This window comes from Oncorhynchus keta, chromosome 35 (genome assembly GCF_023373465.1).
Source record: "Oncorhynchus keta strain PuntledgeMale-10-30-2019 chromosome 35, Oket_V2, whole genome shotgun sequence".
NCBI classification, from domain to species: Eukaryota; Metazoa; Chordata; class Actinopteri; order Salmoniformes; family Salmonidae; genus Oncorhynchus; species Oncorhynchus keta.
In genome coordinates, this window is record NC_068455.1 from 49704384 (window position 1) to 49992741 (window position 288358).

A 288358-nucleotide genomic window follows, 5' to 3' on the forward strand; every position below is an offset into this window, starting at 1 on the left:
ATTTGGCTCTGATCAGGCTCTACACCCAAACAAGGGCACTGCGTTCATCCACCTCTGGCCTGCTCGCCTCCCTACCACTGAGGAAGTACAGTTCCCGCTCAGCCCAGTCAAAACTGTTCGCTGCTCTGGCTCCCCAATGGTGGAACACACTCCCTCACGACGCCAGGACAGCGGAGTCAATCACCACCTTCCGGAGACACCTGAAACCCCACCTCTTTAAGGAATACCTAGGATAGGATAAAGTAATCCTTCTCACCCCCCCCCCACCCCTTAAAATATTTAGATGCACTATTGTAAAGTGGCTGTTCCACTGGATGTAATAAGGTGAATGCACCAATTTGTAAGTCGCTCTGGATAAGAGCGTCTGCTAAATGACTTAAATGTAAATGTAAAAGGTACGATCTTTGTCCCCATGTGCAGTTGCAAACCTTAGTCTGGCTTTTTCTGGGGGTTTGGGGCAGTTGCTTCTTCTTTGCTGAGTGGACTCTTAGGTAATGTGGATATAGATACTTTTGTACCTGTTTCCTCCAGCATCTTCACAAGGTCCTTTGCTGCTTTTTGCACTTTTTGCACCAAAGTACATTCATCTCTAGGAGACAGAACGCGTTTCCTTCCTGAGCGGTATGACAGCTGCATGGTCCCATGGTTTTTGGAAATTGCTCCCAAGGATGAACCAGACTTGTGGAGCCTTACAATGGCTGATTTCTTTTGATTTTCCCATGATGTCATACAAAGAGGCACTGAGTTTGATGGTAGGCCTTGAAACAAATGAAGTTAATTAGCCTATCAGAAGTTTCTAAATCCATTACATCATTTTCTGGAATTTTCCAAGCTGTTTAAAGGCACAGTCAACTTAGTGTATGTACTTCTGACCCACTGGAATTTATGTACAGTGAATTATAAGCAAAATAATCTGTCTGTAAACAATTGAAAAATGACTTGTGTCATGCACAAAGTATATGTCCTAACCAACTTGCCGAAACTATAGTTTGTTAACAAGAAATTTGTGGAGTGGTTGAAAAATGACTTTTAATGTCTCCAAGTTATCATAAAGTCCATCTTTAATTATAGAGCTCCATCACAACCCTGTGACTCTCAGATCAATTCAGTGGCTATAAATTAATTCTCTGAGAGTCCTTACACATTGCAACTGAGATCCTTTATAGCAAAGACACACATAGCCAGACAGAATTGGCTATAAATTATCGTTCAGCTTTGTCCCCTAAACTATGTTCTTATCTCGCTCTCAGAACCATAAAACAAAACCTATATCAACAGGCAAAACCTATATCAACAGGCAAAAGTATCTATATCCACATTACCTAAATTACACCCCTCCTGGACAAGATCACAGAGACACAGTGACTGGCACACAGACATTGTGGAGCCAAGAAATAATTGGTTTAAAAGATATGTTTACATATGAAGACAATCTTGACCTCTCCCCTCTCCGCGGCCCAAGTAACTGAAACCTTGACAGAGAACAGATAACTGCAACCGGCCAACAGTATTATCCAAAAATAGACATTCTGATGAGAAGTAACTCACAAGCATATAATGAAAATAAAACATCTTATCTATGTTACCCAACTAATTCTGATTATTCCCCCACAACAATCAGGGAGGTGATGGAGTCCAGGTGAGTCTAATGACGCCCAGGTGCGTGTAACGATGGTGACAGGTGTGCGTCATAACGAGCAGCCTGGTGACCTAGAGGCCAGAGAGGGAGCACATGTGACAGTGCAGCTGCTAATACCCTTAAACCTTTGGATGCCATCTAACATAGTGCCTTTCGCTTTGCTTGAGGTGACAGTTTTGATACTCATCACTGTATCAAAAGTTTGGCTGGACTTCGCTAAAGACCCGTAGATCTCTACATTACTCCCTTTTTGTCCCTACTTCATAAACTTACATCTTATCTAACTTTGCTGTTGAAGTATAGATACCCGAGTTGTCTAACCCAATTTACAGGATTGATTAACTCTTGCTTTTAGTTTCAATGCACCATATTGCTGGAACAAATATTAATTTCATCTTGATGTTCAGGTGCCGTCCATGCAGTATAATGTATTAATTGGGGATTTATTTGTGGAGGAATGTTAATGTTTTTCTTGACGATTTGTGAGGTTTTATTTGTGTTTAGCATGACTATGCTTTTGTATGTGTGTACTGTGTATATACAGTGTATATAAAGTGTTAAACAAATCTAAATATATTTTTGGGCTGGTACTGTGTGTGTGTGTGTGTGTGTGTGTGTGTGTGTGTGTGTGTGTGTGTGTGTGTGTGTGTGTGTGTGTGTGTGTGTATGTGCATGTATGTATGTATGTATATATATATATATATATACAGTGCCTTGCGAAAGTATTCGGCCCCCTTGAACTTTGCGACCTTTTGCCACATTTCAGGCTTCAAACATAACGATATAAAACTGTATTTTTTTGTGAAGAATCAACAACAAGTGGGACACAATCATGAGGTGGACCGACATTTATTGGATATTTCAAACTTTTTTAACAAATCAAAAACTGAAAAATTGGGCGTGCAAAATTATTCAGCCCCTTTACTTTCAGTGCAGCAAACTCTCTCCAGAAGTTCAGTGAGGATCTCTGAATGATCCAATGTTGACCTAAATGACTAATGATGATAAATACAATCCACCTGTGTGTAATCAAGTCTCCGTATAAATGCACCTGCACTGTGATAGTCTCAGAGGTCCGTTTTAAAAGCGCAGAGAGCATCATGAAGAACAAGGAACACACCAGGCAGGTCCGAGATACTGTTGTGAAGAAGTTTAAAGCCGGATTTGGATACAAAAAGATTTCCCAAGCTTTAAACATTCCAAGGAGCACTGTGCAAGCGATAATATTGAAATGGAAGGAGTATCAGACCACTGCAAATCTACCAAGACCTGGCCGTCCCTCTAAACTTTCAGCTCATACAAGGAGAAGACTGATCAGAGATGTAGCCAAGAGGCCCATGATCACTCTGGATGAACTGCAGAGATCTACAGCTGAGGTGGGAGACTCTGTCCATAGGACAAAAATCAGTCGTATATTGCACAAATCTGGCCTTTATGGAAGACTGGCAAGAAGAAAGTAATTTCTTAAAGATATCCATGAAAAGTGTTGTTTAAAGTTTGCCACAAGCCACCTGGGAGACACAAACATGTGGAAGAAGGTGCTCTGGTCAGATGAAACCAAAATTGAACTTTTTGGCAACAATGCAAAATGTTATGTTTGGCGTAAAAGCAACACAGCTCATCACCCTGAACACACCACATCCCCACTGTCAAACATGGTGGTGGCAGCATCATGGTTTGGGCCTGCTTTTCTTCAGCAGGGACAGGGAAGATACTTTTGGGACTATCCCATTGGTACCATTGCGGCAGGCAAGCAGAATCGAGCACAGCTTAATTAAAAAATATATTTTGAATTAGGTTTCAAATACTATTTGAACCCAGGTTTTCTTCAACATGTACAGTGTTAGACAAGTCAGTGTCAGATAAACAGTAGTGTGGCTCAACTGTGATCGTGGCTATGAAAACGATTTAAATCCTGTCAAACCCTTTAGACTCAAGGGTCATCCACATACTGGTAAGTGCGAAACCCCCCCCAATCTAAAACCTCCTGTGTTCACACTTTTAGAACATTCAGGTAAACTTTTGCATACTAGACTAGCTATCAGTGGGACCATATGTTCACTGGCTTTAATGCATGAGGAAGTCTTTGTACTGTACCTGGGAGCAGATGCACCTGCAGATGGGTGCCCTCCTGGCCAGATGTGAAACGTGTCCATCTCATCTGCACCCACCGAGAGAAGACGCTTTGCCTGGTGGCTCTGGAGAGATGGTTTACTTACTGAATACATAAACAATGTTTGAATGGAAAGAACACACGTTGTACAGTACACACATTGCATTTACAACTCAAGGTAAGGTCGGTTAGGTATCCCCAGGGCTTACACTGTATAATATAAATATTTAAATGATTAGCAGGGCCTAACCAATGGCCAAGGGACAGTAAAAACATACCATGAAAGTCAACAGAAGTTGTAAGGGTGGCTGTGGTCGGAAAACAGCAATCAGGTGTAAAGAAGCTTTCTGAGAATCAAATAATTGTGACAACTAACAACATCTACTGAAACAGAACGATTTGTTCATATTCAGTTGTATTTTTATATATCACTGTAAATAATAAATACATCTCTCTCATCAACTCACTTCCAGACACATTCTACAAAGACATATTTTCTCGTGATGAGCAACAAAGTGGTGAAATATTACTGATCATCTCACTGACAACAAACTGTTGTCTAATAAAATAACAGAGATGGAAAACTACATTTAATGTATATTTATTCATAATTATGCAATGTAATCATCTGGGAAATCAAATCCAAATTATGACAGCAAGTCTATTGCAGATAATTATAGTTATATAAAAAATAAAAGCATTCTGATACATTTAGACAAAGTTCTGTTCTGTGGGTGTTGTTGTCAAGAAAACAATTACCCCAAATAATACATGTATTTTGTTCCCATTAGAGGAAATCCATTATTGAGTTAAAATCCCTATTGAAACCTGCTGTACAATATAATATATGGGTTTTCTTTTGGGTAGAATTTAAACACTTGCTTGGCTCATTGAAGTCAAGATGGTAGCCTGGGGTAGAACAAAAAAAATCAAAATACATTTAAAAGCAATGAATTTCTCTAATAAAATCTGTTTGCTGGTGGTAGTTACGTAGAACATGACAGAGAGGACCAGAAGCAATGGAGGGGGGGAGTTGTCAAGTTCCATTTCACTGTAAGTGCGGAGAGAGCAATTTGCCTGAACATTTTTATTTTTACCATTCCTTTGAAATAACACAAGTAGTCATGGGTTAGTTGTTAATGACAAATTTGTAGATAAACAATGTAATAAAATATTGAATTGAGAGACATGGGGGAATGGAAGTTATAATTAATTGTTCAATATATTTTTTTATTTTTCATTATTAAAAGTGACTGACCACACATGCTTTGATTTACATAAAAAATTTAATTGAACAGGGAAGAACATGTATTTTAACAGGTTGCTGAGAGGAAATGTATATGCCTAAATCGTTGTCAAAATCAGTTTGTATTCCGTTTTGTGTCATCTTGTGCTTTTTATATGAATGCTGACAAATGGTTTCTTATTAAATATTTTGCACTGGGGTGTTTAGCAAATTGATTAGCTTATATTGGTTAGCTTAAATTGATTAGCTTGATTATGATTATTCTGTAAAGAAAGAAAACAAAGAATACCCCAATAAAATAAAATGGGAAATGTAAAACCTTCCCCCAAAACATTGTTACGAACAATAGTAGAGTAATTTTACAATAATTATTTTCAAAAACCAGCTGGTTAAGGTAACTCATGGTCTCAGGTAGTTCCAATGTTTTTACAGTTTCTGTAAAAGTAGAGTTACACTCTCATTTGAGTACTAAAATATGTAGGTCTGTGAGAACCAGACAGTCTGATCCAATTGACTGACAAACACCCAGGTAAACCAAGTCCATTATCAGCCGTAAGAGTCACACCTGAAATGTCCTCCTTTCACAGTCCTTGGACATCGTAGCAAAAATGTATTTTTCTCAGCAGGTCCAGTTGAAATTAATGGGGAGACTTCAAAAGCATCCCTCCCTCCAAGTAGTTTTTTTTGTCAGAGCCCATTGTTTATGTCCAAGAGCTCCCTGTTCTCACTCAGTCACTCTGACAAAGCTGGGCCACCATCCTTCCTCCGCTCGAGCACAAGGCCCACTCAAAAAGCCTGGACTGTCAATGGTAGTAAGTCATTTCCTAGGTCAAAATAAACGAGCTGTATGGCAATGGGAGTTAGCTGCAGATCACATAATTTTCTTCTCTCTATAAAATTTGCCTACGGTGCAAATGCTTGTACGGTAAAATAGTCCATGTTGGTTTTTCCATTCATGAGAATTTCCACTAAGTCTGAAGGCACTTGATTTCATGTCAGACAGCAGTGCCTTATCTTATCCCGAGAGGACTAGCTGTTGAGATATGACCAAAAGATGCAAAAACTGCTCTTTTGACTGCTCATAAAGTAACCTTCCAAAAGACTGCCGAAAGCCTGTCTGGGAACTGTATCCTGATCAATGAGCAACTCATGCAGGGAGAGAAAGCGTGTTGACATTCAATGTTTTTCTTTTTTGCACCTATTTTTATGTACTTTATGGAGCCATGCTGAAATCAAAGGTCAAATTAATGACTTCTATTGGAAACGGGTGTTAATCTTGGCAGTTACAAGAAGGAGAGCGAGTCAAACTACTACAACCTAAATTCAAATGAGCTTGAATTTCCTCCAATGCCATTAAAGTAAGGTATGTTACAGGAGGATGATTCGGAGGGCATTGGAATACACACTGCTCTGGTCTTTAAGCACCACATATGACTTGACCTGACTAAATTATGATTGGTCAGGAGGTGAAAGGAGAAAGAAGGCTCCAATCGAGAAGCTTAGCTAGATAATGGCTAACTAAAAAAAGAGATATGAGGATAGAAGCTCAATCACCTTTCATATAAAGGGCTTGTTATTGACTGTTTTCTCTGCTATCGCACGGCAAGCGGTACCGGAGCGCCAAGTCTAGGACCAAAAGGCTCCTCAACAGCTTCTACCCCCAAGCCATAAGACTGCTGAACAATTCACAAAATCGCCCCCGGACAATTTACGTTGACCCCCCTCCCTTTGTACACTGCTGCTACTCGCTGTTTGTTTGTTACCTATGCATAGTCACTTCGCCACCACCTACATGTACAGATTACCTCGACTAGCCTGAAGCCCCGCACACTGACTCGGTACCGGTGCCCCCTGTATATAGCCTCGTTACTGTTATTCATATTGTGTTACTTTTTATTTTAGTCTACTTGGTAAATATTTTCTTCTTCTTGGACTGCACTGTTGGTTAAGGGCTTGTAAGTAAGCATTTCACGGTAAAGTCTACACTTGTTGTATTCGGCGCATGTGACAAATAAAGTTTCATTTGATTGCAATTACTATTGTTAATAAAGCCTAGAGTACTTAAGGGAGGGAAAAACACAATAATCCCTCGTCAATACCTTTTACGTAATGAAAAAAATCACCTTCTGAAATTTTAGGGCAGGTGGGACACAGAGAAGCCCCTACAGTACATCGAAAGGATCTAAGTTCTCAATCTCATAGTGCTTTGACTACGAGGAGTCTAGAGGTTGATTACACATGAGGCATACAATGCACCATAGTTCAGCTACTGCATAACAGAGTAACATAGCGAACAAGTGTATGCACATTGTAATGAAACCAATCTTAAGCAAACCTTGAAGAGAGAAAGAAAAGGGGGGAAAAATAACAGACAAAGAAATAATTATGATGAATTGACTTACAGATATACATATAATGCACCAAGCAGTCAAATTCTAGCCTCTGGGTAGAAAGTATGCAAATGTGTTTGTTTATGCACATTTTGATGAATCCGACCATAGGCAGCCTCCAAGTTTTAAGAGAGGTGAAAAGCCACAACCCAGAGGAATTACTAGCCTCTATCATATTCTATCATATTCATTCATAAAATAGCTTCGGGGGTTGTTGAACGAATTTTGTAAATTTCTCAACATACTGTTAACATAAAATCAAACTCTTCCACACGAATCAATTATCATCATTCTGTGGCCCATTTAATGATACATGGAACCACACCATGCGTCCTTGTGCTTTACAGAAATGTACCCATACTCTGCCTCGATTGCTTCAGCTGCAGAAAAAATGATGAACTGGAGTCCCTAATACAGAGACTATGGAGAGCTCGACTCTCCGTCTTGACCTTGGAGTGCACTCTGTGCATATTTCAGAAAAATCCGGATGAACTGAGTTTTTTTGTTTCCTTCATGCTCCACCCTGGACCAGTGCTGGGCTGCTGCTCTCCTGCAGACTGAAAAGGAATGAATCTTTGGTAGTTTTTGGGGTTTGGACAGTCCAAGTCTGCAAACTCTTCCACGGGGGTTGGGCCGACGTCAGGTTGCTCCTCCTGGGAGAGAGGGGTCACCTCTGAAGGTCCACAAACACCAGGGTCAGGGTGACCAAGAACTGCCATATATGGGGCGTGGTAGGAGGAGACAGTGACCTTAGATCTGTAGGGATAGAGAAAGAAAGCTGGTGACTTAGATAATCTAGGGAGCATGATCCTTTTTCATTGAGCTAATGGGATGACGTGTGGGGAACGTGTACGATTCTATGTTTGATTTACGGAAGACTTTTCAACACATTTAATTGTTTTTAGTTTTTCTGAGGAGGACCATACTCTTGCTCCCTGGAGGAGACTGGCATGTACAGTGCCATGAAAAACTATTTGCCCCCTTTCTGATTATCTCTATTGTTGCATATTTTTGACATTGAAGATCTTCAACGAAAACCTAATATTAGATAAAGGGAACCTGAGTTTACAAATAACAAAAAAATATATATTCTATTTATTTTAAAAAGTTATGCAACACCCAATTCCCCTGTGTGAAAAAGTAATTGCCTTCTGATCAACAACTACAAACTGGTTGTACCACCATTGCTGCAATGACAACAACCAAATGCTTCCTGTAGATGTTGATCAGTCTCTCAGATCGCTGTTGAAGGAAATTTGGCCCACTCTTCCATGCAGAAATGCTTTAACTCAGCGCCATTTTTGTGTTTTCAAGCATAAACTGCTCGTTTCAAGTCCTGCCACAACATCAATTGGGATTAGGTTTGGACTTTGACTAGGCCATTCCAAAACATAAAAGGTGTTGTTTTTAAGCCATTTTCATTTAGACTTAATTGTGTGTTTTGGATCATTGTATTGCTGCATGACCCAGCTGCACTTCAGCTTCAGCTCACAGACGGATGGCCTGACATTCTCCTGTAGAATTATCTGATACAGAGCAGAATTCATGTTTCCTTCTATTAAGGCAAGTCGTCCAGGTCCCGAGGCATCCCCAAACCATCACACTATATGCAAAATATGAAAAAGTAGAGAAAATTAGAAAGGGGCAAATACTTTTTCACAGCACTGTAGATGTGGTGTGATTTCTCCCAATGTAGTACCACAATACTTCAGAGGCAGCTCATCCACAAGTATGCTGTCTACTTACTGCTGAAATACAGTGGAAGTCGGAAGTTTACATACAATTCCTGACATTTAATCCTAGTAAAAATTCTCTGTCTTAGGTCAGTTAGGATCACCATTTTAAGAATGTGAAATGTCAGAAAAATAGCAGAGAGAATGATTTATTTCCGCTTTTATTTCTTTCATCACATTCCCAGTGGGTCAGAAGATTATATACACTCAATTAGTATTTGGTAGCATTGCCTTTGAATTGTTTAACTTGGGTCAAACGTTTTGATTAGCCTTCCACAATAAGTTGGGTGAATTATGGCCCATTCCTCCTGACAGAGCTGGTGTAACTCAGTCAGGTTTGTAAGGCCTCTTTGCTCGCACATGCTTTTTCAGTTCTGCCCACAAATTTTCTATGGGATTGAGGTCAAGGCTTTGTGATGGCCATTCCAACACCTCGACTTTGTTGTCCTTAAGCCATCTTGCCACAACTTTGGAAGTATGCTTGGGGTCATTGTCCATTTGGAAGACCCATTTGCGACCAAGCTTTAACTTCCTGACTGATGTCTTGAGATGTTGCTTCAATATCCACATCATTTTCCATCCTACCTTTTTTTCCTCCAAACATAATGATCATTATGGCCAAACAGTATTGTTTCATCAGACCAGAGAGGACATTTCTCCAAAAAGCACAATATTTGTCCCCATGTGTAGTTGCAAACTGTAGTCTGGCTTTTTTATGGCGGTTTTGGAGCAGTGGCTTCTTCCTTGCTGAGTGGCATTTCAGGTAATGTCGATATAGGACTCCATTTACTGTGGATATAGATACTTTTGTCCAGGTTTCCTCTAGCATCTTCACGAGGTCTTTTGCTGTTGTTCTGGGATTGATTTGCACTTTTTGCACCAAAGTACGTTCATCTCTAGGACACAGAACACGTCTCCTTCCTGAGCAGTATGACGGCTGTGTGGTCCCATGGTGCTTATACTTGCGTACTATTGTTTGTACAGATGAACGGTACCTTCAGGCATTTGGAAATTGCTCCCAAGGATGAACCAGACTTGTGGTGGTCTACAATTATTTTCTGAGGTCTGGGTTGATTTCTTTTGATTTTCCCATGATGTCAAGCAAAGAGCCTCTGAGTTTGAAGGTAGGTCTTGAAATACAGTGCCCTTGAACTTTGCAACCTTTTGCCACATTTCAGGCTTCAAACATAAAGATATAAAACTGTATTTTTTTGTGAAGAATCAACAACAAGTGGGACACAATCATGAAGTGGAACGACATTTATTGGATATTTCAAACTGTTTTAACAAATCAAAAACTGAAAAATTGGGCGTGCAAAATTATTCAGCCCCCTTAAGTTAATAATTTGTAGCGCCACCTTTTGCTGCGATTACATCTGTAAGTCGCTTGGGGTATGCTCTAAGGTCAACAAGACAGGCTTGCATAACATTTAAAAGCAGCTGTTCGATCATTCCCTCTAAAATGTAATTTCACTGACGATACCTGTAACATCCATAAAGAAAAATGAAAAATACAGCGGCATAGCTGTACTCTTGGAGAGCAAATGTGAGAGAGCTAACAATAGAGCTCTCTCAGTCCTTGAATATTAGTTTCCAAGAGGAATAATACGAATGTATATGTTATTATAAGCCTTGCCTCTTCATGGTTGATTGGTTCTGGATGATGTATAGGTCCATGGTTGTCATGCATTCCCAGGTATAAACAAAAAAAGCACTTACTGTTGGGTGGAGGGTCTTTACATTCTCCTTCCTCAATGGTGACATCATCTATGGCGATATCGCCTTCTATACCCGGACCACGAATTCCTTCCAGAACCAACTACCAAAATGGGATAAGACAGACAAAAACAAAACTTGTTTACACCAACTGCTTAAATGTCTTACTGCTACTAACTCAATGGCTCATTCTGTGAAACATATACTATAGCAAAATATATAGGACAAATGTTTATATAAGACATGGCATAAGGGGGGAAGCACAGATCAAGGCAGTTTTGTACCTTAGGGCCACCATAGTTCTGCATTGGTGACCCACTGCTCCTCCCAAAGAGTTGTACCCACCTGGAAAGAGGCTATTGGGTGGATGTTGACTTTGGCTTGCTTCCATCGGTCCCCTTGGTTCCCGACCAAGTTCCACAAGGAACTGTCTGAGCCTGAGTGGCCCTTCTGCCGTAGGTACGCGTTCAACGCCCCTAGAGGAGAAAACATAATGCACTTTATGGACAACATGGCCAGCTCAATCAAGCACAGCTTCAGTATTTGAAAGATTTCAAGTACAATTGGAACCCAGGTCTGATATCCTCGATCATATATGTCCTCATCATGGCAGCACTTAACCTTATGTGTTGAGACTTTACTCATCATTAATGTATGACCTTATACTATTAACAAAACACATAAAAGCTCACTACTGCAAATATTACATGTCTCAAGGGGTCTACACATTAACCTTCCCTTATTGGGTGTGGCTTTTACTTAGTGGAATGTATGAATTTGCTAACATAATTTACTTCTCAGGGGATGATCATGAGAGTTAAATCTTGTATGTTTTTTCCCCCAGTGCAAACGAGGCGATGCCAAAGAGAGTGCTCAGAGGCCAAACTAGACGAGCCGTCAGCTACAATATGCTACATCCCTATGAGGGGAGCCTTAAGTGGATCTCACTGGATGATCAAAAATAAACAACGACAGATCCCTGAAAATACCCACTACTTCAAATGAGAACTCAAAGTCTCTCCACCACTCACTCACTCATTCTGCACTCACTCATTCTGCAGGTTGCCTTTCTTTCTCTAACGGAAAACAATGAAAAACGAAAGACAAGAATAAAGGACACGCCGTCAGCCATTTTTGACTCCAGCTGCTGGTTTCTGAGGCTGAGCAAGCAGAGAAAGAGAGGGCCCATTGAGACTTGCGTGGATTAGGTTGACACGTCCTATTCAGAATCCCGACAGCTTTGCGGAGCAGAAAATTTCAGTTGCAGGCATCTCTGGCAGGTCAGAGGACACACCCATTGCTCAGGTGCATCTGTCTGACACCGCAACAACAGGAGGGCATGAGCAGGGTGTGAGAAGGCAACCTTGGCGACAGAAGCAGGGGAGCCTGACTAGATTTTGATGGATGATAAGGCTATTAATATTCAAAATGGAAGGTTTGTTAACACCCAGAAATAGTGAGTTTTTTTCTTGTGTAGTGTTCAATTTCCATTTCCACCAATGCCCGGGGGGCTTCACATATTCCAGTATGGAAGTGTTACTGAGTGGTTGTCGAATTAAAAAAGAAAGGTGGGAGTACAACTTGAGTGGTAAGCAAACACTTATCTAATCATCAGGGAGGTACCGAACAGGGAAATAGGGGATTTGATTGCAAGTAGATGCTAATGGAAAGCTCTCAGGTGTGTACTTAACAAATCAAACACACTCTATGCTAGATTTGCCTGATGAAATAGCTACAATGCAGAATTTGCATTAATCCTTGTAATTTACACTACATTACCAAAAGTATGTAGACACCTGCTCGTTGAACATCTCATTCCAAAATCATGGGCATTAATATGGAGTTGGTCCCTCTTTGCTGCTATAACAGCCTCCAATCTTCTGGGAAGGCTTTCCAGTAGATTTTGGAGACTTTCTTCCATTCAGCCACAAGATAATTAGTGAGGTCGGGCACTGATGTTGGGTGATTAGGCCTGGCTCACAGTCAGGCGTTCAAATCCATCCCAAAGGTGTTGATGGGGTTGAGGTCAGGGCTCTGTGTAGGCAAATCAAGTTCTTCCACACCAATCTCGGACCTCACTTTGTGTATGGGGGCATTGTCAAGCTGAAACAGGAAAGGGCCTTCCCCAAACTATTGCCACAAAGTTGGAAGCACAGAATCATCCAGAATGTTATTGTATGCTGTCGTGAGAAGATTTCCATTCATTGGAACTAAGGGGCCTATCACAAACCATGAAAAACAGCCTCGGACCATTATTCCTTCATACGCCAAATCCAGATTTCTCCGTCGGACTGCCAGGTGGTGTAGCATGATTTATCACTCTAGAGAACGCACTCTAAAGATGGCATCCTATGACGGTGCCATGTTTATAGTCACTGAGCTCTTCAGTAAGGCCATTTTACTGCCAATGTTGGGCTATGGAGATCGCAAGTCTGTATGCTCGATTTTATACACCCACAGCAACGGGTGTGGCTGAAATAGCCAAATCCACTCATTTGAAGAGGTGTTCACATATTCTTGTATAGTGTACATTTAATTCCTAATAGCACTAAGGCACTGTTCCACAACTGGCATTTGGCACGTGGGTGATTTTATGTAAATGGGAAGTGTATTCCCACACATAATAGAGAGATATATATGATCACATACAATGTAAGCAATGTTAGAAATATGATATTAATCTGTACAAACAATAGTACGCAAGTATGAACACCATGGGACCACGCAGCTGCTCAGGAAGGAGACGTGTTCTGTCTCCTAGAGACGAAAAGTGCAAATCAATCCCAGAACAACAGTAAAGGACCTTGTGAAGATGCTGGATGTACAAACAGGTACTAAAGTATCTATATCCACAGTAAAATTAGTCCTATATCGACATAACCTGAAAGGCCGTTCTGCAAGGAAGAAGCCACTGCTACAAAACCGCCATAAAAAAGCCAGACTACGGTTTGTAACTGCACGTGGGGACAAAGATTGTACTTTTTGGATAAATGTTCCCTGGTCTGATGAAACAAAAATAGAACTGTTTGGCCATAATGACCATCATTATGTTTGGAGGATAAAGGGGGAGGCTTGCAAGCCGAAGAACACCATCCCAACCGTGAAGTATGGGGGTGGCAGCATCATGTTGTGGGGCTGCTTTGCTGCAGAAGGGACTGGTGCACTTCACAAAATAGATGGCATCACGAGGAAAATTATGTAGATATATTGAAGGAACATCTCAATACTTCAGTTAGGAAGTTAAAGCTTTGTCGCAAATGGGTCTTCCACATGGACAAGCATACTTCCAAAGCTGTCGCAAAATGGCTAAAGGACAACAAAGTCAAGGTATTGGAGTGGCCATCACAAATCCCTGACCTCAATCCTATAGAACATTTGTGGGCAGAAATGAAAAAAGTGTGTGCGAGCAAGGAGGCCTACAAAACTGACTGAGTTACACCAGCTCTGTCAGGAGGAATGGGCCAAAATTCACCAAACTTATTGTGGGAAGCTTGTGGAAGGCCACTCGAAATGTTTTACCCCAAGTTAAACAATTTAAAGTAAACTTCCGACTTCAACTCTATATTCCGGCCCCCATATGTTCAAGAAAAAAAAGAAAGAAAAAAACACCCCCGGCTGAATATAGTTGATGATCCCTTCACTAGGGGCACCTTACCTATGTGTTTCCCATACATATGGTAGTAGAAGCCAAAGCAGTAGGTGGGAGCGGCGGTCACAGTCCCATAGGGACTTTTGTGGGCGACGTTGAATGTGGGGGTCAACAGTCGAGCCTTTTCTCCCTCCAGGCGAGGTCGAGACGTCTCAATGTACATGTAGAAACCTGTATGTTGGAAAAACAACAATCAATGTCCATGTAGAAACCCGTATGATAGCAAAACAACACTGATTAAACATTACATCATACTTTTTGAGAGACCATTAGAATTGAAAACCAAACGGCAGAGTTCACCTCTCTATAATAACTGCTACAAAACTGTAGCTAAGGCACATGCCGTTAGCAGTCCATAAACTGTTGTGGTATTGGGAGAGTTTTCTGAACACTGCACTGCAATTAGCTGACAAGGAGATGAAAAGTTTAAATTGTGTACAGTGCAATCCATAAAACTGGCTTGCTCTGTGGATACCAATCAGATAAAAAGAGTTTCATCTTCTTAGAGCAAGCTATGTTGGGAATTCAAAAAGCAGATGACTTGAACTGAAAGAAAAACAAACGGACTGGGAAACTTTGAGCCTCGTGTTTCATTGTAAAGCAATGCATTATTTATGACATTATCCATCGTAAAATGCCCTAAAACACTTAAACAAATGTATCCCGAGTAGTCCCACCATTTATTTGGTTTAATTTAACGGCTGGGGCTTTTGGCATTTAACAAGTGGATGGAATTGTGGAATTGATTCTAATTTTGGGGGAATGGCTACTGCTAGCTCCCTCAGGCAGTCGTCGATGGGCAGGTAGTGACAGACACTCAAATTTCATAATGCTGCCCACGGCACTGCAGATGTCCATCACGGCTCACACACACCCTATAGAGACAGAGCACAAAGAGGAGGAGGAGATGGAGGCAGGTGAAGTGGTACTATACAGCAGGGAAGCATACCCAATTCCAGAAAAGAAAGGTACAAATGGGAACCGCAAAGAAAACTAACATATGGCATGACAAGTCTAACAAAGCATTATAACTGCATCATATACAGTATTTGATACACTGAGAACAAGTATTTGATACACTGCCGATTTTGCAGATTTTCCTACTTACAAAGCATGTAATTTTTTTATCATAGGTACACTTCAACTGTGAGAGACGGAATCTAAAACAAAAATCCAGAAAATCACGTTGTATGATTTTTAAGAAATTCATTTGCATTTTATTAATATTTGGTACATTTGTATTTGATACCCTTCCACTACACTTGAGAATTCAATAAATCATTTTAACATGAATAAAGGCTTGCTAAATGTAGCATTTTGACATCCTTCCGTCAACCCTGTCAGTGTCACTTCAAGGTAGATTTTAACCCATCCACTCCCAAAACTTCTCCAAGTTTCACCATCATTGTAAAGCCTTAGTTATTTTGTTGCTTTGACCGTAATTTCTGAAGATCTTTTTTTATTGTGATTTTTATGTGATTAGTGATTCATTGACATCTGTCCCTGATTTTAAAGTCAACCTTGTTACGTGAACTTAACTCTCATTTTAATATGGTGAAACTATTGTTTTTTAAAATAACATCTAATCATCAAATCACAGTAAAATCAGCTGGTTCTTAGCCGTTTTCTGGTCTTTTGTGGTGGAAAACTGAGTGGGACGGGCATAGCACGTAGATAGACAGGCTAGAAATGTTTTAACAGTAAAAACATTTTTGTGAAGCTTGCATTCAATTGCCACTCTTGTTGCACACAACAAGTTTCCATTCCCCCTGTCACAATGGACTTTATGACTGATTTAAGAAGAAATCGTCAACCCTGATATGGTCAACCTTTTTTTGCACTTAATAGGCACTTTGTAATTTGGAATGGGAAAACTAGTTTTTTTACAAAGTTGAAAGTGTTCTTTATGACAATGTTAAAATAAGATGAAATGACCAAGTTACACTTCACAAAAGGCTTGGTGGAATGACACAGGTAACATGTAGAGCAGTGGTCACCTAGCTTTTCTGAGTCAAGATCACTTTCGCAGTCAAAAGCAAGCTGAGATCTTGGTCCTTCTGTAGCTCAGTTGGTAGAGCATGGCGCTTGTAACGCCAGGGTAGTGGGTTCGATCCCCGGGACCACCCATACGTAGAATGTATGCACACATGACTGTAAGTCGCTTTGGATAAAAGCGTCTGCTAAATGGCATATATATATATATATCTTACCGCTCGGAATTTTTTACTTAGAAAATGTAACATTAACCGAATTAAAAACAGTTCTGTAGGAATTACATTTGTGCAGTAGGCCTCAAACATTATCACAGCATATTGACTATATGCCTGCCAATATTCTTCTTCTCAGACCATATAATATTTTAGAACTATAGCTTTTATTACAAAATAGACCAGTTGGTGTAGCACTTGCGAGGCACAGCTGGGCATAAATTGAAATTATTCCTTTTTTATTTTACTGGACTGATGGTCATGGTGCTTTCAAGACATCTCGGAACAAAAAAAAACTAGGTGAAATCATCTTCAGGTCAGAAAGTCAGGGCTAGAAAGGTACCTGGGTTTCCGACTTGGAATTCCGAGTTGTATGACCGGTCCACCGGGTATGTGGAGTTTGTCTTTTCAGACAAATGAAATGGTAACACTTTTCCTACCTGGTACGCAGGGCTCCTGAATCAAGCGCACCTACCGCCAACAGTGCAACACCAATAAAAACGCCAAGCCATCATTGGCTTTTCTACAGAAATGTTTGGTGATCGACTGGGAATGCTTTGATCGACCGGTTGGTGACCACTGATGTAGAGAATACTAAGTGCATTTCAAACATTGTTTCAAATATGGATTCATTCAACAATGCACCTGCATAAATGTTCTGGAAATGTTTTCTACATTAATGCACTTGTATACTTGCATGGCTAAAGTGACAGACTGAGGCTGACTCCAGAGTCTGGGGAGGCTCTTTGATGTTGTCGGCATGAAACGTTGATAATGAAGGGGGCTGTGCTTTTACAGTGGATGGCTCTCCTCCGTGTCTCTCTTACTCCACAAATACCCACACACTCAGCCACGAGAACCGCCCCCCTTGCTTTACAACTGACGAGTGTCATAACCAATCAGCGCGATCACTCAAAACAAAGCAAAAACGAATTTTAACGTTGTGGGACTCAATGAGAGTTAAAAGCTTGATTGTGCCACATGGTCTGGTGTCAGCCAGTCCATTTGTATACATCGTCCCTTAGAAATGTCAAACAACAATTATAGATTTGGCGATCAAATTTCAGAAAGTACCAACGTTAGTTGCAAATGATCAGTAACGCGATTTTGCAATAACCAATTCCTGATATGTCATCCCATCATTGTCCACTACATGAGAGCAGAACAGAATGGAGAAATTAGTTGAAATTAGTTTTTTGGGTAAGAGTGTGCATGTGTGTGTGTGTATATTTGTGTGTGTGCTAACCTTGCTTGGAGCCCGCTCGGTCACTGCTGGGCCCGGTGTTGGGCGTGTACTTGGTGTCTCTGGTGGCGGCGCTGTGTCGGGTCCAGTCAAAGTCATCCGTCTTGTCTTGGGTGAACATACACACGGCCTCATCTTCAAAGCTGCACTGGAACTCTCCTGGTGGGGAAGACACACAGAGAATACATGTAGATGCTACTGCACAGGTCAGGAAAAATAGATGTTATGCATTTTCAAACATGTTACTACAGATTACAAAAGGTGCTTAAAATGCATTATGAAGAATGTATTAATAGGTAATAATGTTGGACATTAAGGACCTGTGTATTGCGATTGATGATTAACATGAATTAACTGTGCATTACTCTTCACTTCTTTGTATTTATCTATGGCCTGTGTTAACTAAAACATTATCGTTGGCTTGGCTTGTTAAATATTTCGATCAAAATGCTAAGGTAGTCATAGCATTCATAGGAGTGATACTTACTCAAGTGAGGGTTGACTGGTGCTGAAGGGAAAAACAAAAGAGACGTAAATCATTTAGGTGTTCAAACTTCTGAAAGGAATGCCTGAGTTTAAGACTTCATTTCTACTCTCTTTAAATGTGTTATGTGGAAATATAAAAATGAATAACTACTTTGTTTGTCCCCGCAGTCTAATTTGCAGCAAAGTACAAGGGAGTAGTGAGGTGCCATCATTCCCTCTTATCATCTGGAGAGAGAGAGGGCTTATATACTGCAGAGGTCTAATGGAAGGCTCAAGTGAACTATACAGACCTGCATCTTTCTTAATTTAATTCACCACCTTCCCTATCTGCGCTCGCCAGGAACAGCGGATCAGGGATCAGAACTGCATGCCGGGCTGAGGTTTCGCAACAATGTGCCGTGGAGATAGTTGACCTGAAATTGATCCCAATTTCAACCAATCAACTGCCAGAAACGAATCTAAAGCATTCTTCAAGCACAGTGGGAGTTTTGGAGATGTATTCAGGCTGTAAACTTTCATGGTGAGCCGTCTGCACTAGAGAAAACAGAGTGTCCATTTGGTGGTGTAACAGATCAGTGCGGCCCAAGAGAAGTAGGGGCGGCAGGGTAGCCTAGCGGTTAGAGCATTGGACTAGTAACCAGTAGGTTGCAAGTTCAAACACCTGAGCTGACAAGGTACAAATCGGTCGTTCTGCCCCTGAACAGGCAGTTAACCCACTGTTCCTAGGCTGTCATTGAAAATAAGCATTTGTTCTTAACTGACTTGCCTAGTTAAATAAAGGTCCAATTTAAAAAGTACAGCCAGAGGCCCATTGAATAGACTAATGATGAATTATCAGATATTTATTTGACCTTTATTTAACTAGGTAAGTCAGTTAAGAACAAATTCTTAGTTAGCTGCCTGATATGACCAGAACGCAAAAACAATAACACATTCAAAAAACAAAAACAACAGCAGATGTTCAAGGGAAGAAGCTGCTATTATTAAAATGACGTCTGTACAAAATAAATTGCATAGAAATGATCCCATTGTAAAGAGAACCGCCAATTGACTTATTTCATATTGAGGATTAAAATATGAAAACGCATTCGCCGGCATCAAATTATTGTCATTTGAGCAACTGTATAATATGGAAAATCTGAATGCGATTTTCCACAAAACCACCCACCCACACCTGGTGGGTGGTTTTGTGGCAAATCGCATCAGATTTTCATTATTTGCCAATTTTTTACATAGTTTTCCCCCTTTCAGAGCTGCAATATTGAAGCCAATTATGCATCGGGAAGTTCTACTTCCCCCACTACTAAACCACCCAGCTGTTTCCAAATTGAGTGAGGAGGACGTCGCCTTGGTGGAGAGGAGCAGATGCTGCTCGTTTGGAAACATGCTCTGCATTAGCACTGACTGTAATTGATAGGCTCTGTGCACTCGGTGCAGCAAGACAGCAATTAGGACTACAGAGGCAGGGAGGGGTGTAGGGAGGAAATAGGCTGGTAGGCGATGGTGGAAAACGCACATTTTATCAACATCATTAAATACAGATTCAAATTGGTGCATCTCTCTTTCGCTCGCTGTGTAGGATAGACTACATATCTGGAAGACTTAGGTAGTTGCACAAACACATTTTCGTAAGTGTACATAAAATAATTCATGTTTTTGTACATTCTGCTTTTCTCTTGTAGGCGTCACTTCATGAGACCATCTGAATATCCTTGTTTTCTGTATCAAACAGCTGCTGTACAATATTTACAATGTGAACAAGAAGTAAACACAATTCTTGAGGCTAAAGTTGCTCAGAGAAAAACACATACTGTAACTCTACGAAAGATGATCCAGTGTATCACACTGAAGTGGCTGCCCAGGCATGTCCTCGGGCCTTGAATGCTGTTATCCAGAGGACACAATTGTACGCAGTGCCACTGCACGTTGGAATCGAAAGGTGCAATGCTAGTATGCTACTGTACATACAGTGGGGAGAACAAGTATTTGATACACTGCCTATTTTGCAGGTTTTCCTACTTACAAAGCATGTAGAGGTCTGTACATTTTATTATAGGTACACTTCAACTGTGAGAGACGGAATCTAAAACAAAAATCCAGAAAATCACATTGTATGATTTTTAAGTAATTTGTTTGCATTTTATTGCATGACATAAGTATTTGATACATCAGAAAAGCAGAATTTAATATTTGGTACATAAACCTTTGTTTGCAATTACAGAGATTATACATTTCCTGTAGTTCTTGACCAGGTTTGCACACACTACAGCAGGGATTTTGGCCCACTCCTCCATACAGACCTTCTCCAGATCCTTCAGGTTTCGGGGATGTCGCCGGGCAATACAGACTTTCAGCTCCCTCCAAAGATATTCTATCGGGTTCAGGTCTGGAGACTGGCTAGACCTGGCTTTGTGTTTCGGGTCGCTGTCATGCTGGAAGACCCAGCCACGACCCATCTTCAATGCTCTTACTGAGGGAAGGAGGTTGTTGGCCAAGATCTCGCAATACATGGCCCCATCCATCCTCCTCTTAATACGGTGCAGTCGTCCTGTCACCTTTGCAGAAAAGCATCCCCAAAGAATTACGGTTGGGATGGTGTTCTTGGAGTTCTACTCATCCTTCTTCTTCCTCCAAACACGGCGAGTGGAGTTTAGACCAAAAAGCTCAATTTTTGTCTCATCAGACCACATGATCTTCTCCCATTCCTCCTCTGTATCATCCAGATGGTCATTGGCAAACTTCAGACGGGCCTGGACATGCGCCGGCTTGAGCAGGGGGACCTTGCGTGCACTGCAGGATTTTAATCCATGACGGTGTAGTGTGTTACTAATGGTTTTCTTTGAGACTGTGGTCCCAGCTCTCTTCAGGTCATTGACCAGGTCCTGCTGTGTAGTTCTGGGCTGATCCCTCACCTTCCTCATGATCATTGATGCCCCACGAGGTGAGATCTTGCAGGGAGCCCCAGACCGAGGGTGATTGACCATCATCTTGAACTTCTTCCATTTTCTAATAATTGCGCCAACAGTTGTTGCCTTCTCACCAAGCTGCTTGCCTATTGTCCTGTAGCCCATCCCATTCTTGTGCAGGTCTACAATTTTATCCCTGATGTCCTTATTACAGCTCTCTGGTCTTGGCCAGAGAGTCTGTTTGATTAAGTGTGTGGGCAAGTGTCTTTTATACAGGTAACAAGTTCAAACAGGTGCAGTTAATACAGGTAATGAGTAGAGAACAGGAGGGCTTTTTAAAGAAAAACTAACAGGTCTGTGAGAGCCGGAATTCTTACTGGTTGGTAGGTGAACAAAATTTGGGGATTTACAGAGCATCTGCCATTCAAAAATGAAAACATAGTTCCTATTTTTTTGATATCACTGCGCCCTTGTATGACTATCTATGAAATAGGCAGAATAGATAGCAAAATGACATGACAGGGATTTAATACTTTCCAATTCAATTTTCAAGAAAATAAAAACAAAGTTGTGGCTAGGCCCTGCTAAAATTATTTGCAACCACTAACATTGGGGTCAGTTGAGTGCAGCAGCAAATGAGCTGACGGGAAGCTACTGATTCGTGGTAGAACAGGCTGCGCTAGCGGCTTTATTGTGATAAAATAAAGTTGCTAAAGAAGCTTTCGAGCTAGCTTATGGAGGAAGCATTTGGTGTTCAGCATTGAATGTGTACAGGTAAGCTTCCTATTCATATGAAGTGACTAGCTAAGAATTACTTTAGCAAGCTAATGGACACATTTAAGCTAGTTGTCATGCACATGGTCAACCTCCAGAAATACTGGCAGAATAGAAGATCTATCTGGGCACCCGAGTGGCACAGCGGTCTAAGGCACTCCACCTCAGTGCTTGAGGCATCACTACAGACACCCTGGTTTATAGGCTGTATCACAACCGGCTGTGATTGGGAGTCCCATAGGACGGCGCAAAATTGGCCCAGTTCTTAACTGACTTGCCTACTTAAATAAAGGTTACATAAAAAATAAAATAATCTGATATAAGACAATGAATCTGAACAGTGCAATAACTTATTGCTGTATTCCCTATATAGGCTACTTGCAATAAGCTCCCTGTCTAGCTTGCTTTCAAAGGCCTCCTTCACCAAGCAATGTTTCTGATCTATAATCACAACAACTTAAGCTCTGCCCGGTGATATACAACTAATATGGTATCTAACGTTTTCTAATGATGTACAGCAGTAGCCTATCTGATGCTAAACCAACTAATGGTTTTGTCATCAAGCTCAGTGTAATTTCTTAGTTTAAGAGCCTGTGTACAAGGAATAAACAAAGGCAGGAAAGTTTGGGAACAAGTTTGTAGGTGCCCTTTGGAGGAGCTCATTGATATTTCCTCATGCAATTAAAATGCAGTTAATAATGTATAATGTATAATAAAACTAATGTATAATATAATAACAAGTTAATACAATGTTGTTAGAAGGGTAATTACAGTGTAAAGTCTTGCTACACAGGTGTAACCAAAAGTAATTCAAGGCACTCCTCAGATTTTAAACTGTAGTGATTAAAACAGTATCCAGGTTCTGGTTTATAAAATTAACAAATATGCAAAAAGAGGTAATTTGATGTTAGTGTGCTTTGTGTAATCTTGATGCAACTCATACAGACGGAGATTAAACGTTTCAGGTCAGATACATTTGGAGGAATCATCTGTTGATTGTCAGATAATCTGCAAATCATTGAAGTATAATGTTGTATCACTGGAGAAAAACACGAAAATAAATCTCAATATTTCAGGTCACATCTTATGTGAACAATCATGTGTAACAATCTTTTCTCTCATATTCAAATAAATGTTATCAACAGGCCCTTAGTGTGTGTGTGAGTTTTGAGCATTTTATTGTATAATGAGATGACTGAGCAATTATATTTTCCTCCATTGGTTTGCCAATTTGTTTGGCACCATCCGAGCATGCATTTGAACTGCAGCCATTGCAAACCTTGTTTAACAAACACAACTCAACCTTTGTCACAGGTCGTAACTGCCGCTTAATATCTCTATGAGACAAACTCATTGAAAGGAGAACCAACAGGCATATTCAAAAATGAATATTAATCTCAATAAGTCACAAGTCAGTCTTAATAGGGGAGTAAGGGAATAGTCGTACATTAACTTACAAACATTCCCTTACCAATGTCCTTAGTGGTTGTATAAATTGTATTTGGAGAGTTTAATATAGCCTAAATAATTGTATGAGGAGTATAAGGGTCTCATACTGGTCATTACAGTATAGACATTCCTGTATACAATAAAATGTGCTTTACCATGGGCTTAAAACTGTACACTGATGGGTTAAGTGTGTCACTGCTTCAACAGCGACCGTTTGAGTCCTGATGTCGTAGTTGCACCACAACCTATGGTCACACGGGACCTTAAACACTGTTAAGAGGAGACCGTAGAGTAGAGGTTAAAATGGCAAGTCAGGCGTGCCTGTCAGTATGGGCAACAACCATAACATGGATACAGCATATAGCATCGTCTCAAACTACAGGTCTGCAGGCCACAAATAAGCACTGATGTGGGCCGAGGGCCGGGAGTTTCAGACCTCTGAAATGGAACATATAGCATACTCCCCCCTAAGAACAGGATAATCAGTGGGTGGATGGAGAACAATGCACTCTAGTGCTGCTATTACCTCACCTCACCTGGGCGCAGAGAACACATAATTAGATTAAATAGGCTGGAAGCATCTAATTAGTGCAGAAGGTCAGTGAACTGTTGTGTTTTCTTGCTAGTCAGAGCAACTCGTCACCAGAATGTAATTTTGTGTTTCTATGGGGTGGAACTAGCTGGCTGTGTGCGTGCGTGCATACTTCACATGCTAGGGCTGACAGCTGTAGGTTTGCACCAGGCGTGGATTTCAAAGGGCGTGGATTTCAAAGGGTGGAACTAGCATAGACCCAGGCTATTCATGCCTGGGAGAAAGAGGTCTCAAATCCTGGACACAATTGTTTATTGTGCTGCACTACAAGGGCTTCCATCTGTGTTGGTGTTGAAGCATTAAAGCAATGCTCAGGCTGTAATTCTGATTCCGCAGCCTTTTGTCCAGTCTTGAAAGGAGTTCATTTGTTGAACAGGTGGATTGGGCAGACATTTTCTGTGACTCTTTTCATTCCCTTTGTAAGAATGTACCAAAAAGAGGATGGATTGAGACAAAACAGTAAATGAGAGTAGACAATGATTCTTCTCTGGTGTGGAACGTTGTCTACATAAAGACCAGTAATAACAGATTAAAATAATTAAAATTAAATCCGCCCCCCCCAACTACATTAAAATTGCATTTCATTCACAATTCCTTTAAGTTTGTACCCTCGGCTGAAATCCTTCATGGATGACTCCTGATGCTTTTAAGTTTGTCTGCCTGTCGACTTCATTTTAATGCTTTACTTCCTCATTTTAAATATGAACACTTTTACTCAGTCAGTGACCTATGTAATTATATTTTCCCAACCAGTAGGGGTCCCTATTATCATATAATACTTACAAAATATGACAGCGTCTGAGTGGCTCTTACTGTGATATTTTCTTCAAGCCATGTTTACATGACTGTGTAATTATGACAACATCCATACAGGGCTAGGATAGGACCTAGTAATCAATGCTAATAGTCTACATCAGGGGTGTCAAAATAAATTTTCTCCCGGGTACGCATATGGTCTTCAATGAGGTCCGGAGGGCCACACTGAAAATGTGTTACATTTCCACGCCATCAAAAATTTTTAAAAACATAGTCCTCTATCCATTTTTTAAAATGTAATTGTTGACACTCACTGACTCTCCATCTTTCCTTTAGTTGATTATTAGCGAGCTGGACACAGTCGAGAAACTGTATGAATGTAGGTCCATTATCATTTCGACACAGATTTGGTTTTGGTCATTTTAAAGTATATTGAGTTTGTCCCCCCCCCCCATTTTTTTTTGTTTTGTTTTACGCAAACCAGCCTGCCATATGTTTGACACCCCTGGTCTACATAGAACATTATGCCCATGTCACATATGGCGCTAGTCCTTACTGAAGAACATTCTGTCTTTACAGTACAATGCTGAGGGTCACATACATTGTGTACAATATACAACAATACAATACTCAATTGTGCGCATACATGGCCATGCTAGTCCCTACTGAAGAACATAGTCTGTACAATGATGAGGGTCAAGTACATTAGTATACTACAATATAACATTGTGAGCATACACAGCATCTATTATGTACAGTCCAACTAGACAGAATGATTTCTGCTCACCACTGTATCTGATGATTCTGTCTGTGGAGTCTCCCTCTCCGAAGCGTGTGATGGGGGTAAGGCGGACCAGGTAGGCCTCGGGCTTGATGAGTTCCGTCAGGTTGTGGGTGATCAGCTCGCCCTTGGCAATTGCTCCCTCCATGGGGATCTCCTGCTCCCACCACCTCGACTGGCCCGTCTAGACAAAACATAGGAATCATTAAAATCATTAGAATCCCCTTTTGTAATGCTCCCACATTATAATCAATTCCCATTGATCCCCTTTCTGAACTCAAGGTCAAAGAAAACATCCTTAAAATCCATACTAATCGACAGTGGTGGAGAAAGTACTCAATTCTCATACTTGAGTAGAAGTAACGATACCTTAATAGAAAATGACTCAAGTAAAAGTAAGTCACGCAGTAAAATACTACTCGAGTAAAAGTTTTAAAGTATTTCCACACCTGGATAGTGCAACATACAGTGTCTTCGGAAAGTATTCAGATTCTTTTGCTCCATTCATCCAGACTAGTCTCCCAGTCCCTGCTGCTGAAAAACATCCCCACAGCATGATGCTGCCACCACCATGCTTCACCGTAGAAATAGGGCCAGGTTTTTTCCTGATGTGACGCTTAGCATTCAGGCCAAAAAGTTTAGTTTCATCAGACCAGAAAATCTTGTTTCTCATGGTCTGAGAGTCTTTTGGTGCCTTTCGGAAAACTCCAAGCGGGCTGTCATGTGCATTTTTACTGAGGATTGGCTTCCGTCTGGCCATAAAGGCCTGATTGCTGGAGTGCTGCAGAGATGGTTGTCCTTCTGGAATGTTCTCCCATCTCCACATAGGAACTTTGGAGCTTGTTCAGAGTGGTCACCTCCCTGACATAGGCCCTTCTCCCCCGATTGCTCAGTTTGGCCGGGTGGGCCAGCTCTCGGAAGAGTCTTGATGGTTCCAAACTTCTTCCAAACATTTTTTGGTAGCCTTCCCCAGATCTGTGCCTCAACACAATCCTGCCTCAGCGCTCTACGGACGATTCCTTCGATCTCATAGTTTGGTTTTTGCTCTGACATGCACTGTCAACTGTGGGACCTTATATAGACAGGTGCTAGGCTTTCCAAATCATGTCCAAACAATTGAATTCACCCCAGGTGGACTACAATCAAGTTGTATAAACATCTTAAGGATGATCAATGGAAACAGAATGCACCTGAGCTCAATTTTGAGTCTCATAGCAAAGGGTCTGAAAATGTATGTAAATAAGGTATCGTTTTTTTTCTTTTTAATACACTTACAAAAAAACAAAAAAAAACCTGGTTGTCGCTTTGTCATTATGGGGTATTGTGTGTAGATTGATGAGGGAAAAAAATATTGAATACATTTTAGAACAATTTAACAAAATGTGGAAAAAGTCAAGGGGTCTGAATACATTCCGAATGCACTGTAAGCAATGTGCTTAATATTAGGGAAGTTGAGAAATAAATATAGTAGGCCGAGCCCATAGAAAGCTGATGGGATTCTCGTCTTTTTATTAGCGGCCATCACTTTTTCTCCCGCAATTTCATAGCCTATAGAAATGTTGAGCGACATGAGCTCATGGCCTCCCATGAAGTGTTTGATTAGATTTTCAAATACATTTGCATTGATGTCAGAGTGATTACAAGGACAATAGAGTGCCGAGTACCAGGCAGTTAGCAGGTTTTTGTAGGCTACTAATGACAAGCAGCAGCATCAGAGCTTGGAGAACCCTAATTACCGCGACTAAACGGTCATGTGGAATTTGACTGCCTTCATGACTTGTGACCGCCGGTGTGGCGACGGCCCTAGCCACCACTACGCTTCAAAATATGGAGAGTGGTACTCAGTAATGTGTTGTATTGGATTTGCCCCAAACATAACACAAACATATTCAGGACAAAAAGTTAAATCGGTTTGCCACATGTTTCGCAATACTACTTTAGTGCCTTGTTGCAAACAGGATGCATGTTTTGGATTATTTGTACACAGAAAAAATAAAAGTGTTAATTTAATACCCATAGAGTTGAATTCAACACTGTTTCAGATAACATTTGGTCTCAGTCTACATAGTGTTGAAGTTACTCTACAGGTAGTGTCACATTTTCAGAGTACTTTTGACTCAAAATGGTGTTAAAATTCACACAAACATTTTTTAATTTCACTGAATTGAGTTTAATTTACACAGCAATGACTGCATCATTTTACACTCATTACATTACATTTAAGTCATTTAGCAGACGCTCTTATCCAGAGCGACTTACAAATTGGTGCATTCACCTTATGACATCCAGTGGAACAGCCACTTTACAATAGTGCATCTAAATCTTTTAAGGGGGGTGAGAAGGATTACTTTATCCTATCCTAGGTATTCCTTAAAGAGGTGGGGTTTCAGGTGTCTCCGGAAGGTGGTGATTGACTCCGCTGTCCTGGCGTCGTGAGGGAGTGTGTTCCACCATTGGGGAGCCAGAGCAGTGAACAGTTTTGACTGGGCTGAGCGGGAACTGTACTTCCTCAGTGGTAGGGAGGCGAGCAGGCCAGAGGTGGATGAACGACAGTGCCCTTGTTTGGGTGTAGGGCCTGATCAGAGCCTGGAGGTACTGAGGTGCCGTTCCCAAGCACAGCTCCGTAGGCAAGCACCATGGTCTTGTAGCGGATGCTAGCTTCAACTGGAAGCCAGTGGAGAGAGCGGAGGAGCGGGAGTGACGTGAGTAATTGGGAAGGTTGAACACCAGACGGGCTGCGGCGTTCTGGATGAGTTGTAGGGGTTTAATGGCACAGGCAGGGAGCCCAGCCAACAGCGAGTTGCAGTAATCCAGACGGGAGATGACAAGTGCCTGGATTAGGACCTGCGCCGCTTCCTGTGTGAGGCAGGGTCGTACTCTGCCTCCATTTACACTCCATTTTAATTCCGACACTAGAGCTCATTGACTCCTCATAATGTTGAAAATACTCATCCTGGGTTGAAATAAGTCAACACTAATTTTTACACCCCCTTTTTTACTGAGGGGTTATCTTCCTCTCTGGCAAGGAAGGAAGGTTAGGAAGGACACTTGTATCTTTGTACACCATCCAAAGTGTAATTAATATCTTCACCATGCTTAAAGGGATATTCAATGTCAGATTTTGTTTTACCCATCTACCAATAGGTGCCCTTCTTTGCGAGGCATTGCAAAACCTCGCTGGTCTTTTTGGTTGAATCTATGTTTGAAATTCACTGCTCGACCGAGGGACCTTAAAAATAATTGTATATGTGGGGTACTGCTGAACTTATTTAGGCTTGCCATAACAAAGGGGTTGTGTACTTATTGACATTTCAGCTTTTCATTTTGTATTAACTTGTAGAAATGGAGAAAAAAAAAACATTATTCCACATTGACATTATGGGGTAGTGTGTGTGTAGGCCAGTGTCAAAAAAATCTAAATGGTATCAATTTTAAATTTAGGATACGACAACAAAATGTGGACAAAGTCAAGGGGTGTGAGTGAATACTTTCTGAATGCACTGCAGCCTTTAGTGAGGCCCAATGTTTGGAAGTATTAAGCGATTCATTGTACAGTTGCCTTGCCAGGTTTACTGTATTGTAAACATTTGAGGACAACACATGCTGACCACACTGACCAAGATGCGCAAGCAAGTGTTGCAAAATAAATTTACACAAACTCAGCAAAAAAAGAAAGTAACTTTTTCAGGACCCTGTCTTTCAAAGATAATTAGTAAAAATCCAAATACCTTCACAGATCTTCAATGTAAAGGGTTTAAACTCTGTTTCCCATGCTTGTTCAATGAACCACAAAAAATGAATGAACATGCACCTGTGGAACGGTCGTTAAGACACTAACAGCTTACAGACGGTAGGCAATTAAGGTCACAGTTATAAAAACTTAGGACAAGAGAGGCCTTTCTACAGACTGTGAAAAACACCCAAAGAAAGATGCCCAGGGTCCCTACTCATCTGCGTGAAAGTGCTTTAGGCATGCTGCAAGGAGGCATGAGAACTGCAGATGAGGCCAGGGCAATAAATTGCAATGTCCGTACTGTGAGATGACTAAGACAGCGCTACAGGAAGACAGGATGGGCAGCTGATCGTCCTCACAGTGGCAGACCACGTGTAACAACACCTGCACAGGATCGGTACATCTGAACATCACACCTGTGGGATAGGTACAGGATGACAACAACTGCCCGAGTTACACCAGGAATGCACAATCCCTCCATCAGTGCTTAGACTGTCCGCAATAGGCTGAGAGACGCTGGGCTGAGGGCTTGTAGGACTGTTGTAAGGCAGGTTCTCACCAGATATCACCTTCAACAACGTCGCCTATGGGCACACCGACCAGATAGTCGCTGGACCAGACAGGACTGGCAAAAAGTGCTCTTCACTGACGAGTCTCGGTTTTGTCTCACCAGGGGTGATGGTCGGATTTGCGTTTATCGTCGAAGGAATGAGCGTTACACAGAGGCCTGTAATCTGGAGCGGGATCGATTTGGAGGTGGAGGGTCCGTCGTTGTCTGGGGCGGTGTGTCACAGCATCATCGGACTGAGCTTGTTGTCATTGCAGGCAATCTCAACGCTGTGCGTTACAGGGAAGACATCCTCCTCCCTCATGTGGTATCCTTCCTGCAGGCTCATCCTGACATGACCCTCCAGTATGACAATGCCACCAGCCATACTTCTCGTTCTGTGCGTGATTTCCTGCAAGACAGGAATGTCAGTGTTCTGCCATGGCCAGCAAAGAGCCCAGATCTCAATCCCATTGAGCACGTCTGGGACCTGTTGGATCGGTGGGTGAGGGCTAGGGCCATTCCCCCCAGAAATGTCTGGGAACTTGCAGGTGCCTTGGTGGAAGACTGGGGTAACATCTCACAGCAAAAACTGGCAAATCTGGTGCTGTCCATGAGGAGGAGATGCACTGCAGTACTTAATGCAGCTGGTGGCCACACCAGATACTGACTGTTACTTTTGATTTTGACCCCCCTATGTTCAGAGACACATTATTCCATTTCTGTTAAATGTCTGTGGAACTTGTTCAATTTATGTCTCAGTTGTTGAATCTTGTTATGTTCATACAAATATTTACACATGTTAAGTTTGCTGAACATAAACACAGTTGACAGTGAGAGGATGTTTCTTTTTTTGTTGAGTTTACATGTTACTGCTCGGGAGCGTCTGTGTGGCCAGGCGCTAAGACCGATCATTGCCAAATTTGAGCACTACCAACAAAAGGAGCTGATCAAGAGCAGAGGAAAGGAGCTTAAAAGGGACCAAATTCTGTCTCAATTTCCAAGGGAGATAAACAAACATTATAAGAAACTGTATCCGGTATAAGGGCAACAGAGAGAGAAGGGTGCCTTTCTCATTGTGGACAAACTCTTTACAGCAGTAGGTGACTGTTACTGCTTGCTGCTACGTTTCTCTCAGATTTGGTCCTGCCGTACATACCTACACGTACGCTATGGTCACAAGACTCAGGCCTCCTAATTGTCCCTAGAATTTCTAAGCAAACAGCTGGAGGCAGGGCTTTCTCCTATAGAACTAAATTTTTATGGAATGGTCTGCCTACCCATGTAAGAGACGCAAACTCGGTCTCAAACTTTAAGTCTTTACTGAAGACTGATCTCTTCAGTGGGTCATATGATTGAGTGTAGTCTGGCCCAGGAGTGGGAAGGTGAACGGAAAGGCTCTGGAGCAACGAACCGCCCTTGCTGTCTCTGCCTGGCCGGTTCCCCTCTTTCCACTCTAACCCTATTACAGGAGCTGAGTCACTGGCTTACAGGGGCTCTATCATACCGTCCCTGGGAGGGGTGCATCACTTGAGTGGGTTGAGTCACTGATGTGATCTTCCTGTCTGGGTTGTGCCGTGGCGAAGATCTTTGTGGGCTATACTCAGCCTTGTCTCAGGATGGTAAGTTGGTGGTTGAAGATATCCCTTTAGTGGTGTGGGGGCTGTGCTTTGGCAAAGTGGGTGGGGTTATATCCTTCCTGTTTGGCCCTGTCCAGGGGTGTCCTCGGATGGGGCCACAGTGTCTCCTGATCCCTCCTGTCTCAGCCTCCAGTATTTATGCTGCAGTAGTTTATGTGTCGGGGATGGTAGGGTCAGTTTGTTATATCTGGAGTACTTCTCCTGTCCTATTCGGTGTCCTGTGTGAATTTAAGTGTGCTCTCTAATTCTCTCTTTCTCTCTTTCTTTCTCTGAGGACCTGAGCCCTAGGACCATGCCTCAGGACTACCTTACATGATGACTCCTTGCTGTCCCCAGTCCACCTGGCCGTGCTGCTGCTCCAGTTTCAACTGTTCTACCTATGATTATTATTATTTGACCATGCTAGTCATTTATGAACATTTTAACATCTTGGCCATGTTCTGTTATAATCTCCACCCGGCACAGCCAGAAGAGGACTGGCCACCCCACATAGCCTGGTTCCTCTCTAGGTTTCTTCCTAGATTGTGGCCTTTTAGGGAGTTTTTCCTAGCCACTGTGCTTCTACACGCGAGGCAAGTCAGTTAAGAACAAATTCTTATTTTCAATGACGGCCTAGGAACAGTGGGTTAACTGCCTGTTCAGGGGCAGAACGACAGATTTGTACCTTGTCAGCTCGGGGGTTTGAACTTGCAACCTTCCGGTTACTAGTCCAACGCTCTAACCACTAGGCTACCCTGCCGCCCCTGCATTGCTTGCTGTTTGGGGTTTTAGGCTGGGTTTCTGTACAGCACTTTGAGATATCAGCTGATGTACGAAGGGCTATATAAATACATTTGATTTGATTTGACAGCTATTCCCGAGACAGCTCCATAACACCATGGCTGTACTAAATTCTACAGGTTCAGATATAAAAATATCTCAACACTATGAAGTGGATATGAACACACACGTACTCAATTACATGCTCGCTTACACATATATATTGTATATACACACAAACACACACCTGATTTCACTCTCTTCTTTCACGCTCTTTTCTCTTCTCTCCCTCTTCTCTCACGCTCTCTCTATTGTCAAGAAATGTTTTATAATTGAGTATATGTTTGTCTATCTTTTTTATGTATTTGTCTACAAGTTTATATATGTTTACAACAAGCAAGGGGAAGATATCAAAATAGGGGCATTGGGGAATAATAACATATTGTACGAAATACATTTGTACTGTAGTGAAACGGTCTCTAGAGTAATGCAAGGTCTCTTTCATGATCATGTGAAACGTCAATTGCTATGGAAATGCTGGGATGTGTTTTTCAATGATCATGATGCAACTGTGACAGTGATATGATATGGATTATAATTATCATCATGAATATTAAGGCTATACGCACTACATGTTACACAAATAGACACTCAACAATGCAAATTGGCGGAGTTATTATTGATTGGACATCACACATTATAGTCTTACTTTTAAACAGACATCGTACACACGCTCACTAAATCCCATCCAATATCATACAATATCATACTCAGATTTCCTACACACATAATATCGTGTCTCAATTAACTAACATCTGTGGCATTGGCTTACAGGCAAGGTTCTCTTTTCTGTATACATCAATGATGTTGCTCTCTGATCCACCTCTATGCAGACGACACCATTCTGTACACTTCTGGCCCCTCCTTGGACACTGTGTTAACTAACCTCCAGACGAGCTTCAATGTCATACAATTCTCCTTCCGTGGCCTCCAACTGCTCTTAAATGCAAGTAAAACTAAATGCATGCTCGTCAACCGATCGCTGCCCACACCTGCCCGCCCGTCTAGCATCACTACTCTGGACGGTTCTGACTTAGAATATGTGGACAACTACAAATACCTAGGTGTCTGGTTAGACTGTAAACTCTCCAGACTCACATTAAACATCACCAAAATGAAATCTAGAATCGTCTTCCTATTTTGCAACAAAGCCTCCTACACTCATGCTGCCAAACATACCCTCCTTGACTTCGGCGATGTAATTTACAAAATAGCCTCCAACTCTCATAGCCTCCAACAGCAAATTGACCTGTATGCCCTCGTTGGCTGGCCCTCGCTTCATATTTGTTGCCAAACCCACTGGCTCCAGGTCATCTACAAGTCTCTGCTAGGTAAAGCCCCGCCTTATCTCAGCTCACTGGTCACCATAGCAGCACCCAAACGTAGCACCAGCAGGTATATCTCACTAGTCACCCCCAAAGCCAATTCTTCCTTTGGCCGCCTCTCCTTCCAGTTCTCTGCTGCCAATGACTGGAACGAATTGCAAAAATCACTAAAGCTGGAGACTCTTACCTCCCTCACCAGCTTTAAACAACAGCTGTCAGAGCAGCTCACAGATCCCTGCACCTGTACATAGCTCATCTGTAAATAGCCCATTAAATCTACCTCATCCCCATACTGTATTTATTTATTTATCTTGCTCCTTTGCACCCCAGTATCTCTACTTGCACATTTATCTTCTGCACATTCTACCATTCCAGTGTTTAATTGCTTAATTGTAATTACTTCACCACTACAGCCTATTTATTGCCTTACCTCCCTAATTCTTACCTCATTTGCACACACTGGTGTGATGACTTTTCTATTATATTATTATTGATTGTATGTTTGTTTATTCCATGTGTAACTTTGTGTTGTTGTATGTGTTGAACTGCTTTGCTTTTTCTTGGCCAGGTCGCAGATGTAATTGAGAACTTGTTCTCAACTGGCCTACCTGGTTAAATAAGGGTAAAATAAAATATGTAAATATATTCTTTTTTTAAGTATCCCAAACAATAAGGGTATTTGCTGAACCCATATTATTATGAAAAAATTCAGTTATAAATGATTTTGTCTTAGTTAAAAATAAGTTGTCCTCCCCCTTTAAACTTCGATTAAATTTGCAATATCCCCATCCACCAGGAAAATATTTAAGAGTTATGTGAATGCCAATTAGATGATGATCCGATCAACATTCTGATATAAATGAGCTCTCCACAATGAATTTCAATAGGTAGTAGACAGACTCCTGATGATTTGTTTTTGAAATCATATGAGCAAAAAAATATTTAGCTTTATCTGGGACGCTAAAGGAAAAAAATATCATCATGTGCGCAATGGCATGGCACACGCGTGCCGGTGTAGTCAGCATGTTATGCAGGTGAGTGAGGACCCAAAAGCGATTTAACAGAAACAGAGTCTTTTAATGTCCAAACAGGGAAAACATAAATCCTCAATCTTTACAGGAGATGTCCAAACAGGGAAAACATAAATCTTCTATCTTTACAGGAGAGTCCCCCTTCTAGTAGTAGAGGAGAATTGCAGGGCTAGCGGCAACAGACTGCAGGTCCCTTCGGGTAGGCGCGGGTCGTAGAGGATAGAGACACCTGCTCACACGCAGTATCTGATGAAGAGGCAGAATACGACAGGACGGAACAAGGGCAAAGCAAACAAGAATCCGACAAGGACAGAAGCAGAAACAGAGAGAGAAATAGAGACTTAATCAGAGGGCAAAAGAGGGGACAGGTGTGAGAGAGTAAACGAGGTCGTTAGGAGAATGAGGAACAGCTGGGAGCAGGAACGGAACGATAGAGAGAGAGATAGAGAGAGAGAAAGTAACCTAATACGACCAGCAGGGGGAAACGAAGAGAAGAGAAAGCACAGGGACAAGACATGACAATACATGACAATACATGACAATACATGACAGTACCCCCCCACTCACCGAGCGCCTCCTGGCGCACTCGAGGAGGAAACCTGGCGGCAACGGAGGAAATCATCGATCAGCGAACGGTCCAGCACGTCCCGAGATGGAACCCAACTCCTTTCCTCAGGACCGTACGCCTCCCAATCGACTAGGTACTGATGACCACGGCCCCGAGGACGCATGTCCATAATCTTCCGGACCCTGTAGATAGGTGCGCCCTCGACAAGGACGGGGGGGGACGAACGGGGGCGCGAAGAAAAGGCTTGACACAGGAGACATGGAAGACCGGGTGGACGCGACGAAGATGTCGCGGAAGAAGAAGTCGCACTGCGACAGGATTAACGACCTGAGAAATACGGAACGGACCAATGAACCGCGGGGTCAATTTGCTGTCATAAGGGGAAGGTTACGAGTGGAGAGCCATACTCTCTGACCGCGACAATACCTAGGACCCTTAGTCCTACGCTTATTAGCGGCTCTCACAGTCTGCGCCCTATAACGGCAAAGTGCAGACCTGACCCTCTTCCAGGTGCGCTCACAACGTTGGACAAAAGCCTGAGTGGAGGGGACTGGACTCGGCGAGCTGGGACGAGGACAGAGGAGGCTGGTACCCGAGGCTACTCTGAAAAGGAGATAGCCCGGTCGCAGACGAAGGAAGCGAGTTGTGAGCGTATTCTGCCCAGGGGAGCTGTTCTGCCCAAGACGCAGGGTTTCGAAAGGAAAGACTGCGTAAGATGCGACCAATAGTCTGATTGGCCCGTTCTGCTTGACCGTTAGACTGGGGGTGAAAACCGGAAGAGAGACTGACGGAAGCCCCAATCAAACGGCAAAACTCCTCCAAAATTGAGACGTGAATTGCGGACCCCTGTCCGAAACGGCGTCTGACGGAAGGCCATGAATTCTGAAAACATTCTCAACGATGACTTGTGCCGTCTCTTTAGCAGAAGGAAGCTTAGCGAGGGGAATAAAATGAGCCGCCTTAGAGAACCTATCGACAACCGTTAGAATAACATTCTTCCCCGCTGAAGAAGGCAGACCGGTAATAAAGTCTAAGGCGATGTGAGACCACGGTCGAGAGGGAATGGAAGCGGTCTGAGACGGCCGGCAGGAGGAGAGTTACCGGACTTAGTCTGCGCGCAGTCCGAACAAGCAGCCACAAAACGATGCGTGTCACGCTCCTGAGTGGGCCACCAAAAACACTGGCGAATAGAAGCAAGCGTACCCCGAATGCCGGGGTGGCCGGCTAACTTGGCAGAGTGAGCCCACTGAAGAACGGCCAGACGAGTAGAAACGGGAACGAAAAGAAGGTTCCTAGGACAAGCGCGCGGCGACGGAGTGTGAGTGAGTGCTTGCTTTACCTGCCTCTCAATTCCCCAGACAGTCAACCCGACAACACGCCCCTCAGGGAGAATCCCCTCGGGTCGGTGGAGGCTACTGAAGAACTGAAGAGACGGGATAAAGCATCAGGCTTGGTGTTCTTAGAACCCGGACGATAAGAAATAACGAACTCGAAACGAGCGAAAAACAGCGCCCAACGAGCCTGACGCGCATTGAGTCGTTTGGCAGAACGGATGTACTCAAGGTTCTTATGGTCAGTCCAAACGACAAAGGAACGGTCGCCCCCTCCAACCACTGTCGCCATTCGCCTAGAGCTAAGCGGATGGCGAGCAGTTCATGCGGTTTCCCACATCATAGTTACGTTCCGACGGCGACAGGCGATGAGAAAAATACGCGCAAGGGTGGACCTTATCGTCAGAATGGGAGCGCTGGGACAGAATGGCTCCCACGCCCACCTCTGACGCGTCAACCTCGACAATGAACTGTCTAGTGACGTCAGGTGTAACAAGGATAGGAGCGGATGTAAAAACGCTTCTTGAGGAGATCAAAAGCTCCCTGGGCGGAAACGGACCACTTAAAGCACGTCTTGACAGAAGTAAGGGCTGTGAGAGGAGCTGCCACCTAACCGAAATTACGAATGAAACGACGATAGAAATTCGCGAAACCAAGAAAGCGCTGCAGCTCGACACGTGACTTAGGGACGGGCCAATCGCTGACAGCTTGGACCTTAGCGGGATCCATCTGAATGCCTTCAGCGGAAATAACAGAACCGAGAAATGTGACGGAGGAGACATAAAAAGCGCACTTCTCAGCCTTCACATAAAGACAATTCTCTAAAGGCGCTGGAGAACACGTCGAACGTGCTGAACATGAATCTGGAGTGACGGTGAAAAAATCAGGATATCGTCAAAGTAAACAAAAACAAAGATGTTCAGCATGTCTCTCAGTACATCATTCACTAATGCCTGAAAGACAGCTGGAGCGTTAGCGAGACCGAACGGCAGAACCCGGTATTCAAAGTGCCCTAACGGCGTGTTAAACGCCGTTTTCCACTGTCCCCCTCCCTGATGCGCACGAGATGGTAAGCGTTACGAAGGTCCAACTTAGTGAAAAACCTGGCTCCCTGCAGGATCTCGAAGGCTGATGACATAAGGGAAGCGGATAACGATTCTTAACCGTTATGTCATTCAGTCCTCGATAATCCACGCAGAGGCGCAGGGTCCCGTCCTTCTTCTTAACAAAAAAACCCGCTCCGGCGGGAGAGGAGGAAGGAACTACGGTACCGGCGTCGAGAGCAACAGACAAATAATCTTCGAGAGCCTTACGTTCGGGAGCCGACAGAGAGTATAGTCTACCCCGGGGGAGTGGTACCCGGAAGGAGATCAATACTACAATCATACGACCGGTGAGGAGGAAGGAGGTGGCCCTGGACCGACTGAAGACCGTGCGCAGATCATGATATTCCTCCGGCACCCCTGTCAAATCACCAGGCTCCTCCTGTGAAGAGGGGGCAGAAGAAACAGGAGGGATAGCAGACATTAAACATTTCACATGACAAGAAACGTTCCAGGAGAGGATAGAATTACTAGACCAATTAATAGAAGGATTATGACACACTAGCCAGGGATGACCCAAAACAACAGGTGTAAAAGGTGAACGAAAAATCAAAAAGAAATGGTTTCGCTATGATTACCAGAGACAGTGAGGGTTAAAGGTAGCGTTTCACACTGAATCCTGGGGAGAGGACTACCATCCAAGGCGAACATGGCCGTGGGCTCCCCTAACTGTCTGAGAGGAATGTCATGTTCCCGAGCCCAGGCTTCGTCCATAAAACAGCCCTCCGCCCCAGAGTCTATCAAGGCACTGCAGGAAGCTGCCGAACCGGTCCAGCGTAGATGGACCGACAAGGTAGTACAGGATCTTGACGGAGAGACCTGAGTAGTAGCGCTCACCAGTAGCCCTCCGCTTACTGATGAGCTCTGGCTTTACTGGACATGAAATGACAAATGACCAGCGGAACCGCAATAGAGAAAGAGGCGGTTGGTGACTCTCCGTTCCCCTCTCCTTAGTCGAGATGCGAATACCCCCAGCTGCATGGGCTCAGCACCTGAGCCAGTAGAGGAAGATGGTAGTGATGCGGAGAGGGGGAACGGATAACGCGAGCTCTCTTCCACGAGCTCGGTGACGAAGATCTACCCGTTGTTCTATGCGAATAGCGAGTTCAATCAAAGAATCCATGCTGGAAGGAACCTCCCGGGAGAGAATCTCATCCTTTACCTCCGTGTGGAGACCCTCCAGAAAATGAGCGAGCAACGCCGGCTCGTTCACGTCACTGGAGGCAGCAAGAGTGCGAAACTCTATAGAGTAATCCGTTATGGATCGATTACCTTGACATAGGGAAGACAGGACCCTGGAAGCTTCTTTCCCAAAAACTGAACGATCAAAAACCCGTATCATCTCCTCCTTAAAGTTCTGATACTGGTTAGTACACTCAGCCCTTGCCTCCCAGATTGCCGTGCCCCACTCACGAGCCCGTCCAGTAAGGAGAGATATGACGTAGGCGATACGAGCTGTACCCCTGGAGTACGTGTTGGGCTGGAGAGAGAACACAATATCACACTGGGTGAGGAAAGAGCGGCATTCAGTGGGCTGCCCAGAGTAACACGGTGGGTTATTAATTCTGGGCTCCGGAGACTCGGAAGCTGGTGGATCGAGGCGGAGATTGTGAATATGTTTTGAGAGGTCGGAGACTTGGGCGGCCAGGGTCTCAACGGCATGTCGAGCAGCAGACAATTCCTGCTCGTGTCTGCCTAGCATCGCTCCCTGGATCTCGACGGCTGAGTAGCGAGGATCCGAAGTCGCTGGGTCCATTCTTGGTCGGATTCTTCTGTTATGCAGGTGAGTGAGGACCCAAAAGCGATTTAACAGAAACAGAGTCTTTTAATGTCCAAACAGGGAAAACATAAATCCTCAATCTTTACAGGAGATGTCCAAACAGGGAAAACATAAATCCTCTATCTTTACAGGAGAGTCCCCCTTCTAGTAGTAGAGGAGAATTGCAGGGCTAGCGGCAACAGACTGCAGGTCCCTTCGGGTAGGCGCGGGTCGTAGAGGATAGAGACACCTGCTCACACGCAGTATCTGATGAAGAGGCAGAATACGACAGGACGGAACAAGGGCAAAGCAAACAAGAATCCGACAAGGACAGAAGCAGAAACAGAGAGAGAAATAGAGACTTAATCAGAGGGCAAAAGAGGGGACAGGTGTGAGAGAGTAAACGAGGTCGTTAGGAGAATGAGGAACAGCTGGGAGCAGGAACGGAACGATAGAGAGAGAGAGAGATAGAGAGAGAGAAAGTAACCTAATACGACCAGCAGGGGGAAACGAAGAGAAGAGAAAGCACAGAGACAAGACATGACAATACATGACAATACATGACAATACATGACAATACATGACACAGCATGTAACTGTACACCAAACACAACTACATGTATATTGTATCTCACTGATGCAAAAAAAAAATATTTACTGTACTTATGTTCACATCCTCATTTGTGCATCTGATACCTATGAACTTTACATCAGGGTTAGGCCAAAATAATAGATTCAGTTTTCGTTCTTTACTAAACATCTTTAAACATTGTATTAAACATTGTATTCATGTCACTCAAAATGAGTGACAATTGTTTTTATGCATTCAACACCAGTAACAACTTACACCATCTCAACTCATTCTCTTTCCATGCCAGAGGCACAACAACACTTGTTTATGTGGCCAACCCCTGAGCCGTGGTTTGCAGCTAATGGCTGTTGATCTTGGCTACAACAATTAGCATGCTGGCCATTTTCCTAGAGTGCCGTTTCGTCGTGGTGCACGGCTCTCTCGACAAATAGCAGCCGACAAATAGAAGATGATTGGTCGAAGCCAGAATTCGACCAATGGAGAGTGCCGCTGGTAGGAAGTGAGCGGGTGACCTGTGAGGCCCACAGTGTTCTCATCAGGACTTTTTTCCTCCTACAGCTCCTGTTACCCCGCTAAGCACATTTCCATCTTCCACACATCCAATTACATGGTTATGGCCTCAGCTATCTTCTTAGTTCCACGTCTACAGGTCATACCAGGAAACTTGCATCTTGCCTGTTCTTTTGTCCACTTGAGCCGTAGAGATTTACAGTATAATACTACAGTATGTGTTCTAATACCATTTGTATGGGTTACCGCATGGACCCTAGATCGAAATGTTATATGGTATATTTGTCATTAGCAACGCTGAATAATCAAATAGTCAAATAATATTACTAGAAAATATTCATATTCATGAAATCACAAGTGAAATATAGAAAAACACAGCTTAGCCTTTTGTTAATCACCCTGTCATCTCAGATTTTGAAATGATCCTTTACAGCAAAAGCAATACAAGCGTTTGTGTAAGTTTATCGATAGGATAACAAAACAATAAGTACACCTAGCATCAGGTAACTTGGTCATGAAAATCAGAAAAGCAATCAAATTAATTGTTTACCTTTGATGATCTTCGGATGTTTTCACTCACGAGACTCCCAGTTAGACAACAAATGTTCCTTTTGTTCCATAAAGATATTTTTTATATCCAAATACCTCCGTTAGTTTGGTGCGTTATGCCCAGGAATCCACCGGAAAGAGCAGTCACGTCAACGCAGGCAAAAATTCAAAATTATATCCATAATGTACACAGAAACATGTCAAACATTTTTTATAATCAATCCTCAAGGTGTTTTTCAAATATCTATTCGATAATATATCAACCGGGACAGTTGGCTTTTCACTAAGACCGGGAGTAACAATGGCCGCCTCTCTCTTTTGCACACAAATCACTCTGAGAGCCCCCACCTGTCCACTTACGCAATGTGGTCGTTCACGCTCATTCTTCAAAATAAAAGCCTGAAACTATGTCTAAAGGCTGTTGACACCTTAGGGAAGCCATAGAAAAGGAATCTGGTTGATATCCCTTTCAATGGGCAATAGGGATGCATAGGAACACAGGGGTTTCAAAATAAGAGTCACTTCCTGATTGGATTTTTCTCAGGCTTTCGCCTGCAATCAGTTCTGTAAGGATTTTTCTCAGGCTTTTGCCTGCAATCAGTTCTGTTATACACAGACAATATTTTTACAGTTTTGGAAACTTTAGAGTGTTTTCTATCCTAAGCTGTCAAGTATATGCATATTCTAGCATCTGGTCCTGAGAAATAGGCCATTTATTTTGGGAATGTTATTTTCCAAACATAAAAATAGTGCCCACTAGCTTCAAGAGGTTAAGCAAAGGGTTGCCAATTCTACCTATAGGGCTATGTGTACTGAGAGACAACGCATGTGTCCATTAGGGATGCAAAAAGACAATAGAGATTCAAACTTGAACTGATATGTGACAACTCAGACTCGCAACACGTGGCAAGGACTACAGACTGTCACGGACTTCAGTGGGCCTGCAAGGAAGACCCACAGAAGCCTTCCTTGCAGACGAGTTTGACACATTCTATGCTCACATCGAGGCAGACAATACCGAGCCATCCAGGAAGACTGTCGCTGCTCCGTACAACCTGGTACTTTCGCACTCTGAGGCTGATGTGAGGAAAACTCTCAAAATAGTGAATACTCACAAAGCGCTGGCCCAGATGGCATCCCTGGCCATGTCCTCAGAGTGTGTGTTGACCAGGCGGTGGGTGTATTCTGACTTCTTCCACCTGCGCCTGTAGTCCCCACCTGCTTTAAGGAGACCAATATAGTCCCAGTGCTCAAGAAAAAAAGGTAACATGCCCAAATGACTATAACCCCGGTCATCATGAAGTACTTTGAGAGGCTGTCATAGCCCAACAACGCCAGCATGCCTGGCACACTGGACCCATTCCAATTTGCCTACCGCTCCAACAGATACACGGAAGATACCATTTCCTTTGCTTTCCACATGTCCTTAACACATCTGGATAAGAGGAACACCTATGTGAGAATGCTGTTCATTCACTACAGTTCAGTTTTCAACACTATTGATCCCTCCAAGCTCGAGACCAAGCTCAGAGCCCTGGGTCTGGACACCACCCTCTGCAACTGGATCCTGACAGGCAGACCACAGGCTGTGAGGATTGGCAACAACACCTCCTCCACACTGACTCTTAACACAGGCGAACCCCAAGGGTGTGTCCTCAGTCCTCTGCTGTACTCCCTGTTCACCCAGGAATGCGTGGCTTTGCACGACACCAACTCCATCGTCAAGTTTGCTGACAACACCAGTGTTGTAGTCCTGATAACCAATGACGAGTCAGCCTATAGGGAGGAGGTAAGTGCACTGGCATTGTGGTGCCAGGACAACCTCTCCCTCAAAGTCGGCAACAAGCCATCAGACTGCTGAACACTTGAACTGGACTGACCACCTGCTGTGATTCTCCACACCTTAGCACACATGCACTCACTCACGCACACAGACACACACATCACAACTGCTGATATTAGACTTGATTGCAAAATACTGCCTCCCCAATCCCCCATAACACGTGTAAATATTGGACTATAAATTATGCCTTCCAGTAATATACTTAGGCAAAAAAATGTATTCCATTCTACTGAGCCATTTACTTTATGTTCGTATTCTTATCTTTTATTGTTTCTTATAGTTGTTGCATTGTCGAGAAGGAACCTGCAAGTAAGCATTTCGTTTGACCATGGGCATCCGTACAACTAAAGAAACTATGTGCTGTTAAAATGGCATTGCATGCACTTTACAAATGGCACTTTGGAATATTCCAAAATACACGACACTGCTCTTCCGCTCCAGTTTAGGTCCCATGTTGTCGAGATGTTCGCAAGTTATCAGCTCAGTCTGCCATTCAAGCACTTCACCCCGAGAAGCACAAGGGACTATCGACCTCGTCTGAGACGGCACTTGACTTTTAACACATCCTTGAGTATGAGCACTGCCCTCGCCCCTGGGCTGAGGGGGCTGGGACTGCAGACATATCCACTCAAAAAGAAGATGGTGTTACACACCATGTGCCTAACGTTGCAGTTAGAAATGTAACGTATATGACTCCCTATGCTTGAGGACAGGGCTCATATCTGTTCTATACAATATATTTATAAAGTATCTGAACGTTCCGACTGTTACAAATAGAAATCGGTTGTATAAAGCTGAAATGACTGTCTATCCTTGAGGACAGAGAATGATATCCAAACTTCATGGTGTCTCTCTACCTGTCTCCTCCTGCCTCTTCCTGCCCCACCAGCCTCCTCCCGTCTCTATCGGTCTCCTCCAGCTCCAACAGCCTCCTCCTGAATCCTCCTGTCTCCTCTTGCCCCCTCCTGCCTCAAACCAACTCATGCACCAGCCTGATATTTAATTTCCTAGAATGCTGACCTTGGCGTCATTAGCCTGGCTTTCTGGGGAATACATATGCAGGTTGGTTCATCAACTCCAGTGATGTGTTATTTATATATTAATAATTTAGAGGTAGGGTTTCCGATGTTTTCAGAAGATGGGCAGGGAGACTACGCTGTCCTAGCTTCAGGGGAAAGCTGGTTCCATCATTGGGGTGTCAGGACAGAGAAGAGCTTTGACTGCGCTGAGCAGGAGCTGCCCTCCCGTAGGTGTAGAAACACCAAGAGACCAGATGTGGCAGAACTGAGTACTCGGGTTGGGGTGTAGGGTTTGAGCATAGCGAGTCACTGCTTTGATGTTTGCGGAGACTGACAAGGTGTTGGCATGACAAGGGGTCATGCCAAGGTTCTTTGCACTCAGAGGGGGACACCGTGGAATTGTCAACTGTGATGGAGAGGTCTTTGGAGCGGGCAGGCCTTTCCTGGGAAGAAAAGCAGCTCTGTCTTGTCGAGGTTGAGCTTGATGTGGTTGGCTGAGATATCTGCCAGGCACACAGAGATGATCTTTGAGTGTTTTGGAAAGAAAATAAAGAAGGGTCCGTAGTTTTTGACTTCAGAGGGGAGCGAGGCTGGCCATTTTGAAGTCAGAAGTTTAACGCAGCCAGTGGTCAGGGATTGATTGATGAGGGTAGATCTTCAGAGATGGTCTGCAGTAGGGAGGAGGGATGGGGTCTAATGGGCAGGTTGACGAGCGGCCACTCATCACAGGATTGCATCTCTGCGTGCCTGGCAGATATGTCAGCAGAGGGGAGAAAGAAGTCAAGGCGTAGGGTAGTTCTGTGTGAGTGGGACCAGTGGACTCAATAGGCTGAGTGAATGAGGAACGGATGTCATCAACCTTCTTTTCAAAGGTTGCAGTGAGTAGACGAACAGCCTCTAGTAAAGATTAGGTCAAGTCTATTGCCTGCCTTGTGAGTGGGAGGGCACTGGGAAAGGGAGAGGTCAAAAGAGGCAAGGAGAGGAAAGAAAGGTGGGAATAAATAAATCGAAGGCAGACGTTGAATTCACCCATTACAATGAGCGGTGAGCCATCGTCAGGAAATTAGCTTATCAAGGTGTCAAGTTCATTGAGGAACTCTCTAAGGGCACGTGGTGGGCAATAGATGACAACAATGTTAAGCTTGAGTGGACAAGTGACAGCATGAAATTCTAGAGGAGATGAACAGGTGAGTGAGGGAGGGAGAAAATAGAAAATCTCCACTTAGGATAAATGAGTAGCCCTGTGCCACCACAGTGATGACCAGATGCTCTCAGACTATGAAAGAACACAGATGAAGAGAGAGTAGCTGGAATAGCAGTGTTCTCTGCGGTGATCCATGTGTCGGTCAGGGTCAAAAGGTCTATGGACTGAACTCTGCGTTCTTGACCTTAGATCGTCAGTTCCAAACGCTGCCAGAGAACATGAATTGTACAGGGGTGGTGCCAGCAGGGTACAGTAAATTAGAAGGGTTGCAGCCATGGGGTGGGGGGCATCTGTAAAGGCTACAGGGAGAGGAGCGAACAGGAAAAGAAAACACACATAGTTGACAAAGCTACAAAATAGTAAAATTAGATCTGAGAATAACGTAAAAAGGAGAAACTACTCCCTCTCCAATACAGGTACTGATTAACAAAACAGTCACAAATTGCCCCTTAATCCTGGTTGATGTGTCAACAATCAGCTGCAAGTTATGAGCAGTCAGCAGTTCACATGTCAAGTAGGCTTCTGGGAATCAGAATCACACTTAAAAGTAGATGGCCCTCGCTAGCAAAAATACAGTACTAGATAACAGACCAAGACAAAAATTGTACTTATCACACCTGGAGATGTCAGGAGTCCTTTAGCTATAGATCGGCTCATTTTGATGATTGCCCGCGTTGCAGGTAGGAGGTAGAGAAGATAAGAGCCATTAACGTTCCATGTTAGGGTCATTCACGGTGATAATGGTGATTTGAATGGCATGGTTCTTTTTATGATAATTAAAATCGTGACTCAATGCTATGTCCTCTATAAATATGCACCCACCTTTCAGCATTTACTGCTTAGAGATATTGAGAGAGAGAGCAGACACTGACTCTCATGTATGGTTGCATACACAGTTAGACAAAATGTCATGTGATCCACCAAAATAGTGACTATGAAGAAATCCAATGTCAGGGTAAGAACTTGCAAAAACTCTTTATTGAAGTCTCTTCAACTACAATCAGCACTGCCCTTTTTGTATTCTGCTATGCAATGCCTGTTGGAGGTACAACGCAGTGTTGCCATGGAAACGACTCTCACTTCTTATTCAAGTCATCGTTCTGCAAATATTGTTGTGTAAAGGGGGAGAGAAAGGTAGAGGGAGAAAGAGACAGAAGAAGAAAGAGATCCCTTCTCATGCAAATTCCCCCTCTCACTTCCTCTGCGATTCATCGGGATACAGAAAACTAGGCCTCAAATCCACAGGAGATGAGGGGGAAAATCATTTACTCTGAGTAAATAACAATCCGGGGAGAATTCAATCCAAGGCCTCTTTCTCGCAAAAAGCAAACATCACTAAATCATTAAAATGGAACCAATTAGCCTTGAGTTCGTTCTAATCTGTTTGAGCAATACCCAATTGTTTTATCCTCCACACTAATTCTGACACAAGACATGTTTGCAAATGCACAGTCAGTTGATGACGATGACAATGAGGCCAGGCTAATGATGCCAAGGATGACAAACACACTGTGAGCACTCGAGGCCAAGGCGTGGAAACTCGCTGCGACTTGGACTTGGCATTTCTCCACATCTCCTCCTTTTCTATGCTCTGTCAGGATGTATAAACACGGAGTAGTCCTCTCTTTAATGTCCAAAGCTTGTTGCCGCACTAGGCCCTTCAGTGGTGTCGCGCTGGACTGCAGTGTTGCCTTGGCTTTATACAGTACCAGTCAAAAGTATGGACACACCTACTCATTCAAGAGAGTTCATTATTTTTACTATTTTATACATTGTAGAATAATAGTGAAGACATCAAAACTGGGAAATAACACTTATGGAATCATGTAGTAACCAAAAAAGTGTTAAACAAATACTGACTGTTACTTTTGATTTTGACCCCCCTTTGTTCAGGGACACATTATTCCATTTCTGTGGAACTTGTTCACTTTATGTCTCAGTCGTTGAATTTTGTTATGTTCATACAAATATTTACACATTTGCTGAAAATAAACGCAGTTGACAGAGGACGTTTATTTTTTGCTGAGTATATATATATACACAGTTGAAGTCGGAAGTTTACATACACCTTAGCCAAAAACATTTAAACTAAAGTTTTTCACAATTCCTGACATTTAATCCTATTAAAAATTCCCAATCTAAGGTCAATTAGGATCACCACTTTATTTTAAGAATGTGAAATGTCAGAATAATAGTAGAGAGAATGATTTATTTCAGCTTTATTTCTTTCATCACATTCCCAGTGGGTCAGAAGTTTGCATACACTGAATTAGTATTTGGTAGCATTGTCTTTAAATTGTTTAACTTGGGTCAAACGTTTCGGGTAGCCTTCCACAAGCTTCCCACAATAAGTTGGGTGAATGTTGGCCCATTCTCCCTGACAGAGCTGGTGTAACTGAGTCAGGTTTGTTGGTCTCCATGCTCACACAGCATTTTTCAGTTCTGCCCACAAATGTTCTATGGGATTGGGGTCAGGGCTTTGTGATGACCACTCCAATACCTTGACTTTGTTGTCCTTAAGCCATTTTTCCACAACTTGGAAGTATGCATGGGGTATAAAATAGTAGTCCTTTCTGCAGCAAAGCACCCCCACAACATGTGCTGCCACCTCCGTGCTTCACGATTGGGTTGGTGTTCTTCGGCTTGCAAGCCTCCCCCTTTTTCCTCCAAACATAACAATGGTCAATATGGCCAACAGTTCTATTTTTGTTTCATCAGACCAGAGGACATTTCTCCAAAAAGTACAATATTTGTCCCCAAGTGCAGTTGCAAACCGTAGTCTGTTTTTTTAATGGCGGTTTTGGAGCAGTGGGTTCTCTCTTGCTGACCGGCCTTTCAGGTTATGTCAATACAGGATTAGTTTTACTGTGGATAAAGATACTTTTGTACCTGTTTCCTCCAGCATCTTCACAAAGTCCTCTGTTGTTGTTCCAGTGTGATTTGCACTTTTCGCACCAAAGTACGTTCATCTCTAGGAGACGCATCTCCTTCCTGAGCGGTATGATGGCTGTGGGGTCCCATGGTGTCTATTGTTTGTACAGATGAACGTGGTACCTTCAGGCGTTTGGAAATTGCTCCCAAGGATGACCTGAATTTGTGGAGGTCTACAATTATTTTTCTTAGGTCGTGGCTGACTTCTTTTAATTTTCCCATGATGTCAAGCAAATAGGCATCGAGTTTGAAGGTAGGCCTTGAAATACATCCACAGGTACACCTCCAATTGACTCAAATGATGTCAATTATCCTATCAGAAGCTTCTAAAGACATGACATCATTTTCTGGAATTTTCCAAGCTGTTTAAAGGCACAGTCCAGTTAGTGTACGTATACTTCTGACCCACTGGAATTGTGATACAGTGAATTATAAGTGAAATAATCGGTCTGTAAACAATTGTTGGAAAAATGACTTGTGCCATGCACAAAGTAGATGACCTAACCAACTTTCCAAAACTATAGTTTCTTAACAAGAAATCTGTGGGGTGGTTGAAAACAAGTTTTAATGACTCCAGCCTAAGTGTATGTAAACTTCCGACTTCAACTGTATATATAAACTGCTCAAAAACATAAAGGGAACACTAAAATAACACATCCTAGATCTGAATGAATGAAATATTTGTATTAAATACTTTTTTTTACCTTTATTTAACTAGGCAAGTTAGTTAAGAACAAATTCTTATTTTCAATGATGGCCTAGGAACAGTGGGTTAACTGCCTGTTCAGGGGCAGAACGACAGATTTGTACCTTGTCAGCTCAGGGATTTGAACTTCCAACCTTCCAGTTACTAGTCCAATGCTCTAACCACTAGGCTACCCTGCCTTTACATAGTTGAATGTGCTGACAACAAAATCACACAAAAAGTATCAATGGAAATCAGATTGATCAACCCATGGAGGTCTGGATTTGGAGTGAGTGGAAAACCACACTACAGGCTGATCCAACTTCGATATAATGTCCTTAAAACAAGTCAAAATGAGGCTTAGTAGAGTGTGCGGACTCCACGTGCCTGTATGACCTCCCTACAATGCCTGGGCAAGCTCCTGATGAGGTGGCAGATGGTCTCCTGAGGGATCTCCTCCCAGACCTGGACTAAAGCATGGAGCGAGACATGATGTCCCAGATGTGCTCAATTGGATTCAGGTCTGGGGAACGGGCGGGCCAGTCCATAGCATCAATGCCTTCCTCTTGCAGGAACTGCTGACACACTCCAGCCACATGAGGTCTAGCATTGTCTTGCATTGGGAGGAACCCAGGGCCCACCGCACCAGCATATGGTCTCACAAGGGGTCTGAGGATCTCATCTCGGTACCTAATGGCAGTCAGGCTACCTCTGGCGAGCACATGGAGGGCTGTGCGGTCCCCCAAAGAAATGCCAGCCCACACCATGACTGGCCCAAACCAGTCTGCTGGAGGATGTTGCAGGCGGCAGAACGTTCTCCACGGCGTCTCCAGACTCTGTCACGTCTGTCACATGTGCTCAGTGTGAACCTGTTTTCATCTGTGAAGAGCACAGGGCGCCAGTGGTGAATTTGCCAATCTTGGTGTTCTCTGGCAAATGCCAAACGTCCTGCACTATGTTGGGTGTTTGAGCAGACACATGCACATTTGTGGCCTGCTGGAGGTCATTTTGCAGGGGTCTGGCTCTGCTCCTCCTTGCACAAAGGCGGAGGTAGCGGTCCTGCTGCTGGGTTGGTGACCTCCTACGGCCTCCTCCACATCTCCTGATGTACTGGCCTGTCTCCTGGTAGCGCCTCCATGCTCTGGACACTACGCTGACAGACACAGAAAACCTTCTTGACCTTAGATCGTCAGTTCCAAACGCTGCCAGAGAACATGAATTGTACAGGGGTGGTGCCAGCAGGGTACAGTAAATTAGAAGGGCTGCAGCCAAGGGGTGGGGGGCATCTGTAAAGGCTACAGGGAGAGGAGCGAACAGGAAAAGAAAACACACATAGAAAACACACATAGTTGACATATTGTCAATCAGTGTTGCTTCTTAAGTGGGCAGTTTGATTTCACAGAAGTGTGATTGACATTGTGTTGTTTAAGTGTTCCCTTTATTTTTTTGAGCATATATGATGGGATGTATAGACATTATGGACAGTATGTGGATAGAATATGTAGTATATCTGAATAATTTGTAGGATATAATAGTATATTTACAGCAATAGGTGAATAGGATGGCCTTGACTAGAATACAATATCATACATACGAAATGAGTAAAATAGTTCCATTATTAAAGTGACAAGTGTTCCATGTCTATATACATAGGGCAGCAGCCTCTAAGGTGTAGGGTTGAGTAACCGGGTGGTAGCCGGCTAGTGACGGTGACTAAGTTCAGGGCAGGGAACTGGGTGGAGGCGGGCTAGTGATGGTTATTTAACAGTCTGATGGCTGTTTTTCAGTTTCTCGGTCCCAGCTTTGATGCACCTGTACTGACCTTGCCTTCTGGATGATAGAAGGGCAAACAGGCAGTGGTTTGGGTGGCTGAGGTCCTTGATAATCCTCTTGGCTTTCCTGTGGGTGCTGTAGCTGTCCTGGAGGGTAGGCAGTGTGCCGTGCCCCCAGAGATGCGTTGGGCAGACCGCACCACCTTCTAGGGAGCCCCGCAGTTGCAGAGTATGAAGTTGCCGTACCAGGCCGGTGATAGAGCCAGACAGGATGCTCTCAATGGTGCATCTGTAAAGGTTTGTGAGGGTCTCAGGGGCCAAGCCACATTTCTTCAGCCACCTGAGTTTGAAGAGGCCCTGTTTTGCGCCTTTTTCATCACACTGCCTGTGTGGGTCGACCATTTAAGATTGTCAGTGATGTGTACGCTGAGGAACTTGAAGCTTTTCAGCTTCTCTGCGGCCCTGTTGATTTGGATGGGGGCATGCTCCCTCTGCAGTCTCCAGAAGTCCAAGATCAGCTCCTTTGTTTTGCTGGCATCACTCAGCCGGTCCCCTCACCTCCTCCCAGTTGGCTGTCTCATTGTGCTTAATGATGAACTTGGATGGTGCTATGGTGTTGAAGGTTCAGTAGTCAATGAACAGCATTCTTACATAGGTATTCCTCTTGTCCAGATGGGATAGGGCAGTGTGCAGTGCTATTGCATCATATGTGGATCTATTGGGGTGTTATGCAAATTGTAGTGGGTCAAAAGGTTTCGGGTAAGGCGATATGATCCTTAACTAGCCTCTCAAAACAATAGTCATTTAGTTCAGTTACCTTAACTCTCTGGGGTACAGGAACAATGGTGGACATTTTGAAGCAAGTGGTGACAGCAGACTATGATAGGGAGAGAGTGAATATGATGATATATCCAGTAAATATATAATACATTTTTAAAGATATCCAGTAAATATGAAATATACAACTAAATACTTCTGTATTTGCAATAGGCTATGTATCCCTATCAGGTACGACAAGGACAAGAAAATCACTTTGTGAAACAGATATTCTAACTGTAGTGTACTAAAGAGGGAGGGGGAGTTGAAAGGGGGAGTGTGAATGAGTTGTTACATGTGGCCTTGTTAGGATGCTAGATAAATTGCAGGTAATTAACTAAAAATGTTCCGACCTTGACTATTAATACTGAGCAAGACGACACTGTATGTGAAGTTGGGGTGAAGTCCGCTAAGCTGTCGCAGAGTTTAATACACTATTAGCAGCAGTTTGGGTGTGGGTGGGAGGGAGAGTGAGTGAGCAAGCGAGAGAAGAGGGAACTCACCATTGAATAAATGAAGCGGATAAACAGTATGGGGGCACGGGAATCAGAGGCGGATACGGGGTGCACAATTGGATAAGGGTGTCTTGCTGGGTCGCACGATCGGAAACAACCGCCGTCAGGACCCCGCGAGGGCTTCCATCATCAACGGGAGTGTGTGTGTGGGGGGGGGCAGAACAAGGGCACACCTCTGGGCCCCCTGGCTGAAAAAGAAGGGAGCTTGGAGAGTTAGCGTCACAAAGGACGTTACCCCTCTGACTCCCCCCCTATCTCCCTCCTCCCTCCCTTGCACACAATTTACCATGGGAAATGAGTATTGAAAGACAAAGGGACAGACAGACAACCGGACAGACAACCAGCCAACCAGTCCAAACCAACAGAGGGACAAACTGCCTTTCTTCCTCAGAATGAATGAACGGGATGCTACTTCCCACTTGCTGCAACACTGGAGCTGTATGATGACATTGTTACAGTGGAATTGCAACAATTCTAGGCAGCCCGGGCTGATCCCCGAACTCCCAATGGCTTGATCCATCTGGGAACTGATCAGCTATTGTTATCAAGGATAAAGAATGAGAGCGGAAGATAGCGATATAGCGTGTTTGGTGAGAACGTGATATAGGCTCACATAGTCTTTGCCGACGCCAAATCCCCCAGCCGAAGTGAGACTAACTCTGTTATCGGTTGGCTTGTAACTATGAGAATTAATCTGCATGTCCTTAGACCACTGCAACTAATGCATATAATAATGGTGACATCTCATCATCGAGGTAGCTATCATTTCCTCATTATGTAAATAGTTTGTGACGCCAAAGCCATGATGTTGGAAAAGTGGAAGTGATTAAAAAGTGAATGGAAGTGTTCATTATTCATCATTACTCGTTGCCCGGAAAACAATGCAATTAAACAACGCACAACACAGAGAGAATAATAGCAGGCTGATTCTGCTTAAAGATTAGGACTGGTTAAGAAACACTTTGTTCACGCACGCACGCACGCACGCACGCACGCACGCACGCACGCACACACACACACACACACACACACACACACACACACACACACACACACACACACACACACACACACACACACACGGACAAAATGAAACTCTAAAATCAAACCAGCCAACTGGACACAGACAATATAAAAAGCGCTGGAAAGCATTCATACTCAAACAGAGTAAGCTCATTTGAAAAGCAATTACCTTCTCCCGAACAAGATTTTAAAGACAAGGGCAAAACAATGATGAAAGCTGGGGAAATTAGAAACAATATGAAAATCTCCAACGCTTAACACTTCAAAACAAGAAGTGGGTTTTGATTTACTTTTGACTGATTTTATGTCAAGTATTTGTTCTGTTTGCCTTCAGTTTGATGGCCAAAGATGGTGCTGCTTTGTTTTCCCCATGGATATTATTTCATAATATTCCTGGTTTACAGGGTAATATAATACTACAAATTAGTGAGTAGTCTTTTCACTAGTATTGCAGTCAGATCTAGAGGAACACAAATGATGTCACGCCCTGACCTTAGAGAGATGTTTTATTTCTCTATTTGGTTAGGTCAGGGTGTGATGTGGGGAGGGCATTCTATTTTTTGTTTTCTAGGTTTCTTTATTTCTATGTTTTTGCTGGGTATGGTTCTCAATCAGGGACAGCTGTCTATCGTTGTCTCTGATTGGGAATCATAGGTAGCCCTTTTTCCCTCCTTTCAGTGTGGGTAGTTAACTGTGTTTGTGGTACTTAGCCCAGTAAGCTTCACGGTTGTTGCTTTCATTTGTTGTTTTGTTGGTGATATTTTAAAATAAAATAAAATGTACACTCACCACGCTGCACCTTGGTCTACTTCCAACGACAACCGTGACAAATGACTAGAGATTTCCCTGCTCTTATTCTCAATTAAAGATCAATTAGCTGTAAAACACAAATAGGCATGTTATTAAAAAAATCCATACCTATAGCCCATTTATTGCTGTTATGCCAGCAGCATACCACCCTGCATACCACTGCTGGCTTGTTTCTAAAGCTAAGCAGGGTTGGTCCTGGTCAGTTCCTGGATGGGAGACCAGATGCTGCTGGAAGTGGTGTTGGAGAGCCAGTAGGAGGCACTCTGGTCTAAAAGGATATCCCAATGCCCCTGGGCAGTGATTGGGGACACTGCCCTGCGTAGGGTGCTGTCTATCAGATGGGATGTTAAACGGTAGTTGTGACTCTCTGAGGTTATTAAAGATCCCATGGCACTTATCATAGGTGTGTTAACCCCGGTGTCCTGGCTAAATTCCCAATCTGGCCCTCAAACCATCACGGTCACCTAATAATCCCCAGTTTACAATTGGCTCCTTAATCCCCCTCTTCTCCCCTGTAACTATTCCCCAGGTTGTTGCTGCAAATGAGAATGTGTTTGCAGTCAACTTACCTGGTAAAATAACAGAAAAATAAAATTGCTAGGAACTGCAAGTGTCCAGTCTGCCGTGATGAGGGTTAAACCCTGTTAGCCTTTTTCACCATGAATCTTGTTCTGGAGGCAGCCCTGCAGAGTAGTTAGCATAGCCACAAAGTCATCAAATCTGATTTAAAACCTAACCATAAACAAACTGCTAACCCTAATGCCTAAAATTACTGTAAAGATCAAAAAGCTACTTCTTTTGCTTTCAGGATTTTTTTTACAACATAGCCATATTGAATTTGCAGCTGGCCTATCTAAAAGGAAATCGCTCAGTTCTGCCTGCAGGACAAGAATAATGACAATAAACGTCAACCAGCGGCTGGTGTCCTGAAAATGACACACATGAGCAAATGTGAGTGAGCGCCGGAGTGCCAGCCTAGAGAGGGTGAGAGGAGTGTGTGGGCACAGCAGGCACTGAGCCAGTCGGAAAGGAGAGAGCTGTCACCAGCCATACTTCCATGATGGATGGGCCTCATCCAGGAAACCACTGTACTGAACCTGGTGAGTAAAACCACAATACAAGCTCTCCATAATGTGCTACCATTGCAAAAGACAGGTGGTTAGAGAACGTTGTCTTTTAAACAAAAGAGGGGCTGACAGAGACTGTGAAAACCGGGCACATCCAATGTGATGAGTCCGGAAGAGTGAAAGAGTCCTCTTTTTACCCAGCAGCGACTTCTTCTCCTCTCCCACTAAAAGATACTGGCTGTCTGGTTTTCAGACATAGCTCACGCACATGTAATCACGGCGCACACAGCTATCCTCTGTTCTAGTGAATTCTATCACTGGTTCCTCACCTTATTTTGGCAGCTATTCCCCTCTGGGTGAAGTCGTTAATTAGTTTCCTGCCCTCACTCATCTCCTGTTCTTGCCCCCCAGTCCTCCTGCTCTTAGCCAGGTGTCCGCTTTGTTGCTGACTCTTATATGGGTAATTCTACAGAAGTGGTGCAATTTGGGGAATAAAACAATATACATGAAAACGTGTGTCCTATTTTTCCCCAAACTTTCATGGACACTCTTACTAACAGTTGTGGCCGCTTCGCGTGATGTATTTTTGTCTCTACCTTCTTGACCTTTGTGCTGTTGTCTGTGCACAATAATGTTTGTACCATGTTTTGTGTTTTGTGGCCTTTAGGCCTTTTTTGTTCTTAACTGACTTGTACAGTATATATTTTATTTATCCTTTATTTAAATAGGCAAGTCCGTCAAGAACAAATTCTTATTTACAATGTGGGCCTACCAAAAGGGCGGGGATTAAAAACAAATATAAGACAAAACACACATCACGACAAGAGACACCACAAAACTACATAAAAAGAGAGACATAAGACAACATAACATAACAGCAACACAGCATGGTAGCAACACAACATGACAACAACATGGTAGCAACACAACATGGCAGCAGCACAACATGGTACAAACATTAAGCCAGAAGCCAGGGCAAGAAGGTAGAGACAGCAATACATCACGCGAAGCAGCCACAACTGTCAGTAAGTGTGTCCATGATTGAGTCTTTGTATGAACACAGTAGCATACAGTGGGGTACAGTAGAGCACAAAACAGTACAGTAGAGAACAGCACAGTAGAATACAGTAGAGCACAGCACAGTAGAATACAGTAGAGCACAGTAGAGTATAGTACAGACCCAAAACAACGGCACCGCAGAAGGGGCAGACGGAGTGCTCTTCTGGTCAGGCTCCGTAGACGGGCACATCACGCACAGCTCCCGAGCATACTACTCGCCAATGTCCAGTCTCTAGACAACAAGGTAGACAAAATCCGAGCAAGGTTGCCTTCCAGAGAGACATGTGAGATTGTAACGTTCTTTGTTTCACGGAAACATGGCTCACTCGGGATACGTTATCAGAGTCGGTACAGCCACCTGGTTTCTTCACGCATCGCGCCAACAGAAACAAACATCTTTCTGGTAAGAAGAATGGTGGGGGTGTATGCCTTATGATTAAAGAGATGTGGTGTGATCATAACAACATACCGGAACTCAAGTCCTTTTGTTCACCTGACCGAGAATTCCTTACAATCAAATGCAGACCGCACCAAAAGAATTATCTTCGATCATAATCACAGTTGTGTATATCCCCACCAAGCAGACACATCGACAGCCCTGAAAGAAATTAATTTGACTCTACGTAAACTGGAAACCACATATTCTGAGGCTGCATTTAGTAGCTGAGGATTTTAACAAGGCAGATCCGAAAACAAGGCTCCCTAAATTTTATCAGCATATCAAATGCGCGACCCGGGCTGGCAAAACCCTGGATCATTGTTATTCTTCCACAACGCATTTAAAGCCCTCCCCCTCCCTCCTTTCGGAAAATCTGAACACGACCCCATTTTGTTGCTCCCAGCCTATAGACAGAAACTAAAACAGGAAGCGCCCCTGCTCAGGTCTGTTCAATGCTGGTCCGACCAATCGGATTCCATGCTTCAAGATTGCTTTGATCACGTGGACTGGGATATGTTCCGCATAGCGTTGGACAATAACATTGATGAATACTCTGATTCGGTGAATGAGTTTATTAGCAAGTGCATCGGTGTTGTTGTACCCACAGAGTATATTAAAACATTCCCCAACCAGAAACCGTGGATTGATGGCAGCATTCACGCAAAACTGAAAGCACGAACCACTGCTTTTAATCAGGGCAAGGTGACTGGAAAATGACTGAAAATCCGAAAATTCCCTCAGCAAGGCAATCAAACAAGCCAAGCGTCAGTATAGTAAAGTCGCAATTCAACGGCTCAGACACAAGAGGTATGTGGCAGGGTCTACAGTCAATCACGGACTACAAAAGGAAAACCAGCCCCATCGCGGACCACGATGTCTTGCTCCCAGACAAACTAAACAACTCCTTTGCTCACTTTGAGGACAATACAGTGCCACTGACACGGCCCGCTACCAAAACCTGCAGGCTCTCCTTCACTGCAGCCACGGACCATATCACCTCCACCCTACCTGACACCCTAGACCCACTCCAATTTGCTTACCGCCCAAATAGGTCCACAGACGATGCAATTGCAATCACACTGCATCTGGACAAGAGGAATACCTATGTAAGAATGCTGCTCATCGACTATAGCTCAGCATTTCACACCATAGTACCCTCCAAACTCGTCATTAAGCTTGAGACCCTGGGTCTCGACCCTGCCCTGTGCATCTGGGTCATGGACTTCATGACGGGCCGCCCCCAGGTGGTGAGGGTAGGGAACAACATCTCCACCCCGCTGATCCTCAACACTGGGGCCCCACAAGTGTGCGTTCTGAGCCCTCTCCTGTACTCCCTGTTTACCCATGACTCCGTGGCCATGCACACCTCCAACTCAATCATTAAGTTTGCAGACGACACTACAGTGGTAGGCTTGATTACCAACAATGATGAGACGGCCTACAGGGAGGAGGTGAGGGCCCTCGGAGTGTGGTATCAAGAAAAGAACCTCACACTCAAAGTCAACAAAACAAAGGAGATGATCGTGGACTTCAGGAAACAGCAGAGGGAGCAGCCCCCTATCCACATCGACGTAGTGGAGAAGGTGGAACGTTTTTAAAGTTCCTCGGCGTACACATCATGGACAAACTGAAATGGTCCACCCACACAGACAGCACGGTGAAGAAGGCACAGCAGCGCCTCTTCAACCTCAGGAGTCTGAAGAAATTCGGCTTGTCACCAAAAATGCTCACAAACTTTTACAGATGCACAATCGAGAGCATCCTGTTGGACTGTATCACCACCTGGTACGGCAATTGCTCCGCTCACAACCTTAAGGCTCTCCAGAGGGTAGTGAGGTCTGCACAACGCATCACCGGGGACAAACTACCTGCCCTACAGGACACCTACACCACCCAATGTCACAGGAAGGCCAAAAAGATCATCAAGGACAACAACCACCCGAGCCACTGCCTGTTCACCCCTCTATCATCCAGAAGGCGATGTCAGTACAGGTGCATCAAAGCGGGGACCGAGAGACTGAAAAACAGCTTCTATCTCAAGGCCATCAGACTGTTAAACAGCCATCACTAACATTGAGTGGCTGCTGCCAACATACTGACTCATCTCTAGCCACTTTAATAATGAACGATTGATGTAATAAATGTATCACCAGCCACTTTAAACAATGCCACTTTATATAATGTTTACATACCCTGGGGTGGCAGGGTAGCCTAGTGGTTAGAGCGTTGGACAAGTAACCGGAAGGTTTGCAAGTTCAAACCCTCGAGCTGACAAGGTACAAATCTGTCGTTCTGCCCCTAGGCCGTCATTGAAAATAAGAATTCGTTCTTAACTGACTTGCCTAGTTAAAATAAATAAAAATGTATCATATGTATAAACTTGCTCATTCATATATTTGTATGTACATATTCTTATTCATTCCTTTACACTTGTGTGTATATATGCAGGTAGTTGTGAAATTGTTAGGTTAGATTACTTGTTAAATATTACTCCATGGTCGGAACTAGAAGCACAAGCATTAACATCTGCTAACCATGTGTATGTGACAAATAAAATTTGGCCAAATAGATGTTTGGGCTCTTGGAGGGTTGGAGCCCCCTTGCTGGCTATGCATCTGAATATTCTACCATTTTTACTGGTCTTCACTCGTCCACTACCCACATGGTGGTCCTCTGTATCTCAGTTGGTAATCTCTCTTGTAGGAAGCAGAAGTAAAATTATCTTGCAAAAGTTTGTCATTTCCTGTTTTACTTCTGGGGGGTGGGTGGAAGGCCGAAGTCCTCCCTTTGTTGCAAAAGGAAACTCTTGGCCAAACCCCTCCCTTCCACTAAATTAAACTGTGTTTAGCATGGCCAATAAGCAAATTAATTTTAATTAATTTTTACGATAGACAATTTTGACTTTGTGGCTGTGTAATCTTGTGGAAAACGTTTATCATCTGCACACAGGCTTAAAAAAAATCACTGCACCAGTTTAAGCAGGGCCTTCACCCAATCATGATTTGTCCAAATGGTCAATGACAAAAACCCAAAACCAGGAACTACTGCTGCTCGTAATCACATCCCCGGACAGGGCCAAACAGGAAGGATATACTTCCTGGGAGTGTCATCGGGGGTGTCATCGGATGGGGCCACAGTGTCTCCTGACCCCTCCTGTCTCAGTCTCCAGTATTTATGCTGCAGTAGTTTGTGTCGGGGGGCTAGGGTCAGTTTGTTATATCTGGAGTACTTCTCCTGTCCTATCCGGTGTTCTGTGTGAATTTAAGTATGCTCTCTCTAATTCTCTCTTTCTTTCTCTCGGAGGACCTGAGCCATAGGACCATGCCTCAGGACTACCTGACATGATGACTCCTTGCTGTCCCCAGTCCACCTGGCCGTGCTGCTGCTCCAGTTTCAACTGTTCTGCTTTATTATTATTCGACCATGCTGGTCATTTATGAACATTTGAACATCTTGGCCATGTTCTGTTATAATCTCCACCCGGCACAGCCAGAAGAGGACTGGCCACCCCACATAGCCTGGTTCCTCTCTAGGTTTCTTCCTAGGTTTTGGCCTTTCTAGGGAGTTTTTCCTAGCCACTGTGCTTCTACACCTGCATTGCTTGCTGTTTGGGGTTTTAGGCTGGGTTTCTGTACAGCACTTTGAGATATCAGCTGATGTACGAAGGGCTATATAAATACATTTGATTTGATTTGATTAATAGCAATTTCATCTGTCCACGAGAATCAGTCCAGGAGAGATTACTCAGTTTAGCATAGCACACCTTAAAGGCCCAGTGCAGTCAAAAACATGATTTTACTGTACTTTATATATTTCCACACTACGAGGTTGGAATAATAGTGTGAAAATGATATGCCCTTTTGGTGTAAGAGCTGTTTGAAAAGACCGCCTGAAAATGCAGCCTGCTTTGGTGGGATGGAGTTTTGGCCTCCCTAGTGACATCACCAGGTGGTAAATTACACTGAACAAAAATATAAACGCAACATGTAAAGTGTTGGTCCTATGTTTCATGAGCTGAAATAAAAGATTCCAGAAATGTTCCATACACCCAAATGTGTTTACATCCCTGTTAGTGCCCATTTATCCTTTGCCAAGATAATCCATCCACCTGACAGGTGTGGCATATCAATAAGCTGATTAAACAGCTTGATCATTGCATAGGTGCACCTTGTGCTGGGGACAAAACGCCACTAAAATGTGCAGTTTTGTCACACAAAGCCACAGATGTCTCAAGTTTTGAGGGAGCGTGCAATTGGCGTGCTGACTGCAGGAATGTCCACCAGAGCTGTTGCCAGATAATTTAATGTTCATTTTCCTACCATAAGCTGCCTCAAATGTCGTTTTAGAGAATTTGGCAGTATGTCCAACTGGCCTCACAACCACAGACCTCGTGTTTGTCTTTATGTGGGCGAGCGGTTTGCTGATGTCAACATTGTGAACAGTGTACCCTATAGTGGAGGTACGGTTATGATATGGGCATGCATAAGCTACGGACAATGAATACAATTACATTTTATCCATGGCAATTTGAATGCACAAAAATACCATGACGAGAGCCGGAGGCCCATTTTTTTTAAGGTATCTGTGACTAACGGATGCATATGTGTATTCCGAGTCATGTGAAATTCATAGATTAGGGCCTAATGAATTTATTTCAATTGACTGATTTCCAGAAAAAAGCATGTCAAAAATGTTATGAATTGATTTGCATTTTAATGAGGGAAATAAGTATTTGACACCCTCTCAATCATAAACATTTCTGGCTCCCAGGTGTCTTTTATACAGGAAACGAGCTGAGATTAGGAGCACACTCTTAAAGGGAGTGCTCCTAATCTCAGTTTGTTACCTATATAAAAGACACTTGTCCACAGAAGCAATCAATCAATCAGATTCCAAACTCTCCACCATGGCCAAGACCAAAGAGCTCTCCAAGGATGCCAGGGACAAGCAGCTGGGTGAGAAGGTGACAACAGTTGGTGAGATTATTCGGTCCAGAGCTTCCGGCGACAGAACCTGGTCCAGAGCTTCCGGCGACGTTTAACAGTCCGGAACCTCCAACGACGGGCCACAGTCCGGAACCTCCGAGGGTAGATGCCCACCTGGACCCTCCCCTATTCAAGATGGCAGTCTCAGACTGAAGTATGTAACGAACATAGAGAAGCGGAAGAATTCCATTTGAGTCTCAGGCAAGAGTTGGACAACATGTCCTAGAGAGGAATCTCTCGCGAGAAACGGGGCGTTGAGCTCAGAAAAAAATTAACTAAATGGAATTCAAATAATTGAATCGACGTTGGTCAATTAGGTGTTTAAAAACCGAAATTAAACCACATTTTGGTTAATTGCTCAACACTCTGTTAGCTATGGGAATTATTTAATGTCCAAATTATGTCACAATTGTCCAAACCGAAATGGTCACAACTGAAACAGTTGACCCATTATTTATATATATATTATTTAGTGTGTCATTATGGTGTCTGTGACAGCACGGGCAGTGCCATTGAGACCAATGTTCCCTCCAATTTTTGGGGGCACTGAGCACATTTTCTGTCTTGTGAGCTGAAACTTAAACGTTGTGAGAATTCTGTGCAACTTCCGGCATGGGTTTACAGTGCCCTTACAGTTTTAGAAAGTAGCCAATAGGCTGTTGTGGCTATTTTAGCATAATGTAGGCCTATCAACAAAATAAATGGAGCAAATCCCATTACATTTTCACATGGAAATAGCTTTTTATTTCTATGATATAGCCTACATTATACAGGCCTACATTACTTAAGACGTTTTTACTTCATGAAGGACTTGACATTTATTTTTTACTTAGTCTGTAACACCATGGTCCAAATAGGTGACCATAAAATAAAATGATTCATTATTACCATACAGAGAATAAAACAATGTAGACTATCTCTCTACCTAAGGCTTGAATATGCAAATAGCCATGTCTCAAAACACAACACTGCCACTTTAATTCAGACATAAGCTTTTTACCTGACTGACTTTTCAAAAATAGCTTGAAATGTAGTCTACACGTTTTGTGCTCTTGTAGGAAGCAGTAACTCCCCATTGTTGACCTATACTCATCTATAACTGGGCTAATAACTAGCTAAAAAATATTAACAAATGTGCACGCGCGTGGCACTGCGCTCTGATCTGATCTGAAAAGCGCATTCACTCGAGGGTGATTGAAAGACCTCAGCTACCAGGTCAATAGAATTCTACTCCGTTGCGCTCTGGCTCTGTCTACAACAAAATCACAATCTTGCCAAGTTAGAATTGTTTTGGTTTGTTGCATTGAAAAGGGGCGGATATCATTTGGATTCGACCACTGAAAAAACGTTGATCTATATAGTGCGAACTCAGTGAGGTTCAATCTCTTGCATCTCTGTGCTACGTGGCATTTCTTCTGCACTGCATGCCGGAGGAAGTGCGTGGCCGTGCATGCGCGCAGTTTAGAGGGAACATTGAGGCTATCAACATTTTAAAGGTCCAATGCAGCCGTTTTATCTCAATATCAAATACTTTTTTGGTAACAATTTAAGTACCTTACTATGATAGTTTTCAATTAAAATGGTCAAAAATTTAAATAAATTGCTTCTTAGCAAAGAGCAATTTCTCAAGCAAGAATATTCCTATGACTGTCTGGGAGTGGTCTGAGTGGGTAGGGGAAAATGGAAAAATGGCTGTTATTGGCAGAGAGGTTTGGAATTGTCTTTCTTATTGGTCTAACCATACTTAACAAAAATATAAATGCCACATGCAACAATTTCATTGATTTTACTGAATTATACAGTAAGGGGAAAAAGTATTTGATCCCCTGCTGATTTTGTCGCCGGAAGCTCTGGACTGGGTACTGTTGCCGGAAGCTCTGGACTGCAGTGCGAACTGGATAACTGGTGCGAGGTGCCGGTACTGGTGGTACTGGGCTGGAGACTCAGGGCGAGTGCGGGGAGCAGGCACAGGACGTACTGGACTCAGGAGGCGCACTGGAGGCCTGGTGCGTGGTGCCGGCACTGGTGGTACCAGGCTGGTGACATGCACCTCAGGGCGAGTGCGGGGAGCAGGCACAGGATACACTGGGCCGTGGAGACGCATTGGGGATCTGGAACGTAGAGCTGGCTCAATGTGTCCTGCCTGGATGTCCATTCTAGTCTGGCAAATGCGAGGAGCTGGAATAGAGCGCACCGGGCTATGAATGCGAACTAGAGACACCGTGTGCATCTATCTCTGAATAACACGGTGCCTGACCAATCACACGCTCCCCACAGTAAGCAGGAGGAGTTGGCTCAGGTCTCCAACCTGACTCAGCCAATCTCCTCGTGTGTGCCAACCCCCAAAATAATCTTGGGGCTGCCTCTCGGTCTTCCGTGCTAGCCGTGTCCCCTCGTATTGTCGCCGTTCCTCCTGCGCTGTTTCCACCTGCTTGCCATTACCTCCTCCTAGGTCCAATATGTCCTCCACTCATCTTTCTCCCGGGCCCAGGATGTCCACTCCTCTTGAGTACGCTGCTTGGTCCTTTTATGGTGGGTTCATCTGTCACGTCCGTTGTACGAAGGAGACCAAGGCGCAGCGTGGTAAGCGTACATTCTTAAATTATTTAATGAATGAACACTGAAACAAAATAACAAACAACCGAACGAACGAAACGTGAATTTTCTTTATTTTTTTTTGAGACTGCAATTTTCACCACTTCTGTAGAATCACCTATGTCAGGCTCCTCTCCTATGCAGAGCTAGCAAGAGTGAGGAAATAAGAAACAATTGCTAGCTGCTTTGTCATAATAAAGAAAACACGAAAGCAGGAGAGATGAACGAAAAAAGGTAGAACAGAACTGGAACTTGGGCCGACTCAATGACGATACAGATGCACAACCTCCCAGGTAAAAAGCCGCCCAGCTCAAGCACTTAAAGAAGTCCCTCGAGCCTAAAAGAAATCTGTGCAGTCAGTGAAAATGTGCTTCAGTGTGCTAATAATAATGCCGAGCGTGTCATGTGAGAGAGTTGCTCCAACATGTGTGAAACCACTGGGCAGAACACCTGATGTGTACAAAGTACCCCCCCAAAATGTTCTCAGTTCCCCGCAGTGATGACTAACAGCACACAAGACCGGTAATTTTGTTTTAAAAAAAATGAATGAAATCAGTGACTTGTTTTACTTAGTGTTGACTTTGAACTAGGCAATGACAACCCTGACGGGGAATAAATCACACAGTGTGATGTCATTACAAGTGGCTGAGGACTCCTCTATTCCAGCTGAGTGATGACAGTGCTGAAGTTGAGGGAGAGAGAATGCCATCCCTAACTGGAACACCACCAACATGGAGGTTTGAAGAACTGAAACGCTCTGTTGGCTCTCTCTGTCTTTTGGGGGGGTAATGATCCCCACAAGAGAATGTGACGCAGTCAGAAAGTACAAATGCTAATGTATTCACAAGTGCATCATGCACAAGCTTTAGTGGGATTGGATTACGTTAGGTCTCAGGCTTATCTTCTGCAATGCTTATCAATCTCCTTGGTTTAGTCTTTCTGCATGAAATGACTGCAGAGTAATAACATTTGTTGCAATAGAACTCACTCTCATGAGTGGCAACACAATTAGGAACTAGTGTGTGCTACAGTTAATTCAAACATACAAACTTTATTGATCTCTTACCTTTGAGACAAAAGCAGACGTAAAAGGGTGAAACTGGGACAAAACCGAGAGCATAAAAGTGAGAGAAGGTCCCTTGTTGCTCACCTGTTTCATCCCGAGTCGGTAGGCCACGATGCGGTCCACAGACAGGGGGTTCTGCTGGGTCCACTGTAGCTTGAAGCCGTAGACCCTGGGCCGGTTCTGCCACAACGCACTGTATGTGTCATAGTAGAACTCTGGGGCATAGGCCCTCCCTGTAACAAAAAAAGAAAAGCAGACTGGTTTTAGCATATGTTTGCGTGAATGTGTGTGTGTGTGTATGCATACATCACCATTCTAACTGACGTTAATTCCCCTCAGCCACACACAACTGTGACATATCATTCTTTTTTAGTTTCCTTGAAATGCCATTTATCAATCCTCTTCTACACCTAAAAATAGCCTTGTCAATATATACAATGTACAAATCATTAGGAACAGCTTCCTAATATTGAGTTGAACCCTCGTTTGCCCTCAGAACAGCCTCAATTCATCAGGGAATGGACTCTACAAGGTGTCCCACAGGGATGCTGGCCAATGTTGACTCCAATGCTTCCCACAGTTGTGTCAAGTTGGCTGGATGTCTTTTGGGTGCTGGACCATTCTTGATACACACGGGAAACGATTGAGCGTGAAAAATCCAGCTGTGTTTCAGTTTTTGACACACTCAAACAGGTGCGCCTGGCAACTACTACCATACCCGGTTCAAAGGCACTTCAATCTTGTGTCTTGCCCATTCACCCTCTGAATGGCACACACACAATCCATGTATCAATTGTCTCAAGGCTTAAAAATACTTCTTTAACCTGTCTCCTCCCCTTCATTTACACTGATTGAAGTGAATTTAACAGGTGACATCAATAAGGGACCATAAGCTTTCACTTGGTCAGTCTTTTTCATAATGCAGGCGTTCATAATGTTTTGTAAACTCAGTGTACATTCTAAGCACTGTCACTGTAGCATTGAAGCTTTACTTTCCCCAATGCAGAAATGAGAAAGACAATTTTTCTGTGGTTCAAAGAATGCAACTATGCAGTAAAGAAGAAGAGGGCCCCTCTATGAGCTGAAAGCTGACAAGAAATTGAAAACAGCTTAGCAGCGAGGGCTGTCTCGTTCTTGTCAAATGAAAACCAAAATTGCTACTAGAGAAGCAAGAAGAGGTGCACAGAAGTAAAGGTTTAGTCCAATGTTGATGTACGTATTAGGGCTGTCCCCGGAAAAAAAAAATCTTGGCAACCGAAAGTCGCCTGTTCTTTTCAACCAACATTTTAAAATGTGTATTTTTCCATATATTAGACACACCCTATATGTTTTAATAAAATAAACGATATATGCATTGAACTTGTCTCATGCTTTAAGTGCACTGTTTGATTAAAAAAGTAATATATATTTGCTACTGCTCAACTAAAACAATTATCGATCGACCAACAGCCTATTGACCAAACAATCGTCTAGTCGACTAATTGGGGTCAGTCCTTGTATCTATCACATACAGTGCATTCAGAATTCAGCTCTCTTGACCTTTTCCACATTTTGATACGTTACAGCCTCATTCTAAAATTGCTTAAATTATCCCCCCTTTCTTCCGAAGAATCAAAAAATAAAAACAGAAATACATTATTGACATAAGTATTCAGAACCTTTGCTATGAGCTCAGGTGCATCCTGTTTCCATTGATCATCCTGAGATGTTTCTACAACTTGATTGGAGTCCACCTGTGGTAACTTCAATTGATCGGACATGATTTGGAAAGGCACACACCTTTCCCACAGTTGAGAGTGCATGTCAGAGCAAAAACCAAGCCATGAGGTTGAAGGAATTGTTTGTTTAGGTGCGAGACAGGATTGTGTTGAGGCACAGATCTGGGGAAGGGTACCAGAACATTTATGAGCATTGAAGGTCCCCAAGACCACAGTGGCCTCCATCTATCTTAAATGGAAGAAGTTTAGAACCACCAAGACTTCCTAGAGCTGGCCGCCCGGCCAAACTGAGCAATCAGGGGAGAAGGGCCTCGCTCAGGGAGGTGACCAAGAACCCGATGGTTACTCGGACAGAGCACCAGACTTCCTGTGTTTAGATGGGAGAACCTTCAAGAAGGACAACCCTCGTTGCAGCACTCAGGCCTTTATGGTAGTGGCCAGACAATTTTCAGTAAAAGCCACATGACAGCTCACTTGGAGTTTTCCAAAAGTCACCTAAAGGACTCGCAGACCATGAGAAACAAGGTTCTCTGGTCTGATGAAACCAAGATTGAACTCTTTGGCCTGAATGCCAAGTGTCACGTCTGTAGGAATCCTGGAACCATCCCTATGGTGAAACATGATGGTGGCAGCATCATGCTGTGGGGTGTTTTTCAGCGGCAGGTACTGGGAGACTAGTCAGGATTGAGGGTATTATGAATGGAGCAAAGCTTGTATCTTCATACCCAAGAAGCCTCAAGGTGGTAATCGCTGCAGTAAAGGGTCTGAATACTTATGTCAATGTGATATTTCCGTTTTTGCTTTGTCATTATAGGGTATGGTGTGTAGGGTGATGAGGGGAAAAAACAATAAGGCTGTAACGTAACTAAATGTGGATAAAGTACTGTATATTTTATGTTACTGTGAATAATGATTCAACACAACATACTGCATCTGTCTCGTATTTTAAGATTTTTAACATGAAAGGTATGTGTGTGTAACAGAGGTTGTTTTCGAGCAAGTTCGAGTGATATTTACCCTTGTCTGGAACCTGGAGACTTGCGTTGGCTCCTGAGCTAATGCCTTAGCTTTAGCTCAGCAGGCTAATACTATCTAATTGTATCGAATCTATTCTAATATTGAATTGTTTTCATGGAGAAAAGAAAACATCATAATGAAAATATAAATACTTGATTGTGTTTGACACAATCTAGCTAGATCAACAGAGCTCCCTCTTGTTATTATCTCAAAGCTTGATTGAAAGAAAAAGTTATCCAAGCTCATCCATTTCCCATCAATCATTTACAATAAAAACATGGAAATGTTGTTTGTGGACAAAATATATAGCCTATAGGTAAGAAAGAAATAAACACTGTATATGATTAAGCATGCCTATATATACCACGCCGATGGCTACAAAGTCATTGAGATCAATGGTAGTATGATTTCAGACAGAGAAGCCTATTTGAAAGCATATTGGCTATAATAGGACTGCCCCTGGAGTGATGCGGACCCCTCCCATCTGTCTTTTGCTTTAGCCTCACAGTCACAGAAAGGTCAGGGAATGGTCACAAGGTGGCGGGTAGGTTACACACAAGCTGGCTGCTCACACACCCCAGTCTCATCTTATCTGTCCATACAGAGTACTACACACAGCAAATTATATATGTATTTTTTTATGGCACACGAGGCACCTGTCTTATTTGCACCCATCTCTGTCAACTAATCAATTGCGGAGGCCAAAACGAATCCATTGCAGAGGTCGTGGGATGGCACGGTACAAGAAGGGGAGTGTGGCACAACGCACGATATCTCTCCCGAATGCACTCTTCTGTGAATTTGTGCACATTCATTGTTTCATAACTTCATTGTGTGGATTGTTCACGTTTGACAGTTAACGTCTATCAATTCCCCATTACATACAGTGTCCGGCTAAACTGAGCAATCGGGGGAGAAGGGCCTTGGTTAGGGAGGTGACCAAGAACTTCCTCTGTTTAGATGGGAGAACCTTCAAGAAGGACAACCCTCTCTGCAGAACTCCACCAATCAGGCCTTTATGGTAGAGTGGCCAGACGAAAGCCACTCCTCAGTAAATGGCACGACAGCCCACTTGGAGTTTGCCAAAAAGTACCTAAAGTCTCTCAGACCATGAGAAACAAGATTCTCTGGTCTGATGAAACCAAGACTCATCTCTTTGGCCTGCATGCCAAGTATAACGTCTGAAGGAAACCTGACACTATCCCAACGGTGAAGCATGGTGCTGTGTGGGGGCATTTTTCACCAGTAGGGACTGGGAGACTAGTCAGAATTTGTGGCAAAGATGAACAGAGCAAAGTAAAGAGAGGTTCACCTTCCAACAGGACAACGACCCCAAGCACACAGACAAGACAGGAGTGGCTTCGGGACAAGTCTCTGAATGTCCTTGAGTGGCCCGGCCAGAGCCCGGACTTGAACATGATCGAACATCTCTGGAGAGACCTGAAAATAGCTGTGTAGCAATGCTCCCCATCCAACCTGACAAAGCTTGAGAGGATCTGCAGAGACGAATGGGAGAAACATCCCCAATATAGGTGTGCCAAGCTTGTAGTGTCATACCCAAGAAGACTCGAGGCTGTAATTGCTGCCAAAGGTGCTTGAACAATCCACACAATGAGTGAAGCTTGATTGAGTGAAGATGGTGGACTGAACACGGCGGTGCAGATCGACTAAAGATAAAAAATGAAATATTGAATATCATACTTAAACTAAATATTAGCACTTCATATACTCAGAGGTAATAGCATTCAATCTGGATAACAACACAAAACAAATCAAAAGGCTAGAGAAATGTATTGACAAATATTACGAAAACAAGCAACACTCAAACATGACGGAGAGTAAACGAGGAGAATCAATCTCCAAAAGAAAATGCAACTCCTCGACGGATACAGACGATTTATGATTTTCACCAACGGGACTGGTAAAGGGGTAAAGCGATATGTTAAAGTCATCTGTTAATGACAAACTGGGCATACTTGAATTAGTCAGTAAGGATACAAAGGAGTTGAAGGCGAGCCTTGAAACGAGTGATGAAAAAGCTGCGAAAATGGAGAAAGAAACAAACAAGCGAAAAGGGACAGTCAATAAGATAGAAACAGACGTTAATGAACTTAAAAAGGAGAACATCTTCCTGAGAAAAGCTTTACTTGACATACAGACTAGATCTATGAGAGAAAATCGAGTACTTACGGGTATCCAAGAAAGAGGAGAAGTTCCCGAAAAGGTAGTGAATTAAATCTTTCTTACGCTTCAAATCCCACTCAATGCTGTCGATAAAATCCAACTCAAACATGTACAGCGTTTCGGACAAAGAGGACAGAGATTTGAGAGCCCAATTGTTGTCAAATTTACTTTCTTTAAGGATAAAGTAATGGTTAAAAGCCTGGGTAAAAAGACTCATTGGCACGAAAATAGCAATGAATGATATGTTCCTGAGGGAGATTGCAGAACGTCGCAAAGTTCTGTACCCCCAGTACAGATAGAGGAGAATAGTTTAAACTGGAAGCTTGTATCTCTCGTAGTCGATAAACTGTATATTGACAACAAAATGTTCAGAGACACATAGACTACTCCATAGCTATTCTAAAAATTACTAAGTTCTCATAGAGGAGTCGAATAATGGAACACCAAATACTTGCCATGGTAGGGATTGTAACAATAAAGAAAAAATATGTATAGAATAGTAATAAAATAAAACAATTGTTAAATAAATAAACTACACTATACCATTCATATTATTGTGGCCCTGGTGGAACAAAATAGTCAAAGGTCTGATAGAACACAGATGCTTGAGAAAATGGTCACAACCGGGGACCACCGTGTGTCTGTTTCATGGTATGGTTCTGATCTCCATCACCTAGGACTTGACATTGGTAAATCTAATCTCACATTTTTGCTCAATCTTGCATGCTTTCTCAAACAGCTGTAACTGTATAGACATTCGTAAAATCAGATCCTTTCTTGCGTTGGGCCCTGGATGTCACGTTCTGACCTTTATTTCCTTTGTTTTGTCGTTATTTAGTATGGACAGGGCGTGAGTTGGGGTGGGCAGCCTATGTTTGTTTTTCTATGATTTGGGGATGTCTATGTTAGTTGCTTGTGTCAGCACAGTTCTTATGATAGCTTCACGGTCGTTATATGTTTATTGTTTTGTATAGTTTGTATTCAGTGTTCAGTGCTTTCTTTAATTAAAAACTTCATCATGAACACATACCACGCTGCATTTTGGTCCGTTCCTTACGACGATCGTGACAGAATCACCCACCAACCAAGGACCAAGTGGCGTGGTGACAGGCAGTGGCAGCAGGAGCAGTGCAAGGAGGAATGAACATGGGAGGAGGAGTTGGACGGTAAAGGACCCTGGGCACAGCCAGGAGAATATCGCCGCCCCAAGGAAGAGCTGGAGGCAGCGTAGGCGGAGAGGCGCTGATATGAGGAGGCAGCACGGTGGCGCGGATGGAAGCCCGACAGTCAGCCCCCCTCAAAAAAAATTGTGGGGCACACAGGAAGTGTGGCGAAGCCAGATAGGAGACCACCGTGTTATGCTGTGGAGCGCACGGTGTCCCCAGTGCGGGTGCATAGCCCGGTGCGGTACATACCAGCTCCTCGCATCGGCCGGGCTAGAGTGGGCATCGAGCCAGGGTGCCATGAAGCCGGCTCTATGCATCTGGTCTCCAGTGCGTCTCCTTGGGCCGGCGTACATGGCACCAGCCTTACGCATGGTGTCCCCGGTTCGCCAGCACAGCCCAGTGCGGGCTATTCCACCTCGCCGCACTGGCAGGGCGACGGGAACATTCAACCAGGTAAGGTTGGGCAGGCTCGATGCTCAAGAGCTCCAGTGGGCCTGCACGGTCCGGTCTATCCAGTACCACCTCCAGCGCTTCCAGAGCCCCTCAGTCCAGAGGCGCTGCCGGAGCCTCCCGCCTGTCCAGCGCTGCCGGAATCTCCCGCCTGTCCGGTGCTGCCGGAATCTTCCGTCCATTTGGGACCTATCTCTAGGGTCCCCAGTCCGAGGTCGGCGGCGAGGGTCGCCGTGTTTAGGATGCCACGGAGGCGGACAATGAGATGGAGAAAGACTGTGGTGAAGTGGGGACCACGTCCGGCGCCAGAGCCGCCACCGCGGATAGACGCCCACCCAGACCCTCCCCTAAAGGTTCAGGTTTTGCGGCCGGAGTCCGCACCTTTGGGGGGAGGGGGGGTTCTGTCACATTCTGACCTTTATGTCCTTTGTTTTGTCGTTATTTAGTATGCGGTGGGCAGGCTATGTTTGTTTTTCTATGATTTTGGGATGTCTATGTTAGTTGCTTGTGTCAGCACAGTTATTATGATAGCTTCACGGTCGTTATTTGTTTATTGTTTTGTATAGTTTGTATTCAGTGTTCAGTGCTTTCTTTAATTAAAAACTTCATAATGAACACATACCACTCTGCATTTTGGTCCGTTCCTTACGACGATCGTGACACTGGAATGTAACAACCGTTGAGCATCTGAGCTTATGGTTGATTGTGGGGGAAAGGGATTGAGTGTGTAAGAGTATGTGTGTGTGTGTCTGTTTGTTTGTATCCAACATCTGTTACAAGGGGGTAAGGATGCTAGGGACAATATAGGACTAATCAAAATAATTGTTTGTTAAAATAAAAATAGCTTGACAAAAATGTAATGCAATGGTTATAGGTAACAATCCTGGTTATAGGTAACAATCCTGGTTATATGTAACTATACTGGTTATAGGTAACAATCCTGATTATAGGTAACAATCCTGTTTATAGGTAACAATCCTTTGCATGAAGTGCCAACATTATTATGCATGTTAATTCTGGGACACTGTAAAGTCCATGGAGAATAAGAGCACCTCCTCCCAGCTGCCCACTGTACTGAGGCTAGGAAACACTGTCTCCACCCATAAATCTATGATAATCGCGAATTTCAATAAGCATTTTTCTACGGCTGGCCATGCTCTCCACCTGGCTACCCCTATCCCGGTCAACAGCTCTGCACCCCCCACAGCAACTTGCCCAAGCCTCCCCACTTCTCCTTCACCCAAATCCAGATAGCTGATTTTCTGAAATAGCTGCAAAATCTGGACCCTTACAAATCAGCTGGGCGAGACAATCTGGGCCCTCTCTTTCTAAAATTATCCGCCGCAATTGTTGCAACCCCTATTACTAGCCTGTTCAACCTCTCTTTGTATCGACTGAGATCCCTAAAGATTGGAAAGCTGCCGCGGTCAATCCCCCTCTTCAAAGGGGGAGACACTCTAGACCCAAACTGTTACAGACCTATATCTATCCTATCCTGCCTTTCTAAAGTCTTCGAAAGCCAAGTTAAAAAACAGATCACCGACCATTTCGAATCACACCATACCTTCTCCGCTATATGCAATCTGGTTTTCGAGCTGGTCATGGGTGCACCTTAGCCAAGCCCAAGATCCTGAACAATATCATAACCGCCATCGATAAAAGACAATACTGTGCAGCCGTCTTCATCGACCTGCCCAAGGCTTTCGACTCTGTCAATCACAGCATTCTTATCGTCAGACTCAACAGCCTTGGTTTCTCAAATGACTGCCTCGCCTGGTTCACCAACTACTTCTCAGATAAAGTTCAGTGTGTAAAATCGGAGGGCCTGTTGTCCGGAACTGGCAGTCATTATGGGGGTGCCACAGGGTTCAATTCTCGGGCCGACTCTTTTCTCTGTATACATCAATTATGTAGCTCTTGCTGCTGGTGATTCTCTGATCCACCTCTATGCAGACGACACTATTCTGTATACATCTGGCCCTTCTTTGGACACTGTGTTAATAAACCTCCAGACGAGCTTCAATGCCTGTCCTGCGCGCAAATGTAGGCTTATAAATGTGCCCATTTAGGGATCTGATAGTATTTCTGATTTGATTAACACAGCACCACTGATGAGCTGTGGAGCTTCTCAAAGTAATGTTTTCTTCACCTCAGCAAATAAATTCTGTTTTTACATCTACTGAGAATGACAATAGTTCCTCTCCTTTTCGATATCCACTCAGCCTGAAAGGAAAAATGTCATGCTCTGATCCAGTGGAAACGTCATAAAATAGGCCTACCTGATCACTTCTTATCCCTTGCGCGCATATGACACATAGAAGACCACAACCAATCACACCAACCATACCGAGATAAGCGAGAGCCAAGACCTCGCTCTCACACAGTATTTGCGCATGTGCACAGGTTCGCTTCACGCTGTTACAGCATTGTAGCAACGGGACCAAAAATGCGGAGAAGTAGAGCTTCGCACTTCAACTCTCTTAGTTGTTGCGGAAATTGACCCATTATGCTGTTAACTTTCTGCATCTAAATCGTATCACTGAGTTTACCTTCAAGGTTTGTTATTGCCTTGCTTTCATGTGACTGAACTCCTCAAAAAAGCACTCAAATATGAAGCATTAATCCGTAATAATAGCAGAAGTGTTGTTTGGAAGCTAATGGTCTTTCTAGACAGAATATACAGTGCCTTGCGAAAGTATTCGGCCCCCTTGAACTTTGCGACCTTTTGCCACATTTCAGGCTTCAAACATAAAGATATAAAACTGTATTTTTTTGTGAAGAATCAACAAAAAGTGGGACACAATCATGAAGTGGAACGACATTTATTGGATATTTCAAACTTTTTTAACAAATCAAAAACTGAAAAATAGGGCGTGCAAAATTATTCTTTTTCAGTTTTTGATATGTTAAAAAAGTTTGAAATATCCAATAAATGTCGTTCCACTTTCTCCCTGCTGATTCTGCTGCATGTCCACATAAGAAGTTGTCTCGTGGTAACAAAGTTATTAGAATTTGAATACATTATGAAGTCTCATTGAAAGATAACATGATTCAGCAATAAACAGCAAACCAGGGCTTTCTGAGGATTCTTCCTTGAATAGGTATTTTCCCCAAACAGCCACTTAAAACCACAGTGACACTTTCTATGCTCAGTAGTGTTGATACAGTGCCATGTAAAAACACACACTAAACTTTACATAACTGACATCTCGCTGAGAGCTAAGAATACTAATACCAAAACACTAATGCGGCCCATTTGTATTTTCACACCTTGCCTTGCATGTTATTAAAACAGATATTCCTCTCATCTGTCTATTCAATAACTCATTGAAATTCTGTGCGAACTTCGCTGCTTACGCCATTCATGCTTACAGGGAAAACAAGTGACGTTTTGTTGTGTCGGCGATAAGCAGCTTATTAGGTTTTTTAAAAATGTATTTTTATTAAGGCTGACAGGGCCATCTCCATGGGATACATTTCATTAGAATAGTCAGGAAGTGGATTCTACTTGTCTCCAGGCATTAACAATGGGAGTCTCTCGCTTCAACAGGGAGCACTCACACAAAGTGAACATGAATCAAATCAATAGGTTGCCTGCTTTCCAAAAGGCACCATATTCCCTAAATAGTGCACTCGTTTTGACTTGAGCCCTATGGGGCCTGGTTAAAGGTAATAAATAGGGAATGGGGTGCCATTTGGGATGCAACCGTTGTGTCCAGGAGAGACGAGCAGGAGCAGTTGAACTGGCATATTAAAGGGGCAGCTCTCCATTGATGCACAATTCTCGGTTAGCCCACTGCTTTTTACTATTTATACTGTAGATCTGACTGATACACATCCAAAAGCAGTGCATTACATACATTAATCTACACTACAATCTGCAAAAGTTATTTATCCTTCGAGGAAAGAAATTGGACATAACATACACTGCTCAAAAAAATAAAGGGAACACTTAAACAACACAATGTAACTCCAAGTCAATCACACTTCTGTGAAATCAAACTGTCCACTTAGGAAGCAACACTGATTGACAATACATTTCACATGCTGTTGTGCAAATGGAATAGACAACAGGTGGAAATTATCGACAATTAGCAAGACACCCCCAATAAAGGAGTGGTTCTGCAGGTGGTGACCACAGACCACTTCTCATTTCCTATGCTTCCTGGCTGATATTTTGGTCAGTTTTGAATGCTGGCGGTGCTTTCACTCTAGTGGTAGCATGAGACGGAGTCTACAACCCACACAAGTGGCTCAGGTAGTGCAGCTCATCCAGGATGGCACATCAATGCGAGCTGTGGCCCTGGGTTCCTCCTAATGCAAGACAATGCTAGACCTCATGTAAGCTGGAGTGTGCCAGCAGTTCCTGCAAGAGGAAGGCATTGATGCTATGCATTGATGCCTCATCAGGAGCATGCCCAGGCGTTGGAGGGAGGTCATACAGGCACGTGGAGGCCACACACACTACTGAGCCTCATTTTGACTTGTTTTAAGGACATTACATCAAAGTTGGATCAGCCTGTAGTGTGGTTTTCCACTTTAATTTTGAGTGTGACACCAAATCCATACCTCCATGGGTTGATACATTTGATTTCCATTGATAATTTCTGTGTGATTTTGTTGTCAGCACATTCAACTATGTAAAGAAAAAAGTATTTAATAAGAATATTTCATATCTAGGATGTGTTATTTTAGTGTTCCCTTTATTTTTTTGAGCACTGTATAACAATAATACACGCAGACACTTTTATCCAAAGGGCTCCCGAGTGGCGCAGAGGTTTAAGGCAGTGCAAGAGGCGTCACTACAGTCCCTGATTCGAATCCAGGCTGTATCACATCCAGCAGTGATTGGGAGTCCCATAGGGCGCACAATTAGCCCAGCGTTGTCCGGGTTTGGCCGTCATTGTAAATAAGAATTTTTCTTAACTGACTTGCCTAGTTAAATAAAATGTTAAAAAATTAAATGAAAGACGTCTGTTATACATACCTGTGACTAAGAATCTGCAGGCACCCGCCCCGGCCTCATTGGTCACTTCACAGGTGTACTCCCCATAGCCCTCCCTATTGAGTGCCCTGACGTGGTAGTCCGTCTCGTCGCGCTGGTCGAACTGGCCCATGGTCAGCAGCCTGGTACCCAGCTTCCACTCGTACTTGAGCACTTTGGACGGGTGCGCCCGCAGCACCCGGCAGTTGAGGGTGAAGGCGCGACCCAGACCCTGGCGGATCTCTGTGAACACCGGTTCCACCACCGGAGGATCTATGGAGGGGAAGACCAAAGGCCCTATTAGTCAGGCAGGCAGGGAGGCAAAGGCTGAATCCCAAATAAATCCCTAGCCCCTGGCCTACATCACATCCCAGTCAGCCACAGGGCAGCAATGGCCCGGTCCTAAAATAACCCCTATCCCCTATGCACTTGTGGAGATCTGAGAAGATTTGGTAGGTGCAGTGGTGGGTGGAAAAAGTACCCAATTGTCATACCTTAATAGATACCTTAATAGAAAAATGACTCAAGTAAAAGTCTAAAAGTATCAAAAATAAATGTAATTGCTAAAAGATACTTAAGTATCGAAAGTAAAAGTATAAATTATTTCAAATTCCTTTGCAAACCAGACGGCAACATTTTTCAACACTCAGACATCATTTAAAATTCACACGTGTGTTGAGTCCACCAGATCAGAGGCAGTAGAGATGAATAGGGTTGTTCTCTTGATAAGTGTGTGAATTGGACCATTTTCCTGTCCTGCTAAGCATTCAAAATGTAACAAGTACTTTTGGGTGTCAGGGAAAATGTATGGCTTAAAAAGTAGATTATTTTATTTTGGGAATGTAGTGAAGTTAAAGGAAAAGTTGTCAAATATAAAGTACAGATACCCCAAAAACTACTTAAGTAGTACTTTAAAGTATTTTTACTTAAGTACTTTACACCACTAGGTAGGTGCAAGCAATATGACAATTACTTCCCATATTGTTTACACCTATAAACCTCTCAGATCTACTACAGGAGTGCCTAGAGAGTAGGAGGGGCGTTGATTTGGAATACAGAAAAACTGTCCTTCTCACACAGGCAGCATCTGAGCCCGTCTCCTTATGTCAACCCAAACATAATCCATTCATCTGCATCCAGAATTTCTCTGACTTTAAAGTCCCATCAGCTCTTATTTATTTATCCAGCCTTTAGATTATCTTGCGCTATAATTACCACTAACCCAACAGCAATGAGATGCCAGTAGCCGTGGCTTTATCAAAGAACAACACAGGTATCTTTTGGTTATCACTACGGCAACAGCTTCCAGGAACGACACAATATTTACATCTTACAGCTCCAACTTAGGTGGAAAGTGATCTAAACACAGTGCTAAATCTGCAATGTTCCTGTCGCTGTTTTGTATACGTCTAGCAGACACAGCTACACAGTGGAAGTCGGAGTATGTGGGCAAAACGGGCTACTTAGCACTAACATGAGAACTCAGAAGTCACACGTCTAGGATAATATAGCTTCTAGTGAAAAGCTTAACTTGGAATTGTTGTTGTATATATGCAAGGCAATTTAGTAGGAGATATTTTAAGGGCCTCTGATATATTTTTCCCATTTTGTGTCTAATTTTGAGAACTCTCAGAGGAACTGTCCTCTCTTAACTCGACTGAATGAAAGAGCTTGCTGCTTGAATACACAGAATGGCTGAGAGAGTCCGTAGGGACCGCCTTCCGCTCGGAGACAAATGAGCGTCATTCACAGAATTTTTGAGTGACACCTTACTAGATAATACTCCAGAAACACTGAAAGGAACAGTTCTGCTAAATAGTTACCAAATAGCTACACGGACTATGTGCATTGACCCTTTTTGCACTAACTTTTTGACTCATCACATATGCTGCTCCTACTGTTTATTATCTGTCACTTTAATCCTAGTTATATGTACATATCTACCTGAATTACTTCGTACCCATGCATATCGACTTGTACCTCGTTTATATAGCCAAGTTATTTTTACTTGTTATGTATCTATTATTACTTTGTTACACGTTTTACTGTCTATTATTTTATTTTCTCTCTGCATTGTTGAGAAGGCCCCATCAGTAAGCATTTCACATTTGGTCTACAGCTGTTTATGAAGTATGTGACGAATAACATATGATTTGATTCTCCAGAATTGCAAATGTACTTGATCTTAATGATACCTAGAATGTAGTTTATAGAGGCAGATGGTCAGTGTCGGAAGTAGTTTGTGCTATGGATGCAACCGAGCTATAGATGACAGTATGGAGTGATTTTTAGTTCCTGGCAGTCCATGAAACATTCATAGAACATGTTCCATTGTTCAACTGAACATTATTATGCTAATGCAGTGTTGTTACCAGGGTAGTTTCATTGTTACTACACAGACAGGCCTATAAGAGCAACTTCATGTAAAGTGTTATGCAAGTTCTTAAAATGTCCCTGTGGTGTCTCTGCAAGACTTCATCCCCTTGTTAATAGAACCATTTTGCGAACCCAAAAAGCACTGTTAATAACACTTTAAAGTCTTTAACTCTTTCTATGCACTGCTACTCGTGAATGGGGTTTTCAAAAATATTCATGATGACAATATATTTAAATGGGGGAAATGGCAGCAAAAAAAAGTTGCAGTGTGAATAGTTCCATCCGTGCCACATTTCATGGTCGGCTCAACTGGGGATTTCTCAGTCTACTCGCATTGCATGACTGGGTGATGATAGCACTTTCAGAATTTCATTGTTGTCGTTTAGTTTTTCTCCAAACGTATTCTCTCTTTTTCGTAAATTAATACTGGTGGGGATAAATTAGCGCTTCAATTACTTGGGTGTGGGGCTGTGGTCTCTACATTGGGTGCTGCTACCCATTCCTAGTTGTAGTATGAAGTCATAAGAATCAGTCTTGCGGCTATTTATCAATATATACTTTTTAATGTTTCTACCTTTTTGAAGGTTTCTGCCTCTCCGGTGTTTCAATGTTTCTGGTTAATTAAAGCCTGAAATATTTTACGGAGCAGATGGACATACACTGTACTGGAGCATTGAATATAATTGAGCTGTGAAGTCTCCAGACCAAAGCTGCGCAGGACACCAATAGTTTCAGTGAGGAAGGCTTTCGAAGTGGGCTGCAGGTCCTCTGGAGCTTTCGGAGAAGTTCTAGTGGAGTCAACCGAGGTCCTGTTCCTAGTTTCCGAGGTTAACCAAAGCTTTTATCTTATGATGTTGTCAACAACAGCCATCACAATGGCTTCTATGCATATTAAAATGCAATTAAAAATAAAGTGGCTATCATACATATACTGGCCCTGACACGTAGAACAGAGCGGGGCCAAATACAAGGGGCTGCAACTAACAGATGGCCTCCAGGCCTTAATGGCGTCACTTTGTGTAAAGGGTGATACCAGGCGGAGGAGAGAAAGAGAGGGAGAATGAAAGAGGAGAAAAAGAGAGAGGGAACCAGAAAGAGAGAGGAAAAATATTTTAATTTCATTACCAATAAAACAGAATAATGCTGATCTTTAGGCTTAAAGCCTGGGGAAATCAAAAGCAATCTCTATATTTCACCACTGGTGAGCAGCATTCTCCAACCTCTCTCTCTATTTCCTTCCTCTCTCCATCCTCCTCCTCCCTCTTCCCCCTATTTCACTCTCTCCCTCTCTTTCCTCTCGTGTCTCTCTCCATCTCCTCCCACCTCTCCATCCACCGCCTCCGCAAACTCTGCTGCAAGAGCCTGCTCAGCTGTCACAGATATAAGTACACATTATCCAGTGGCATACATTGGTACCCAGACCTACCACAAGTAATGAGTCCTGTGCTAGGGATTATACTCCTAGCTAGCCTTCTCTCTTCCCTGCCCTAGTTCCCTTCCCTGCAATCACAATTTCTGCAGGAAGAGGAGGAGGAGTAGGTGGATGAGTAATCAAATCAAATCAAATAGTAGGAAGCATTTGTGAAATGGAGGAAGCATGACAAACACATACATTGCCTTAGGAAAATATTCAGAACGCTTCCTTTTTCCATATTTTGTTATGGTACAGCCTTATTCTAAAATTAATTAAATTAAAACATTTCCTCCTCAATCTACTACACACAATACCCCATGACAAAGCAAAAATAGGTTTTTAGAAATTTGTGAAAATTTATAACAAATAAAACAGAAATACCTTATTTACATAATTATTCAGACACTTTGCTATGAGACTCAAAATGGAGCTCAGGTGCATCCTGTTTCCATTGATCATCCTTGAGATGTTTCTACAACTTGATTGGAGTCCAAGTGTGGTAAACTCAATATATTATTTTTATGATTTTGAAAGGCACACGCTGTCTATATAAGGTCCCACGGTGGACAGTACATGTCAGAGCAAAAGCTAAGTCATGAGGGACGAAGGAATTGTCCATAGAGCTCCGAAGACAGGATTGTGTCGAGGCACAGGTCTGGGGAAGGGTACACTTTTTTTATGCAGCATAGAAGGTCACCAAGAACAAAGTGGCCTCCATCATTCTTAAATGGAAGAAGTTTGGAACCACCAAGACTCTTCCTAGAGCTGGCCGCCCGGCCAAACTGAGCAATCGTGGGAGAAGGACCTTGGTCAGGGAGGTGACCAAGAACCCGATGGTCACTGACAGAGCTCCAGACTTCCTCTGTGGAGATGGGAGAACCTTCCAGAAGGACAATCATCTCTGCAGCACTCCACCAATCAGGCCTTGTGGAATACTGGCCAAACAAAATTATCTTGTCTGTTTGAAACCAAGATTTACTTATTTGTCCTGAATGCCAAGCTTAACGTCTGGAGGAAGCCTGGCACCATCCCTACGAAGAAGCATGGTGGTGGCAGCATCATACTGTTAGGATATTTTTCAGCGACAAGGACTCTGAGACTAGTCAGGATCAAGGGAAAGATGAACGGAGCAGTCCTGAGAGATCCTTGATGAAAACCTGCTACAGAGAGCTTAGAGCACTTAGGACCTCAGACTGGGGTGAAGGTTCACCTTCCAACAGGACAATGACCCTAAGCACACAGCCAAGACAACGCAGGAGTGGCTTCAGGACAGATCTCAGAATGTCCTTGAGTGGCCCAGCCAGTGCCTGGACTTGAACCCGATCTAAAATCTCTGGAGACACCTGAAAATAGCTGTGCAGCGACGCTCACCATTATAACCTGACAGAGCTTGAGCGTATCTGCAGAGAAGGGATGAACTCCCCAAATACAGGTGTGCCAAGCTTGGGGAAAAAAACAATTTAATCCATTTTAGAATAAGGCTGTGATGTAACAAAAAGTGAAAAAAGTCAAGGGGTCTGAATACTTTCCGAATGCACCGTATACAGTGAAGTCTGCATGTATGAATCATCACTAACAGGCATCTCCTTCAGTCAGCCACACACACAGTCCACCGGGCCTCTGCTATGGAGGAGGTAACACAACACGCACAACACACAGCCTAGAGATGACTACTGAAGACTTTACCCTAAAGGACTACACCGACTAAGGAGAAGACATACTATGACATACTAATAGTGCCGTCAGACTGACAGACTAGACATGTGACATAAACAATGTGATCCTTGCCTCCAGACCAGAGGCTTAGGGGGACACAAACAGTTGGTTTACAGACATCTGTCACGCACAGTATGCACTACATCGCTACTGTAAAACCACATTATGTTTTACAATTTAATACTTCATAACTTCCGCTAAATGTAATTGGTGCGCTGCACAGATATGAAATAATTAATTTAATAACAGTAATTAATTTAATAATTTAGTCGTTGAGCAGCTGTTGATTTTGGTACTGGGTCAATTTCAAACATCCCATTTATGATAACATGTTGTCTCTTATTTTCTGAGTGCCAGCACACATTTGGACAGGGGCACAACATTCAGTGGGAACAGGAGGATGCTTTTCTGCAAAGGGGACAGGATGATTACACCGTATTGAGGGGAGGATGGATGGGGACATGTATCGCGAGTTCTTGGCCAACAACCTCCTTCCCCCAGTAAGAGCATTGAAGATGGGTCGTGGCTGGGTCTTCCAGCATGACAACTACCAGAAACACACAGCCAGGGCAACTAAGGAGTGGCTCCGTAAGAAGCATCTCAAGGTCCTGGAGAGGCCTAGCCAGTCTCCAGACCTGAACCCAATAGAAAATCTTTGGATGGAGCTGAAAGTCCATATTGCCCAGTGACAGCCCAGAAACCTGAATGATCTGGAGAAGGATCTGGAGAAATCCCTGCTGCAGTGTGTGCAAACCTGGTCAAGAACTACAGGAAACGTATGATCTCTGTAATTGCAAAAAAAGGTTTCTATACCAAATATTAAGTTCTGTTTTTCTGATGTATCAAATACTTATTTCATGCAATAAAATGCAAATTAATTACTTAAAAATCATACAATGTGATTTTCTGGATTTTTGTTTTAGATTCCTTCTCTCACAGTTGAAGTGTACCTATGATAAAAATGACAGACCTCTATTTGCTTTGTAAGTAGGAAAACCTGCAAAATCGGCAGTGGATCAAATACTTGTTCTCCCACTGTATACAGTGCCTTGCGAAAGTATTCGGCCCCCTTGAACTTTGCGACCTTTTGCCACATTTCAGGCTTCAGACATAAAGATATAAAACTGTATTTTTTGTGAAGAATCAACAACAAGTGGGACACAATCATGAAGTGGAACAACATTTATTGGATATTTCAAACTTTTTGAACAAATCAAAAACTGAAAAATTGGGCGTGCAAAATTATTCAGCCCCTTTACTTTCAGTGCAGCAAACTCTGTCCAGAAGTTCAGTGAGGATCTCTGAATGATCCAATGTTGACCTAAATGACTAATGATGATAAATACAATCCACCTGTGTGTAATCAAGTCTCCGTATAAATGCACCTGCACTGTGATAGTCTCAGAGGTCCGTTAAAAGTGCAGAGAGCATCATGAAGAACAAGGAACACACCAGGCAGGTCCGAGATACTGTTGTGAAGAAGTTTAAAGCCGGATTTGGATACAAAAAGATTTCCCAAGCTTTAAACATCCCAAGGAGCACTGTGCAAGCGATAATATTGAAATGGAAGGAGTATCAGACCACTGCAAATCTACCAAAACCTGGCCGTCCCTCTAAACTTTCAGCTCATACAAGGAGAAGACTGCTCAGAGATGCAGCCAAGAGGCCCATGATCACTCTGGATGAACTGCAGAGATCTACAGCTAAGGTGGGACACTCTGTCCATAGGACAACAATCAGTCGTATATTGCACAAATCTGGCCTTTATGGAAGAGTGGCAAGAAGAAAGCCATTTCTTAAAGATATCCATAAAAAGTGTTGTTTAAAGTTTGCCACAAGCCACCTGGGAGACACACCAAACATGTGGAAGAAGGTGCTCTGGTCAGATGAAACCAAAATTGAACTTTTTGGCAACAATGCAAAACGTTATGTTTGGCGTAAAAGCAACACAGCTCATCACCCTGAACACACCATCCCCACTGTCAAACATGGTGGTGGCAGCATCATGGTTTGGGCCTGCTTTTCTTCAGCAGGGACAGGGAAGATGGTTAAAATTAATGGGAAGATGGATGGAGCCAAATACAGGACCATTCTGGAAGAAAACCTGATGGAGTCTGCAAAAGACCTGAGACTGGGACGGAGATTGATCTTCCAACAAGACAATGATCCAAAACATAAAGCAAAATCTACAATGGAATGGTTCAAAAATAAACATATCCAGGTGTTAGAATGGCCAAGTCAAAGTCCAGACCTGAATCCAATCGAGAATCTGTGGAAAGAACTGAAAACTGCTGTTCACAAATGCTCTCCATTCAATCTCACTGAGCTCGAGCTGTTTTGCAAGGAGGAATGGGAAAAAAATTCAGTCTCTCGATGTGCAAAACTGATAGAGACATACCCCAAGCGACTTACAGCTGTAATCGCAGCAAAAGGTGGCGCTACAAAGTATTAACTTAAGGGGGCTGAATAATATCGCACGCCCAATTTTTCCGTTTTTGATTTGTTAAAAAAGTTTGAAATATCCAATAAATGTCGTTCCACTTCATGATTGTGTCCCACTTGTTGTTGATTCTTCACAAAAAAATACAGTTTTATATCTTTATGTTTGAAGCCTGAAATGTGGCAAAAGGTCGCAAAGTTCAAGGGGGCCGAATACTTTCGCAAGGCACTGTATAATAAAACTCACAGAACCAATCAATAGTTTGGACACACCTACCCATTCAAGGGTTTTTCTTTATTTTTACTATTTTAATACTATTTAATACTATTTAATACTATTTTAATATAGAATAATACTGAAGACATCACTATGAAATAACACATATGGAATCATGTAGTAACCAAAAGAAAGTGTAAAAACAAATTAAAATATATTTTATATCTAGGATTCTTCAAAATAGCCACCCTTTGCATTGATGACAGCTTTTCACACTCTTGTCATTTTCTCAACCAGCTTAATGAGGTAGTCATCAGGAATGATTTTCAATTAACAGGTGTGCCTTGTTAAAAGTTAAATGCGTTTGAGCAAATCAGTTGTGTTGTGACAAGTTAGGGGTGGTATACAGAAGATAGCCCTATTTGGTAAAATACCAAGTCCATATCATGGCAAGAACAGCTCAAATAAGCAAAGACAAATTACATTCTATCATTACGTTAAGACATGAAGGTCAGTCAATCGGAAAATGTCAAGAACTTTGTAAAGTTTCTTCAAGTGCACTCGCAAAAACCATTAAGCGCTATGATGAAACTGGATTTCATGGGGACCTCCACAGGAAAGGAAGACACAGAGTTACCTCTGCTGAAGAGGATAAGCTAGAGTTACCAGCCTCAGAAATTGCAGCCAAATAAATACTTCACATAGTTCAAGTAACAGACACATCTCAACATCAACTGTTCAGAGGAGACTGTGTGGTCGAATTGTTGCAAAGAAACCACTACTAAAGTACACCAATAAGAAGAAGAGACTTGCTTGGGCCAAGAAACACGAGCGGTGAAAATCTGTCCTTTGGTCTGATGAGTCCAAATTTGAGATTTTTGGTTCCAACTGCCGTGTCTTTGTGAGACACAGAGTAGGTGAACGGATGATCTCCGCATGTGTGGTTCCCACCATGAAGCATAGAAGAGGAGGTGTGATGGTGCTCTGCTGTCAGTGATTTATTTCGAATTCAAGGCACACTTAACCAGCATGGCTACCACAGCATTCTGCAGTGATATGCCATCCCATCTGATTTGTGCCTAATGGGACTATCATTTGTTTTTCAACAGGACGGAAAGTGATGGAGTGCTGCATCAGATGACCTGGCCCCCACAACCACCTGACCTCAACCCAATTGAGATGGTTTGGGATAAGTTATTAGAAGAGTGAAGGAAAAACAAGCCAACAAGCCAACAAGTGCTCAGCATATGTGGGGACTCCTTCAAGACTGTTGGAAAAGCATTCCAGCTGAAGCTGGTTGAGCGAAGAGTGTGCAAAGCTGAGTGTGCAAAGCTGTCATCAAAGCAAAGGGTACATTGATTTTGTTGGTTACTACATGATTCCATATGTGTTATTTCATAGTTGTGATGTCTTCACTATAATTCTACAATGTATAAAATAGTAAAAATAAATAAAAACCCTTGAATGAGTAGGTGTCCAAACTTTTGACTGGTACTGTGTGTGTAATATATATACATATATATCCCAACAACTTCTAAAGCCAAAGTTGCGTCCCTGAATTTGAACACATCATTAATCATATCAAAACATTAGAGCAACTTAAAAAAGCAAGAATCCCAGATTGGCAAACTTGTGTGTTTTGCAAATGGCACCCTATTCCCTATAGTGCACTACTTTTGGCCAGGACCCATCCACTGTTAACCAAAGCCCTACGAGCTCTGGTCAAAAGTAGTACACTACAGTGCCTTCAGAAAGTATTCATACCCCTAGACTAAGTCCACATGTTGTTGTGTTACAGTTTTTAAAATGTATTAAATATATTTTGTCTCTCACCCATCTACACAAAATACCCCATAATGACAAAGTAAAAACATGAAAATGAAATACAGAAATATGTCATTTACATACGTTTTCAAACCCCTGAATTAACACTTTGTAGATGTACCTTTGGCAGTGATTACAGCTGTGAGTTCTTCTGGGTAAGTCTTTAAGAGCTTTTCAGACTTGGATTGTGTATCATTTGCCCATTACTCTTTTCAAAATTCTTCAAGCTCTGCCAAATTGGTTGTTGATCATTGCCAGACAATCCTTTTCAGGTTGTGCAGTAGATTTTCAAGTAGATTTAAGTCAAATCTGTAACTGTATATTTGTATTTTAGGTTATTTTCCCGCTTAAAGGTGAATTAATCTCCCAGTGTCTGGTGGAAACCAGACTGAATCAGGTTTTCATCTCGGATTTTGCTTGTGCTTAGCGCCACTCTGTTTTTTTATCCTGGAAAATGATTAAATGATTAAAAGCATACCCATAACATGATGCAGCCACCATTATGCTTGAAAATATGAAGAGTGGTACTCAGTAATTGGTTGTATTGGATTTGCCCCAAACATAACACTTTGCATTCAGGCAAAAAATTTGCCACGTTTTTTGCAGTATTACTTCATTGAAAGTTTTTTTATATTTTTTATTCTGTACAGACTTCCTTGTTTTAGCTCTGTTCTGTCAATTAGGTTAGTAATTGTGGAGTAACTACAATGTTGTTGATCCATCCTCAGTTATCTCCTATCACAGCCATTAAACTCTGTAACTGTTTTAAAGTCACCATTGGCCTAAAGGTGTAATTCCTGAGTGGTTTCCTTCCTCTCCGGCAACTGAGTTAGGAAGAATGCCTGTATCTTTGTAGTGACTGGGTGTATTGATACACCATCCAAGGTGTAATTAATAACCTCACCATACTCAAAGGGATATTAAATGTCAGCTTTTTTGTGGGTTGTCAATTGTAAATAACAACTTGTTCATAAATGACTTGCCTAGTTAAATGTAAAAATGTAAACATCTACCAATTAGGTGCTCTTCTTTGCGAGACATTTTAAAACCTCCCTGGGCTTTGTGGTTGAATCTGTGTTTGAAATGCACTGCTTGACTGAGGGACCTTAAAGATAACTTTATGTGTGAGGTACAGAGATGAAGTAGTCATTCAAAATTCATGTTAAACACTTATTGCACACAGAGTGAGTACATTCAACTTATTATGTGACATGTTAAGCACATTTTTACTCCTAAACTTATTTAGGCTTGCCATAACAAAGGATTTAAATACTTATTGACTCAAGACATTTCAGCTTTAATTTTAATTCATTAGTAAACATTTCAAAAAACATCATTCGACTTTGACATTATGGGTTATTGTGTGTAGGCCAGTGACACAAAATCTCTATTTTATATTCCGTCTGTATCACAACAACATGTGGAAAAAGTCAAGGGGTGTGAATACTTTCTGAAGGCACCGTATACATTAACTCGGGTGTTATTTGGGAACCACCCTAACATGGCATCAGCACATTTAGCCTGGTGTACATGCATATGTTTGATAAGAAATAGTAATTTTCCTACAAAACACTCCTCAAGCCTAGAATATATTTATCATGTCCATGACACAAGAAGAACAGGATTCCCTCTCTGCCCAGGTTTTGTTTTTCAAATAAGTTTTTATTGAGAAGCAGAAATAAACATTGCAAGTAATGTACATCTTCCTTTTGTACAGAATGTACAAACCCCACGGCTAGCAGGCGAACTACTGTGGAACATCACATTCAATGTACTTTCATTATTAGAGGCTAACAATACGGCATGCTGTATTCATAGTGAATTAACCTAAGCCCTCATGCTCAAGGACATGGCTGCATGGGAGTTGCATAATGAGTGGAGAGCCGTTAAAATGGCTAGCAACCACAAAAAACATCAGTGAGTCACTCACTTGCACGATTGCACGCATGCATACAGAACAGCAGGAGCAGCTGTAAACCTGTTTACATACATCTTTGAGTGTGAAACTCAAACTATGAGCTACCACTGTGGATCTGGTAGACTAGAGTGTTGCCCATAGAGATGTAAGTATAAATAAGTGTTACATTCAATTCAGTGGTATTGCCATTGTGGATCTGGTTGATGGAATATTATCTGTGTCGTGATTTGTAGAACAAACAACATGTAATTATTTTCATGTTTTATTTCACCTTTATTTAACCAGTTAGGCCAGTTGAGAACAAGTTCTCATTTACAACTGCGACCTGGCCAAGATAAAGTAAAGCAGTGCGTCAAACAACACAGAGTTACACATGAGATAAACAAACGTACAGTCAATAACACAATAGAAAAATCTGTATATAGTGTGTGCAAATGTAGTAAGATTACGGAGGTAAGGCAATAAATAGGCCATAGTGGCAAAATAATTACAATTTAGCAATTAAACACTGGAGTGATAGATGTGCAGAAGATGAATGTGCATGTAAAGATACTGGGATGCAAAGGAGCAAAAAATAATAATAATATGGGGATGAGGAAGTTGGGTGGGATATTTACAGATGGAATAGCACTATACAACCTGTGTAGAGACTATAGAGATAACTAGCTAGCCAAAATAGGTCACACGTTACATGACTGTGCACTTGTTACTGTGTAATTATTCCTGTACAGTGTAACAAGTATTGTAATTACTCATGGTTACACTGTACTTAGGGTGAGGGTAAGGCTTAGTGCGAGAATAAGGGTTAGGGCTACAGTTGTGTAAAATGTTAACTAGAAATACCTTTGAATGCACCCAGCCACTGTTTTGGTAAAGAGCTGTGAGATGGGGCTGGAGAAATGTAACCACTCTCAAATTCATGGACAGAGCCATGGCTACAAGGACTGATCATCCATTATATCAAAATGATAGTTTTAACCATGTATTGAAGCTATACAGTATTTTTGAGCAATTACATTGTTTACAAACAAAAGAGTAAAACAAGCTTATATTTTGGGATCTGATGGGGTACATACACAGTTGAAGTCGAAAGTTTACATACACTTAGGTTGGAGTCGTTAAAACTCATTTTTCAACCACTCCACACATTTCTTGTTAATAAACTATAGTGTTGGCAAGTCGGATAGGACATATACTTTGTGCATGACACAAGTAATTTTTCCAAAAATTGTTCACAGACAGATTATTTAACTTATAATTTACTGTATCACAATTCCAGGGGGTCAGAAGTTTACATACACTAAGTTGACTGTGCCTTTAACCAGCTTGGAAAATTCCAGAAAATTATGTCATGTTTATGTTCTGGATGCAGACGAGGAAAGAAGGGTCACATTCTGACTGCATTCTACAGGTAGTAGCCCAGGTTGTAATCATGACGGCCATCTCTCTTCAGTAACTAGCGTATTACTGTAACCCAACAAGATATGCTCACGTTACCCACTTTATGGCTAGCAACCACAAACATCAGTGAGTCACTCACTTGCACAATTGCACGCATGCATACAGAACAGCAGGAGGTGTACCTGTGGATTTATTTCAAGGCCTACCTTCCAAATCAGTACCTCTTTGCTTGACATCATGGGGAAATCAAAAGAAATCAGCCAAGACCTCAGAAAAAACATTGTAGACCTCCAGAGGTCTGGTTCATCCTTGGGAGCAAATTCCAAACGCCTGAAGGTACCACGTTCATCTGTACAAACAATAGTACGCTATTATAAACACCATGGGACCAGGCAGCCGTCGTACCGCTCAGGAAGGAGACGCGTTCTGTGAACGTACTTTGGTGCGAAAAGTGCAAATCAATCCCAGAACAACAGCAAATGGCCGTGTGAAGATGCTGGAGGAAACAGGTACAAAAGTATCTATATCCACAGTAAAACGAGTTATAACCCGAAAGGCTGCTCAGCAAGGAAGAAGCCACTGCTTCTAAAAAAATCCAGAATACGGTTTGCAACTGCACATGGCGACAAAGATCATTCTTTTTGGAGAAATGTCCTCTATTCTGATTAAACAAAAATAGAACTGTTTGGCCATAATGACCATCGTTATGTTTGGAGGAAAAGGGGGAGTCTTGCAAGCCGAAGAACACCATCCCAACCGTGAAGCACGGGGATCGCAGCATCATGTTGTGGGGTGCTTTGCTGCAGGAGGGAGTGCAGCACTTCACAAAATAGATGGAGGAAAATTATGGATATATTGAAGCAACATCTCAAGAGAGAGACGTCATCAGAGCGCGCAACAGGACACTGTACTGTCTACACTCGGTTTGTTGTTTACATTCAAACTTCTTCATTAAATCGATTTTAATCCAAACTAAAGTTTTGTTACTAAGGATTCCACAACACGGTTAGCCTTTATGGCTAGGACTGCAAGTTTGTGTTCCTTTTTTTTGCGTGGATTCCGCAAGTGCTATCTGGCTGTACTACACACACCTGTCGTCGTAGTGGGAATGACTCATTGTTATCTTTTCGTAAAACAACTGGTTGCAGTATAGAGCCAATCTGGATACCAATCAGATCCTGAGGGAAATCGATGAGTGCCAACAGCTTTACGCTATGGAGGAACAACATACTCCTTCGTGGAAAGATCCGACCACCTCAAAAAATAACTTTAATCTGACAAAAAAAAAGAAAAACAGATTCATCTACAGACACGGACGATTTTACTTAGCATTGAGGTAGAGGCTAGTTCTCTGGCTGGGATTCATGCAACAATGGAAAAGTTGTGTGAGGAGGTAGCAGGGCTGAGGGGGAGTTTGGAGTTCAGCCAGAGTGAAATTCTCAAGCTCCAAAGAGAAAACAAGACACTCACAGCCAAGGTAAAAAATATACGGTTCCAACATGGATTGTCTACTCAGGGAAAACAGGGTGATGAAGGAGACGCTACTAGACATACAAAGTCGTAGTATGCATGAAAATCTATTTTTTTTATCCTGGTATTCCTGAGGATGCATCCAGAGGGCGCGATCAGAGAATTCATGAAATCCGCATTGAAACTTCCTATAGAGACTGTTAACAAGGTGGCTTTCCACCATGTACACAGACTTGGAGCTCGGAGCGACAAGACCAAGGTTTCCCGACCGATCATCGCAAAATTTGAGCACTACCAACAAAAGGAGCTGATCAAGAGCAGAGGAAGGGATCTTAAAGGGACCAAATTCGGTCTCAATTACCAATTTCCAAAGGAGATAAACTGACATCGTAAGAGACTGTATCTGGTACAAAGACAACAAAGGATGGATGGTAGGCGTGCCTTTATCATTGCGGACAAACTCTTTATAGATGGACAGCTATTCCAAGACAGCTCCATAACACCATGGCTATACTAAATTCTACAGGGACTTCAGTTTACGAAAAAAAAGAAGGTATGGGAACTGTTTTAAAATATCTGAACATTATGAAGTGGATATGAACACACACGTACTCAACTACACATACGGACTTATACATACCCACACACACCTGATCTCGCTCTCTTCTCTCCCTCTTGTTGAGAACTGTTTTATAATTTTATGTGTTTACTGTTTGTCTATCTTTTTTATGCATTTGTCTACAACAAGCAAGCGGAAGTTATCAAAATAGGGGCATTGGGGAATAATACATATTGTACGGAATAGATTTGTACTGTAGTGAAGCCGTCTCTAGAGTAATGTAAGGTCTCTTTCGTGATCATGTGAACCATCAATTGCTAAGGAAATGCTGGGATGTGTTTTTCAATTATGTTAAAGGTAATTATGATGAAACTATGATGGTGATACGATATGGATTACAATTATGAATATTAAGGCTATACGCACTGCACTACATGTTACAAACATAGAAACTCAAACATGCAAATTGGCAGAGTTATTATTTATTTGGACATCACACATTATAGTCTTATATTTTATAGTCATTATAGTCACATTATAGTCTTATTATACAAACATCACACACACTCTCATTATATCATATCCAATATCATACACATCAACCTACTGTCACAACTTCCACCGAAGGTGGTTCCTCTTCTTGCGGTGCTCGGCGGTCGGCCGAGCCATCACCAATACATTTATCTTTTTCCGTTTGTTTTGTCTTTGGTTCATTCACACTTGGTTTTCATTTGCTTTAATTCCTGTGTGTATATTTACCCATGTTTCCCCGCTTAGATTTGTGATGGATTATTTTCATGTTGCTTGTGGAGGCTTTCCTCAGTTTATTCACGTGTTTATTATAGTAAGGACCGGTGGTTTATTCTCCTTCCGTGAGTAACCGTGAGTTCCCATTGTCTTGGGCGTTGTTTTGTTGGTGATTGTACCTGTACTGTTTTTGGACTTGCCTATTAAAAGGAAACGCTACATTGACATCTCTGCTCTCCTGCGCTTGACTCCTTTACCTACCTTCAGAACGAAATCGTAACACCTACTCTGTAATGAATTTCCTCCTCTTCTTCCAAAGAGGAGAGGCGAAATGGATCAGACGACCAATACGCGGCGTGGTAATTGTCCATGGTTCTTTTTAATAAATCACTACACAAGAACAAACTAACAAAAACAAGAAATGTGAAAACTCAAAACAGTCCTATCTGGTGCACACACAGAGACAGGAACAATCACCCACAAACACACAGTGAAACCCAGGCTACCTAAGTATGATTCTCAATCAGAGACAACCAATGACACCTGCCTCTGATTGAGAACCATACTAGGCCGAAACATAGAAATTCCCAAAACCTAGAAAAACAAACATAGACTGCCTACCCAACTCACGCCCTGACCATACTAACTAAATACAAAACACAGGAAATAAAGGTCAGAACGTGACAGTACCCCCCCCCCCAAAGGTGCGGACTCCGGCCGCAAAACCTTGACCTATAGGGGAGGGTCTGCGTGGGCGTCTGTCCGCGGTGGCGGTTCTGGCGCGGGACGCGGACCCCACTTCACAATTGTCTTAGTCCGCCTTATTGTCCGCCTCCGTGGCTTTCTCACCATGGCCACCCTTATCAATGACCCCACTGGACAGAGGGGCAGCTCTGGGCAGAGGGGGACTGGCGCCTCTGGGCAGAGGGGGACTGGCGCCTCTGGGCAGAGGGGGACTGGCGCCTCTGGGCAGAGGGGGACTGGCGCCTCTGGGCAGAGGGGGACTGGCGCCTCTGGGCAGAGGGGGACTGGCGCCTCTGGGCAGAGGGGGACTGGCGTCTCTGGGCAGAGGGGGACTGGCGCCTCTGGGCAGAGGGGGACTGGCGCCTCTGGGCAGAGGGGGACTGGCGCCTCTGGGCAGAGGGGGACTGGCGCCTCTGGGCTGAGGGGCTCTGGCGCCTCTGGGCTGAGGGGCTCTGGCGCCTCTGGGCTGAGGGGCTCTGGCGCCTCTGGGCTGAGGGGCTCTGGCGCCTCTGGGCTGAGGGGCTCCGGCAGCGGCGCCGGACAGGCGGGACGCTCCGGCAGCGGCGCCGGACAGGCGGGAGGCTCCGGCAGCGGCGCCGGACAGGCGGGACGCTCCGGCAGCGACGCCGGACAGGCGGGAGGCTCCGGCAGCGGCGCCGGACAGGCGGGACGCTCCGGCAGCGGCGCCGGACAGGCGGGACGCTCCGGCAGCGGCGCCGGACAGGCGGGACGCTCCGGCAGCGGCGCCGGACAGGCGGGAGCACCTGCAGGGAGGAGACAGAGAGACAGCCTGGTGCGTGGAGCTGCCACAGGAGGCAGCGGCGCCGGACAGGCGGGACGCTCCGGCAGCGGCGCCGGACAGGCGGGACGCTCCGGCAGCGGCGCCGGACAGGCGGGAGGCTCCGGCAGTGGCGCCGGACAGGCGGGAAGCTCCGGCAGCGGCGCCGGACAGGCGGGAGGCTCCGGCAGCGGCGCCGGACAGGCGGGAGCACCTGCAGGGAGGAGACTGAGAGACAGCCTGGTGCGTGGGGCTGCCACAGGAACCACCAGGCTGGGGAGACCTTCAGGAGGCTTGGTGTTAGGAGGAGCCTGAAAGACCGGGCTGTGGGGGAGCACTGGAGCTCTGGTGCGCAACCTTGGCACCACTTCCCCAGGCTGGACAACTACTCTAGCCCGGACCCTCCAGAGTGCAGGCACAGGTTGAACCGGGCTGTGGGTAAGCACGGGAGATCTAGTGCTTACTACACGCACCTCTCCCCTAGGCTCCACTCCCACAGTTGCCCGGTACGAGCGGAGCGCAGGCAGAGGACGCACTGCACCCTCCCAGCGCCCGGAGACACAGCACGCAGAGCCGGCGCAGGATAACCTGGACCAAGACTGCGTACCGGCGACCAGACCCGCTGAGCAGGCACCATACGCCCTGGCTCAATGCCCACACTCGCATGGCACTTTCGGGGGGCTGCCCTATAGCGCACCGGGCTATGGACACGCACTGGCGACACCGTGCGCTTAACCGCATAACACGGTACCTGACCAGTAATGCGCTGCTTATCATAAGCACGAGGAGTGAGCTCAGGTCTGCTACCTGGCTTAGTACCACACCTCGTGTGCCCCCCCCCCCAAATTTTTTTTTGGGGCTGCCTCTCGTACCTGTCGCACTGCCGTGCTGGCTTCGCCAACCTCATTCTCCTGTAACCTTCCTTGCATTGCTCCATCGAATCCCAGGCGGGCTCCGGCACTCTCCCTGGGTCGACCGCCCACCTATCTATCTCCTCCCAAGTTGTGTAGTCCAGATTCTGCTCTGATGCTGGCCGCTGTTGTTGCTGCTGCTGCTGTCGTCGCTGTCCTTTACCACGCCGCTTGGTCCGATTTTGGTGGGTGATTCTGTAATGAATTTCCTCCTCTTCTTCCGAAGAGGAGAGGCGAAATAGATCAGACGACCAATACGCGGCGTGGTAATTGTCCATGGTTCTTTTTAATAAATCACTACACATGAACAAACTAACAAAAACAAGAAATGTGAAAACTCAAAACAGTCCTATCTGGTGCACACACAGAGACAGGAACAATCAACCACAAACACACAGTGAAACCCAGGCTACCTAAGTATGATTCTCAATCAGAGACAACCAATGACACCTGCCTCTGATTGAGAACCATACTAGGCCGAAACATAGAAATTCCCAAAACCTAGAAAAACAAACATAGACTGCCCACCCAACTCACGCCCTGACCATACTAACTAAATACAAAACACAGGAAATAAAGGTCAGAACGTGACATACTCAGATTTGTTACACACATAATTTGTATCAATTTTCTAACATCTGTGGCATTGGCTCAGAGGCAAACAGGCAAGGGAATAAAAAATATATTTTTAGAACCTATTTCTTGAATTATAAATATCAGACATTTGAAGGCTCTTATTTTGACCTTCATAATACCCCTGATAGCAGTAACTTTACAAGCACTAATTATGGTCAATTTAGCCTGAGAATAGTATCTACCGTAATTTCCGGACTATAAGCCGCTACTTTATTCCCACACGTTGAACCTTGTGGTTTATACAATGACGCGGCTAATTTATGTATTTTTCCCGCTTTCACAAGATTCATGCCGCCAAAAAACTGAGCACCGTCACATAATGTGACGTAAATCGAGCGCGCTCAAACTTCCCATCATTCTGAATACGGTAGTAATTTTGTCACCCTCATCATGGCAAAGACACGGATAAATGCATATGATGCAGCTTTCAAGTTGAAGGCGATAAATCTGGCTGTTGGAAAAGGAAATAGAACTGCTGCATGGGAGCGTGGCCTTAATGAGTCGATGATAAGACATTGGAAACAGCAGTGTGAGGAACTGACTCAGTGCAGAAAGACAACAAAAGCTTTCAGAGGGAAGAAAAGCAGATGGCCCAAAGTATTTGCAGCCAATCGACATCAGTGTAAATCATGCATTTAAGGTGGCGCTCCTTGTTCAGTGGGAAGCTTGGATGACAAGTGGGGAGAAATCCTTCACTAAAACGGGCCGCAGGCGAAGAGCATCTTATGGTAAAGTCTGCCAGTGGGTCCTGACAGCGTGGAGCATTGTCAAAAAATCCACTATCATCAACGGGTTTCGAAAAGCTGGACTGCTGCGTGTTGAAGGGGCAGCATGAGCTCAGCGGGGTATTTGCCTCTGGATGAAAGTGACGAGAGCGACAATGAAAACGATCCAACATCGGATGAAGCAATTCTGAAGCTATTCAACTCCGACACCGAAGGAGATGACTTCAGTGGTTTCAGTGCACAGGAGAAGGAAGATAGTGACCAATGACTTTCTTGGTAGGCTACTGTTTAAATTTTTGTTACAAGCCGTGTTTCGTTAAAGCCTATTTATTTTTATTACAAAATGTATTTCGTTTAAAGGCTGTGTAAAGTTAATTTGTTTCAATGTACCGGTAGGCACCTGCGGCTTATAGATATGTGCGGCTTTTAGTGGGTGCGGTTTATATTCAGGTGCGCTTAATAGTCCAGCAATTACGGTAGTTATGGTAATGGGTGAAATAAGTATAGCTAGTTATAATTGTAACGGTTTAGCAGATTATAAAAAAACAAGATCAGTCTTTACAATGCTAACAGAAAAGGAATATAACATATACTGTTTACAGGAAACTCACTCTACATCCTTAGATGAAGTTGCGTGGAAAAGGGAATGGGGTGGTGAAATAATTTTCTGTCATGGACAAAGGAACTCAAAGGGTGTGATGATATTAATTAATAAAAATGTCGAAGGTGGATCGTTTTGAAAATGAAAGTGGACGAAAAAGAGATTTGGCTCATTAATCTATATGGTCCAGATCAGGATGTTCCACACTTCTTCGAAAACATTTATACCAATTTATTGAATTTACAGGCAACAAATGATCTAATCCTTATGGTAGGAGACTATAACACAGTGTTAAGTACGTCAATGGACCGTAAAGGTAATCACTCCACAAACTATCATCACCGTACCCTTAAAACCTCTTAAGGTTACCCCTTACTTTTTCGAACATTCTGTTAAAAATCGCGCAACATTTCAGCGTCCTGCTACTCATGCCAGGAATATAGTATATGCATATGATTAGTATGTGTGGATAGAAAACACTCTGACGTTTCTAAAACTGGTTAAATCACGGCTGTGACTATAACAGAGCGTGTGTTTCATCGAAAAGCGCAAGAAAAACTGATCACCGAAAACTGGGAAAAATATCCATGCGCCACTTGCATGTATTGTCTATGGGAAAGCAAATTACATGGGGCTGAGATTGCAAGTCCTACAGCTTCCACACGATGTCGCCAGTCTTGTCAATTGTCTGGGCTTTGTTTCTTGGTCAAACGAGTAAGAGAGAGCCCATTCCTTCCGGTCTCCGACAGGATGTTTTGGAGGAGAAATTTCCGACCATGATTTGAAGACGTGGAGCTATTGAATACACATCGCCCTGTGATCAATTTGATAGATTATTAACGTTTGCTAATACCTAAAGTTGGATTACAAAAGTATTTCGAAGTGTTTTCTGAAAGTGTATCGTCAACTTTTTTAATAAAAAAAAATGACGTTGAGTTTTAAAACAGTGTTTTTTCCTGGATCACACACTTTTCATAGATCGATATTTAGGGTATATATGGACCGATTTAATCGAGAAAAAAAGACACAATAGTGATGTTTATGGGACATCTAGGAGTGCCAACAAAGAAGCTCGTCAAAGGTAATGAATGTTTTATATTTTATTTATGCGTTTTGCGTAGCGCCGGCTATGCTAATTATTTTGTTTACGTCCCCTTCAGGTATTTCGGGGTGTTGCATGCTATCAGATAATAGCTTCTCATGCTTTCGCCGAAAAGCATTTTAAAAATCGGACTTGTTGGCTGGATTCACAACGAGTGTAGCTTTAATTCAGTACCCTGCATGTGTGTTTTAATGAACGTTTGAGTTTTAACGAGTGCTATTAGCATTTAGCGTAGCGCATTTGCATTTCCAGATGGCTAGATGGGGCGCCTGCGTGTCGGGTGGGCTTAAGAGGTAAGGAAATCACAAATATTATGGACACATTAGAAATAGTGGATATTTGGAGAATAAAAACCCCGACCTAGGGAGATATACATGGAGGAGACTTAATCAAGCTAGTCATCTTGACTACTTTCTCTCTCTTTCTATCTTGCATCAAACGTCAAGAAAGTTTTAATAGGAGATAGAATGCGATCGGATCATCATCTAACTGGCATTCACATATGTCACGATTTTGTTCGGGCGGCATTCGGCGATCGACGTCACCGGCTTTCTAGCCATCGCCGCTCCATTTTTCATATATCCATTGGTCTTGTCTTGTTTCATACACACCTGGTTTTCATTTCCCCAATCAATCTACTTGTATTTAACCCTTCGTTTTCCCATCATGTATTTGCGTGTAATTGTTTCATGTTATTGTGGTGTTTTGTTACACGCCTTACTTTTGTTATGTTCCGTGTTTTGAGCGCGTTTTATTTATGTAGTGCTCTTGTTTTGGAACGGAAAAAAAGTGTGCCTGTTATCATTACTCTGCTCTCCTGCAACTGACTTTGCCTCTAGTACACACCTTGATAGAATTACACACCTCCAATGGAGTCAGCAGGAGCAGGTACCCCGGTTAGAGGAGTTGAGGAGCGCGTCCAGGAACATTCGGCCATGTTATATCATCTTAGGGGCCATGATGGATCGCGTTGTCCAGACCATGGACCGCTGGGAGAGACAGGAAGTCTCTCCAGTGCTTCGACCAGCACAACCAGGGTTGTCTCCAACTTGGCTGTCTCCAAGTTTTCCCCACATTCCCAGCATAATGCACTCATCGATTCAGGCGCACCTGGGAATTTTATCGACAGAGCATTAGACATTAGGTTAGGGATCCCCATTTTTCCTATAGTTAGACCCTTCCCGGTACACGCTCTAGATCAGGGGTGTCAAACATACGGCCCGCGGGCCGGAACCGGCCCCCAAGGAGGTTCGATCAGGCCCGCAGGATAATTTGAAAGTGGAAAAAAATGCATAAAAGACATGGAATTAATATTTTTTTTTTTTAAGACAAGCCGCATCACTGAGACAGACTGAAAACAGCAGACGGTATCAATGCGCCATCTGCTGCTTGTTACGACGTTGTTAAGATTGTTAATGTCTCTACCTCTCCACTACACCCTCATTAGCCAAAATGTCGTTATCCAAACGGAGAAAAGTAGATAAGGAGTGTAGAATTTTCAAAGAAAAATGGACCACGTCCTATTTATTTACAGAGATGCACGGAAAACCTTTGTGCTTGGTGTGTTTGCAACAAGTTTCGGTATTGAAGGAATATAATATTCGACGCCACTACGAGACTCATCACAGCGAAAAATATGACGGCTTGCAAGGACAACTGAGAAGAGATAAGATTAACGAATTGCTGGCGGGTCTGAGGAAACAGCAGTCAACTTTCATCCAGAGCCGAGAAGTCAGTGAAGCAGCGGTAAAAGCCAGCTACCTAATTGCTAGCGAAATAGCATTAGCATCGAAGCCGTATTCCGACGGTGACTTTGTTAAACGATGCATGATGAAGGCGGCTGAACTTGTATGTCCCGAGAAGCGACAAGCTTTTGCCAATATTAGCCTGACGAGGAATACTATAGCAGAGAGGATTTCGAACTATCGGCAGATTTAGACAGTCAATTGAAACAGAGAGTCAAGTCATTTATTGCATTTTCCGTGGCAATTGACGAGAGCACTGACATCACAGACGTGGCCCAACTGGCCATATTTATTCGAGGAGTTGATGAGACATTGACTGTTACTGAAGAGTTTCTTGAGTTGGTGCCAATGATGGACACCACAACAGCCGAGGACATTTTCGGCTCTGTCCTTGCTGCATTGGACAGAGTTGGAGTGGACTGGTCCCGCTGTCAGCCTGGCTACAGACGGCGCGCCATCCATGGTCGGAAAGAAAGCAGGTGTCGCGACAAAGTTCAAAGACAAAGTACAAGCCCTTAATGGAGGAGATCGTTTCTGGACATTTCACTGTATTTTGCACCAGGAGGCATTGTGTTGCAAGTCGCTGAAAATGGACCACGTCATGGAGGTGGTTGTTCGCACTGTAAATTTCATCCGGTCCAGAGGTCTGAACCATCGTCAGTTTGACAAACTTCTCAGCGACAGCAACATTACCCACAGCCTGCCATACCACACTGAAGTGAGATGGTTAAGCCGAGGCGCTGTGCTGAGGCATTTCTTTGATCTACGAGAGGAAATCGGACAGTTCATGGAGAAAAAAGGAAACCGGTGTTGGAATTACAATCTCAGGAATGGCTACGGGACCTTGCATTCTTGGTTGATATTACTGAACACTTGAACAATCTGAACAAAATGTTGCAAGGCCGCAAAAAAGTTGTCACACAGTTTTCTGACAACATACATGCATTTAAGTTGAAGCTGACTTTGTGGGAGATGCAACTGGCAAATGGCAACCCTGCTCATTTCCCTGTCTGAGAGATGTGTGTGTGACCAGACCTGATGCGGACATGAAACGGTACAAAGACAAAATTGCAGGACTACTGCGGGAGTTTGAGAAACGTTTTCAGGTATTTGGTGAACTTGAGACAGAATTTTCAGTTTTTCGCTCACCTTTCACAGTTAAAGCTTCTGATCTGCCGGTCGAAATTCAGCTAGAGATAATTGATTTGCAGTGTGATGCAGATTTGAAGGGCAAATTTGCCTCTGTAGGTCTGGACAGATTTTATCAGTATCTACTACCAGGGTACCCCAAATTAACAGCCCTGGCTGCTAAAATTTTGTGCATGTTTGGGACAACCTACCTTTGTGAACAAATTTTCTCAGTGATGAATATCAATAAAACAAAAATGCGTTCAAGGCTCACAAACAAGCACTTAAATGACATTCTGAAAGTGACAGCTAGTCAGGACATGACACCTGGTGTTGATGCACTTGTACAGGCCAAAAGATGCCAAGTTTCAGGTACAAATACAAGTCCAGACTAGACTAACACCCTTAAAATGCTGCCTTAGATACTGTTTGCATTGAAAGAATACAGCTCTGTGAAGATGAATCCTTACCTTCTTTAAAAGTCTCATTTAATCTTAAAGTGCATTACTATATTTTTCAGTACCAATTAAAGTTGTGCCTTTGTACAATCAGTGGGATCAGTTGCAATGCATATTTGTGAATGATAAAAGTAAATTGCACATTTGTCTAAGGAAATATGAGGTGTTTCATGAAATGTTTTGTAAAAGGATAGTTCATTAAATTTCAATATTTTCCTAATGTTCTTGTGCTTCTTTACACCAAAACAAAGGAAAGACATGATATTTTGGTTATTTATAGCAGAGTATGGTATAATTTTAATGGTCCGGCCCACTTGACATCTCCCTAGGCCGTATGTGGCCCACGATGCGAAATGAGTTTGACACCCCTGCTCTAGATAGTCAACCATTAGGGTTCGGGCTAATCAGGGAGGCCACCATCTCCTTGGCCATGGTTATGCAGGGGAGCCATGAGGAGAGAATCAGTCTCTTCCTCATTGACTCTCCTGCGTTTCCTGTGGTACTCGGCCTTCCCTGGTTGGCGCTGCATAAACCCACTATTTCCTGGCAACAGAGGGCTTTCACGGGGTGGACGCGAGAGTGCTCAGGGAGTGTAGGGGTTTCTGTTGGTGCTACCAAGGTGGAAAGTCCAGACCAGGTCTCCACCGTGCACATCCCCCCCCAGACTATGCCGATTTGGCTCTCGCCTTCTGTAAAAAGATGGCGACTCAATTAGCACCTCATCGACGGGGATTTGTGCGATAAATCTCCTGGCAGATGCTGAGCTTCCCAGGAGTCATGTGTATCCCCTTTCGCAAGCGAAAACGGTGAATATGGATACATATGTCTCTGAATCTCTGCGTCAGGGGTACATTTGGCCCTCTACTTCACCCGCCTCCTCAAGTTTATTTTTTGTGAAGAAGAAGGAGGGAGGTTTACGCCCGTGCATTGACTATAGAGGTCTCAATCAAATCATGGTGAGTTACACGGCGATTGAGTCAATGCATGGGGCGCGCTTCTTCACGAAACTGGATCTCAGGAGTGCGTATAACCTGGTGCGTATCCGGGAGGGAGGCGTTCAGTACCACCACAGGGCATTATGGGTACCTCGTCATGCCGTACGGGTTGATGAATGCGCCATCGGTTTTCCAATCCTTTGTAGACAATATTTTCAGGGACCTGCACGGGCAGGGTGTAGTGTTGTATATCGATGACATTCTGATATACTCCGCTACAGCCCCGAGCATGTGTCCTTGGTGCGCAAGGTACTTGGACGACTGTTGGAGCATGACCTGTATGTCAAGGCTGAGAAATGCCTGTTCTTTTAGCAGGCTGCCTCCTTTTTAGGGTATTGCAATTGCACATCATGGGTGGAGATGGAGAGTGATCGCATTGCAGCCGTGCGCAATTGGCCGACTACCACCACGGTAAAGGTGGTGCAGTGATTTTTAGGGTTTGCCAATTACTACCGGAGATTTATCCAGGGTTTTGGCCAGGTTGCTGCGCTCATTACCTCACTGCTGAAGGTGGTTCCTGTAAGCTTGCAGTGGTCGGCTGAGGCGGAAAGGGCTTTTGAGCTTAAGAGCTCTGTTTACTTCGGCCCGTGCTGGCCCATCCGGATCCCTCTTTGGCATTAATAGTGGAGGTGGATGCATCCGGGCTGGGATAGGAGCGGTGCTCTCACAGCGCTAGAGCACGCCACCGAAACTCCGCCCCTGTGCTTTCTTCTTGAAGAAGCTCAGCCCAGCAGAGTGTAACTATGATGTGGGGGACCGGGAGTTGTTGCCTGTGGTTAAAGCGTTAAAGGCGTGGAAACATTGGCTTGAGGGGGCTAAACATCCTTTACTCATCTGGACTGACCACCAAAGGATGGAGTACATCCGGGCAGCGAGGAGACTGAATCCTCGTCAGGCAAGGTGGGCCATGTTCTTTACCCGTTTTGTGTTTACCCTCTCCTACAGACTACGATCCCAGAATCAGAAGGCAGACGCACTGTCCCGGCTGTATGACACAGAGGAGCGGCCCATGGATCAGACTCCCATACTCCCGGCCTCCTGCCTGATAGCGCCGGTCGTGTGGGAGCTGGATGCGGACATTGAGCAGGCGTTGCGTACAGAGCCTGCTTCCCTCCAGTATCACATTGGGCGTATGTACGTTCCGTTCCGTCTGCTGTCCGTGACCAGTTGATCTATTGGGCCCACACGTCTCCCTCTGGTCATCCGGGGATTGGTCGGACAGCGCGCTGTCTGACTGGGAAGTACTGGTGGCCCACTTTGGCTTAGGACGTGAGGGTTTATGTCTCCTCCTGCTCGGTGAGTGCCCAGTGTAAAGCTCCGAGACACCTGCCCAAGGGTAAGTTACATCCCTTGCCCGTTCCACAACAACCTTGGTCACATCTGTCAGTGGATTTCCTAACAAATTAGGAATTTCCCTCTTTCACAGGGAAACACTATGATCCTGGTCGTTGTGGATTGTTTTTCTAAGTCTTGTCGTCTCCTCCCTCTGTCCGGTCTTCCTACGGCCCTACAGACTGCGGAAGCCCTGTTTACTCACATCTTCCGGCACTACGGGGTGCCTGAGGATATAGTGTTGGTTCGGGGTCCCCAGTTCACGTCGAGAGTTTGGAAGGCGTTTATGGAACGTCTGGGGGTCTCGATCAGCCTTACCTCAGGTTTTCACCCAGTCATCCTGGATGTGGGCAGGTTTCTGCGGTCCTATTGCCAGGACCGGCCGGGGGAGTGGGCAGCGCTCGTGCCTTGGGCCGAGATGGCACAGAACTCATTTTGCCACTCCTCCACTAACCTCTCCCGTGAGAGAGAACTCGCTTCGCCCTTTCAGTGCGTATTGGGGTACCAGCCGGTTCTGGCACCGTGGTTTCAGGCTTAGACTGAAACTCCTGCGGTGGACAACTGGTTTACGCGCGCGGCGGAGACGTGGGAGGCTGCCCTTGTCCATCTCCAGTGAGCCGCACATCGCTAGAAAACCAGAGCGGACCGTCACCGCAGGGTCTGGCTCTCGATCCGTAACCTGCCCCTTCGCCTGCCCTGCTGGAAGTGGAGTCCGCGGTTTGTGGGGACACAAGTCCTGAGGAGGTTGAACAAGGTATGTTATAGATTACAGCATCCCTCTGATTATTGTAGTAACCCCGCGTTCCATGTGTCTGTCCTCAGGCCGGTGGTGGCTGGTCTGCTCCAGGAATCTGAGGTGCGGGAGGTCCCTCCGCCCCCTCGATCGGACATTGAGGGGGCCCTGGCGTACATTGTTCGTTCGATCCTGAATTCGAGGTGTCGGGTGGGGGGCCTTCAGTAGCTCGTGGAGTGGGAGGGGTACGAGAGGTGCAGATGTTCTGGATCCTGAACTGCTGTGGGAGTTTCACCGTCGCCAGCCGGATCACCCTGCGCCTCGTTCTCTGGGTCATCCTCGAGGCAGGTGTCGGCACGCCGCTGGAGCCGCGCGTCAAGGAGGGTACTGTCACGACTTCCGCCAAAGTCGGCTCCTCTCCTTGTTCGGGCGGCATTCGGCGATCGACGTCACCGGCTTTCTAGCCATCGCCGCTTAATTTTTCATATGTCCATTGGTCTTGTCTTGTTTCATACACACCTGGTTTTCATTTCCCCAATCAATGTACCTGTATGTAACCCTCTGTTTCCCATCATGCATTTGTGTGTAATTGTTTCATGTTATTGTGGCGTTTTGTTACGCGCCTTACTTTTGTTATTTTCTGTGTTTTGAGCGCGTTTTATTTATGTAGTGCTCTCGTTTTGGAACGAAAAATAAAAGTGCACCAGTTATCATTACTTTGCTCTCCTGCACATGACCTGGCCTCTAGTACACCCTTTGACAACATAATTCTTATAGATTTTCCACATGGACGGGGATGTTGGAAATTTAATCAAAGTTTACTGGAGGACAACTTATTTTTAACTAAGATAAAATAATTAAAAAATATTTTCCCAGCATAATATAGGTTCAGCAAAACCCCTTATTGTTTGAGATACCTTTAAATGTACCTTCAGAGGTCATTCAATTCAATATTCATCAATAATTTAAAAAAAAGCAGTTTCTGGCTAAAGAAACAAGACAGAAACAAGATAGCAATAAAAATGATACCACAGAGATACAAAATAAGTTAGAGGAAAAACAAAAAGAACTTGAGGAACTTATTCAAGAACGATCTAATGTAATCTATTACAAAAATAAAGCAAACTGGATGGAATATGGAGAAAAGTCTTCCTAAATCTCCAATACAGGAACACTAACAAAATTATTTTGCAAATATTATAAAAAATTGAAAATTAACAAATGTACAGAAAGGTCAGTGCGAAGGCCAAATTACAGAGGAATAACTTTGAGGTTATTAAATCATTTCAGTCTGGAAAAACCCCAGGGCTTGATGGCATACCGGTAGAGGTATATCAAGTATTTTTTGATATACTAAAAGCTCCATTGTTAGATTGTTTTAAATACTCCTATAGAAATGGTAGTCTGCCAAGTACTCAGCAGGAAGGTATGATTTCTCTATTATTAAAAGAAGACCCAGGCAAATATAAAGACCCGGTCTATCTAAAAAAAAAAACTGGAGGCCCCTTAAACTTCAATGTTGTGACGCAAAAATACTAGCAAAATGCATAGCACTCAGAAATAAAAAGGTTTTACCAGGTATTGTTCATCCTGATCAGACAGGTTTTTTACATGGACGATACATTGGAGATAATATACGACAACTACTAGAAATAATAGAACCTCATGAAACATATAAGAAGCCAGGAATGGTATTCATAGCAGATTTTGAAAAGGCATTTGAAAAAGTAAGACTGGATTTCATTTATAAATGGCTGGATTTTTTTCAATTTCGGTAATTCTCTTATAAAATGGGTAAAAATAATGTATAGCAACCCCAGGTGTAAAATAGTAAATAACGGCTACTTCTCAGAGAGTTTTGAATTGTCAAGAGGAGTTAAACAAGGGTGTACACTGTCGCCATATCTACTTGTTATGGCCGTCGAAATGCTTAAAATCAGATCCAATAACAACATTAGAGGATTATAAATCCAAGGCTTAAAAACAAAGGTGTCCATGTATGCCGATGACTCAGGTTTTATGTTAAGTCCACACGCTAGATCGCTGCAATGTCTCATTAAAGATCTAGATAACTTTTCTGTACTCTCTGAACTAAAACCTAATTATGATAAGTGTACAATATTACCTATTGGATCCTTAAAAAATAACTTTTACATTACCCTGCAGTTTACCTATAAAATGGGCTGATGGTGAAGTAGACATACTCGGTATTCATATCACAAAAGATATAAATAAGCTCTCCACAATGAATTTCAGTAGACAACTTGTAAAAATAGACAAGATCCCACAACCTTGGAGAGGTTTATTTATGGAAAAATTACCCTGATTAAGTCCTTAGTCATATCTCAGTTTACTCACTTACTTATGGCACTGACTACTCCTGATGATTCGTTTTTCAAATCATATGATCAAAAAATATTTTGCTTTATCTGGGACGCTAAACCAGACAAAATAAAACGAGCCTATCTATATAATGAATATGAATTGGGTGGGTTGAGATTATTAAATATAAAAGCACTAAACCTCTCTCTAAAAGCTTCACTCAATCAAAAGTTTAATTTGAACCCTAACTGGTTCTCAAGTGGATTAATAAGAAAAGCTCATCCATTGTTAAAAATTGCCTTTTTGCCTTTGTGCAGATTGCCATGTCTCATTTTTATTAATTGAAAATGATCCTTTTTTCAAAGTATCTGCTTTTTTCAAACAAGCATTGCAGAGCTGACTACAATTTCAATTTCATCCCCCTGAAAAGATAGAACAAATGTTACAACAAATATTATGGCTGAACTCAAATGTGCTGGTTGATAAAATACCTGTATTAATGGGAAAGATGTTTGAAAATCTATTCGATTAGATAGATTGAAATTGCACGTTAAACTTCATAGCAGAGTTGAAAGATATGTGTTGCGTAGAAACACGAAGTGGGTGGCCAGCAGAGATAGATGGGATGGGCTGAGGGAAGCTGAGGGTTGGTATGTGGAATTGGAGACAAGTGGGAGTGGAGTTGCTGTGTGAGAGAGAATGATGGTCAAAAGAAAAAAAGTCTAAATAAAACATAATAAAGTACATTTGAATGACTCTAAGTGGCAGTGTCTTACAACTAATGCCGGTTTGCCTGAGGCTGATGCCGTGCAGGTGTTTGTACACATGCATATACACACACTCTCAAACACATACAAGAACACACACATACATAATAGTGCCAGACATGCACACAAACATATAATGTATGCATTGCTATTATGATTTCAGTTGTCCTTGATGTCCTTTGTTTTAAACATATTATTTTTTGTATTTTTTTGCATTGTTGTTTGCTGATGTCTTCTGTCTTTTCCTTTTTTCTCTTTAGTTCATTCTCTTGGTTGTTGGTGCATTAGGGGGGTTCATGGGGGTGGGGAATGGAATTAATATTATTATTTTTCTTTTCTTCTTCCGGGGGGGGTTCTCGAATGGTTGAGGGACAGCTATTGGGGAACTGTGGGGGGGGGGGTTCTTGAAGGGTTCGGGCTTCACATGAGTGTGATCATGTAAAAGGTAAATATGACATATTTTATATCACTATCATGCACACGCACCCTCACACATAAGGATGGCTCTGTTGCAGAAAGACTGATACATGTTTGATAGTGTCTTGATGCTGTATTGTTTGTCCTTCATGTTCTAATACTTTAATGTTGCCCCTTCCTTGTGTTTTTTTGCAACAAATAATTACATAATATTAAAAAAAACATCTCTTGGCAACTTAGAGCTTGGTCGCAAATGGCTCTTCCAAATGGACAATGACCCCAAGCATACTTCCAAAGTTGTGGCAAAATGGCCTAAGGACAACAAATTCAAGGTATTGGAGTGGCCATCACAAAGCCCTGACCTCAATCCTATAGAACATTTGTGGGCAGAACTGAAAAAGCGAGTGCGAGCAAGGAGGCCTACAAACCTGACTTAGTTACACCAGCTCTGTCAAGAGGAATGGGCCAAAATTCACCCAACTTTTTGTGGGAAGCTTGTGGAAGGCTACCCAAAACGTTTGAGTTAAACCATTTAAAGGCTTCTGACCCATTTGCAACCAAGCTTTAACTTCCTGACTGATGTCTTGAGATGTTGCATCAATATATTGAGGCGTGTAGCAGGTCAGCCACCAGGGGGATACTTGTCGAGGATTGGTGACAGACGGAGTATGCATCACGAGGCAATGGCTCCATCTGCTGGACGTGCCAGGTCTAAAATAAATAAAATGCTCAAACAAATGCTGCGGAAGGTCATCGAGCAGGACGGGAAGAACTGGGACCAGCTACCCCACCTAATGTTCTCAATCCGAGAAGTACCCCAGTCCTCCACTGGGTTTTCCCCTTTCGAACTCCTCTACGGCAGGATGCCACGCGGCCTACTGGACCTCGCCAAGGAGGTGTGGGAAGCCCAACCGACCCCCTTACGCAGCGTGGTAGGAGACGATGAGGGAGCAGATGACATGAGGAACATATGGAGAAGACCCAACGCACCCAAGCCCAGGTCTACAATCGGGGAGCCCAGCCCCGAGAATTCCAGGTGGGAAACAGGGTGTTGTCCAAAGTAAGCTCCTGGCAACATGGAACAGGCCCTACGAGGTGTTTGAGAAGCTGGGACCTGTCAATTACCGCGTACCGCAGCCCGGGAGACGGAAACCCCAACAGATTTACCACGTGAACCTGTTGAAGAAATGGCACGAGAGGACAGCCTTGGCATGTTATGGTCGGGACCAAGGACACCAATGGTACAAGTGGTGGTCCCCAGCAATGAGGACCTCGACCCGGCCCAGAAGCAAGAGCTCAGGGAGCTCGTCGATCGGAACACGGCGGTGTACTCCGAGAAGCAGGGCCGCACGACACACATTGAACACCACACCCATACCCTGCCTGGGGAAACGGTACGAAAGATGCCATATCAGACTCCGGAGGCCCGAAGGAAAGCCGTGAAACAGGAAGTGGAGGCTATGCTGAGGATGGGGGTCGTTGAAGAGTCTCACAGTGCATGGTGCAGCCCCATCGTGTTGGTGCCCAAATCGGACGGTAGCCTGCAATTCTGTAATGATTTCCAGGGTGTGAACGACATTAGCTTGTTTGACTACCCCATGCCGAGGGTGGACGAGCTCATCGACCGATTGGGAAAGACCAGCACCGTTGACCTGACCAGAGGATATTGGCAGGTACCGTTGGAAGCCTCCTCCCGGGAAAAGACGGTGTTTTTGACACCAGACGGATTGTATCAGTACCGAGTGCAGTCTGCACGGAGCCCCGCCACATTCCAGTGACTGAAGTACTTCGACCACATCATCATGTACAGCCAATGTTGGGAAAAGCACCTGACAGGCCTCCAGGCAGTGCTGGACGCGCTCAGACAAGCCCGGGTTGACCGCGAACCCCAAGAAATGCAAACTAGGGTTTGAGGTGGTGGAGTACCTGGGGTATTTGAAAGCCCCAGGAGAGGAAGGTTCACGTGGTACATGACTGGCCTGTTCCACGCACCAAGACCCAGGTCAAGCCCTTCCTGGGACTGGCAGGATACTATAGCCGGTTTATCCCCAACTTTGCGGCTATAGCTTTACCCCCTTACCGATCTAACCAGGGCCGCCACCCGAAAACTGAAGGAAGTGCTGTGCTCCCATCCGATTCTCGTAAACGCCCGATTTCCAGGTGCTGATGTTGGTTCAGACGGATGCATGTGACATGGGACTAGGGGCCGTTCGGTCCCAGATACGCGATGGGGAGGAGCACCCCATCATGTACATCAGCCGAAAGCTGATACCCAGAGAGAAAAAATACTCTATTGTTGAGAAAGAGTGTCTAGTGGGAATGGGCATTAGATACTCAGGTATTACCGATTAGGTACCCACTTTCACCATGGTCACGGTCTGGATGGCCAGGGAAAGAGATACAAACGATCGGGTCACCAGGTGGTCCCTTCAACGCTTGATTTTTTCTGTTGTGCACAGGTCAGGGGCGAGGCATGGAAACACAGATGCCCTATCGAGAAGGGAGACATACATCGCACTGATGATAGTCCCCTCCCCGACAGAGCTAAGGGGGGTACAATAGGTCAGCCCCCAGGGGGAGACTTGACGAGGCCTGGTGACAGATGGAGTATACATCACGAGGCGATGGCTCCATCTGCTGGACATGCCAGGTCTCGACGGGCTCTCCAGCCAGGACTAATTGGGCTGATTAGGGATTGGTGAGTAATCAAGGGCTGATTGCTCACCAGCTGTACCATAAAGCTGCCAGAAGGGCAGCACACAAGGGAGAGATTGGGGGAGGAAAGGACTCCCGTATAGTTGGGGATGGTACCAGAGGTAACAGGAGGGAGTTCAGTTTTTGATCCCAACAGGATACAGCAAGTGACTTCTGAGAGGCCTTTCAGGTTATGTCGACATAGGACTCGTTTTACTGTGGATACAGATTTTGTACCTGTTTCCTCCAGCATCTTCACAAGGTCCTTTGCTGTTGTTCTGGGATTGATTTGCACTTTTCGCACCAAAGTACGTTCACAGAACGCGTCTCCTTCCTGAGCGGAATGACGGCTGCGTGGTCCCATGGTGTTTAAACTTGCATACTATTGCATACATTTGGTACCTTCAGGCATTTGGAAATTGCTCCCAAGGATGACCCAGACTTGTGGAGGTCTACAATTATTTTTCTGATGACTTGGCTGATTTCTTTTGATTTTCCCATGATGTCAAGCAAAGAGGCACTGAGTTTGAAGGTAGGCCTTGAAATACATCCACATGTACACCTAGTGGTCAGAGCATTGGACTAGTAACCGAAAGGTTGCAAGATTGTTGTTACTGTTGTTTGCCACTCCTGTTTTATAGCAGCGCTCCTGCAATTCCTAGGTGTTCATAGCACTGCGTACAGTAACAGACAACTGTCATGTCCTACACCTCCTTATCTGTGTCAATACACTGTTTAGTGCACTCATCCAGAGAGAGCAGGAACGGGAAGAGAGAGAGAGTGGCATCTGCATCCCAATGCTGCAGCTAGGCTGTGTTCCAAATAGCACGCTATTCCCTATATTCACTACTTTTGACCAGAGCCCTATTGTTGTAGTTCTGATTGTACTTGGCTAGGTCCCACTATGCCCAGCCCTCCTTCCTCTTCAGCCTCCCTTTCCCCTAGCCTCCTTCTCGCCTGTTTCTGCACAGTCCACAAACGGGGGCCACACTAAGGACAACTCTGAGGACAGGCTGCCTGGGGAGCCCTCACTCCAGTGAATCAGTGAGAGTTTCTGTGGAATAGTGTGTGTGGCCTAGTGACACACACACACACACACACACACACACACACACACACACACACACACACACTTCCGCATGAATCCATTAATGCACACAGGCACGCTCAGAACACACACAGACCTTCATGAATCCACGAAAGCATGCACATGCACACGCACACACACACACACACACACACACTTCCTACAGCTCATCGTTCCTCACCCACCTCACGGTCCATGTAATTTTGCGTGGTGGTGGGAGGGATATAAGGTCACAGATCACAGATTTTTCAGAGGCCTGACACTAGTAAATTAGAAGCGGCGATCCGAGCGATGAGCAGCTCTGCATTTCTAGAAGCCATCTTCCCTCCGCTCCGATATTAAGAGTAACACAGACGTTATAAATTAGACTGGATGTTTCTCACCCTATGTAGTGCACTACTTTTGACCAGAGTAGTGCACTACATTGGGAATTGGGTTCCATTTGGTATGCATCCACCAAAGCTCTATGACCTCTAATAGTGTCTTCCTCCATAATGTCACCAGATAATTTCCTCCTACGCATGTAGGAGTCAATAAAGTCAATAAACGTTATGGATTATGCAATTATAAAATGCCTCTCGTTTCTCTTAAGTGTAGGCCGCTAATGGTCATTAACACTGAGATATGACACTTTCCTGTCACTTTTTCGGTGTGACTGAGTTAAAGTCGTGTTGAAATGTTTCCTTTGAATGTGGAACGTATATCAGGAATTGATTATGTTCCATTAACCTTTCAACCTGGGGAAATTGAATCCAGACGTTTTAATAATTAGCCGAGGCGAGATGATTTGCGAAATGCGTAACGCACCAAGATTATGTGCTGTTACTAATTGAAATTAATGATGTATTGAATTAATGAGGTATTTTTATTTTTTATTTTACCTTTATTTAACCAGGCAAGTCAGTTAAGAACATATTCTTATTTTCAATGACGGCCTGGGAACAGTGGGTTAACTGCCTGTTCAGGGGCAGAACGACAGATTTGTACCTTGTCAGCTCGGGGGTTTGAACTCGCAACCTTACGGTTACTAGTCCAACGCTCTAACCACTAGGCTACGCTGCCGTATCAAACAAAATATAATACAGATAGCAACATAAGAAATTCCCACACATTAACTTAAACCCCTTAAAACTTATGTGCATTGCAGTGTACAGTTGACTCCTGATAAGTGCCAATCAGATTGCAAGTCACAATTCAAATATTACATTTTGAATTTTGCACGGTTCATCCACCTCTCCTGACCTCCTCCTTACAGAGACCTATATCCAGCTCATGGAACCAACATAACCCACCATGGTTCAAACCCATTGCATTTATCAGAAGTGTACTGTAAAAACACAGTATATCCAGAATACTCACATTGCACGGTGAGCTCCACCAGCGCTTCCCGGGGCTTCACGTTGAAGCCGTTGTACTGGCTGGTGGCGCAACGGTAGGTTCCAGTCATCTCGCGGGAGACATTGACAATGCGCAGCACACCATCGTAGCTTTCTATCTGAAGGCTGCCATCGGGCATAGGCACCTCCTTGTCGGCCCTCGACCAGAGGATGATGGGCTTGGGCTTCCCTGACACCAGGCACTGCAGGTCCACTGTGTCACTCTCCTGGACCACCATGAGGGACTTGCCTCGCGGCACCGTCAGCTCCGGAGGGACTGGGAGAGATCGAGAAAGAAACTTAACGTCACTTAACTTTACGTGGTGCTACTTTGTGATGTTTCATTGCATTACATTGCTTTCCATGATGTTACCTTATGTGATGTCACTTTACATATTGTCACTTTGCATAATGTTCCTTTATGTGATGCTATTTTAAGTTACGTTTACGCAATGTTACTTTACACAAAGTTACTGGGGTAGAGCCAAGTTTTATCCCAACCCAGCACTAACACTTGATTCAAATAATCAACAATTCACTTAGACCTTAAAAAGCTGAATCAGGTGGGCAAGAACACCCTATAGTTCTTCAGCCAGGATTAGAGGTTGGTAGACAGTATATCACAAATCACTCAGTGGGACTCAGGAAGCCCTTAGATTTTTGCCCTGTGCATTCTGACCAACCAACCCTCTGGAGAACCCCATCACCCCCCCCCACTCTCCAACAGTGCTATGACTGTGGTATCCTTGTTTCAATTCATCCTTCATCCCCTGCTACTGCAATCCCAATCCGCCACTGCTACACTGAAATAAAAAGCTATGAATACAAAATAGCGCCAAATATGTAATAGAGTAAGGGAAGGGAACACAGAACAGAGAGGCAACGAATGAACAGACAGGTCTCATTTATTTGGCGCGTTTGAGGGGTTGCCATCTCCCCCTGAACTTTCAGCTCTGCTCTCCTACGGGGGTTCTCTGCCAAAGGCAAACACTATCATCCCAACCCAGGCCAATCATTCTGGATAGGCTTTACTTTGCTTAGCCCAAATGGATTTTAGTAATGCATGTTGGAGGCTTCTTCTCTGCTCCATTGGTTAATATACTGGAGGTGACAACAAAGGCAAATGCAGGTCTTAAAAATGTGAATCTGACGAACCGATGAAGACAGCTAGATGAGAGGGAAGGAAAGAACACACACCACCTGAGACTTACGTAAGTAGTTGAAGGAGACCTGTGCCAGAAAGGGAAGCATGTGTATGTGTGTGTGTGTGTATTTCAGGTTGATGCACATTAGCATGTCCTACAAAGGCTCCCGCACAAATAGGCTCATCTATTTCTGGGTTTATGAGTTGTAGCTACTCACAAAAGTAGTTTTAATGGACTTCAATGATCCTAATGGTCAGCTCCTTGATGTTTTTAAGTTTTCCTTCCGTTTCATTGTCAATTTACCAATCCTCCCGCCCACAACAGGATAATGTCCGGGCTTATCATCAAACATTTGATGTTTCCGCTCCGGCATTACTAACTCATTATCAATTATTTTTAAGAAAAACATCTAAAGATCTTTTGCATCAGTTCATACGCCAACAAACTAAAGGAAAATTACAGAGGGAGTAGCTAATTAGGAGAAAATAACACAGGTGACCCTACACTAGCAGGCTGTAAATAATCATTAGGTTTGGAAGTAGGAATGCGCATATTAGCGACAGAGTTATGCCTGATTGAATGGACAGATCCCAACAATCTGGCCCGAAAATGCTTTTAAAACAACCCAACACATAAGGATTATGGATTGTATATGAATGGAAGTCTGTGTTTTTCCCACGTCTGGCCATCGTTCAGTCATGGCGTGTCCTGTCAAAGCACACATACTGTAGTATGTACTTTGTGTATTGCCTACTAAGAGGGGTAGGTAGGTTGTGGAGGGGCTGTCCCATCATCTCATCCTTCATAAGCACTGAAAGAGCTTGATGACTTTCTATATCCCTGTAACCCTGGGCTCTCCAAACTTGTTCCTGGAGAGCTACTGTCCTGTAAATGTTTGCTCCAACTCTAATCTAGAACACATGATTGTAATAATTAGCGGGTAGATAAGCTGAATCAGGTTAAATACAACTGGGGTTAGAGCGAAAACCTAGAGAACTGTTGCTCTCCAGGAACAGGGTTAGAGAGCCCTGCTGTAACCTATATCGTCCTGTAATGATGAGCCCTACAATATGCTACTTTAGTCAACTGTGCCACAAACCTATTAAACGACTAGAAGCACAACAGTACAGTACAGTCCATTGCTCACCTGTAGTTGAAGAGATATTGACGTCGATGCTGACTTCGGGGATGCCACCGTTCTTCAGTGCCGCCACGCAGGTGTACGTGCCAAAGTCTGTGAACTTGAGGTCAATGATGTCCAGGTTGGTAGTGCCGGGGTCGGTGTGGGTGATGACCATGCGCTCCGAGCTGCGCAGCGGCCGGCCATTCTTCAGCCAACTGAACAGAAGCTCCTCAGGGGGCGTTGCCTCTACCTGGCAGGAGATCTTGACCTCACGGCCGATTTGGATGTTGTCGTCGTTGTGGTACGGGTCAGGCGTGATCCAGAAGCGCCCCTTCTTTAGCCCTACGGAGAGAAAGAGTAATAGGCTATATCAGCACTAATGCTAAAAATTTGGGTTCCGTGTTTTTCCTATAAATAACCAACCTTACTGTACTGATTGTATTTATAATTATGGCTGCCACCTGGGGGGCACAAAAGGTTACAGTTTTGAATAAAGATGGCTGAACGAAAGCTAGCTCACCAAAGCTAGCTAGCATAATATTGGTGTCAGAACTGGAATCCGAAGTCACGTCTCCTTTTAGAGACCAAGAAAAAATACTGGGTATAAAGTCATTGTATACTATACAGTGGCAAGAAAATGTACGTGAATCCTTTGGAATTTCCTGGATTTATGCATACATTTTACATATAATGTGATCAGATCACATTTTATCACATCAGTGTGCTTAAACAAATAACACAAATGATTGTATTTTCTATATTGAATACATAATTTAAACATTCACAGTGTAGGTTGGGAAAAGTATGTGAACACCTAGGCTAATGACTTCTTCAAAAGCTAATTGGTGTCAGGAGTCAACTAACTTGGAGTTGACTCAATGAGATGAGATTGGAGATTTTGGTTAGAGCTGCCCTGCCCCATAAAAAACACTCACAACATTTGAGTTTGCTATTCACAGGAAGCATTGCCTTGATGTGAACCATGCCTCGAACAAAAGAGATCTCAGAAGACCTAAGATTAAAGAATTGTCGTCTTGCATAAAGCTGGAAAGGGTTACAAAAGTATCTCTAAAAGTCAGTCCACGGTAAGACAAATTGTCTATAAATATGGAGAAATTTCAGCACTGTTGCTACTCTCCCTTGGAGTGGCCGTCCTACAAAGATGACTGCAAGAGCACAGCGCAGAATCCTAGTGTCAGCTAAAGACTTACCGAAATCTCTGGAAGATGCTAAAATCTCTGTTGACGAGTCTACCATATGTAAAACACTAAACACGAATGGTGTTCATGGGAGGACACCATGGAAGAAGCCACTGCTATCAAAAAAAACATTGCTGCATGTCTGAAGTTCGCAAAAGACCACCTTGATGTTCCACAGCGATACTAGCAATTATTCTGTGGACAGATGAAACTAAAGCTGTGTTGTTTGGAAGGAACGCACAACATTATGTGTGGAGAAAAAAAGGCACAGCACACCAACATCAAAACCTCATCCCAACTGTAAACGATGGTGGAGGGAGCATCATGGTTTGGGGCTGCTTTGCTGCCCCAGAGCCTGGACAGCTTGCGATCATCAACGGAAAAATTAATTCCCAAGTCCATCAAGACATTTTGCAGGAGAATGTAAGGCTATCTGTCCGCCAATTGAAGCTCAACAGAAGTTAAATTATGCAACAGGACAACAACCCAAAATACAGAAGTAAATCAACAACAGAATGGCTTGAACAGAAGAAAATACGCCTTCTGGAGTGGCCCAGTCAGTCCTGAAGTGGCCCAGTCAGTCCACAAGAATAGTGTGGAACTGAAACAGTTTAAAGAGGAATGGTCCAAAATGCCTCCTGACCGTTGTGCAGGTCTGATCCACAACTACAGAAAACTTTTGGTCGAGGTTATTGCTGCCAAAGGAGGGTCAACCTGTAATTACATACAAGGGTTCACATACTTTTTCCAACCTGCACTGTGAATGTTTACATGCTGTATTCAATAAAGACAAAACAATTATACTTGTTTGTGTGGTATTAGTTTAAGTAGTGTTGGTAGTGTTGGTAGTTTGGTCTAAGTTGGTCTATTGTGTCTATTGTTGTTGTGACTTAGATGAAGATCAGATAATATTTTATGACCAATTTATGCAGAAATCCAGGTATTTCGAAAGGGTTCACAAACTTTTTCTTCCCACTGTAACTATTGTAGGTCCGAGAGACTTTCCTGGTCAGCTTATGTGGTCAGGACAAACTTATTAGGAACGGCTAATAAGAGCGCAAAAATAAGAGACAAAGTCCCAGTATCTCTGAGAGAGGTTGCATTTTAGTGAATGAACAAATTACTTGAGGTTGTTTGATTTCCGACTTCATTGTAACTGTCACACACTTTTCCTCAAAGACAGCGGTACATGTTTCACGACAAGAGGCTCATACATTTTTTTACCACAGTGTTTTCGATAAACATCACTTTCCCATTTACCTAAGAGTTCATATGCATATTTGCAGGACACTAAAAGCATGCAAAAATATTTCCAATGTACCAATTTATAATGACGTAAATAAGTGATCTACCAGTAGTCTCTCAGGCCCTTTTCCATTTACTATATATTTGGTATATAATACTTTGAAACAACAGGAAAATATTTGTGCCTTCAGTTGAATTCAAATGTTTGAGCAGGCAGCTTCAAAGGTTAAAGCCACAATTGAAGTAAAACGTCAACTCAGAGGATCCATACAAAGGGGGATGAAAAACTTCCAATACAAAAATAGCTGTTCCCACACTCCCAAAAACAACATATATTACTTTAAACATGACTTTTCACAATCAAACAGTGAATGTACTTGTACATTTGAGTTATATGCTTGTTCTAAGTCCATATATATATATATATATATATATATATATATATATATATATATATATTTTTTACCTTTATTTAACCAGGCAAGTCAGTTAAGAACATATTCTTATTTTCAATGACGGCCTGGGAACAGTGGGTTAACTGCCTGTTCAGGGGCAGAACGACAGAACGACCTTGTCAGCTCGGGGGTTTGAACTTGCAACCTTCCGGTTACTAGTCCAACGCTGCCGCCATCTCTCCAGAGTTGCATAGTGGCCAGCACCTAAGAAATTAGCCCAGGCGAGTGTGTGTGAAGCGTCATATTGTCCCTATTAATCAAGATGAAAATAAAATGCCTCCAAGACACTGACTTTGAGAAAACCACTGCACCACGGGATCAAGCTAGAATGATGAATGTGAAGTCACTCACTCACACAGTAGGGCTACATTAGTAGTAAGTGACTAAAGATGGAGACATGAAGTGAATCAGCCAGCTTCATTCAACAATATTTATTTTGTAAGTAATGACAACCACCTTGTGCTTGAATGTCACGTAAAGTCATTTTACTATGTCAGTGAAGCTTGCTAGCAGCAGGCAGGATACAACACGCTAAATCAGCTGATGAAATCACTGGTGACCGATATACAGTACTTGCAAATATTTTGTGCAGTGTTTTTACAACTTTCTGACTGTCAGAAACGTGTATTTTTCCCCCTCATCAATCTACACACAATACCCCATAATGACAAAGCAAAAACAGTTTTGTAGAAATGTTTGCAAATGTATACGTAAATAATAATATCACATGCGTATACATGACTATTCAGACTCTTTACTCAGTGCTTTGTTGAAGCACCTTTGGCAGCGATTACAGCCTCAAGTCTGCTTGGGTATGATGCTACAAGCTTGGCACACCTGTATTTGGGGAGTTTCTCCCAGTCTTCTCTGCAGATCCTTTCAAGCTCTGTCAGGTTGTAGGGGGAGCGTCGCTACACAGCTATTTTCAGGTCTCTCCAGATATGTTCGATCAGGTTCAAGTCTGGGCACTGGCTGGGCCACTCAAGGACATTCAGAGACTTGTCCTGAAGCCACTCCTGTGTTGTCTTGGCTGTGTGCTTAGGGTCATTGTCCTGTTGGAAGGTGAACCTTCGCCCCAGTCTGAGGTCCTGAGTGCTGTGGAGCAGGATCTCTCTGTACTTTGCTCCATTCACCTTTCCCTGAATCCTGACTAGTCTCCCAATCCCTGCTGCTGAAAAACATCCCCACAGCATGATGCTGCCACCACCACGCTTCCTCGTATGGATGGTGCCAGGTTTCCTCTAGATGTGATGCTTGGCATTCAGGCCAAAGCGTTCATTCTTGGTTTCATCAAACCAGAGAATCTTGTTTCTCATGGTCTGAGCGTCTTTAGGTGCCTTTTGGCAAACTCCAAGCGGGCATAGATGCCTCTTACTGAGGAGTGGCTTCCATCTGGCCATAAAGGCCTAATTGGTGGAGTGCTGCAGAGATGGTTGTCCTTCTAGAAGGTTCACCCATCTCCACAGAGGAACTCTGGAGCTCTGTCAGAGTGACCATCGGGTTCTTGGTCACCTCCCTGACCAAGGCCCTTCTCCCCCGGATGCTCAGTTTGGCCGGGCGGCCAGCTCTAGGAAGAGTCTTGGTGGTTCCAAACGTCTTCCATTTAAGAACGATGGAGGCCACTGTGTTCGTTTGGACTTTCAATGCTGCAGAAATGTTTGGTACCCTTCCCAAGATTTGTGCCTCGACACAATCCTTCAAACTCATGGTTTGATTTTATGTTCTAACATGCACTGTCAACTGTGGGATCTTATATAGACAGGTGTGTGCCTTTCCAAATCATGTCCAATCAATGAATTTACCACAGGTGAACTCCAATCAAGTTGTAGAAACATATAAAGGATGATTAATGGAAACAGGATGCACCTGAGCTCAATTTTGAGTCTCATAGCAAAGGGTCCGAATACTTATGAAAATAAAAAAAAATGACTAACCATCTGAATTCTTTAGCAATACAAGACCATTGTCTGACCATCGCTTAATGAGCGGTCTGGTTAGCAGATATCGCTGAATTTGTTCAGGAAATGTGTCATTCTAAAATTTTTATTTTTAATACATTTGCAAAAAATTGTAAACACCTGTTTTCACTTTGTCATTATGGGGTATTGTGTGTAGATTGATCCATTCTAGAATAAGGCTGTAACGGAACAAAATGTGGAAAAAGTCAAGGGGTCTGAATACTTTCAGAATACACTGTATAGGCTACAACACATTACGCAGGACAGAAAAACATAAAAGTCCATAGATGTAGCTAGCTACAGTATATGCTCTCTTTGTTGTTGTTTTTTTAAACTTTTCCCCCTTTTTCTCCCCAATTTCATGGTATCCAATTGGTAGTTACAGTCGTGCCTCATCGCTGCAACTCCCATACAGACTCTGGGAAGAGGCGACGGTCGAGAGCCGTGCGTCCTCCGACACACAACCCAGCCAAGTCGCACTGCTTCTTGACTCAATGCCCGCTAACCCGGAAGCCAGTAGCACCAATGTGTCAGAGGAAATACCGTACACCTGGCGACCGTGTCAGCGTGCATTGCGCCCGGCCCATCACAGCGAATTGGGACAAGAACATCCCTGCCGGCCAAACCATCCCCTAATCCGGACGACGCTGGGCCAATTGTGCGCCGCCCCATGGGTCTCCCGGTCGTGGCCGGCTGCGACAGAGTCTGGACTCGGCCAAGGATCTCTAGTGGCCCAGCTAGCACTGTGATGCAGTGCCTTAGAGCACTGTGCCACTCAGGAGGCCCTAGTAGATGCTATCTTGGGTAAATAAATGAATGCTCCAGCAGCCTAATCTTTTTGAGTGTGTGGACTGTATTACTTACTGTATTATATGGACTGGAATTCAAACCATGAAAAAGCAGGGAGAGAACATGCGATTCTGGTGCAGCACATGCGGCCTACAAAGTTACAAGTATAGAGGCTAGCAAATTTTATTTTTGATATATAATTGGGCCTTTCATAATTCCCCTAATGTTATTAGCTTTCTCTCTAGTGTTGCTTTATTCATACCTCGCTTTCAACAGTTAAATGAAGTACGATTTGTTATCCTTATCTTCATCATTCTAATGACATGCATGAATAATATAGAACTAGAATTGGATAGAATAGTTATGGCTCTGAATAAATAACTGCTAGTCTACCACCATTGCGTGTTCACTCTTCTTTCAAACTACCCGTGAGTTCTATAGGCTGCTGTAAACATTCAGCAAACAAGAGATTGCATCCCTCTTTGAATAGTCTATTGGTGTAAGAAATGCTAAAAAAAAAGAATGTGAAGCAAGCAAGCTATTCTAGTCTAGTCTAGATTTTCCTGCATGGGACTCCAAGAGCTAAGGAGCATTTTTTAAGGAGCGAGGACAGCGGAGCACAGGTGCGTAAGTATTGCACAATAGACAGAGGCTACAAGTTAGAAGCTTATTATGCACAATGCATCATACATTAACTAAATATAAGGCTAATACTGCATAGAATGTATTACCTGAATGAGGTAGGCTAGGACATCTATCTATCTATAGGCTTATATATCCATCTTGATTAGGATTATCTATTGTGGATAGAATTTGAATGGAATTGATGGAGGGAGAGAAATAATGTGAGAGAGTGCTCGCACATGCACTGATTTAAAGCAACGATATTCGAGTGATAGGCTGTTTTAAAACTCTGCAGCTGCAATAAAATGTTTTTTATCTTTACAATTAAAAAATAAGGTGACCCCCGAAAGCCAAATGGAGATGTGTAAATTAGACACACATTCAGACCTTTATAATGCTTGAGCAAATGTAGGCCTACCTGTCACATGAAAAAGTTGCAGTGATGAGAGGTCTACATGCATTGTGAACTGTGCTCCATACTGAGATGGGCTGTCTGTCCCCACCCTTAGCGTTGATGATTCATCATGCAGAGAGCAGAGAGAAGGCCGTAGAAAAGACAGATTTAAACATTGCATATAATTTATCAGTTCCATTTCACTTCATGCTGTTCATATAAATAATTTATTATAATTTGCCGGTTTCTTGCAGTTATTTATCCCTGGAAAAGGGAGTGGTTTTGGGCGATAAATCTCGGTAACCGGTATTCGCTATTCAACCCTAGCGAGCATGGTCTCAAATCAAATCAATCATCACTCATATGATAGTGGTTTTCATTGCAGATAAAGACATCCATGACCTATGTTGTGAATTCTCCTTTTAAAAGCTGTCTGCCAGTCCCTATGTCACACGCATTCTCTCTCCCCCTGAATGAGTTGTGTAACCCTGCTATCCATCTCTCCTTTACTCATACCTGCTGAGCACAGAGTAGACTGCAGGCGTTTCTGTGGCAGGAAAGAAAGCACTGTGGGACTGGTGATTACCATTCAGAGAGATCGGCACGCTGCTTCAGATGCTCTGCTGTCCTCTCCCCTCCTCTACTCTTCTTCTCCTCCCCTCTCCCTTTCTCCCCTGCCATCCTCTCCTTTCCCCATGCTCTATTCTGCTCTGCTCTCCTCTCCCCTTCCCTCTCTCCTCCTCTCCCCTTCCCATCTTCTCTCCTCTACTCACCTTCCCTCTCCTCTCCCTCCTACTCCACCCTCTCCTCATGTTCCTCCTTATCTTCTCTCCTTCCCTTTCCTCCTCTCTGTCATTCCCTTGCCTCTCCAATCTTTTTCTCCTCTCCCTTGAGAACTTCTACAGAATAGCCCCATCTTCCTGCCAGTGTGCACTGGTTCTCCATCTTCACTCTAGGGTCCTTGGCCAGCCATCGACCAACTGTCCCCCGCTATAGCACCACTCTCACCAACAGCCCTCACTTGCAAGTCATTAATGGAAATAGGATGTGTTGCGAGCCAATAAATTATTTTGGAACAAATTTGATGAAAATCTGATTAACATGCTGATTTACATACAGGGCAGCAAATGTAACAAGTTCCTATTGCGAAGGGGGTTCGGAGGGCAGCCAAGTGGCAACATTAGGGGAAGGCTGTATAAATAATAACCTCGCTCTGCCCCTGGTAATAAATGCAGCGGTAGCTCAGGCAGATCACGGCATGCAAGTGGTCAGCTTGGTTCACCTCTTGTTGGCGAATTTGCAACTTAGAGTAATTGAGCCGGAATGGCTGGAATCTCCTTCGATGAGCGCATAAAGTCTTTGAGGTGTGGTGATTGGGAATCCTTCGCATGCATACAGCCATTATCAACAGAGCTTTTACATTACTACTCACGAGACAGTGTTTTAGATGAGGTTAGACCAATCTTCACACAGATAGTCTAGGAAAGTAACTTGCAAGGCAGAGAGCCGAGTTCTGTCAAGTCCTGGGTTTAATTTCACTTCAATTTGTTCATCTCAACAGGGCTGTTAATCCTGACACTTGAGCTAACTCTAGAAAGTAACTTAAAAAAATGATTTCGAGAGAGAAGCCTAACGCTGCACTGTTTGATGCTACACAGTAAGGGACATGCCATTTCCCTTGGTGGTACATGCATTTAGTGTACAGGTGTAGGTTTCATCTGAGTGTCATAGATTTCATACTCTTATCTAGCGATTTAAAAAGGGCTACTAAAACGAGAAAACAAATTGCTAAAAACGTTGTCTAAGATCAAGCCATCTAAGCGCTAACGCTGACCTCAATCTTTCAGTGACAAAAAAATGGTTTGTTTCCTTGGATATGATCTTACTAGAGTCCAGGCTTCACAGATGGAACCTCAGTTGGAATTGTGTATCCTTTAATTAAGAATTGGCCTACCTATATCTTCCCACAATGCCCCAAACACCTAAACCCTAAAACCTTCCAGTAGATCCCAGAGAGAGTGAGATAAATACAGTTCAGAAAGAGCTTTGACTTTTCTATGTAACATTAACCCCAAAAAACATACCATAACCACAGAGAGCACTTGCACAATCCTCCACCTGCTTTTAATGAGGACAGTTTCTTCGATATCGGCCCACTCATCAATTAGGCCAGACTGACAGCCAGAGAAGGCCATTGATCAGGCCTTTTTCTGCTGAGGCAAACACTAGTGCTGCCACCTGCCCAGGACTCCCATTATATAATGGAATCTATGCAGTATAACTGGACTGCCCCCCAAAAAAAAAATAACTAAATATACTGTATCTCAACTGCCTATTCTGTTTGCCTCATGGAGAAACAGAGATATGTGTAAATTAATAAAATGGGTGAGTTGCATGGTCAGCAAGCCCAGCTCACCCCCAGCCCAGCTCTACCTACCTGCCCGCCACCTCGACTGCTAAATAAGTTATAAACCACAGAGTCAAGTAATTTTGCTCCTGCCGAACGCCTTCAAAAGCACTGAAATACTGAAAGGCCCCTCTCAAGATATTTGACGCGTTTCGCAGTCCGGTTGTATTACGATAGCTAAAGTACACCTGCCATTTATTTTATTAATGATGTTCTCATCATTGCTGAGGGTATACCTGCCAGTTTACTCCAAGAAGGATGCTAAGGGAGGCTGGATTTCCACCCTCCAGCCCCCACTCTCAGAAAAGGTCCACAAAGAGTTAGTCTCTTTTTTACAGTGATTGCATCTGTGAAAAATTACTATTAAAGCCCAAAGACCCAGAGTAAAGTGTCAAGAAACACAATGAGATTACATGGGCGGCAGGTAATCTAGCGGTTAAGAGCATTGGGCCAGTAACCAAAAGTTTGCAGGTTTAACTCCTGAGCAGACTAGGTGAAGAAATTGTAGATGTAGTCTTGAGCAAGGCACTAAACCCTAAATTACTTAAATGTAAGTGCAATCCCCCTCTGCTGCTACCCCACAAATGAGATTCTACAATTTGTGCTGTGGGGAAGCATGGCAGAGCTTGTAAATGTCTCTCCAAGTCACCAGAGGCTGAATATCTTATTTGAGAGAGGCAGTCGAATGAACGACCCCTCAGAGCGGCTGCACAGCACAGACCATATCAAGGTTAATGTCTGATGAGTTGTCTGTTATATGTTTATCATCCATGAAGCCTGTGTAGAAGAACTTTGATGAAGGACTAGAGAGACAACAGTTCACTCTAACACATTTTTTGCGAGCTTCTACAAAACTGTAGAATAATACAGTGGCTGCCAATCTGTAATTTCCTTGGTTGGTGAATAACAACAATAAGACTGAATAATTCTGTTTTATGTTACCGTATCATTGGGTTACACTGGAACACCTTCACCAGTATGATGTAATTATTATATTCTACGTTGAGCACAAGCATCCAGATTCTATAGTATTTCAACACTTACTACACATTTACACTACAGTATTCAATGTCCTTTGAGGTTTTTACAGACTAAGAGTCACAATCTTTCCACAAAGAACCAAAACAATATTTTGGAAGAAGACTGTCACAAATCCTAGATTGGAATGTATGGACGTGCTTTTTCTCCATAGTAGACCAAAAATGCTGAGTGTGGAGTCAGTATTGCCTTCCCCTTTGGGTCTTCTACCACCCAGGGTCTCTCTAGCTGAGGTCCGAGCCTGAGCTGCCTCCAGTCCTTCTCTCAACAGACTGATCTCTTGCCTTGGCAAAACATCTGAATCCCGCTAACTAACCAGCGCTCTCCACCTCCCAAAACACACACACACACACATTCTCCTTCCCCATGCAAATGTGGAGCTTTAGTTATCGGACTTAGAGTGCTGTCAGGGCCCAAGACTCCACAGACATAAATGGATCTCCTCTCAAAACCTGCAGCTTATACCCGTCCCGAGGTGCCAGCAGATGTCTGTGCACAGACGATCCGCTTTGAAGAGGGGGTGACTGTGAAATAAGATCCAACAGCTGCAGCAGCATTTGCCCTGGCAAGTTACAGTTTCTGAGCCTCATGAGTGGAATGAAAATGACGTTTTGGGGTGGTACCTGCAATTCTGTTTGCTGGCTGGCTAGAAACGTTTGATTACAGAAATTTGTGACGGAAAAATTATTAAGGCGCAAGAGGCGGAATGAACGTTTGATCGTACTAATGACCATATAAACATACAGGTGTAAACCATTGCTGTAGCAGCCATAATAGACCAGCCCCATTAGAATTTGACTCACAGTTTCTCCTAGATCGAGTCTGAGTGGGTGCTTGTCTGAGGCAAGACTAGGTGAAGAAATTGTAGATGTAGTCTTGAGCAAGGCACTAAACCCTAAATTACTTAAATGTAAGTGCAATCCCCCTCTGCTGCTAAAAAGTAGTACGTTTGCACTCCTCTGTTGCAATGCTTAAGCAGTGTTTTCCAATTAGCGCCGGCCACTTCACATTATCTACTGCAGGGGTGTGCAACTTCAGTGCTCGAGGGCCTGATTGGTGTCACACAGTTGATTAATCAAATTGCATTCTAAACTGAAGATCATGATTAGGTAATTATTGAAGTTAGCAGTGTTTAGCTGGAGCTGGGGCAAAACTGTGATACCAATCAGGCCCTCGAGGACTGGAATTGCCCACCCTACCCTACCTCTACTGTACTTCTACCTGGATCCAAAATTGTTTCTCCTATGGGGACAACCGAAGAACCCTTTTGGGACCATACAAGAGTGTAGGATGTCGGGTTTCCCCAGACAGTGACGCTAAAGTGATTGGCTCTCGTCTCGTCAGTCAGTGTAGCCTAATTTTCAAATGCTACTGGTAGGCCTAAGGGTTTTGGCGAGTATGTATCTAAGTATCAAAAGTAAATATAATTGCTAAAATATACTTACGTATCAAAAGTAAAAGTATAAATCATTTCAAATTCCTTATATTAAGCAAATCAGACGGTACAATTTGTAATATTTTTTTAAATATACGGATAGTCATGGGCACACTAACACTCAGAAAAAATTTGCAAACTAAGTATTCGTGTTTAGTGAGTCCACCAGATCAGAGGCAGTAGCGATAACCAGGGATGTTCTGTTGATAAGTGTGTGAATTTGACCATTTTCCTGTCCTGCTAAGCATTCAAAATGTAACAAGTACTTTTGTGTGTAAGGGAAAATGTATGGAGTAAAAGTACATTATTTTCTTTAGGAATCTAGTGAAGTAAAAGTTGTCAAAAAATATCAATAGTAAAGTACACATAACCCCAAAAACTACTTAAGTAGTACTTTAAAGTATTTTACACCACTGCCAGAGGACACCAAAATAGAGCTACTTCGGCAAAATAATTCTAACTGGCTACTTTTTCTATTTGGCTGGCTATTCTATGTACTTGTGGAAAACAATGGCTTTACGTCTTTCTAGTCCTTTTCAGGAGGTAAAGTAGCATCACAAAAATCCAAGAGTATATCACAGAAGCCGGGGTAAAAAAACATAATTGCATAGGAATCAATAAAAGAGGGTGCTACTGGGAGCAATACTGGGAGCATCAAACAGTAAGCATGCATTCGTTTTCTTTGATCTTACCATTTGTCCCCCGAGGGTTGTTATATCATATCTCCGGCCTTGATAGTAATTCACTGACTACACACGCACACAGCCCAGTGGCAAGGCTTTTAGAGGGGAATCAAACATGCATTGGTGCCATTTGGTCAGAATAGACCAGTTTCCAAAGATTCTTTACACGTTTAATTGAGCATCCAAATCTGATATGACCTTGTACATGCTATCTAGAATGTTAATAAAGGGTTCTTTGGCTGTTCCCATTGGAGAACTCTTTGAATAACCCTTTTTGGTTGCACGTAGAACGCTTTTGGTTCCAGGTACAACCCCTTTGGATTCAAAGTAGAACCTCTCAAAAACAGAGGGTTCTACATGGAACCCAAAAGGGTTCTCCTATGGGGATAGCCAAAGAAACCTTTTGGAACCCGTTTTTCTGAGTGTAGAATGGACACCATCTCAGGTAATTCACTAAGGCCTGTATCCTAACTTGAGATGTAATTCCAATGTTTGTGCAAATCTTCCACTGACCTCAATGCAAGAATTACGTGAAGGTTTAGCCCCTCGACGATCCTAGCTACTTTTCTCCTAGCTCGAGTCAGGCTTGTCCTTATGCTACCTAACTGTTTTGGTCATATTTTGAGAGTGTGTCCGGGATAAAGGTAACAAATGGAGGCTTGTCGGGGATCAATGTATTACCTCCAGGGCCTTACCTCGGACCACGATGGCAGTGGACTTCTTAGCCGGGTTGCCAACGTTGTTGCTGGCCACGCAACTGTAGACTCCTGCTTCCTCCATGGAGATGGCGGGCAGCGTGAGGGTTCCCCCATTGAGTCGGCTTTTCTTGGACAGCTCATCCGTGTTGCGCACCCAGGTGAGTGTGGGTGTTGGCTCCCCACCGGAGGTCACACACACCAGGGTCACGGACTGCCCAGGGTTCACCACGATAGGGTCCTCCACCAGCAGTTTAATGGTGGGGGATGCTTGAAACCACAGGAATAAGTAGAATGCATTATAATGTATATTCTGCCCTTGAGTTGCGTTCCCATGCAAAACTAGACAGATAGCTAACAACTAAGTCTTCAATAAAACTCCCAAGGCGTGACTTTTCTTGAATGAATATATTGAAAACGTTTATGTTGTGAAACTGCAAAATACAGAAAATAATATACTTTAGTATTCAATTCACACCGACATATTGTAGCTGTACATTAAACATTTGAAGTTGCATAAATACAAAGCACGCGCTAAGGTACCATGCATCTGGCATGATGCCAAACCATATAGCTAATTGTTAACCATATGGTAATTGGCTCCTTTCATTACTCTAATAATGTATAACCAGCTATGTAGAATAACAAAGCATATTACACTAGAAACAGTAACAACTACAGTATTGTATATTTTACAATTCGTTTGCATGACGCATGAGCAAAGTAATACAGCTAACAACATACATTAAAGGCATTGCAATTTGTGAGTAAATGCAACCAACATTAATATGTAAGCAACTCTATCAATAACAAGATTATCATCATTAGCTAAATGCTTGAATCGAACTTACAAACAAATATTTTTCCAAGGCTGAAGCGTGACAAGAAATAACTACATTGAAAGACCTGCACCGTAGCGTTGTTTGTAGCTGTTTCTATGCGTGCAAAACAAATTCTGTACTTCCTGTTTGCGTGGTCTTTCTAAGTACCAGAAAGCGCCACTAGGGGGCAAATAACAAAATCCAATTTAACCATTGTAATAAAATAATCTGTTACCTTCTAACAGGATGGCAGCACACTCCCCGCCTGGTATAATGAAATTGTGCCACTATGAAAGAAACAAATAATGTCCTTTCTATTTTTATCTTTTGTCTCTAGGATGCTTCAGAAAGAAGAACAACAATCTCTGAGATTGGTCTCAGAAACATCTTAGCAGCTGCTTGTTTGACAATTTTTAGTTCTACTTTCCTAACCTTTTTGTCAGTACTGGGAAAGGTTTTTACCACAAGCCCGACTGGCCAGTCATTTCTGTGTGCCTGACTGTCTTTCAATAAGACAACATCTCCCACTTTTACATTTGGCTTTTCTGCTGTCCATTTTCTGCGTCTCTGCAGCCTTGTCACGTACTCCTGTCTCCACCTTTTCCAAAAGGTGTCAGCGAGACACTGGACTTGCTTCCACTGTTTTCCATGAAGGTCGTTCATGCTGAAGTATCCGGAAGGGGCTGAGGTAGCGCTGGTCTTTTGTGTAAGTAACATTGAGGGTGTGAGAATGGTAGGCATGTCAGGGTCGGTTGATACTGACACTAAGGGTCTCGCATTGATTATTGCCATAACTTCAGACATAAGAGTGCTCAAGACCTCATGTGTGAGATGAGTGGAGCCCGTCTGAAACAGCATAGCATCAAGAATACGTCTGGCAACCCCAATGAGTCTCTCCCAAGAACCACCCATATGAGACGAGTGTGGAGGATTAAATATCCAAGTACATCCCTTATCTGAGAGGTATTTAGTCAGTTCTGAGTCATTTGTGTCGATACCCAGTTCCGTAGCACTTTTGCTGGACCACGGATAGCGAAAAAACGCCTCAGCGCGTTGATGAAGCTGGATGTGGACATGGATTCGATAAGCTCGATATGGACTGCTCTAGTAGACATACATGTAAAGAGCACCGCCCAGCGCTTGGAGTCTGCACTACCACCTCTAGTGCGACGAGTTATGACATTCCATGGTCCAAACACATCAAGTCCAACGCTGGTGAATGGTGGTTCAGATGTGAGTCTGTCTGCAGGCAAGTCAGCCATTTTTTGGTCAACTAACATCCCTCTAACCTTGCGGCAGGTGACACACTTGTGAATGATACCAGAGACCAGACGTTTGCTCCCAATAACCCAGATGCCTGCTGCTCGAATAGCTCCATCTGAAAAATGACGGCCTTGGTGAGCCACTTGCTCGTGATAATGTCTTACCAGCAGAGTGGCAACATGATGTGTCCGTGGGATGATGAGAGGATGTTTTTCGTCTTGTAACATGTCGGCGGAGGATAAGCGGCCTCCCACCCTCAGCAACCCATCCTCATCAATCACTGGGTTCAGCTTTTTGAGTGTACTTTGCTTTGGGAACTCTTTTCCTTTTTCAATGCATTCGAATTCCTCTCTGAAAGCTTCATGTTGCACACAGTGAATGATTGCTGTTTTGGCTTGTGACAACTCACTTGTACCGCATGGTTTATTACAGTCATGCCAGCCTCTGCAGCTGGTGTTGTCTGCACCTTCATGGAAGGATCTTGCAACATGAATGAGTCGTGCTGTGGCTCGATTGAGAGTTTTCCAGCTTGAGAACCTATCAAAGCGATGAGAGCCGAGTTGAGCTCCAGAAACTTTAGAGGCAAAGACAGTGACATCTGGTCGAATCTCTGCATCTGTGTGAGGCTCTACAAGGTCAAAATTGATGTTCTCAGGCTTACTCGAGTTTGTTTGGGTCAGGAACGGTGGACCTGAGAACCAACTAGTGTGTTTTAAGAGCGCAGCAAGTATGGGCCTGGTTGCATGGTCTGCTGGATTGCTATCAGTGTTTATATAGCACCACTGATCTGGATGGGTTGACTTCCTGATGCGAGTTATCCTATTGGCAACATAAACAGAATCTTTTGGTGACATTGTGGATGTAACCGAGAACTATCTTACTTTCTGTGTAGAACTTGGCTGCATGTATATCAATGCCAATTTCGTCTTTGATCAGTTCATACATCTCAACAGCTAGCAAAGCCGCACACAGTTCTAGGCGTGGGATAGTGTGGGCTGGACGAGGGGCCAATTTTGATTTCCCCATGACAAATCCAACATGGCATTGACCTTCCGAGTCAATAACTCTCAGGTAGGCTACCGCTCCTATGGCTACTGTAGAGGCATCCGAGAAGATGTGTAGCTCTCTTCTTTGAGTGGTAGACAAGGAGACTGGGATGTAGGTCTGCTGAATATTCATATGTTCCAACTCCATCAAAGATTCCTTCCACATTTTCCATTCCTCTTCTTTTTCTGTGGGAAGAGGGGCATCCCACTCACTCTGATCACGGTCCTCCATAGGGAAGGCTTCCATAACTGTTTTGCTATTGGATGCAATCTTGTGTAGTTTCATGTTGGACTCCGCCAACATTGCTTGTGTTTTTCTTAGAATGTTGACAGCTTCTTCTGTAGTAGCTACTGATGTCAGACCATCATCGACGTAGAAGTTCCTCACTACATATTGCTTGGGTTCTGACCCGTGTTCCTTCTCACTCTGTAGCGCTGCTCGTCTCATGCAGTAGATGGCTACGGCTGGTGAAGGGCTGTTCCCAAATACATGCACTTTCATCCTGTACTCAGTTATGTTTCTATCTGGGTTGTTGTCTTCATACCAGAGAAACCTTAAAGTAATCTCTGTGATCCTCACGTACACCAAAACAGTAAAACATTTGTTGCACATCTGCTGTTAGTGCAATGCAATCCTTGCGGAAACGCATTCGAACACCCAAGAGTGTGTTGTTTAAGTCTGGACCACTGAGCAGAACATCGTTAAGTGACACGCCTTGACACTTAGCACTGGAGTCAAATACTACTCGTATTTGTTCAGGCTTTTGTGGATGGTAAACACCAAATATGGGCAGATACCAACGTTCTTCGTCTCCCTCTAGTGGCTGTGAAGGTTCGGCTTGGTCGTTATCCAGCATCTTTTGCATGAAGTCAATAAAATTACGCTTCATGTCAGGCTTTTTGTCTAAAGTCCTGCGAAGTGATATGAGACGGTTCATGGCCTACTCCCTGTTATTAGGAAGGCGACGTCTAGTGGGGCGAAGTAGTGGAGCCACTCAGTTGTTTCCATCATCCTGGAAAACCTGTTTGTCCATAATGTCCAAGAAGGCTTTGTCCTCCACTGATGGTGCTGGTTTATCATCGTCTTGTGTTTTGTCGAACACGGAACATCCCAGGCTGTCTGTGTTCACAGTTGTGCTTGGATCTCTCGAGTGCAGTGTAGAGGGAGAGATGTGTTTCTGAGCTACGCTGTTGTAGTTCTCTTTTACCTGGATGATGTCAGGGCAAGGGCTCAGATAGGATGTGCGACCATTTTGAAGTATGTTTGTCCTGAACACGTTAACATTGGCTGGTCGGTGAGCCGTTCCCAGACAGACCTCACCCAGTCGCTGTGCATAAGGAGTGTCGTGGGGCCCATTGATTTGCTCTCGTACCTTGTGTACCCTTAAGATGTCTCGTCCTAAGAGCAGGAGGATGGGAGCGTCTGGGTCCACAGCTGGAATTCTGTCCATAACTGGTTGCAGATGGGGAAGATGATACGCAATGTCGGGGGAGGGAATCTCCATCCTATCGTCTGGCATCATATCACACTCTATCAGAGTAGGGAGAGTGAGCTGCATGTGTCCATCTATAGACTCCACCATGAAGTTGACGGCTCTCCTGCCTGAAGTCTCTGTTACCCCAGAACACGTCTTCATGGTGTATGGAGCAGAGTTGTCATTGATGTTGAAGAGACTGAAAAACTCTGTCTTGGCCAGAGATTTGTTACTCTGTTCATCAAGCACTACATACATTTTGACAGCTTTCTCTCTTTTCCCAGCCGGATAAGCTTTGACTAGGCATATTTTTGAACATGATCTTGGATTGACTGCCTCACCACAGATCTCTGTACACTTTGAGGTGACAGATAGAAGAGCATCGTCACCTTGCTCCCCGCCATGCTCTGTCTCTGCTGTAGCGGTGTCTGTATTTGTAGGGGCTGGGCCTGGATGCAGAGCAGCAAGATGCCTGTCGCTGACGCACTCAGAGCACTTGATTGAAACCTTACAGTCTTTAGCTCTGTGCTGAGTTGACCCACAACATCGGAAACAAATGCCATTGTCTTTGAGATATGATTTGCGCTCATCTAGAGTTTTGTATCTAAACCCACAACACTTTTTAAGAGGATGAGGCTTGTTATGTATTGGGCAGTGACGGTCAGGGTTTTCAACCTTTGTCTTACTGGGTTTGGTTTGGTGGTCTGAGGCCTCAGATGACACATCTGTCTTGTATACAGTCACAGGTGTCTTGTTGCTGTACCTGGCAGGTTTCTCACTTTTCATGGACACCTGGTTAGTTGAGGTGTAGAGGGTGAAGCTGTGGTCATTTCTAATTTTCGCCTGGTTCCTGATGAATCTCGAGAAGAATGAGAATGGTGGGAATGCTACCCGATAGTCCTCCTTATATTTGGATCCCTGTGCTATCCATTTTGCTTGTAAACTGAATGTAAGTTTCTCTACAATAGGGTTTACCCCCCGAGATGTGTCCAGATAAGCGAGGCCTGGAAGGTACCCTTCTACTTTAGCACACTCTAGTTCGAGAAGAATGTCACCTAGTTCTCTTAGTTTGTGATTGTCTTTGTTAGCCAGTTTTGGAAAATCATCAATTTTCTTCAACAGTGCATTCTCGATCACTTCGGGTGTACCATAGCACTCTTCTAGTCGTTGCCAGACCATGTTAAGCCCTGCTGTTGCGTTGAAAATATGGACAGATCTAATTATGTTTGCTTGCTCAGACGACTCTGCCCCTAGCCACTTGGTAATTAGATCTAACTCTTCCCTGGCTGATAAATTCAAGTCTCTGGTCGCATTGAGAAAGGATGCTTTCCATGCCCAATAATTTTCAGGGCGATCATCACACTTCAGGAGTCCGGAACTCACCATCTCACGTCGTAGGAGGTACTTGGTGAGGTCTGGTGCCACTTGTGACTCAGGGAAGTTGTGTGTGTGTGACTGGAAGTGGGCTTGCTTTCCATTTCCACCATGCTGCTGTTAATTTCTTTTGAACGGAGAGTCTCTGCTCATGTTCTGTTGTTTGCTACTTTCTGGATTATGGCATGTAGCTGGGTCAACACTAAGCTCTTGTTTCTCCACTTCAAATGGAAGTTCAGCAAAGTAGGGCCTAGCATGTTGTTGCACATACTCACATGTACGTTGGACTGGACTTAAGGGCTGTGTCCCTGTGTCTAGTTCTTTGCGAAGCTCTCTGCGTTCTGATCCTACAACTTCTTCAAAGGCTGCAGCTTCAGCCAACGCAGCAGCTGCTGCTCTCTCAACTTGGAGAACATATAAACTTGCCTCGAGGTCAGCTTTTTGCTTCAACAAGCTGGCCTCTATTTCTGCCTTTTGTTTCATCACAGAAGCTTCCTTCTCAGCATAAGAGACTTGTGCGCGTGCTTCGTCCGCCTTTGCGCGTGCTTTGATGGCTGCAGAACTCACCGTTGAGGATCTGCTTGACTGTTTTGATGACCTTGATCTTGTAGATTGAGACTTGGTCCCAATGTGCTGAAGAGGCTCTTCCATCTCTCTCTGTTGAACACCTGGCTCTGGTTGTTGCATCGTAGACTGCTGGTCTTCCCTAGGATAAGACGCTTTGTTGGCTGATGAACGTAGAAACATAACGCCCGCTGTGATGATGTTTTTTCACTATTCTGCCCTTGAGTTGCCTTCCCATGCAAAACTAGACAGATAGCTAACAACTAAGTCTTCAATAAAACTCCCAAGGCGTGACTTTTCTTGAATGAATATATTGAAAACATTTATGTTGTGAAACTGCAAAATACAGAAAATAATATACTTTAGTATTCAATTCACACCGACATACTGTAGCTGTACATTAAACATTTGAAGTTGCATAAATACAAAGCACGCGCTAAGGTACCATGCATCTGGCATGATGCCAAACCATATAGCTAATTGTTAACCATATGGTAATTGGCTCCTTTCATTACTCTAATAATGTATAACCATCTATGTAGAATAACAAAGCATATTACACTAGAAACAGTAACAAAACTACAGTATTGTATATTTTACAATTCGTTTGCATGACGCATGAGCAAAGTAATACAGCTAACGACATACATTAAAGGCATTGCAATTTGTGAGTAAATGCAACCAACATTGATATGTAAGCAACTCTATCAATAACAAGATTATCATCATTAGCTAAATGCTTGAATCGAACTTACAAACAAATATTTTCCCAAGGCTGAAGCGTGACAAGAAATAACTACATTGAAAGACCTGCACCATAGCGTTGTTTGTAGCTGTTTCTATGCATGCAAAACAAATTCTGTACGTCCTGTTTGCGTGGTCTTTCTAAGTACCAGAAAGCGCCACTAGGGGGCAAATAACACCATTGAACACAATGAAAATCCAATTTAACCATTGTAATAAAATAATCTGTTACATTGTGCTGCCATCCTGTTAGAAGGTATGTCAGTATGAAACAAGTCAATAGTTAAATCTTGGCGACCATAATTATTTACACTTGCCAGCTACTCAATTAGGTTCTTGAGATGAGAGATGAGAAATAAAACTACAAACCTGAAACGACAACGGAAACTCTCAGCCAAAGCATGGGCCAAATGTTCCCACACCTTCCCAAATTCTGATTTTGTCCATATAATCAGTGACGAAAAATCTTCGCACCGGAACAATTGTTACTCATTATTTGTTCCATCCCACAGTCTATTGAGATATGTTACAATACCATTTATGTTACGTACATCTGTCCATGAGAGATTAGTCAAAAGTCAACAAACAAGTCAATATGTACTGCAGCTGCTGTAAACTGAGTAGTATTCTCCCAAAGGTAGAATATACACTATATATACAAAAGTATGTGGACACCCCTTCAAATGAGTGGATTTGGCTATTTCAGCCACACCCATTGCTGACAGGTGTATACAATTGAGCATACAGCCATGCAATCTACATAGACAAACATTGGCGGTAGAATGGCCTTACTGAAGAGCTCAGTGACTTTCAACATTGCACCATCATCTGAGCAACAACGCCCCACTTTCATCTGAGTAACAATGGCTCAGCCGCCATTGAACTCTGAAGCAGAGGAAACACGTTCTCTGGAGTGATGAATCATGCTTCACCATCTGGCAGTCTGACGGACGTGTTTGGCAGATGCCAGGAGAGAGCTACTGTACCCAAGATCGGTGTGGAAGAACTTGACTAGCCTGCACAGAGCCCTGACCTCAACCCCATCGAACACCTTTGGGATGAATTGGAACGCCAACTGCGAGCCAAGCCTAATCGCCGAACATCAGTGCCCGACCTCACTAATTCTCAAGGCTGAACGGAAGCAAGTCCCCGCAGCAATGTTCCAACATCTAATGGAAAGCATTCCCAGAAGAGTGGAGGCTGTTATAGCAGCAAAGGGGGACCAACTCCATGTTATTGCCCATGATTTTGGAATGAGATGTTCGACAAGCAGGTGTCCACCAATAGCATATCCTATTCTGTCACTAGTTGATATTCGGTTCTATAGTGTAGCTCTATAGTTGATGATAGGTTTTACGTTTGTAAGTTCATAACCTTTATAGGTTTATCAATAGGCACATGGCATCCCAATACCAACCAGTGGGATAAATACATTTACTAGCACGGCATAAGCAAGCCTGCTCACACACACTGTAAGTCTAATCAATGCTAGTTAGGGGGTATAGGGCCGGAACAGGAAACCCGCAGGGCAGTGTATTAGGACCGAGTGCTTTCTCCTCTATCATTATTGGCCCCATATAGGGGTGAAGCATCACAGAGAAAAATGGTGAGCCTACAGGATTCCCATCTGTAATGAATCGGGCAATTCCTCAGCTTTTCATAGGCGAAATTGCCCGATCCTTGATGTTATGAGTGCTAAACAATACAGAACCATGTTCTCAGCCGCCCCAAAGGTTTACCTGTTTTGTTAGAGAGTTTGAAGAGAACATTCTTCTCGGGGATGCCGCACACATTCCGGACAGAGGCGATACAGCTGTAGTTGGCGTAATCCTGAGGTCGAAGGTTCTTCAGCTTTAGAATCTTGGTCTCCCCCTGCAACTCAGAAAGAGAAACAGTGTAAAGTGATGTGCCGCCTGTCGCTCTTAATGTGTCTTACAAAGTAAGATAGCAAGTGGTATTGAACTGGTCTCGTCGGCTCATCCTCATCAAAGTGCTTCCTTGGCAGTGCTTCAACAATGAGCTCATTCCCCGAACTAGGAGTATTATCTTTACACCGAGATTTCAGTTTCATGAAATTCATTGCCTGTCTATTTGGATGTGCTTGAAGCGGTGCGCTTGGGACAAATGTCAAGATGCATACAAGCACTATTAACACACATGTATCGTCATGACATTGTAAATAATTTTACCAACAATAGCTGTTTTGTCTGCTCTCGTGTATACCGCCACCTTTGTAGCACTGGCAACATACTTAGAATATGTTATTGTTCCTTATGTTCTTAATTAAAACTCAGGAGGGCATTACTAGGCTGAGGATGGCACAACATGTGAAGTCTACCTGAAAAACTAGGTCCTGTGTGTGTGTGTGTGTGTGTGTGTGTGTGTGTGTGTGTGTGTGTGTGTGTGTGTGTGTGTGTGTGTGTGTGTGTGTGTGTGTGTGTGTGTGTGTGTGTGTGTGTGTGTGTGTGTGTGTGTGAAACTCCACTGGGAGAAAAATACAGCGAGCCCCTGAAGTGCCGTCTTCCTCTGCTCATTTCGAGCATATCTGAGTTGTGTGAGTTTCATGCCACCGCGAGCCCAAGCTGTTCCCTTCTCTATCATAGTTTGTCTGCTTATGAAACCAGCCTTTGTGAAGCCTGTCAGACATACGACTGTCAAAATGCTCTCATCTCTCCTGTCAACGAAGCTGACTTTACAAGGAGAGAGGAGATTAGATGAGATGTTAAAAAAAAACTGGTGCAATTTCCTAACTCAAGTCACTGATATATTGTGCTCACAAAACATCCTCCCATTTGGGATTTGAGCGCTCAATGGGAAACTTTCTATATGCTGTGAAGGGGATAAACACACACAATTTCCATAATAAGAAATTACTTCCTTTATGAAAATAGGAGTTCCTTAATATCTAAAATGCTGATCAGAGGAACGGGTTGTTTGATCAAGCTAAGGGTTCTCAAAAAAAATTACCCAAATGCCTGAAAAATTACCCTGAGGGCCTGATACCAATTTGTCTGGGGAACCACAAGAAACAGCTCTTGGCCGAATTTGGCACCCAGGCCACGAGTTTTAGACCCTGATCTAGATGTCACAGCAGGTGTGGACTTTCGGCTTACTTGTGTAAAGAAAGGCTCGTAGATCTCCACGCCCTTATCCGAGCCTTGGGACAGGAACTCTTTGCCACGCCTCCAGCTGTAGCGCACTGGGGGGTTGGAGTTGGCCATGCAGCGCAGGAACACTGTCCGCTCATAGTAGAACTGCTCCTTAGCCTCCCCGATGCTCTGGTGGACGGTTACGATGGGATCATCCAAATCTAGAAAGTGAACATAGAAACAGTGGTCCTTGGCATCAAGGCGCCTCCAAGCAGCCTCTGTTTGCCACACACTTGTGTAGGTCAACGCATGAAGGGCAATTACCTTTCCTTCTTAATCCCAAGGACCTATTTATATACAGTGGCTGACTTTTAATGAAGTGTGCTGGTTCAATTGGTTAACAGCTGTTGTCCTCTTTTGCAATCACATCTTCACCCTTAAGCTCTTTAAAGAGCCTGTGATGCCACAGATGTAATACTCATACCAAATGTGCATGACAAGAGGGAAAATCATGATTTGTTTTACGTGTGAAATATAATATCCATCATATGAAATATCATAGAAATATTTATATTTTCTATTTTTCTAGAGATTTTTCTGGAGAGCATCAGTAATGTCAATCCCTGACTTCTACAGTCGACAGACACATCACAATTACACTTTTTTTTCTATTTATCATACATCCAACATTTCAGGAATCCTCAACTCCATCCATAATTGTCAAATAAAGGCACACGCATTCCACTGAGGTGCTTTCAAATGTTTTTTGACAGCCAGAGTAGTGCTTGAAGTTCAATGAAAAGGGCCACTTAGACTCCAAAGTTCCAGCCCCTGAGAGGGAGCTTTTAAAACTGTGATTTTGACGAGCTCGATAATGACTAAAAAGTGTTCCACGGGAGAGCCACTGGCTTTTATGGGCTACTTTGAGATGCAGACAAGCACCTTCAAAAATCTGTTTCCCACCAGCCAACTAACTACTGCGACTAACTACTGCCACGGGCAGTCCAGAGCCAGAAAAATTTCCTGTACAAACCATTATAATGTATTTGAATTTTCTTATAATAAATAATGGCTTTGCAGATTAGTCTGAGTCAATTCTCCGATACATTTTCCTTATTTCTTTCTCCTACTGCCGTGGAATGTCAGTCAGACTCAATCAAGGTCATCGTTGTGCTTTAGCCTTGCCAACCACCAAGGATTCCAACACAGCATCGCCAAGTGGCAGCGAACAGCAACACGTGTCATTTCTTTGATCAGCTCGTCTCATTTAGTGAAGCAGGCAGGATCGATAAAAGTGCATGTGTGCCACAGTGGAGCAGAGATTAGACAATAAGCAAGTGCTCTGATCTCTGAGTCAGGGGTAATGACACTATGCTCATTGTCTCCCCCTGGCAATGTTTTCTGCCACTGTCCATCTCCGCTCCTATTTATCTTGCATCTCTGCAGTAAACTAACCCATGGCCCTCTATCGTCTCCTCCTCTCCACTCTCTCGGAAGCACATCCTCAGAGTGCAGACACACCAGATTTGTCTCGTTTTTGTATTTGCCAGGTCCAGGCAGCCGGGGAACGCTGAATGTCAAACATGGAAACGCTGACTCGATCAACCTCATTTTGGGGGGTTGAAGAATTTGTAGCTCACTTTTTCATGGGAGTACCGAGGTAGGGGAAGATTGCAGAGTAAAGGCTTCTCGGGGGCTTCCGATACAACTCATCCACAGAGAAAGTATAGACTGAGTAGACAAAACATTAAGAACACCTCTTTCCATGACATTACTGACCAGGCGAATCCAGGTGACCCCTTATGTCACTTGATAAATACACTTCAATCTGTCTAGATGAAGAGGAGACCGGTATACTTCTGGCCCCTCCTTAGACACTGTGTTAACTAACCTCCAGACGAGCTTCAATGCCATTACAACTCTCCTTCCGTGGCCTCCAACTGCTCTTAAAATGCAAGTAAAACTAAATGCGTGCTTTTCAATCGATCGCTGCCCGCACCTGCTTGCCCATCCAGCATCACTACTCTGGACGTCTCTGACTTAGAATACGTGGACAACCACAAATACCTGGGTGTCTGGTTGGACTGTAAACTCTCCTTCCAGACTCACATTAAGCATCTCCAATCCAAAATTAAATCTAGAATTGGCTTCCTATATCGCAACAAAGCATCCTTCACTCATGCTGCCAAACATACCCTTGTAAAACTGACCATCCTACCAATCCTCAACTTCGGTGATGTCATCTATAAAATAGCCTCCAACACTCTACTCAACAAACTGGATGCAGTCTATCACAGTGCCATCCGTTTTGTCACCAAAGCCCCATACACTACCCACCATTGCGACCTGTACGCTCTCGTTGGTTGGCCCTCGCTTCATACTCGTCGCCAAACCCACTGGCTACAGGTTATCTACAAGTCTCTGCTAGGTAAAGCCCTGCCTTATCTCAGCTCACTGGTCACCATAGCGGCACCCACTCGTAGCACGCACTCCAGAAGGTATATCTCACTGGTCACCCCCAAAGCCAATTCCTCCTTTGGTTGTCTTTCCTTCCAGTTCTCTGCTGCCCATGACTGGAACGAATTGCAAAAATCTCTGAAGCTGGAGACTCACATCTCCCTCACTAGCTTTAAGCACCAGCTGTCAGAGCATTTTACAGATCACTGCACCTGTACTTAGCCTATCTGTAAACAGCCCATCTATCTACCTACCTCATCCCCATACGGGTATTTATTTATTTATTTTGCTCCTTTGCACCCCAGTATCTCTACCTGCACATTCATCTTCTGCCGATCTACCATTCCAGTGTTTAATTGCTATATTTTAATTACTTCGCCACCATGGCCTATTTATTTCCTTAACTTGCCTCATTTGCACTCACTGTATATAGACTTTTTGTTTTATTTTGTTCTACTGTATTATTGACTGTATGTTTTGTTTATTCCATGTGTAACTCTGTGTTGTTGTATGTGTCGAATTGCTAAGCTTTATCTTGGCCAGGTCGCAGTTGCAAATGAGAACTTGTTCTCTAGCCTACCTGGTTAAATAAAGGTGAAATAAATAAATATAAATAAAGAAGGATTTGAGCCTTGAGACAATTGAGACATTATATTCAAGTGCCTTTTAACAGGGTATGGTAGTAGGTGCCAGGCACACCGGTTTGTGTCAAGAATTGCAACACTGCTGGGTTTTTCACTCTCAATAGTTTCCCGTGTGTATCAAGAACGGTCCACCACCAAAGGACATCCAGCCAACTTGACACAATTGTGGGAAGCATTGGAGTTAACATGCGCCAGCATCCCTGTAGAACGCTTTCTACACCATGAAGAGTCCATGCCCTGACAAATTTAGGCTGGTCTGAGGGAAAAAGGGTGCAACTCAATATTAGGAAGATGTATGCAAAACAGTACATTATGTCCTCAGACATTTGAAGTTGAATTGCTGTTTTGGAGAGAGGTATGCAAACACCAACAATTGGATGCACTAAAACTTGCAGTATCCACATAATGTTTAATTTGAGTCAATTTGCAATTATCAGCCCTGATTAACAGAGCAATTAGAACAATTGATGAATTCACCATCTAAAAGGCTTAATCCAATCTGTCTCTTAAGGCCTATAACAGTCGCACAAAGGAAACACTATAAAGTCCTCGTTGAGAAGAAGTGAGCACCAATGGGTGGCCATCTCTGTGGGTCTGCAAAGTACTTTCTGCAGCCATAAAATTAGATTTGCAATTTGGGTGATCTCTCTCTTTAGGTAGTGTTGCTGCTTTTTTTCATTTGCAATGTTGGGATTATGCACCATGACTTCAGACATCTAAGTCTGCGTTCCAAATTGTATTCTGTTCCCTATATGGCTCAATTTTTATACATTGTATTATATTTATTTAACTATTGTCCCTGGTCAAAAATAACACAGTATGTAGGGAACAGGGTGCCATTTGGGATTCAGGCTCTGACTGTATTGCTGGAATTCACAACTATTAATTTCTTCAGCAATGTGCACTGTCAGGCCTTCACACAGCTGGGGTGCAGTTCCCTTACTGAGTGAATAAAAGCAGCGATTACACTGATATGATGGCAGCGTCCACAGCATTAAGAAATGGCTGCAATTAACACTTCAGAGAATCCTGAGTAAGGATGAATAATGTGTTTATTACCTTTGGCTTTATAGTGAGGGTATGGTACATTTAATTTACTCATACTTGGCTTTCTTTTGAGGCCTTTTGTGTTTCAAAAAGTTATGTTGTAATTCTACTATAGCCTTAACCTGCTTGAAACAACTTTCTTCAACCCCAACGTCATGTTGTCTGGGATGGTAAGGACTACTAGTGAGTGAGCCAATGCCTCTGTTCAGTAGCTAAAGCACAAAGCATGAGTAACTGGACAAGAGCAATCTGCAGAGGGTCAAGGACAATCGGCAGAACATATGATGCATGCTATGATGGGGGGAAAATCAATACAGATACATATCACAATATTATTTTGGGATGATATTATATCGATACTTTCGGATTTGCACTCCATTTTCTTTTTAAATAGTGAGCCAACATTTTTCAGCACTTATTTCCATGAGTGATCAAAACTAATTTTTTCACTTCTCTCTGCAGCAGCCATATAGTGAGCAATATGTTTAAAACATAAAGATTACAGTATCGAATCGCAATACATATAGAATCATTAAAAAGGTGAGAATCGCAATACACATCATATAGGCACCTAAGTATTGTGATAATGTTGTATCGTTAGGTCCCTGCCAATTCCCAGCCCTAGCAGCGAACATTGGAGGAGTGCATGGGAAAAGGGCAGGCAGGCAACCGAGGCAAGGCCTGCTCACTCACAGTAGACGTCCACTCGGATCGACTTGATGGCCGGTGAGCCCAGGCCATTCTCGGCCTTGCAGTAGTAGCGTCCGCCCTGGTGCCTCTGGATCTGGATGATGCGCAGGGTCTCGTTGAACACACTGGAGTCCTGGAAGCGGTCGGAGGCACTACCGGACGTTTTAGTCCACCGGATCTGGGGTTGGAGAGAGATAGAGGCCAGAGGTGACCGAGGAGGTCTAGCTATGGACAACAGGCTCCGGCTGAACAGAGAGCAATGGGGTCAGCCATGGCATAAATATATTGCAACACACACTCTGGATTAAAATGAGCCAATGAGCATGTTTTACAGGAAGTGAAATACCGAACTAGTAATAATGTATTTTCAAATATGGGCTTAATAACTTTTCAAACATGGGCTTTGTTATGCTCCCAATGTGAGGAACAGTTACAGTTCATATATAGAAATCAGTCAATTTAAATCAATTAATTAGGCCCTAATCTATGGATTTCACATGACTGGGCAAGGGTGCAGCCATGGGTGGGCCTGGGAGGGCATAGGCCTACCCACTGGGAAGCCAGGCCCAGCCAATTAGAATTAGTTTTTCTCCGGGCCGGGTTTTTTAAACTTTCATTTAAAAAATGTTTTACCTTCAGTTAACAACAAATTCTTATTTACAATGATGGTCTACCCCGGCCCAACCTGGACCAATTGTGCGCCAACCTATGGGACTCCCAATCACGGCCGGATGTGAAACAGCCTGGATTTCAACCAGGGACTGTAGTGACTCCTCTTGCACTGAGATGCAGTGCCTTAGACCGCTGCGCCAGAGTGCAACAAACATGATTTAGAGCTTGTTTATGGAAAAGTGGTTATTTCTGAATTTCAATGTTGCAACTTGCTGAAAATTGTCCACAGATATGAACACTGTGGACAGTTGTGCAGTTGTGAGGCCGGTTGGACGTACTGCCAAATTCTCTAAAACATCATTGTAGGTGGCTTATGGTAGAGAAATTAACATTAACCTGGCAACAGCTCTGGTGGACATTCCTGCAGTCGGCTTGCCAATTGCATGCTCCCTCAAAACTTGAGACATCTGTGGCAATGTGTTGTGTGACAAAACGTCACATTTTGGAGTGGCATTTTATTGTCCCTAGCACAAGGTGCACCTGTGTAATGATCATGCTGTTTAATCAGCTTCTTGATATGCCACACCTGTCCGGTGGATGGAATATATTGGAAAAGGATAAATTCTCACTAACAGGGATGTGTCCAAATACGTGCACAAAATATGAGAGAAATCAGCTTTTTGAGCATTTGGAAAATATCTGGGCTCTTATTTCAGCTCATGAGACTTTATAAGTTGCATTTATATTTTTGTTCAGTGTAGTACCACACATTTGTTTTACTTTCTTTATAATATATTATGTCCATATAGTCTCGATTGAGAATCGCAACAGAGCAAAGTGTTTGTGTAATACAGTACATGAATAACAATGATATAAATGGTAAAATTGACTGAAATGTATATCTATGGCGCCATTGATGGATAAGCGCATAAAATATTTAGGTGGCTCGTGTTTGAGTGACTCTTGTGAGACTGCGACATGTGTCCATCATTCCAACGCCATCCAGTGGGTCTGGATTCCATATGGCACGTCAAGTTTCACACAGAACTCTGACAAAACCTCAAAAAACAGCTCTGACTATTTTGTGCAACTCTTTGAGGCATTCTCAATGGTGCTGAAGCTGTTTGATAAACAGTCTCTAATACATAATATGTTTGAATGTTTTGAGAGAATTGCCTCTGATATCACGGAAATCAAATGAACATGGCATCTTGTGATCCTTCCCATCATGCATCTGGAAACAAGAAACAAGGCATCCGTGGCATTTGGACAGATGAAATAAATTTCTGATCTGAGAAGGGAGAAGGATGAGGACATCAGTCGCCCGCTGCCTGTCTATGCATTTGCACAGATTCTGCATTTGGCCTCTGAAAGTGAAGAAGACCGCAGCAGTCGGCAGCAGCAGTGTTCTCGGGAATGCGCAAATGGCACTTGCAAGAAAGTGGATGTAAGGCCCCCTGTGTACACTCACTACGCTCACTCTGCCAGTCATGCCGACAAGCAGAGCAATTTGCCCATTCAGCCCTGGCATGGCCCTTGCTGGGGCCTGTGTGAGCTTTCCTGTGTGGTTGACCTACATTGCAACAAAACCCTCCTTTATCATAGCGGCTCCTTATGAGCGGGGACGGCCAGGGGTCGGCAGTCAAGGGAGCTGCAGCAGAGAACCATTCAATAGGGTAGGTGGAGGGGCATTGAGGAGCCACTAACAGCCCCACCCTTCACCACCTCCACCCTGCAAATTATCCCCTCCCACTTCCCCATTCTCCATGTAAAATTTACTTGTTGTTTGGCTCGGTTAGCTACTTTTCTCATGGTACCACGGGTGTGGAGGCAGAATAATAATTTCGAACAGAGTCACAACCTAGCTTTGCATGTAGAGAGGAGGGATAAAATCAATTTCATGTTTTGCTGAAAATGGTAGGTAGCGTGGATTTGTTTACATGCATATTGGTGTTGGCTAAGGAATAACATGGCGTTGGAATTCATGGGGCTTAGCTTAGCCACGCCGGCTTTCTTTTTGGGGGGTTGGGAGGATAAGATGTCCTCTCTTTCCTCGGCAACAAGAAACTTGGCTATAAATCTTCTAGGTCCCCACACAGTGTCTGAAATGAAACCAGGCATGCAGAATTTCAATTCGATTTATTACTACTGAACTAACCAGGACGGTGAAAGACACTGGACAATGGCACAGATATTATCACTGTCAACTCAGTGATGCAAATCTAATTTGGGTGAGTGCTAGTTGCTGCGAATGAAAAAACAAAGATTTTCATTAAAGACCACTGTATAGTCAGGTCTCGTAGGTATTACTTAGAAAATTCTCTATGTAGTTATAATGTCATGTTTACAATGGGCTTATAGATGTGTAATATATGCTTTATTATAAACAATATAATATCGTAATGCATTTTTTGTGATGTGGCCTGCTTCAAATTCAGCATGTGCTTATCACATATTCCATCCAGTCTATCAAAACCACTGGTTGTAGCCTATGATACGATCATGAAGCACATTACAGAATGTTCCAGTAAGATAATAAAAATAAGCTGTTCTCTGCATTGTATGTCACTCACATAGTCATTCACAAACACAGCAGGGCTATCATATGGTTGCTGGTTTGCCTGCATGTAGCTAGTCAGCATCAGCAGCAGCAGTGACAGCAGATGACTGGCATATGAGAGAAGCGCCTCAGTCCCTCGATCAGCACCCTGCAGTGACGTAGGCTCCAGTTTGGGAAAAGACAGGCGAGCATGCCCATTCGCCAGCCTATTTATAGTGCCACTGCCTCCGCAGTCTGTTATAAGCAGCAGTCCCGGGGATCTGCCAGTCAGCCACACTTGTTGTCTGTGGGAGCCCCGGATGCACAAATGATCTTGGACTCTTGAATGTGTGTGTGTGTGTGCATGTGGACAGTGGCTGAGCAGGGAGGAAGAAAGGTGCATCAGTGTGCTAGCTAGCTGAATATACCGAAACCGTGGGATGACATAACAATATTTTCTGTCTGCTATCCCCTGTTGCCCTCCCTCCCTCATGCTCTCTCCATATCAAAGAGAGAGAGAGGCAGAGTGGAGGAGGAAGAGAGGAAGATACAGTACAGTTCTGCTTTAACTGGGGGGGATATGGCAGAGGAAGGGCTCAAGTCGGAGACTCCACTTGAGCTTTGTGCAAAAAAGGGTAATCCTCCCCATAATAGTGGTGTCTTTTGAACTGTTCAAAACTTCCTATGGAGTTTCAAACAGGTTCTTGAAAATAATGTGTGGGATTGTCTTAAGATAAATTACTGCTTCGTCACCGCAGACTTCACACACTCACTCAACCATTAGCGCCTTCAGAATACTAAACCAGCCAGCTCGACACTCTTAGAAGTAAAGGAGTCTGGAATAACCTTTTGGGGGTTCTAAAAATGTCCACGCAAGGGGAACCTTTCCAGTTCAAAAAAGTTCCACCTCTGAAAAGGATATTTGAGGAACCCCTGTGTCAAGGTTCAAACCAGAACCTTTTTAATAATATATTGTAGCGGTGGCAGCCTATCAGAAGATTGAGGGCATGGCTTATTGGAGGCGTGGCTTTGAGATAGTTCATTTTGGTCATGCGTTACAGTAAATGTCATTCCTGTTCATCATGTTAAGTTTGTACACTGGAAATGTATAGTTTCCTTAAATATTTACACATATTACATATTCTAATACAATATTCATAATATTAACATTGCTGATTACATATAGTAATAAAGTGGTAACTCTTCCAACTTTGGGATTTGCATAGGCTCAAGGAACTCATAGTGTTCAACCTTAACATGTGATGACAATACAACAGAACAGAGGAATGACATTTATTCACACGGGTAGCCTAAAAATATCTTTCTGGAATTCACCCTCTTACTAAGCCACACCTCCAGTCCAGGATTCCTCCAGGAACACTTTGCTACATTGAAAAATGAACAGTTCCTCCAAGAACCCCTCAACAAACAAAGGTGCAAATATGAACCATTGACAAGCACTGGTTCCTTGAGAAACTCCAGGGGTTCCTTGAGGAACTTCAGGCGTTCTTTGAGGAACTCCAATTGTACTTTTTTTAACGTTAGCAATGTGTCAGCGCTGGAACAAATACCATCAACACATCAATAGTCACCACTACCAGTCATGGCACGTGTCACTTTGATCATGTCCAGAACTGAACACAGAGTCCTGGACTACAATCGTCTACTTTTGTCTGAATTACAGTCAATTGTTCAAATGTGGCCACTGAGGTCACTGACTGAAAACAGACAGAAAGATGGCTTTACACTGTAAATATTCTAGGCTATGCCAAAGATAGTCTGGTTAAACCAGACAATGCTGTGCTCACCATCAATACACTGGACTTCATGACCTTATCCTTCACCACTTCTCTCTTTCAGAATATGGTAAAGATAGCCTGGTTAAACCAGGCTGAACGCTGCGCTCACCATGGTTATCAAGATGGAATTCTGCTAATAAATGGGTATGTGGAATCCTCCCCAAAAATAACTGGTTCAATCAGCGTCATGTTGTTTATTTGTTTTAAATGTAACCCTTTTCTCCCCAATTTCATGCTATCCAATTGGTAGTGGAGGCGTGGTAATTTCATGTCCTATCGCTGCAACTCCCGTACGGACTCGGGAGAAGTAATGGTCGAGAGCCGTGCGTAACCCGAAACACTACCCAGCCAAGACGCACTGCTTCTTGACACAATTAACCAGGAAGCCAGCCACACAGATGTGTCGGAGGAAACACAGTACACCGTGTCAACATGCATGCGCTCGGCCTGTATCATAGTCAAATCAAAAATCAAATCAAATCAAATTGTATTTGTCACATACACATGGTTAGCAGATGTTAATGCGAGTGTAGCGAAATGCTTGTGCCTCTAGTTCCGACAATGCAGTGATAACCAACAGGTAATCTAACTAACAATTCCAAAACTACTGTCTTATACACAGTGTAAGGGGATAAGGAATATGTACATAAGGATATATGAATGAGTGATGGTACAGAGCAGCATACAGTAGATGGTATCGAGTACAGTATATACATATGAGATGAGTGTGTAGACAAAGTAAACAAAGTGGCATAGTTAAAGTGGCTAGTGATACATGTATTACATAAGGATGCAGTCGATGATGTAGAGTACAGTATATACATATGCATATGAGATGAATAATGTAGGGTAAGTAACATTATATAAGGTAGCATTGTTTAAAGTGGCTAGTGATATATTTACATCATTTCCCATCAATTCCCATTATTAAAATGGCTGGAGTTGGGTCAGTGTCAATGACAGTGTGTTGGCAGCAGCCACTCAATGTTAGTGGTGGCTGTTTAACAGTCTGATGGCCTTGAGATAGAAGCTGTTTTTCAGTCTCTCGGTCCCAGCTTTGATGCACCTGTACTGACCTCGCCTTCTGGATGATAGCGGGGTGAACAGGCAGTGGTTCGGGTGGTTGATGTCCTTGATGATCTTTATGGCCTTCCTGTAACAACGGGTGGTGTAGGTGTCCTGGAGGGCAGGTAGTTTGCCCCCGGTGATGCGTTGTGCAGTCCTCACTACCCTCTGGAGAGCCTTACGGTTGAGGGCGGAGCAGTTGCCGTACCAGGCGGTGATACAGCCCGCCAGGATGCTCTCGATTGTGCATCTGTAGAAGTTTGTGAGTGCTTTTGGTGACAAGCCGAATTTATTCAGCCTCCTGAGGTTGAATAGGCGCTGCTGCGCCTTCTTCACGACGCTGTCAGTGTGAGTGGACCAATTCAGTTTGTCTGTGATGTGTTTGCCGAGGAACTTAAAACTAGCTACCCTCTCCACTACTGTTCCATCGATGTGGATAGGGGGGTGTTCCCTCTGCTGTTTCCTGAAGTCCACAATCATCTCCTTAGTTTTGTTGACGTTGAGTGTGAGGTTATTTTCCTGACACCACACTCCGAGGGCCCTCACCTCCTCCCTGTAGGCCGTCTCGTCGTTGTTGGTAATCAAGCCTACCACTGTTGTGTCGTCCGCAAACTTGATGATTGAGTTGGAGGCGTGCGTGGCCACGCAGTCGTGGGTGAACAGGGAGTACAGGAGAGGGCTCAGAACGCACCCTTGTGGGGCCCCCGTGTTGAGGATCAGCGGGGAGGAGATGTTGTTGCCTACCCTCACCACCTGGGGGCGGCCCGTCAGGAAGTCCAGTACCCAGTTGCACAGGGCGGGGTCGAGACCCAGGGTCTCGAGCTTGATGACGAGCTTGGAGGGTACTATGGTGTTGAATGCCGAGCTGTAGTTGATGAACAGAATTCTCACATAGGTATTCCTCTTGTCCAGGTGGGTTAGGGCAGTGTGCAGTGTGGTTGAGATTGCATCGTCTGTGGACCTATTTGGGCGGTAAGCAAATTGGAGTGGGTCTAGGGTGTCAGGTAGGGTGGAGGTGATATGGTCCTTGACTAGTCTCTCAAAGCACTTCATGATGACGGAAGTGAGTGCTACGGGGCGGTAGTCGTTTAGCTCAGTTACCTTAGCTTTCTTGGGAACAGGAACAATGGTGGCCCTCTTGAAGCATGTGGGAACAGCAGACTGGTATAGGGATTGATTGAATATGTCCGTAAACACACCGGCCAGCTGGTCTGCGCATGCTCTGAGGGCGCGGCTGGGGATGCCGTCTGGGCCTGCAGCCTTGCGAGGGTTAACACGTTTAAATGTCTTACTACTCACCTCGGCTGCAGTGAAGGAGAGACCGCATGTTTTCGTTGCAGGCCGTGTCAGTGGCACTGTAATGTCCTCAAAGCGGGCAAAAAAGTTATTTAGTCTGCCTGGGAGCAAGACATCCTGGTCCGTGACTGGGCTGGGTTTCTTCTTGTAGTCCGTGATTGACTGTAGACCCTGCCACATGCCTCTTGTGTCTGAGCCATTGAATTGAGATTCCACTTTGTCTCTGTACTGACGCTTAGCTTGTTTAATAGCCTTGCGGAGGGAATAGCTGCATTGTTTATATTCGGACATGTTACCAGACACCTTGCCCTGATTAAAAGCAGTGGTTCGCTCTTTCAGTTTCACGCGAATGCTGCCATCAATCCACGGTTTCTGGTTTGGGAATGTTTTTATCATTGCTATGGGAACGACATCTTCGACGCACGTTCTAATGAACTCGCACACCGAATCAGCGTATTCGTCAATATTTCCATCTGACGCAATACGAAACTTGTCCCAGTCCACGTGATGGAAGCAGTCTTGGAGTGTGGAGTCAGCTTGGTCTGACCAGCGTTGGACAGACCTCAGCGTGGGAGCCTCTTGTTTTAATTTCTGCCTGTAGGCAGGGATCAGCAAAATGGAGTCGTGGTCAGCTTTCCCGAAAGGGGGGCGGGGCAGGGCCTTACATGCGTCGCGGAAGTTAGAGTAACAATGATCCAAGGTTTTACCACCCCTGGTTGCGCAATCGATATGCTGATAAAATTTAGGGAGTCTTGTTTTCAGATTAGCTTTGTTAAAATCCCCAGCTACAATGAATGCAGCTCCGGATAAATGTTTTCCAGTTTGCAAAGAGTTAAATAAAGTTCGTTCAGAGCCATCGATGTGTCTGCTTGGGGGGGATATATACGGCTGTGATTATAATCGAAGAGAATTCTTTTGGAAGATAATGCGGTCTACATTTGATTGTGAGGAATTCTAAATCAGGTGAACAGAAGGATTTGAGTTCCTGTATGTTTCCTTCATCACACCATGTCCCGTTAGTCATGAGGCATACGCCCCCGCCACTCTTCTTACCAGAGAGATGTATGTTTCTGTCGGCGCGATGCGTGGAGAAACCCGTTGGCTGCACCGCCCTGGATAGCGTCTTCCCAGTAAGCCATGTTTCCGTGAAGCAGAGGACGTTACAGTCTCTGATGTCCCTCTGGAATGCCACCCTTGCTCGGATTTCGTCAACCTTGTTGTCGAGAGACTGGACATTGGCAAGAAGAATGCTGGGAAGTGGTGCGCGATGTGCCCTTTTTCGGAGTCTGACCAGAACACCGCCGCGTTTCCCTAGTCCTGTCACTGCTTCACTCCCTGGCTACGCTGATGCTCTTCCTCCACGACAATATCCGTCTCTGCCTCCTCTTCGCCCTCCTCCCTGTACCCGGGTCCGGGACAAGGAGATCCCGGCCGGCCAAACCCTCCCCTAACATTAACGACGCTGGGCCAATTGTGCACCGCCCCATGAGTCTCCCGGTCGCAGCGACAGAGCCTGGACTCGGACCAGGATCTCTAGTTGCACAGCTAGCACTGCAGTGCCTTAGACCACTGCGCCACTTGGGAGGCAATCAGCGTCATGTTTGAAACTATGGGTGAATATTCAGCACACAAACCCATGTGGTCGAACACTGTGCTTTGGATTAAGTCAAAACATCTGGGGCTCCATTTTACACATGGATGAAAGCCAGGCCACTCCAAAGACATTTCCTGACCCTATAATATCCGTTGACTCTATGAACATTCAAGTTCCATTCAAACCAATAGACAAAAGCATCATCACATACTAAAATGACAATCACATTAAAAGAAGGACTTAATCACATACTAAAATCTATTGTAATAGTACAAAAATGCAAACTAGTACAAAATCGCTTGGCACAAATGGTGATGGAACGGTACAATTAGGGTTGTGCAGTATCCAGATTTTCATACCGGTCCTGTACCGTAGCGGGATATACAGTATTACCGGCAAGGCACACAAGGGGCGCTATTTCTTTCCAAACGCACAAAACTATTTATTTAGGCAGCAGGGCTCATGATTCAGGAAGGGATTTTTTGTCTCTGCTATAACCAAGAAGCTTACAATCTTCCAAGCTAGCCACTCAGTTGGCAAGTTAGAAAACCAAATGCATAACTGGAGCCTTGATCTGTAGATCATTTATTTGGCACATCTTAGATTGTTAACTTATAACTTATAATCACCCTCGCGATTATAAATTTAAAAAACAGTATACGGTATACCGCTTTGCCTAGGTAAAATGTATTGGTTGTTAGGCTTAATTGGTGGCAAGCTACTTTTCTGAAAGAGGGAGATATGGTGCTCATCACTGAGGAAGAAAACATTCTCAATCTCAAGCAAGCAAAAACCAATATGGACAACAACGTGTATTGTCTTAAGCAGAAAATGTGTGGAAAATTTGAATAAACATAATTTGGCCTAGCTAGCACATCTGAGTCTACAATAGCAGAGAAGAACATGACACTTTGGTCATTGGGGGGGAGAAGGTAGCCTGTGCTAGAGCTGGACGGTGCCAGTAACTCCATCACTGACAAGCCCCAAAAGCCAAGCTCTGGAAATCTACAGCATGTTTGAAGCCCATCCAACCAATGAAATGGAGGTGAAATCAGTAAAATAGTACCCGGCATCATTGTCGCCGCCAGGCCGCCATCTGTCCTTAGTCGCGCAGGTTGGACAGTTGGACTTAGCAACGGGGGATGGATCTCAGACAATTCATTACTGTGGAATTCATTACTGTATTCATTACCTGTCCTGTATAGTGGAGATGGATGAAACCATCTGTGATCTGTGACCTAGCACATCACACTCAAGAAAAAAAAGATACTATCAGCACAAAATCAATGAAGTCAAGAGTGATGGAAAAAAATGGAGAACTTAATGTTATAATGGGTAGGATTCAAACATGTCTGCCTCTTTTGTTGAATCAGAGGATATATTTACTATGAAGCCACGTGGCACTGCAAATTAATTTAATTTCTATTTCACAGGCAAAGTGGACAAGTTGTGCAATGCAATGAGTACAACTAATGGCTCACTGCCATATACATTTATAAAAGATTGTATCATGAATTTGAGGCATTGCAAGTTTTAATTTCCCCAAGTAGAAAGAGAAGAGGTTGAATGGATGCTGCGATCTCTTTCTGATAAATTACCAGGTACAGCTAATCTTGACGGCAAATTACTTAGCGTTACAACCCTGCTGGGACACCTGTCGCCATCTAATCCTGCTAAGACATGATGAGCATAGTGTTGTGTACTGACTGCACCATGGCAGTGTTGCCTGTAGAGCTGTTTATACCGTGTCAGTAAGGAATTAACTAGGGAAACTGACAGATCAATAACATTACATTGCTATACTGACTCTAATAAAAACTGAAATTGCGCTGTCAAAAAACAGTTGTTTCATCGTTAGGTAGCGAGATAACGTTAGCCAACTTTTGGCTAGCTCTGATGGTACATCAACTGGCGAAAACCAGCAAAGCTAATTCACTTCTGTTGAAACAGGATAAAAAGGCTACAAAATATTTACATACATAAATTATGGTGGAAAATTAAGTATTTGGTCAATAACAAAATACTTTGTTATATACCCTTTGTTGGCAATGACAGAGGTCAAACGTTTTCTGTAAGTCTTCACAAGGTTTTCACACACTGTTGCTGGTATTTTTTGGCCCAATCCTCCATGCAGTTCTCTTCTAGAGCAGTGATGTTTTGGGGCTGTTGCTGGGCAACACGGACTTTCAACTCCCTCCAAAGATGTTCTATGGGGTTGAGATCTGGAGACTGGCTGGGCCACTCCAGGACCTTGAAATGCTTCTTACGAAGCCACTCCTTTGTTGCCCGGGCGGTGTGTTTGGGATCATTGTCATGCTGAAAGACCCATCCACGTTTCATCTTCAGTGCCCTTGCTGAGGGAAGGAGGTTTTCACTCAAAATCTCACGATACATGGCCCCATTCATTCTTTCATTTACACGGATCAGTTGTCCTGGTCCCTTTGCAGAAAAACAGCCCCAAAGCATGATGTTTCCACCCCCATGCTTCACAGTAAGTATGGTGTTTCTTTGGATGCAACTCAGCATTCTTTGTCCTCCAAACACGACAACTTTTTTTTAAACCAAAAAGTTATATTTTGGTTTCATCTGACCATATAACATTCTCCCAATCTTCTTCTGGATCATCCAAATGCTCTCTAGCAAACTTCAGACGGGCCTGGACATGTACTGGCTTAAGCAGGGGGACACGTCTGGCACTGCAGGATTTGAGTCTCTGGCGGCGTAGTGTGCTACTGATGGTAGGCTTTGTTACTTTGGTCCCAGCTCTCTGCAGGTCATTCACTAGATCCCCTCGTGTGGTTCTGTCATCATTTTGATCCCACGGGGTGAGATCTTGCGTGGAGCCCCAGGTCGAGGGAAATTATCAGTGGTCTTGCATGTCTTCCATTTCCTAATAATTGCTCCCAAAGTTGATTTCTTCAAACCAAGCTGCTTACCTATTGCTTACCTATTCAGTCTTCCCAGCCTGGTGCAGGTCTACAATTTTATTTCTGGTGTCCTTTGACAGCTCTTTGGTCTTGGCCATAGTGGAGTTTGGAGTGTGACTGTTTGAGGTTGTGGACAGGTGTCTTTTATACTGATAACAAGTTCAAACAGGTGCCATTAATACAGGTAACGAGTGGAGGACAGAGGAGCCTCTTAGAAGAAGTTACAGTTCTGTGAGAGCCAGAAATCTTGCTTGTTTGTAGGTGACCAAATACTTATTTTCCACCATAATTTGCAAATAAATTCATTAAAAATCCTACAATGTGATTTTCTGGATTTCTTTTATCATTTTGTCTGTCATAGTTGAAGTGTACCTATGATGAAAATTACAGGCCTCTCTCATTTTTTTAATTTGGAGAACTTGCACAATTGGTGGCTGACTAAATACTTTTTTCCCCACTGTATGTGTCTGCTTGGGGGGGAATATAGGCGGCTGTGATTATAATCGAAGATAATTCTCTTGGTAGATAATGCAGTCGACATTTTGTTGTGAGGAATTCTAAGTCAGGTAAACAGAAGGACTTGAGTTCCTGTATGTTGTTATGATCACACCACGTCTCGTTGATCATAAGGCATACCCCCCTGCCCCTCTTCTCACCAGAAATATGTTTGTTTCTGTCGGTGCGAAGCATGAAGAAACCAGGTGGCTGTACCGACTCCGATAGCGTGTCTCGAGTGAGCCATGTTTCCATGAAGCAAAGAACGTTACAACCACTTAGGTCTCTCTGGAATGCTACCCTTGCTCGGATTTCATCAACCTTGTTGACAAGAGACTGGACATTGGTGAGTAGTATGCTTGGGAGCGGTGCGCGGTGAGCCTGTCTCCGGAGCCTGACCAGAAGACTGGTTCGTCTGCCCCTTTTACGGCGTCGTTGTTTTGGTTCACCGGCTAGGATCAGATCCATTGTCCTGGGTGGTGGGCAAAACAGAGGATCCGTTTCATATTCCTGGTCGTAATGATGGTGATTTAATGTTGCTCTTATTACCCAGTAGTTTCTCCCGACTGTATGTAATAAAACCTAAGATTACCTGGGGTAGCAATGTAAGAAATAACATGTAAAAAAAAAATGTGTATATATATATATATATATATATATATATATATATATATATATATATATATATATATATATATATATGTTTCCTAGATACGCGAAGCGAGGCGGCCATCTCTGTCGGCGCCGGAAGTTACTCCAGAATGCACACAGGACAATCTGGCAGAGGAGTAGGGTTGATCCGAGCGTTCTACCCTAACAACAGCAGTCAAGCACCCTACTTCCAGGCAAAAATGAGAGAACAGCTCACTGACCAGTTTACTCGCCCTAGCAGAGCTGGTTAGGCTGTTTTTATGCTATCCAGAGAGTTGGTGACTGCAACTGTGCTGCTGGCAACAACTTAATTACGCTTTTTTGCCAATGTTTACTGACACCGGTCATATTCAACGGGTTTTGAGCGTTGGTAAATTCGTCAGTTATTCTGCGCTCTGGCACACTCAGACAAGAGTGCTCAGAAATCGGTGTAGATAGCTGGTAAATTCGCTCTGGCTATGTCTATCGACAGTTGTCGCATTCTATTGAAATAGTTACTTGCATAGTGGAGTCTTTTGTTTCAACATCTAGCTAGCTAGCTAAACAATTACCATAATCCCAACTCATAAAGTTACTACCATGCATGATTCTGCAGGTAGCTAGCCACGCCAGGTTCAATGTTAGCTAGCTAGAAATCCGAGCAAGGGTAGCATTCCAGTGGGACATCAGAGACTGTAACGTTCTTTGCTTCACGGAAACATGGCTTACTCGAGAGAAGCTAACGTAATCGGTGCAGCCAGCTGGTTTCCTCACGCATCGCATCGACAGAAACAAACATCTTTCTGGTAAGAAGAGGGGCGGTCACAACAACATACAGGAACTCAAGTCCTTCTGTTCACCTGATTTAGAATTCCTCACAATCAAATGTCGACCGCATTATCTACCAAGGGAATTCTCTTCGATTATAATCACAACCGTATATATTCCCCCCCAAGCAGACACATCGATGGCTCTGAACAAACTTTATTTGACTCTTTGCAAACTGGCAACCACATATCCTGAGGCTGCATTCATTGTAGCTGGGGATTTTATCAAGGCTAATCTGAAAACAAAACTCCCTAAATTGTATCAGCATATCGATTGCGCAACCAGGGCTGGTAAAACCTTGGATCTTTGCTATTCTAACTTCCGCGACGCATATAAGGCCCTCCCCCGCCCTCCTTTCAAAAAGCTGACCACGACTCCATTTTGTTGCTCCCTGCCTACAGACTGAAGCTAAAATAAGAAGCTCCCGCACTGAGGTCTGTTCAACGCTGGTCCGACCAATCTGATTCCACACTCCAAGACTGCTTCCATCACGTGGACTGGGATATATTCCGCACTGCGTCCAACAACAACATTGACGAATATGCTGATTCGGTGAGCAAGTTCATTAGAACGTGCATTAAATATGTCGTTCCCAAAGCAATGATTAAAACATTCCCAAACCAGAAACCTTGGATTGATGGCAGCATTCGCGTGAAACTGAAAGAGGGAACCACTGCTTTTAACCAGGGCAAGGTGACCGGAAACATGACTGAATACAAACAGTGTAGCTATTCTCTCCGCAAGGCAATCTTAGTTAATCTTAATCTTAATCTTAATCTTAATTGCAAGGCAATTAATCTTCTCCTTTCCCCCTTCTGATGACCAGGTGGAGAATCGCATCTCTGCATGCCTGGCAGACATATCAGTGTGGATGACGGATCACCACCTCAAGCTGAACCTCGGCAAGACGGAGCTGCTCTTCCTCCCGGGGAAGGACTGCCCGTTCCATGATCTCGCCATCACGGTTGACAACTCCATTGTGTCCTCCTCCCAGAGCGCTAAGAACCTTGGCGTGATCCTGGACAACACCCTGTCGTTCTCAACTAACATCAAGGCGGTGGCCCGTTCCTGTAGGTTCATGCTCTACAACATCCGCAGAGTACGACCCTGCCTCACACAGGAAGCGGCGCAGGTCCTAATCCAGGCACTTGTCATCTCCCGTCTGGATTACTGCAACTCGCTGTTGGCTGGGCTCGCTGCCTGTGCCATTAAACCCCTACAACTCATCCAGAACGCCGCAGCCCGTCTGGTGTTCAACCTTCCCAAGTTCTCTCACGTCACCCCGCTCCTCCGCTCTCTCCACTGGCTTCCAGTTGAAGCTCGCATCCGCTACAAGACCATGGTGCTTGCCTACGGAGCTGTGAGGGGAACGGCACCTCAGTACCTCCAGGCTCTGATCAGGCCCTACACCCAAACAAGGGCACTGCGTTCATCCACCTCTGGCCTGCTCGCCTCCCTACCACTGAGGAAGTACAGTTCCCGCTCAGCCCAGTCAAAACTGTTCGCTGCTCTGGCTCCCCAATGGTGGAACACACTCCCTCACGACGCCAGGACAGCGGAGTCAATCACCACCTTCCGGAGACACCTGAAACCCCACCTCTTTAAGGAATACCTAGGATAGGATAAAGTAATCCTTCTCACCCCCCCCCCCTTAAAAGATTTAGATGCACTATTGTAAAGTGGCTGTTCCACTGGATGTCATAAGGTGAATGCACCAATTTGTAAGTCGCTCTGGATAAGAGCGTCTGCTAAATGACTTAAATGTAAATGTAAATGTAATCTGCAGCAAAAACTTGCTCAAAACAGGGATGCCAGATTAGCTCTTCATTGCTCCATCGGTATGGATGTCAACATAATGCACTAGCATCTCTCATGGCTTCCTGTTGAACACAAATTAGTATCCATATTTTTCTAGAAACCACTGTATTTGTCTGACCAATTCGTGTATATTAGCAATGAACATAATCACCAAAACAGACAGGCTAGTTTAGGACATCTGATAACACCCAGACCAAGGACACATCTCCTCAAATCTACAGCGCCATCACAGAATGGAATTATTGCTAGGTATTACTGTACTGTTGGAGATAGAAACACAAGTATTTGGCTGCACCTGCTATAACATCTGCAAATCTATGAATGCGACAAACCTTTGATGTGATTTGTTTTTACCAAATCACATTTCTCAGGCAAAAAAGAAACCCACCTTCAGGAAAACAATAAAATAACATCTAATGTGATCGACCATATGACTGGATAGATACTAATCCCACTGAATGTTAAATGCATTACCTGTCAGGTATTTTAATTGTCTGTAATATCTACTTACTAAAGGTTTGAAATGTCTTAATGTAAGTGTAATTATTTGTAATCAAATCAAATTGTATTTGTCACATGCGCCGAATACAACAGGTGTAGTAGACCTGTAGACTGTGAAATGCTTACTTACAAGCCCTTAACCAACAATGCAGTTACACAAAAAGTGTTAAGAAAGTATTTACTAAATAAGCTAAAGTAAAAAAAGTATATAAAAAGTAAAACAATAAGTTACAAACAATGCAAAAATACACACAAAATAGCACAGTTAGGAGCCCGTAAAACTGCAGCCATCCCCTCCGGCGCCACTGGTGTCTGTCTTTTAAATTCTGTATTGGACCCCAGGAAGATTAGCTGATGTTATGGCATCAGCTAATGGGTATCCTAATTTAAATTCTAATTACAATCCCACAATAAAACATTGCATCCCCCAGTAATACATCCCCCAACTCTACCATCCATTGTGTCAAATTAATGTATGCCTTTCCCATTCACTCACTCAAATATGTAGAGTAATAAAAGATTATCACATGGATTCATTAAGACTCTCCCCCCAAGTCTTTTCCAGTTCTCTCTTGTTTTTAGTGTAAATGTTTGATTCCCTGAGGGGCTGGTACTGCAGTAGAGCACATCTGATGATTTCCCCTATGGCCATTTCCCCCAATGGGGAGCTCTTCTTCACTCCGTGTGATTGAACTCATTTGCACATATAAAGACTTCGACAGAACAGCGCACCGCCGCCGCTGCCTACAGAAGCCTAGAGTCTGAGAGCGCTTGACTGAGCGCTGCCGATCCGGCAAAGGAAAGGTGGGTACAGAAAGGCAGTTAAGTGGAAGTCTAAAAAGTGGAGGCTTTACAGGAGCAGTAAAAACAGAAATGCTAGACCATGGCAACTTGACTGGTACAGTTGTGGGTACACTCAATATGGCCGCCTGTCCACCCATTACGGAAAGTTCACTTAAATTAGTGTATGTTCTAGTAATTCTAATTCTATGCTCAGACCACAGCAATTTGACTGATACGCTCAATATGGCCACTGCTCCACCCATCACAGAATGTCGACTTGAATGGTAATGTCCGTTATAGTCTTTCTAATTTGATGGCACAGACAACACAGTATATAAGTAAATTGGGTCTGGGGATAGTGCAGTGATGATCTCACCTGAGGTCGAGGGTGGCCTGAGACTAGACATGCTAGCTCCAGGGTCTCTCCCTCCCGGATGGTGTAGACGCGCTCGGTGTAGCGCTCCTCCTCGATGTTGCATGCGTGGCCAGAGTGGATTATTCGGACTGTAGGAGGTGCTGTGGAGGAAGAAAAGGAGCATGTTCAATAGGGGTGTAACAGTACACGTATTCGTACCGAACTGTTCAGAACCGGGACCTTGGTTCGGTCTGCACTGTGTACCCAAATGAATACATAAAAATATACAGTACCAGTCAAAAGTTTGGACACACCTACTCATTCAAGGGTTTTTCTTTATTTGTACTATTTTCTACATTGTAAAACAATAGTGAAGACATCAAAACTATGAAATAACACATATCATGTAGTAACCAAAAAAGTACTAAACAAATCTAAATATATTTTAGATTTTAGATTCTTCTAAGTAGCCACCCTTTGCCTTCATGACAGCTTTACACACTCTTGGCATTTGCTCAACCAGCTTCATGAGGAATGCTTTTCCAACAGTCTTGAATGAGTTCCCACATATTGTGAGCACTCGTTGGCTGCTTTTCCTTCACTTTGTGGTCGGGTGATTGTGGAGGCCAGGTCATCTGATGCAGCACTCCATCACTATCCTTCTTGGTATAGACACAAAATAAAAACACTAGGCTATGCCTACGCTGTGTTGTATGCCTCATGAGTAAATTTCAGATGAAATATATTTTCAAGTTACTCCATTAAAACAACTAGTTCAGGGCTCTCCAACCCTATTCCTGGAGAGCTACCCTCCTGTAGGTTTTCACACCAACCAACTAACCTGATTCAGTTTTAACAACCAGTTTACTATTAGAATTAGGTGCGCTAGATTAGCGTTGAAGCAAAACCCTACAGGACGGTAGCTGTTCAGGAATGTATGTTGTAATAAAAATTCTAATCTTAATTGCCGCATTTTAAACTGTCCTTTTGTGAGGCGCAGCCAGGAACTAGTTCTGTACGATGACGAGTGGTGGGGTAGGTAAACCAGAACGATTCTCCATCATAATTTAAATCTCGCTTGGGAACATTTAGGATTCCCAGTAGATTATAACGGCGATGGAGTGTATGTCGCCACTACTCAACTAGTATAGACTACACTGTAAACTATAAGTCATTTTTGCCTCAAATACTTTGAGAAAGATTAAGGTAATATTATATATAAATTATAATTTGCTTAATCAGAGGTTAGTCAAGTAACTTGACATTAATAAAAAAGTACAACTAACTTAAATGTTTTGATTATTAAATATTGATGGTGTTTTTTAAGTAAGTGTTCCATTTATTTGAAATTGGCTAGTTTATTTGATTTAAGATTAAGTCATTTATAGCTTAATTTAATACTGTGTGTATTACATAAAAAACACGTAGATTTAACTTAATATGATTTGAGAATTTGCTATAACTTCAATAAATCAGTTCACTGTGATGCCAAACAATTCCACGTTAAGTTAATGTAAAAATATATTTATAATTTAACAAATAGACCGTTTTTTTATCCCCAATTGTCACATCGCTGCAACTCCCCAACGAGCTCGGGAGAGGCGAAGATTGAGTCATGCGTCCTAGAAAACATAACCCGCCAAATCGCGCTTCTTAACAGCCGCCTGCTTAACCGTAAACCAGCCGCACCAATGTGTTGGAGGAAACACCATTCAACTGACGACCGTCGTCAGCTTGCAGGCACCTGGTCCGCCACAAGGAGTCACTAGGGCGCGATGAGCCAAGTAAAGCCCCCTATGAAATAACACAAATAGAATCATGTAGTAACCAAAAAGTGGTAAAAACAAATCTAAATATATTTTAGATGTAAGATTCTTCAAAGTAAAAGAATCTTAAATCCACCCTTTGCCTTGATGACAGCCTTGCACACACTCTTGGCTTTCTCTCAACCAGCTTCATGAGGTAGTCACCTGGAATGCATTTCAAATAACAGATGTACCTTGTTAAAAGTTCATCTGTGGCATTTCTTTCCTTCTTAATGTATTTGAGCCAATCAGTTGTGAGGTGACAGAAGATTAAAAAAACATTTTTTTAACCTTTATTTAACTAGGCAAGTCATTTAAGAACAAGTTCTTATTTTCAATGATGGCCTAGGAACATTGTGTGTGTGGTTACAGTAGGCTAACATATGTCAATAGCTTTAGGAACAGCAGTAACATCAGGCAGGATTTAGTCTACCAACTGCCTAGCCAATTGTAGCTCAATCTTGGGTGCAATAATCACGTTCCCGCACTGACTAACTGCGTGGATGCTCATTGATTTAACGTTACGTTAGCCAACATGCTACACTTGCAAAGTTGGCTGTCGGCCATATTAGCCACGACATACCGTTCTTTGCGCAACTTCAAATGTCGAACAAAGGTCGAAGTTGCACCTCCGTCTGTCATTTTCTTCCTGCATGTTCTGCAAGTTGCAATCCGCTTTTTGTTGATACAGCGTAGTCTTTATATCCAAAAATAATAATATCGGGTATCATCTTTCCAAGGGCTCCATCTGAATTCACCTGCCGATTGTTCCTCTGCATTGCCACGTGCAACTTTTTCTCAGCTGGCACAATTTGATTGGCTGCTGTCCGATTCAAACTGTAATTCGTTAAATGAAGAGTTGATGTGCTGCACACTTTTTTTTATAGCATCATTTTTTATATTTGGGCTTGGGGAGGGTATCAAGTCAGTTCGAGTCAAAAGGCTCAAGTCCAAGTTAAGTCACAAGTTATTGATGTTCGTCAAATTCGAGTTTGCGTTAAAGTCAAAGTCCTCATATTCGTGACTCGAGTCCAAGTCATGTGACTTGAGTCCACACCTCTGGCACACACACACACACACACACACACACACACACACACACACACACACACACACATGGATTTAGTACTGTAGATATGTGGTAGTGGTGGAGTAGGGGCCTGAGGGCACACAGCGTGTTGTGAAATCTGTGAATGTATTGAAATGTTTTTAAAATTGTATAAACTGCCTTAACTTTGCTGGACCCCAGGAAGAGTATCTGCTGCTTTGGCAGCAGCTAATGGGGATCCATAATAAATACAAATACAAACATGGCACGATCGTCCTCCAGAAAGTAGTCCATCACAACTTTTTCCCACTGACCTTTGACGATAGTGCCTGATAAATTCAGAGCACCAATATTATTGAGTGCAGTAGCAACATATTTGCAGTTCTCCATAGCTAACATTTTATCTTTCAAAAAAACTGCAGTAGAAAGGATTATCTACGCATAACGAGCAGCTCATTTTATCGACACAAGATGCTACAGAGCAGACCAATCCAATCTTTGGCTAAACCAACTAGGCTCGTAATTTAACAACTTTATTCATATTTACAGATGGAATAAAAGTTTGTTATTAAGGCACATGAAAGTTCACATGTTCAAGAAGGAATTTCTGCCCCAAAAATATTTTGTACATTCAAACGGCTCTTCGATGAAGTCGTGACTTGCGACATATGCCTAGTTTCCTGAATCAGGTAACAAATAAGCAAAGTGAAACGACAGTCCATCACTATTTTAAGACATGAAGTTCAGTCAATGTGGAAAATTGAGAACTTTGAACGTTTCTTCAAAGTGCAGTAGCAAAAATAAATCAAGCGCTATGATGAAATTGGCTCTCATGAGGACCGCCACAGGAAAGAGTTCTCTCTGCTGCAGAGGATAAGTTCATTAGAGTTCCCAGCCTCAGAAATTGCAGCCATAATAGATGCTTCGCAGAGTTCAAGTGACACACACATCTCAACATCAACTGTTCAGAGGACACTGAAGGAATTAGGCCTTCATGGTCGAATTGCTGCAGAGAAGCCACTACTAAAAGGACACCAATAACAAGAGGAGACTTGCCTGGGCCAAGAAACACGAGCAATGTACATTAGAAATCTGTCCTTTGGTCTGATGAGTACAAATTTGAGATTTTTGGTTCCAACTGCCGTGTCTTTGTGATACGCAGAGTAGGTGAACGGATGATCTTCGCGTGAGCGGTTCCCATGGTGAAGCATGGAGGAGGAGCTTGTGCATGGTCTGCCAGGCAATCACCTGACAATTGAGATGGTTTGGGATGAGTTGGACCGCAGAGTAAAGAAGAAGAAGCCAACAAGTGATCAGCATATGTGGGAACTCTTGCAAGCATTCCCCGTGAAGCTGGTTGAGAGAATGTCAAGAGTGTACAATGCTGTCATCAAGGCAAAGGGTGGCTACTTTGAAAAATCTCAAATGTAAATATTTATTTTGATTTGTTTAACAATTTTTTGGTTACTACATGATTCCATATGTTATTTCATAGTTTTGATGTCTTCACTATTGTTCTACATAGTAGAAAATAGTACAAATAAAGAACAACCTTTGAATGAGTAGGTGTGTCCAAACTTTTGACTGGTACTGTATACAAAAGTATGAGGCCTTCAAATTAGAAACACCCGTTGCTGACAGGTGTATAAAATGTTGCACACAGCCATGCATTCTCCAAAGGAAAACATGGGCAGTAGAATGGCCTTTCAACGTGGCACCGTCATAGGATGTCACCTTTCCAACAAGTCAGTTCGTAAAATGTCTGCCCTGCTAGAGCTGCCCTGGTCAACTGTAAGTGCTGTTATTGTGAAATGGAAACGCCTGGGAGCATCAACGGCTCACCAGCGAAGTGGTAGGCCATACAAGCTCACAGAACGGGACGGCTGAGTTCTGAAGTGCGTAGTGCATACAAATTGTCTGTCTTCGTTTGCAACACTCACTACTTAGTTCCAAACTGCCTCTGGAAGCAACATCAAGCCTAAGATCACAATGCTCAATGCCAAGCGTTGGCTGGAGAGGTGAAAACCTCACCGCCATTGGACTCTGGAGCAGTGGAAACGCGTTCTCTGGAGTGATGAATCACGCGTCACCAGCTGGCAGTCCAACGATCTGGGAGATCGTTTGGGGCAGGAGAATGCTACCTGCCCCAATGCATAGTGCCAACTGTAAAGTTTGGTGGAGGAGGAATAATGGTCTGGGGCTGTTTTTCATGGTTTGGGATAGGCCTCTTAGTTCCAGTGAAGGGAAATCGTATAACTACAGCATCCAATGACATTCTAGATGATTCTGTGCTTCCAACATTGTGGCAACAGCTTGGGGAAGGCCCTTCTTGTTTCAGCTTGACATTGCCCCTGTGCACAAAGTGAGATCCATAGAGAAATTGTTTGCCGAGATCGGTGTGGAAGCATTTCACTGGCCTGCACAGAGCCCTGACCTAAACCCCATTGAACACCTTTGGGATGAATTGGAACACCGACTGTGAGCGAGGCCTATTCGCCCAACATCAGTGCCCGACCTCACAGCTCTTGTGGCTGAATGGAAGCAAGTCCCCACAGCAATGTTCCAACATCTAGTGGAAAGCCTTCTCAGAAGCAAAAGGGGGGACCAACTCCATATTATTGCTCATGATTTTGGAATGAGATGTTCGACAAGCAGGTGTTCAAATACTTATGGTAATATAGTGTATATGTCTCCCCTGCAGGGATGTGTAAGGCTATACATCTAGTGGGGCTGCTGTGGTATAATGCTGTGCTGTTGATTGGAGGGCATTGAGGGAGGCCATGCAGGCCCTCCTGGGAGTAAATGTGCTCTTCTGCTCTTCTGGGAATATAGTGAGTAACTGCATTGCTCTGGTGAATGCTGGTTGAGGCACATCAGATGGGTGGTATCAGCCTGATGGTTGCATGCGAGAGACAGCAGAAACAGGGACACACTATATAGTTTTTAACAGCAGGACTTGAAGGTCCAGGGCCAATTTAAAATTAACGTTAAACAGGGTTGATGGCACTATTGTTTTAATGAGACCACATACCAGCTGACAAATCATCTCTGGAGGCAACAAGATGAGAAGGCAGCCACATTAATTTCATTTTAGGGGAAATGCAATTGCATGAATAATGAGGATGATGGATGGCCCTGATCAGCCCTATGTTGTGGAAAGGGGTCTAATAAGTCTAATTCAGTCTCAGCCTCTCACCCAAATCTCCTCTCCTGCCCTCCCCCTCTCAGTCAGTGTGTCTCAGCTGGCTGTGCTACAGATGCTAGGCCAGGGCAGGGTCAGGCCAGGCAGAGGTCCTGCCAGATTGAACACTGGCCCACCCAATCAGGATGGCTTAAAATATATTTTTTAAATAAAAAATGTAATCAATTAATCAATTAAATCTGTCGATGTGCCCTTGAGCAAGGCACGTAACCCTAATTTGCTCCAGGGGTGCTACACTACTATGGTTGACCTTGTGAAACACTGCAAATTGTTTTGACCCACTGCAAATCATTGCTGATGCAAACTAGCGCAAGCTAGTCACAATATAAGGCAAAACAAAGATCACTCATGTGCTTTTTCAAAAAGCCACAGATGGAGGATGAAGACAACACCTGCTCCACTACCTCCATCGGCCGAGCCCAATCTGTCACTGAGTCGTCGTCAGCCTATGAAAAGGTTAGCATGGATACTGCTTAGCTTCCACAGCCAAGCTTCCATCACCAAGCCCGCATCATCACAGTGAGCATGTCATCACGAGTCCACCTGCAGATTTGTCTACAGTTGATGAACCACCTGTACAACCAAAAATGTGAGTGTGATAGAGGAAAATATAGTTTAGATGATCAATTATGTATACTTTAATGATTAGAACCATTCATGCTAATACTATTATGTTATGATTTGAAAAGTATGGGTTCTTAATTGTACTGTTACTGAAAATGTAAGCAGAAATTAATTGTGTCTGTGTTTCCTGGGAAAGTTTTAAAGCAGAGATAAGATAGTACTTCAAACAGATAAGAATGTTTTGGTTGGATTCCATTAGCAGAGAGAAAGTATATCCTTTAGGCAGGTTGGAATGTAGTTTATGAGGGAGTGAAACTATCTCCAGGACCGAATACTACGCCATTGTAAGACTGGGAGAGGGGTGTAACTGATGACGTCATTTTATGTCTTCTTCAGATTTAAAATGTAATGTTCTTTGTATTTTGGGTCAGTACTCATCAAGAATAAATGCTGAACTTGTTTTTTAAGACTGGTCTCTTGCTAATTCATGCAAATGATAAACTTACAACTTATCATGAATTAGAAATGAGTGCGAATTTAATTGGTTTTGGCAATAAAACATAAGGGAATTTAAAATTCCTCTATCAGAGTGTTCCCAACTACAGTGATCAATGGAAAATCGCTGTGTTTCTCATGGAAGGGGTATGGACAGTTTTTTTGGCTGGAATACAGTTTGACAAGGGATGCTGTTTTCTGTAAAATGTGTACACACAAATGTGGCCTGAGGCCACTATGGAAGGCTCATTTGTTAGAGATAGATAAAAGGATTGGAAGCTTCTTCACGAGACATGCTTCAACGACCAGGCTAGCAAACCACACTCCTTTGCACTGGACAAAGGGGCAAGGTTTGAGTAAATAAAATAAAATCAAATCAAATTGTATTTGTCACATACACATGGTTAGCAGATGTTAATCCGAGTGTAGCGAAATTCTTGTGCTTCTAGTTCCGACAATGCAGTAATAACCAACAAGTAATCTAACTAACAATTCCAAAACTACTGTCTTATACACAGTGTAAGGGGATAAAGAATATGTACATAAGGATATATGAATGAGTGATGGTACAGAGCAGCATAGGCAAGATACAGTAGATGGTATCGAGTACAGTATATACATATGAGATGAGTATGTAAACAAAGTGGCATAGTTAAAGTGGCTAGTGATACATGTATTACATAAGGATGCAGTCGATGATATGGAGTACAGTATATACGTATGCATATGAGATGAAAAATGTAGGGTAAGTAACATTATATAAGGTAGCATTGTTTAAAGTGGCTAGTGATATATTTACATCATTTCCCATCAATTCCCATTATTAAAGTGGCTGGAGTTGAGTCAGTGTCAGTGTCAGTGTGTTGGCAGCAGCCACTCAATGTTAGTGGTGGCTGTTTAACAGTCTGATGGCCTTGAGATAGAAGCTGTTTTTCAGTCTCTCGGTCCCAGCTTTGATGCACCTGTACTGACCTCGCCTTCTGGATGATAGCAGGGTGAACAGGCAGTGGCTCGGGTGGTTGATGTCCTTGATGATCTTTGTGGCCTTCCTGTAACATCGGGTGGTGTAGGTGTCCTGGAGGGCACGTAGTTTGCCCCCGGTGATACGTTGTGCAGACCTCACTACCCTCTGGAGAGCCTTACGGTTGAGGGCGGAGCAGTTGCCGTACCAGGCGGTGATACAGCCCGCCAGGATGCTCTCAATTGTGCATCTGTAGAAGTTTGTGAGTGCTTTTGGTGACAAGCCAAATTTCTTCAGCCTCCTGAGGTTGAAGAGGCGCTGCTGCGCCTTCTTCACGATGCTGTCTGTGTGAGTGGACCAATTCAGTTTGTCTGTGATGTGTATGCCGAGGAACTTAAAACTTGCTACCCTCTCCACTACTGTTCCATCGATGTGGATAGGGGGGTGTTCCCTCTGCTGTTTCCTGAAGTCCACAATCATCTCCTTAGTTTTGTTGACGTTGAGTGTGAGGTTATTTTCCTGACACCACACTCCGAGGGCCCTCACCTCCTCCCTGTAGGCCGTCTCGTCGTTGTTGGTAATCAAGCCAACCACTGTTGTGTCGTCCGCAAACTTGATGATTGAGTTGGAGGCGTGAGTGGCCACGCAGTCGTGGGTGAACAGGGAGTACAGGAGAGGGCTCAGAAGTAGAGACCATGAACCTGAGTATAAGCGAAGGTTTGAGTAGATGGCTGAATCTAGTAACCATGCCACATGGTTAAACTCTTAGACTATCGATACCGACAGAATAAGAACAAGTCCTTGATATTAATTACTAGTCTGCAGCTAAGAATTCGGTATCATTGAACGCGAAGACCGACAACCACCAAAACATCTATCCTATAATGACATGAATGAATGTCACTCTGAACTATACATTCTAACCACGACAGAGAGAGAGAGAGAGAGGGCGGACAGACTCTCCAACAGAAACAAAACTTTTCAACAGAGATCCCGACGACACACTGAGCGTAAATATATATATTGATTGCAATTGTTCCCGAATGAGTGAGCGTTCAGCAGAGTGTTTACGGACATATTCACCTCTCTCCCTATCCCATACCATTGTTCCTGTACCCAAGAAAGCAAAAGGTAACTGAACCAAATGACTAATCGCCCTATAGCACTCACTTCTGTCATCAGGAAGTGCTTTGAGAGGCTAGTTAAGGATCATATCACCTCTACCTTACTTGACACCCTCGACCCCCTTCAATTTTTTTACCGCTCCAATAGATTGACAGAGGATGCAATCGCCATTGCACTGCACACTGCTCTATCCCACCTGGACAAGAGGAATACCTATGTAAGAATGCTGTTCATTGACTATAGCTCAGCCTTCATCACCATAGTACCCTCCATGCTCGGGGCCCTGGGTCTGAACACCGCCCTGTGCAACTGGGTCCTGGACTTCCTGACGGGCCACCCCCAGGTGGTGAGGGTAGGAAACAACCACTCCACTTCACTGATCCTCAACATAGGGGCCCCACAAGGGAGTGTGCTCAGCCCTCTCCTATATTCCTTGTTCCCCCATGACTGCGTGGCCACACACGCCTCCAACTCAAACATAGTAGGCCTGATTACCAACAATGACGAGACAGCCTACTGGGAGGAGGTGAGTGGCCCTGGTGGAGTGGTGCCAGGAAAATAACCTCTCCCTTAACGTCAACAAAACGAAGGAGCTGATCGTGGACATGAGCAAAAAGCAGGGGGAGCACACCCCTAACCACATTGACGGGACCGCAGTAGAGAAGGTGGAAAGCTTCAAGTTCCACGGCGTACACATCACTGACGATCTGAAATGGTCCACCCACACAGACAGTGTGGTGAAGAAGGCGCAACACTTTTACAGATGCACAATTGAGAGCATCCTGTCGGGCTGTATCACCGCCTGGAATCGCAACTGCTAAATATGTGTATGTGACCAATAAAACTTGATTTGATGATTTGATTTGTTAAATAATGCAATGTTATTGCACACATTTCAACTTAAATATGATGGGCAGTGTTGTTATGGAGGTTATACACAGGTCTTTCAGTGGGCATTTCGTATTCTCACTTCTTAATCCCCACTGATGCATATCAAAGTAATGTAGTGTAATTGTCATATTAATTATGTAGTACAATAGCAAAATCATGCAAGTAGCATACACAAAAACAAATCACGTGAAATATTTGGCAATATGGGCTTGAAAAGTGTTTGTGTGAAACCGTAGGCCTATACTATTCAGCACCACATGGGTAGGTAATTACAAAGATTTCAGCACCGGACAGCTCTGCACTCCACTCTGTTCTCTGACTTCTGATATTCGCATTCACAACGAAAATTCTGCATTTATTCCCAGGTCTCATGAATTCTACAGTTTAGCCTAGTCTCTTTATTTTGCTTCTCGATAGAATAACTTTAGGGACAGGCTATAAATGTAATAGCCTCACAGAAATCATGTGGCAAAGACTACAGCCTAGAAAAGTTATACAAGAATAGTAATATTAGGGTATAAATATGTGGAAACCATGGTGTAAGGAATTGAATGTAGCCTAGGCCTTTTTTTGTAACCCATAAATCGCACAATACAGCGATGAATCAGCAGTGACTAGAATCCAAGCCTTCAGCTCCTGTGAAGTGTAGAACCTCCTTGAGTATCCCGTTTTAATGTAACGCACCGCCACATAAATTCCACAGTATAAATTTGTATTTACCATTGAGCTATAAAATAACACTTTAATGTATGTATGGAGTTAAATATTTTTGGGTTCTTATGTAGGCCTACCCTTTAATTTAAACATTTTGCGCTGAGCGAAGACGGGCGTATAGGCCAATGACCGTTGTTGTTTGATCCTACCGCTCCTTTCTTCTTTGTGCTGCATCAGTGCTACCACGGGCTATTCATACACATTCACAGCATCGTTTAGTAGGCGGGCTATGCAAAAACAAACAGGTTGCCGGTACAAGGTTTTGACAACTTTGTCTGGAGGAAAACTGAATTTGTATGCAGAACCATTTCAATAATTTGTTCGCTTTATACAACTTTTTATAGTCTGGTTGGTTCGAGCCCTGAATGCTGATTGTCTGAAAGCCATGGTATATGAGACAATATACAACAGGTATGACAAAACATGTAGTTTTACTGTTCTAATTACGTTGGTAACCAGTTTATAATAGCAATAAGGCACCTCGGGGGTTTGTGGTATACAGCCAAAATACCACGACTGGCCATGCAGCCAGCTTCAACAACTAGCTAGCTTAGCATGGCAAGTTAGCTAGCATGATATTGTAGCTATGATGGGTAGCTAGCATCACTAGCTCGTTAGCTAGCTAGCTTGCTTGCCTGCCACAAGTTCAAGAGTCATTTTAGTAGGCTCGGTACCAGGCAATTACCCACGGGGCAAAAACTGCTTGAATCAACATTGTTTCCACGTCATTTCAACAAAACAATTATATGTGATGATGTTGAATCAATGTGGAAAACTGATTTGATTTGCAAAAAAAGTAATTAACATAAGGGAATGTACTTTTTTCACCCAAATGTTTACCTAAATCCAATATCATGGTGCCATTTTTAGTTGATTTCATGTTGAATTCACGTTAGTTGACAACTCAACCAAATGTAAATGAAAAATAGACGTTGAACTGATGTCTGTGCCCAGTGGGTAGTTAATGTTTGTAACATTAACGTAATATTTAAAAGGGGTACTTGTCACGAATCTCGTCGAAGATGGTGCCTCTTCCTGTTCGGGCGGCGCTTGGCGGTTGTCGTCGCCGGCCTATTAGCTGCCATCGATTCCCTTTCCGTTTGTTTCTGTTTATTGGGTTTAATTGGAATAAAATATCCACGTACGGAATTACCTGCTCTCTGCGCTTGACTCCTCCACTCACCATTCCTAGAAGTCGTAACAGTACTAGCTAGCTAACTTTACCCATATTCTCTCTAACAGAGTTTGCTGCAACGAAGCAACATTACACCAGGCATGTTTTGAGAAATGTAAGGTAAGCTAAGCTAAGCTGACCAGCTAGCTAGATACTGTGATTTGTTTGGCCTAAAAACAACGGAGGAAAATGATTAACATTGAAGAAAATTCCACAGTTTTTGACAAGTGGTTCCTCAATCACTCAAGAGTTAGCTAGCTAATTCCTCAAAACAGTTAGCTACAGTATTTGAATGTTCTGTATTTGAAGTGTATTGTTTTTAAAACAATGCACAAACAAAAATGAACAGTTGCACCTCAAATGTTGAATAGTAGCTCAGCTCGGGGATTTGAACTTGCAACCTTCCGGTTACTAGTCCAACTCTCTAACAACTAGGCTACCCTGCCGCCAATGAGTTACCTCTGGTTCGTTCAGCCATTCCTACGGGGAAAATGAATGGGGAAATAATTATTTTGACAGAGAGGAAGCCTTTTGGAAAGTCTGTATAATAATATTTTTGTTGTAATACTTCAAAATTACTCTCAGACTCTCTGGATTGGGCCTTTAGCTTGAAAATGTTCCTGAAATGTTTTCCTTCTTTTTCAGACAAACAATAATTTAATATCTCCAATTCACAGAGTCGCCCCGACCATGCTATGGAAGTGTAAACTCTGCTATTTCTCCTGCCACGGACTAGGCAATATTCTCAACCAGTACATTTTTTTATATGAAACAAAAACAGAACATTTGATATATCTCGATAGATATGGATAGAGGAAAGCTTAATTTTCCATTTGTGTCAAGTGATAAAAACAAAGTTCAGCAGCTTTGTTATCAAATTGCAAGTCAGATTTCTCCAGGTAATTATGATACATCGCCTATGTTGATCATTTTATTGTGCACATTCTAGGCCTATCTGTTCCTCTGATCCCTCAATGACTACAGCAACACATCAACAATACAAACGGACCTATCTATATCGCTCTTATTATAAACAATACTAATTATAAATGAGAGTTGAGTGATACAGAATATAAAAAGTGGAATTTAGCTGACAAATGTGTGCACTAACGGTTCATATTGGCTACTGGCTGTAAGTCCTTAGCCTAAGTGTCTGTCTGTGTAGTATTGGTATTGTACAGTGTTGTGTGTGTTTCTATGTTACAGTTTTGTGCAGATTATCACTTTATCACAAACCAGAAACTCTGACAATTCATGTTAGAACAACACACAGACCGCTTGCTAGCCATATCCAGGGATACATTGCTAAAGATAGAGATTTCAGCACGAAGGTCCACTAGCCTACCTGCACCTTTCAGACTCTGTGACTCCTCTCCGTGACTCCATTTGTACACAAAACAGTTTGAACAAACTTAGTTCTCTCTGTCTGTTGTAACAATAGGCTTTTACAAACATAAGTACGACACAATCAGGCAGTCTAGCAATTTCATATTCAATTAAGGAAAGCTGTATGAAGCCTATGCAGCATATCAAACAAGAAATACAGACAGGCAGTCAATATCAATGGAATGTTATTTTTTTCATAATTGAAAACATTGGTTAAACAGGAGGCAGACTGCTGGCTACATAGCAGCATAAATATAAAGATTAAAATCATCACACAAAACGCTAATTGTTTTTGCCCCAAAGCAATGTGTAGACTGCGTCTTGCTTGTGCTATTGCAATATCCGTTACAGACAGAGAAGGTTAGCCTTCATATATACATTTTTGGAATGTTCATTCAAATCGCTGCAGGGTTTTTATTTAAAAACATGCATGTTTTGAACAATTCAGAGTCATCCTCTTGGAGTAAAGATGGTAGATATCTTGAAGACAGCTATTCAATCTGTGTTCACATGTGGTAGTTACAATGAAACATTGCTAAATCATTGATTAAAGAATGAATGGCATCACTTAAAAAAAATAAGTAGAGGCCACAAAACGGTATTTCTCAAAACTAAGGATTCAAATCTCGTTCTGTTCTTCTCTAATCATCTCAACCAATTTCATCAATATGCCTCATATTTCTGAACAGCTTATCCTCAAATGTCTACCAGCTTTACTCCAAGAGGACGACATTGAAGTGTTCAAAACTTGCACAGTGGGTTAACAAGCATGGTTTAACAGTCTAGGCAGTTGTGACAGTCCTTATAATCATAAATGTTCAAATCGGTGACTTGTTTTTTCCTTTCTCAGGAGGAAACACCTTAAGACGGGGACGTACATGCTGTTCCATTCCATCCAGGAAGAATCTACATGGTCCTTGAAGAGAAGGTGGTGGAGGATTTTATGCTGGCCTGATGTTATGTGTTTATATGGACTACTGTACTCGCTCCAAAAGGAATACCTAAAATGCATAAAGAACATGTTTGACTTCATACAGAAAGTGCTTCTGAATTAAGATGGTGACCGATTGAAAGCACAGCTCCTTTAACAACTATAAAATACTTGGTACATGTATACCCTTGTGAAAGGTGGGTCAGAACTACAGTTTAAGTCGGAAGTTTACATACACTTAGGTTGGAGTCATTGAAACGTGTTTTTCAACCACTCCACAAATGTCTTGTTAACAAACTATAGTTTTGGCAAGTCAGTTAGGACATCTGCTTTGTGAATGACAAATATTTTTCCAGCAATTGTTTACAGAAAGATTATTTCACTTATAATTCACTGTATCACAATTCCAGTGGGTCAGAAGTTTACATAAACTATGTTGACTGTGCCTTTAATCAGATTGGAAAATTCCAGAAAATGTCAATGCTGTAGAAGCTCCTGATAGGCTAATTGACATTGTTTGGGTAAATTGGAGGTGTACCTGTGGATGTATTTCAAGGCCTACCTTCAAACTCAATGCCTCTTTGCTTGACATGGGAAAATCAAGCCAAGACCTCCACAATTGTAGACCTCCACAAGTCTGGTTCCTCCTTGGGAGAAATTTCCAAACGCCTGAAGGTACCACGTTCATCTGTACAAACAATAGTATGCAAGTATAAACATCATGACACCACGCAGCCGTCATACCACTCAGGAAGGAGACGTGTTCTGTGAACGTACTTAGGTGCGAAAAGTGCAAATCAATCCCAGAACAACAGCAAAGGACCGTGTGAAGATGCTGGAGGAAACAGGTACAAAAGTATCTAGAAATACAGTCAAATGAGACCTATATCCACATAACCTCAAAGGCCACTCAGCAAGGAGGAAGCCATTGCTCCAAAACCGCCATAAAAAAAGCCAGACTACGGTTTGCAACTGCACATGGGTACAAAGATTGTACTTTTTGGAGAAATGTCCTCTGGTAGATTAAACAAAAATAGAACTGTTTGGCCATTGTTATGTTTGTAGGAAAAAGAGGGAGGCTTGCAAGCCAAAGAACACCATCCCAACAGTGAAGCACGGGGGTGGCAGCATCATGTTGTGGGGGTGTTTTGCTGCAGGAGGGACTGGTGCACTTCACAAAATAGATGTCATCATGAGGACATAAAATGATGTGGGTATATTGAAGCAACATCTCAAGACATCAGTTAAAGGTAAAGCTTGGTCGCAAATGAGTCTTGTAAATGGACAATGACCCCAAGCATACTTCCAAAGTTGTGGAAAAATGGCTTAAGGACAACAAAGTCAAGGTATTGGAGTGGCCATCACAAAGCCTTGACCTCAATCCTATAGAACATGTGTGGGCACGTCTGAAAAAGCGTGTGCGAGCAAGGAGGCCTACAAATCTGACTCGGTTACAACAGCTCTGTCAGGAGGAATGGGCCACAATTCACCCAACTTATTGCGGGAAGCTTGTGGAAGGCTATCCGAAACGTTTGATGCAAGTTAAACATTTTAAAGGCAATGCTACCAAATACTAATTGAGTGTATGTAAACTTCTGACCCACTGAGAATGTGATGACAGAAAAGCTGAAATAAATCCCTCTCTCTACGATTATTGTGACATTTCACATTCTTAAAATAAAGTGGTGACCCTAACTGACCTAAGACTGGGCATTTTACGAGGATTAAAATGTCAGGAATTGTGCAAAACTGAGTTTAAATGTAGTTGGCTAAGGTGTATGTAAACTTCCGACTTCAACTGTACTTTGAAAGACAATTGGGTCTTTGTAACTTGGTAATGTCGATTTTCCTCTCCAGGGAGGAACAGCTTTTGCTGGGACATTTCATTAATGCATGTGCTGCATAATATTTGTTTTATTAATATATATTTTTGTCACTCAACTGAGAATTCAAGTTCTTGGTGTTAAATCCAAAACAAATTTAAGTTCTGAATTCCATAATGACGGACTGCAATTTCACTGAACACATGTACTACACACAAGCAGTTGAATACTGCAATGACAACGGTCGTTGTCAACTGGTATTGGCCACTTTACCCAAAAAAATGTTTTATACGAGATTACAGAGTGGGTGATTTTTTTAGGTCAGAAATATAATAGTTCAGTCTGCAAGTCACACCAGTTTGGTGTTTTTACATGTTCGTTTTAGGTCTAAAATGGGCTGTCTAGTAGGACAAAGTTGTTTATTTTTCTTCAATTTAAGGAAAATGTTCCATTGTTGATGAGAAAGTTCCAATGGCATTGCAGTACATAATTGTGTTGATTTACTTCCTTCATCTACTTAAGCCAGAAATATGCTAAATTTGTACCCCAAATAATAAAGTAACACAATACAATAAATAAATGTTCAATAAACGTAATAATTTAGATTTTCGAATTGCTCTTATCAGGTTGTCTACTTAAAAAACAAAATTATTTCTTCATGTTATTTATACAAACATTATTTCAGATAGATATTTTTTTTAAATAGGTAAGTTCTACATGCTTATTGAAACTACGATACTTTAAAATGTTCATTTATGCAGACTTAAATGCTAAGTAATTAACCAGTTAACCTGACTTTATTCTTTGTATTTGGGTAAACAAATTACCAAGCTTATTGCACGATTGAAAAATATATTTTTTACTTATTTTCATGTGACACCAAAATATTGAATTACAAAATGTAAGTATTTGAAGTTCAATGAACTTAATATTAATGTCTCATCACTAATATTTGTTGCATTTAATTAACAATGAGTTTCAAGTTTAATGTACCTTTGACTTACTCAAAATGTTCAAGTGGATATAACTTAAAACACAGTGACTATCTGTTTGAGAAATGACTACAAAATCACTTCAAGTAACTGTACAAACAAAAGTTGAGTGACAGCCATTGGGGTTTACAGTGTATGCAAAGGCCACAGCTCAAACATGTTGACACCTTTAAAGGCCCTGCATGGTCATTCCGACATCTGCATTGGCTATACAGCATTTATGTTGATATAAATTCATTAGGCCCTAATCTATGGATTTCACATGACTGGGCAGGGGAGCAGCCATGGGTTGGCCTGGTAGGACATAGGCCCACCCATTCTGGAGCGAGGCCCAGCCAATCAGAATGACTTTTCCCCCCTCAAAAAGCTTGAGACATCTGTGGCATTGTGTTGCATGACAAAATTGCACATTTTAGAGTGGCCTTTTATTGTCCCCAGCACAAGGTGAACCTGTGTCATGATCATGCTGTTTAATCAGCTTCTTGATATGCCACACCTGTCAGGTGGATGGATTATCTTGACAAAGGATGAAATTTGAGCACAACATTTGAGAGAAATAAGCTTTTTGTGCATATGGAACATTTGTGGGATCTTTTATTTCAGCTTATGAAACATGGGCCCAGCACTTTACATGTTGCATTTAGATTTCCATTCAGTGTATAAACACAACTGAGGACATGGTAGCTAGCGAGCAGTGGCACATTAACTGTAAACAACTTTATCTAGCTAACTAAGTAACTAAGTAATCTAGCTTGGCTAACTGTGGAGCAAAACAAATCCCTTAGTTTAAGTTGATTAGATTGATTAGACTGCATCACTTTTTTCTAGCATATGTGAAGCTGGCTAGTGTCTTCATTAATGTTTACATTTCTATTTTATTTTGGGGGTCAAGTCACATGTTTAGGAAAAATTGTCTCTGCTACGGATTCACATATAACATTGACACTGAAATGTGAGACAGAAAGAAACCAAAAAGTACCCAACGACTCCACACAGCAATGGCCTGTGTGCAATTACCTGCATCTCCCCGACAGATGTAAAGCAGATTTGAGAGGCCCACAATTTATGCAATAAACCAAAGATATTATAAATATCTGAAAAGGGAGAGAAGGTTTTTAAAAAATCGTATTTGACTTCACACAGTTGTGCATGGGAGACCGTTGAGCTTGGACATTTCCATTACTGCCCCCCCCCGAACAGGCAGAACAGACGCCATCAATATCACAGAGCTTCAATGATCTAAACTTGCAATCCCCCAACTAGCTCTGAAAGGAATGCAATTTTCTCCTATTCTGCACAGGCAGCCTACCATTGTGTAGAGTGCTTTGGTGCAATGTGTTTGAAATGTGCTGTAAGAAATGAATGGATTTAATGTTTAATGAGTATTGGGAGGCTATTACGGAACATAAGAAAACTTTACGAGCCGGGAATAGATACATTTTTACTCATACTGCATAATATGTTTTCCACTGTGGGGGGGGGACACAGAAAGCACACAGCAATCAGTTATACTAATTTAAATGCACAGGCCCAAAATAGCTAACGAGCTAAAGGTTAAGGCTATTCCATCGGATCGCACAACAAAGGGGAAAAATAAAGCATTCTTCTTCCTGTGTACCAGCTGACTAATGTACCCTGGCCTACATTTCTATTATCTGTTTTTAGAGAATGAGTCTCTTTTACCCCCCACATGACTCTGCTAATATGGCCGTCCTGTTATGTCAGTCTTTTCTGTGGCGTGCATCACCAAAATATGCCCCCATAGGATGACAAGGACATGAGTTCCCATCATGCAACTTAATTAAAGCCATTTCCATGTTTGGGGGGTAGCATATGCTCAGGGTTTAACATATGGAAAGGTGTGTTGTGTGGGATTCGAATAGGAGAACACAACATCGGAGAAAGGAGAAGCACACAATTGGTTTGTGTGTTCATGGAGCCTGCAATCCAAACTGAATAACTTGGATTAAAGGCCAGCGGATTGAGCGATCTGAAATATTTTATTTTTATGTGACACTCTATCATTGCTTGAAAAGAGCCAGGCAGTCTGTGTGTGGTTATGTGCTGCTCAAAGCATACAAGCAGACAGAATACGACTGCCCGTTAACTTTTGTTTCAGTCATCATGGTATGACTCTGGCACTCTAGCTCTGACTACAACCTGTCTTGGATACAGGAGAAGTTCGAAATTTGAGGCCAAGAGATCCATGCAATGTGTTATTCATGAAGCTAGATCAGTATATATCACTGAAACTTCTCCACAGACAAAACTGAGGTAGTAGCTAGATGAATGTACAATAACAGGGACAAACATAGCCACTCTTTTGGATAACTCCACACAGTCAGTGGCAACTGAGTTTGCTAATGGTTATCACTTTGTGCTAGACCCAAGGTGGCAGAAGTGGGACATTACTAGTGCTCTCTCGAAAAAAAAAACTAATACAGAAACCATTAACTAATAACAAACTTGTATAAGCAACAACCATAAAGGGGATGGGAAAATAGGCCTGCATATTCTCACTCCAGGTACAGTGAACGACACAAATCCCAGCTTTGATTACATGCTTCTTAAACTGGAGGTTAAAGCTAGCGAGTGTTTTAGCTGGACTTGGTCACAATCGGTCCACACACACACACACAGACGCACACACTAGACACACACATACGAGCCACAGTCCCATTTGTACCCGTAATCCCATTTTTACAGTGAGCTCTTCTCTCTCCGCTCTCCCTCCTCAATCACTCTAATCATCCGTGGGGCCGGGAGGATAATAGTCCTGATTGGACGAAGCGGCCCACTGCCCTCCCTGATAATCACTTAGATACACATGACAGGATAACTGCAAGGGGACTACCCCACATCCACAAGTTGCTCCCGGCTACTCCTCAGTCTCCTGCCACATGGGCCGACTCTGGCTTGGCATGGCCTGCTAACCTGGCCCGTACTCCCTGTATCTACCCCCACCCATCACCCTCTAAACTAACGCATTATAACAGCCTTCTGGGAGGGAGAGAAGAGTAGCAGATCCATGTTATATCCCATTTCCCTTAATGCTTTAATCCCCCCCCACACCCAATTCGGGGAATTGTTTTGGGGAAAGCTCTTGACCGCTCAGCCACATGGAGCTGCTGAGGACTGAGTAGCTGGCCCGCACGCTTGGTTAGCTCCCCGGGTTCCGGCACCATCGCTCGCTGGACAAGGCAAAGATGATAAGGGGACATAGCTGGACCTGGTGGGCAGTGATTGGAAGAGGCAGTCTCTGAGTCTCATGACGTGTAATTGTAGAAGATGGGGAATGAGTATACTGCTGGATGGGATGGCACAGTCTGGGAGGAGGCACCACAGGGGTACTGCCTGATGGAATTCCCCTCGTGCTTTATTCATAAAGTGGCAATTGAATAAGCGCAGCAAAAACATTTTTTTAACGAAGTTGCTAATTACTAAGGGGTTATTGTGCAATTGAATGGAAGCTTGGCAACTGTTGTTTCAAAGGCCTGCATCATCGTAACTGCGAGTCAGTTTTAATAAGCGAATCTGTTGTTAAATGTGAAATAGGCCTAATTTCCCAAGCAATTCCTAACCCAGAGAAGTTTTGTTGGAAATTCTGTATGCATCCGAGAACCCTGTAAGGAGGCAGGCAATGTGGTTCCATTCGTCTCGTGGCTTGAGAAATGAGGAATGGAGAGACTGTGCCAAATGAATGTAACATCCCGTCAAGCATAATGATGACAAAGAACAACCTCCAGGGCTTACTGTATGACACCATTTTCTCTTTCTTTTCTACATGCAAATAGTTGGTGAAGGAACCGGCACTAAGCTCCAGTGCACTCTTCAACCGAAATCACCCATTCTAAACCAATTCGTCCACTTTTTACCCTGATTTGGAGAACTGTTCCCTTCCTTCCATAATCCACACCACAACTCATGTCTCCTAAACTACAGAATGTTCAGATTCAGCTGGTGTAGCGCCGCGCGTGTGCACCCATTTACATGTGGCTGTATGACCTAGCTCCAGGGGTGACAAGACACCAGATGTTCTTTATGTAACAGTCTGGAGTTTTTGGAGACCTTACTGTAGAAACACATTGTGGTTTGATGTGATGATAAAACTTGTACCGGTCAAACTATGTTATCAACATACAGTACTGTAGTGTAGGCTACATGATACTTTCTCCCAAGTGGCAGGAGCTTTCTATCCATCACAACTTTGTTGGGAAACAATTTTATAAGTTGTGCAACCTAACGTTCAGCTGCCTTAGAAGAAGAACAAATTGAGCCCTATTTACAAGGGCAAGTCGGGGGCAGAACGTGGTGACGGAATTAATTATATTGCCCTGTTAGAGATAGGGGGCAGGATTTCCCCTTTGGATGAATTGCGTGCCCATAGTGAACTGCATCAAAATCTGTCCTAAATTGCTAATATATGCATATTATAATTAATGTTGGATAGAAAACACTCTGAAGTTTCCGAAACCGTTTGAATTATGTCTGTGAGTATAACAGAACTCACAGGGCAGGCAATCTTGCAAACTAGTTTTGAAATCCTGAAAGTTGGGGCAACTTTGACGTCATCGCCCCCTCCCTTCCCAACAAGTTATGGATCTGGAAACACTTCCTATGTCTTCCACTAGATGTCCTCATTCAGTAGAAAGTGGAGCATTTGCTGTGAACCTTGACCTAATGGGAAGGAACGTACTAAAGTGTCGCAAAAGATTCAGGTGCTTGAAGGTACGTATGCGCTGGAGTGCTTCGTCTGTTCCAATCAGCCCCAGATGAACATGGATGGCCCGGTTGGAATGCTATTCGATCTGTATGATTATAACATCCTGAAGATTGATTCTGCACTTAGTTTGACCAGTTTTGTCGACCTGTAACATGTCATTTGGAAGTTTTGATGCAAAATTATCCTGGACCAGAAGTCATTTTTGGGGCATTTGAGCTGAAAGTGGTAGCAAATGCTGCTACATGGACACTAGAATTGAACATTATGAAACAAAACGATTTATTGTTGAACTAGGACTCCTTGGACTACATTCTGATGGAAGATCATCAAAGGTAAGGGAATATTTATGTTGTAATTTTGTATTTCTGTTGACTCCAACATAGCGGAGAAATATTGTTACGTCTGAGCGACGTATCAGATTATTGCAATGTTAGGCTTTTTCCATAACGTTAATAAAAAATGTGACACAGCGGTTGCATTAAGGACCAGTGTATCTTTTTAATTATATGTAGAACATGTATCTTTAGTCAAAGTTTATGATGAGTATTTCTGTTATCTGGCGTAGCTTTCTATAATTCCTCCTGACATTTTGGAGAATTTTCTGAACATGGCGTCAATGTAAACCGAGATTTATGGATATAAAATGCATATTATCGAACAAAACATAAATGTACTATGTAACATGTCATATGACTGTCATCTGATGAAGATTTTCAAGAGGTTAGTGAAAGATTTTTTTTTAAATCCTGCTTTTGTCATTTTATCTTTTGTTGTACAAAATGGCTATGTTTTTTCTTTGTTTTGGTGGTGGTCTAACATAAATATATGTTGCAGAAGCTTTCTATCCATCTCCACTTTGTTAGAAAACAAAAAAATGTATAAGTTGTGCAACTTAACGTTCAGCTGCCTTAGAAGAAGAGCAAATTTAGCCCTATTTACAAGGGCAAGTCGGGGGAAGAACATGGTGACGGAATTAATTATATTGCTTTATTGGTGCGAAGCAAGTATTACCTGGAATGCACCAACAATAATAAATTCAAAGTGTAAGCACTGCAAAGAGATTCTGTGGCAGTAGAATGTGTTCACTTTTCACACCGATGGTTCCGTGGTGTATCCAACAGATTTCCGTTACTTCCATTTTTCGGGGGGGGGTATAGCCTTCTCTGAACCTGGTCTTCAAATGATATGCATCAGTTCTATATCTGCACCATTGAGAGCATCTTGACTAGCTGCATCACCACTTGGTATGGCAACTGCTAGGCATCCGACCGCAAGGTGCTACAGAGGGTAGTGTGTACGGCTCAGTACATCACTGGGGCCGAGCTCCCGGTCATCCAGGACGTGTATATGTCCGAGGAAGGCCCTAAAAATTGTCAGACTCCAGCCACCCAAGTCCCAGTCTGTTCTCTCTGCTACCGCACGGCAAGTGGTGCCGGAGCGCCAAGCCTATGATGAAAAGGCTCCTAAACAGCTTCTACCCCAAAGCCATAAGACTGCTGAAGACATAATCAAGGGGCTACCAGGACTTTCTGCTTTTCACCCCTACCTACATTTATATAGTATGTCAATCAATCACATAACCAAACATGTACATATTACCTCAATCACCCCAACTACCTCGCACCCCAGTATACTGATTCACTACCTGTACTCCTTGTATACAGCACCAGTCAAAAGTTGACACACCTACTCAAGCGTTTTTCTTAATTTTTACAAGACATCAAAACTATAAAATAACACATACAGATCATGTAATAACCAAAAAAACTGTTAATCAAAATATATTTTATATTTGAGTTTCTTCAAAGTAGCCATCCTTTGACTTGATGACAGCTTTGCACACTCTGGGCATTCTCTCAACCAGCTTAACGAGGTAGTCACCTGGAATGCTTTTCAATTAACAGGTGTGCCTTGTTAAAGGTTCGTTTGTGGAATTTCTTTCCTTAATGCGTTTGAGCCAATTAGTTGTGTTGTGACAAGGTAGGGGTGGTATACAGAACATAGCCCTATTTGGTAAAATACCAAGTCCATATTATGATAAGAACAGCTCAAATAAGCAAAGAGAAACGACAGTTCATCATTACTTTAAGATGTGAAGGTCAGCCAACGAGGAAAATGTCAATAACTTTGAAAGGGCAGTCCCAAAAACCATCAAGCGCTATGATGAACTGGCTCTCATGACGACTGCCACAGGAAAGGAAGACCCAGAGTTAACTCTTAATGAACTTACCCTCTGCAACAGAGTTAACTGCACCTCATATTGCAGCCCAAAAAAATGCTTCACAGAGTTAAAGCAACAGACTAGAGGTCGACGGATTAATCGGAATGGCCGATTAATTAGGGCCGATTTCCCGTTTTCATAACAATCGGAAATCTGTATTTTTGGTATTTTTGGACACCTTTATTTAACGAGGCAAGTCAGTTAAGAACACATTCTTATTTTCAATGGTAGCCTAGAAACGGTGGGTTAACTGCCTTGTTCAGGGGCAGAACGACAGATGTTTACCTTGTCAGCTCAGGGATTCAATCTTGCAACCTTACCGTTAACTAGTCCAACACTCTACCCACCTGCCTTACATTGCACTCCACGAGGAGCCTGCCTGTTACGCGAATGCAGTAAGAAGTCAAGGTAAGTTGACCAGTTTTGTCGACCTGTAACATGTCATTTGGAAGTTTTGATGCAAAATTATCCTGGACCAGAAGTCATTTTTGGGGCATTTGAGCTGAAAGTGGTAGCAAATGCTGCTACATGGACACTAGAATTGAACATTATGAAACAAAACGATTTATTGTTGAACTAGGACTCCTTGGACTACATTCTGATGGAAGATCATCAAAGGTAAGGGAATATTTATGTTGTAATTTTGTATTTCTGTTGACTCCAACATAGCGGAGAAATATTGTTAGCATTAAAAACTTATCTTATAAAAACAATCAATCAATCTTAGTAGTTAACTACACATGGTTGATGATATTACTAGTTTATCTAGCGTGTCCTGCGTTGCATATAATCGATGCGGTGCGCATTCGCAGAAAAAGGACTGTCTTTGATCCAACGTGTACCTAACCATAAACATCAATGACTTTCTTAAAATCAATACACAAGCACATATTTTTAAACCTGCATATTTAGCTAAAATAAATCCAGGTTAGCTGGCAATATTAACCAGGTGTAATTGTGTCTTCTTCTTCTTGCAGTCAGGGTATATGCAGAGGTTTGGGCCACCTGGCTCGTTGCGAACTGTCTGAAGACTATTTCTTCCTAACAAAGACAGCCAACTTCGCCAAACTGTGGATGATTTAACAAAAGCGCATTTGCGAAAAAAGCACAATCGTTGCACGACTGTACCTAACCATAAACATGAATGCCTTTCTTAAAATCAATACACAGAAGTATATGTATTTAAACCTGCATATTTAGCTAAAATAAATCCAGGTTAGCAGGCAATATTAACCAGGTGAAATTGTGTCACTTCTCTTGCGTTCATTGCACGCAGAGTCAGGGTATATGCAACAGTTTGGGCCGCCTGGCTCGTTGCAAACTAATTCGCCAGAATTTTACATAATTATGACATAACATTGAAGGTTGTGCAATGTAACAGTAATATTTAGACTTATGGATGCCACCCGTTAGATAAAATACGGAACGGTTCCGTATTTCACTGAAAGAATAAACATTTTGTTTTCGAAATGATAGTTTCCGGATTCGACCATATTAATGACCAAAGGCTCGTATTTCTGTGTGTTATTATGTTATAATTAAGTCTATGATTTGATATTTGATAGAGCAGTTTGACTGAGCAATGGTATGCAGTAGCAGGCTCGTAAGCATTCATTCAAACAGCACTTTCGTGCATTTTGCTAGCAGCTCTTCGCAATGATTCAAGCATTGAGCTGTTTTTGACTTCAAGCCTATCTACTACAAAGATTAGGCTGGCGTAACCGATGTGAAATGGCTAGACAGTTAGCGGGTGGGCGCTAATAGCATTTCAAACGTCACTCGCTCTGAGACTTGGAGTAGTTGTTACCCTTGCTCTGCAAGTGCAGCGGCTTTTGTGGAGCGATGGGTAACGATGCTTCAAGGGTGGCTGTTGTCGATGAGTTCCTGGTTCGAGCCCAGGTAGGGGCGAGGAGAGGTACGGAAGCTATACTGTTACACTGGCAATACTAAAGTGCCTATAAGAACATCCAATAGTCAAAGGTATTTGAAATACAAATGGTATAGAGAGAAATAGTGCTATAATTCCTATAATAACTACAACCTAAAACTTCTTACCTGGGAATATTGAAGACTTATGTTAAAAGGAACCACCAGCTATTATATGTTCTCATGTTCTGAGCAAGGAACTTAAACGTTAGCTTTTTGAAATGGCACATATTGCACTTTTACTTTCTTCTCCAACACTTTGTTTTTGCATTATTTAAACCAAATTTAACATGTCTAATTATTTATTTGAGGCTAATTTGATTTTATTGATGTATTATATTAAGGTAAAATAAGTTTTCATTCAGTATTGTTGTAATTGTCATTATTACAAATAAATAAATAAATACAACTTTTAAAAATCGTCCGACATCGCAAATTCAACTGTTCAGAGGACACTGAAGGAATCAGGCCTTCATGGTCGAATTGCTTTAAAGAAACCACTACTATAGGACACCAATAATAAGAAGAGACTTGCATGGGCAAAGAAACACAAGCAATGGTAGAAATATGTCCTTTGGTCTCAACCACCGTGTCATTGTGAGACGCAGAGTAGGTGAACGGATGATCTCCGCATGTGTGGTTCCAACCGTGAAGCATGGAGGAGGTGTGATGGTGCTTTGCTGGTGACACTGTCGGAGATTTACTTAGAATTCAAGGAACACTTAACCAGCATGGCTACCACAGCATTCTGCAGCGATACGCCATCCCATCTGGTTTGCACTTAGTGGAACTATCATTTGTTTTTCAACAGGACAATGATCCAAAACACACCTCCAGGTTGTGTAAGAGCTATTTGACCAAGCAGGAGAGTGATGGAGTGCTGCATCAGATGACCTGGCCTTCACAATCACGATGGTTTGGGATGAGTTGGACTGCAGAGTGAATGAAAAGCAGCCAACAAGTGCTCAGCATTTGTGGGACCAACTTCAATAATGTTGGAAAAGCATTCCTCATTATGCTGGTTGAGAGAATGCCAAGACTGTGCAAAGCTGTGCAAGGCAAAGGATGGCTACTTTGAAGAATCTCAAAATATAAAATATATTTTTATTTGTTTAACACTTTTTTTGGTTACTACATGATTCCATATGTGTTATATCATAGAGTTGAAGTCTTCATTATTATTATAAAAATTTAGAAAATAGTAAAAATAAATATATTGTATACAGTGCATTCGGAAAGTATTCACACCCCTTGATGTTTCCCACATGTTGTTATGTTACAGCCAGGATTGTTTTCCTCATCAATATACACAACACCCCATAATGACAAAGTGAAAACAGTTTCGAGACTCGGGAATTGAGCTCAGCTGCATCCTGTTTCCATTTATGATCCTAGTGATGTTTCTACAACTTGGAGTCCACCTGAACTGCTTTGCTTTATCTTGGCCAGGTCGCAATTGTAAATGAGAACTTGTTCTCAACTTGCCTACCTGGTTAAATAAATGTTAAATTAATTAAATTGATTGGAAATTATTTGGAAAGGCACACACCTGTCTATAAAAGGTCCAACAGTTGACAGTGTATGTTAGAACAAAAAACAAAGCCATGAGGTCGAAGAAATTGTCTGTAGACCTCCAAAACAGGATTGTGTCGAGGCACAGATCTGGGCAAGGGTACCAAAACATTTCTACAGCATTGAAGGTCCCCACAGTGTCCTCCATCATTCTTAAATGGAAGAAATTTGGAACCACCAAAGTGAGAAATCGGGGGAGAAGGGCCTTGGTTAGGGAGTTGACCAAGAACCCGACGGTCACTCTGAAAGAGCTCCAGAGAGAACCTTCCAGAAGGACAACCATCTCTACAGCACTCTACCAATCAGGTCTTTATGGTCAAGTGGCCAGACAGAAGGCACATCAGCCTACTTGGAGTTTGCCAAAAGCAACCTAAAGACTCTCAGACTATGAGAAACAAGATTTTCTGGTCTGATGAAACCAAGATTGAACTTCTTGGCCTGAAGCATGATGGTGGCAGCATCATGCTGTGGGGATGTTTTTCAGCGGGAGGGACTGGGAGACAAGTCAGGATTGAGGGAGAGATGAACAGAGCAAAGTACAGAGAGATCCTTGATGAAAACCTGCTCCAGAGCACTCAGGACCACAGATTGGGGAGCACACAGCCAAGACAACGCAGGAGTGACTTTGGGACAAGTCGATCGAACATCTCTGGAGAGACCTGAAAATAGCTATGCGCCGACGCTCCCAATCCAACCAGACAGAGCTTGAGAAGATCTGCAGAGACAAATGGGAGAAACACACCAAATACAGGTGTGCCAAGCTTGTACTATCATACCTAAAAAGGCTCTAGGCTGTAATGACTGCCAAAGGTGCTTCAACAAAGTACAGTGTAAAGGGTCTGAATACTTATGTAAATGTTATATTTCAGGTTTCTAAAAACCTGTTTTTGCTTTGTTATTATGGGGTATTTTGTGTATCAATTTTAGAATAAGGCTGTAAAATAACAAAATGTGGAAAAAGTCAAGGGGTCTGAATACTTTACGAATGCACTGTATAGCCTCATTATTGTTATTTTATTCTGTTACTATTGTATTTTTATCTATTTATTATTTTCTTACTTTAACTGCATTGTTGGGAAAAGGCTTGTAGTAAGTAAGCATTTCAGGTTTAAGGCTACACTTGTCGTATTCGGTGTGACAAATACAATTTGATTTGATAGTAACAGAACACAGACATTAGCCATCTAATTGCTGGCATAAAAATGTCATTGGGTGCATGAAATATAGCATTTTCATACAGTGTGTAGACTACATATTGTTCGGTCATACATTATAGAGTACTGAATGTGTGGGTTTGTGATAGTGATGTGAAATGAATGCATGGGTGGCCTGTGACAGAGCAATTTGAGAGTTCCTTCATGCTCTTTTGCTGCCGCAGCACCCACTCTCTGTAAGTCTTTGTACCACAGGCAATACCAAACAACCAATAGAGCAATACCTGCCATTCCGTCGATGTTGTCGTGCCGCTCTGCTCGTGCTTCCTACATCGTTGCAGTGCACATAAAGTCATCATAGCCCATGCAATCACTAAGCAGGGACCCCGCGTGGTTATTTTCCCATCATCCACTAGGTTAAGTGAACCAGGGAATGGCTGATGCAGCCAAGTTCTATAGCCTTGGTATAATTTGCTCACAGGAGATAGCTTTCAAATCCATTTGTGCTCATCTTAGCATGTGGAACGTATACGAGCGACTGGCAAGTAAGCTATATATTGTAACCCAGAGCAATGAGCTGATAAGGCTGGTCAGATGCGAAAGTTGAAGTGGGTGTATAGGTCATTATCAATAAAACATTAATAAGGTGCAGACCGTTCTATTTGCCTGCTGTTGGGCCAAAGCCCCCCCCCCCAGCTCCGCCAAAACCATTGACAACTGGGATTGTTAAATAAACATTAGCTATTTGGTTGTAATATCATTACCTTGAAGAGCATAGTTAGAACTATACATTTTCTATTATCTCATGCCAAACAATTGAGCACATTTAGCAAGTAACTGCATGCTTTTCATGATCAGTAAACATCAATTGATCATGTAATTTCAGATACTTAAGGGTAGCCTCACTATCTCTCAATATTGGACACCATGAATTGGACATTTGTGTGATATAAAATAAAAGTGAACTATACCTGACAAGTATGTTTAGGTTAATTTCCCATCCTTTGTGGGCTCTGCTTGTCAAGCAGAAGAAGGGTACATTTGCCGATGTACTGTTAGCTGATTATGTTTACCGGTATAACTTTGTACAGTTGGCTAAACATATTGGTATGTAGAGCTAATGTACTTTTTTCTCCTACCAACGTAGGCCTAACTTGCGAAGTTAGCTAACATTATCCCCTTTTCAACATTGTTTTTACGAGAGATTAATCAGGATTGCTGCTGACAGACATGATAAACCACATTGATTGATGGACCACATCAAATTGCCTAGCTAGCGAATAACAGATCACGTCAATATGGCTAGTTTACAAGCTAACTTTCAGCGGATAAACTAGATGGCTATATCCAAATATTGTTTGATTTGCTTGCCATCTATAGTGATGACGGTGGTCCAACTGACAACTTTAGCAGGACGAGAACTTGCCGATGTTAATCTCTTTCCAAAAGCCTAATCTCTGATGAACCAAGCTAAATGACACCTTGTTTAGCTAGCTAGCTACATACCAAATGAATAGGCTACCCTATAACGTATCTGAAAATACATGATAGATGTTATCTGATCATGAAAAGCTTTCAATTACTTGCTACTGATGATAGAGCTAAATGTGGAAGAATTGGAAATGTGTAGTTCTGACTACGCTCTTCAAGAGGCAATGATATTAAAACCAAATAGCCTAGTTATAAAATGTATTTAACAATCTCTTGAAAACGGCACATAGTTGTCAATGGTTTTAGCGGAGCTGGGAGGTCTCATTGCCCCCCAGCAGTGAAATTGAACGCTCTGCTCCGTATTGTGATGTTTTATTGATAACGACCTATTCAGTGAGGTGAAACGGTCAGAACGTTGCAGATAGAAACCCTACTGAATGACCCCAGATGATCCCAGTAGTATACTGTAGATGTGTATAAGAATACTACAAATATAGCAGTAAGAATATTACAAAGCAAGGGTTTCTCTATGATAATGCAGTGGACCATCAACTGAGCTCAATACAAGTAGTTTCATATTTTAAAAATGAAAACCTTTGGTGACTAATGTTCAAACGTTGACAGCTCAGCAATTACCACGGAACTTGTAAGACTTAATGAAACGTTTACATACTTCATTCTATAGCTAGAGGACTCCTGATATCTTCAGGAGTGATAAGTATAACTTTTTTGTCTTTATCTGTGGTCTAGTATAGTCTTTTTGTAAGCTAGGTCCATCTACTTTAAGTGCTGACTGTCTTCCCAGTAGCCTACTTGGTGTGTGAACTTCTGACTGCTCATCATTTGCCGATAGTTGTTGACTCATCAACCAGGATCAAGAGCAGGGCAATTTGGGACTTGTTTTGGTAATCAGTGGCTGTATTGGAGGGGTAGTGGTTTCACCTCTCCTCACCAATTAGTGTTAGTGCTACAGTTTCCCCTGGTTTCTTAGCGGCACCTGTAGTCGGTCGTGTCAGTGGCCATTTTGTCGCAAAACTAAGACTGTCGCCAAAACAAAGACAGTTCTGCCTAGTTATTCTGCGTAGTTGTTCAAGAAGGAAAGGGGTCCACACCACTATCTCACTTGAGGATCTTACCTAGTTATTTACAGAATATCTCATTTTGCTCTTTTGTAGCTTTGTCAACTATGTGTTGTCTCTACCTGTTCACACCTCTCCCTGTAGGCTTTATAGACACTCATCACTCCTTGGCTGCAACCCTTCTAATTTAGTGTACCCCGCAAGCACAACCCATGTGGAATTCCGGGTCTCTGGCAGCGTTTGGAACTGCCGATCTGCCGACAAGAACGCAGAGTTCATCTCAGCCTATGCTGCACTTCAGTCCCTTGACTTTTTGGCTGTGGCGAAGACATGGATCACCCCAAAGAACACTACCACTCTAGCTGCTCTTTCTTCATCGGACTATGTTTCCTCTCATAGTCCGAGAGCATCTGGTCGTCACAGTGGTGGCACAGGTCTACTCATTTCTCCTAAGTGGAGATTATCTTTTCACGCCCTGACCTTAGAGAGCCTTTTTATTTCTCTATTTGGTAAGGCCAGGGTGTGATTTGGGTGGGCATTCTATGTTTTCTATTTCTTTGTTTTGGCCGAGTGTGGTTCCCAATCAGAGGCAGCTGTCTATCGTTGTCTCTGATTGGGGATCATATATAAGTTGTTATTTACCATTTGGGTGCGCTTTCGTTTTCACTTTGGTTATTTTGTTTGAGTGTTTTTTGAAAATAAATATCATGAACACTTTCCACGCTGCGTCTTGGTCCGCTCTTCCTACCACCAACGAGAGTAGTTACACCCTCTCTCACACTGTCCCTCTCCTCATTTGAATTCCATGATGTCACTGTCACTTTTCCACTCAAGCTTAACATTATTGTCATCTATTGCCCACCAGGTGCCCTTGGAGAGATTCTCAATGAGCTTAACACCTTGATAAGCTAATTTCCTGATAATGGCTCACTGCTCTTCGTACTTGGCGACTTCAACCTCCCGACATCTGCCTTCGATTAATTTCTTTCCAACTCTCTCTTTCCCCTCCTTACCTCTTTAGACCTCACCCTTTCCTAATCCCCTCCAACTCACAAAGCAGGGAATGCGCTTGACCTCATCTTTACTAGGGGCTGCTTGCCTACTAATCTCACTGCAACCCACCTCCAGGTCTCTGATCACTACTTTGCTTCCTTTTCTGTCTCCCTTTGCTCCAGCCCTAACAACTCAGCCCCTATCCAGATGGTCATGTGCCGTCACAATCTTCGCTCTCTCTCTTCTATCCTATCATCTCTCCTTTCTACTAAATCCATCTCCCTTCTGATTCTGCCTCTTCGACCCTACTCTCCGCATCCTATGGCATGCACTGTCCCCTTTCCTCCCAGCCGGGACGGCCCTGGCCTCCTGCTCCGTGGCGGAGTGAGTCATTGCGAGCTTACAGAAGCGGTCAGCGGGCAGCTGAGCGAAAATGGAGGAAAACTAAACCTCCGAATTACCTATCATCCTTTCACTCCCTCCTCTCTACCGTCTCTTCCTCTGTATCCACTGCTAAAGCCACTTTCTACCACTCTAAATTTCAAGCTTTAACTCTAACCCTAGAAAACTATTTTCCACCATCTCCTCCCTCCTTAATCCTGCACTCCCTCACTCCTCCCTCTCTGCGGACGACATAGTCAACGACTTTGGAAAAAAAAGGTTGACGACATCAGCTCAGCCTATTGAGTCCACTGGTCTCACTCACACCCTACGCCTTGACCTCTTTCTCCCCTCTCTCTACAGATGACATCCAGTGCCTAGTGAGGTCTGGCCGCCCCCCACAACCTGCCCGGTTAACCCCATCCCCTCTAGACCATCTCTGGAGACCTTCTCCCATTCCTAACTTCCCTCATCAACTAATCCCTGACCACTGGCTGCATCCCCTTTGAATTCAGAATGTCCAGAGTTGCTCCCCTCCTCAAGAAACCAACACTAGACTCATTTGACATTAAAAACTATTAACCTGTGTACCTTTTCTTTTCTTTCTAAAAGACTTGGTGTGCTGTCTCTGATCAACGTTCTTGTTAATGCGCTCAGAATGATCTTCTTCACCCTAACCAATCAGGCTTCAAGACGGGTCACTCAACTGAGACAGTGACACAGAGAAGAACAAATCCGGGGGAAGGCCTAAGTGTGCTGAGAGGAGATGGCACTGTGGCCTCAGCCTGTCGGATGAGTCACTCTCCATTCTGTGTGATAGCGTTAATCACTAAACACCTCCAACTATTCCATGTCCTGTTTTTCCCCTCTCCACCTGCTCAGGGTTGGGCGTCTCAGGCTCTGCACACTCCTCGATTGCATGGCAGGCCACTGCTATCAGGTGACGTTGAGAGGATCTGTGTCTGCACCACGTACTCTCACTACTGGTGTCCCCCAGGGCTCGGTTCTAGGCCCTCTCCTCTTCTCTCTATACACTAAATCACTCGGCTCCATCATATCCTCACATGGTCTCTCCTATCCCTGCTATGGAGACGACACACAACTACTTTTCTCATTCCCCCTTCTATAGTAGGGGCCTGAGGGCACACAGTGTGTTGTGAAATCTGTGAATGTATTATAATGTTTTAAAATTGTATAAACTGCCTTAATTTTGCTGGACCCCAGGAAGAGTAGCTGCTTTGGCAGCAGCTAAATGGGGATCCATAATAAATACAAATACACCCAGGTGGCGACGCATCTGTGCATGCCTGGCAGATATCTCAACTTGGATGTCTATCCACCACCTCAAGCTCAACAAGTCAGAACTGCTCTTCCTCCCAGGGAAAGCCTGCCCGCTCTAACAACCTGGTTGTTCTCTGCAAACATCAAAGCAGTGACCTGCTCCTGCAGGTTCATGCACTACAACATCCGTAGAATACGACCCTAACTCACACAGGAAGTGGCGCTGGTCTTAATCCAGGCACTTGTCCTCTCCCGTCTGGACTACTGCAACTCACTGTTAGCTGGGCTCCCTGCTTGTGCCACCAAACCACTGAAACCTGTCCAGAACACTGCAGCCTGCCTGGTTTTCAACCTTCCCAAGTTCTCAAATGTCACCCTGCACACTCCACTGGCTTCCAGTCAAAGTTCTCATCCACTACAAAACCATGGTGCTCACCTACGGAACAGCAAGAGGAACTGCCCCTCCCTAACTTCAGACTATGCTCAAACCCTACACCCCAACCCAAGCACTCCGTTCTGCCACCTCAGGTCTCTTGGCCCTCCCACCCCTACAGCAGTTCTCGCTCAGCCCAGTCCAAGCTCTTCTCTATCCTGGCACCCCATTGGTGGAACCAGCTTCCCCCTGAAGCTAGGACAGCAGAGTCCCTGCCCATCTTCCGAAAACAACTGAAACCCTACCTCTTCAAACAGTACCTTAAATAAATAAGACTGGGGCGAAGGTTCACCTTCCAACAGGACAATGACCCTAAGCACACAGTCAAGACAATACAGGAGTGACTTCGGGACAAGTCTCAATGTACTTGAGTGGCCCAGTCATAGCCCAGCCCAAATGTGAAATGTATGTTTTGAACATTTGCAAAAATGTCTAAAAAACAGTTTTGGCTTTGTCATTATGGGGTATTGTGTGTAGATGGAAAAAAATGTTTTTATTCAATTTTAGAAAAACGCTGTAACATAACAAAATGTGGAAAAAGTCAAGGGGTCTGAATACACTATATATACACAGTTAATTGACTAAATAAAGGAAACACCAACAAAGTGTCTTAATAGAGTGTTGGGCCACCATGAGCCACCAGAACAGCTTCAATGTGCCTTGGCATAGATTCTACAAGTGTCTTGAACTCTATTGGAGGGATGCAACAACATTCTTCCACAAGAAATTCCATCATTTTGTGGTTTGAGGCACTGCTTCAGAATATCCCATAAGTGTTTAATTGGGTTGAGATCTGGTGATTAATTGAAATTCACTGAAATCACTTCTTCTAGCCATGGTAGCCAAATAGTGTGCAACTGAGCATTTTATACATGACCCTAAGCATGATGGGATGATAATTGCTTCATTAACACAGGAACCACAACTGTGTGGAAGCAACTGCTTTCAATATACTTTGTGTCCTTCATTTACTCAAGTGTACAAAACAATAGGAACACATACTGTTTCCATAACTTTGACTAACCAGGTAAATCCGGGTGAAAGCCCTTCTTGATGTCACCTGTTAAATCCACTTCAAATCAGTGTAGATGAAGGGGAGGATACAATTTAGTCAATTGAGACATGGATTGTGTATGTGTGCCATTTAGAGGGTGAATAGGCAAGACAAAATATTTAAGTGCCTTTGAACGGGGTATGGTAGTTGGTACCAGGCACACCGGTTTGAGTATGTCAAGATCTGCAACACTGCTGGGTTTTTCATGCTCAACAGTTTCCTGTGTGTATCAAGAATGGTCCACCATCCAAAGGACATACAGCCAACTTGACACAACTGTGGGAAACAATTGAGTGAACATGGGCCAGCATCCCTGTGGAACACTTTTGACACCTTGTATTCCATGCCACGACGAATTGAGGCTGTTCTTAGGGCAAAGTGGGGTGCAACTCGATATTAGGAAGTTGTTCCTAATATTTTGTACACTCAGTGTATATCTGAGCGTACACAACACTGTGCCCTGCTGAACGCCTCCCTGTCTAAGTTGGCCTCAGATTAATCTTTGACGGCACTAACGCAACATTCCAGTCCTCTGGGGAAAAACAGGACGTGGAATAGTTGGCCCAGTTGGAGGTGTTTAGTGTTTAACGCTAACACACAGAACGGAGAGTGACTCATCTGACAGGCTCACAGAGAAGGCGCTGTCACAATGCCATCTCCTCTCAGCACACTTAGGCCTTCCCCCGTCAGTTCAGGCCCTGCATATGAATACATCACAGTGTGTTTATTTGGGGGTGGGAGGAGAGTGTGTGCATGTGTTCTGCTTTCCATCAGATCAAAGGCTACCAATACTCCAACAGAAATAAAATAATAAATCATTTATAATCTGATCAGCGGGTATTGTTTACCAAGTTTGTTGATCAGTGTTCTGTAGTTACCTCTGAACACATTCTATTTTAGATGTGTATTCATATTTGACGCAACAGGGGGCATAAACGCAATTCTGTACAGTCCTTCAAACTGAGAGGCCATTTCCGCTACTCTACAGAGAACAAGGTTGAATCAGGATATAATGAGAGGAAATAACATACATGTATTTGGTGAAATTAGCACAAATATGACTGTGAATTGAAATTCACCCACACAACCAGCACCCGAGAGAAACAACCAAACGACGAGCCAACCTATCAGCCCCCTCTCAAAACACAGCCAATCAACTAACCAACCAACCAACCAATTTGCCAGCCCCCTCAGAGACACAAGGAATTGTTTTTAATACAACACCTGATCATGAGGAAGACAGTAATGAAATTTAGCAAAGCAGCTTACAGTATGGTTTAGAGATGGTTAATCCTTTAATACTGCAGCATGCTGTCCACATGAAAGGTGATGATTAGATTAGGGGTTTGATTCATAAATGCTCTCCGCTACATCCATTGGACAGGAGACACGAGGAAAGCTCCAGTTGGGAAATTGGGCGTACCACAACATCACAAGTTAATGTAATTGCCTAGAGCCTACCTCGAATGCAAATTCTCCTTTACACATTCTGCTGCGTTTTTGGTCTGCCGATGAGGACATTACTGGCTATGATTAAGAAGAGAAAATTGTAATAGTTTCTATTAACCTAACTCATTAATTATTCACACATTTGGCTGAAGTTTAAATCAAATTCATGTGGATTCTGTTTTTCCTATATGGGATGACTGAGTGATAGGATTCAATAGCATAAAACTCGATTGGGCTTCAAGTAAGATCTAAAATTTGGAGAATGGGTAACTGCCCCCCAAAAATAAACACTTGAGTAAATGAGGGATATGAAGTACACAAAAAAATATATAAACGCAACATGTAAAGTGTAGGTCCCATGTTTCATGAACTGAAATAAAAGATCCCAGAAAAAAAAAATCCATAAGAAAAAAATGTTGTGCACAAATTTGTTTACATCCCTGTTAGTGAGCATTTCTCCTTTGCCAAGATAATCCATCCACATGTATGGCATATCAAGAAGCTGATTAAACAGCACAATCATTACACAGGTGCACCTTGCACTGGGGACACTAAAAGGCCACTCTAAAATGTGCAGTTTTGTCACTCAACAGAATTGGCATGCTGACTGCAGGAATGTCCACCAGAGCTGTTGCCATAGAATTTTATGTTAATTTCTCTACCATGAGCCACCACCAACATCTTTTTACAAAATTAGTCAGTACGTCCAACCTGCCTCGCAACCCCAGAACACGCGTAACCACGCCAGCCCAGGACCTCCACATCTGGCTTCTTTACCAGCAGGATCGTCTGAGTTTGTGCAGAAACCGTCTCAGGGAAGCTCATCTGCTTGCTCGACTTCCTCAACAGGGTCTTGACGTGACTGCAGTTTGGTGTCATAACCAACTTTAGTATACAAATGCTCACCTTCAATGGCCACTGGCACGCTGGAGAAGTGTGCTCTTCACAGATAAATGGAGTTTAAACAGTACCGGGCAGATGGCAGGCAGCGTGTATGGCATCATGTGGGTGAGCGATTTGCTGATGTCAATGTTGTGAACAGAGTTCCGCATGGTGGCAGTGGGGTTATGGTATGAGCAAGCATAAGAACCTACAGACAACGAAAACAATTGCATTTTATTGATGGCAATTTAAATGCACAGAGATACCGTGACAAGATCCTGAGGCACATTGTCATGTCATTCATCCGCCGCCATCACCTCATGTTTCAGCATGATAATGCACGGCCCCATGTCAAGGATCTGTATACAATTCCTGGAAGCTGAAAATGCCGAAGTTCTTCCATGACCTGCATACTCACCAGACATGTCACCCATTGAACATGTTGGGGATGCTCTGAATCGACGTGTATGACAGCGTGTTCCAGTTCCCGCCAATATCCAGCAACTTCGCATAGCCATTGAAGAGGAATGGGGACAACATTCCACAGGCCACAATCAACAGCCTTATCAACTATGCGAAGGAGATGTGTCACGCTGCATAAGGCAAATGGTGGTCACACCAGATACTGACTGGTTTTCTGATCCACGCCCCTTCCTTTTTTTTAAGGTATCTGTGACCAACAAATGCGTAACTGTATTCCAAGTCATGTGAAATCCATAAATCAGGGCCTAATGAAGTTATTTCAATTGACTGATATACTTATATGAACTTTACCTCTGTAAAATCTTTGAAATTGATGCATGTTTCGTTTATATTTTTGTTCAGTGTATATTGAAAGCAGGTGCAGCAACAACGGTGTGGTTCCTGAGTTAATTAAGCAATTACCATGCCATTATGCTTATTATTTTGGCTGTCATGGCTAGAAGAAGAGATCTCAGTGACCTTTAAAGAGGGTCTCAAAGGAGCAATAGGGGGTTTAAAGGGGATGTGTGTGTGCGACAGTCACCAGATCTCAAACCAATTGAACACTTATGGGAGATTCTGGAGCGGTCCCTGAGACAGCGTTTCCACCACCATCAACAAAACACGAAATTATGGATTTACTCATGGATGACTAGTGTTGCATCCCTCTAATAGAGTTCCAGACACTTGTAGAATCTATGCCAAGGCGCATTGAAGCTGTTCTGGTGGCTTTTGGTGGCCCAACGCCCTATTAAGATACTATGATGGTGTTCCTTTATTTTTACAGTTACCTGTATATGTCCTTGGTAGGCGTCTGTGCTTCCGCTTTGATATTTTCCCTAATTCATTCTTACTGAACACCTGGCATTCTATCCCGGGGAAAAAAAATACAACACAAATTTAATCTGAACAAAAAACAGCAGCAGATGTTGTGGATGGGCCACTCGGGGCAATAGTGGACAGGGATCAGCATTCCAGTAACTTTATTTGGAAGGCTTGCTGGGCAGAGCCTGTTTGTTTGTATGCATCATAGTGCCTAACCGGGGTATGAATGGCTACCCTGCAGCCCCATTTCTTAACATTAAAGATCCCAATTCATACCACTGATATGCACTATGATGCATACAAACAAACAGGCTCTGCCCAGCAAGCCTTCCAAATAAAGTTACTGGAATGCTGATCCCTGTCCACTATTGCCCCGAGTGGACTAGTAACCGAAAGGTTTCATGTTCAAATCCCCGAGCTGACAAGGTTCTGCTCCTGAACAGGCAGTTAACCCACTGTTCCGAGGACGTCATTGAAAATAAGAATTTGTTCTTAACTGACTTGCCTAGTCTTCCACACCAATCTCGACAAACAATTTCTGCATGGACCTCGCCTTCTCCAAACATTTGCCACAAATATGGAAGTGCAGAATCGTCTAGAATGTAATTGTATGCTGTAGCGTGGCTGTGTGCTCGATTTTATACACCTGTCAGCAACACGTGTGGCTGAAATAGCGGAATCCACTCATTTGAATCCACTAATGTCCACATACTTTTTGGCCATGTCGTGTATCTGGATTTTTATTTTACCGAGGTTTCTCCTGTGTATTCAGCTGTATCAGATAGGCTGGTAATGGGAAATGTTTTGTTAGAGGAATATAGTCAAATGTTACCTTCTCAGATGTTGAGGCTTTGATGAGAAATCTTAGATCTCTTGATTCTAGGCATTCATCTGTACAATGAACATGATTTCTGACAAAAATAGCAATAGCAATTCTAGCATCAGCTATGTCTCTACACAATGTTATGATAATGTGTGAAAACAGGCCTAGTGGTCTCTAGCTACACACAGCTATAGCCTTTTTAGCTAGCATTTCAGTAGGGGCATGTTAGCAGTTGCTTGCCTTTGATTCTGCCAACACATGCAGAATGTCACTGTTTGTTATCAAAGGTTAGAGGCTCTGCTGTGACCAGAGTTGGGGCTTGTTAAATTGATCCCCCATATGTGAGTGTTTTAGAGATGTCAACCGACATGAACCGTGACTGCCAATTGGAAAATTGCTTTAAAGGGCTAAGAAAATCATACTTGATCATATTCAGACGCCATGTGGCAATACCGAAAAGGTCCAATGTACCATGGCTATAGCACATTGATGGAAAACATACACAAATTTCCACAGCCCAATACTCCAATTGTAACGCTTCAGGCTATTTGATCTGTGAAGGTCCGCGAGGGAGGCCTGTGCTGGAATGGAGATTTCAGATTAGATCTGCTTGATCCCAGAACGCCTGATGCCAGACAGCAGACAGAAATTACTTTTACTGCATTATCGGCACAGACGTTTCTTCATTTTCATTCATCACTGTAATTTCTTTCCCATTCAGTCCTGTGTGCCCTTAAAAGGCTCTCTCTCTGAAATGCAACTGAACCCTCTTGTGTTTGTGCCCCTGGAGCAGTTCCTCAGTGCTGGCAAATCAAATGATACGCCTTCAAGTTACATAATGTACACAACCTATTTTAAGGCAGCTAAATAACATTTGAAAGGTACCAAGCTTTAAGTGTAGTCTAAAAATTCTGGTTGAGTGACCACGTATTTCCATATATTGTACACCGATTATACAAAACATTAAGAACACCTGCTCTTTCCATGACAGACTGACTGACCAGGTAAATGCAGGTGAAAGCTATGATCCATTATTGAGGTCACTTGTTTCTATGTCAAACAGTTGTGTTATATTTCAGTCTTCTGTGTAATATTGAGATGCAAACAACATTATTTATACATTTCAACTCTATTTCTGACATGGTAGCCGACTTGACACAACTGTGGGAAACATTGGAGTCAACTGCATCCTTGTGGAACGCTTTCGACACCTTGTAGAGTCCACGCTCCAACGAAATGAGGCACTTCTGAGGGCCCAACCATTTTAATAATCGTTCCTAAATGATTGAGGCTGACATTAAGTAATTTTGGGATGAAAGTTTTGTTCAGTGTAAAGTTCACATTGACAATCACACAATAGCAGGGAATTGGTTGCTTGTACTTATGGTACCCAATATTCTATACAAACAGATGTGTAGCCTGCAGTATTTAATCATTTTAACGCCACCATTGCAAACTATCATTGTAATTACATAATATAGTACAAAGCAGGGAAATCCATAATAATTGGAAGCAATAAGACAGGTCAAGCACAAAATATAGCTCCACCAAAACATTGAGTATTTCAGATGACCTCATACATAGACGTGGAAACAGTTGATGACACAGCACAAGATTACATCATTCATCTTCCATGACAAAAGTCCATTGGGGCTAAGGAATACAAGAAAGTTTGTAATGCAGAATAAAATTTTAAAAATCCCCACAGTTATCAATTCCCGGTTTCACATGTGCACTGATGCCTTATTGATAATTGATTACAGTGAGAGAAAAAAAAACATTACCAATTTGTTCTTGTGTTTACCTTTCTCACATTCCTTTATTCACTTTAGTAAAAATGTAACTGCCAACAATTCCAATGAAACATAATATATTTGTCAAACCCAGGCTCGTACATTTGAATAAGTACAGTACACCATGAATCCTACCCTGACTAGCTACCATCCACCAAAAATGTATATTAAAAAAATGATATAATTCTGATATCCATTACATTTCTTATGGGGGATCCAATATCACATAAGCACAAGAAGAAAACAAGGTAGCTTGTGATGCCCCGATCTGCTGGGATTTCTATATAATCCCCTATCGGTGGTTTGTTGACCAGCTCCATTATTGCAATTCTTAAAACGATAATAAAGATTGATTGTTTGAAGAAATGATAAAGTCTCTCTCACTTGATTAGAATTTCACACGACACTGGAGCCACACAGTAATGGAGTCAAGCAGAGCACGAGCAACATTGAGTAATTTGCCTATTCCTATTTGATATAGCCTATTTCAATCAATACGCTAAAGAAAGCAAGAGATGAATGTAGGCCAGACAGAGCGGACAATTCCACCGATGCAGGGTATACCCAAAACTTTGGTACAGTAAGAAAATAAATGGTTCAGAATGGATGATAAATAGCATTGTGGCTGTTACAAGTTAGCTAGCACAAGTTGGCTTGGCTATACTGCATCTCTCCAGTCTGCTTCGATCTCTCACACACACACACCCTCCCACGCTGCAGCACGAGTGGCATGTCTCTCCATCATGTGCATGCCATACAGACCTACACATATTCCTGTTCCATGCTGAAGCTCCAAAAATGATTAGACAAAATTGTGTTTAGGCATGCAATTTCACGCAATAGCCAAACAGTGGTTATAGCAGCGTTTTATAATTGCTTTGTAGAACATACTGTGCCTTCAGATAGTATTCAGTATTCACACACAATACCACTTAATGACAAAGCGAAAACAGGTTGATAGATTTTTTTTGCAAATGTATTATAAATAAAACAGAAATACCTTATTTACATAAGTATTCAGACCCTTTGGTATGAGACTCGAAATTGAGCTCAGGTGCATCCTGTTTCCATTGATCATCCACGAGATGTTTCTACAACTTGATTGGGGTCCACCTGTGGTGACTGCAATTGATTGGACATGATTTGGAAAGGGACACACCTGTCTATATAAAAAGGTCCCACAGTTGACAGTGCATGTCAGAGCAAAAACCAAGCCATGAGGTCAAAGGAATTGTCCGTAGAGCTCAGAGACAGGATTGTTTTGAGGCACAGATCTGGGTAAGGGTACCAAAACATTTCTGCAGCACTGAAGGTCCAAGAACACAGTGGCCTCCATCACTCTTAAATGGACTACGTTTGGAACTACCAAGACTCTTCGGAGAGCTGGCAGCCCGGCCAAACTGAAATAAATATGCCCCAATGAAATTCTAAAGTATAATACATCCAGTGTGATTCCAAATTGTCTTTTGTTGATTTTATATAAAACAACATTCCAACCTCATTGAGCATGATCTATTCAATTATGGCATAATTATACTATTTGTATTCATTTGCATCACTGTCAATGACATACTTTTATTTTGAAGGCTTACTGCAAAGTCCACTAATGTTGCTAATCCTTATTGTGACTAGCTTCACATAGATTGGTCCGACCACCATTTACCAAATAAGAACTGTCTTATAAATTAGGGTTATTTTAGATGACACCTAGCTATATAGTTTGCTAGCTATATAGTTTGCTAGCTAACTATAGCTATTGAAACAGATTATATCGTTTTGCTGTTTTTGGGGAAGAACCATTTTTGCTCTCGATTGTGCATCTGTAAAAGTTTGTGAGCATTTTTGGTGACAAGCCAAATTTCGTCAGCCTCCTGAGGTTGAAGAGGCGCTGTTGCGCCTTCACCACGCTGTCTGTGTGGGTGGACCATTTCAGTTTGCCCGTGATGTGTACGCCGAGGAACTTTAAAAACTTTCCACCTTCTCCACTACTGTCCCGTTGATGTGGATAGGGAGGTGCTCCCCCTGCTGTTTCCTGAAGTCCACCATCATCTCCTTTGTTGACGTTGAGTGTGAGGTTATTTTCCTGACACCACACTCCGAGGGCCCTCACCTCCTCCCTGTAGGTCGTCTCGTCGTTGTTGGTAATCAAGCCTGCCACTGTAGTGTAGTCTGCAAAGTTGATGATTGAGTTGGAAGTGTGCATGGCCACGCAGTCATGGGTGAACAGGGAGTACAGGAGAGGGCTGGGAACGCACCCTTGTGGGGCCCCAGTGTTGAGGATCAGAGGGGTGGAGATGTTGTTACCTACCCTCACCACCTGGGGGCGTCCCGTCAGAAAGTTCAGGACCCAGTTGCACAGGGCGGGGTCGAGACCCAGGGTCTCAATCTTAATGACGAGTTGAGGGTACTATGGTGTTAAAATGCTGAGCTATAGTCGATGAACAGCATTCTTACATAGGTATTCCTCTTGTCCAGATGGGTTAGGGCAGTGTGCGGTGTGATTGCGTCGTCTGTGGACCTATTGGGGCGGTAAGCAAATTGGAGTGCGTCAAGGGTGTCAAGGTAGGATTGAGGTGATATGATCCTTGACTAGTCTCTCAAAGCACTGATTGCCATGATTAGAAGCAGTGGTTCGCTCTTTCAGTTTTGCGTGAATGCTGCCATCAATCCACGGTTTCTGGTTGTGGAAAGTTTTAATAGTTGCCGTGGGTACAACATCACCAATGCACTTGCTAATAATAGCTCACTGAATCGGCATATACATCAATGTTGTTGTTTGACGCTATCCGGAACATATCCCAGTCCACGTGATCGAAGCAATCTTGAAGCGTGGAATCAGATTGGTTGGGCCAGTGTTGAACAGACCTGAGCACAAGCGTTTACTTTTTTAGTTTATGTCTATAGGCTGGGAGCAACAAAATGGAGCCGTGGTCAGATTTGCCGAAAGGAGGGGGAGGGAGGGCTTTGTATGCGCTGCGGAAGTTAGAGTAACAATGATCCAGGAGTTTGCCAGCCTGGGTCGCGTATTCGATATGCGGATAAAATTTAGGGAGCCTTGTTTTCAGATTAGCCTTGTTAAAAACCTTGTTAAAATCCCCAGCTACAATAAATGCAGCCTCGGGATATGTGGTTTCCAGTGTACATAGAGTCCAATGTCGAGGCTGTCGAGGTGTCTGCTGGGGGGGATATACACGACTGTGATTATAATCGAAGAGAATTCTCTTGGTAGATAATGCGGTTGGCATTTGATTGTAAGGAATTCTAGGTCAGGGGAACAAAAGGACTTGAGTTCCTGTATGTTGTTATGACCACAGCACGACTCGTTAATCATAAGGCATACATACACCCCCGCCCTTCTTATCTGAGAGATGTTTGTTTCTGTCGGTGCGATGCATGAAGAAACCAAGTGGCTGCACCGACTCTGATAACGTATCCCGAGTGAGCCATGTTTCCGTGAAGCAGAGAATGTTGCAATCTCTGATGTCTCTCTGGAAGGTAAAACATGATTTAGGGTGGACAAACACTACTTTCAGATATGAATGAAATGATTATTTTTATCCTATTCCATAGAAATCCGATTAAGACTACATCCTGAGGTTGTCCATATCATATTCTGACAAATCCTCACATTCCTAGTCCAGTATCCAGATTGGACATAACAAATCAGATGTAATTTTCAATTTTATGACCAATGAAAACTGGGCCTATGAGCATCCAACCTCAGCTACAAGTGCATATACCCTCACAAGTCTTCAAGACATTTTCCCTAGTTTCTAGCATGTGTATGCCTCACTAAAGACATTCACTTCCAACTATGATGGACCTTGGGAAGGATTGTGAATGTATTCCTTGCTGTACATTATGTCTGATCAAATTAAGGCTGCCTGGAAAAGATGCTGATACATTCTAAATGGCATGCACTAAATGCAATTAAGGCCCATCAAGATGAAGGTCAAGGGACTGTTTGAATGGACCAAAACAATTAGAGCCTCAACATGGTGGTGTACTTACAGAAGTAAAGTTGATGCTCTGCCAAGGGCACTGTACTACTCTCCCTCTATTAACTCCATTCCTTCCTAATTGTACTCCTTCCTTTTAGTTCCTCCAACACAACAAACAGTTTGAGGGAAACTCAAGAAAGTTTAGGTCAGAAATTAGAATCTCATCGCCCTGTTGTCTACTTACAAGCATTCTGTCCACTTTAGTAAGCACGTTCACTAAAGTAGTCTATGTGGAATGGACCGTGGAGGGCCACACGACTTCAAGTTCGACGTATCGAAGTCTGATATTTTTTTCCAGTAATTGGTCTTTTGAACCAATCACATCAGATATTTTTCAGAGCTTATCACCAATTAGTGAAAGAAATAATCAGAATTTGAGTGCCTGTTTAAAACGCAGCCTTAGAGACTTACTAAGAGTAGTTCTAATATGAACAAATGGCCATAAAGTGACGGATGTGGATTTCTTTGCATGGCTAAATGGAGACAAAACACTGACATAATCAGTCACGTGTGCTATGATTTGTAGTTACACAAGGTAGCAAAGCATACTGTTTTTGGCAATGTTTGTGTATCTTTATTATTCCCTGATGACTTAATTATCTGAATTATGTCCCCAAGAGAATCCTATCATGACACTTATCAAGACATTTGTCCAACACATATGTAATCACATGAATTCTTGTCAACATTTCAATTGCATGTGGCGAGATTAGCAGAGGTTCTATGTGCCTTTTGGATGCATATGCAGCCTGACGTCAAAAAACAAGACCATGTTTCTAATTATAACTTGGATAGTTCTTTGCAGAGATCGATGTTTGCTCAATTAATGTTTGCACAAAACTAAAATCACCCACTGAGCTTCAACCCCCCACCCACCAGTTCCTCCAAAACATGGAGTCCTAAAGTATCTGCCCGATTTCGTTTCTGCTGCGTTTCTGCTTCCTCACATCTGAATTTAAGAGAATATGAATGTTGTATATGAACAGTGAGAATATGAACAGTGTAACACCAGTACTATTCTATAAACATAAACGTAATCCTAATATTGTGATCTTTGACCAGATGTAGTTTTCCCCATCTTTAAGATATATTTTCTGATGTGGAATATTAATTCTGCCTAATATTATAATATCTTACTTGATCCTGTGGTCTTTAAGTGTGGGGTACATATTTGGAATGTAAACAAAGATTTCTCTTACTCAAGTTTTGTGTCTAATGAACTACAGAATTGACACGAGTGGCTGTCTGGTTAAAACACTTGAGAATTAATCCTGTAATAACGATGCATCATTTTTGTTTGTTTCAATCTCTGGGTGAACACCTCCATTCACAAGTGATGTGCATTTTCTGTTGCATTTGTCTCTGTACTTTGAACACAGAAACCTACCGATTCATAACTGTTTTAGATTTTCAGAATCCATTTCCAGGATGTACTTAGAGTAAATGCCACATACTGTACTGTCCCTTGAAAGGATGTGGGCCAATCTGTGAAGGACTGCTTTTTCTTATTATTCAACAGTTAACTTAGCATATCCTCTTCTAAAGATGCAGGCAGCAGATAGCCTCAAGGTAATATAAAGGAATAGTTATTTTCCTTTAACGACACAAAGTGCTTCTAAAAATAGACATGGAAGCTATTTGTATGTATTTGTCCATATCAGCACTATACTGTATATAGAAATATGCATATGTGTTTCATCAGACATACGTCTTCTAGAAGGCGCATAAAAGCCTTGTTCAAAATATTTTTTTTTAAAGAGTGTTGAAACTCGGATCTCATCCATCTCTCTATATTTAATTTAAGTAGTTCCCCGCTAGGCACAGACATATATTCAACATTATTTCATTGAAATTATGTGGAAACAATGTTGATTCAACCAGTGTGTGTCCAGTGGGTACTTGCCCTGAACGTTTGATGTATTCTCATTCAGTGAATACCTGAAGTTGAACAGGTAGGCAGAAAACAGGCAAAATGGCAAAGGAGGTGGAGCATCTTGCTGTCCTCTTTTCATGATAATGTCTTGCAAAGGGTGGATATGACGAGGGGAATGTTTAAGAATAATAAATGGTAGGCTCTGCCTCATCGCACCACAACCAATTTTTCCGTTTGTCTTGTGTGTCGAACTGAACCATGCGCTAGGGCTAGGCGGTATACCGTATTTTACTATATACACTGGTATCGATGCACAGACCAGTTTGCGTTTTTAATTTACCTTCTATAACGGTATCTGAATGTTTGGTTTGTTAAATATGATCGTCCATTTTTTTAAAGTTTACTCCGCTATTTGAGTCATCTCAAAGGAGCGCATTTGTTGTTGCTCGACAACGAGATACTTGCGTTCAGTCTGCCTGGTCAATGTAGCACATGCAACAATGTTGATGACTACGATGCTGTTTCCACTTTGTTTCTTAATATAAATCCACAAGCGTTCTATAATTACACTATTTGTTTGTGTTTCTTACATCTACAAACAACTAGTTGGTATTTTCTTAGCAAGTTGTGGCTAAGTAAACCGCTAATGTTAATCACTAGTTATATAAATGAGTCAGAGCAAAAGTAGCTAGCTATACAGCCTGATACCAGCATGTTTGTGTAACAGTGTCTTCTAAATCAAAGAGGAATGGACTAAGCATGAATGTTAGCTGCATGAAGTAGCCAAGAGAAAAAATGTAATGTAGCCAAAGATTATAGGGTCCCTTAGAAAACACTGACCAACACTTTGGTTCCTACCCTGTCACAACTCCTCCTCCCTGGCATTTATATTCATTTTCATGTCAAACACGGTATTCAAAAACACCCACTATTATTTTTTAACTATAGAATTAGAATAATCATTATTTTTCCATGATTACAACAGTTCACCCAAGTGTTTTGATATAAATTGCCATTAAAATCGCAAATTGCAACATTTGGTTAAAAATAAAGCCTAGATTTTTTGCCCATATGTGGAAGTGTGGAAATTCTCAAATGAGTGCAGGAAATGCAGAAATGTATGAAAATACAGAATTTTTGTGGGGGTTGAAGTTTAATTGAACAGTATAAAACAAATCAGATTGGAAAGAGAACCATTGGAATCACTTAGAATGTATGTGTTGTCACCTTAGGGTCATGCACTACACATAAAGTGTATGTGTAGAACCTTTTATGTAGAACTTTTATTATTCAAATTTGTATTTTTTTCATACCATATCATATGATATTTTGCCCATAGTGCCCTACCCTGAGCCATGTGTTGGCCTAAGTCATGCTCATGCTAGTTAACTGACACCAGACTCTCGTCTTCTGGGATAATTACACTAAACATAGATTGTTGTGTGATAACAGATTTACTCCCAAGCCAACTTTGCCCCTAAACCTTGAGCCCCGATGGACCATTCCTCCGCCTCTGATGAGACTAGCTAGCTAAGGTGAAATCCCATGTTCCAGGGAGGTGGCAGTGGGGCAACCAAACCTGGATAGACAATTATTCAGTGTGCAGCCAAGCACAAAATGAAGCGCACCCATATTGCTCCCAGTAATCTGAAGTGCTATATCGTCATTACCACTCATTCCCTCTAAGATTTACAGCTAATGGCTTGATAAACGCAGAAACAGAGAGCGCTAACGGAAACCTCTGACGTGCCTTTTAGGCTCCTCCATACTTTATAAGTCCCTCCTCTTTATTAAATTGGCATACATTCAAAAGGTACATTTAAAAAAAGAAAAACACTACGTTTCATCCTTTGTCAGAGTGAGGCAATGTAGAATGCAACGGTGTTGTACTCTAGTACTGTACATCACATTGATAAAGCACTTAAAGTGCTACAGCTATTTGTATTATCATGTTCATGTAAAACATGTTTGGGATGTAGTTCTGATTCCTGTGCCTAATAAAGTAATTTCTTCCTCAGGAATCAGTCTAGTCAATAATTCCATTCCCTTCTGAGAAACAGTATGTTACATATCCAAGTTCATTGCTGCCGTGGCTATTTCGGGGTTTTAAATGTAAACTTTGATATCATTCTAATCCCAAAGTTTGGGATTATCCTGATCCTATTGAGAGGTTAAGTGATGCTCCAACGTCACGTATCCTAATGCAATATTTTTTCAATGTACAGCCACCACCTGTGTTGTTTACTCAACCTTCCCATTTTCCAACTGGTCTAGTAAAATGGATTAGAATTGCAACAAAATATTGACCAAACACAGCTTTGAAAACCCATAATGAACATGTGTATAATTGAACATTCATTTTTTGTAGCAGCTTTCCATCATATTAGTGGCATTACGAACGTTTTCCGTATTGGCTGGTTGATGGGAAGCTTTACACAACACCTTTAAGTGATATTGATTGGATTGAGATGATGGTATATGCTCTGAAAATATTGTTTCTCTGGTCCAATCTGCCTTTGGAAATGAACCGCGCCCTCATGGGTGGATGCCTCCGAAAGACTTCTAACAGAATAATGGGTGACGAAGAAGCTGCTGGAGGACTACAACAACGTTATTTCGTTATCCCAACTCTTCCTCATAAGCTCATGGAAACCACTACACACAAGGGCAATTTCTAGACGAGCATCAAATGTTATTATGTGGTGGGAAATCTGCAACGCCATGTTTAGAGGCTCTGCAGTTAAAAATAGCAGCAGGATTACAAATATCACAGGGATTACATTTTGATATGGGAGGTACAAGTAACACAGTAAAGATGTGAAAGCTAGATCAAACACAATCAAAGAGAAAGCTATTATAGCTAAATATGTTTTATCATGTATCCGTACCCACATCCATACCCACATGCAGTCGGAGCCAGCCCTAGCCTTTTGGGGAACCTAAGTGAAAGTTAATTTCCTGCAATTCTACAAATGTTTTATATATCTGACAGAGTAAGTAACAAAATCAATGGCGGCCCCCAGTTGGTAATTAGACTATAATAACTACAAGTTAGAAAGTTGGCCACATGACCAAATTACAATAAAAAAAATGTTAGCTGACATGGGCTATTTGAGTGACTGTCAGGGACTGGCATAAGAGAAAAACCACTGATACAAATTTCTACATTGCACCTTATCTATTCTAACTCTCAACAGTACGTTGAGACCCCGACAGAGCCCTTTTTTGTCAGGCCTACAAAAGAGGGGCTGTGGGCCACCGCCAGTTGCCCATCCCTCCCTTGTGCTTAAGCAATCCAGAAGCATCAGTTAAGTGTGTTCATTAGTAAATGTTATGCCTATTTATCTTAACCAATGATGGCCAGTTTATTAGGTACACCCATCTAAGGCTGTGGCGGTCATGCAACTTTATCAGCTGGTTATTGTCATGCTGGTCTGGTGGTCTCACGGTTATTGGCTGTTAATTAACAAACACATTTAGCATCTACAGGCCTCCACGTATAAGAGCTGCATACAAGCCGCTGATGCGTGCCTTTGGAACATCACTTTTTTTAAGTCTAATTAATTAATTTTATATACCTCACATTGAATCCGTTATTTATTTTAGTCAGGTCTAAAGAAACATTATGAATTTATTTTATTTCAGAGAACAGAATATGAGTTGGCCTACTGTATCTGGCTAATCTCCATTCCATAAACTATATAAAATATATACTTAAGTCACATGCCATTATTTTATATTATATGATTTTATAGTAAGAAGAATATAATAAAAATTGTATTTTCCCAATCCAGAGCGAGTGTGCATAGGAAGGGTCTATGTTGAGCGTAAAAGTGATAATTTGTCTGTCCTATACACTAGATTTAGAGTGTTTTTGGCAACTTTGTGAATGTTACAAACCTTAAAATGTCTTGGAAATCAAAATATATATAGGCTGCATGATGCGACTATAGGCTATTGATGCATTGAGAAAATCACAAAAAAAGCTAGCGTTCTCTTCCTTGCCTGAGGCTGCTGAACTGTTCTCTCATGAAGTGGTCATATTTTCACCCATCAGACTATTCTCAATGTAATCATTCCTTTACTAATTATGTCAAATTTGTTTTGATTTAGAATGGCCCATTATTAAAGTGGCAGGAAAAAGGGCAGGGGAAAAAAAGACATGTCATCTGTATGCACTCAAATAGCACATGGAGGGTGGTGGTATTCTGCCCAAACTCTGCATACCATGGGAAACTAAGTTAAATCTGTTCGGGAACATCAATAGTTCCCGAACATCAATGTTTTTGCAACGAAACCTATTTCACTAAAACAGCCTTTCTCTGCATACTCGAGAAAGGAATAATGGAGAGAGAGGAAATGGAAACGCATGGTGGTGAGATATTCTGTATAGCTAGAGGTAGTGTTATGAAAATATAAAAAAATCCTATTAAAAATCAAATACAAATTCACTAGAATTGTAGGCTAACCGTAAACTGCCCTTCACAATCAATTAACCAAAAGTATCGCCTAGGGGTCTCTCACAGAATCATGGATATAAATTTGAGCATAGCATAAGGTAACAAGTCCATCCAGTACGCATAATAATACACAGTCCACACGAAGGCAATTACTCAAATGTGTTCAATTTTGGAGTATAGGCTAGACCAAAGACATCATAAATCAGTTTTGTTTCATGTTTTTCTGCCATGGGTAACATGCGATTGTGCCATAACACAGCCTATCATATTTTTATTCAGGTTTTTTTTTTGGACTTTGGCTCATAAGTTCTAATATGCATATGGGTGTTTTGAATTAATCATCACCTTAGAAAGCACTGTCCATTTTGTAGTGTTAAGCTTTGAAACAACATCCACAGCGACCATGTTTAACAGCGACCATGTTAACTTGATCAGAACAGTGATGAGTTTTGAAAACAGTATACTTTTTGATAAGTGTTTGTGATTTTTGATTGCATTGATGCGAGACTGGTTAAAGGGATCTTTTTTTATTTCTTTTTTACTTTATTATTGTTATTATTATTATTTACTTTACCTTTATTTAACTAGGCAAGTCAGTTAAATATAAATTCTTATTTCAATGACGGCCTAGGAACAGTGGATTAACTGCCTTGTTCAGAGGCAGATCGACAGATACCCCTTTCATAATTCTGATTTATCATGTTAAACTGGAGTTATAATATATTCACACTACTCAATTTGGACCACGTGTCAAATTCAAGTGTTTGGCATTGTGTGCAATGAATCAACAAAATATCCATTGCCATCAATAGAATCTGTGTCAGATTCTCTTAGTGCAAGTTACCAGTCTAACACTGAGCCCGAGGAAGGATAGTGGCTTTCCCGCTTAATTGAGAGTGCTCCAGTTTTTCTAATCTACAACTGGCCTCTTCAGTGGTCTGTGAACTGAGCATTTGCCTAATCTGTGTGTTGATAAAACATTCAGTCCTCTCTCTCTGGCAGATGGGTTCCTAAGGCGAAAGAATGCCATTATGTGCGCGATGCAGATTAACGAGGGGCAAATGAGCAGATACATTCAGTCACACAATATCATTGTCTGTCAACAAACTGACGTCTTTCCATGCAATAGGCTATATCCTTTCCTTACATACATTAGAGGGATGTGAATGCAATAATGTAATGCCAAAATGTGGTAGAAACAAGGTTGTGTAAGAGACCTATTTTCCATGTTCCAACCAGACATATAATAGAGTATTTCTTATGTAATGTGGTTATTTAGCCTAATTGTGTATCAAAACAATATTGACTCCTTAGCAGATGATAATTATCTGGGAAACAGAGGGGGAAAATAAACAAATACATTACAATGTTTTATTGAATTAGGGAGCCTTTTCATGGTGAGTCATTTATTCTCAAAATGTGCTTGTACTTTGCCCTTTTGCTCTCTCTGGATAACATTTTATTATTTCATGTCTTGGCCTCGCAGGTAACTTTATGTAGTTTTTTCTGCAGATAGTACCGTTTGACATTTGGCAAACAGAAAGAAATAAAAAAAAATATGTTTAAAAACATCCAAGGTAAGTGAATATTTATAATGCTATTTCTGTCATCTGTTGACTCCACAGCATGGCGGATATCTGTTTGGTTGGATTTAGTGTCTGAGCGCTGTACTCAGATTATTGCATGGTTTGCTTTTTCCTTAAAGTTTTTTTAAAATCTGACATAGCGGTTGCATTAAGGAGAAGTGGATCTAAAATTCCATGCATAACATTTGTATCTTTTAGCGATGTTTATTATGACTATTTCTGTAAATATGTGTCTCTCTGCAAAATCACCAGATGTTTTGGAACTACTGAACATAACGTGCCAAAGTAAACTGAGATTTTTGGATATAAATATGAACTTTATCGAATAAAACATACATGTATTGTGTAACATGAAGTCCTATTAGTGTCATCTGATGAAGATCAAAGGTTAGTAATTAATTTCCTCTTTTTCTGCTTTTTGTGACTCCTCTCTTTGGCTGGAAAAATGGCTGTGTTTTTCTGTGACTAGGTGCTGACCTAACATAATTGTTTGGCGTGCTTTTGTCGTAAAGCCTTTATGAAATCGTGTGGCTGGATTTATTTAACAAGTTTATCTTTAAAATGGTGTAAACAACCTTCCGGTTACTAGTCCAATGCTCTAACCACTAGGCTACCCTGCCGCCCCAGGGTAGCCTAGTGAGGTTAAGAAGTTTTAAGGGGGTGATAAGTTTCTGAATTCTTTCCACAATTTTCAAAATCTGACCCTTGGGTCTTGACTTGATGTGCATTTGCAATATGAACATTTACGGTGGCGCGTGCTCGCCATCTATTGGGATTTTTGCTGTGTGACACTTGGCATTTGCCATATGGCATTTGCAATCAGTTTTGAATGAAACAACGTCCATTTGAGTGGTATTGTACATTGTGTATATGTTTCGTACCGTGCCAATAAGATCCCATTCATTTTTGTCCATTTCTGGGGGTATTCCCTTAAGTCAGTTAGGATCACCACGTTATTTAAAATAATGTGAAATGTCAGAATAATAGTAGAGAGAATGATTAATTTCAGCTTTTATTTCTTTCATCATTCTCACAGTGGGTCAGAATTTTACATAGACTCAATTAGTATTTGGTAGCATTGCCTTTAAAATTGTTTAGATGTCCTAACCGACTTTCCACAAATTTCTTGTTAACAAACTATAGTTTTGGCGTGGTTGAAAAACTTGTTTTAATGGCTCCAACCTAACTGTATGTAAACGTCCAACTTCAATTGTATATATACAGTATGTAATAATGACAATTACAACAATACTGAATGAACAATGAACACTTATTTTAACTTAATATAATACATCAAATCTATTTAGTCTCAAATAAATAATTAAACATGGCGTCGCTACACGAGCGTAACAGGTGGTCAGCCTGCCACGCAGTTTCCTCATGGAACACAATGTAATCGGCATCCAAAAATGCAGATTACCAATTGATATTAATTGGTAGTGCCGATTAATCGGTCGACTTCTACTTGGAGAGGCACATCCCACTATCTTACCTGTTGGTTTGAGGCCTCACTCCCGCTCTGCCCATCTGTTCATGGCTTTCACTCTCCTGCCATGATCATGATAGTGCCAAAACAAAGTCTTAGCACATGGAACACACCTTCGTGACCCATAATCACGATGATAAAGTTAAAGACATCTAGCCTGAGAGCACTCAAATTCAGCCAGCTAGTTTGCCAGGGGAGGTGTGCGGGCAGTTGCCAAGAACCTTACTACTTACAGTCCTTGGAAAAAATTACATTTAACTAGGCAAGTCAGTTAAGAACAAATTCTTTATACAATGAAGGCCTACCCTGGCCAAACCCGGACGACCCTTGGCCAATTGTGCGCCGCCCTATGGAACTCCCAATCACGGTCGAATGTGATTTATTTAACCTTTCTTTAACTAAGCAAGTCACTTAGTGTGGTCCTTCTGTAGCTCAGTTGGTAGAGCATGGCGCTTGTAACGCCAGGGTAGTGGGTTCGATCCCCGGGACCACCCATACGTAGAATGTATGCACACATGACTGTAAGTCGCTTAGGATAAAAGCGTCTGCTAAATGGCATATATTATTATATTATTATATTACTTAAATTAAGAACAAATTCTTATTTACAATGACGACCTACCAAAAGGCAAAAGGCCTGTGGGGACGGGGGCTGGGATTAAAAATACATTTAAATTAAAATATTAAAACACACCACGACATGAGAGATCTAAAACAACAACATAGCATGGCAGCAACACAGCATGGTAGCAAAACAACATGAAACCAACATGGCAGCAGCAGAAAGCATGGTACAAACATTGGGCACAGACAACAGCACAAAGGGCAAGAAGGTAGAGACAACAATACATCACGCAAAGCAGCCACAACTGTCAGGAAGAGTGTCCATAATTGTGTCTTTGAATGAAGAGATTGAGATAAAACTGTCCAGTTTGAGTGTTTGTTGCAACTGTTTCCAGTCACTAGCTGCAGCAAACTGAAAAGACGAGCAACCCAGGGATGTGTGGGATTTGGGGACATTTAACAGAATGTGACTGGCAGAACGAGTGTTGTAATGTGGAGGATGAGGGCTGCAGTAGTTATTCCAGATAGGGGGAGTGAGGCCTAAGAGGGTTTTATAAATAAGCGTCAACCAGTGGGTCTTGCGACAGGTATACAGAGATGACCAGTTTACAGAATAGTATAGAGTGCAGTAATGTGTCCTATAAGGAGCATTGGTGGCAAATCTGATGGCCGAATGATAAATAACATCTTGCCGCTCGAGAGCATCCTTAACTGCTGACCTATAAAGTATGTATCCGTAATCTAGCATGGGTAGGATGGCCACCTGAATCAGGGTTAGTTTGGCAGCTGGGGTGAAAGAGGAGCGATTACGATAGAGGGGAAAAAATTATCTTCTTGACTGGCGGCACATCCATTGCTAACTTGTTGACCCTATGAAGACTAAGTAATTCTGTACTAGCCAGCAAATATTATTGACTTCATAATATTAGCTATCAGTTTTTCACACAGCCAGAACTACCCAGCGTTAGCTAGTTAGTTATAACATTACAGCTAAAAATGACTACACTCTAAATTAAGTGTTTGATTGCAAAACACGATAAAGACAATTTTTTTATCTAAAACAAATACTCATGGGTCCCTGCGTATGAATTATGGCTGTTCTCCTACTTTTAAAACATTAACTTTAGATGTGCTTTCGAATGTGTTTGAGTTTTTTTGCCATTCGAGATATCCGACAAACTTGTTTCATACCAAAACGCGCTATATCCAAAGCTAGGTGTTTAGAACAGGGGTATAAAACTCATTCCACGGAGGGTCGAGTGTCTGTGGATTTTTGGCTTTTCCTTACAATTAAGACCTAGACAACCAGGTGAGGGGAGTTCCTTACTAAATAGTGACCTTAATTCATCAATCAAGTAGGGTGGAGTGAAAACCCGCTCGCCCCTCCGTGGAATGAGTTCGACACGTGGTTTAGAGAGTTGGGACATTGAGCTATCTCCATTACATATGATGCATGTACATGACGCTACAACATTCTATGGCAGCAATATTAGCACCCATTAACATTTACATGGGAAACATTTTTTTAAAGCCATGTAACTGAATATCTAGAATTAGAACATTATTAGAAATTCTTAAAGTTGCCCCAACTCTAAATATACAGTGGGGTGAACAATTATGATACACTGCTGATTTTCCTACTTACAAAGCATGTAGAGGTGTGTATCATAGGTACACTTCAACTGTGAGAGACGGAATCTAAAACAAAAATCCAGAAAATCAGATTGTATGATTTTTAAGAAATTTGTTTGCATTTTATTGCATGACATAAGTATTTGATACATCAGAAAAGCATAACTTAATATTTGGTACAGAAACCTGTGTTTGCAATTACAGAGATCTTACATTTAACTAGGCAAGTCAGAACCTGTAGTTCTTGACCAGGTTTGCACATACTGCAGCAGGGATATTGGCCCACTCCTCCATACAGACTTTCTCCAGATCCTTCAGGTTTCGGGGCTGTCGCTGGGCAATACGGACTTTCAGCTCCCTCCAAAGATGTTCTATTGGGTTCAGGTCTGGAGACTGGCTAGGCCACTCCAGGACCTTGAGATGCTTCTTACGGAGCCACTCCTTAGTTGCCCTGGCTGTGTGTTTCGGGTTGTTGTCATGCTGAAAGACCCAGCCATGACCCATCTTCAATGCTCTTACTGAGGGAAGGAGGTTGTTGGCTAAGATCTCGCAATACATGGCCCCATCCATCCTCCCCTCAATACGGTGCAGTCGGCCTGTCCCCTTGGCAGAAAAGCATCCCCAAAGAATGATGTTTCCACCATGCTTCACAGTTGGGATGGTGTTATTGGGGTTGTACTCATTCTCCTTCTTCCTCCAAACACGGCGAGTGGGGTTTAGACCAAAAAGCTCGATTTTTGTCTCATCAGACCACACGACCTTCTCCCATTCCTCCTCTGGATCATCTAGCTGGTCATTGGTAAAACTTCAGACGGGCCTGGACATGCGCTGGCTTGAGCAGGGGGATCTTGCGTGCACTGCAGGATTTTAATCCATGACGGCGTAGTGTGTTGCTAATGGTTTTCTTTGAGACTGTGGACCCAGCTCTCTTCAGGTCATTGACCAGGTCCTGCCGTGTAGGTATGGGCTGATCCCTCACTTTCCTCATGATCATTGATGCCCCACGAGGTGAGATCTTGCATGGAGCCCCAGACCGAGGGTGATTGACCGTAATCTTGAAGATCTTCCATTTTCTAATAATTGTGCCAACAGTTGTTGCCTTCTCACCAGGCTGCTTGCCTATTGTCCTGTAGCCCATCCCTGCCTTGTGCAGGTCTACAATTCTATCCCTGATGTCCTTACACAGCTCTCTGGTCTTGGCCAATGTGGAGAGGTTGGAGTTAAGTTTGATTGAGTGTGTGGACAGGTGTCTTTTATACAGGTAAAGAGTTCAAACAGGTGTCTTTTATACAGGTAAAGAGTTCAAACAGGTGCAGTTAATACAGGTAATTTGTGGAGAACAGGAGGGCTTCTTAAAGAAAAACAAACAGGTCTGTGAGAGCCGGAATTCTTACTGGTTGGTAGGTGATCAAATACTTATGTCATGCAATATAATGCAAATGAATAACTTAAAAATCATACAATATGATTTTCTGGATTTTTGTTTTAGATTCCGTCTCTCACAGTTGAAGTGTACCTATGATAAAAATTACAGACCTCTACATGCTTTGTAAGTAGGAAAACCAGCAAAATCGGCAGTGTATCAAATACTTGTTCTCCCACTGTATGGCTCTGGCTACATCCATTGTCCAGATAGATTACATACTGTTCACCCTCTGGATACAATAATTCAGCTATTTATGACATGCAATTGTTTAAATCCCAATTGTGATATGGAGGGGTACCATATTATATCGCTACATTGCCCCACAACCCTACTATGGATCTTTCTCCGGCTGTACATTAGTACATATAGTTGAAGTCGGAAGTTTACATACACTTAGGTTGGAGTCAGTCAAACTCGTTTTTCAACCACGCCACAAATGTATTGTTAACAAACTATCGTTTTGGTAAGTTGGTTAGGATAACCACTTTGTGCATGACACAAGTAATTTTGTGTACCTGTGGAAGTATTTCAAGGCCTACCTTCAAACTCAGTGCCTCTTTTCTTGATATCATGGGAAAAGCAAAATAAATCAGCCAATTTCCAAACACCTGAAGGTACCACGTTCATCTATACAAACAATAGTACGCAAGTATAAACACCATGGGACCACGCAGCCGTCAATCCACTCAGGAAGGAGACACGTTCGGTCTCCTAGAGATGAACGTACTTTGGTGCGAAAAGTGCAAATCAATCCCAGAACAACAGCAAAGGACATTGTGAAGATGCTGGAGGAAACAGGTACAAAAGTATCTATTTCCACAGTAAAACGAGTTATGTATCGACATAACCTGAAAGTTGCCTCAGCAAAGAAGAAGCCACTGCTCCAAAAAAAAACATAAAAAAGCCAGACTACAGTTTGAACTGCACATTAGGACAAAGATCATACTTTTTGTAGAAAGGTCTGATGAAACAAAAATAGAACTGTTTGGCTAAAATGATCATTGTTATGTTAGGAGGAAAAAGGAGGAGGCTTGCAAGCCGAAGAACACCATCCCAACCGTGAAGCACGGGGGTGGCAGCATCATGTTGTGGGTGTGCTTTGCTGCAGGAGGGACTGGTGCACTTCACAAAATAGATGGCTTCATGAGGGATGAAATTTCTATGAATATATTGAAGCAACATCTCAAGACATCAGTCAGGAAGTTAAAGCTTGGTAGCAAATGGGTCTTCCAAATGGACAATGATCCAAAGCATACTTACTTCCAAAGTTGTGGCAAAATGGCTTAAGGACAACAAAGTCAAGGTATTGGAGTGGCCATCAAAACGCACTGACCTCAATCCTATAGAAAATTTGTGGGCAGAACTGAAAAAGCTTGATACTCAGGTATCTTGGCCAGGTTGCAATTGTAAATGAGAACTTGTTCTCAACTTGCCTACCTGGTTGAATAAAGGTGAAATCTAAAATAAATAAATAAATAAAAGTTACACCAGCTCTGTCAGGAGGAATGGGCCAAAATTCACCCAATTTATTGTGAGAAGCTTGTGGAAGGCAACCTGAAACGTTTGACCCAAGTTAACAATTTTAAAAAGACAATGCTACCAAATGCTAATTGAGTGTATTGTAAACTTCTGACCCCCTGGGAATGTGATGAAAGAAATAAAAGCTGAAATAAATCACTCTACTATTATTCTTACATTTCACATTCTTAAAATAAAGTGGTGATCATAACTGACCTAAGACAGGGAATTTTTACAAGGATTTAATGTCAGCAATTGTGAAAAACTGAGTTTAAATGTATTTGGCTAAGGTGTATGTAAACTTCCGACTTCAACTGTATGTCACACACAATATCGCAGACACCACTGGCCAATTTTCACGAAACATGGGTGAATAATGTGTCTTACCCTAAAGATCCAGCATTTACAAAATAACACTGATTGGCCAAAGGGGTGTGCTGCATCATTCGTGGGGTCGACATGTTCACTGTTGCCTTGTTTTCTTTAGTAACTTTAATGAAAAACAAAAAAGAAACATAAAAAAACAGACGTTTTAGTTACAATGAAACTACAATTACCCACCCGCCAAATTAATATCCCCCCCACCCACAACTTCTCACCTGAATGAATTTTTCTTTTTTTACATTTTAAGGGGTTGGGCAAAGGCTGAAATTGGCCTTGAGAATTACTATTTTAAAAAAGGTGCAATATGAAGAAATCACACTGCCATTTCCTAGTTGCTAAAATTAGAATAGTTCGCCTAATTTCAGTTTGTGACAATACATGTGTAGAGAATCATTGTACAATATAAACCGCTGTGAAATTTCAATAACCAAAAATATTGTATGTACAAAATTGAAAGTAAAAGACGCAAAACGAAACTTAAGAATGGGAAGCACATAAATAGCACACATAGAAGCGATCTACTGTTTCTTAGACTTGCTTTCAACAAGAATGATATATACAGTGGGGCAAAAAAGTATTTAGTCAGCCACCAATTGTGCAAGTTCTCCCACTTAAAAATATGAGAGAGGCCTGTAATTTTCATCATAGGTACACTTCAACTATGACAGACAAAATGAGAAAGAAAATCCAGAAAATCACATTGTAGGATTTTTTTGAATTTATTTGCTAATTATGGTGAAAAATAAGTATTTGGTCAATAACAAAAGTTTCTCAATACTTTGTTATATACCCTTTGTTGGCAATGACAGAGGTCAAACATTTTCTGTAAATCTTTCCAAACACTGTTGCTGGTATTTTGGCCCATTCCTCCATGCAGATCTCCTCTAGAGCAGTGATGTTTTGGGGCTGTTACTGGGCAACATGGACTTTCAACTCCCTCCAAAGATTTTCTATGGGGTTGAGATCTGGAGAATGGCTAGGCCACTCCAGGACCTTGAAATGCTTCTTACGAAGCCAATCCTTCGTTGCCCGGGCGGTGTGTTTGGGATCATTGTCATGCTGAAAGACCCAGCCACGTTTCACCTTCAATGCCCTTGCTGATGGAAGGAGGTTCACTCAAAATCTCACGATACATGGCCCCATTCATTCTTTCCTTTACATGGATCAGTCGTCCTGGTCCCTTTGCAGAAAAACAGCCCCAGAGCATGATGTTTCCACCCCCATGCTTCACAGTAGGTGTGGTGTTCTTTGGATGCAAAGTTTTTACCAAAAAGTTCTATTTTGGTTTCATCTGACCATATGACATTCTCCCAATCTTATTCTGGATCATCCAAATGCTCTCTAGCATACTTCAGACGGGCCTGGACATCTACTGGCTTAAGCAGGGGGACACGTCTGGCACTGCAGGATTTGAGTCCCTGGCGGCGTAGTGTGTTACTGATGGTAGGCTTTGTTACTTTGGTCCCATCTCTCTGCAGGTCATTCACTAGGTCCCCCCGTGTGGTTCCGGGATTTTTGCTCACCGTTCTTGTGATCATTTTGACCCCACGGGGGAGATCTTGCGTGGAGCCCCAGATCGAGGGAGATTATCAGTGGTCTTGTATGTCTTCCATTTCCTAATAATTGCTCCCACAGTTGATTTCTTCAAACCAAGCTGCTTACCTATTGCAGATTCAGTCTTCCCAGCCTGGTGCAGGTCTACAATTTTGTTTCTGGTGTCCTTTGACAGCTCCTTGGTCTTGGCCATTGTAGAGTTTGGAGTGTGACTGTCTGAGGTTGTGGACAGGTGTCTTTCATACTGATAAGTTCAAACAGGTGCCATTAATACAGGTAACGAGTGGAGGACAGAGGAGCCTCTTAAAGAAGAAGTTACAGGTCTGTAAGAGCCAGAAATCTTGCTTGTTTGTAGGTGACCAAATACCTATTTTCCACCATAATTTTCAAATAAATTAATTAAAAATCCTACAATGTGATTTAAAAAAAAAAAAATCCCTCACTTTGTCTGTCATAGTTGAAGTGTACCTATGATGAAAATTACAGGCCTCTCATCTTTAAGTGGGAGAACTTGCACAATTGATGGCTGACTAAATACTTTTTTGCCCCACTGTAACTCACATTTCTATGTGAAATTGGTCAGGTCACCCAAAAATGTACGTAATGCAGCTGTGCTTGATTGAGCTTGGCAGGTTCAATGGAACCAATGGTCTCAGAAGTGCAGGGGCTTCAATTGGGCATTTGTTCCCTAGCTCAACACCAACAATTTAAAATAGGCTACTAAAATCATTATAATCCCTATTAAAAGGCAAATTCAGTTTAGCGGTATTAGAGGCCGACTTCAGAGCCATGCCGACAACTGAGAGCGGGAGGGAAGGCTGATTGTATGGCTAGCTGGCATTATGGAGAGCAGAGATCTATATGTAATGACGAGATGCTCATGTCTACACCCTAACAATGGGAGTCGTTGTCCCATACCCAATGGTCTTATTTTGGACAGATGTTGGTGTGATTTTGGAGTGTAACCTCTCGCGTCGCCTCTTTCTCTCTGTGGAGAGTGCATCGACGCAGTTTATAAATTGTGTAACAATCCAGTAAATGGATGCTATCAATGCTATCATTGATTTGAATGGGGACGTCATTCTATTCATTCTATTTCTAAGGCAGCACGTGCAGTCAAGGAGCATAGGAAAGGAGAAATGTGTGTAGAATAAAAATATATACATATATAAATATATATACACATTAACAGTCAAAAGTTGACACACCTACTCATTCCATAGTTTCTTTATTTTACATTGCAGAATAATAGTGAAGACATCAAAACTATGAAATAACACATATATGGAATCATGTAAACAAAAAAAAAATAAACGGAATCGCACTGTCAACTGCATTTATTTTCAGCAACCTTAACATGTGTAAATATTTGCATGAACATAAGATTCAACAACAGAGAAACTGAACAATTTCCACAAACGTGACAAACAGAAATTAAATAATGTGTCCCTGAACAAAGGGGGGGTCAAAATCAAAAGTAACAGTCAGTATCTGGTGTGGCCACCAGCTGCATTAAGTACTGCAGTGCATCTCCTCCTCATGGACGGCACCAGATTTGCCAGTTCTTGCTGTGAGATGTTAGCCCACTCTTCCATCAAGGCACCTGCAAGTTCCCGGACATTTCTGGGGGGAATGGCCATAGCCCTCACCCTTCCGATCCAACAGGTCCCAGACATGCTCAATGGAATTGAGATCCGGGCTCTTTGCTGGCCATTGCAGATCACAGACATTCCTGTCTTGCAGGAAATCACGCACAGAACAAGCAGTATGGCTGGTGGCATTGTCATGCTGGAGTGTCATGTCAGGATGAGCCTGCCGGAAGGGACCACATGAGGGAGGAGTATGTCTTCCCTGTAACGCACAGCGTTGAGATTGCCTGCAATGACAACAAGCTCAGTTCGATGATGCTGTGACACACCGACCCAGACCATGACGGACCCTCCACCTTCAATCCGTTCCCACTCCAGAGTACAGGCCTCGGTGTAACGCTCATTTCTTTGACGATAAACGCAAATCCGACCATCACCCCTGGTGAGACAAAACTGCGACTCGTCAGTGAAGAGAACGTTTTGCCAGTCCTGTCTGATCCAGCGACGGTGGGTTTGTGAAAGTTTCTTCAAGTGCAGTTGCAAAAACCAAGCACTATGATGAAACTGGCTCTCATAAGGACTGCCACAGGAAAGGAAGACCCAGTTACCTCTGCTGCAGAGGATAAGTTCATTAGAGTTACCAGAAATTGCAGCCCAAATAAATGCTTCAGAGTTCAAGTAACAGACACACCATCAACTGTTCAGAGGAGAATCAGGCCTTCATGGTCAAATTACTGCAAAGAAACCACTACTAAAGGACACCAATAATAAGAAGAGACTTGCTTGAGCCAAGAAACACATGCAATGGACCGGTGGATGATGTGGGGTGCTTTGCTGGTGACACTGTTGGAGATTTATTTAAAATTCAAGGCACATTTAACCAGCATGCCTACCACAGCATTCTGCAGCGATACGCCATCCCATCTGGTTTATGCTTAGCGGGACTCTCATTTGTTTTTCAACAGGACAATGACCCAAAACACACCTCCAGGCTATGTAAGAGCTATTTGAGCTCAGCATGTGGGAACTCCTTCAAGGCTGTTGGAAAAGCATTCCTCATTGAAGCTGGTTGAGAGAATGCCAAGAGTGTGCAAAGCTGTCAAGGCAATGGGTGGCTACTTTGTAGAATCTAAAATATATTTCAATCTGTTTTACACTTTTTGGTTAATATATGATTCCACATGTGTTATTTCATAGTTTGTCTTCACTATTATTCTACAATGTAGAAAATAGTAAAAATAAAGAAAAGCCCTTGAATGAGTAGGTGTCCATTTTTTTATTGGTACTGTAACACTGCACAAAACATTAGGAACACCTGCTCTTTCCATGACACAGACTGACTAGGTAAATGCAGGTGAAAGCAATGATCCCTTATTGATGTCACCTGTTAAATCCACTTCAAATCAGTGTAGATTAAGGGCAGGAGACAGGTTAAAGAAGGATTTTCAAACCTTGAGACATGGATTGTGTATGTGTGCCATTCAGAGGGTGAATATGCAAGACAAAATATTTAAAGTGCCTTTGAACAGGGTATGGTAGTAGGTGCCAGGCGCACCGATTTGAGTGTGTCAAGAACAGCAGCGCTGCTAGGTTTCACGCTCAACAGTTACCCGTGTGTATCAAGAATGGTCCACCACCCAAAGCGTTAGAGTCAACATGGGCTGCTGGCATCCCTGTGGAAGGCTTTTGACACCTTGTAGTCCATGCACTCAATAGTAGAAAGATGTTCATAATGTTTTGTACACTTAGCAACAAAAAAAACATACTATTTGAACAGTTATTTGGGGAACTGGAGTCATTTGGCTGGCTAATTACCATCATATAAAATTCCATGACCGTCACAGACCTACTTCTGACGTCAAATAGTAATCTCCTCTGAACTGATCCCAGAGCAATGGGATTTACCCTCTAGTACAGCATATGCATTGTTTTTTTTCCACTGACCCAGCATCACCAGCTATTTTAATCACGTCAGTCCCTGTAATGCTGAGCAATGCATGCTGGAGATGTGACAAGTGTCTTAATACGGCAGGGTAGCCTAGTGGTTAGAGCGGTGGACTAGTAACCGGAAGGTTGCAAGTTCAAACCGCTGAGCTGACAAGGTACAAATCTGTCGTTCTGCCCCTGAACAGAACCCACTGTTCCTAGGCCGTCATTGAAAATAAGATTTTTTCTTAACTGACTTGCCTGGTTAATTAAAAGGTCAAATAAAATTTAAAAAGAATAGATGCCTAATGGCTGGGGAGAACTTTAAAAAAACGCTTTTCACGTGAATGATGAATATTTTTGTTTGCAGAGGCTAGCGAATGGAATGTTTGTCCTGAGAGAACTATAGTTTATGCTGTACATACAGTAGCTAAAGTACATTACCGCCTCATCACAGCTAAAAGAATAATGGAAATTATCAACTGGCCATTTTGATTCCCCAGTTTGCAGATCATTTAACCTACAGTACCATACTACAGCACAAAGGAGGCATACGGTAGTGTATAAGCACGGGATAATTACTTGGAGCACTCAGTCTCAGGGGTCAATGTACACACCACCCACTGAAAGACTGCAGACTGATCGGATGCCTTCGAGAAATGCTTTATTTGTACTTGAACTGAGCCGAACGCTCCATATAGGGAGGAGCGTATACTTCTATTTGTTGCAGCATGTTCTCTGGGCAATTAACTATGTGAATGTGACTGGGGAAATCGGGTATCTCGGCAGCCCGTGGATACGAATTGCAAGTTGTGTCGATTCTATGAGGCAGAGGTGACGTCATCGTACCGTGAAAAGGATTCAAGATGTGTGTAGAGAAGTCAACTCGTTTTTCAATTAATTTTTACTCAGTCACATAGTGTCTATAGTCTCACGTAACCATACTCCCAAGTGAAGGGAGCCTGGACCTGAGGCTACACAGTATATGACCGATGGATCAAGTCTACCGCTCTGAGAATTTGTAGGATAGATAGAAGCAGGTGGGTGAGGGAGGACTCATTTGAATATGGTTCCCAGTCCCACTGATAGAGAATGAGGGGGCCTGGATGTAAGATAACTGGTGAAGGCGTCTGTGGGGGAAGAAATAAGAACTTAAATGCAAAAAAAGATCATCATCTTTTGCAATCAACGTTAATTTGAAGAGCTTAGAAGTCAAATTCGGGTCTAGGCCATGAAGAAGACTCACTGAGCAGGCATGTTCAAGGTTTTGTAGACTTCAAAAGCATTGAAAGAAAAGGAAAGCTATACAACTATATTTTAATGCTGCAGAGATTTGACATACAGCATTTAAAGTGAGGTGCAATTAAATCATTCTCAGGAACAAATGTAAATTATGTATGGCTACTGTGACGGCAGTAAATTACTGAACACTACAAGATACTGTAAAAATCACAATCTTAGTTTTCTACAAAAGTCTCAATGCTACACAGATTTAAAGAATGTATGATTTCCTAACAAGGTATGAACATATAACCTATGTAAATTTGGCACGTACAAATTCTGGTAAGATTTGACTCTACACTCGTGCCAGCACTCCAATGGTAACCATTAGCACTACTATATCCTTCCAGGTTGACAATTAATTCAAGTCTTTGTTCATTTAACTTTACATTTCTACTTGATCTTCAATAAAAACACAAAATGAGAACTTAAAAAATATAAAAAATGTACCTGCTTTCAGACCAACCAAATGAAAGTGCTAAGGTGTACCATTATCTGTCAAAGCCTCTGAATCCATTAGTCACTATGCATATCTAAAAGCAGTAATATTGCAATTTGGGGCCAAGGAGTGATTATTAATGATTTTAGCTGGTATCGATTTTTTGCCTACAGATAAAGATGTGCAGACAGTAACAATGTTGCAACCTACAGTGATTCCTTGTGTATTCACTGTATAACAAATTAAATCTTAATTTGAGCCAGTTTCACAAAGCAGGAAATGTGAATTGTTTTGTGGATTATAATTAATTAACCCTTTTTATAGGGGTTAATACATTTTTCATTATGGCAAATAAAGTCTGACATTTTTAAGAGGAACTTACACACTTTAGAAGCCTTTTTAAACCTAGAATACACTACAAGTTTGCATTCCTGCATCAACAGGATCATCAAATTGCTCATAGACCACCACGGAGGCTAGAGTTAGGCATCACTACCTCTCAATGGCCTAATTCTTTATTTTAGAATATTTGCAGTCAGATTTCTACATTTCCAACTGGCTCTATGACCTGTGTAGTTTTTAGGTGAGTTTTTTGGAATGTGCAAGCTGTTTGTTTAATGGATGCATATACGTTGGTATAACACCCTATTGTGGAGGAATGTAGAGTGACTTTAACCAGAAATCATCAAAACTTTCTCATTTTAATCACTTTTAAAATTAATGCCTTAGATTAGTATTTTGCGTTACATTGTATATTCACAAAATCTGTCGAAGGTAAATCATGGACCAATTTCCTGTTTTTTATTTTTTATTAATATCTTAGTATTTTTTTTATTGAATCCGTTTTGCATGTTTAGTATTTTCTCACTATATTTGTTCTACCCTGTCAGATAGTTTTGGTTGTTAATGTTTTTACATTTTTATATATACTCTAAATTTGGAAATTGTGCAAACTAAGTTCAATTAAATGTTTTTATTTTGTAGATAAACACAATGCATTACTGTGTACATTTAACAATTCAGTGCATTCAAATACTTGATTAATGGACTCCTACATTGTTAGAAACCATGTTTGTTGCCCATTTTTAGACCCTACCCTAGGCCTAGAAAGTCCCATTACAACAAGGGTAGGGACTGCTGAGAGGAGAGGAATAGGAAGACAGGAATAAATGCACATTTGGTTTTTGTACCCCAAAGTTATTTGTATCGGGGAAAAAAAATCAATAAAAATAATAAGTCAGCCACATTCCAATAGGAAACCACTGATAAAGGTTGGGTCATGTGTAACATATAGCAAAACAATACTGTGGCCTCCCTGTGAGAGAGCAATGTATACTACAGCCTCTGCCAAAAGTTTGTAACTTGTTGGTAGTGCCCACAGAATAGCTTATTCATAGCTTATTCAAGCCGTGGTTGAGCTGTTCTCCATCAATTGCTACATTGGCGGTAGCGGTTGGATTGTCCTAATGTATACTCTCTGTATGTGAGTGGACTACAGTCAATGACAAGAGGTCTGAACCTTTATGGCAAAGGTGATCATGCACTCGGCTCACCCCATAACCACAGGCAGTGCCACTGATTCATGCCCAACACCGGCAGCTGGCTATTGGCCACCATAGTATTTAAATTAAGTGGTACCGATGCACAAAGTCTGGAACCAACAGGACCCTGAACAGCTTCTACCCCCAAGCCATAGGACTGCTAAATAGTTAGTTAAATAACCAAATAGCTACCCAGTCTATTGCCCCTTTTTACCTGCTGTAACTGTTTATTATGTATCCTGTTGCCTAGTCACTTTATTCCAAATGACATGTACATCTACAAGAATTACCTCATACCCCTGCACATCCACTCGGTACCTATGTGTATAGCAAAGTTATTGTTACTCATTGTGTATGTATTATTACTTTTCTATTATTTCTGTATTTTGTTTCTCTCTGCATTGTTGGTGGGAAGGGCCTGTCAGTAAGCATTTCACTGTTAGTCTAAACCTGTTATTTACAAAGCATGTGACAAATACTTTGATTTGATCATGCATTAAGTTGAACAGTGGATCAAATATGACACCAAATGAGGAATAGCCCTCCCCCAGTTGCAGTCATGGCATGACGAGATTCTGTGTGCCAAATTCTCAATGCCAGTAATCTGATTTTGTAAAAGTATTAGTCTCTGGGAATGACATTGAGCTAATGATTATTAATCGATAAGGAAATGTGGCAATGAAACCCTATTTCAAGACCATTTCTAGGTGTTGGCTTTAAAAGGCCCACAATGACATTATTGGTCATATAACATTATTCTCATATTTCAACCTTCAACATACAATATAGGCTATCATTTTCTCTAACCGTTCAGATGTGATTGAATCCAACATTTAGATATATAGGTCTAAGGACAGGATTCCATCAAATTCCACCAGCTCTATACATCAGATTAGAGGTTGGTGCCTTTGCCAGGTTTGTGCTGCCGTGGGTTGAGACTCTACAATGGGTTGGTGCTAAACCAGTCGCTTTAACGCACGCACAAACGCGGTGGTGGAATATAAACACCACCACTGACGATGAGATGTATCTTTTTAGACGCTCGGAAACAGTGTCAATGCTACATTGGTTCAAATATCCTAATGGCTTGAGAGCACCTGTGGTTTGTCCAAAAACCTGTTGTAATCTACTACATTGTGGGCGAGTCATAGGCTATTATAGCCTACAGAAACAGAGATACACTGTACAACATATGTTGCATTCGACTCAATTTTCACAAGGTCAAGTTGGTATTAATCATAGCTGTTGGGTATTTAAAAATGCATTGGCTTACCATACACTCCTTGGCAATGAATGCACTCCAAAAATATGTTGAACAGCCACAAGAGACCGAAAACTAAACCCATCTTCGCGTTAATGTCAACATATCCACTTCGATGGTGACAGCTTCTTCCCAAGGCGAGATGCAGATGGTCAGAACTCAGTTCCCGCCGTTCCGGACCTGGATTCAGCTTAAATCTGGTTGAGACATCGTATAACGACTTTTCATTTGATGCGCTATGAAATACATTTGGTTCTGCCCATTTTTCATTGAGGAAAGCAGGTCTATTAAGTTAAATGATTCACAATGCTGGATACAAACGGGTAAATATTGTGCCTTGATAGGCGATTTTTGACTGATGTGCCAATGTCCGTGCATACTTCAAGCCTCAAGAGGATCTCCTTGATTTTGACATTGTAAAAGTAACCGAGGATGCAACGTCAAGAATTCTTTCGAGAACAAGCTTATTCGGTGTCCAGTGATATCCACGCGCATCCACTGCCCCTTCACCAATTCCAGCAACTTCCATTGCTAAACAGGGATGAAACACATTCTGATATACACTTGCGGCTTTCCCTCCCCTCTCAAAGGCTTGCCACAGCCTTCCGAGGACAGCGAGGCAAAAGGTGTTGCGAGATGAGGCTGAGCCTCTGGATGTGATGCGTTCATGCTACCACTGTGGCCAAATACGGTGAACATGAGAATTCCCTGTGTTAGAAGCGCATTTTGCTCATGTAGGTTATCTAAAAACTCCAGTTTGTGTCGATCGAAATAAAAGTGAGTCCTCGTTACGTGCCCGTTTTTATCTCAAAATGTCTTGTACATGATTATTTGAAGAGGACTTGGTCAGTCACGCTGCGCACTACGTGCAGCAGTGACACGCCGAGCCTTCGCTTCCTGCCTACGTCAAGTGCGTGACTCCTCAGATCGAATTTGTATGGGAGGCACTTGCACACTGAAAAATGAACCATGGTGCTATGACTATGAGCAACTGTTTTATCAAAGCATGCATTTAGGAGGCGCGTTCCGGGCAAAACAATATTTTAAAAGTATGACGCATAGACTAAAATCCTGAGGCTTTGGTAAGAGTTCAAAGCATTTGCCTGTGTGGCAGATTAAGTTAAGTTTTGCATGTGATTTTGCCTTTCAAAGATTTGACTGAGTTACAGTTCATACAAGGAAATCAGTCAATTTAAATAAAACCATTAGGCCCTTATCTATGGCAAACACATGACTGGGAATAGTATGGATCAGAAAAACAGTCAGTATCTGGCGTGACCACCATTTGCCTTATGCAGCGTGACACATCTCCACATAGTTGATCAGGCTGTTGATTGTGGTCTGTGGAATATTGGCCCACTCCTCTTCAACGGCTGTGCGAAGTTGCTGGACATTGGCGGGAACTGGAACATAGGCTACACATAGTTCCAGAGCATCCAAACAGGCTCAATTTGTGACATGTCTGGTGAGTAGGCAGGCCATGGAAGAACTTGGACATTTTCAGCTTCCAGGAATTGTATACAGATCCTTGCGACATGGGGCTGTGCATTATCAAGCTGAAACATGAGGTGATTGCAGCGGATGAATGTTACAACAATGGACCTCAGGATTATATCATAGTATCTCTGTGCATTCAAATTGCCATGGATAAAATGCTATTATATTCATTGCCCATAGCTCATGCCTGCCCATATCATAACCCTACCACCACCATGGGGCTCTCTGTTCACAATATTGACATCAGCGAACCACTCACCCACATGACTCCATGCATGTCCTCGCTTATGGTAGAGAAATTAACATTAAATTCTCTGGCAACAGCTCTGGTGGACATTCCTGCAGTCAGCATGACAATTGCATGTTTCCTCAAAACTTGAGACATCTGTGGCATTGTGTTGTGTGGCAAAACATGCACATTTTAGAGTGGCATTTTATTGTCCCCAGCACAAGGTGCATCTGTGTAATGATCATGCTGTTTAATCAGTTTCTTGATATGCCACACCTGTCAGGTGGATGGATTATCTTGGCAAAGGATAAATGCTCAATAGCAGGGATGTAAAACAAATTTGTGCACAAAATTTGAGATAAATAAGCTTTTTGTGCTGCGTATGGAACATTTCTGGGATCTTTTAGCTCATGGAACATGGGGCCGACACTTAACATGTTGCGTTTATATTTTTGTTCACTGTAGATGTATAGGCCAGCTATTAAACATCACTGTTCACTTGAATGGTCTCCATCATCAGTGGGCTATGAGAGATATAGTTAAAGACAGTAGCTTCTCTTTTGGGCAGATGCCTTAAAAGAAAACTCAGTTTTCTAAAAACTAATTTTCTTTAGGAATGTAGTGAAGTAAAACTAGTCAAAAATATATATTGTAAAAGTACAGATTCTGCAAAAAAATACTTTAAAGTACTACTTAAGTACTTTACACCACTGTTTTTGGGGTACACTCTGAGGTTGCCAAATGATCAGCTAAATTCAGTTTATAAAGTCTAGCCGTTAGGCCTATCTTTATCTGTTCCCCTACTCATGCAATTTTGAGATTACAGACCCTCTTGTCTTGGACAATATTGAGGAGCGATTGCTTTGCCCTGGCACATTTTACTATTCTGTGTTCAAGTTCTCTCATGAAGTAATACTGTTACTTTATTGGCTGTATGTATGGCATTTATAATCTTGCAATGACTGGCAAAGCTTTCATGCCACTGTCAAAGTCAAACTGATTCTCATCCTTTTGCCATCGGGCACTCTAGCCCAGTAGAGTTGTACTTCCAGTGCCCTCTTCTGGAGATGGGGAAAAGGGTGGCTGTACTGTATGAATTTACAATGAAAATTCACGGACTGGCATAGTAATGATACATAGTAATGTTTAACAATAAACTACAAATAACAAACTAAATGTGTAATTCAGTAAATAGTAGATTTTTTTTTTTTTTAATCTACGTGATAACTATAATTTCATGTTCTGTGCCTTTCATGTTACTGCATTGAAATGACTGGCAAAAACTGAATCACAATACAAGAAAAGGCACCTGATCCGCATCTACCTCCAAGCCATAAGACTGCTGAACAGTTAATCAAATGGCTACCTGGACCATTGCATTGACCCTTTTTTGCAGCGACTCTTACACTGACTCTATGTACACTCACTGGACTCTACCCACACTTTCACTCCAACACACACACACAAACACACACACACTTTCACACTCTCCACATACGTTGCTGCTACTCTGTTTATTATCTATTCTGATTGCCTTGTCACTTTTACCCATAACTACATGTAAATATTACCTCAACTACCACATTGACTCAGTATTTATTGTGTTAGTATTTGTAATTATTATTAGCTAATTGTCTTGCTTTTTAACTCTGCATTGTTGGCAAAGGGCTCTTAAAACTTCTTAAGGCTAGGGGGCAGTATTTTGACGTCCGGATGAAAAGCATGCCCAAAGTAAACTGCCTGTTACTCAGGCCCAGAAGCTAGCATATGCATGTAATTGGTATATTTGGATAGAAAGTTTCTAAAGTTTCTAAAACTGTTATAATAATGTCTGTGAGTATAACAGAACTGATTTGGTAGGCAAAGACCCGAGGACAAACCATCCAGCGCAATTTATTTTTTAGGTCATAGGATTCCCAATTGTTTTCTATGGGAAGCCCTATTTATGAGGAAGCTGGTTGCAGTTCCCATGGCTTCCATTAGATGTCAACAGTCTTTAGAAATTGTTCAATGTTTTTATTTTAAGAAATTAAGAAGTAGTGCTATTCATTGTAAGTGTCACTCCAGGTGGACTCTAATGTTTTGGTGCACGTCAACTGGAACGCGCTTCACGTTGTTTTTATCCGGTATTAGAAACAGTTTATTCCATCTTAAATTTGATCGATTATTTACATTTTAGGATACCTGAGGTTGGAATAGGAACGTTGTTTGAAATGTTTGGGCCAAGATTACGGGTAACTTATTATATATATACTTTGTAGTCATGTTGGGCGAGTTGGAACCGGTGTATTTCTGAATCAAACTCGCCAAAAAAAATTGACATTTTGGGGATATAAAGAAGGAATTTATCGAACAAAACGACCATTCATTGTGTCAATGAGACATTTGGGATTGCAAAAAGAAGAAGATCTTCAAAGGTAAGGCATTTATTATATGGCTATTTCTGACTTTTGTGTCGCACCTGCCCGGTTGAAAAATTATTTTCATGTGTTTGTATGCGGGGCGCTGTCCTCAGATAATCGCATGGTCTGCTTTCGCCATAAAGCCTTTTTGAAATCTGACACAGCGACTGGATTAACATTACACATATTACACATATTTTTGTGAATGAATGAATTTGGTACGCTGCCATTTCACTGGATGTTGTCAAATCGATCCCACTAAAGGGATTGGCGTGTGAAGGGATCCATATTAAGTAAGCATTTCATGATAAAGTCTACACCTGTTGTATTCGGTGCACGTGACAAATAAAATTTGATCTAGAGATAACGTAAAGCAATTTGGTCAGTATTGATCCATGGTGCAATAGGCTACTTCTAGCTTTGCACTGTATGGTTAGGTCGTTTTAGCTGTATCCACTGCTAGGCTGGAGGTCATGTTCTGGCTTGGCAGCTGTGTCAAACAGAGGCTCTACTGCTAGAGGGATTGGTGCCCTTTGGAGAACACCTGAGAACACCTGCTCTTTATCTGTCATTCTGTTCCATGAAGGGACTCTTCTACCCAATGGGAAAGCTGACATTTCCTTTGATAGATTTGCTGTACCAGACTTTTGCACACTGTTGTATTAAAGTCAGTCAACTATACCAAAATTACAGCAGATAGGGGAGACTGGGGTTGGATGTCATTACTCTTGTGTGTATTTCAATACTTTTTTTAAGTATTAGGAGAAAGACCAAGGTATTGGGTTGAAATGGGGCCCATTTGTAACCTCATACTTTATTCCAACATCAATTTATAAGCCATCAAACACACTCTGTCCACATGTGACAACCAGCCCCATCGTATGGGGTTGGTTGTCACAATTTTTGCTAGTAGCTTATTCCTTTTGTAACAGGAAATTAAGCTCTTTATAGCATAAGCACAAACGAGCTTGGAATTTATCGTATACTGACAGTGGCAATGTCTCTGTACAATATGACCTAGGTTTGAAATATAGCTCTCCCTTTCCTTTTTTCAACAAACATAGTTGTTAATCGATACTCCCATAATTGAAACATTTACAAAAGAAAATACCAATACTTGTATTTTTTACTTAAACTTTAGAAAAACACATTCCCCTCACCACCTCAATGTTTTGTCATGCTGACATAATTTGGACCAGGTGGATGAGTTAATTAAAATAATTCACACACTGGAGGGTCACCGGAGGGTCACCAGTTTCAATCCCGTGTTCGTTGTGAAAATATTGGGGGAATTGGCCTGTGATTTAATCTGCTAGTGTTGTATTTGATACTAATCGTTGTTTTAACAACTCTAACTTTCATTTATTTATATTATGTAGGCTGAATGATAATTTCATTACTTGGCATTAATAATATGATGAGCTTAACACTTTTTTCTACCTGGTATGGTTGAACTATTTAAGTAGCTTACCTCAGTGGAAGACATCCATTCAAAACTCGTTGTGGAAATACTCTTAGATAAGCGTTGGCTTACCTTTTAGGAAGATTTGAACTTGTTTTTAGAATCGTAATGACCTTCTTTATGGCAACTGTGTAGGCTACATTCTCTAGGGAACCATATCCTAGAGTTGACTCGCTTATCAAATAATTCCTTTTGTCATGGAAGTGCTGAGAAACCAAATAAAAATTGGTATCTGAACAAATAGTTATATGATATGAGCCGAGAATGTGCTTATTTTGGACCAGCGTCTGGTTGGTATTGGCATCAAACCTCTGATCATTATCCAGTCTTGGGAATGGGGGAGCAGCCTGAAATGGAGGTTATTACGTTTTTTGTGAACTTCTCAATAAACAGATTACAAAAAAGAAAGTACATTGTTGTTATTGCACATCATTAGTATGATCTGTGGTTTATGCTTTCAATGTTTTATTTCATAAGCTAACTATTTGGAAAGCACCAAAATAAAAAGCACACATTTTCAAGCAATAGGTTCTAACTGATTTGTAAAATATTCAAAATTAATCATTCATATTTTGTAAACTGCTTATGCACTCTTTATGAATCCTTTTAAATACTGAAGTAAGAAACATTTTATAACAGTTTTGAGGTGTCAAAGACTGGGAAAAGGAAGTGAGATTTATAAGGCTGAAGACGACTTCAGGCCCTTCTGCTGACTCTCCTCAGCCTCTGAAGAGAGAGCACACCTGAGAGGATCGTCGGAAATCTAAAGTTTACGATAATCTTGAGACTACAGATAGGGCGCTCAGTGTGAATCCTGAGAGGAACCTTGACGTGTCCTTACCGGGGTTGTACTTCACAAAGTTGCCTTGGAATCTATAACCTTGAAAAACCTTCCCTATTTAAGCCTTTGCTAGACTTTATCTGTTTGGAAGCAATCCAGCCAGCTCTATATTCATACAGTACAACATCACATGAGTGTGTGTGTCCTTTAATCCTCCACTAGTAGATTTGCATTCTTGCTTTCACATTTACCGCTCCCCAAGGACTATTTGGCATGGGGCATGTTAGCCATCAGTCAGAATCAAAAAATATTTTTGCGAGAGCTCTTGTGAAAAACATAATATCAGCAAGAACATCCTCAGTTTACCTTGTCATGAAGCAAGACAGGTAGTGTGGTGACGCACAATGAGTCTCACTGGTATTAGCTTTCTGGGATAATGATAGGCGTGAGCTTAGAGAGCTAACGCAAGAGCTCCGAATCCAAACCCTGTTAGGTCACATTGATGCCACGCTCCAGATGGGTCTGCGAGGAGGAGGTCAAAGGGGGTGAAGGGTAACTGAAGGTGGTTCAGATGAGGAGACACGTAACTTTACTTGCCTGAGACCTGAAGACCTGTGATACTGTACCTAATGCCTAGACACTAACTTGATTAGTCAGTTTGATGAGCATGATATAGTGTGTCTTTGTGGAGATTGTAAGTAAGTCTACGCACTCTTAAACTATCATCCTGCTCATGTCAAATAGTCCTTTAGTACTATTTGACATAACATTTACATTTACATTTAAGTCATTTAGCAGACGCTCTTATCCAGAGCGACTTACAAATTGGTGCATTCACCTTATGACATCCAGTGGAACAGCCACTTTACAATAGTGCATCTAAATCTTTTAAGGGGGGGGGTGAGAAGGATTACTTTATCCTATCCTAGGTATTCCTTAAAGAGGTGGGGTTTCAGGTGTCTCCGGAAGGTGGTGATTGACTCCGCTGTCCTGGTGTCGTGGGGGAGTTTGTTCCACCATTGGGGGGCCAGAGCAGTGAACAGTTTTGACTGGGCTGAGCGGGAACTTTTACTTCCTCAGTGGTAGGGAGGCGAGCAGGCCAGAGGTGGATGAACGCAGTGCCCTTGTTTGGGTGTAGGGCCTGATCAGAGCCTGGAGGTACTGAGGTGCCGTTCCCCTCACAGCTCCGTAGGCAAGCACCATGGTCTTGTAGCGGATGCGAGCTTCAACTGGAAGCCAGTGGAGAGAGCGGAGGAGCGGGGTGACGTGAGAGAACTTGGGAAGGTTGAACACCAGACGGGCTGCGGCGTTCTGGATGAGTTGTAGGGGCTTAATGGCACAGGCAGGGAGCCCAGCCAACAGCGAGTTGCAGTAATCCAGACGGGAGATGACAAGTGCTTGGATTAGGACCTGCGCCGCTTCCTGTGTGAGGCAGGGTCGTACTCTGCGGATGTTGTAGAGCATGAACCTACAGGAACGGGCCACCGCCTTGATGTTAGTTGAGAACGACAGGGTGTTGTCCAGGATCACGCCAAGGTTCTTAGCGCTCTGGGAGGAGGACACAATGGAGTTGTCAACCGTGATGGCGAGATCATGGAACGGGCAGTCCTTCCCGGGAGGAAGAGCAGCTCCGTCTTGCCGAGGTTCAGCTTGAGGTGGTGATCCGTCATCCACACTGATATGTCTGCCAGACATGCAGAGATGCGATTCGCCACCTGGTCATCAGAAGGGGGAAAGGAGAAGATTAATTGTGTGTCGTCTGCATAGCAATGATAGGAGAGACCATGTGAGGTTATGACAGAGCCAAGTGACTTGGTGTATAGCGAGAATAGGAGAGGGCCTAGAACAGAGCCCTGGGGGACACCAGTGGTGAGAGCGCGTGGTGAGGAGACAGATTCTCGCCACGCCACCTGGTAGGAGCGACCTGTCAGGTAGGACGCAATCCAAGCTTGGGCCGCGCCGGAGATGCCCAACTCGGAGAGGGTGGAGAGGAGGATCTGATGGTTCACAGTATCGAAGGCAGCCGATAGGTCTAGAAGGATGAGAGCAGAGGAGAGAGAGTTAGCTTTAGCAGTGCGGAGCGCCTCCGTGATACAGAGAAGAGCAGTCTCAGTTGAATGACTAGTCTTGAAACCTGACTGATTTGGATCAAGAAGGTCATTCTGAGAGAGATAGCGGGAGAGCTGGCCAAGGACGGCACGTTCAAGAGTTTTGGAGAGAAAAGAAAGAAGGGATACTGGTCTGTAGTTGTTGACATCGGAGGGATCGAGTGTAGGTTTTTTCAGAAGGGGTGCAACTCTCGCTCTCTTGAAGACAGAAGGGACGTAGCCAGCGGTCAGGGATGAGTTGATGAGCGAGGTGAGGTAAGGGAGAAGGTCTCCGGAAATGGTCTGGAGAAGAGAGGAGGGGATAGGGTCAAGCGGGCAGGTTGTTGGGCGGCCGGCCGTAACAAGACGCGAGATTTCATCTGGAGAGAGAGGGGAGAAAGAGGTCAGAGCACAGGGTAGGGCAGTGTGAGCAGAACCAGCGGTGTCGTTTGACTTAGCAAACGAGGATCGGATGTCGTCGACCTTCTTTTCAAAATGGTTGACAAAGTCATCTGCAGAGAGGGAGGAGGGGGGGGAGGATTCAGGAGGGAGGAGAAGGTGGCAAAGAGCTTCCTAGGGTTAGAGGCAGATGCTTGGAATTTAGAGTGGTAGAAAGTGGCTTTAGCAGCAGAGACAGAGGAGGAAAATGTAGAGAGGAGGGAGTGAAAGGATGCCAGGTCCGCAGGGAGGCGAGTTTTCCTCCATTTCCGCTCGGCTGCCCGGAGCCCTGTTCTAAGTGAAACATAAGATAACATAACATAAGTGAAAGCTGTTCTAATTTTTGGGATTGAAATTCTATAATTTGAAAGACCATGTCTTTGTCCTAAAAATATATACCTATTCTACCCTTTTTGGTCATGGGGAGGGCTCCAAGGCCTGTGGAGATAGTCGGAGGAGGTGTAGCTCCCTTCAGAAACCACCAGCACAACTGTTGCTTGATTTTAACTGGCGGCTTTATTCTGTAGTTTTAGTCCGAATTATCACCTTCCGTGAGAACTATAAAGTAAATGAAAAATACAGTTAAGCACACTCTTACAACCTCCTTATCTTACGAGTGACTTATTAGCTTGGTATAACTCTGAAGTGCTTACATACATAACAGTTTAACCTGCGCTATAACAGTATTAAATTAAACACATGAATAAACAAAAAATACCTCATTGGCTGCTTATTACAGAAGGGAGGAAATCAAACTTCCCACTTATTATTCCTGGCATGAATTCACACTTCATCCTAACATACACGCTTCAACCTTTATGAACTACACCCGATGACATTAAAACTTAGCTAACACCGTGCGGGATTGCCTTCCCTCCAAAAGTGTGTTGCTACAATAAGGATCCCCGTTACAACAGCATTAGCTACATAGTTCAGCATGTCTTATCATTTCCCCCGCACAGCGGACACGTAAACTGCCGATTGCTGCTGCTGCGCTGTTCACAGCAATATGGTTGCATAGGAGGGGACTCGAACTAAGGTGAACCCAAGAGCAGTTTGTCATACAGCCTCGCTGACACTCCATTGGCAGCAATCATGGATTGGTATTGTATAATAATCAGAAAAAACATGGTTCTTAAAGTCGTAAACGCAGTCATATTTGACATTATGAAGTTGGCTTAAATGCATAATCGCAGACTATTTCATAAGCGGTGCTTTGCAATATCACGGTCATTTATCAATTGATTCGTCAGTGATTCCAAAAATTGAATATTTAATCCATGCTTTAGTAGTAGTAGACCTACTACTGCTATAACTCTCATCACTCTTTAATTTAATTTGTATTTAATCTCATCATAAACAAAATGACATGCTAACCCTAGTTATCATTGGCTCGCGAAACTACCTCGTAACTTCCATACTGGACACAGGGACATAAAAATGGTATCCACTAGTTCATCTGACTATGGGCCTCATTGCCAAAATTCAGAAGTATCCCTTTTAGTCAGTCCAATCAGTTCCATCTCAAATAATGGTTATATTCTCCAGCTTTCAGCTGTTATGTTGCTTGTAGCCTGTTAATGCTAATTTCAGTATTTTTGTCATCACTCTAATAATGTGGTTCATTGTTACAGATGGAGCTTTAGTTTCTAAGAACCGGGTTACATCTTGCCTGAACTGATTCAGGGAAATGTTTCTCTATGCAAGAGTCAAAACATCCTACCTAACTAATAACAGCTGGTCTCATTCACCAGCTTCTGTTTCCAAATTAAAGCTACCCAGTAATGGGATTCACCACGCTGGTTCCCTTACTACTCGCTTGCAAGGCTCATCTGCAACTCCATCAGCTCATCTCCATCGACCATTTAGGCAACATGAAAGAAGAGGATGGCATTGGCATTTCTCTACAAGTAGGGTGAGTCAACAGGTGTTTTTACTTGTACACACACACACACACACACACACACACACACACACACACACACACACACACACACACACACACACACACACACACACACACACACACACACACACACACACACACACACACACACACAGAGAGAGAGAAATCAGTACAATGGACAGCCACATCATATTTAGCTTATGTTCTTTGGACTAAATCGTTTTTGGTATATTTTATTTGTCACTATTAGACTAAGCATAAGTGATTAGATCGTGTTGAAATGGTGCTGGAATAGTGGAGGCAGCTTCTGTTTTCTTTACGGTAACTCTCTGTGGTTTTAAATCAATAGTTGTTTAGCCTCGCGAAAACATCCATTTTCTGACTAATATGTTCTTACTGGTTTTCTATGGTTTCCTTCTAATGTCGAGTTCACAACTCCTTCCCTCACTTTTATTCCTTCACACAATTGAGTTTTTTCTGACCTTCGTCACACAATCCTGTGTTATGCTATGCTAATATATATTCACTCTCGCCCCTCGCCATATTATATAATATATTTTCACGCTCGCTGCTCCTCAGTCTTTTCATCCATCCTCTTCAACCCTCGTCCAAATTCTCTTCAACCCTCGTTTCATTTTTCAAATTTCTCAAGTAATATGAAGGTGTTATCTTTCACCTCAATGCTACACTGGTCACTCGTTCAGAACTGAAGCTACAACCACAGCAGCAACATTTCAGTTTAAGAAAATGTGGCACTTGACATTTCAAGACATTTATGGACATTTTAGAAATTTACCAGACCCATATGCATGTCAATGATGCAATGATGTGCGGTCCTTACCAATTTCTGATGTGCACTTTGAACATGTTAGAATAACTGTACACGTTTACTTTTCCCTCAGTCAAAGAGACAAGTAACGACCAGCAAAATCCCTAGCCTATGTCAATCTACTATAAGTAGAAAAGTTTAGGCTACCTATTCTATTGGTTAATTTGTGATAAAGAAATAGCCTATTCCAAATAGACTGTTAGACAGTTGTGGGACGATAGATCGCAAATTCATACAACCAGTAAGCCTAGGCTACATAATAAAACATTTAAAAACTATGAGTCTGATGCAACAGATTTAGTTTAAAATGTTGAAAAACTATTATTTATTCACATTATAAGTGCAGCAATGCTCACAAGGCATTAGGCTACACGCAAATGTTAGTTTCACAAATGCAATTAGCCGGAGAAGAAAAAAACAGAGGGAGAGATGAAAATATCTGTTAGAAATGTAGAAAGAAAGGAGATCTAATGGGCTACTTTGAAGCAAGGTAAGACATGCCTTATACTATGTATTAAAACATTCAGGTGTTAAACAATTGAGTACACAATCACAAAAGTATGGAATCCTGTTCGTTAAACAGCTTGTTCCAAAATCATGGGCATTGGAGTTGGTAACACTTTGCTGCTATAACAGCCTCCACTCTTCTTGGGAAGGCTTTCCACTAGATGTTGGAACATTGCTGCTGGGACTTGCTTCCATTCAGCCACAAGAGCATTAAGTGAGGTTGAGCACTGTTGTTGGGCGATTAGGCCTGGCTCTCAGTCAGCGTTGGAGTTCATCCCAAAGGTGTTCGATGGGTTTGAGGTCAGGGCTCTGTGCAGGCCAGTAAAGTTATTCCACACCGATCTCAACAAACTATTTCTGTATGGACCTCGCTTTGTGCACCGGGGCTTTGTCATGATGGAAAAGGAAAGGGCCTTCCCCAAACTGTTGCCACAAGTTGGAAGAACAGAATCATCTAGAATGTCATTGTATGTTGTGTTAAGATTTACCTTCACTGGAACTAAGGGGCCTATCCCAAACCATTAAAAACAGCCCCAGACCATTATTCCTACTCCATCACACTTTAAAGATGGCACTATGCATTGGGGCAGGTAGCGTTCTCCTTGCATCCGCCAAACCCAGATTCTTCTATCGGACTGCCAGATGGTAGGGCGTGATTCATCATTCCAAAGAACGTGTTTCCACTGCATTTCCATTTCATGAATCTTCCGGTGAACAGTTCTTGCGTTGATGTTGCTTCAAGGGAATTTGGAATTCGGTAGTGAATGTTGCAACCGAGGACTGACACAATTTTACAAGCAACACTCTTCAGCACTTGCCAGTCCAGTTCTATGAGCTTCTGTGGCCTATTACTTCGCAGTTGAGCTGCTGTTGCTTCTAGACGTTTCCACTTTCCAATAACAGCACTTACAATTGAATGGGGCAGCTCTAGCAGGGCAGATATTTGACTAACTGACTTGTTGGAAAGGTGGCATCCTATGACAAGGACACTGAGCTCTTCGTTAAGGCCATTCTACTGCCAATGTTTGCATATAGAGATTTTCATGGTTGTGTACTCGATTTTATACACCTGTCTGCAACACGTGTGGCTGAAGTAGCCGAATCCACTAATTTGAAGGGGTGTACACAAACTTTTGTAGTCAAAAGTATACATACACCTTAGCCTTTGGCCCATTCCTCCTGACAGAGCTGGTGTAACTGAGTCAGGTTTGTAAGGCCTCCTCGCTCGCACAAGGTTTTTCAGTTCTTCCCACAAATTGTTTTAGGATTGAGGTCAGGGCTTGGGGATGGCCACTCCAATACCTTGACGTTGTTGTCCTTAAGCCATTTTGCCTTTGGATCTTTGGAAGTATGCTTGAGGTCATTGTCCATTTGGAAGACCCATTTGCAACCAAGCCTTAACTTCCTGATTGGTGTCTGGAGATGTTGCTTCAATATGTCCACATAATTTTCCTTCTCATGGTGCCATCTATTTTGTGAAGTGCACCAGTCCATCCTGCAGAAAAGCACCCCCAAAACATGATGCTGCCACCCCCGTGCTTCACAGTTGGGATGGTGTTCCTCAGCTTGCAAGCATCCCCCTTTCTTTCCAAACATAATGATGGTCATTCTTTTTTTGTTTCATCAGACCCGAGGACATTTCTCCAAAAAGTACAAACTTTTTCCCCATGTGCAGTTGCAAACTGTAGTCTGGCTTTTTTATGGCGGTTTTGGAGTAGTGGCTTCTTCCTTGCTGAGCGGCCTTTCAGGTGATGTCGATGTAGGACTCATTTTACTGTGGATATAGATACTTTTGTACTTTTTTCATTCAGCATCTTCACAAGGTCCTTTGCTGTTGTTCTGGGATTGATTTGCACTTTTCACACCAAAGTACGTTCATCTCTAGGAGACAGAACACATCTCCTTCCTGGGCGTTATGACGGCTGCGTGGTCCCATGGTGTTTTTACTTGCTTACTATTGTTTGTACAGATGAATGTGGTAACTTCAGGCATTTGGAAATTGCTCCCAATGAGGAACCAGACTTGTGGCGGTCTACAATTTATTTTCGGAGACATTGGCGGATTTCTTTTGATTTTCCCATGATGCGAAGCACAGAGGCACTGAGTTTGAAGGTTGGCCTTGAAATACATCCACAGGTACACCTCCAATTGACTCAAATGATGTCAATTAGCCCGTCAGAAGCTTCTTAAGCCATGACATTTTTTCTGGAATTTTCCAAGCTGTTTGAAGGCACAGTCAACTTAGTGCATGTAAACTTCTGAGCCACTGAAATTGTGATACAGCGAGTTATAAGTGAAATAATCTGTTAAAAAAAATTGAAAATTACTTGTAGATGTCCTAACCGACTTGCCAAAACTACAGTTCGATAACAAGACATTTGTGGAGTGGTTGAAAAACAAGTTTTAATGACTCCAAACTAAGTGTATGTAAACTTCCAGCTTCAACTGTATATAGTGTATATGTTTTCAAAATCCATACTGCCTCCAGCTCATATGAAAGTTGTGTTGGATTTGCTGAAGCCTGCCTTCTGTTGCCGTTTGATGCCACGTTCAAAACAACTGGGAACTTTAAAATCTCAGATTTCAGTGCATTCCAGATGAATGGGAAGTCGGAAAAAACTAGCTTCGATTGGAAAAAATATTTTGAATGGTCATCCGACTCGGAATTCCAACTTGGGAACTCTGGCTATTCTAGAGCTCTGACTTTCCAACCTGAAGATCACTGAGGTCATGATTTGATCTCGTATATTTCAGAGCTTTCAGTTGTCTTGAAAGCACCACAAGATATTGCAGCAGCAGCTCTAGCGCTGTGTGACAGATTTTCCACTCAAAGGTTCTGTATCTGTATGCTGTTTCCGTGTGATAAATAAGATGCATAGCGACTGTACACACGTGCCAATTGAATTCCGCTAAATTATGCTAATTAACCTATAGACTGATGAGCAGGACCAGTCAAATGTATTTACATCAACTGGTATTTCCATCAATGAATAGGCTTTAAAACATTACTATGAAATAACACAAAAGGAATCATGTAGTAACCAAAAAAGTGTTAAACAAATCTAAATATATTTGAGATTCTTCAAAGTAGCCACGCTTTGCCTTGACAGCTTTGTACACTCTTGGCATTCTCTCAACCAGCTTCACCTGGAATGCTTTTCCAACAGTCTTGAAGGAGTTCCCACATATGCTGAGCACTTGTTGCCTGCTTTTCATTGTTTTACATCTTTAGATCCAATTGTCGCTTCGTTGCGTCTCTTCTGCCTTGTAAAGTAACTTATATTCCTCATGCTTGCCGTTTAAACTATGGGCTCACTCCTGCAATCATCACCTTCCTCTCTCTCAACCAATGGGCATGAATCTTGGGATCTATTTATATGTCAACTTACCCTTGTTCTCTCACTTTGTCACATCTTCTCTTGCTCCTCCCCTCCAGCGTACGACGTCACCAGAATACTAGCAATCGGTCTTGGGAGTAATCATTACGCACACCTGGCGCTCATTATTACGCGCACATGTTAATCATTGACTCACACCTGGACTTCATTACCCTCATCATTTCCTCCCCTTTATATGTCACTCCCTTATGTTTTCTCACAGGTTGGTAATTGTTCTTGTTTACCGACGTGTAGCCTTATAGAATTGTCTCTTTACTGGTTTTGTTTTATTAAACGGTTCATCTGCTCTGTTATTAGACACTTGCTCTTTTTCAGAAACAGTTAGACAACCATCAACCTCCCGACCACTACCAGGTATTAACCTTAAGATGCGTCATTGGAACTCCTTTCCCACAGGGGGTTTTTTTTTATGCCAGCAGACCCAAGTACAGCTATAGGGCCAGTGCCAGAATGAATCAGTTAGACGAGCATTTGATTTTTTTTTTAAATCCCATTTTACACACTCAAAAAATTAACATGAATACTCATCAACTTTCACATCACATCTGAGTTTTTAATTACATGACTTATAGATATAATAGTGTCCATGGAAATTTAGTCTCTTAGTTCTGTTTTGATTTATTGATAAGTGTTTGAATAAAAATGTGTTGTAATTCCAAGTGTTACTGTTCAAAATGCATCTTATTGTCCACAAGGTTTGTTTAGAAATGTCAACTCATATTGCTCTCTGCACTTTTTTTTAGAAATGTCATCCATGTGAATAACGAAGACAGACAGATTTGGTATTTAAACAGGCCTACATCAAAGCCGATATTGCGTTCTTTTTTATTATTTGTAGAATAATAGTGTAGACATCTAAACTATGAAATAACACATGGAATCACGATTGTGGAGGCCAGGTCATCTGATGCAGCACTCTCATCACTCTCCTTCCGTGGTCTGTTTCACCTGTCTTGTGCTTATCTCAACCCCCCACCAGGTGTCTCCCATTTGTTCCCATTATCTCCTGTGTATTTATATCTGCGTTTTCTGTTTGTCTGTGCCAGTTCATCTTGTCAAGTCCTACTGGCGTGTTCCCTGTGCTCTAGTTTTTGATTTTCCTAGTCCTGCCATCATGTACCAGTCTGACTCTGATTTGGATTGCGACCCCTTGCCTGCCTTCACCTACCAATTTTCTGCCACCCTGTACCTGCCTGACTCTGATTTGGATTATGACTCTTTTCCTGGATTGACTTACCTTTTGCCTGCCCCTTGTACTTGAATAAACTCAGACTCATACTATCCGCCTCCTGTGACTGCATCTTGGTCTTAATTATTTTATTTATTAAACTAGGAAAGTCAGTTATGAACTCATTCTTATTTACAATCACGGCCTACCCTGGCCAAACCCGGACAATGCTGGGCCAATTGTGCGCTGCTCTATGCGACTCCCAATCACGGGATACAGCCTGGATTTGAAACAGGGACTGTAGTACGCCTCTTGCACTGAGATGCAGTGCCTTAGACTGCTGTGCCACTTGGGAGCCCAGTCTTAGCCTGAGCTGTGATACCTTCTTGGTCAAATAGCCCTTACGCAGCCTGGAGGTGTGTTGGGTCATTGTTCTGTTGAAAAACAAATGATAGTCAATGCGCAAACCAGATGGCATGGCGTATCGCTGGAGAATGCTGTGGTAGCCATGCCGGTTAAGTGTGCCTTGAATTCTAAATAAATCACTGACTGTGTCACCAGCAAAGCACCATCACACATCCTCCATGCTTCACGGTGGGAACCACGCATGCAGAGATCATCCTACAAAAATCCTACAATGTAATTTTCTGGATTTTTCTTTCTCATTTTGTCTGTCATAGTTGAAGTGTACCTATGATGAAAATTACAGGCCTCTCATCTTTTTAAGTGGGAGAACTTGCACAATTGGTGGCTGACTAAATACTTTTTTGCCCCACTGTACTTGAACCCTGTGAAGCATTTATTTGACTGCAATTTCTGAGGCTGGTAACTCTAAAGAAACGTGTCTTCTGCAGCAGAGGTAACTCTGGGTCTTCCTTTCCTGTGGTGGTCCTTATGAGAGCCTGTTTCATCATAGCGCTTGATGGTTTTTGTGACTGTACTTGAAGAAACTTTCAAAGTTCTTAATGTTCCTTGTCTGACCTTCATGTCTTAAAGGAATGATGGACTGTCATTTCTCTTTGCTTATTTGAGCTGTTCTTGCCATAATATGGGCTATCTTCTGATACCACCCCTACCTTGTCACAGCACAAATGATTGGCCTAAATGCATTAAGGTGGGAAATTCCACAATTAACTTTTAACAATGCACACCTGTTAATTGAAATGCATTACAGGTGACTACCTCATGAAGCTGGTTGAGAGAATGCCAAGAGTGTGCAAAGCTGTCATCAAGGCAAAGTGTGGCTACTTTGAAGGACCTCAAATAAAAAACATATTTTGATTTGTTTAACACTTTTTTGGGTTACTACATGATTCCATCCTGGAGTTGGTGTGTTCAAACTTTTGACTGGTACTGTATGCTATTGCAAAAATAATAAATTGGTTGTGTTTATGAAGGTATCATTATATTACTTTTTTTTCAAATAACACAAATATATGAATTTGTTTGTTGCTGAAGGATATACAGTATGTAAAACAAAAAAGCACAAATTCAAGTGATAAATACATTTTATTTGTGGAGTGCTTTTGCTTCAACTATAAAACAAAAAGCACGTGTTGGAATGCAGAAACAGCTTTTTATAACTACAAAAATACCCCAACCAAGGTCAGCAAGATGCACAGTCAAATTATGAAAACATCAGTAGCCTAGCCTAAAAATCATAAGTGCCAACTGTGCGAATAATAGTGAAAATCAGCACAAAAGCAATAATGAATAATAAATGTCAATATCGCAGCAGTCAAAAAATATGTAGGGCCTGCTCTCTGTGATGACATTTTGTGCAAATAATCTGCCAGTGGCATTGTCACCACCTTATCCAAATGGTGCCTCTCCTGTCTCACAGTTTCATTTGGTGGTGGTGCAGGCACCTGTTCACTGCACCGTTCTGTCTTTTTTACACGTAGGCCTCAGAGGTGTGGGTTCAGGCTCAGAAGAATAATCATCAGAGATGATTAAATTCTTCCCCGCTGAGTCATTTAGATTTTGTAGCAACGCTAACGCATCATGTGTATCCATTTGTCTTGCTCTTCTTGCTATTGTAAATTACGCACACTCCCGCTGTGTACTCCAAGTAGGCCAGAGTAGACTGATTGGATTTGGTGGACTGATAGTGGGTACATACCATTTTGAGATTATAATTAGAATATATCAATACAATTAAATGGCCCGCCCTGTTCTTCATTCACAATTGGTGACCGTCCATTGTTTGCTTCCCCTAGCTCATCAACTCACCCATTCTTCCCCTTTTTCCCCATCATTATTTTCTAAATGTATTTAATTTAATTTTACCTTTATTTTACTAGGCAAGTCAGTTAAGAACAAATTCTTATTTTCAATGACGGCCTAGGAACAGTGGGTTAACTGCCTATTCAGGGGCAGAACGACAGATTTGTACCTTATCAGCTCGGGGATTTGAACTTGCAACCTTTCGGTTACTAGTCCAACGCTCTAACCACTAGGCATAATATGTTATGTGTGAAATTAGTTTCGGTACAGTTTGGGTTCAATTTTGAGGTAATTATCGGGGTGGTTATCAACTGGGCACAGCACAACTATCTGGAGAAGGAGAGGAGTATGCCCTACTTTCGGGAGAAGGAAGGGCAACCTCATGGCACAACGCCTCTTCCCCCATGTGACCTACTTGTTGTGTGTATGTACTGACATGTATGTGTAATTGATATATACACATACACTTCATGTCAATGCTTTGTCTGAGTTTGATGCGTCTTTCTGTCAACGTGTGTCTCGTGTCATGTCTACTCCCACTCCCCCTCTCTAGCGCTGGACATCAACCGGTCTACTAACCATCAGTCACACCTGGACTACATTACTCCCTAATTACTTACCCTTTATATAGCACTCTTATTATCAGTTATGAGGTAGTATTGGTTATGTTTCCTTGTCTGACATATCTCTTGTTTTGTATCATTCTATGTTCATTATTATTAAACTCACTAACTGCACCTGCTTCCAGACTCCCTGTGTCAACGTTACACTCAGTCAAATAAATTATCAAGGACGTATGGCTCAGGCCTACCCATAATACCATCCCTGTAGAGAATCCTGCCAGCACATCATCTGGCTTGGAGGATCTTCCCCCTGAGACAAGGCCATTCCCCATACTAGTTAATAAAATGTCATATTGCATTGCTGTTCATTCAGTTAAGCCCGTACTTGATTTAACTAACTTTCTTGTCATGGAGACCCCAGCTTCATGCCTAGTTTGCCTCACATTTTTGTGATTCTGGTTATGCGTTATGAAAGACAAAGGGGGGATTGTAAATTTAAAGGAACGTTTGAGACTCTTATGGTTGTGAAATATGAATATAACACTGTCCATAAGCTAACATGTTCCAAAATGTCCAGAGGACTTAGAGACTGCCAAATTATTCATTGCCTCTTTTCTGTGTCCTTGCGCTTGGCTGACAGCAGTTGCTGTGACTTTGTTAAGCAGGGACAGAGAAATTAGCAAATGCATTTGACACACATTGAAAATGGAGCCAACCATGTGTTCCAAAGGTCACTTTGGATCCACAGACTGCTCTGTAGTGAAAATGTCATCGCTTTCCTGTCCAAACACACTCTATCCAATCCTTACCTGGCCGCTCACATCAACCACAGCATACACTACTACCGCCGAGCAATGTCAGCAGAGACCTTTTAGAGACTTTGCTGTGGTCAATTATAGATGTCCAGAAACCAATAAGACTGTACTGTATCTGGACTTTGGCCAGTTGACATTTTGGATGGAGGGCCCTAATCAATCAATGCCGATAATCAGGTTTTTAGGATGAGCCAAAAAGCAACATGTTACCGTTTATATTTTTGTTTTTTTCCCTCAACTTTTTCACTCCGGACGCTTTATCTGGACACGGTTCGTCAGGACCTCCAACGAAGCTAAGTAGTAACAATAACATGATGCCTTCTAATTGCAGTCGCTGTACTCATAATATACAGGAGAACGATCGCCTTACAGCGAGGATAGCTGTGCTACAAGCCCAGCTTCAGACGCAATCGTTAGGCAAGGGTAATTTCAGTGTAGGAAAGGATGAAACAGCGTCTGTGCCACCAGTAAGTACAGATAGTAGTATAAATCCCCTGGCACAGTCCCCGCAGCCGGACAACTTTCTCACGTTTTCTGGAAGGAAATGCTGTAGGAACGCTCAACCGGTGTCGCTCATTCAGCAGACAGAAACTTTCAACCAGTTTTCCCCATTAAGCAGCGAGTCGGAGTCAGAGGCCGAGTCTTATCTGATCTCTACTCCTCCCGTTACGGGGTCTGAGACGCCGAAGCTTCCCACCATTAGCTCTGACAAATTGAAAACTCTAGTCACTGGCGACTCCACTACCCGCAGTATTAGACTTAAAACGAATCATCCAGCGATCATACACTGTTTTACCAGGGGGCAGGGCTACGTTAACGTTACCGACGTTAAGGCTAATCTGAAGATGGTGCTGGCTAAAGCTAAAACTGGCGAGTGTAGAGAGTATAGAGATATTGTTATCCACGTCGGCACCAACGATGTTAGGATGAAACAGTCAGAGATCACCAAGCGCAACATAGCTTCAGCGTGTAAATCAGCTAGAAAGATGTGTCGGCATCGAGTAATTGTCTCTGGCCCCCTCCCAGTTAGGAGGAGTGATGAGCTCTACAGCAGAGTCTCACAACTGAATCGCTGGTTGAAAACTGTTTTCTGCCCCTCCCAAAAGATAGAATTTGTAGATAATTGGCCCTCTTTCTGGGACTCACCCACAAACAGGACCAAGCCTGACCTGCTGAGGAGTGACGGACTCCATCCTAGCTGGAGGGGTGCTCTCATCTTATCTACCAACATAGACAGGGCTCTAACTCCTCTAGCTCCACAATGAAATAGGGTGCAGGCCAGGCAGCAGGCTGTTAGCCAGCCTGCCAGCATAGTGGAGTCGGCCACTAGCACAGTCAGTGTAGTCAGCTCAGCTATCACCATTGAGACCGTGTCTGTGCCTCAACCTAGGTTGGGCAAAACTAAACATGGCGGTGTTCGCCTTAGCAATCTCACTAGGATAAAGACCACCTCCATTATTGAAAGAGATCATGATACCTCACATCTCAAAATAGGGCTACTTAATGTTAGATCCCTTACTTCAAAGGCAATTATAGTCAATGAACTAATCACTGATCATAATCTTGATGTGATTGGCTTAAGCCTGATGAATTTACTGTGTTAAATGAGGCCTCACCTCCTGGCTACACTAGTGACCATATCCCCCGTGCATCCCGCAAAGGCGGAGGTGTTGCTAACATTTACGATAGCAAATTTCAATTTACAAAAAAAAAATGACGTTTTCATCTTTTGAGCTTCTAGTCATGATATCTATGCAGCCTACTCAATCACTTTTTATAGCTACTGTTTACAGGCCTCCTGGGCCATATACAGCGTTCCTCATTGAGTTCCCTGAATTCCTATCGGACCTTGTATTCATGGTAGATAATATTCTAATCTTTGGTGACTTTAATATTCACATGGAAAGGTCCACAGACCCACTCCAAAAGGCTTTCGGAACCATCATCGACTCAGTGTTTTTTTTTCCAGTCATACTCTGGACCTAGTTTTGTCCCATGGAATAAATGTTGTGGATCTTCGATATAGGGGGCGCTCTTTTAATTTTTTGATAAAAAAAACGTTCCCATTTTAACCTGTTGCTCCTACCCCCTACTTTTTCGAACATTCTGTTAAAAATAGCGCAACATTTCAGCGCCCTGCTACTCATGCCAGGAATATAGTATATGCATATGATTAGTATGTGTGGATAGAAAACACTCAGACGTTTATAAAACTGGTTAAATCACGGCTGTGACTATAACAGAACGTGCGTTTCATCGAAAAGCGCAGGAAAATCTGATCACTGAAAATGCGAAAATATATCCATGCGCCACTAGAACCCATTGTTGAATGTGAACCACATTAAATGGGGCCGAGGTTGCAATACCTACAGCTTCCACACGATGTCAACAGTCTTGTCATTTGCCTACGATTTGTTTCTTGGTCAAACGGACACAAGGTAGCGCCTTTCTTCCGGTCTCCGACCGGATATTTTGGTTGAGATTTACCCGGACATTATTTCCAGACGTACAGCTATAGAATATACATCGCCTCGTTTATATATATTATATATGCCATTTAGCAGACGCTTTTATCCAAAGCGATCAATTTCGTGATCAATTTGATCGCTTATTAACGTTTACTAATACCTAAAGTTGCATTACAAAAGTATTTCCAACTGTTTTGTGAAAGTTTATCGTCAACTTTTTTAATAAAAAAAAATGACGTTACGTTATAAAACGCTATTTTTTTCCTTGATCACAGTCTTCATAGATCGATATCTAGGCTATATATGGACCGATTTAATCGAAAAAAAAGACCCAATAGTGATGTTTATGGGACATCTAGGAGTGCCAACAAAGAAGATGGTCAAAGGTAATGAATGTTTTATATTTTATTTGTGCGTTTTGTGTAGCGCTGACTATGCTAATTATTTTGTTTACGTCCCCTGCGGGTCTTTTGGGGTGTTACATGCAAGATAATAGTTTCTCATGCTTTCGCCGAAAAGCATTTTAAAAATCTGACTTGTTGCCTGGATTCACAACGAGTGTAGCTTTAATTCAGTACCCTGCATGTGTATTTTAATGAACGTTTGAGTTTTAACGAGTGCTATTAGCATTTAGCGTAGCGCATTTGCATTTCCAGATGTCTAGATGGGACGCCTGCGTGTCGGGTAGGAGCAAGAGGTTAAACAAGATATTTTCTCACGAAAAGATGCTCGACTATGCATATAATTGACAGCTTTGGAAAGAAAACACTCTGACGTTTCCAAAACTGCAAAGATATTATCTGTGAGTGCCACAGAACTGATGCTACAGGCGAAACCAAGATGAAATTTCAAACAGGAAGTGCACCAGATTCTGAAGGCGCTGTGTTCCAATTTCTCCTTATATGGCTGTGAATGTGCCAAGAATGAGCTTACACTTTCTGTCGTTTCCCCAAGGTGTCTGCAGCATTGTGACGTATTTGTAGGCATATCATTGGAAGATTGACCATTTTACACTACATCTACCAGGTGCTCGCTTGGTGTCCTCCGTTGCAATTATTGCGTAATCTCCAGCTGCGTGTATTTTTCCATTTGCTTCCGAGGAGAAACCCAACTGCCACGAATGATTTATCATCGAATAGATATGTGAAAAACACCTTGAGGATTGATTCTAAACAACATTTGCCATGTTTCTGTCGATATTATGGAGTTCATTTGGAAAAAAGTTTGGCGTTGTAATGACTGAATTTTCGGGGGGGTTTCTTAGCCAAATGTGATGAACAAAACGGAGCGATTTCTCCTACACAAATAATATTTTGGGAAAAAATGAACATTTGCTATCTAACTGAGAGTCTCCTCATTGAAAACCTCCGAAGTTCTTCAAAGGTAAATTATTTTATTTGAATTGCTTTTCTTGTTTTTGTGAAAATGTTGCCTGCTGAATGCGAGGCTTAATGCTATGCTAGCTATCAATAATCTTACACAAATGCTTGTGTAGCTATGGTTGTAAAGCATATTTTGAAAATCTGAGATGACAGTGTTGTTAACAAAAGGCTAAGCTTGTGAATGAATATATTTCTTTCATTTCATTTGCGATTTTCATGAATAGTTACGCTCCTGGATACGGGATTGCTCGACGCAAGAAGTTAATGTTTTTCCTCATTGCAAGTTCCAACCTCCTAGCTGACAAGGTACAAATCTGTCGTTCTGCCCCTGAACAGGCAGTTAACCCACTGTTCCTAGGCCGTCATTGAAAATAAGAATTTGTTCTTAACTGACTTGCCTAGTTAAATAAAGGTTAAAAAAAAAAATCCTGGACTATCGGACCACCATTTTATTACGTTTGCAATTGCAACAAATAATCTGCTCAGACCCCAACCAAGGAACATCAAAAGTCATGCTATAAATTCACAGACAACACAAAGATTCCTTGATGTCCTTCCAGATTCCCTCTGTCTACCTAAGGATGCTAGAGGACAAAAATCAGTTAACCACCTAACTGAGGAACTCAATTTAACCTTGCGCAATACCCTAGATGCAGTTGCATCCCTAAAAACTAAAAACATTTCTCATACGAAACTAGCTCCCTGGTACACAGAAAATACCCGAGCTCTGAAGCAAGCTTCCAGAAAATTGGAACGGAAATGGCGCCACACCAAACTGGAAGTCTTCCGACAAGCTTGGAATGACAGTACCGTGCAGTACCGAAGAGCCCTTACTGCTGCTCGATCATCCTATTTTTCTAACTTAATTGAGGAAAATAAGAAAAATCCGAAATTGCTTTTTGATACTGTCGCAAAGCTAACTAAAAAGCAGGGTAGCGGGGCGGCAGGGTAGCCTAGTGGTTAGAGCGTTGAACTAGTAACCGCAAGGTTGCAAGTTCAAATCCCCGAGCTGACAAGGTACAAATCTGTCGTTCTGCCCCTGAACAGGCAGTTAACCCACTGTTCCTAGGCCGTCATTGAAAATAAGAATTTGTTCTTAACTGACTTGCCTGGTTAAATAAAGGTCAAATAAAAAAATAAAAAATAAATCCCCAAGAGAGGATGACTTTAGCAGTGATAAATTCATGAACTTCTTTGAGGAAAAGATTATAATTATTAGAAAGCAAATTACGGACTCCTCTTTAAATCTGCGTATTCCTTCAAAGCTTAGTTGTCCTGAGTCTGCACAACTCTGCCAGGACCTATGATCAAGAGAGACGCTCAAGTGTTTTATGATGAAAATAATCATGGCCTCTAAACCTTCAAGCTGCATACTATTCCAACTAAACTACTGAAAGAGCTGCGTCCTGTGCTTGGCCCTCCTATGTTGAACATAATAAACGGCTCTCTATCCATGTGTACCAAACTCACTAAAAGTGGCAGTAATAATAGCCTCTCTTGAAAAAGCCAAACCTTGACCCAGAAAATTTTTAAAAACTATCGGCCTATATCGAATCTTCCATTCCTCTCAAAAATTTTAGAAAAGGCTGTTGCGCAGCAACTCACTGCCTGTCTGAAGACAAACAATGTATACGAAATGCTTCAGTCTGGTTTTAGACCCCATCATAGCACTGAGACTACACTTGTGAAGGTGGTCAATTACATTTTAATGGCATTGGACCGAGGCTCTGCATCTGTCCTCGTGCTCCTAGACCTTAGTGCTGCTTTTGATACCACATTCTTTTGGAGAGATTGGAAACCTAAATTGGTCTACACGGACAAGTTCTGGCTTGGTTTAGATGTTATCTGTCGGAAAGATATCAGTTTGTCTCTGTGAATGGTTTGTCCTCTGACAAATCAACTGTAAATGTCGGTGTTCCTCAAGGTTCCGTTTTAGGACCACTATTGTTTTCACTATATATTTTACCTCTTGGGGATGTTATTCGAAAACATAATGTTAACTTTCACTGCTATGCGGATGACACACAGCTGTACATTTCAATGAAACATGGTGAAGCACCAACATTGCCCTTGCTAGAAGCATGTGTTTCAGACATAAGGAAGTGGATGGCTGCAAACTTTCTACTTTTAAATTCGGACAAAACAGAGATGCTTGTTCTAGGTCCCAAGAAACAAAGAGATCTTCTGTTGAATCTGACAATTAATCATAATGATTGTACAGTCATCTCAAATAAAACTGTGAAGGACCTCGGCGTTACTCTGGACCCTGATCTCTCTTTTGAAGAACATATCAAGACCATTTCAAGGACAGCTTTTTTCCATCTACGTAACAATCAGAAACTTTCTGTCCAAAAATGATGCAGAAAAATTTATCCATGCTTTTGTCACTTCTAGGTTAGACTACTGCAATGCTCTACTTTCCGGCTACCCGGATAAAGCACAAAATAAACTTCAGTTAGTGCTAAATACGGCTGCTAGAATCCTGACTAGAACCAAAAAATTTGATCATATTACTCTAGTGCTAGCCTCCCTACACTGGCTTCCTGTCAAAGCAAGGGCTGATTTCAAGGTTTTACTACTAACCTACAAAGCATTACATGGGCTTGCTCCTACCTATCTCTCTGATTTGGTCCTGCCGTACATACCTACACGTACGCTACGGTCACAAGACGCAGGCCTCCTAATTGTCCTTAGAATTTCTAAGCAAACAGCTAGAGGCAGGGCTTTCTCCTATAGAGCTCCATTTTTATGGAACGGTCTGCCTACCCATGTCAGAGACGCAAACTCGGTCTCAACCTGTAAGTCTTTACTGAAGACTCATCTCTTCAGTGGATCATATGATTGAGTGTAGTCTGGCCCAGGAATGGGAAGGTGAACGGAAAGGCTCTGGAGCAACGAACAGCCCTTGCTGTCTCTGCCTGGCAGGTTCCCCTCTTTCCACTGGGATTCTCTGCCTCTAACCCTATTACAGGGGCTGAGTCACTGGCTTACTGGGGCTCTCTCATGCCGTCCCTGGAAGGGGTGCGTCACCTGAGTGGGTTGATTCACTGATGTGGTCATCCTGTCTGGGTTGGCGCCCCCCCTTGGGTTGTGCCATGGCGGAGATCTTTGTGGGCTATACTCAGCCTTGTCTCAGGATGGTAAGTTGGTGGTTGAAGATATCCCTCTAGTGGTGTGGGGGCTGTGCTTTGGCAAAGTGGGTGGGGTTATATCCTTCCTGTTTGGCCCTGTCCGGGGGTGTCCACGGATGGGGCCACAGTGTCTCCTGACCCCTCCTGTCTCAGCCTCCAGTATTTATGCTGCAGTAGTTTATGTGTCAGGGGGCTAGGGTCAGTTTGTTATATCTGGAGTACTTCTCCTGTCCTATTCGGTGTCCTGTGTGAATCTAAGTGTGTGTTCTCTAATTCTCTCCTTCTCTCTTTCTTTCTCTCTCTCGGAGGACCTGAGCCCTAGGACCATGCCCCAGGACTACCTGACATGATGACTCCTTGCTGTCCCCAGTCCACCTGGCCGTGCTGCTGCTCCAGTTTCAACTGTTCTGCTTTATTATTATTCGACCATGCTGGTCATTTATGAACATTTGAACATCTTGGCCATGTTCTGTTATAATCTCCACCCGCCACACAGCCAGAAGAGGACTGGCCACCCCACACATCCTCTCTAGGTTTCTTCCTAGGTTTTGGCCTTTCTAGGGAGTTTTTCCTAGCCACCGTGCTTCTACACCTGCATTGCTTGCTTTTTGGGGTTTTAGGCTGGGTTTCTGTACAGCACTTTGAGATAGCTGATGTACGAAGGGCTATATAAATACATTTGATTTGATTTGATTTGAACATATTGTGCATTGAGGTAAGCATCATATCGAAATTTATATCTACAGTTAAAGTCGGAAGTTTAAATACACCTTAGCCAAATACATTTAAACTCAGTTTTTAAATTGTTTAAAACTTGGGTCAAACATTTTGGGTAGCCTTCCACAAGCTTCCCACAATAAGTTGTGTAAATTTTGGCCCATTCCTCCTGACAGAGCTGGTGTTAACTGAGTCAGGTTTGTAAGGCCCATTTGCGACCAAGATTTAACTTCAGTCGATGTCTTGAGATGTTGCTTCAATATATCCACATAATGATGCCATATATTTTGCAAAATGCACCAGTCCCTCCTGCAGCAAAGCACCCACACAACATGACGCTGCCACCCCTGTGCTTCACGGTTGGGATGGTGTTCTTCGGCTTACAAGCATCCCCCTTTTTCCTCCAAACGGTCATTATGGCCAAACAGTTCTATTTTTGTTTCATCAGACCAGAGAACATTTCTCCAAAAAGTAAGATATTTGTCCCAATGTGCAGTTGCAAACCGCAGTGATGTTGTTCTGGGATTGATTTGCACTTTTCGCACCAAAGTACGTTCATCTCTAGGAGACAGAATGCATCTCCTTCCTGAGCGGTATGACGGCTGCGTGGTTCCATTGTGTTTATACTTACGTGCTATTGTTTGTAAAGATGAACGTGGTACCGTCAGGCGTTTGGAAATTTCTCCCAAGGATGAACCAGACTTGAAGAGGTCTACAATGTATTTTTTAGTTCTTGGCTGATTTCTTTTGATATTCCCATGATGCCAAGCACAGATGCACTGAGATTGAAGGTAGGCCTTGAAATACATCCACAGTTACACCTCCAATTTATTCAAATAATGTCAATTAGCCTATCAGAAGCTTCTAAAGCCATGACATTTTCTGGAATTCTCCAAGCTGTATAAAGGCACAGTCAACTTAGTGTATGTATACTTCTGACCCACTGGAATTGTGACACAGTGTATTATAAGTGAAATAGGTAGTGTCAGAGGAAGGCCCAATAAATTGTCAAAGACTCCATTCACCCAAGACAGTGCCAAGTCTAAGTCCAAAAGGCTCCCTAACAGCTTCTTACCCCCAAGACATAAGACTGCTGAACAATAAATAAAATTGCCACCTGGACTATTTACATTATCCACTGCTGCTACTCGCTGTTCATTCTCTTTGCATAGTCAATTTACCTCTACCTACATGTACAAATTACCTCTACTAACCTGTACCCCCTTACATTGACTCGGTACTGGTACCCCCTGTATATACTGTAGCCTCGTTATTGTTATTTTATTGTGTTACTTTTTATTTTTAGATTTGACTTTTGTTTATTTAGTAAATATTTTCTTAACCAACAATGTAGTTCCAGAAATAGAGTTAAGGGCTTGTAAGTGAGGATTTCACAGTAAGGTCTTCAGCTGTTGTTTTCGGTGCATGTGACAAGTAGAATTCGATTTGATTTGATTAAAACCAATTAGTGTCTGTGGGCGACTTTCAACATTTTATAATCAAATGGCATGTTGATAATTTCTATTAAACACACTGGTGAATCTATATTTTCAGTGACATACTAACTGACACCCTCATGCCCTGATGAGATACTAGGACAGAAATTGGAATTAACAACAGAGTTTTAATTAAGTAGCGTTGAATAAATTACAAATGGAGAATTTATATTTCTTTGCACCATGATAGGTATTTTATTTGTTTGCGAAATCAAAAGTTTGATACTATCGAAGGGGAAAAAATATCTGAAATTGTGCTTATATTTGATATGACAAACTTGAATCAAATCATATTAGTTACATGCACTGAATACAGTGAAATGCGTACTTACGAGCCCCTAACCAACAATACAGTTAAAAAAATACAGATAAGAATACGTAGCAAGTAATTAAAGAGCAGCAGTCAAATAACAATAGTTGGACTATATACAGGGGCGCAGGGGGGCAATGCAAATAGTCTGGGTAGCCATTTGGTTAGCTGTTCTGAAGTTTTATGGCTTGGGGGTAGAAGCTGTTTTAGAAGCCTCTTGGACAGACTTGGCACTCCGGTACCGCTTGCCGTGTGGTAGCAGAGAGAACTGTCTATGACTAGGGTGGCTGGAGTCTTTGACAATTTTTAGGGCCTTCCTCTGATACCGCCTGGTATGAGGTCCTGGATGGCTGGAAGCTTGGCCCCAGTGAAGTACTGTAGAACCTTCACATCGGCTGCGGAGAGTGTGATCACACAGTCTTCCGGAACAGCTGGCGCTCTCATGCGTGTTTCAGTGTTATTTGCCTCAAAGCGAGCATAGAAGTAGTTTAGCTCGTCTAGTAGGCTCGTGTCACTGGGCAGCTCTCAACTGCGCTTCCCTTCGTAGTCTGTAATGGTTTGCAAGCCCTGCCACATCCGACGAGCATCAGAGCTGGTGTTGTACGAGTTGATCTTAGTCCTGTATTGATGCTTTGCCTGTTTGATGGTTCGTCGACGCTTCCAAGTCAGAGTCCTGCTCCCTGAAAGCGGCAGCTCTAGCCTTTAGCTCAGTGCGGATGTTGCCTGTAATCCATGGCTTCTGGTGGGGGTATGTACGTACATTCACTGTGGGGACGACGTTATCGATGCACTTATTGATGAAGCCCATGGCTGATGTGGTGTACTCCTCAATGCCATCGGAGGAATCCCGGAACATATTCCAGTCTGTGCTAGCAAAACAGTTCTGTAGCTTCTTCATCTGACCCCTTGTTTTATTGATCTAGTCGCTGGTGCTTCCTGCTTTAATTTTTGCTTGTAAGCAGGAATCATGAGGATAAAATTATCATCAGATTTGCCAAATAGAGGGCGAGGGAGACCTTTTTGGATGACCACACACTATAGCAGTCATCTTTTTTCTCTAGTTTCTCTAGTCATGTATGACAAGTTTTAGTGTGCTGGCGTGTTTGCAGGGACAATTAACTCCCAACGCAATGTGAAACATAATAAATATATTTTTAAAACGATTGTTCTTTGTATGTACTGATAAAATATTATTTAAATTTAAGATATAACTACTATAGTTTTATTTACTGTTTTATTTTTTTCTGTGTTTTATTTACTATTTTTTTCATTTTTTTCAAAATGTTGATGTTTTTTTTATATTTTTTTTATTTTTTTTTTTTTATTTTTTTTTTACTGACTGACAACACAGCTCTTAGCTCCCTCAGTAGATGCCTACTGGATAACTTATTTGTATTGCTTTTAATTTTTTTAAATGAATTTATCTTATTAACACTTTGTTCTAGCTAGCTATTTGTGTAGGTAGCTATCAAGTAAACGCAATGATAATATTCAGTAGATGGCGTATTATAGATTTAAAGGCGTATTATAGATGTCTACCCTATTACTTTCTACTATCACCTAAGACATTTCAGATCGTCTCTGTGTGTGGAGTAAAGGTGGCCCAGAGATTTTTTTTCTCTGGTTGCACATCTGGTTGCACATGCCGATTAGAAATTTGGTAAAAACAGATTTAAGTTTCCCTGCACTAAAGTCCCCAGTCCCCACTAGAAGCGCCGCCTCTGGGTGAGCATTTTCCTGTTTGTTTGTCTTAGTGCCAGCCTCTGACTGTGGTGGTATGTAAAACAGCTACGAAAAATACAGATGAAAACTCTCTAGGTAGATAGTGTGGTCTACAGCTTAACGTGAGATATTCTACCTCAGGCGAGCAATAGCGCGACACTTCCTTTGATATCGGGCACCATCTGTTATATACAAAAATGCATAGTCCGCCGCCCCTCGGCTTACCAGACGCCGCTGTTCTATCCTGCTGGTGCAGCATATAACCAGCCAGCTGTATGTTGATAGTGTCGTCGTTCAGCCAAACCTCCGTGAAGCATAAGATATTACAGTTTTGAATTTCCCGTTGGTAGTTTAATATTCTGCGTAGGTCATCTATTTTATTCTCCAAAGATTGCACGTTTGCTAGCAGAATGGAAGGAAGTGGGGGTTTATTCGATCGCTTACAAATTCTCAGAAGGCAGCTCGCCCTCCGGCCCCTTTTTCTTTGCCTCCTCTTCATGCAAAATACCGGGATCTAGGCTTGTTACCGAGAAAGCAGTATATCGTTCACGTCGGGCTCGTCAGACTTGTTAAAGGAAAAAAATGATTCTGCCAGTCCATGGTGAGTTTTCACAGTCCTGATGTCCAGAAGTTATTTTCGGTCAGAAGAGACTGTAGCGGCAACATTATGTACAAAATAAGTTTAAAAAAAAGTTACAAACAATGCAAATAGACAAACAAAAAACACAATCAGTTGGGGGCACGTAAAACGTCTGCCTTCTTCTCCGGAGCCATTTTACAGTTCAGAGTTTCCTCAAAGCGAGTGGAAATTGTTTTAATTGGATTTTTACGTAGTTTAAGCAATCAATTTTGGTGGGGGGTTTTTTTCATAAAATTTTCTCAAGAATGTAATAAAAAAGAAACAGTGCTTTGTTCAGTTTACATTACATACATAACCCTCTGTCAGTAACTGAAGGCAGCATAGTCCCACAAAAATATTTGTAGAGCTCTGTCTGAGAGCTGTCCTTCAGGCAGAGACATTTATAAAAACAATCATTGAATAAAATAGGTTATATTTTTTTGTACAACCCTACACATAGATTTGAAAGACAGGCATAATGCAGAGCCACCCAATTTATATTCTGAAGAGGTCCTCATTCTGAATGACCCGAGTAGATGTATGAAGATCTCTGGGGGATGCACTTTATGCATATATTTAATGAAGATGGAAGCTAAAGGTAATATAAAGTTGATGCAAGCATTCATTTACTCCTTATCCTGGCTATTGGAAGGGATATATTAAATCATGTCACATGACAAATGAGAAACAGCGCTACCAATATTCCCTTCACTGACGCCAGGGCGTAAATTGATAACTGGAAGAATCATGCTCTCGACCAAATAGAGGAATAATCCACTTTGTTATTAACCGAGTGCCATTTAATTGTATGTCTGGACTGGAGGCTGGGCAGTCTATCATGGATAAATTATGATGTGCGACATGAAGTTGACTGCAGACCGGCTGATGTACACTGTGTGTATAAAACATTAAGAACTCTTTCTTAATATTGAGTTGCACCCCTGCCCCCCTTTTTGGGCATGGACTCTACAAGGTATCGAAGAAGTTCCACAGGAATGCTGGCCCATGTTGACTCCAATGCTTTCCATAGTTATGTCAAGTTGGCTAGATGTCCTTTGGGTGGTGGACCACTCTTGATACACACAGGAAACTATTGAGCGTGAAAAACCCAACAGCTTTGCAGTTCTTGACATAAACCCGTGCATCTGTGTGAGAGCAAAATTGCAAGGTTATGTTATAATACTTTTATTGCATTAAATGGTTGTTTTAGGCAACAGAATAGAGTATTCTTAACTATTGTGTGTGTGTTCTACTGAGGATTGGCCTCTGGGAAATAAAACCTAAAGAGTCCAGCAAGAGTTAATTTTTCTGTTCTATACCGTACCAGGGAGAGATGGTTCCAGTTTGGAGTCAGAGGACCAGACACTGGTCTGTACACAATGAAAACTGTTGACACAGCAGATACTGTCTGTAACGATTGTCTTCGGGTGAAAGCGAGGAGGACCAAAATGCAGCGTGATGATTATCCATATTTAATAGGAAACTTAAACAATGAACAAAAACAACAAACCGACAAAAATGAATGAAGACGAAACAGTCCCGTAACGTGAACACTAACACTGGAACACTGGAAACAGGAACAATCACCCACAAAATACCCACAGAATATGGCTGACTAAATATGGTTCCCAATCAGAGACAACGATAGACAGCTGCCTCTAATTGAGAACCAATTTAGGCAACCATTGACCTACAAAAACACCTAGATAGGAAAACAACCCCCATAAATATACAAAACCCCTAGACATGACGAAACACATACATCACCCATGTCACACCCTGACCTGACCAAAATAACAAAGAAAACAAAGAATACTAAGGTCAGGGTGTGACACTGTCTGCTATGTATTTTAGGTATCTTTCACACATATCTTAACTTTGTGACCCATTCTATATATCTGTTGTTCATCATGTAGGTTGAAAGGGGTGTTTCTTGGTTATAAAAGACCTTTATACTTATGTCTCGGGGCTCTCAACGAATCATTTGATCATGAATCGTCGACCAGCCATCATTAACGTAGAGCACTCAATCGATTCACTTTATATGTGTGCGTTGTATTGACCATTATTAAATGATTAAAGATTTAGTTTAAGTATAACTCTGACTTGTGTGATAAGTTTGTCTCGCCTCATTTGATAGTAAAGAAATTAATCACCACATCTGGCACCTACTACCATATCACCATATTTCTAAGGCACTTAAATATTTTGTCTCACCCATTCACCCTCTGCATGGCACACGTACAGTGCATTTGGAAAGTATTCAGACCCCTTCACAATTTCCACATTTTGTTAAGTTACAGCCTTATTCTAAAATTAATTACATTTCCCCCCTCATCACTCTACACACTCTAATGACAAAGCAAAAGTTTTTTTAATACATTTTTGCAAATGCATAAAAACAGAAATAACTTATTTACATAAGTATTCAGACCCTTTAATTAATATGAGACTATAAATTGAGCTCAGGTGCATCCTTTTTTCCATTGATCACCCTTGAGATGTTTCTACAACTTGATTGGAGTCCAACTGTGGTAAATTCAATTGATTGGACATGATTTGGAAAGGCACACACCTGTCTATATAAGGTCCAACAGTTGACAGTGCATGTCAGAGGGAAAAAAAGCCATGAGGTCGAAGTAATTGTCCATAGAGCTCTGAAACAAGATTGTGATGTGGCACAGATCTGGGGAAGGGTACCAAAAAATGTCTGCAGCATTGAAGGTCCCCAAGAACATGGAAGGTCCATCATTCTTAAATGTAAGACATTTGGAACCACCAAGGCTCTTCCTAGAGCTGGCCACCTGGCCAAACTGAGCAACCGGGGCAGAAGGGCTTTGGTCAGAGAGGTAACCAAGAACCCAATGGTCACTTTGAGAGAGCTCCAGAGTTCCTATGTGGAGATGGGAGAACCTTCCAGAAGGACAACCATCTCTGTAGCACTCCACCAATCAGGCCTTTATGGTAGTGGCCAGATGGAAGCCAATCCTCAGTAAAAGGAACATGACAGCCCGCTTGGAGTTTGCCAAAAGGCACCTAAAGACTCTGACCATGAGAGACCAGATTCTCTGGTCTGATGAAACTAAGATTGATCTGAATACCAAGTGTCACATCTGGAGGAGACCTGGCACCATCCCTAGAGTGAAGCATGGTGGTGGCAGCATCATGTTGTGGGGAGGTTTTTCAGCAGCAGGGACTGGGAGACTAGTCAGGAATGGAGCAAAGTACAGAGATATCCTTGATGAAAACCTGTTCCAGAGCTCTCAGGACCTCAGACTGGGGCAAAGGTTCACCTTCCAACAGGACAACGACCCTAAGCACACAGCCAAGACGATGCATGAGTGGCTTCAGGACAGGTCTCTGAATGTCCTTGAGTGGCCCAGCCAGAGCCCGGACTTGAACATCTCTGGAGAGATCTGAAAATATAGGTGCAGCGACACTCCCCATTCAACCTGAGTGAGCTTGAGAGGATCTGCAGAAAAGAATGGGAGAAACTCTCCAAATACAGGTGTGCCAATCTTGTACCCATACCCAAGAATACTTGTGGCTGAAAGATGCTGCCAAAGGTGCTTCAACAGAGTACTGAGTAAAAGGGTCTGAATACTTATGTAAATGTGATATTTCAGTTTCTTACCTTTAATACATTTGCTAAAATTTCTACAAACCTGTTTTTGCTTTGACATTATACATTTACATTTACATTTAAGTCATTTAGCAGACGCTCTTATCCAGAGCGACTTACAAATTGGTGCATACACCTTATGACATCCAGTGGAGCAGCCACTTACAATAGTGCATCTCAATCTTTTTAGGGGGGTGAGAAGGATTACTTACCCTATCCTAGGTATTCCTGTTCCTATTATGGGGTATTGTGTGTAGATTGATGGGGAGAAAAAAATAATTGAATCCATTGTAGAATAAGGCTGTAACATAACAAAATATGGAAAAAGTCAAGGGGTCTGAATACTTTCCAAATGCACTGTAAATAATGCATGTCTCAAGGCTTAAAAATCATTCTTTAACCTGTCTCATCTTCATCTACACTGATTTGAGTGGATTTAACAAGTGACATCAATAAGGGATCATAGCTTTCACCTCGATTCACTTGGTCAGTCTAATGTTTGGTACACTCAGTGTATAAGAGGTTTAGACTGTCTGAGGTGATATGATGTTGAGGACCAACTTTCTGAGATAACTGCTGTTTTAGTGCAAGTCCATTCAACAGTAGAACATGTAGGGCCAATCACCTGACTACAACTGAGACTAACTGTTGGTATAATTTCATTATTCCAATATGTTTTCATTAATTTAATTCACTTAGTCTATTTTATGAGAATTTGTAAGATTCTTATTTGCATAAAATAGACGGAGACCAGTCTTATCAAAATTAGATAGTATTTATTCTGGGAGCGCGCTGCCATGTAACCACAAACAGTTTATATACAAAATATGACGTCATTGGTTCTAGAATGAATCTCCTCCTCTCGACCAAGACAAAGCAGGTTTAAAAGTTCATTCCGACCCACACACATGACACACAATATAACTGAATTAACTCTTGACCCCTCACCATTATCCATCACCACTTAGCTGACAGTTCCAGTTAACGGAAAACCTGGGAAAACACCCAATGTCTTATCTGAACATTGCAATGCTAAGTTGAGTCGGTTAAACCATAGGTTAATTACCCTTTCTTGCTTACTTTTTTTTTAAACTCTCCAACCTGGCTGGAATGGTATTTATTTTATTTAAATACCCCCTGTTTCAGGCTCCACAATCCCTCCTTATGAATTCATATTGTTAATCAGATATAATAAAACAGAGTATAAGTGTAACGGCTTTCTTCCGCTGAAGGAGAGGACTAAAATGCAGCTTGGTTAGAGTTCAACATGTTTAATAAAGACCATACACGAAAACACTACACAATACAAAACAACAAATGTGAAAACCGAAACAGTCCTATCAGGTGCAGTTACACAAAGACAGAAGACAATCACCCACAAAATACCCAAAGAACATGGCTGCCTAAATATGGTTCCCAATCAGATACAACGATAAACACCTGCCTCTAATTGAGAACCAGGCAGGTGACAGGCGGGCAGCTCTGGACAGGCGGGAGACTCTGGCGGCTCTGGACAGGCGGGATACTCTGGCGGCTCTGGACAGGTGGGAGACTCTGGACAGGCGGGAGACTGGCGGCTCTGGACAGGCGGGAGGCTCTGGCGGCTCCTGGCGGACAGGCAGGCGGCTCTGGACAGGCGGGAGGCTCTGGCGGCTCTGGACAGGCGGGAGGCTCTGGCGGCTCTGGACAGGCGGGAGGCTCTGGCGGCTCTGGACAGGCGGGAGGCTCTGGCGGCTCTGGACAGGCGGGAGGCTCTGGCGGCTCTGGACAGGCGGGAGGCTCTGGCGGCTCTGGACAGGCGGGAGGCTCTGGCGGCTCTGGACAGGCGGGAGACTCTGGCGGCTCTGGACAGGCGGGAGACTCTGGCGGCTCTGGACAGGCGGGAGACTCTGGCGGCTCTGGACAGGCGGGAGACTCTGGCGGCTCTGGACAGGCGGGAGACTCTGGCGGCTCTGGACAGGCGGGAGACTCTGGCGGCTCTGGACAGGCGGGAGACTCTGGCGGCTCTGGACAGGCGGGAGACTCTGGCGGCTCTGGACAGGCGGGAGACTCTGGACAGGCGGGAGACTCTGGACAGGCGGGAGACTCTGGACAGGCGGGAGACTCTGTTGGCTCTGGACAGGCGGGAGGCTCTGGCGGCTCCTGGTGGACAGGCAGGCGGCTCTGGACAGGCGGGAGCCTCTGGCGGCTCTGGACAGGCGGGAGGCTCTGGCGGTTCTGGACAGGCGGGAGGCTCTGGCGGCTCCTGGCGGACAGGCGGGAAGCTCTGGCGGCTCCTGGCGGACAGGCGGGAAGCTCTGGCGGCTCTGGACAGGCGGGAGACTCTGGCGGCTCTGGACAGGCGGGAGGCTCTGGCGGCTCTGGACAGGCGGGAGGCTCTGGCGGCTCCTGGCGGACAGGCGGGAAGCTCTGGCGGCTCCTGGCGGACAGGCGGGAGGCTCTGGCGGCTCCTGGCGGACAGGCGGGCGGCTCTGGCGGCTCTGGACAGGCGGGAGGCTCTGGCGGCTCTGGACAGGCGGGAGGCTCTGGCGGCTCCTGGCGGACAGGCGGGAAGCTCTGGCGGCTCCTGGCGGACAGGCGGGAAGCTCTGGCAGGTCCTGGCGGACAGGCGGGAAGCTCTGGCAGGTCCTGGCGGACAGGCGGGAAGCTCTGGCGGCTCTGGACAGGCGGGAGACTCTGGCGGCTCTGGACAGGCGGGAGACTCTGGCGGCTCTGGACAGGCGGGAGACTCTGGCGGCTCTGGACAGGCAGGGCGCACTGTTGGCCTGGTACGTGGTGCCGGCACTGGTGGTACTGGGCCGAGGACACGCACCTCAGGGCGAGTGCAGGGAGGAGAAACAGGGAGTACTGGGCTCTGGACACGCACAGGAAGACTGGTGCGGGGGGCTGCCACCGGAGGGCTGGTGCGTGTAGGTGGCACTGGATAGACCGGACCGTGTAGGTGGCACTGGATAGACCGGACCGTGCAGGTGCACTGGAGCTCTTGAGCACCGAGCCTGCCCAACCTTACCTGGCCCGCTGCCCACTTTAGCCCAGCCGATACGAGGAGCTGGAATGTACCGCACCGGGCTATGCACCCGCACTGGAGACACCGTGCGCTCCACAGCATAACACGGTGCCTGCCCAGTCCCTCTCGCTCTCCGGTAAGCACAGGAAGTTGGCGCAGGTCTCCTACCTGGCTTCGCCATACTCCCTGTGTGCCCCCCCAATACATTTTTGGGGCTGACTCTCGGGCTTCCTACCACGCCGCCGTGCTCGTTTCTCCAACTCCATTCTCCTGTAACCCTCCACGCACTGCTCCAGCGAATCCCAGGCGGGCTCCGGCACTCTCCCTGGGTCGACCGCCCACCTGTCTCTCTTCCCAAGTTGTATAGTCCAGATTCTGCTCCCATGTCCAGAAATCCTGACATCATTGCCTCTCCTGCTCCTGCCCGTTACCACGCTGCTTGGTCCTGTTGTGGTGGGTGATTCTGTAATGGCTTTCTTCCGCTGAAGGAGAGGAGGACCAAAATGCAGCTTGGTTAGAGTTCAACATGTTTAATAAAGACCATACACGAGAACACTACACAATACAAAAGAACAAATGTGAAAACCGAAACAGTCCTAGCTGGTGCAATGACACAAAGACAGAAGACAATCACCCACAAAATACGCAAAGAACATGGCTGCCTAAATATGGTTCCCAATCAGAGGCAACGATAAACACCTGCCTCTAATTGAGAACCAACCTAGGCAACCATAGACTTCCATAAACACCTAGACTAGAAAACACCTCATAAACATACAAAAAACCCTAGACCTCTATTTGAAATGGGGATATTGTTTAGTCATTTATTCATAAAATTCCTAACACTAACGTAAGTGTTGTCATTCAACCAGGTGATTTCTTTTTGTGTATTGCTGTTCTATTTCATTGAGCATTCCAGGTGAAGGGTAGTTACAAATCCCAATGAAATGACATGGGAGCAACATAAATCCCATATACAGTGCCCAGTATGGGTCATTGGCCTATATGAAGGTAATTAAAAATCAGTCTTACAGTAAGGTGCGCTCTGACACAAAACATTGAAACTAGCAGTGGAAAACTAGAGGTAGAAATATGGCTAGGGCAGAGCTACATGTAAGTGCCAAAATAAAGGAAACACTTGAGTAAATGAAGAATACAAAGTATATTGAAAGCAGGTGCTTACACACAGGTGTTGCTCCTGAGTTAATTAAGCAATTAACATCCCATCATGCTTAGGGTCATGTATAAAAATGCCCAAGTTGCCCATTATTTTGGCTACCATGGCTAGAAGAAAAGATCTCAGTGAATTTCTAAGAGAGAGAGAGAGAGAGAGAGAGAGAGAGAGAGAGAGAGAGAGAGAGAGAGAGAGAGAGAGAGAGAGAGAGAGAGAGAGAGAGAGAGAGAGAGAGAGAGAGAGAGAGAGAGAGAGAGAGAGAGAGAGAGAGAGAGAGAGAGAGATTATGGGAGATTCTGGAGTGGCGTCTGAGACCGTGTTTTCCACCATCAACAAAACACCAAATTATGGTTCATGGAAGATTGGTGTTTCATCCCTCGAATAGAGTTACAGATATTTGCAGAATCTATGCCAAGGCACATTGAAGCTATTATTGCAGCTTGTGGTGGCCCAATGCCAATCAGAGGATACTGCAGAACACAAGTGTATATATGGCCAAATAGATTGTGGAAAAGGTGTCTTCTATCGTCTACCTACAGTGCCTTCAGAAAGTATTCACACCTAGACTTTTTTCATGTTTTATTGTGTTACAGCCTGAAATAAGTTTTTTGAAATGTTGTACAAATTAATGAATAATAAAAAGCTGAAATGTCTTGAGTCAATAAGTATATAATGGCAAGCCAAAAGAAGTTCAGGAGTAAACATTTGCTTAACAAGTTGAACGTACTCTGTGTGCAATAAGTGTTTAACATGACTTTTTTAATGACTACCTCATCTCTGTACCCCACACATACAATTATCTGTAAAGTTCCTCAGTCGAGCAGTGAATTTCAAACACAGATTCAACCACAAAGACCAGGGAGGTTTTTCAATGCCTCTCAAAGAAGGGCACTTATTGCTAGATGGGTCAAATATAAAAAAACAGACATTGAATTTCCCTTTGAGGATGGTGAAGTTATTAATTACACTTTGGAAGATGTATCAATACACCCAGTGTCACGACTTCCGCCGAAGTTGGTTCCTCTCCTTGTTCGGGCGGCTGTCGGCGTCGCCGGTCTTTCTAGCCATCATCGATCCACTTTTAATTTTCCATTTGTTTTGTCTTGTCTTCTCACACACCTGGTCTCAATTTCCCTCATGACATGTTGTTAAAACCCTCTGTTCCCCCCACGTCTTTATGCGGAATTGTTTATTGTAAGTTTATGTGCACGGTCACTGCCATGGACCGCGTTGTCCAAACAATGGACCACTGGGAGAGACAGGGAGTTCTTCCAGCGCCTCCACCAACACAACCGGGGTCTCCACTACTCGCCCCCCCCTTCTCCTGGTCCCAGTTGGATTCGTCTCGCCCTTCCCCGGGAATACGACAGGACGGCTGTAGGCTGCCAGGGGTTCCTGTTGCAGCTCGACCTATACATGGCAACCGTCCACCCGGCTCCTTCGGGCTGTGAGAGGGTGTCCGCCCTCGTCTCGCGCCTCTCTGGGAAAGCCCTGGAGTGGGCCAACGTCGTGTGGGAAGAGGGAGACCATTGGACCATTTCGAGGAGCTCACCCGCCGCTTCCGGGCAGTCTTCGACCAACCGCCCAAGGGTAGAGCCTCTTCCATCTGAGGCAGGGGATGAGGAGCGCCCAGGAGTTTGCCCTGGAGTTTCGGACCCTGGCACCAGTGCAGGATGAACGACAGGGCCCTGATCGACCATTATCGTTGCAGTTTGCGTGAGGATGTCTGTCGGGAATTGGCCTGCAGAGACACCACCCTCACCTTCGACCAGCTGGTGGACCTGTCCATCTGGCTGGATAACCTGCTGGCTACCCGCAAATGTCCAGATCGGGGTTTGTCGGTTCCATCCCCCCACACCACCTCTCCGATACCCATGGAGCTGGGAGGTGTGGTGCGCAGGGAGACGGGAGCAAGTTCCAGCTCGTGCACCATCTGTAGCCGCCACTGCCGGTTGGTGCCAGGTTGGTTTCTCTGGGGATCGAGGCAACAGGCAGGGCACTCTGGCGTCACTCCAGGTAAGCAGGCACCATTCTCACCCAGAGCCCTCTGTTGCACATATGTTTTTGTATGTTACTTTTTCTGAGTTTTCCCTGCATTCCCAGCATAAGGCGCTCGTCGATTCAGACGCGGCTACAGAGGGTAGTGCGTACGGCCCAGTACATCACTGGGGCTAAGCTTCCTGCCATCCAGGACCTCTACACCAGGCGGTGTCAGGGGAAGGCACTAAAATTTGTCAGACCCCAGCCACCCCAGTCATAGACTGTTCTCTCTACTACGGCATGGCAAGCGGTACCAGTGTGCCAAGTCTAGGACAAAAAGACTTCTCAACAGTTATCACCAAGCCATAAGACTCCTGAACAGGTCATTAAAAGGCTACCCGGAGTATTTGCATTGTGTGCCCCCCAACCCCTCTTTTTACGCTGCTGCTACTCTCTGTTTATCATATACAGTGGGGAGAACAAGTATTTGATACACTGCCGTCCCCCGGTACTGTTGCTCATTCCGTGCACCAGTTCCAGAGGTCTACGTCACTGAACTGTTTTATTACGCACACCTGGTTCCCATTTCCTCTGATTAGTAATTGTATAATTGTGCCCTTTGTTCATTGGTCGTTTATTGTTCCCATGTCCGTTGGTCTTGTGAGTACCTGTGCTTTGTTGTTTTGACTTTTGTGCTATGTGCATTGTGCACTTGTTATTTCGGGTATCGTCCCATGTATTTATTAGAGGTTTAACCTCGCTCTTTTGTTTGGCTTTACATTCCTGTGTTTTTGTATACGTATACGTGTATGCATGTGTCACTATCGTCGTAAGAAGCGGACCAAAGCGCAGCGTCGTGTGAATGCATCATTTAATAGATGACAAAAAACACAAAGTAAACTGTACAAAAACAATAAACAAATAACGACCGTGAAGCTATCATAAGAACTGTGCTGACACAAGCAACTAACATAGACAGTCACCCACAACCCAAAATGACAAAACAGGCTACCTAAATATGGCTCCCAATCAGAGACAACAACTAACACCTGCCTCTGATTGAGAACCATATCAGGCCAAACACAGAAACGGACAAACTAGACATCGAATGCCCACTCAGATCACACCCTGACCAAACAAATCCTATAAACATACAAAGCAAACTATGGTCAGGGTGTGACAGCATGTTGTATTTTTGGGTGGAGTATTAAAAAAAACTATTATGTATTCCTGCGCCTGTCTCCAATCATTTATACAACCTGTCAAAACAGGTTTTTATTTTATTCATTTTTTGCTAAACAGGTGATGCACAAAACACCTGAATGACTAGTCACCACTGTCAAAGATAATAAAGCAAAACCACTATAGTAAATACTAGTCATATCCTCAAAAATGCTTGTGCATCTAGTTCCGAAAGTGCAGTAATATCGAACAAGTAATCTAACAATTCCAAAACAACTACCTACTGTAATACACACAAATCTAAAGGGATGGAATAAGAATATGTAGTACATGTAAATATATATGGATGAGCGATGACCGAGTAGCATAGGCAAGATGCAATAGATGGTATAAAATACAGTATATCAAATTGTATTTGTCACCTGAGCCTTACAGTGAAATGCGTACTTACAAGCCCTTGACCAACAGTGTGTGGGGGGGTGCAAATAGTCTGGGTAGCCATTTGATTAGCTGTTCAGAAGTCTTATGGCTCGGGGGTAGAAGCTGTTTAGAAGCCTCTTGGACCTAGACTTTGCTCTCCGGCACCGTTTGCTGTGCGGTAGCAGAGAGAACAGTCTATAACTAGGATGGCTGGAGTCTTTCACAATTTTTAGGGCCTTCCTCTGACACTGCAGTTGCCATACCAGGCAGTGATGCAACCCGTCAGGATGTTCTCGATGGTGCAGCTGTAACCTTTTGTGGATCTGAGGACCCATGCCAAATCTTTTCAGTCTCCTGAGGGGGAATAGGTTTTGTCGTGCCCTCTTCACGACTGTCTTGGTGTACTTGGACCATGTTAGTTTGTTGGTGATGTGGACGCCAAGGAACTTGAAACTCTCAACCTGCTAAACTACAGCCTTGTCGATGAGAATGGGGGATTGCTCGGTCCTCCTTTTCCTGTAGTCCACAATCATCTCCTTTGTCTTAATCACGTTGAGGGAGAGGTTGTTGTCCTTGCACCACACGGTTAGGTCTCTGACCTCCTTCCTATAGGCTGTCTCATCGTTGCCGGTGTTCAGGCCTACCACTGTTGTGTCATCAGCAACCTAATGATGGTTTTGGAGTCGTGACTGGTCATGCAGTCATGAGTGTACAGGGAGTACAGGAGGGGACTGAGCACGCACCCTTGAGGGGCCCCCGTGTTGAGGATCAGTGTGGCGGATGTGTTGTTACCTACCCTTACCACCGCCAGATTTCAGTTGTAGAGGGAGGTGTTTAGTCCCAAGGTCCTGAGCTTAGTGATGAGCTTTGAGGGCACTATGGTGTTGAATGCTGAGATGTAGTCAATGAATAGCATTCTCACATAGGTGTTATTTTTGTTCAGGTGGGAAAGGGCAGTGTGGAGTGCAATAGAGATTGCATCATCTGTGGGAATCTGTTGGTGTGGTATGCAAATTGAGTGGGTCTAGATTTTCTGGAATAGTGGTGTTGATGTGAGCAATGACCAGCCTTTCAAAGCATTTCATGGCTACATACATGAGTGCTATGGGTTGGTAGTCATTTAGGCAGGTTACCTTAGTGTTCTTGGGCACAGGCACTATGGTGCTCTGCTTGAAACATGTTGGTATTACAGACTCAGGAAGGGAGAAGTTGAAAATGTCAGTGGAAACACTTGCCAGCTGGTCAGTGCATGCTCGGAGTACACGTCTTAGTAATCCGTCTGGCCCCGTGGCCTTGTGAATGTTGACCTGTTTAAAGGTTTGGTGGTCCAATTGTCGACAATACCTAGAGTTGGTCTTGACGTCCAGGTACGTCGATAGCAGGGGACAAACATCTGGGCAGAGGGTACGCTGACCTCCTGCTCTTGTTCAGGGAAGAGTGGAGGCTGATACCTCACAGAGCACTCGAAAGGGAAGAGTCCTGTGGCAGAACTGGGAAGAGTGTTCTGGGCATACTCCACCCAGACCAGTTGACAGTTCCAGGTAGTGGGGTTGGTTGAGACCAGGCACAGGCACCTTTAGGTGGTCTCCAGGTCTTGGTTGGCTTGCTTCGATTGACCGTTAGTTTGGGGATGGAATCCAGATGACGGGCTGGTCGACGACCCGATAAGGGTGCAGAATGCCTTCTAGAACTGCGACGAGAACCCCGATCGGATACCATGTCTACCGGGATTCAATGGATCCGAAAGACATGCTGCACTATAAGCTGGGCCGTCTCCTTGGCAGAAGGTAGTTTGGGGAGAGGGATGAAATGGGCGGCCTTGGAGAACCGGTCGACTACCGTCAGAATGACAATGTTGCCATCAGACAGAGGGAGCCCAGTGACAAAGTCCAGAGAAATGAGACCAGGGACGATGAGGAACCAGTAGTGGCTGCAGGAGGCCAGAAGGAGCTTGCTGTAGAGTCTTGTTTTGAGCACACACAGTGTATGCGGTGATGAAGGAAGATACATCAGGGACCATTGTGGGCGTTGTTGAAGGAAGGCTAGTGTACGAATGGAACCTGGATGACAGGTCAGCCTGGAGGAATGGGGATGAAGCATTCCAGGATCCGGGACCGGACTAGGGACAAACAGCCGGTTAGCTGTGCCCCCTTCAGGTCCAGGCTGGGAGCGTTGTGCCTCGCGGACCAGGTTCTCAATTACCAAATCCACAGTGGCTCAAAAACGTCTCACCTCTGCCATGAATTCCTCCAAATGACTGCAAATGGCAGATTGTTGTTCCCAAATTTCCGTAGCCCAGGAGAGCGCCCTTCCCGTCATAAGCGTAATTATATACGCTATCTTCAATCGGTCTGAAGACAACCAAGATGGCTGTAGCTCAAAAATAAGCAAGCACTGAGAAAGAAAACCCCGGCAGGTACCAGGATTCCCCGAATATCGCTCTGGAGGAGGTAAGCGGGGTTCACAGGGAGTCGGGATAGGCTGTACAAACTCACCACAGATATGGAAAAAATACTGGGTGATTGGGGTTTTTCAGAGTTAGCAGACAGTCTGAGCTAACTCCCTGATTTGCTCCATAGCAGTCTTTAACCCATGGTCTTGCCATTCCGTCAAGGAACTGAGCCCTTCCAAAAGGCCCTGTGGCAACTCCTGATGTTTCCCAATGGTGGCTCCCTGTAGGGAGACAGCGTGGCGGAGCTAGTTCAAGTCTACTGGGTCGGCCAGTTTGTACTATCATGACACTAGGCGAGACTCAAATGCAGACACAGGCGGCAGATGGTTGGAGTTTAAGATGTGTAATAATTCCAAAGGGAATAGGCAAGAGAATGGTCGTGGACAGGCAAAAGGTCATAACCAGATCAGAGTCCAGGAGGACACAGTGGCAGGCAGGCTCGAGCTCAGGACAGGCAGAATGGTCAGACAGGCGAGTCCAGAACAGTCAAGGGTCAAAACCAGGAGGACTAGAAAAGGAGAGAGAGGCAAAGAAGGAAAACAGGAAAAAAAACTCTGGTAGGCTTGGACATACAAGACGAACTGGCACAGAGAGACAGGAAACACAGGGGTAAATACACTGGGAAAAACAAGCGACACTTGGAGGGGGTGGAGACACTGACGAGGACAGGTGAAACAGATCAGGGTATGACAGTTACTGCTAAAACCATCTTTTTCAAAATTAGTCTATACTCCCTTATTCTACTGGCGACCTCTCTGAAGAGTTACCAGATCATGAAGTTAGCACCCTAACCCCTCGCAGAATCCCACACTCCAGTATCCCAATCTGGTGAAATGTGTATCGAAACAAAAACACAAAATGAAATAAGCAATACATATATCTCAATCCATTTGAAGTAACTGTCATCCCTTATTAACATATATTTTTCCTTCTATATGCATATTTACCCAAAAACCAGGACCCCAGGGAACTGGTAATTTTCCCCTTTCAAACAAAAACATGTTAAATCAAAAATTAACCAATTCGAATTACTAATCAATTTAGAATTATTATTAATCCCTACGGAAAAAATAATATATCAAAGTAATGGTAAATTTGAATAGAGACTGTGTCACGATCGTCGTAAGAAGCGGACCAAAGCGCAGCGTGGTGTGAATGCATAATTTAATAGATGACAAAAAACACGAAGGAAACCGTACAAAGCAAATAAGCAAATAACGACGTGAAGCTATCATAAGAAGCAAGCAACTAACATAGACAATCACCCACAAACAAACAGTGAAACCCAGGCTACCTAAGTATGATTCTCAATCAGAGACAACTAATGACACCTGCCTCTGATTGAGAACCATACTAGGCCGAAACATAGAAATCCCCAAATCATAGAAAAACAAACATAGACTGCCCACCCCAACTCACGCCCTGACCATACTAAATAACGACAAAACAAAGGAAATAAAGGTCAGAACGTGACAGTACCCCCATGGGTGCGGACTCCGGCCGCAAAACCTGAACCTATAGGCGAGAGTCTGGGTGGACGTCTGTCTGCGGTGGCGGCTCTGGCGCAGGACGTGGATGCCACTTCAACACAGTCTTCCTCCACCTCATTGTCCGCCTCCGTGGCATCCTAAACATGGCGACCCTCGCCGTCGACCTCGGACTGGGGACCCTAGAAATGGGTCCCGAATGGACGGGAGCTTCCGGCAGCGCCGGCGTGAAGGATGACTCCGGCAGCCCGTGAAGGATGACTCAATGCCCACTCTAGCCCGGCCGATGCGAGGAGCTGGTATGTACCGCCACGGGCTATGCACCCGCACAAAAAGAACCAGGCGGGCCGGCTGACTAATAAAGCCTCACTAATTACATCCAACTCAAAACACATAATGAACACATAAGGAGGGGGAGAAAATAATCAGTGGCAGCTAGTAGGCCGGCGATGACGACCGCCGAGCGCCACCCGAACGGGAAGGGGAGTCGTGACAGACTGGTGCTTCTCATTAATTTTATAATTAAATCGCCCTGTTCTGATCATTTCTACGAGATTGATCAGGCATCACCAGAAAGTCAGGATACAGGGCATTCGACACCATTAAAATGTTTCCTCTCACTTTTCTTTCCCTGTCCTTCAGAAACCATTTAAATACCTTTCAAAACGTTTCACATCCTTTAAAACTGAATTAAAAAGACCCCATCCAAAACAAATCCCACAGTTATCAACACCACTCACGCCTATTCGTAACCGGTAAATTGTGTGTGTGTGTTGGTGAACCGTAGGTCAAGAACACACATGAACAGGTCTACAGTCTCCTTCCAACAAGAAATAATGAAACCCCCTCTTTTGGAAAAGAGAGTGTGCATTTCGTTAGCATTCACTATGCTACATTTTAATCAGCAATCCAAAAGTATTAATTAAAAAACCAAACCTGATAATTGTAAATCCACTGTCCTTACTCCAATCATTAAATGTTTATTTTAATCCACCCCATCCTTTATTTAGCATGTACTACCCTTAGACATGGCAACATTATTTCGCCACCAAGTCTAACGATTCACTGGTCTCTTTTCGATATGATTCTCCATAACCACCGCACCACATAAAAAAATGTTAAGTTCATTTTAGGTTTGGTAACCTCTATACTAATTCCTTGTGACCCCCACCCTTTCGCCCATTCTAGAAATCTATTTCAAAATAAGACGACATTAAATGTCTTGTGAGATCAAAACAAAAACAGGGCTTTCTGAGTTTGAAAGGAGTGTTTGGCGATATAATTTACATTTGTTACCTTTAGAATCCATTCCCCTGACATTTTGCTAAATTCTTCAACCCAAAATAAGTTTTCCTGTGGCAAATTTAGTCCATTTTTCATCGTAAGGAATCGGCAATATTTTATCCCTGGCCTCCACTAAAAAGGTAGGTAAAGACGTGATCTCATACGTCTTCCTTCACATAAAAACTGTAATCTCTATGAACCACTTATTGACCTAACCAAGGCTATACGGCGCTAGGTGAAAGTTCCTGTCCTGCTACTTTCCGGAGGATTTGTTGTTGCTCTTTTGAAAACGATGCAAACGCTTGCCTGACAGCATTTCCTCCGAATACAGCAGGCTCCTTACCCACTACTCTCCCTTTTCCAATGACCAAAAGCCCCACACCTAAAACAGGACTCTGTCTCCCTATGCTTTGATGTTTTTTCACTACATTTCTTTGGTTTACCTTGGCCATTGAAACTCTAGGTAGTGCGAAGTGAGCAGAGTTATATTCCACTCTCTAAACATCCTCTTGAATTAAATCCACTACCCCCGCAATTACTGTTTTAATCACAGGGTTCAAACCTGCCATCGAAGCAGAAGTGCAAATTCTATCAACACACTCCCGTTCACATTTTTTCTGTGGCAGCGTACTGATACTCATTCCTGGGGCGGCAGCGTAGCCTAGTAGTTAGAGCTTTGGACTAGTAACCGGAAGGTTGCGAGTTCAAACCCCCGAGCTGACAAGGTACAAATCTGTCCTCCTGCCCCTGAACAGGCAGTTAACCCACTGTTCCCAGGTTGTCATTGAAAATAAGAATATGTTCTTAACTGACTTTCCTGGTTAAATAAATAAAGGTAAAATTCCGGGTTTATCGTGGTGCATTTTTTGTTGATAGAATGCTGACATCAAAACACTGGTATATTGAGCTTTTGATTCTGGTTTTATGTCTTTGTGCCAAGTCATAATTGCCTCCCTGAATTCATTATTTGATTTGAATTGTCTGTCAGCATGAAAATGTTTTATCCAGTTTGCAAAATTTTTCCCATATTCGAGCCGAATTGGTAGAATGCTGGTACGCTTCTTTCAGCGCCTCCAGGACTTTATTAAAATCCTCTATCTCCATATTACATGTAGAAACGGTGCCATTTGCTGCCTTATGAATGGTTATTATTCCCTAACGGTGTTCAGGGTATTTTATGAACTATTTTTCAAAATAGCGCTACCCACTTCCCTGGTTAATAATTAATTGGTCACGGCACTTAATACCTTGAATTCGAACCTTTACAATAGCGTCTGCAAATTTATTACTGGAGAATAAGGATGACTTAATGTCTTATTCCATTATTTCCTCAAATATCGCTATTATTGATAAGCCACATAATCTCTCATGGCTGCCCCTCCCCATAGGGCATAAACCAACATCTCTCTGTATTGATACTGCTACTACACGTAACTCAAGTAGTGTTCGAATATCTTATTTTTCCTTTTTGATTTTTAACTCACTAGCTTCTAGAACTCTCGTCTTACAAAAACTCACTGAAACTGGGACTTTTGTCCCTTTTACAGATCTCTCAGGGGAATACCCCCACTAGGGACCTATCCTAATATGGAACCTACCCTCCCCTGTATGTCACTCCTGGCTCTCGCAGAGAAAAACCTCCACTCGGGACCTATCCTTAACTTCTAAGGTATAAGGGGCAGCATTTTCACTTTTGGATAAATAGCGTGCCCAATTTAAACTTCCTGCTACTCATGCCAGGAATATAAGATATGCATATTATTTAATTGTTTATTTTGGATAGAAAACACTCTGAAGTTTCTAAAACTGTTTGAATCATGTCTGTGAGTATAACAGAACTTAATGTAGCAGGCACAACCCAGAGGACTAACCGTTCAGATTTTTTTCCCATTGGCAAATTATATTTCTTAGGAACTTGTTTTCAGTTCCTACCACTTCCACTGGATGTCACCAGTCTTTGGAATTTGGTTGAGGTTATTCATTTGTGCAATGAAGAAGTACGGCCATCTAGGAACTGCGTAACACTATTGAGAGTTGAGCAAGACTTGAAAAGTAGCTTGGTTTGTTGTGTTCCTGTATTGAACACAGATAGACCCGTCTTCAATTTGATCAATTATTAACGTTTAAAACTACCCAAAGTTGTATTACAAAAGTAGTTTGAAATATTTTGGCAAAGTTTATAGGCAACTTTTGAAATATTTTGTAGTGACGTTGCGCATTTTGGAAGCTGTTTTTTTCCGGATCAAACACGCCAAATAAATTGATATTTTAGATATATGTGGACGGAATTAATCGAACAAAAGGACCAATTGTGATGTTTATGGGACATATTGGAGTGCCAACAAAAGAAGCTTGTCAAAGGGTAAGGCATGTTTTATATTTTATTTCTGTGTTTTGTGTAGCGCCTGCAGGGTTGAAATATGCTAACCTCTTTGTTTACTGTTGTGATATCATCAGATAATTGCTTCATATTCTTTCACCGAAAGGCCTTTTTAAAATCTGACATGTTGATTGGATTCACAACGAGTGTAACTTTAATTGAGTATCTTACATCTGTGATTTAATGAAAGTTAGATTTTTATATCATTTATTTGAATTTGCGCACTGCATTTTCCCTGGCTTTTGGCAGAGTGGGACGCAAGCGTCCCCTATACCATAAGAAGGTAAAGGAACTTACCCTCCACTTATATTATCTGTTAGGTTCAAATTTTTCAGAGTAAATAACTCACGGACACTAGAGAAGCTTAACCAAGTTTAATTCTTCCCATAGTGTAACCTGGGAAATGGGAAACAGCTGTATTCAGACAAAATACATTTCACACAAGCACTGATATTTAACTCTTTCTCCTAGGCTGAGTCTCCTCCTACCCATCTGTACAAACATTGTTCTTTACTGCAGAACACTAGTGATACGGGCAATAAACTTCTATTTCTCCCTTAACACTTCTTACGGCTAGGGGTTCTGCTAGCGGCACCTTTCGACAACATTCCGCTGAAAAGGCAGAGTGCGAAATTCAAAAATATTTTTCCGAAATATGTAACTTTCATACATTAACAAGTGCAATACATCAAATGAAAGATAAACTTCTTGTTAATCTACCCATCGCGTCCAATTTCAAAAGGATTTACAGCGAAAGCACAACATATGATTATGTTAGGTCAGAGCCAAGTCACAAAACACACACTGCCATTTTTCCAGCCAAAGAGAGGAGTCACAAAAAGCAGAAATATAGATAAAATGAATCACTAACTGTCATGTAGAGTAGGCCAGAAGGCTAAACTGGATAACCTAACCTCTATCAAAATAAAAAGATGGCGGAACCGCAAAAGTTCTTCTGTGCAAAGGTGTTTATTTACAAGTGAATTCCGGAACAAAAAACAACAGTACTGCCATCAACGTCTACCTTATGGGACAGCTTAAAAACAATGCTGCCCCATCCACAGCTCAATCCAAAATATCCTTCACCATGACTGAAAGAGAGGCTCCTTTTGTAGGGCTAGCCCCTCCCCTCAGAACAATTAACCCTAATTAATGAATCAATTAACAATACAAACCTACATATTCCATGAACTAAACATACTAAAGGATATACATTGCAACACGGTTTTAAACAATATCACAACATAACATTACTACTGACAATATCTTTCAATATGCCCATATGCATTAATGAGCCATTTGGGACAGGCACCATAAAGCCAACCCAATTCCCTTAGCTCGGGTCCTTTTCCAGCATACCCGGAAGCTACAGAGATGGAGAGTAAGGAACAGAACAAACAAACAATGCACTCATCCACAACATTGATAAGTATCATAATTATTGTATCTCTCAAATATGAACATTGACAAGTGTGAAATGCATGCACCAAGAAAGAAGTTAATTTGTGTGTCGACCCACATTGTTAACTTATCTTATAATGGCGCAGGGAGGAGTGATGAATATGTGTGTGCGTTAAAGAACCAAATGCTGCCCGCGGCCAGTGACGGACTTCTACGTCACACTAACCTTTGATGATCTTCATCAGATGACACTCATAGGACATCATGGTACACAATACATGTATGTTTTGTTCGATAAAGTGCATATTTATATCCAAAAATCTCAGTTTACATTGGCGCGTTACGTTCAGTAATGTTTTGCTTCCAAAACATCTTGTGATTTTGCAGAGAGCCACATCAATTTACAGAAATACTCATAACAAACATTGATAAAAGATACAAGTGTTATTCACAGAATTAAAGATATCCTTCTCCTTAACTTGTTATGGCTGCAATCCCGTTAACGGGATAATTGTCATCAACAACCGCTGAATAGCATAGCGCTACATTCAATAAATATTACTAAAAATATTTATATTCATGAAATCACAAGTATAATATAGGAAAACACAGCTTAGCCTTTTGTTAACACCTGCCGTGTCAGATTTTGAAATTATGCTTTACAGCGAAAGCAATCAAAGCGTTTGTGTAAGTTTATCGATTGCTCGACAAAACATTAAGTACACTTAGCATCAAGTAGCTCGGTCACGAAAATCAGAAAAGCAATCAAATTAATCGTTTACCTTTGATGATATTTGGATGTTTTCACTCACGAGACTCCCAGTTACACAATAAATGTTCCTTTTGTTCCATAAAGATTATTTTTATATCCAAAATACCTCAGTTTGTTTGACGCGTTATGTTCAGAAATCCACAGGAAAGAGCGGTCAGGACAACGCAGACAAATTCCAAATAGTTTCCGTAATGTCCACAGAAACATGTCAAACGTTTTTTAGAATCAATCCTCAGGTTGTTTTTAAAATATATCATCGATAATATATCAACCGCAACAGTCTTGTTCAGTACGAGAGGGAACGGCAATGTCTGCCCAAACTCTGTTGCGCGAGCAAAACTCATGTGAACACTTGACGCAATGTTATCGTTCTGGCTCATTTTTCAAAATAAAAGCCTGAAACTATGTCTGAAGACTGTTGACACCTTGAGGAAGCAATAGGAAAAGGAATCTGGTTGATATCCCTTTACATGGAGCAAAGGGAGGCTATGAAACATGGAGTTTTCAAAATAGAAGCCACTTCCTGGTTTGATATTCCTCAGGGTTTTGCCTGCAATGTCAGTTCTGTTATACCCACAGACAATATTTTGACAGTTTTGGAAACTTTAGAGTGTTTTCTATCCAATACTAATAATAATATGCATATATTAGCAACTGAGACTGAGGAGCTGGCCATTTACAATGGTCACCTTTTCATCCAAGCTACTTACTGCCCCTGCAGGCATAAGAAGTTAATGCAACCCCTGTGTCAGATTTTTAAAAACTCTACGGAAAAAGCATGCAATAATCTGAGTACGGCGCTCAGACAACAAATCAAGCCAAACAGATATTCGCCATGTTGGAGTCAACAGAAGTCAGAAATAACATTATAAATATTCACTTACCTTTGATGATTTTCATCAGAATGCACTCCCAGGAATCCCAGTTCCACAATAAATGTTTGAGTTGTTCGATAAAGTTCATCTTTATGTCCAAATACCTCCTTTTTGTTTGCGCGTTCAGCCCAGTAATCCAAATTCATGATTTTAGCGCTTGTTTGTAATTAGCACAGCCAGGCACAGAATACCACATGGGCATCATGACAAACAGTGAAAAACAGTTTTCAAAAAAATCTTGCCTCGAAGTTTAGAGATTACTGTGTGTTGGTCGTTCAAAGTAAACAACGCCAATATTCAAGTTTGTGGACACACCCCCTCTACCTAGGGGGCGGTATCAGCATTCACCATGAATGCCGGACTTTGTGGTTCACTATGAGCAGATGAGTCGAAACTTCTTGATTCTACCAGTGAAATTAAAATGTGTTTGTTCTAGCTTGTGGTTTTAATTGTGATGTTTATGATAAAAAGGTAATGTTGTTAATATAGTAATGACTATATGCCATGGCAGAGCCAGGGTGAAATTCCCTTTAAAGGCCTTAAATTTGAGGAACATATTGTGAAGTCTGCAATCAGGTTCCACCAGAGGAGACGGAGAAAAATAACATTGTTTATGAGTAATGAGATTGGTTTTGGGTGGGGATTTGTAATCAAGTGCCATTAGTTCTCATTAATTGTGACACCTCTCCCCATTTAGTTCACAGCAGAGTCAGTCCCCCTGAAATGGATACAACTGGCTATTGCCCTCAATGTCAACGTTAATAATATCTGGGCAAAAACAAAGTACATTGCAGCAAACAAATGGACTGTTTGGATTCCATAACTCTATTACCATCAACCTCCGTAAAGGCAAAGTCAAGCAAGTTATAATCAACCTACATGGGGGCAATAAAACCTGTGTGACAGTTATCAGACGTGAATTCTCTGAGGTGTGGGGAATGGTTTCCGTCAGGCTTTTAGAGCATGGCGTTTGTAACGCCAGGGTAGTGGGTTCGATTCCCGGGACCACCCATACGTAGAATGTATGCACACATGACTGTAAGTCGCTTTGGATAAAAGCGTCTGCTAAATGGCATATATTATTATTATTATATTATATTTGAGGTCCTATTTTAGCCTATATGTTTGCGTTGCGAGAAATATACGTTTACAGTGGCTGAAATCTTTCTTTTGATTGAAAAATATGTGGGTACTAATCAAGACGATTACTGTATGCAAACTCATGTGTGATGTACTGTAGTTCTTATACACACTGTGTATATATACAGTTTTATACACAGTTTTTAACCAAGTCTTTCAATGTAATTGGCTGAATTGTGGACATCTCCCCTTCTGTAATCGCTTGCCTTGCTGACAGAAACAATTTGATACATCTCATTTAACATTAACCCGACCGAGCCACTTATCTGCCCATGTTTACATTTAGCCTTATGATTGTGATAAGGAACGTTACAACACAGAAAATCCATGTTGGAACCACACAGATAGCTAGTTATTTTTACTGTTTTGCAGTAGTCAGATCTGGGTTCAGATAATATTTAACATCTTTCACATAGGCCTACTTTAGGTTTGCTTGATTGATCTTGCCTGCCTGGCACAATGAAACCAATGGAATCATCCCAAAAGTGTAAACCCCCTCGCCAGCGCTCAACGTCGCCGGTCTACTAACCACCTGTGCTCACAACCATCATTACGCACACCTGCTCCCCTTCATTACGCACACCTGAACTTCATCATAACCTTGATTACCTTCCCTTTATTTAGCCCTCAAGTAGCCTTAGTCATCAGGCAGTATTGGGTTGTTTTCACATTCAGTACGCTACTCCTGTTTTAGTCATCTGCCTCATCTTAACGCTCTTCCTGCACCTCCTTCCTGACTGCAAATACGTCACAAACCCACCCATCTGACAGTGCAGGTAGGTTCAAGCAAACACTCCAAATATTTTACAGATTCCAAATACTACACCGAACAAAAATTATAAATGATACATGGAACAATTTCAAAGATTTTACTGAGTTACAGTTCATATAAGGAAATCAGTCAATTGAAATTCATTATGCCCTAATCTTTGGATTTCACATGACTGGGAATACAGATATGGATCCGTTGGTCACAGATACCTTTCAAAAAAGGTAGGGGCGTAAGCTCAGAAAACCAGTCAGTATCTGGTGTGACCACGATTTGCCTCATGCAGAGCGACACATATCTCATTAATCATGTGTTAGAAATGCCTGATGTCTGGTCCCAGGTTGTCCACGGTACTAACTGGATATTTTCGAAGACAGTATGACCATACTCAAACCCTCATCAAATATTGTGCTATAGCTAGCTAGATAAATATAGCCTAAATAATGTATGCACTCACAGTACTAAGTCGCTTTGGATAAAAATGCCTGCTAAGTGGCATTAATTAGATCAAATTATGAAGCAGGTTTTCCTAAACTCAGTGCTGGCCCTGACAAAGTGAAAAAAAGGTTTTTCAAAATTGTAGCAAAGTTACTACCATATTTACATACGTATTCAGATCCTTTGCTATGAGACTCGAAATTGAGCTCCAGTGCATCCTGATTCCATTGATCATCCTTGAGATGTTTCTACAACTTGATTGGAGTTCACCTGTGCTAAATTCAATTAATTGTACATGATTTGTAAAGGCCCCACAGTTGACAGTGCATTTCAAAGCAAAAACCAAGCCATGAGGTCGAAAAAAATGTCCGTAGAGCTCCGACACAGGATCGTGTCAAGGCACAGATCTGGGGGAGGGTACCAAAAACATTGAAGGTCCCCAAGAACAAATTGTCTTCCATCATTCTTAAATGGAAGAAGTTTGGAACCACTTAGACTCTTCCTAGAGCTGGCCGCCCGGCCAAACTGAACAATCGGGGGAGAAGGGCCTTGGTCAGAAAGGTGACTGAAAACCAAATGGTCACTCTGACAGAGCTCCAGAGTTTGTCTGATGAGATGGGAGAACCTTCCAGAAGGACAACCATCTCTGCAGAACTCCACCAATTCGGCACATGACAGCCTTTTTGGAGTTTGCCAAAAGGGACCTAATGGACTCTCAGACCATGAGAAACAAGATTCTCTGGTCTGAGGAAACCAAGATTGAACTCTTTGGCCTGAATGCCAAGCATCACGTCTGGAGGAAACCTGGAACCATCCCTATGGTGAAGCATGTTGGTGGCAGCCTCATGCTGTGGGGCCGTCTTTCAGCGGCAGGGACTGGCAGACTAGTCAGGAT

General features: G+C 42.8%; 1 protein-coding gene and 1 long non-coding RNA gene across 2 annotated transcripts; both read right to left on the minus strand.

The window, feature by feature from the left end:
- Nucleotides 1-4200: 4200 nt before the first annotated feature.
- LOC118368593 (MAM domain-containing glycosylphosphatidylinositol anchor protein 2-like) lies at nucleotides 4201-231806 on the minus strand. Its single transcript, XM_035752822.2, has 17 exons — nucleotides 230940-231806; nucleotides 160835-160974; nucleotides 143575-143749; nucleotides 138758-138954; nucleotides 137384-137516; nucleotides 128358-128627; nucleotides 115460-115777; nucleotides 113151-113444; nucleotides 76539-76808; nucleotides 65101-65249; nucleotides 25687-25864; nucleotides 18424-18444; nucleotides 17940-18095; nucleotides 14493-14657; nucleotides 11183-11313; nucleotides 10841-10940; nucleotides 4201-8144 (listed from the first exon to the last, which is right to left on the minus strand). The coding sequence occupies exons 1-17, from the start codon at nucleotides 231010-231012 to the stop codon at nucleotides 8056-8058; spliced, it is 2859 nt and encodes a 952-aa protein (XP_035608715.1). The 5' UTR covers nucleotides 231013-231806; the 3' UTR covers nucleotides 4201-8055.
- On the minus strand, nucleotides 92977-99495 carry LOC127915986 (uncharacterized). The gene is made up of 2 exons (XR_008093198.1): nucleotides 95463-99495; nucleotides 92977-93122 (listed from the first exon to the last, which is right to left on the minus strand). It is a non-coding gene; the product is annotated as an uncharacterized LOC127915986 (long non-coding RNA).
- Nucleotides 231807-288358: the final 56552 nt, after the last annotated feature.

Coding starts and splice junctions, on each gene's coding strand:
- LOC118368593 (XM_035752822.2), bottom strand. CDS start 231,012: ATGGGTTTAGTTTTCGGTCTCTTGTGGCTGTTCAACATATTTTTGGAG. Junction 25,865..65,100: donor ACCGACTCGGGATGAAACAG/GTGAGCAACAAG, acceptor TGTTTTGTCTAG/ACGGGCCAGTCGAGGTGGTG. Junction 18,096..18,423: donor ACCAGTCAACCCTCACTTGA/GTAAGTATCACT, acceptor CTTCCCCACCAG/GAGAGTTCCAGTGCAGCTTT.